General features: G+C 28.5%; 5 protein-coding genes across 6 annotated transcripts; 3 read left to right on the top strand and 2 right to left on the bottom strand.

The window, feature by feature from the left end:
- Nucleotides 1-2,140: 2,140 nt before the first annotated feature.
- On the top strand, nt 2,141-175,262 carry LOC129981579 (hemicentin-2-like). The gene is made up of 9 exons (XM_056092479.1): nt 2,141-2,307; nt 84,918-85,077; nt 127,167-127,300; nt 165,170-165,304; nt 168,459-168,608; nt 170,000-170,187; nt 171,533-171,629; nt 172,912-173,088; nt 174,802-175,262. The coding sequence occupies exons 1-9, from the start codon at nt 2,250-2,252 to the stop codon at nt 175,005-175,007; spliced, it is 1,305 nt and encodes a 434-aa protein (XP_055948454.1). The 5' UTR covers nt 2,141-2,249; the 3' UTR covers nt 175,008-175,262.
- Nucleotides 175,263-181,544: 6,282 nt separating this feature from the next.
- On the bottom strand, nt 181,545-191,888 carry LOC129981645 (3'-5' ssDNA/RNA exonuclease TatD-like). 2 transcript variants are annotated; one of them, XM_056092572.1, is made up of 6 exons: nt 191,871-191,888; nt 189,599-189,792; nt 188,052-188,150; nt 186,709-186,869; nt 183,542-183,725; nt 181,545-182,186 (listed from the first exon to the last, which is right to left on the bottom strand). In XM_056092572.1, exons 2-6 carry the CDS (start codon nt 189,771-189,773, stop codon nt 181,864-181,866), a joined length of 942 nt encoding a protein of 313 aa, XP_055948547.1. In that variant the 5' UTR covers nt 189,774-189,792; nt 191,871-191,888; the 3' UTR covers nt 181,545-181,863. The 2 variants fall into 2 exon arrangements, with proteins under 2 accessions (XP_055948547.1, XP_055948546.1); XM_056092571.1 differs by lacking the exon at nt 191,871-191,888 and having other exon boundaries at nt 181,546-182,186; nt 189,599-189,817.
- Nucleotides 191,889-192,228: 340 nt separating this feature from the next.
- On the top strand, nt 192,229-201,106 carry LOC129981170 (eukaryotic translation initiation factor 3 subunit F-like). Its single transcript, XM_056091885.1, has 8 exons — nt 192,229-192,446; nt 196,266-196,336; nt 196,426-196,505; nt 197,379-197,516; nt 198,056-198,147; nt 199,354-199,490; nt 199,849-199,962; nt 200,990-201,106. Exons 1-8 carry the CDS (start codon nt 192,326-192,328, stop codon nt 201,065-201,067), a joined length of 831 nt encoding a protein of 276 aa, XP_055947860.1. The 5' UTR covers nt 192,229-192,325; the 3' UTR covers nt 201,068-201,106.
- A 10,591-nt stretch (nt 201,107-211,697) lies between these two features.
- Nucleotides 211,698-213,781, bottom strand: LOC129981657 (eIF5-mimic protein 2-like). Its single transcript, XM_056092588.1, has one exon. The coding sequence runs from the start codon at nt 213,625-213,627 to the stop codon at nt 212,371-212,373; it is 1,257 nt and encodes a 418-aa protein (XP_055948563.1). The 5' UTR covers nt 213,628-213,781; the 3' UTR covers nt 211,698-212,370.
- Nucleotides 213,782-214,141: 360 nt separating this feature from the next.
- LOC129981357 (26S proteasome non-ATPase regulatory subunit 9-like) lies at nt 214,142-233,955 on the top strand. The gene is made up of 6 exons (XM_056092178.1): nt 214,142-214,488; nt 216,621-216,720; nt 218,618-218,790; nt 225,109-225,210; nt 225,552-225,640; nt 233,132-233,955. Exons 1-6 carry the CDS (start codon nt 214,375-214,377, stop codon nt 233,160-233,162), a joined length of 609 nt encoding a protein of 202 aa, XP_055948153.1. The 5' UTR covers nt 214,142-214,374; the 3' UTR covers nt 233,163-233,955.
- Nucleotides 233,956-243,793: the final 9,838 nt, after the last annotated feature.

The following is a 243,793-nucleotide window of genomic DNA, read 5'->3' as shown; positions in this document are numbered from 1 at the left end:
AAATTTTAAAAGAAAAGAAAGAAAAGAAAAAAAATTTAAAAGAAAAGAAAGAAAAGAAAAAAAAAAAGGAAAAGAAAAGAAGGAAAGAAAAACAAAAAATTTCAAAAGAAAAGAATGAATTTTAAAAGAAAAGGAAGGGGGAAAAAAAAGAAGAAATATTATTCAGAGAATAACTCTCGTGTATCGCATTAGCATTCCTAGTGGGTAGCGGTTGGTATAATATGAGGGCTAGTTCTTTTATTTTGCCAGTTATTTTAAATATGTGAATGTTCAGTATTATTAATAAAATAATCACAGTGAACTTGATACATCTCCTGCAAGGGATTATATCTTTTTTTTTTTTTACCTAATATTATGAAACTCATCTCAATAAAACAAGCTCAGGGTGCATTTCATTGATCGTCCACTTGAATAGTTGATTATAACGAGGAATAAAAGATTAGTTTTCGCCACAAATTAATGAGAAATCCTTTTTTTATTTACTAAGATGTGGAACTATTCAGTGATGGATTACCCACAAGGCATCTGTACAATGCTAGACTGTTAAATTGAGAAGAGGCCTCAGGTAGATCGTTTTTCCTTTAAAATTATTATCTTAATAATTGAATAATTTTTTTAAAGATAGAAACTCTATGAATTATAAATATTAGGATAATATTCACTTAGTTATTATAGCATTTGTAAACACCAAATGCATATCTAAAGAATATCACTTAGAAATTTGGGATGCCGCACAATCGTGAGTCTTAATGAACAAATTATTTACAGTTTTATACAATTATTAAACAAAAAAAAACTTAAAATAAATCTTTAACAAGTTGTTATAGCTAAAAAGGAGATGAAATACGACACTAAATAATCTATTTCTTTAAAAGAGGCCTTAAAAGGCATTACAATGTGCATTGTCTAAATCCATAAAGTAACTAAATCCATCACAAGAGCTAATATTATCATTTTTTTAAAAAAAGGAATAAAATGTGAAGTCAAAAATAGAAACTTAAGCTTTTAAGCTGGCTTAGGCCTTTAAAATTATCAATGGAGCTTTCTTTGAGTGAAGGGATGGTTGAGGTAAGATTATATTTAAAAAATAAAGAACTGCAGGAGGAAATAAAAGGTTTCTCATCGCTGTTCTAAAAATGCAATTGAGGAGTTGATAGAGGGTTAAAAATATGGCATTCAACAGCCTCCTCCCTAATAAATAGATAACTGAAAAATAAAATAGAATATAAAAGAATTAAGAAGCAATAAAATTATTAATAATTTAAAATTTTGAACTAATTAGAGTATTTTTATTAATAAAGAACCAGTTTAATTGTTCCTTTAATTCAAAATTGGAATAAATCAGAATTGTATCGGCTAACTTGTGGCATCTGCTATTTAAAATCATTGTATAATATTGTTTGTATATATTATTGTATATATTATTTTTACATTGTATATATTATTTTTATACTTTTTACTTAAAGATTAATAACAAATGATAACAATGTATAGAAATTTACAACTATAAAAATCCAAAATATAAATATGAATCTACATTAATTTCATTTATGAGTATACATGCTAAATGAACAATTTTTTTTTATTTAAATTAATATTACTGTCATCAGTTCTGCTAATAAACTCATTAATTTATTAAACAGTTTTTTTTATAGCATAGAAATTGTGTATTTTTTCTGAGAGATTTTAGGTTCCTATCCAAAATATATATAAAAAAAAAAATATTACGTTTTTTATGTAAAAGAAGATTTATTGCTAAGATATAAAAGTATTATTCTCCATTTTTCTATCAAAACCATAGATTTCTTTCAAAAAAAAAAATCCTGCCATTTTCTTATCAGTTTTGCAGAAAAAAAGTGTCAAAAACTTGTGTTATCTCTTGTTTAAGGGCTTCTATAAAGCCATACTTGTGCGAAAGAAGAAGTAGAAAACAAAAAGGAAAGAAATCCATCCTTTCTTGAACCTCAACTGCTCTGATTTTTTTTATTTCTTTCCATCTTCAACTGCCAAATCATCAGCGCCAAGCATTGGTTGGCGATTCTGATTTGGCGTTGAAAGATCCTCCTTCAGTTTGTCGTTGCAACCCCAAAGCCACCTCTCTTGTATCCCTCCGCATGGATTGACCGCGTTTACGTTTGAATGAGGTGTACGCTAGTTTGGTAGTCATCCGATCCGATTGTTTTGGTTCGTTGTGAAGTTCTGTGCAGGGAAAAAAAGATACCAGTTCTCTCTTCGGCTACTGTTCGAAAATGGATTTATCGGCAGGAATAAGTTTCTCTTTTCTGATAACTATCATACTTTGCTCTTGTAAGTATATTTTTTGGTGAAACTTTTAATTTTATTTTTACATGCCTACTTAGGGGAACGTTACAGGGTTGAGGCCGGTTTGTCATTTTTCACTGTGTACATTCAGCTAACTAGGGTAAAAACGTGTTTGAATCCGGACAGGTACGCTTTACCTACCTGGAGAAGATGGATATTTGCCAGCTACTACCGTCGTTCTTGCAACGATTCTTTTGTAATTTTGAGCTGTGCAATTACCAACATATACGTAGATGTTATTACAATTAAAGGTTATCAAATATATATTGCAGTAATCATACCGATTGTGAAAAAAATTATCTTTAAAACAGTCAATGAAACAGCATGTAGTGAAAGTTGTAAGAGGTTTTGGCGGGAGAATGGAACAAAATAGTATTAAAAAAACTTTCTTTTTTTAAAAAAAGTGCAAACGATATGTTAAAATAGAAAATAATTCGAAATTAAAAAAATTAAGTTTATTTTTTTATTAAAGTAATCGGTTTATCAATGAAAGTTTTTTTTTTATTTAAATTGGATTTGATTGTCTTAAATTCAGAATTAAGTAATACAAAATATAAATATTTTAAAAGTTTATCTGGTGAGAATATTTTTTACAAATGCTAACTTATACTTGAATTATGAATATTTAAAGTATAATAGGAAATTGTATCCGTGATATCTATGATATAATTATACATTTCCGATGATTGCATGTAAGAATATAGTTTATAAGAAGAAAGACTCAATAATGAAAAATGGTAGAACTACGCTGTATACTGAAAGAAATATTTCATTTTTCAGAAATATGTGTACGCAAATTCTTTTTTATATAGAATAAAAGTATAGTATGTATATATTTATTATAATCCTGTGTTTATTAAATCTTATTTCACAGACTGGAATCTTTCTAAAAATATAATACAGAAGAATAGAATTTCATATTAAATTATTAGCATATTTTAAATTTATTGCAAAGAACGATTAAAAAATTTAATTTTATTTGTTCTGAAATGGTAAAAATATCTATTTTCTAAAGCATTAAAAGATTATTAAATTTTTTTTTTTCATTTTCTTATTCTTAAAACTTGTATTTTTATGCAGCACTTTTTAGCTAATTTTTTATTTCATTGGATAAAAGGTATTTTTGAAAAAAGTAGCAAAATTTCATGATGTGAAAATAAATTTTAAAGTGTTTATGTTCCATTTACAGACGATATGGGTTTTCCCCTTCTGTTTTATTCTGTTAACTTGTAATGGGGAGGGGCTATGAAAACAGAATAAAAAAAGAACCGTGATTCATGTTTTAATTATTATTTATAATTTTTTTTCATAATTGTGAATTATTTTCTTAAAATCCATGTTAAAAGGCAATGCTTTTTAACTTTTGGTATATAAAATAATTTTAAACGAATCATTTCCTTACATATTGCTAGTAAAAAAATTTTAAGTTTATCGAAAAAGTACAATTTCAGGGAAAAAATTTTAATATCTCATATTACTTCAAATGGAAAGATTAAATTATTACTAAATATATTGATTTCAAATAGTGCCTATTTAATCATATTTCAATTATTTAACATAATTTATTATTTATTTTTATATTATCTTTTATTACTCATTGAATTAAAAATCGTAGTTGAATTAATAAATTTTATATTTACAGTAAATTTTTTTAACTGGAAGAAGAAAAACAACAACGATTAATCAATTTTCGTTAGGTCAAGAGGTTCTATTTACGACTTTAAAACATATCCGTAAACAGGCTTTTAAACTATCATTAAAAACCCTTTTAAACAGTTCATTTAGGTCACATGTTCTTTAATTGTGAGTCTGTCAGCAATTGAAGTCGCGTGTCAGAATTTCAACATCATATAAAGGTGATTACGTCAACAGAGAAGTCTAGTCTCTGTGGTTAAGTTAAATAATTTCATTGAACTAAATTTTTCCTATTATTTTTAATTGTTTTTTATTTTTAATGATATATGTCTATGGCTTATATATGTATATGCAACGATACTATCTATTAATAAAAAATGTTTAGTTAATAATTCAAATCCTTTTATTTATTTATTTATTTATTAGTGATCGAAAAAAAAAGATTTGCAAGTGAATGAAGAGTTTTAGGTTGTATTTAAGGAGCTGTATTGACCAAAGAATGTTAAAATACCATTATCACAAAAAAGTTAAAATGCCATTAAAAATTATTTTTCATTCACTTGCAAATTTGTTTGTAAGTTTGATCTTGCATCAAAACAGTTTGTTATAAATAACACGTTAATTTTTAATTTATTTTTTTTAGATGCGAAAAGTTTTAACTTAGTTTTAAAAAGACTGATATAATGATTGTGAAATATGTGTGACTGATGGTCGTTATAAATTTATATCAGAAATTTATAAATTACCAATTTTATTTCTTATTTCGAAATATCTTATGGAACAACTACATTTCTTGAAGTTGAACTGGAAATAATTCGTTGGATTACATGATTCGAATTTATTATCGTCCTAAACGCAACAGCGAATACCATTGGCCATAAGACCCAGCCCAATTATGAATTACGATTTTGTTAAGCGGCCATGCGTTTTAAATATCGTTCCTAGTATGAACTTCTCCCAAGTCACCGAACCAATCACAAGTAGGTGGGTCGAATGATAATATCAAGGAAAATGTTCTTGGGGAGAAATCTGCGATTCTCAGATAAGAATAATTAAATTAGAATATTTTGTCTTAATTAATGGAATATTATACTTTATAACGTTTCCTTATAATGTTAATTTTCTTTTCCTGTAAATTTTTATCAGTTAAAGATTTAATTCGTCTAGAATTTAGCGACAAATTACACGTTTGACTGGATTTCTATAAATAAACTTAATTCTGAATCCTTTTTGAATTAAACGATACTTGCTAGAAAATTTTATTTTATATCTCGAGGTGTTTGTTTAAATGAAAAATGAGTCCGATTATTTAACAGTGTAACTGTTTTGGCATGTTTTATAAATTTTCTGCGAGTCAGATTATTTACATGTTTTCAGTTGCAGTTCTGTGTTGTAATTTTATTTTTAAATTTATCAAAACTAAAAAAAATAATAAAAAAATAACCAAATCAGGCTTATTGATACACATTTAACGAACTTTGCCATAATATCATAGTCACAAGACATACGTAACGTGGATATTGTTGCTATGAAGGCACGTTCTTTTTCTTCGTACAAAATGCACAAAATAAAATTTAAAAATAAATTTATGCGAATATAACTTGATTTATTTTAGTTTTGAAATCAAATGCCTTACTTGTTGAAGGAAAAAAAAATTTGAAGGCAAACGGCACATTAAAATCTCGTACACTGAATTTTAGCTAGCATTCACAATTCTATGTTCTACTAGGAGGTTACTTTGGTTAAATCCATTTTAATTAACATTCGCAATTCTAATTAACATTCACAATTTGGTTAAATCCATTTTCGATAACATTTACAATTTCATCTTCTACTATGAGGTTACTTTTGTTAAATCCATTTTAATTAACGTTCGCAATTCTAATTAACATTTACAATTTGGTTAAATCCATTTTAGATAACATTATTTAATTCCATCTTCTATTATGAGGTTAATTTGGTTAAATCCATTTTAATTTATTTTTATTACGTTAGATATTGAAGCGTTCATATTATGTAAATTAGTAATTGATGAAGTGTTAAAACATAAAGAGGAAACTTTGAAAAGGTTACACAGCAAATTTTACATAAAATTATTGTGTTCCTTTTATTCTGTGTATTATTTTTATTTGTCTAGAATAAAGTTTAATTTTCGTTGAAGGAAAAGAACTTACTGCGTGTTACAATTAAACAAGATAAATATTCGTCACTTTTTTTCCTTAGTAAGGTACGAAAGACTTTTTCAAAGCTACTTTCTGCCTTAAACTAAACAAACGTTGCTTTTGTTCTTCTGCTTTTGGAACTCAAAAGAAAAGCATCTTTTTTTTTTCTTTCTCTCTCTCTCTTCTTTCTTTAAACTCGACTGTCTCGAATGTCTGCAATGTATTTCATTCTGCCATCTTTCTTTCATCTGCAAGGGTCATGCATCAGGCAAACGTCACGAATTTCATGAATAGCAAAAAGAAATTTAATAAGGTTCTTAACACTAAGGTTTTGTATTCGTAAAGTATACTTGAGAATTATTACGGCAGTAAGTCATAACTTTGACAATTTTTTTTGTGTGTGTGTTGGTCGCGACTTCCAAAGAATTGGAAGTTCACTGGATACTCGTAGTCAGGTTACTAGAATACTAGAATCTTTTATTGTTCTTCCCTTCTTATTTTGCATTCAACCATACGATAGTTAGATTGGATAGAATAGTCAGTTAAAAGGTTATGACAGTTTTATTTTGTTAGTTATATGCCCATTCAAATGGTAATGTTATTTAATAGTAAATGGTGTTTGCTGTTTAAGAAGACAGTGTTCTTTTATTAGACGTAAAATACTTAAATATTTTTTTGTAATTGTGTTTCCGTTTTTTTTATTATTATTTATTTATTAATTTGTTTGCGAAGGAAACGGTGAAGAAGCTACACTTTGTTAGAAAATTACTAAAACATTAATAGGCGCGAAAATAATCGTTTTATAACTTTTAGCCTTTTTTTAATACTAAGAATTTAAACTTTTTTTTTGACGCATGCAGAAAAAAAAGTGGTAATTGTTTTGTTATGGTTATCTATTCTTTAAAAAGGGAAACTGCTTGTCATTGCACTAGGGGAAATGTTTTTTCAGACATTTTTTATAGTGGAACAAGGATTTGAGTTTTTTTTAAAAGATTCTTTAAGAAAAAAAGTGATTAAAATCTTTTTTTTTCTGTAGAATTTTAAAAAAAGAAAAAAAAAACCCTAAGGATTTTTTTAAATATTTGATTGCTTTTATTTTTATAAGTCAATTACACGTCTTTCATGAAAAAAATTTAATTAATTTAGTTTCATAATTTTCTTTAACAGGTCTTCTAGATTTATTTTTTATTTTAATTTTTTAAATAAAAATTATACACATGAAATTTTATTTCATCAATGAAATATCTATTTTTAAATTATTCCATTGTTTTAATTATGGCTGCTCTGAATTTTTATTAGTTTATCTGATTTAACAATATTTACGATCTAATTTTCTACGATATTTTAACTGCAATATAAGCATGTTATTTGTATAATTCGTAACTCAGATTAATTTTACACTGATTTATTCCAATATAATTTCTTTAAATATTGTGGTTATTTGTTTATCGAGCGTAAAATTACTTACATATATCTTTCTTAATAGAATAATTTTTTCATTTAAATTTTTATGTAGTAAATTTTTTTAAAAAATTATTTTTATTTAGTAATATTTTTTAAATATTTTATTTAGTAATATTTTTCTAATATTTTATTTAGTAATATTTTAGTATACTTCTTAACATTTTAATTTTTACTCTTTGTATTTCTTTTGTTTTACATAAAAATATATTATTTTTGTTATCTTTGATTCAAATCTAAACTAAAATAAATAAATAAATAAAAACAGCAGTTAAATTAATTTTAGGATGGAATATTCAACTTCGCCGATCTTTCCATATAAGATAAAATTCTGTTATGTTCAATTTGTAAACTCATACCATGATTGTGTATATATATATATAGAGAGAGAGAATAAATTAGGCATTTTTTTTCAATACATGCATTTTTAAAGATTATCTGCATATTTGTAAAAATTATCTGAATTTCATACTGCAGAGCAATTTATATTTTCTTTATTAATAAAGAATAAGTATTTAAAAAGAATTAAAAAAAATGAGTTTACAGAAGTTTCTATCATTAAAATGGACTTGAAAAGGGGTGGACTTACACAATGATTTGATTATTTCGTCTAACCTCCACCTTAAATATCTGAATTATTTTAATAATATCTATAATAAAATTTAAAGCATCGATCCATCAATCCCAATATATGATTTTTTACAAAGTTAAGTGCCTTGTAAAACTAACTGGTGCATTTTTTTTAATAATTTCTCTTAAATTCTGATTATGTAAATGACACAGATATAAGTATTATACTGTTACACCATTGGTCATACACCACTGGTTGTAATAAAGTTGTCCTTCAGTTTCATTTAGTTGATGGGCCACTGGTTGTGCCTAAACATTACAGCTTAATTCTGGCCTTGCGCATGATTTTGAAGGCGATTAATTTAATATCCCCTTGTTTTTCTTATGACAATTATTGATTTTTTTGTTATTTTTCTGATTATTTTATTTACAATTTTGTGGGAAAAGATTATTTTTATGATATTAATTTTATTAATAGTACATTTAAAAAAAGTGATTTGCTTATTGTGTATAATCCTGTTGAGAATAATTTTATCTCGTGCGAGCGATTATAAATAATGAGAAATTAATTTCTCTTCCGATGCATTTATTAATTAATTTTTTTTATTATTCTCATGTTTCAAAAATAAAAAGATTGTCGTATTGAACAGTTAAAAAATTTAAAATTATCCTGTGATAAATTGATATTTAAATATTAAAACATATAGATGCGATAGTTTCATTAATGATTAATTTTTTTTAATTCTTCTAAAAGAATAATTATTCGTTGTTTTTTTTTCAGCAACATTTATAATAATTTTGCCTGTGGAGTATTCTCTCACCAATAAATTTTTTCTCATTTTCTATTTTATTTTTATTATTAATGAGATGTTCATAAAATCAGAGTAAAAATGTGTACAAAAATCGTTTGCAATATATGAGCGCGCTTCTGATAGATTAAATCACTAATTTTCAATTATTTTTCGGGATTTAAAAAAAAATGATATTTAAATGTGAAACATACAGATGTGAAAGTTTCATTAACAATTAATTTTCGAAGAATAAAAATTTTTTTTTTCTACTTTGTCAATAGCAATAATAATAATTTTGCCTGAAGAGTATTCTCAAACCAATAGTCTTTTTTTATTATTTTAATTTTTTATTTAACTTTATTTTTATTATCAATGAATTTTTATTAACAAAGTAAGAGTAAAAGCGTCTACAAAATCGTTTGCAATTTATGAACGCGCTTCCTATAGATTAAATCACTATAATTTGCAATTCTTATTTGAGATTTAAAAAATATCAAATCGCAGACACGTGCAATGTATCAATTTCCTTACACCTCAATTCATTTCCGTGGCCTTGGACTTTTTCTCTTCTCAGATCTTGATTTATTAATGCATTCTTAAAAGAATAATAAAACCAGCCACTGGAACAGCTGATACGAGGTTTCGTGGATGCTGCCATATTTTGTTTTTGGAATAAGAGGAACGGACCAGTTATTGCCTATTAAGTTATAAATCGCAGGACTTTTTTTTTTTTACACCTGTTGCAGTTCAACTACCTTTTAACCGCTCAGCAAATAACCACTTAACTATTACATTATTTGATTATCGGTAAATGCATTAAATAACTGTGTTTCATCACACAAGGCTTGTTCATATTTTTCAAGCATTTAATTTGTGCAATTTCCTTTTTATTATTTTATGTAAATATTCACATACCTTTTAGAAATTCTTTATGAACTTGAAAAGAATATTTGATTTTTTTGTTCACATTTCATTTGCATTAGTTCATTTCATTTCATTAGCGTATTTCAAATAAACTGCAATCAAATATTGAATACCAATAATCTTTTTTTTTATTATCTAACATATATATATATATATATATATATATATATATATATATATATATATATATATATATATATATATATTCTAAAACTTTCAGTCCTGTTATTGGTTTGTAATACTGCTTTAAAATAATTTCTGACTGGCAATGTAACGAAAGAAAATTAATATTTGTTGCGTTTTTACCTAATATTTTTAAACATGCTCCAAATTCTTTTTACAAATCAGTTGAATATGTTCCAAATTGAAATAGATTTCAAACTCGTTTTTACAAATCAAAAATTAAACAAATTTTTGATTTGTAAAGATAATTGTACCACTCGCATGACTTTTCAGATTTTAATTTTTTTATAAATGCTTAATACTTTATTTATAATGAAACTCAGGTTAAAATGTTTTGGAGTGTGTATTAAATTAAAGTTTATATTGGCTATACTCTTCCATGTTTATTGTCATAGCTTATATGTGTGTATGGAAGGATGGAGGTTCCATAGAGGTATAGATGTCTATGTGTCATTCGTAAACAATGATTTAAAGATTAAATATGAGTATATTTATTTCATTTTATACTATCGCAAAATATTACAAAGAAGGCGGTGAATATTATGCCCCTGTTACCAGTACTCTTGTTCGCCACTGAGTAGTTGATATCGTCCAAAATAATTTTAACTTGTACAATTACAATCCAGTAATAATAGTCAATTTGCCATCAAATTTGTAAAATACATAAACAGGCTCTTTATTAAAATGACTTCCGCATTTGCGAAGAACTTAACTTTAAGATTTTGTTCGAGACTTCTAAAAACAAACATTTGCCAACTGTTTAAATTTCGAATTTAATAATAAATGCTGCTGGTTTTAAAACGTGAAAGCAAAAGTAATCTACCTGTGATTTTTTTTTTCTTTTTGCAAATTTTCTTCTTTTATATTATTTGCTTAAGAAATTAAAATATGGAGTCTAGAAGTTTACACTGCTGTCATTTCCGCATTCATTTCAACGACATCTCATCACAGCTGTTCAAGCATCTGCTACATTCTCATTTTCGACGCCATTTTTTTTTTCTCTTAATGTTTCATTTCGAATTTACTCTTGGTGTGTTTGTCATCAGGTCGGTGTTCTTACAAAGTGTTCCTGCCGCCACACATTAATTTGAGTTGGGAGAAGAGAAACTGATGAAAACTATAAAATCTCTTCGCCTGTAGAGTTAATGCCTTTTTCATTTAACGACACGCTGAGTTGTTTGAATACGCTCTTAACTAACTTTCGGAAATGTTATTTTATGAGTTTTTCTACCAAACTTCGATGCCTTCCTCTTTAATGGCCACAGATGTGTCACCTTCCGCGATTAAATAACGAATTTTGAACTAGACGGAGTCGCAGATTCTGTCATTAACTTTAAAAATAAAGCACTTGACATTATCTTGGCCTCAGAATGGGAGTGGATATTTCTTAGGGAGGGCGTTGTTTGCTTAAATATTCTATATGAAAGGAATTAACTTGTTTTGTTTATTTTAGTTGGGGGAAGTTAAGTATTTCTTTGTGGGTTTTTTTTTCTTCTTAATTTTCTTCCTGGCTTGTTTACTTCACAGATGTTATATATTATCTGGGTAATGAACTTTTTTCTTAATTTTTAATATTTGAATATATATTTATATTTCATATAATAGTAATTTATAATGAACTGTTTACTTATTTTTTAATATCTGAATATATATTTATATTTTATATAATTGTTGTTTAAATTTGTTTTCTGCATTAAAATTCTTCATAATCTATATCTAATTGGAATTAAAATCTGTATCCGAAATATGAAAACAAGTTTAATTTAGTTTCAGGTATCAATTTTTGTGATTGAAAATTGCCCATTAATGTATCATTTTTACAGGTAATTGATGTATAAATGGAAACATATAATCTAAATTTTAATAAACAACTTTGATTATTCCAGATTTAATACTACTATTGGAAATTCATACAAAAATCATACTTTTATTGTTTATATTTAGTTCGTGTTTTTATATTTCTTATTTTATATACTTTATGCATGTCGCTGGGTATTTGATTTAAAAATTATCGTCTGATGTTTTTAGTATTAAACACAGCATTACGCTTCAAATTAAATTCAGTGAATGTTCTTTTCGCTAGTGTTTTGGCAGTTAAAATAAGCTTAAAATTTTTCATACATAGCTTCTAAGGAAGTCTTCATCATCGTTTAAATTAACATCAGATAAAATTTCTTGTATTAATTCATCGGTTAGGAATTATTTCCAAGTCATGACATCTTTGTTGAAATTCTAGCCTTTTTCTACGTTGAAAATGACATACAATTGAAGTTGCGTTGTATAAACGAAGTACTTGATAATTACACTGGTTATGAATGAATTCAACTATGATGAAATGATTCAAAAATTTGAAAATTATTTCTTTTACAGTTTTTGAATGCTATATTTTGTAAATTTGTCATATTTAAACTATTTTTAAATATAAATTTCGCTAACAGGCACAAAATTGGCACAAAAAACATTTTTATTGAAAAGTTATAATTTAATTAAAAGTAATTGCTAAGAATTTCCATTTCCTTGCATGTAAAGAAAGAAATTATAATAAAGAACAGCATATATTTCCTTATTTTATTAACGTTTTATAAGTATAATTTAATTTCGTTTATATGCTGGTGGTATCATTATTATAATTGGCAAAATGTATAGATAATCCAAATAAGCCTAAATTAATATTCTTTTCGAGTTACTGTTCAAACTTGACTCCCACTGTCATTATCTAGTACGTCTGATGCAACTTGGAATTCGGAAGTCTAGTTGCATCAGACGTAGTTTAATTATATGCTGGTTCACCACCAATATATAATTAAATTTCGTATATATGCTGGTGGCTTTCGCCTTAGATTGTCTAATATATCTAGATAGGGATACAAGGGTGACGAGGAAGTGAATTAATATATCAGTGAGTGAATATTGAGTAAATTAAATATATCTTAAAGGATCTATTTAATACTTAAGGTAGATATCTGACTTGATACCAACATTTGAGAATCATATACCTTCCTATAAGATTTTTCAAGTGAAATTTTCCTACATTTATGTTTCATACCAAGAAAAATCTTGAGCAGCCTGTCGATCATAGTAAGAATTTTAGAGCACAGTCAGAAGACATAGCTCATAAGTTTTTTCTGATTTCGGTCTCTCAGGCATGTATGTACCTTATACTCACTACTCCACTGGTCTATATTTTAGAATGTTGCCAAGTAGTACAAAAAGTGTGGTTTAATATGAAAATCTAACTTTTCCGGATCGATTTATTTTATTATGCTTAACTCTTATTTCTTCCAAATGCCTTACAGACAATTTTATTTTATTTCAAAAGAAATTTCTTTTCCCTATAAAATATTTTTTTAAATTATTTATTATTTTATTTATTATTATATCGTTATTTTTTTCACGTTATTAAAAATATTTTGCATTCATTCTTGTGATTGATCAACCTACCAGAGAGAAGAAGAAAAAAAAAAAAAAAAAAGGGAAGAATTTTTTTGGGAATTTATTTTTACAAGTAAAATAAATTTATGAGCAGCTAAATAATTGCCTTTGGTATGCTGAGCCATTCATTTACATGATTTTGTCCTTTCTTTTCAACATGTTATTTTCTTTACATTCTGCTTTTGCTAATGATGGAAATGCGAAACTAATTACAAGGAAAATACTGTCAATTAAAAAGAAAAGGAGAAAAGAAAAAAGAAAGACATCATTGAAAAGCTTTTCATTTGGCCTGCATTTATTATCACATCCTCAAACGAATTATCGTAGCATGATTTTTCAAGGTTACATATATTGAACTTTTGCAGATTAAGCATCATTTAATAATGTCCGACTCCTCCAGTGATTTATATAATAGTAAACAAGATGTGCATTGATAAAATAAGAAAAGACATTGAATCCCTTCGATTAAACAAGTGTGCCAACATTTTTAATTGGCTGGAATCAACAGAATGTCTTAAAATATTGTTTTTTCTTTATAAATTGCTCTTTACTTACGAATCCGCACTCGATTCATGAGCAAATAACTAGTTTAATAATAAACACAATAGAATCATTGCCAGTTTCGTTTTTATTTTTCTCTCTTTTAGGAATTATATATTAATATGCTCTTATTTACATACTATTTTTTAGTAATTTCACTGTTCAACTTTCACTTTCAACATATAAAGAACATAATAATAGAGACGATTCAAATTTGATAGCTTTTTTTTTCCATTGTAATAATTTCAAGTGTAGTCTTTTATAGCTTACGGTAAATAATGATAGCTAATAAAACTAGAATGTGCTAAGTTGAAATATCACATAAAAGCAGCCATTTATTGCAGGCTATTTATATTGTTTTTATAATATTGTTAACTTGTTTTCAGTTCTACGCACTTCGTTTTACTGTTCTTTATAAACTCGTGAAACCCCCAAGGACATTGTAGTTAATAATCCGTAACTTACTCAGGTGCTTAACGCTAGATCTTCAAACTCAGTCATTCCATAAAAAAAATATCAGATTATTCTTTTTTTTTTCTTTCATTATAATCATTAAAATCTGAAGTCCATTTTATCATAAGATTATTACATATGTGACAAGGTTTGGGACGAAATTTTTGCAAAACGTTCGAAAATGGTTGTATTTTTAAATATTTGCATAAAAAAGAAGTGAAGAAACATCTACGAAACCAAAATATACCAGTTAAGTAGCAAAAGAGTTTAAAAAAATTTTTTTTGGTTAAAAAGAGGGACAAAATGAAATTCTTACAGTTTATAGGTTTATCAGATTATTTGCTTAAAATTTTGTAAATAGCTTAAGAAATATATTATCTAATTTCTGACAAAAAAATTAAACTGTATTTCTATTCATTCTTTAAATATTAGGATTCGAATGATAAATAATGTTAAATTTTCAATTTCTTTCACACTGTGTAGCTCTAAAAAGAATATAAAATATTTCTAAATTAATAAATTACTTACTGTTCAGTTCAGGAGCTGCTAAACATAATGATAAATTATTATACCAAATTTGAACAAAAAGTATACATTAGATTTTAATTTATGAGGCTTTTTATACGAAAATTCTATCAAAGCTTAGAATTTTAGAAAATAGCTTCTAAAGATATGAAATATAACATTAAATCGTATGTAAATGCAAATGAAAATCAGTGTAATTTCTCAAAAGATAGAATTAGAAACTAAATTATATAGGTTTTATTAAGAAACTTGTTCAAACATAATTTCTCAAAAAAATCGATTTCTACCTTAAATGATTATTTTTAAATAATAATTTCAATTTTTTTTAATGGCTAATAATTTAATTTCTTCCATTTTTATTTTGCAAATATATACGTATATTGCAAAAAAAAAAAAAAAAAAAAAAAATGTTATCGTCGATTATATGATTAACGTCACTAAATAAACGAAGGAGTTGTTTAGACACTCCAAAATTTATTTCATCACATAAATTTGAAATGATTCCTTTAAAAACAAAATAACCGACTAATATTTAGCCCCAAAACCGCATAAAAATCTTTTCAGTCTCTAAATGTCGCGTGTGCCTACCAGAGAAAATATACAACGTTTCGTTAGAAATGGCGGGAACCTTTCCTCCTCGTTTCTACCACAGCTGTTTCCTGGCGTATAATAACCACCTGAACTGCTGGAGTGTGACGACACAACAGACCCCCGAATCGTATGAGCGTAATCCGTTGGCAGGGGCATTGGCAACGCACTTTTATATATTGGGATCCGCCTTTTCCCTTTGTTAAGGGGCACCGGGATGGGGGCAGCCGAACCCAGCTGCCTGCCTCCCTTTACCTTAACTGTAATTTAGCTTTTCACCATCAAGACTTTCTGGGAGGACCCCGGAGTGCACGTTACAGACGGTTGGATTAGAAAATGGCCGAACATGGCCGTTTGAAGAATTTGACTTCTTAAGATTCTCTTATTTGCTTGTTCTCTTTGTCCTTCAACAGATGGCTTAAAGATGGGGGGGGGGATTTGATAAGATCTGTAATATATTTTCTATAGATCACAAAAACTATAATATTGTGAGAAATTAGAATATTATAAACTTTTTAAGGGAAGAAATCTTTGTTGTTGGGTAAACTTAATTGTGAAGATTTCTGTAAAAATTGTTTTCTAAATGTAAGTGGTTTTTTTTTTTTATTTTAACAGAAAATTATAACAATATAAATTGCAATAAATGATTTTTTTCACTGAAATTTTAATAATTTAATGTAAAATTTCACCCGCGAAAAATGGGGAAATAAAAAAAGGATTTTATTTTCATAAAATGAAACTGAATCTTCGTTACATAACTGAGAAATTTTCTGAGTTTATATTTGTTTAGAGCATAATTTATTATCTATTTCATGGTGGCATTTGTTGAAATTGCTGTATTCTAAGCTCTATTAATCCTATTTTTCGCTTTACCTATTATGTGTAGTAATTGACATAAAAATACTACATATTAATTTATTATTATTCTTATTATAATTTCAAATATTGCATGCTGTTTTATAGTCAACATTAAAAATATTTCACAATTTTCGAAGCTTAAAATGTGTTGTGATTCTTTGCACAGCACATTTTACTATCACATTATTTTCGATCATTTTTACTATTTTTAATTAAAAAAATAGTTGGAAGTATTCATTTCAGTACAGTTAAATTACACGATGAAATATCCCTAACATATTTTTCATTTGACATTTATTTAGAATTTAATATCGTCAGTATGAATAATTGGCTTGAATTTGTGTTCTTGTATTCTTTACCTCTTCATATCTATGCAAAAATTCCACTTATGATTAAGGATTTTTAAACTGCAATAGTTTTTTTTTCAAACTATTTTTAATTGTATTGAAACTTCCAGAAAGAGCTAGTATTATCAAAGTTCATGAAACGTGTTAAATCCTTTTATGCCTTTAAATATTTTTTGATGAATTTTGAATTTTTTTGAATATTGTTTAATATCTTTATATGGTGTTGTAACTCATTGTTTAGGGCTAGTCAGTTTTTTTTTTTTTTTTTTTGTAAAAAAAAAAATTGGCAAAAAATTATTTTTAAAAGAATATTTTTGTTTGTATACTGAAGTAATAGTATACAAACAAATTTGTATACTATTTTTTTGTTTAATTATTTTTGCTCTTTAATCTTTAATTTATAATTCATTATTATTATTACTGTGAATTCTTAAATTCCCATTTTTTGTCTCAGATTCACCATTATGTGGGATTATTTGTGTGGAATTAGAATATAAAATTAAAATTAATCGACTAATTGATAATTTAAACTCTGAAAATATATTTAATATTCTATTGTCAGTATATATGAAAGTTGAAAATTAAAGCAATTTAGAGACTCAGTGAAAAGTTGATTCTATTTCCCCAAACATGAAATAAGTCAAGTAAATTAAAAATATATAAAAATCCAAAGAAGCCACGTTATTGTTTACTGTCAAATAATTGAATAATTTGAATATTATTATGTAAGATCTCAAAATTTGATAAAAGTGAATGATTTTGATAATATTGTATTGTATAAAGATAGCAGAAAGGGAAATTTCAATTCTAAATTGTTTTAAGACGCTTTTAATTTATGCTTCGCCAGAGATCTGTTGAAATGCTCTCCGTGCCCTTTCTGAAGCTTTGCTCTGAAACGGAAGCAGTCACCTAGTTTCGTATTATCGATTTTATGCTATAGTTCTCTCGCTTCGAAGCCTCTCGACTGCAGATCTTGCAAGGGTTCCAAGCTCGTGCGAATGCTATGTTCTGAGCGTGAGCTGCATTTAATGAGACTAAGCCGAGTTTTTTATTTCCTGAGGAAACATTCGATGATTTTCTATGTTTGAATTTGCTCAGATAAATAAAAATACAAAATAAAATGGTTATCGAGTTTTATAACTTTATTTTTTAATGAGGTGGATGGCTTTGAATTTCTTTGTTCTTAAAATTTTTTTGTTTGCAATTCATTTGTTTAAGAATAAGGCTAAGAATGAAATTCGTTTCGAAATCTTTTGCGATTAATTGATTAAGATTATATTTTGCACCAGAAAATAACATTTTTTATGTGAGATTCATTTATTTGCGAATAGTGGTAGGAATGAAACTCGTTTAAGAATCGTTTGCAGTTAGTTAATTAAATTTAAATTTTGTACCTGGCAATATCCATGGAATTAAAAGTTTTGCACATCAGGCTGCATGAAAGAAATTAAAATTTGTCACACGTGTTTGATGTGTTAGTAAAAAATATCAAATCTATTACTCTGTGATTTTTTTGTCTAGTGCCAAAGAAGTTCTGCATTGCTATTTAAGCATTGTTCTTGAATTCTTTTTTCTAGAGGATTTAAAATATATAATTAATAATCATTCTTTCCATCTAAAATTATCTTTTATCACTATCCCTATCGTTAAATCGGCAATCAAGTACATTCTTATTCACAAGGTTACACATCACATGCTTCGAACCATTTTTAATTTTAGGACTTATGGCATATTTTGAAAGAAAAAGTATGAATATAACATCGAATGGCAACTTAAGATAACTGGAAAGTTATTTCAATAGGCATAATGATTCTAATTTTTACTTTAGGATCTAACTGTGTATATTTACCTGCTTTATTAAATTTTTTTTCGAGTATATCTTTCTTAACGTTATTATATGGATACTTCAAAATAATAATCTAAAAACCATAACTGTTCATGATTAAAAAAAATTATATTTTTTTATATGACAGTATATTATTTCTTTAACTTTATACCATTTTAAAAACATTTAATAAACATTTATTAGTTAATAATTGTTTATTAAAAAATTTTATACTTTATTTGAAATGGCATAAACGAGGCTTCTGAACATTTCCATCATTTTCGTTGAAAGGAAAGTACACGAAAGGATCAATTGATACTACTTAATGAAAAAAAATGCAATTGATTGTTATTTAATCAAAATTATTTAATTCTTAAAAGTAGATTTTATAAACCATTTTGTAGAAAAAAATATTACATAATTATACAACAATTTATTAGAATAATTTTAATAGAACTAAAGAGGACATTTTTTACAGGAGTATAACATTTGCCTCAGTCCGTACAAAACTCAGTTTATTCAAGGGAAGTATTGAAAAGGTGAAAAATTCTTCATTATAATGAATATAAATATAAATTTGAGGCAATAAATAATACGATAAAGATATGAAAATCCTTAAATGAAAAACAAAATTATTTATCCAATTGTTTTCTTTTAAATTGAAAACCATAATATTGATAAATAAAAAAAAATCGTTTACACTTTTTTTTTGTTTTAAATAAATATATATTGAAAATTTTTTTTATTTGTGTTAGACATGAATATCTATAAGTAAAGCCATAAGTTTATGTATCTATCAATATATACTTTTCCGTGTAAACCTTGACAAAATCTGGTTCCTTTTAAGTTTTTAAAAGTTTTAAATGCTTTTAAAATTTTTTAGAGTTTCTATTAATTAAAGTTTGCCTCAGTTTCGCAGTCCTTAATGTTCAATATAACTATTTATATCAATGTAACTATTATTTTAAATATATTACTTCAATATAATTAGTTCTAGGTAATAAAAATGTCCTTTCTATTTGACGAATTTTAAGTCACTCCACCGGGTTGGCTCGAACAAGTATTTTATTGAAACACATAGAATATACTTCCGTTTCGTCTATGCAATTTTAGAACCCCCTCCTCCCCCTTCTCCAGTTAAAACTCCCCCCTTCTTCTCCTTCAAGCACACAGCTGGTTGCCAAACTTGAATCCTAACCATATCTCCTGAATATATTTGGATTCATTTGCTTGATGTTAGACATTACTGTTGCGATGTATATACTCTTATATTTTGAGGCAAGGAGAGCTACGGTCATTTCGTGACGTCACTCTGAATTTCGTGACTAAATCATGACGAAGGATGTATTTTTTGGCGCAACCACTTTGACCTATATGTTGGGAGAAAAAAACAAAACTCATGAGACAGGAAACGAAAGGATGTGACTTGTGTGTAGGAAAATAAAAAAGAGCTTTTTGGAGGTTCTACAAAAGACCGTTGAGAAATTGGGAATTCTTAAGTTGCTCACGTATTTCTTCACGGTTTTATTCTTCGTAGAGTGTTGAAGTCGCTTTTTTAGAGAGAAAAAAACTTTGTTTTTAGTTTAGTTGATTCTTTTTTGTTTAAAAAAGACCACGCTGTTAAAATTGTTGTTAGTTGATTGTGTAATTGCAGAAGAATTCCGGAATGCGATGGCTAAATTAGCGTTAAATGTGGCGTCACAGTCAACTGAAACTTTTTCAAAACGAAGTTAAAACTTTTAGTCGGAAATATTCGTAGCATTTTTTAATGTTTAGAATCGATTTATCTGCTCGTTATGTTATTTTTAAAAGTGAATAGATAAAGAAGTAATTTGTAGCAATAAAGTGAACACAAAAGATGCATTTAATATCATCGCTTGGCGCTTGAGTTTAAATCTAATAATTGAAAACAGTGAAGAGTATTGTTGTCAAATATATTAAAATTTTTTTTTAATTTATAGAAAACATTTTAAGTAGATTAAAATTGTTATTAATTTTTTTTATTTTAGTTCAAATAATACGGTAATAAAATTGCTATCGTTATAAATCTTATTTTTTTTTTTCATTTTAAAGCGATGTAAATTAAAGTGATGTTATTAAAATATGGTTGAAATGATATGGTATAAGTGATGTTAACAAAATATCTTATTATTTTTTATAGCCCAAATTTGTTGTGATATATTAACGCAGAAGTTACTAAAAAAGAATATTAAATTTTTAATTAGAAATGTAATTAAATTTTTGAAAAACACTTTCTTATTGACCCCGCATTATCCAAGAAGTAGAAATATACCTAATCTAGTGTTTAGTCAGTACAAAGCTCTGTCCTGAAGAGCATTTGGTTAACCATTAATTATGGTTAACACAATTTACACATATTATGTTAAAACATTATCATGTTACGTAAGTGAACATATGATTTAGATATTTAACTAATATTAAACTACATGCGTTGTTATTCTTTAATTATATTTTGCTTAAGCTTCTGAAAGACATGTTTTATTGTTCGGTTTTTGATATTTATGATGCAAAAATGGAAGGACAATTTAAAAAAAAAGAAAAAAAAAAAGAATTAGCTAATACTTCAAAAGATAGTCCAATATGAAATTCGCATCCCCCCCCAATTTAGTTAAGCATGGTCTTTTTAAATTCTAAGCACACTGGTGACCTGAAAAACAGAAGAAAAAAGTAAAGAAATTAATATTTCGATAATTGCGTAAAATCTTTTGGCAATAGTTTAACGCCCTTTGAGTTGTCATCGCATGCATTCGAGGAATGGAGATTAACAAAATTACAGTAACTAGAATCGCAAATCTGAACCCTTAAGTTAGCTGCACTGAAAGCCATACGATTTTTTTATTCGATTTGAATTTTATTTGCATACTAGCCGCCTTTGGCGACCAGCCGGTTCGCCAATCTTAATGTTCGTTAAAATTTTAATAATTAAATATTTTATGCAATTCCAACTTTAATAGATTCTTCAGCAAAATATTTTAAAACTTCAAATTTTGATAGTCATATAATTCACTCATAATATTATAAAGGCCTTCAGTCATAACGTGATATGTATCTCTCTAATTTTCTGTTACCCCTCGTAGAATTTATGCTTTAAATTAAAGTGTAAATGATTCATCTGCAATTAATATAATAATATTTTTTACTGAAACAAAGCATTTTTTTTAATAATATGATTACTGATAATAGAGTCACTGAGCGTTTAAACTTTATGGGCACTAAAGAATATCTTTCTTAATTTATGTAATATCTCAAGAATTTGTCAACAAAATTTTCGCAGATTCATCATGAACAGATCGATTAATGAACAATGTTTACTTTTAAATGCATCAAACACTAAGAAAATAAAATGAATCGTTTAAAATAATCGGTCTAAAACAGGTTTAAAAAAACTACTTAAAAAACGATGTAATTAAAACTATAAGCATATACAAAAAAATATATAACTAACATAAATACAATTTAATTACAAAAGCATGCAACTAACCTAAAAATAATTTAAATCATTGAAAACAGGTTTAAAAAAAACTACTTAAAAACGATGTACTTAAAACTATAAGCATATACAAAAAATATATAACTAACATAAATACAATTTACTTACAAAAGCATGTAACTCACCTAAAAATAATTTAAATCGTCTGTTGAAAGTGGTTGTCATGACAACAATCAGAACAATGCGCATGCGTGAATTTTCTTCGGAAACTTCTTTTCCCTTTCCAGCTGTGTTGCCATAGAAACCGGCGCACAGCTGTTTACACGTTTATGTTTATCTATTCAGATTTTATAATATCTAATCAGAGTAACGGTGAATATCAGTGTGTTCGTGTTCGTCAATAAATGTTAATTTTTTTAATAACATGATTAACGAAAACAGAGTCACTGAGCATTTAAACCTTATGGGAACTAAAAAATATCTTTCTTAATTTATGTAATATCTCAAGAATTTGTCGACCAACCGGTTCGCCAATCTTAATGCTCGTTAAAATTTTTATATTTAAATATTTTATGCAATTCCTACTTTAATAGCTTCTTCATCAAAATATTTTAAAACTTCAAATTTTGATAGTCATATAATTCACTCATAATATTATAAAGGCCTTCAGTCATAACGTAATATGTATCTCTCTAATTTTCTGTTAACACCCGTAGAATTTATGTTTTAAATTAAAGTGGAAAGAATTAATCTGAAATTAATATAATAATATTTTTTACTGAAACAAAGAATTTTTTAGTAATCTGATTAATGAAAATAGAGTCACTCAGCGTTTAAACTTTATGGGCATTAAAGAATATCCTTTTCAATTTACGTATTATCTCAAGAATTTGTCAACAAAATTTTCTTAGATTCATCATGAGCAGATCGATTCATTAACAATGTTTACTTTTAAATGCATCAAACACTAAGAAAATGAAACGAATCGTTTAAAATAGACGGTTTAAAACAGGTTTTTAAAAAACTACTTAAATAACGATGCACTTAAAACTATAAGCATATACAAAAAATATATAACTAACATAAATACATTTTAATTACAAAAACATGCAACGAACCTAAAAAAAATTTAAATCCAGTCTGCATCGGTTGATAATAATTCGTCAACACAATGCGAAAGTCAGAACACAAAGCGCATGCGTGAATTTTCAACGCCAGTTACGTAACGCAAATACGTGATTTTTTTTCTACGCCAGTTGGGGTAACGCTATGCGGATTAGAAATTTTTAATTTCCTTTATTCTGTTTTATTTTTATTCAAAAGTTCTTCAGAATGAATCTGAAGGATCGATTAATTAACAATGTTTAATTTTAAATGCATCAAACATTAAGAAAATAAGCAGAATCGTTTGAAATAATCCGCCGAAAAATACTAACCCTAGCCTCATTACTGTTGGGAGAAAAAAACCCCGGAAGCCTTACTCATTTGGCGATGGCGAAAATGGAAGATTTTTTTGGCGGAAAAGTTGGCGGTGGGGAAAATGAAAGATTTTTTTGGCGGGAAAGTTAGTTTTTAATTAATAATTAAAATTCTAATTAAAATTTCAAAAAAAGGGACCCCAGGTGCACATTCCCGACCTCTAAGGTATACATGTACCAAATTTGATAGCTGTATGTCAAATGACCTGGCCTGTAGAGCGCCAACACACACACACACACACACACACACATTGAGCTTTATTATAAGTATAGATTTGATTGTATATTTTGTAATTTTATAAAAAACGAAATAGATGTTACCTGATGAGCGAATTTTCTTTAGAAACTGAGAATGATTTTTACAATCAACCCGAATAGTTCTGGTATTTTTCCAATCGTTCTACAAAATAATACATGAGCAGTTTTAAAGAATTCCGTTAACGATTTAGCAAGATTGTAAAAATATAAATAATATATCAAAGAATGAAAACGCTTCTATACTATAAATACTACGAAATACTATACTACGAATATACTACGAAAAAACTATAAATATAAAATATTAAGCCATTGAAGCAAAAATAAAAAGGAGAGAGAGAATATGTTATAAAAGAGGGACACGCCTAAGAGAGACTTCGCTGTGATAGCCAATTATTGCTTTTAATTTTTTAAAATAAATCGTAAAATTGAAATTTCCGTTCTTTTTCAGATTTATTCTCTTTTTTTAACTGCTTTGTAGTCTAATCTTGTTTATAGAGGAGTTAAAATGAAAATCTACGTTTTTTTGGTGACAGTATATTATATGTTGAGTAGTAGTTTCTGGATCAAATCAGAAATCAGATATTTTTAATAAAGTTATTTGAAGTAGAAAAAGAAGCATTAACCACAAAATATTTAAAAATATTAAAATATTAAAAAGCGATTAATATTAAATAAAAAAATATTGTTGAAAAACCTTATTTAAATTTTTAAATGAGCTAAAACAATAGATAAATGGACTAAAACAATTAAGATAGTTCCACTTATTTTGCTCAGTTTGATTTATTTATTTTGAAAATCATGTTTTACAATTTAATAATTTTCAGGGCGAAAGAAATTCTGTTTCCCGGCAGACTTCATGTCGCAGATATATATAATTTAATGACCAAACGATTTCGTATTCCGAAAAGATACTGCTGTTCTATTTTATTCCTTATCTGAGAGAAAGAGAACGATGCGAAATTTGATTTGCTCAGAAAGAGCACTAGAAAAGTATAGAAAATACCGAGTATGCTGCGAAATATTCTTTTAGGAATTCTATGTTAACATTCTTTTTTTTTTATGGATAGTTAAGATAGACCAAAACTGTATTTCTTTCTTCTTCGTACTTCATTCAATCTTTTAAACCTTCAATTCCCTATTCCGTTTGAATGCAAATCACGCCAGCTTTCTGTTTAAAATGAAAAGAACAGCGGCGAAACTCATACATTTTTACGAAAGAAATTGAAACATTTTTTTCCCTTTCTATAATGCGTCACGTTCTTCTTTAATACTTTTTCGTGAAATCTTGAAAACAGGAGAAGATTTGTATGTGTTATTCTTTTGAAAGAAAAAAAAATCGTTTATGTTTACAAAACAAGAATTCATATTCTTTCACTATTTGCTTTGCTGACGTTGTTGTTTATAAAACGAGTTTGTTAAAATTTATTTATTTTAAATTTTATTCTTTCTTAGTGTTTATTTTCCAGTCTTATATTTGCGGGATTTTTCCGCCTTTAGAATTTATTCCCTAAAAGTAGTAAAGCTTGATAATTTCTGCTGAAAAATCCTGAAATTATTTTTCCTGTTAAATTTCATTGATTATCGGAATGAGAGTTTTCAATTTTATTTTATCAATGATTTTGGTGAATATTGTAGATTACTTTTGAGAGCCTTAAGTTTATAAAAGAAATCATCATAGCACTATGGATCATCTCGACGGTACGCCAAAAATGAGTAAGTCTAAAGAAACGAATATTGTTCTTATTACTTTATAATGTCATCCCCTAAAACATAAAAAAATTCATATCTATCAATGTATCATCTTATACAATATATATTGATCATATATTAATATGCATATTTTTTTGGCATAAAGTTGACATTTTAAAAAATGACAAGTATAAATTCTCTCTTTTTGACAATTACTATTAGCAATATACTAATAAAATATGAAACGAAAAGTATACTAAATTAGTAATTAATTAATTAATCAAATTAGTAAATCAATTCAGTAACCGCAACCGCATTTTATGTTTCAACTATGCTTCATTACTTCTTTTGCAATAAAGATTTCTTCATTTATAAATAATCGTTTGTTATGATTTCAAAAACACATGGCTTTGCATTTCTGTTTGTTCTTATTTAATTTTTAAATCAATTTTCTACTATTTGATCGAAATCATTTGCTCATTTCTAATGATTTATATATTTATTTCTGATATTTTTTGTTTTCATAGTTTTGGTTCTATGAATAAAATGAATGTTGGATTGTTACTAATTTAAATTATTCACATTGAGGTAATGAATTAAAGAATTAATATGCAGAATTTTTAAAAGTATACTTATTTTAATTTGATTATTTTTAAATTTTGATGTAAAACAATCAGATAAAAATTTATTCTTAGTTTCACAAAAATAAAACTCATTTACACTGGAAAGAATAATATCATTTATCGCTTCTGAATTTAAAAAAAAATGTTGTTGTGAATTATTAAAATTGTAAAATATCAGAAATATAATTAAAATTGGTATTTATTTTTCTCAGTATAATATCCAATTAGTAAACGAAATTGGTTCACACAGTTTATCTTATCTCGTATTTTTAATGACTTTTAGTCAAATCTGCTTAGTAATTTTATCGACTACATCTTTTCTAAGTTTGCTGGAAATTATTTTTCAGCTAATTGGTCATTTTTAAGATTCGATTACTAGTTATTACTTTTGATTTGAATTGTTATTTGTTGATAGGCATATGCACAAAAAAATAAAGAGTAAATGTTTTTTCTAACATATCTTATCTTAAAATTAGAGTTAACCTTGGATTAAAGAAGGGAAGGAAGAGTAGGAAGTAATTTGTGCCTGTACTTATTCTTAATTGCATGATGGTATGTTTATTTTCGTGAATTATAAGGAAATGATACAGAGTAGATGCAATTACGACCAAAGATATTTGAGAATTTTCAACTTCCCAAAAGGGAAAGTTTATTTTAGTTTCTTCCTTTTAAGCGCTATTTGTTGTATGAAACTAAAATAGCGTTTACACATCTCTCGTTAAGGTTTTTTTATCAGCTTTTATAAATCTGCTTCATTATCCAACAATTTATTGTAATATTTTCTGAAGAGATTGGAATTTGAAACTCTTATCATATTTTAATTATTACCAGTCAGATTATTTTACCAGCTTAAATACATTCTTTTATTTCCAAACAACTTATTGTAATAATTTTTCTGCATGTTACATCATGCTAAAGTTAGTTCTAATTCTAAAACAGCCAACAAAAATAAAAATCGTTTGGCATTATTCAGCCTTTGTTATTATAATTATTATTTTCTGTTTCTTTCAGAATAAAAATTCTTTTTTAGAATTTTGTTCTGACCTGATGCGAAATCCAGTCTGAACAGGAAAAAGTGGGGAAAGAAAAACATCCGAAATAGAATGCTTACTTTTGGAATTCATTAGGTCAAAACTTAAACTAGGCGTTTAGATTGTTCGTGCCGACTTGGCTGCTTTTTCATGAATTGTATTTTTCCACTCATGCACACAGAGGACCATCATCTTCTATTTAATGTGAGTGTCCAGCGGCATTTTGAGAACCAGTTCAGCAGTCAACCATTGCAGAGATTCATTCACTTTGGCCTGCAGTCGGTCGTCCAGAAATAAATCCACCCGACCAGAACCCCGATCTTGTTAATAATTTGTGATGCGGTGAAATTAGAGTATCACACTCGTAGTGATGGTTTTAATCGTCCAAGCGAAGGACGGGATATTCCTACCGTGTTAAGTGTATTAGTGCCATTACTGCCCACGTCTCACTTTCTATTTATGGAAATAGCTATTTTGATGCAATAAAATTTATCATAATAGGTAAAAAGAATATTTGAAAGAACAAATATAATTTCGTATTCGTTCTTTTAAAAATAATACGTATTAAAAAATAATACCAAACGTTTCTAACATTGTTTAGTTTGTTCAGATTTGGAAAGAAAAAAAAAGGAAAGAAAGAATGGCATGCTATATTATTATGACCCATCTTTAATAATAATAATAATAAAAATTATTTCAGAACATATATTCCTTATTAGAATATAAATTCATTTTATTAATTATAAATATTTATTTGAAAGTTCCAAATTTTATCAGTTATCAGTTAATCTAATATTTATTTGGCTAATACAAGATTTTAAGAACAATCAACACCAATTTAAATATCAAAAAACTTTATTCCACACCTCCATTTGTACCAGTGCCTTTGCAAATGTAAATGGCACTAAGGGCTTTGAATTAGTTTTCTGTTCCTCATCATATTTGGTTTTAAAAAAAGTGACGTAAATTCACTAAGATTTTATATCCATTACTACTTTACATGTTATTTTTTCCACCAACTTGACTACATCCACTGGCTAAATAATAATTAGATTTGAGAATTTTCTTTTCGATTGAGAAGGTAAAAATGTTGAAAGAATACTTTTCTTTTTATTGTTATAAGATGTTTTGTTTCATAAATGTTATGTTTTATTTACCGAATTAAAAATTCATATTTGCTTTGAAAACGTTTTTTTTATTGATATTGTCTAATATTCATTTAAATGGGACGTTGACTATTTTTTTAAAATACTTTCATAAATTGCATAAAAATGCACAATTTTCTAACCTAACCTTTGAGCTTATTTATTTGCCTGAGAAACTTCTTAATTTTTCATCTTTTAAGACGATTATCGTTTAAGTTTCATACTTTAAACGCAGCTATCTTTTCTTTATATATTTTATGGGAATATTTTTATTTCGAGAGAAATATGTAAATAAATAAATTATGAGTAAACTATTATTAACAGCAGACGATTTACATATATGTTGCTATATCAGCCATGATAAACTGTTTAAAGTTTTAATAATCGTTTGGTATTATTATATTCCTCATTTATTCACTTGCAGAATGAATAAACACAAAGTAACTTGTGCATTTGCATAACTAATAGTCATTAAATTTTTAATGACTAAAAATGTCTAGCCTTTTGAAATTTGACACGAAATGAAAGTTTAGTTAAGTAATAATAGTATGTTAAGTAAATGGCATAAATTATTTAAAAACGAATGCGATGAAATTGGAAAATTTGTTCCACTAAAAGCAGAAAAAATAAAATTTCTGTTATTTTGTTGAGCTTGTGACATTCTTCATGGGTGACGAAAAAATAATGCAGATCTCACACAATTGGTGTAAAAAAAAGGAGGAAAAAAAGAAGAAAAGAAACTTGATTAGCCAGAACTCAAAATATTCCTAACAATAATTCAGATTTAACATTTTTGGGCTAATAATTGTTCGGAGCTCCTAAAAAAGCATATAGAGAAGAAAGATTTTCATCCTATGAAAATTTAGAAAACTTTATTGTTGAACTGACTTTTTATGTGGCCTATTTTTTTTATTATTATTCTACAATTCTTCTATTTTATTTAATTAACCTCCCCACAAAAACCTTTTTAAATTTTTAAAAGTAATTGGTTTTTATCATTTTATTTAATATTTCAATTTGTTGTCATTTTTTTACAATGTTAGGAGGTAATGTAGGTACAACAAGGTTAGGTTTTACAATGTTAGGTACAATGTAGGCTTTGCAATTTTATTAATCAGTTTCTAATTCTACATAAAAACGCTTTTTATATTTTAACCATACGACTGGCCATAATTAAATATGACTCTTGTCCTGCCACTGTCCTATCCTATCTTTATTATTATTATCTAGAAATAAAAAGAAAATTCTTAATACGTTGAGAAAAAATATGTGGATTTTAATGTAACCAATATTATCCAATACGCTATATAAAATATTATCAATTTTATATGAATAAATAACATAGATATTCGTTTGCTGAGTAATATTTAGAAAGAACTTGATTCATCCTCATGTAATTCCATATTAAGAACCCTGCACAATTGTATGATTATTCTAGATTTGTATTAATAAAATATACAAGTTTAGTTTAAAAGGGCTTTATAGCTCTCATTTTCTTTGTCGATATTTTTTAATTTATAAAATGTAGAAATGTAATTCGGGATATTTTTATGACTCTAACTTGCGTTCTAAATATTTTCTTACTTGTCTTTATTATATCCTTTCCATGGCAAGTAAACGATTGATTTTTTGTTTCTATGAAGAAGAAGAAAATAAAAATAAAAAATAAATATTTGATGACTCATTGAGCTTACTTGTCATCTCTTGATCCAGCTTTCGGCCACTTTTACAGAAATTTTTTTTCTCAGAGAAAGTTTCTTCTTTCTTAATGGACTCGGCGTCCTTCATACCTCATTGATTTTCGTTTGAATGGGGATGCGTCACGAGAAGTTCGTCATCTTCGACGACAACTGAGTATGATCATAATCGAGACATTTTTTTTTTCTTCCCAAGTTGAAAACCCCTTTCTGCTCTACTATGAGTGAGAACGTCACGTCCTCCATTCGCTCCATTGTTTTCGATTTTTACTTCAGAAACAACTCTTTTATTGTCAGAATTGAGATCTGTTTTCCTGAAGCATTGGTGTCTGTCTAATAGAAGGACTGCATGGAAAAGAGGTGCTATTTGAATTTCATCAGAGCGAATACTTTTAACGTAATGTCCGATGAATATGCATACGTATAAAAGGCCAAAATGCACGTGGCACAGAAATCGCTCTTATTACTTATTGCTGAATGGCAACAGTGAAATGTAAGCAAATCACTATACAAACGTTTCAGGCTGCTTCATTGAATTTTTTTTTATAGCTGCACTTGATTCAGTAATTCGCAAATTAATGAAGTTGCAAAATGTTGTTAGAAATGCTTTGTAGAGAGATGGCATTCCATTAAATCAGAGGAAACAAGATATAAAAGAAATAGTCATCTAACAGAAAATTTAACAAGCATTAAAACAGGTTTAATAGTCGGCAGATGGATAATTGTTATGACTTAGCTATTTCATATGAATCATTTAAAAAGTCAATAAACAAGGCGAACAAGTTGGTTGCCAAAGGCGGCTAGTAAATAATATTCCTTTTTTTCTCCCCCCCCCCCCCCCGCCTCCAGAAAAGTGATCTGGTTGCCGTATGGTAATCTCACTTTTTGCGAGATTTTATATTGAAGCGCTTATTTTGTCTCTTTTGTAAGAATTGTTTAAAGAATATGTAATATGATATAGGTGTAGAACTGAATATTAATTTTCCGTTTGATAAAAAGACAAAATCCTAAATTATACTCAAGTTTACAGACATGCAAAATACATAACCAAGGTGAAATTCTAATTTTTCGGGCGTTTTTTTAAATAACTTCCACAGATGGAAAGTTGAGAAATCAAACGATTCAACATAAATTTCCAATTTGTTACGCATAGAAAACATTGCTAAAGAGGTATATTCACAAATTTATTGTCCCGAAGAATGGTATTTGCAGCTTGTGGAAATCTTCCTTTTTTTTTTTTTTTTTTTATTAAATTCTTCCTCAATGTGGCATGTTTTTAATTTCATCCCACCATTTAATGAAATAGATGGTATGAATTTTCAAAATATATCTCTTAAATCGAGTTGGCCCAAAATTTGTGCCACACAACAAATTGCACTCGTTATTTTTTATTTCGAGGCTATCTTACTCCTTTGAACACGAGTACACAGATGGCGAATCAGTTTAGACTTTGGTGGATTTGGTATAAAATTCGATACAGCCAATAAAATGATTAGGATCGGTAAATTTCTCTTTAGTATTTCGATTTAATATTATTTTTTTAAACAATAATAGCGAAATTAAAATATTATAATGCAGTAGTATTTGGCGACGATTTTCGCATTCTAGTTTGCTTTGAAGTTTTGATCCTCCCACCTGAATGTATTCTTAAAAATTTACATAAAGAGTTTTACATAAAAACTTGTCTTTCATTGCACTTATTATAATCGTTTAATTTATTACTATTTATTGCAATTATTTCCAAAGATGCCTAAAGTATTTTTATAAATGCATAACTAAAGTTTTTATAGTTGTGTAGAAAATAATTGATAAAAAATTGTGAAACCAGTGGGAATTGTCTCCTCGAAACTTTTTCGTAATAGAAGTGTTATCCCGAGAATGCATTGCATGGCATTGGTGTACAATAGTTATGAAATATTACCCTTTGGCATGAATTTAGCACTTTTACTGAATCTATCGTGTCGTCCTTGGCGAGTTTTTTTGGCGATTGATCCCTGAAGTGCTATTAATGGTATTCAAACGAATTTGTGTTTTAGGTGCGTTTTTCTAACTCTGTTGAAACACATTTTGACCCAAAATAGCACATGTAATCATAAAATCCCATACCAAATTTGATGTATTTAAATAATTCAGTTTTTGAGTTATCGCGTTTATATGTTTCTAAAAGTACAGACCGATGGACAATCAATCCCTTGTTGCATTTGGCTCCAAATTCGACAGGTGTCTAGGCTATAGATATTAATTCTGTGTTCTGAATTTTATATATCTAACTCTCTTCGTTTTGTTGTTCTCGTGTTAACTTATATTCAAAGAGTCGGACTGACACACTTCTTCTGAACAGATTTTGATCAAAATTTGATAGAAATCCACAAATTAGATATAAAGACCGTACACCAAATTTCATCTATCTAGTTCAAGGCATTTTTTAGTTACCTTTGTTGCAGACAGCCAGGCGGACATTTTTCAAATATGTATTTTTCGAACTCAGAGAGGTCTAAAATATGGAGATTTGTCAAGGTTTCTATTTCGAATTTTTTGACGATCACCATATTTCCTCTATATTCTGTATATTAGAAAAAAAATAATAAAAAAAACTTAGGTAATTATTGTATAACTTAGGGTAATTTATTGTATAAAATATACAAAATATCTCTTTTTCAAAATGAAGGGAAAAAAATATATATAATTATATTATCTTTCTTTAAATATTACTTTTAAAAAAATGCTAAAATTACAAACAACATTAGAAGTTACCATCTTCATTCTTTCTACATATTAGACTTCGGCGGCGTATTATTCCTACGCCAAACGCATCATTTTCTTAACATGTAATTTAAAAATTCCCTAATCTTTAAAATTTTGGCGAAAAGGTCAAAATCCTCATTAAACGTGACGCCAAGAACAACGGAAAGTAACTTTTAATTTCCTCCGCAGTTAAGAGCCAGAACTGAGTGCGATGTACTGCGCCGAAAGTATTCGCAGCATGCGGCAGAAAATGCTTGAGAAGCAGACAGCGAAATGAAATAGCGCCGGTTTGTTTCTCCCGGGGCAAATATTTAATTCTCTCAACCCATGCCAGGATAGTCACCTAGTCAAGATTCCTTTCACTTTTCGGCACATTTAATTACTTGCTCCACTGGACAATTATCTTCCAAGAACTTTCGCATTTGTCTCAATCTAAATATTTTTGTAATGTTATGTCGTCGCTTGATGGATCATGTGATTTTCGATATCGGAATGTGTTGTTGTAAAGTTTATTTTGTGACAACTTTATGTGTATGAATTTAAAAAAAAAAAAAAGACAGTTTATGCATTCAGTTGACATTTTTGCATGTTGAAAATAGAATAAAAATTGAACTGGACAATATTAATGAAATACACCTAATACATTTAAATTTAAAAGCTAATAAATTTGATTGTATTTGAAAGTAATTGATATATTCGATCAGAATTTAGTTTTAAATACAAATAAGTAATATTACTTAAATATTGATATTACAATAAATATTGATATATATATAATAATATATATAATAATTGATATTACAATGAATATTTAATAAGCTTTACTTATTTTATACTGTTTTTAATAAATAAATTCATTTTTTATTAAATGCCGGCGTCATGGCATAGGGGTAGCTCATCTTCCCCGTGATCAGGGCGTACCGGGTTCGAACCTCGGTTCGGGCATGGTTCTTCTTCATCCCTGTTCTATCTGTGAGGTATGTGAATGTGCCCCCATGTAAAAAGGGGTTGTGCAAGCGAATGTGTGTGTGTGTTTCATCTTCATATGAGCTAGAAGTCAGACTTCTGCTCTCGGGTGCTCAGGGGTCCTTACCCTCAGAAGCTACTGTACCCCCCTCCCGTGGTAGCGCGGACACGACGTCATCATTTTCTATTAAATATTTTTAATAGAACTCTTTGTAATCCAGAGACATATTGGAACACTTAGCTCATTATTTATCTGCGACTGTCTCCTGAAACTTTATACCTTCTTTCAACTTTAATTGCCATTTACTGTTGTAATGTTCTTTTCCACAAATCATAGAAGTTGCTATTTTTCTCTACGTCTTTATTATTTTATGATAGTAACAGCGTTAATAACATTGGTTGGCAAAACGAGCTCTTTAACATTTTCGAAAAATTGTTAATTTTTTTTTTATAGTAGCATCAAAAAGTTGATTGTTTGATATAATTTAGACGTAATGACAAATCAAATATGAGGACAGGTGTAATTTTCTTTTCTTAAATTTTTATCTGATTTATAGGTCAGTTAGAATGGTGAATATATATATATATATATATATATATATATATATATATATATATATATATATATATATATATATATATATATATATATATATATATATATATATATATATATATATATATATATATATGGTAATGAGAAAAACCGATGTGTCTTTTACTATTACAAAGCAGTTTTGTAATAGTAAAAAATAGTGATACTATATTTTATTAAAAGCTTTACTTTTGCTATTTACACTAGACAATTTTTTTCACTTTTGTTCTGAGATTTCATGAATTGAAATTCGGAATTTTTAACTGTATCATTACAGATAAAACTATACAAAGTTCTACATAATGCAAAATTGCACTTTTTTCAATTCCCCGTTTATATTTTAAATAGCGCATTTTTAAAAGCATTCGCCACAGTTAGACCTGAAAGCCAAAACCTGGTAATCAAACAAATTCCGAGTTTAGTTATATTAACATCCCGTTTAAAGCAACACTAGGGCTATTTTGGGACGGACCTCGTCATTTTGAATCGCCGTCAGATGACGAGGACGACACCTGAGCTGGCACCCCCCTCTCCACACCAGCGGGAAAAGTTTAGTCATGACGGATTTAACTTGCAACAGACCCCCTTACACGACAGTTCTTCGGTGGAATCGGGTCTCGAACCTGAAACCCTCCGGGTCCGAAGCCGAGACCTTACCACCAGGCCACCGAGGCCAAACGAATTTCGAAAGTCGTGCCGTGTCACCTATTTATTTTGCATGCTAGAATTTGTTTGTATGTCTTTACTTTCAACTGGCGAGGATTTTCACGCACTCTGAAGGATAGTGTATCTGTTTAGCTGAATAATTATTTAATATATATGGACTGTAATTTAATTTGTAAAAAAATTAATTCTGATAGATATGCACCAATCCAAATAAACGGATTTTATAAGATCTTGCCTTAAAATATGATTTGGTTCGAACTTTTTTAGACTCATAAGCAATGTCGTTCTGGAATGACGAATTCATAACGTGGTTAAGAGGCATTTGGGGAATACTTTTTTCTCACATCCTCCCCCCCCATACGTCATTAATAGCTTACTATTTTTAAATGAGGGTCGAAGCACGATATTATTCTTCCACCGCCTTATCATATTTTACTTTATTGAAAAGAACACGCGAATGTTTTGTCTTTAATAGTGGCGTAGGAAAGGTAACTGATGTTCAGGGTCTGATATGACTTTTTCGTCCAAATCATCATTAGTGGTTTCGCAAGTGTAAATGGTATTCAGAGTATGGCTTTGTTATTATTATACTATATCATCTCATGATATTAAAAAGTGACAACTCACTATTACTTTATTTCCATATGTGCTTTAGCAAGAATAATGGATGCCCAGGACATAATATATGATTTTTCCCCGCCAATAATATTAGTAACTAAGCAAGGATAAATGATATGCATGGTATTCTAATCATTATTTTTTGCTACATTATCATATTTCACATAAAAAAATGATATAAAGGCAATAATGTTTTGTACTCATGGCCCACATTCCCCTGAACTGTCTCTCTGGGCGCCTGTACTCTCCTTGCCTTCAGTCAGTACACCACTTTTTCCTTGGTATCGACCCTCTAATACTTACGTCGGTCCGCGGTGGCCTGGTGGCAAGGCTCGGCTTCGGAACTGGAGGGTTTCAGGTTCGTGACCCGATTCCACCGAAGAACCGTCGTGTAAGGGGGTCTGTTGCACGTTAAATCCGTCATGACCAAACGTCCTCCCGCTGGTGTGGTGTGGTGTGGTGTGGAGAGGGGGGTGCCAGCTCAAGTGTCGTCCTCGTCATCTGACCGCGGTTCAAAATTACGAGGTCCGTCCCAAAATAGCCCTAGTGTTGCTTTAAGCGGGACGTTAATATAACTAAACTAAACTAATACTTACGTCTGGTGAATCTACGTCCTCGTACTTTCCGGTAACTGTGGCATTGATTCATAATGAATTTGAGAAACTATTCGCCATAATAAATTGCCCAATTCTTATTGTTTAGTTGTAAATGGTTTTGCGGATCGTCATAGTCGCTTTTGTTTATTGACTGTCTTCACGGTTAATCTATCAGACCATTTATCCCACCAATTTCTAGCATTAACTTAATTTTTTGACTCTACTAATTGAATGAAGTGCTGCTTTTTTGAGAATTTCTCCCAGACAGTGATAGATATCGTACGATTGCCTGCTGCTTTCTCAATTGCTGTATCGACAACAGTCCCTAGTTGAGAATATCATCTTATCTGGAGACCGTTGAGCAATTTGTCCCCACCCCTTCCCTGACTCAAAACCCGTGACTCCAGTCAAGTTTTCAAGGCCTGCTGCTAAATACCTCCAAGGCATTGTAATAGATGTCGAGCGAGTGTGTTTTTTTGCTTCTGTTCTTTTGACTTGCGGAAGCTATGCCCTTGGCCATGACTTCATCTCTATAGTATTTCCGCGTCTTCGTTTTTTTTCCCCCGCCATCTTTCCCTTTCTTTCTCAAGCAGTTATTTTTTCATTCGTTCATTCCAGATGTTCAGTTTATTGGAGCTTGTTCTCGTGCCAGCTGTTTCCCCTTTCTCCCTCATTGGAGCTTTATTGTCCTTTGGGACCAGGGGTAGAGAGAGAGCACACGGGGTGGAAGAAAATGTATGGTGGATAGACGTGGAAAGAAAGGCGTAAAGTGTTCGCGCAAAAGTTAGGCATCGTTTTTACAACCCAAAACATCTTTTTTGCACATTTTGTGCCAGAAAAGATAATACTTCTTTGTAGGTGGTCCAGATGATGGCTATTTATTGTTCTGTTTGCATCGGGATCATGTCTTTTGGCAAGTGTTATATTTGGGAACCAACTGTTTCACTTCTAGAAGTTGGAAATATGCTTGAGTGGAGCTGCAAGCTCGAATTGCACTTTTATATTATGTTTTATTCAACCATTCTAATAGGTTGCTATGAAAAATATTAAATATCTGTCTTTTTTAGTATCTCATATATATATTTCTTCGGTATTCGCTCAGGATTAATTTATATATATAGAATATTTTCGTCAGTAGCGTAGCAAGGATAAATGGCGCTGGGGTATAAAATGTTTATTTCGCCCCCAACCATCAGCAGCATCTAAGGTGAAAGTCATCCAGCATATATTATTATTTTTTTAGGAGGATGGGCTTCTCGTCATATTTTGATTTCAGAACTTACAGATAAACAGTAAACTTTTGTTCTATGTTGGCCTCTGTAACTGGCGCTTAAGAAGCTTCCCTACTCCTCACCACTGACATCCGTGCAATTTAGAACACTTTCTACTCCATCTTTTAGAGACAAATACCAGAATGCCATGTTTTATCAACTGTTTGATGGCATTATCGTCTTCTATTGTTGAATGTTAAAGAAGAAAGATTTTGTTAAATATCTATGTAATTTTCAAGACAAATAGAAAGTGAAATTATCGCAAAATGTAGCAAATAGATAAATCGGATATTTATGTTTTTAATAGGTATATGAGGTTATGGGATTATCCCCATTCGAAAGCTTCAACAAAACAAACAGATCTAAAGTAAGATTATTGAAATAGCATGACTTTAATGTCAAACAATTTGGAAAAATCACAGCCATGAAGGCCACTATTTATGACATCATTGAGTGGTAATGTTTCAAAACATGCACCCACCTGACCACTCATTCTAAATATACTTAAACCATGCTAACTAGAAGTAATAATACCCAAATATGCACTTTATGCATACAGCCATCTCTTTATTGATGACGATGTCGTGTCCGCGTTACCACGGAAAGGGGGTGCAGTAGCTTCTGAGGGTAAAGACCTCTGAGCACCCGAGGGCAGAAGTCTGACTTCCAGCTCTTATGAAGACGAAACTTATACATTCGCTTGCACAACCCCTTTTTACAGGGGGGCACATTCACACACCTCACAGATAGGACATCGATGATACAACCATGCCCGAACCGCGGTATTGGAACCCGGGGCGCCCAGGTCACGGCGAAGATGCGCTACCCCTATGAAAGGACACCGGCAAGTTATACCAATTTATCTGGAAACAAATATAACCAATATTCCTTTCGAACCAGCTGGCCGCCTGAGGCGACTAGATACGCGAGAAACAAAATTCAGCTTAGACAATTGAAATAACACGGCTGTAATCTCAGACAGTTTATCGGAATCATAAAAATGTATATAATATAATATAATATAATATAATATAATATAATATAATATAAAGGATTTATTTGAAAACAAATATGACCAATATTTCCGGTGAATCAGGTGGTCATCTTAGGCGAATAGTAAATAGTATAATTAGATTTCGAATTGAGCTACCAAACATTTATAGCCTACATTGAGTTTAGAAATACATTTTAATAAAAGCGGAAAGATAGAAGATTACTTTAGAGCTGCCTAATTTTTTAATAAGGCGTTTTAGTGATACCAAATTTAGTTCTTTAATATTCTTTCCTTAATTTGAATACATTTTTTAAAACTATTTTTTTAGCGTAAGTTTCATTAAAACATTCCTTTATTTTAGTTGCAGAATTTATACTCAGACACATTGTAATAATATTAAATACATTTTTCATGTGCTTGTTATTGTTGCTTTAAAGTTAACGGCAAACATAAAAAATTAAATTAAAATAGACAAATAAGGTGTAGGATATTACCATAATACCTTTCAAAATAGAAATTCGAATATCCTTTCAATTTTTCTCCCGATATGTTGAACGATTCATTTGCGTTTCTTGATTGGTACAAAATTATTAATGAACCAATAAACACAAGAAACGCCTAAAAAACAGCGATTCGTTAAGAACTAAGCCATTCCGAAACAGTTGTGTATAATCTCTGAAGCGTTTTAACCAATGAGGTTTAAAACCATTATCATAAACCTGCAATATGCGCCTAGCAACACATGATAAGGTTGAGGTACTTTATTTAAAGCAAGAGGACCTTAACGACGGAACAGACAATTCTCAACTGTTCCACTAGGGATAATAGCGCTAGATAAATTGTGTTGTAAATCTCAAGTGAGGTTAAATATTAACTTTTATTATTAAAGTGTAACAGGAATCATTAAGGGCTCGTGTTGCACAGCAGTAATAACTCGTTAAACACTAACAAGTTATTACTGCTGTGCTAATCATGTTAACAAGTCGGAACATGTGTTTGTGAAAAAAAGTTTAACATATAGAATTATCGCTTTTTTGTGTATGTTTAAGCAATTTCCGAATTGTTTTTGTCCTGATTTAATTTAACGTAGCTTAGCTAAATTAACGGCTAGTTTTGAAGCAACACAAGAGATATTTTAGGGGGAATTTTCGTAATTTTGAACCCTATCTAGTGACATGTTAGTTGGCACTCTTTTTACCAACTTTTATACCATACTAGTAGACGGATGTTTACCTCCATTGCGTTTAATTTCACGTGCACCAGACTTACATACTCTGTTTATCTTTAGGAATCTAGGACATTGTTATTAGACCGCTATAGCCCAGTATTTTGTTATTTCAAGTTTTTTTTTTATGTAATTACTACGATAATAAAATAAAGCAGTGACCAATAATAAAAAAGTAATTTATCGATTGCAGTATTCCAGTGTTTGTTCAATATATTTTCGGTTGTTGTAGTAAAAAATTATGCTGCTATTCTCTGTTAATTTTTAAAAGCCCTGGTCGAGTTTATAAGTTTTATAAAGTGATCTTGGTTTTAAAAGCTATATTTAAATATAAAACTATAAATACTGAAAAAAGTATTAAATATGTGTGCTGAAATTGGAATTTCATAAGTAATTTCTTTTTGTATTTAATTAAAATTTGCTTATTCAAAAAAGGGTTGTAAACTGATAAAAATAATAAAATTCACAAGAAAATAATCTTGGAAAGTAAGACTGAAATTTATGTATTTTTTTATTCATGCTTTTTTTTTCTTCTTATACTGAATAATTTATAATTTCACACCATTAAGTTCTGGAAATATATTAAATACCGATTGGAAATTTTGGATTTGTAATGCAGCAGTTCAAGATTTTGGTGCACTTTATATTACAATAATTAACTGTATAAAGCCATTTTTTTCTGGGAATACTCGAAAATTCAAAACTCCCATGTTCTTAGAAATTGTGAATTCAGAATTGGTTTACTTAAATATTTCTAAGAATTTTCATAAAAATATTCTTTTATTTAAATATTAACTATAAATATTTATAAGAAATTTTACATCGAAATACACATAACCATTTTTTTTAAAGCAACTTTCTTAAATGTTACTCTTCTTAATTTCTTTCACCATCTAAACATGAATAAATTAATATGCACAAACCCTTTTCATTAGTGAGCGGTTAATGAGTCTCCTGAGGCGAGGCATACGAAAGAATTATCTTTTCATTCTGCAGAGATGCTATCTTGAGCCAGACGTCAGTGCCGACTGTTTGGCACTTGCTCAAAAAGCATCGTTGCTGTTCATTCATTAGTGCCCGGGAGTTGATGAGGGTGCTCGCCCCGTTTTTTTAACCTTTTTAATTCGTGTAATTGTAAACGGACTGATCTTGAAGACTGGCGTGTGTGTCTTCATTGACATAAGCGGTTGCAAGGTGAAATGATGTCAACTGTGTAGGTTGTAATACGTGCTGCTAGATGATTTTTTTTTTTTTTTTTTTTTTTTTTTTTTTATGGAGTGCATAGTTCTTTTTAATGTATCTGTTAAATTGAAGGAAGGATCCGACACTTGGTATACTTTTTTACTTGATTTTTTTATTGTTTTATTTGATTAATAAAAAATAATTCAGCACAGTGTTGTTACAAATGCTTGTCTGCCTTTCAGTCGTCTCTTGACAAGATACTGATTGTGTTTGCCGAAAATAAAAATGATATTACTCCCAATTTCTTCACTAGCGTTCTTTTTACAAGTTTAGAAGCATGCTATTGCATATAGCTTTCACAGTTAGAAATATAAACAGAAAAAAAAAAAATCAAGTATTTTTGTTATTAAAGTTTTGAGGTGAGAAATCTGAGTTATTTTCGAAGTTATATTGTTAAAGTAATTTGTATTTGAAAATTTTTACACACATAATTGGATGCAATGTAATCTCCAGGACGTATTACCGACATTTATCTTTAGCATGTACCAAATCTGTATGATTATCTTTCTGTTCAAGGAATCCAAATTTGTAATACTCGATCCTCTAATCACGAATTTGTCACTAGGCCACTGAACTGCACTAGCTAGTTGCTGTTGTGGTTTCTAATGGCACTTGCCATGGACAATCCCGCTGCTCGAAGACAGCCGATTGCAGCCTGAGAGGGTGCGCCTCTTGTTTCTATAGTAGTGCCATCTAGGGCCAAGAGAACTACTTTAGCTACACACAGGTCACAACCCTTTTTACGGGGTGGACTTCATTCACCCACGCATTTCATTCACTCATCCAGAGATCGTAATTTAGACCTGAATCAGAGAACGATCACCCCTCATCTAGTACCCCCAGTGGTATTACTCTCGACATGGAGGATTTTGTGACCACGACAGATTTATACGCGCGTCAGCCACCAAGCACGCGGGGAATCTTCGGCCTGCGGGGTTTGAACTAGCAACCTAAAGGACGCTCCTCTACCAATCAGGCTATCCCGGCCTATGTACTAACTAGTGTCCTCTATGTACAAACTCAAAAAAAAAAAAAAAAAAAAAAAACCAGAACGAGAGAAGCTGTGATGGAGTGACGTGAGGATCTGTGGTGTTATGTGGTAGGACGATGTGTGTGTGTCATGTGTCGTGGAATATGACCTCAGAAAATTGTTAACAAACGGCCCATTTAATGCTGAAATAACTTTATATTTTTTATATATGTGTACCTGCGATGGGGGCAATTAATTACTTATTAAAACATTACGCTAAAAAGATCAAAGAAAAATGTAAAGATTATTTCCATTTTCTTAGCACTGTACATGCAAGGCTTTTTTTTTTTTTTTTAATCTTTTGAAATCTCTATTAATAATAAAGATGAATGTGTGTGGGTGTTGGTGCTCCACAAATCAGATCTTTTAAATTAGAGTTACCAAACTTGGTACATGTATACTCTGGAGGATTAAAATGTATTCCTTGAAGCAATTTTTTTGGAAATTTTGATTAAATTTTAAATAATTGAAAATCGTAATCTGGTCGTTTTTCCATGATTACCTCCGAAAATATTGTAGCACCAAATTAATTTTTACATCGTCTTAAAATTTAAAACATTACCTTTTGAATTGTATCAATTTTTTTATTTTATATATTTTTTAATTTATAAAAATGTTTGAAGCATATTTTACTACAATAGATTTCAAAGTTGAAATGAAATTGAAATCATTTTCATTATTGCTACAGTTATTTCATCCTGAATTCCTTTTCAATTGTCGATTATCAAGATTTGATTATGCAGCTTATTTTCCATATTGAGTAGGTTTCAATATAGGACATGGTATAAAATAAAATTTTATAAATTTTTTGTATTTGCAATAAATATCTAACTTTAGAATTAAGTAATGGCAAATACATTTTGAAGTGTGTCCATTCTTTTACATTGCTGTTCTTTCCTGATATATAGTTTCGATGTATAGAGATATAGACAAAAAGTTAACTTGAACAGAATGATATAAAGCTAAGAATAATATTAGAAAGGGTATAACGTAACATCACATAAAGCTTCTAAAATAGTACGAGTTACATGCCTATTAAAATTAGAAATTTGACGTATCAGAACGTTCCGTATTTGTTTGAATTTGTTTTCATTTTTCTTCTTTTTGTAATTTTAATTAGCTTAAATGATCTCAATAACATGCAGCAGTATCTATTCTGAATAATAAGAAATAAATGAATTCTTACGTAAAAACTACTGCCTACACATGTTCAAAAAATTAAATACAAAAGTTCTTTCAAATAAATGTGTAGTCGCAGAGTTAAAAATATATTTCTGAGGAAGCGATTAAGAGCATGTTACAAAAAGTATTTAATTTGAATTTTTATCAACTTTGAAACAAGACGGAACATTTCCCCCCCCCCAAAAAAAACGGCTAGTATTAAATACATTGTATTTATCGTGAGCCTAAACTAGATTAAAAAATACCTGTTACATTTTGTTTTTGAATCTGCAAACAATAACTAAAATAAATCGTCGCTAACAGTCTAATAGTCAGGTTAGTTGCACAACATGTCCTCCCATTTATCAAATAAAGTTTATTCTTTTCTGTAAGTAAAATTTTTCTTTTCTTTGAAGAATCCATAACATTGAACAAAACTGCCCAAAATACGTTCGGAAATGATTAATACTTTTGTTATTGGAAACGTTTATATCCTGTTTATCTTGTCATATAAAATTAATACTGTCCATTACTTTGCCTCATGCAAGGTACGCTGCGTCCTTTCATTACTTGGGTGTGTCTACGGCGGAAATAAATGGGATTTATGATCCAAATAACAAATGCTGCTGCATATGCGCCCTCTTTTTAAGTTTCCCATTGCTTTTTAATTAAATGTGCAACGTCCATCGTGCGTCCAGGATTCATTAGCCAGTTCTCTGTCATTAAAGCATTTTCATTAAACTATTGTCTTTGGAAAGAGGTTATTGAAAAAGTATTAACGGCGGAAAACTGCAAAGCTGAAATGTTGTTGGGAGAAAAGCAATTAAACTGTCTATGGTTTTATTGTGCATGCAGTTTCGGATGTGAGTCATTTCGAATTGTAATCCGATTATCTTGTTTGATTGTGTGCTTCTGTTGATAATTTTCCCGATGAGAGATAGAGTTGGTTTTTATATTAATTGGAAACGAATGAATCAGCGACTAAAAAAAAAAAGTTGTTCTACTTCGGTGGAGGGTTGATTAATATTTTATTGGAAGTATTACTCGCTGGAAATATTTGAATGATTAAACAGTGAAAGTGGGTTGATTAAAAATTAATTCTACTACAGTAAAAATTTGATCCAACTATACAAATTATCTAACTATGCGATTTGGCCAAAAAAGAAGGGGGGGGGGGACTTAAAATGTGTACAGTAAAAGGAAATGATAATTTATAAACTACGAATGGCTGTAGATATTTAAAGTTTTAATCAATAATACACTATTAATAAATAAACAGTATGTAATTCTAATAAATAAAAGTGGTAGTAGTTATAATAAGAAAACTTTTAATAATTTTTGAAATAATCTTGGTATTTAAGCAATTTTTTTAATAGGCAAGCAATATACAGCAATTTGAATGTAAAACAAAATATATAATAAAACAAAAACAAACAAAAAAGAATCAGAATTTATTTGTAATACATTCATATTTTTTTAAGTGAGATATTTTTTGTTGCCCTTGTGATATTATACAACAATAAAGTTTTTGTTTAGTTATGTTAAGTCCTATTTGGAGGCAACAATAGGATTATTTTGCGACAAATTTCATAATCCTGAACTCCGGCCAGATGACGGAAACGACACCTGAGCTAGCACCTACCCTTCCTCCAAACTTCTGTGTCGCAATTATGAGTTTATCCTATGACCTTAGATTTATAGTACACTGAAATCCACATGTATGATGATTCTTTAGTGGATTCGGGTTTTGAGCTACTCCAAAGCCGGGACCATACCACAAAGCCACCAAAGTCCTTGAGTGAGTTAATTATATGAAGGAGTGAATTAAAGAGTGAATTTTAAGTAAATTAAAAAATCATTTATGGCTCAAAGTATAATCAATAAAGATACAATTTACAAAGATTTTTGTAAATTTTGAATTTTGAACTCTAACCGAATTTAAACATAGACACTATATTTAACTATTATATTAATATCAAATCCAAGCTATTAGAAAAATTAACAATTATAATTACGAATTAACCATTGTAATTGAAAACAAAAGAATCAAATGGTTAAAAAGTTGTTTTTCTTATGGAGTGACGAGTAATATATAAATATAAATATTACTCACTAGAAATGTTTCAATGAATGTTTATCTGAATTCAAATTGAGTGAATTTCAGGTGGAAAAAAGGAAGAAAAGACAAAAGACATTTCACACATAATTTGCAATCAATCAAAAACTTTACATCCTGTATTTCCTTAAAAGACAATTTGCATGACTCCCGTAATGAAACTGGTGCCTCGATTCGCTGCTGACCAAGGATAGCTCTGACTCGTCCGGAAGTTGCAATTTCTGACGCAAAAGGGTTGAAGGAAAACCTCTGACACCCCTACGACCTTGAGGCAACAATCACCTTGTAAACGAATAAAAACTACAAACGGTTTTCGGCCTTTTTCTCTTTTCGTTTCACCATGACCAGACGCGGAAACAGTTTTCATCGTACTGATTATTATTATTAGTACTACTATCTGCGTTTGTAGTTTAAGGTGAGGTTGTTTAACTCTGATGTAGTTAAAGTGGCGGCACTTTTATTTCCGGTTGCACCTGCAGTTTTTTTTTTTTTTAAATAAATGTTTTCTTTCCCAGGCGGGGAAAATCATTGCACAGCTGTTGCTCGCATTCTGAAGGGTTGAGGCCGATACTGCACTTAACCGTGTACAAGGTGTTCCATTTTTTTTCTTTCAATTTATTTTTATTTTGTTTATTATTTATAAAGATGTAGGAAAGTTAGTCCCCCCCCCCAATTTTAGAATGATGCAGAAAACTCTTTACAACAACTTTTTTTTAAAGTTTACAATGAAGAAGTTCAGAATAATTTTAAAATTAAAATTACACATTTTATTTTCAGTTTAAGTGGGGGAAAATATCTCTTGAAATGCATACGCGTTATAGCATATAGATTTTAGGGTTCATTGGTCAAATCATTTTTCATTTCTTTATATGTGTCAGTGTTCCTATTTTCAGAAGAATAATTGAAATTATTTGCTTTATTTGACACCTTTGAAGAAAAAGTACATGCACCTTTTGACTTTTCAGTCTAACAAGAATGTAATTGTAAATTTACTTTAACATCCTCAGTATTCCGAGCTATTTACAAATTGAATTTTCCCCTTCAATATATTATTTGTATTCAATATATTTTTGTGCCATAAAATATCAGTCGGTACATTTCACAAATACCATTCATATAAAAAGAAGTTGCTCTGTATATTTAAACACTGCTTTTGAACCGTAACATTTTTACGTCTATGTAATCAAAATATTTTTTATAAATTTTTTTCACTTCTATTCAGTAACTTATTTGCAGGAATTTGTGAACTTGGAATCATTATCAACTCAACTAAACCGGAACAAATTATAACATCATATATTTTTCTTTCTCAATAAGAATAAAGTATATTGATTTTTTTAAAAAACACGCACTCTTGCTTACCATATCAGATATGATCTAAAAATATTTTTAAAAAATGATAACCATCATGATAAGTGAACCAAAAAAAAAAAAAAAACCTTAACTACCTGTCGCATAATTTTGTCTACTTAGTAACTAGGCTGCGTTCTATATTTAACGATCGCTGTTGCCAGTTGCGCACTAGTTAAAAGTGCCATAGGTACATGTGCTTTGTTTACTAAAAGCGCCTTACTTAAATAAAAAATATATCTCTAGTATGTGAAAATAAACTCCCCGTTCTGAAGTCCCGAGAGTGAAAGAATAAAAATATAGGTCAGCGGGAATTGATGACCTACACGGTGGAGGATTCCATGTTCTGGGGCTTGGGGGTATGTTCGATAAAATGCTCACACGTGCCAGGCATCACTGAGTGTTTCCGTTTCGCTTGGACAGTGGCTAGTGAATTTATAAATGCGAAGAACTGTGTTTCTGGTTTACTGGGCGTGAAAAGTTGCATTCGTGTGCTAGTTAAGAAAGAATATGACTTATGATGGTTATTTCGTTAATAGTGTTGATTGAAATATTCAAGTATTATTTTTTTATTTGATGCTTTCTCAACCCTTGAAAGGCTTATTTCTTATCTGTGAAAATTATCTGATGCATAAAACAACAGCCTTTGTTTTATTGTCAGATTTTTATTATTTGCAGTGAACGTTTATTAACGATTTGTAAACAATAAAGCGGTATTGTTATGAATATTTAAAAAAAATTTATTCAACATTTGTTTATTTATTTTTTATGCTAAACCCTTTATGTCAGATTTATTCCAATTTACCAAGTGGGCCTACTTGATACTTGGTCATTTAGAACCCACTTGGTACTTGATCACTTAAGACACACGTGATGCTTACTTAAGTGTAAGAGATAAGTAAGTGTAAGGGCATTTAAGTGTAAAAGACCCACTTGGTACTTGATCATTTAAAACCCACTCGGTACTTGATCACTTAAGACACACATGATACTTGTTCACTTAAGACTCGCGTTGTACTTGAGTGTTAAAAGACTCCCTTGGTACTTAATCACTTAAGACCCATTCGATACTTGATCACTTAAAATTCATTTAGTACTTGATCACTTATGACCCATTTGGTACTTCCGTCTTAAGTACTAGGTAGGATCTTCATTTTTTAATATAACCACCGTCGTAAACAGAAACTGTTGGAGGGGGGAAAAAGTTTTGTCTTGAAAGATTTCGATAAGATTTGTAAGGTATCGATTTTAAAAGGATTAGTTACACATAAAACATTAGTTACACATAATGTTTTATGTGTAACTAATATATTTTTAATATTATTTCCAATTTCTGGTTTTTTTTTGGGGGGGGGAACTGCGATGAAAAATTTTGTGATGTGAATAGAATCATAATTTTTTTTTTTCATGATCTCTCTGAATTCATGATCTGCATATACCAATACCCGGTATTTTATAAATCCATTTGATTTCGCCGTGTACGCCTTAACAAGCATAATTCGTTCACGAATTTTATTTGTAATGCGATGCACTCGTTAAGAGAAAGCATTTTTTCCCATGGGATCAATGCAAAACAGGATTATGGGTTCCATTCCAAGAAAAATATGCAAATAAATTTATAATAATGTATTTTGTTATTCATAATACATTCCTTTTTTATTAAGAAAATTATCTAATTACATTTGTTTTTGTATGTATTTCAAAATTTGGCTAAAAGGTGACGCAGTTTTATTGTTAAATAATTTTGTAGCGCACATAGCCGTTGTTAAATTATGGTGGCGCTTTTCAACATACGATGTAACAAATTCCCAAGCTTTCAGAATCTTCCTTACTTTACTGGAAGGTCTATGCAATTATATCCTAATCTGCTGAGGAAATCTCCACCGCAACTTCTTACTGTGATTTACTGTGATGTAAATTTAGTTCCTAGCTATGCTAGTATTTGTGCTCGGATGTTATTGAAAAAATTCTCCCTCATATAATGTGAAACGATAATGCTTATTAAAGTGTCTTGCAATTTTTTTTTTTTTTTTTGAAGATTTAAAGAATTGTGTATTTTACAATTCCATTTTTAATTGTAAAAAAATACACCAGCAAACAAGTGTTAAACACAGACTGAATAGCCGAGAATTCTGAATGTGACGTCACGATATCTACCTTTCATTTGTTTTGCTAAATATCGTTCAGTAACAAAAGTTAAGGAAGTAAAGTTTTACATTTCGTTTTACTCATTATACTAATTTCTCGTTATAAGAGTTGTTCTTTAAACGAGGTTTGACTGTATATATAATGACAATGTTTATTAAATATATTGGATTCTCAGATTTACCATATCTAAGCCATATATTTCTTTTTTCTCAAATTGTTTATAGAAAATAAAGTAAATAGAATAAAATTGTTTCTGAATCCGTGAGATGTGTATTCTTTAAAGTTTCATGCTTAGTTAAATTCTGGACGAATTATGCTTTAAATTAAAAATATAAAAATGTCTAACAATTCTTGCTCCTCTAAACATTTATTTTATTTTACCTGGAACTGATTCCCGAATGCATCATTGCGTCCAATTGTTTCTGTAAACAAGCGGTGTACCGATGTAAATAACTAACAGTAAATAATAAAATTAAAAAAAATAAATATATTTTTATTTATTTTCCCTAAAATATGAAATAGTTTGGTGAAAAAAAACCCTGCATGATAGGGGAAAAATAGATTTCATATTTGGAATTAGCACTAAAAATAGTATAAAAATCTACTATCAATAGTAAAAGAATTTCAAAAAAGTATTTTTTTTTAGATATGTGTTATTGTCAGTTTTTGAAGCTGGGAATGCCATCTGTTTAACGTGGCAGATTAGCGTGGCTCACAATCTACAATGTGAGCGCAAATGACACTATTTAATGAGTGAGGGCATATGCGATTGAGCGCAAGTTCCACACACCCGAAAAATATTAATAAAAACTTGTGACCACGCTCATTAATTTCTTGTGCTAATGATTTAAACCATATAATTGCCAAAGTCTGCATAATGTACTATTTTAAAAGCCGCCAAAGTTTTTTTAAGACCTTGTGTGCTTCTTCATCTGTTTTTCTCTAGTATTTAATTGCAACGAGTAAATTTAAACCATTTTTCATTTTTATCGTTTGTTAATCGTTCAATCAGTGGGTGGCCACATATCGTCATGGCTGCATAGTTCTGTCGTCGTCGCAACGTTCTGTCGTTCCAATCTAATTTTTTTTCTTCACGCTCGTGTCATTACTCCACCCTCCCACTCATCTTATAAATAACACTTTTGCACACGAGGAATTTTTACGCTTCAGGGGCGACTGTTAGATGGAAATCGATTATCTGCTTAGCAGGAAATATGCGACGGTAGACGAAGGGGTCGAGAATGTGGTTGAATCATATGGAGCGATGGTTTTTCGAGTTTTTCAAATTTTTTTTAAATAAAATGTTTAAAATATTCTCTCGGCGCCTATTCGTTGATCAAAGGAAAAAATACCAATAAAAACTTTCATGTCTTGCATATTTGCATAGAAATATGATTTTATAGATAATTTTATCTAAAAAGCAAATTGTGGAAGAATTGAGACTTGGTATGTCTCTAATTTTGCTATAAATGTCGTAGGACAAGTGTTCCCTGACTTTCATAATTTTTTGTTTTCTGTTCGTCATCTTTTATTTAGTTATGGTACCAAATTTTTTTTTAGTTATTTTTAATCGTATTAACCACCCAGTTGAAAAGACATTATACAATAATTACTAATATTATAGAATGCAATAGACGAATAGAATATGGGATGACAGGTAGTTCTTGCAAGAAAATATATTATTTCTCTATTGATTCCTCTTAAGAACCCAGTAGGGTTGTAAAGAGGAGTGAATGTAAGGGAGGAATTGAGGAAGAATAAATATAGAGAAAGGAATAAATATACATCTTATAAATATCGTTATTCTGTAGATGAATACAACTTCGCAATGCCAAAATACCCAGAGGTTTATTCCCAGTAGATTTTTTTATCTTTAAAAAAAATCATTGTCGCCCTCACCCTTCCCTTTTTGCTGTCATTGCTAGAATTTGCTTTTTAAATGTATTTCCAAGACTTAAACGCAAGTCATATCATTTTTTTATATAACTCTCTGTCTATTGTCTTTAAAGATGTGTAAGCTTTGCCAGTATTTCTATATCATTGTTTCAAAATGTTTGTAACTTTTTCTTTCTCATATGCGTATATAGAAAAAGTATGGTAATGTTCAAAAAAATTCGAACTCGAGATTCTGACTTTTCTCCAGGTTTTAGACCTCTCTGAATTCGAAAGACACATTTCGGTAAAATGTTCATTTGTGAGAAAGATAACTTGAGAGTGCTTCATGTTCGACGTTTGAAATTCGGTGTATGGATCTTACACCAAATTTATAGATTTCTATCAAGTTTTGAGCAAAATCCGGTCGTAATAATTCTGTCTGTCCAGCTTTTAGAATATAAAATAACACGATAGTTACAAAATGAAGCAAACTAGATAGATAAAATTCGGTACACAGATTTAACATCTATATTATAGACATTTAAAAATTTTGAGCTAAATCCAACAGGTCGATTTATACTTTCAGAAACATGTAAACGCTATAACTTAAAAACTCATTGACTTAAATATATCACATTTAGTTTGGGAATTTGTGATTGTGTAGTTTTGTGTTAAATTTTTGTTTCAATCAGTTGATAAAAGCACGTCTGAAAAACAAATTCTGTTTTCAGATACTATTAGCTGCATGTCAGGGTTTAATCGCCAAGAAAATCGCCAAAGATGGCATGCTAAAAATACTAAATTCTTGCCAAAAGTTAATGTTTCGTAACTATTGTATTCCAAAGCGTTCTAGAGAGAATATGAGAAAGTTCTGGAATGACCACTCTGTCAAGTTTTTATTGCGATACTCTTAGATTGTTAAGGATATCTGAGCACGTAAAATCCTTTAACAAAATCAATCAGCCAAATTTCTGATGCAAAAAGTTAGTGACATTTCTGATGATTTAGTGAGAAATCAGTTGGAATGTTTTTTTCTTTGCCTTTTACGTCATTCATTTGTAAATTACAGGGTGTTCATTAATTATTGTCGGGGTTTCCGTACCTCATAACTTTCGAATAAAAAATATTACGCAAAAACCGATTACGTATTCGTAAATTACAACTCAAAGCATTTTATTAATGATATTAAAGTGTAAAGCTTGCACAATTTGCACTTTGTAGGCATTCAGTTGAAGGCGATTCTTTGAGTTGTACTTTACGAATACATAATTCTTTGAGTTGCAATTTACAAATATATAATTCTTTGAGTTGTAATTTATGTATTCATAATTCTTTGAGTTGTAATTTACGAATACATAATCGCCTTCAACTGAATGCCTACAAAGTGCAAATTGTGCAAGCTTTACACTTTAATATCATTAATAAAATGTTTTGAGTTGTAATTTACGAATACGTAATCGGTTTTTGCGTAATATTTTTTATTCGAAAGTTATGAGGTACGGAAACCCCGACAATAATTAATGAACACCCTGTATTATTCTAAATAATTGTGAAGCATTTATAAAGTATTCATTGATTTCGCAAAATAACGAAACAACATTTGGCAACGGTTGAATTCTTTATGAAATAGATGAAAACTGCTTTGATCTAGCTCAAATGCTACAATTCTAATGACTCAGATTTTAACAGTCATGTAAGGACGAATTCTTCTGATGCACGATTACAAATTATCTTTGTATGTCAAGGAATCTTGAAGAATGCTTGACAAATCGTTACCTTTTATGAATAGGCGTGTAAGAACTTTAATTACTGAGACGTGCAAACAGATTCACTGGATAGTTCGTGCTGCATCACGATGCATTATTATCTTGTCTATTAATATGCAGTGAGCATTTTCGTCTAACTATGGACCCCCGAGCATTTTCGCGCATGGGTGAAAAAGGGTAATTTTATCGGGAATTGTGGGAATCTGTTACTAGAAATAGGTTTGTATGTTAAAAACTGACATTGGAGATACTGTGTTATCAAAAGTATGATAAACGCCAACATGCAATCCTAATGAATTGTTTCTATTAATAGAAATTAAAGTAAAAAATACATGAAAATCTTTGATGCATTTTCTCTTGAGTTAGCAAAGAAATGCCACATGGCCTCCCTTTTTTTTAATTCAAAATATCTTATTTCTCTTCAAAGTAAATATAACATTTTTGGCAATGTTGTCTTCAAAGTTTTCGGATCCATGGGTTGAACTATTGAATTTATAGCACGGGAAAAATTCTATGTACTCAACCATTTTTTCTGCTTATCAAGTTTCCTCTTTCCTGGCTAGTTTTTTTCTCAAAATCTTCGAATTTTGAAGAGTTTTTTTTCTTTCTAATTTTGATGAGGTGTTTCAAATTATGGGATCAATTCTTTCTCTCATAGAAAACTACTTTTTTTTCCCCTTTTCAAATGTTGCTTCATTGCAATTCGTGTTCTTAAATTTGGGATAGGATTTTAGTTTCTTCAGATGGCAACACACAAAAATAATAGTGATGTCTGTATTCTCCCTTCACATGTGAGATGGAGAATTGGAAATCGAAGATGATGTTCTTCGCAAATTGATGAATATACCTGACGAATTGATTTTAATTTTAAAAGTCATTCAGCCTTCTTAATCCTTTTTTCTATTTCATTTTAATTGTTTATAATCGTTCTAAATATCCAGTATATATCACTTAATTATAAATTAATTCTTCAACAGCATTGAACAGTGGTCTTCAGATTTGTTCTACGGAACTCTTGATTGCCGCGTGTGGCCGAAAAAAATTATCCCTTCAGTACTTGAAATTCCCTTGAAATGCTGATTCTATCAAAAATTTAATGATGAATAAGAAAAATGTGCAGATAAGACTCATAAAGCTACATTTTGATTGTTTCTGTAAAAAAAAAAAAAAAAAAAAAAAGGAAGAAAATGTAAGCACACCCTAATCCTTAGATGTGATATAATAAGAATTGATGACATTTATAGAATGAATTATGCTATTATTAAGCAGATAAGTCAGCCATCTGACTCTCCGACCCGCCACGAAGGCACACGGATTTAAACCATATAACTGAATGACCGAACCGCCGCAACAGCAACAGTGGCGGGAACTGTGGTTGAGTCCTAAGGGCCATCACTGGCCACGGTACAACCCTCCTGGAAGGAAGTACGCCCCGTCATCGATGGGAGGAGTCAGATCCCTCACCTATTTGTGTACCCTCCAGGGTGGTGAGATCCAACCACCATGCCGGAAGCATCTCATCCTCATTTCGAGGTGTCCCCCCCGGAGGTTTTATTAAGCGGATAAATAAAATAACATCATTCGAATTTTTAAATTTATCTGCATCTCTTATTTTTATTTTCATTCCTAAGTGCTCTTATATAATGCAAGTACAAACGTTTAACTCATATGAAGTTCTGGAGAAGAGTATATTATTCTACTAAAGGGTCATATAGTTCAAACGCTGTCATGAATCTAAAAAGTTTGAAAATCACTAGTCTAGAGTTACACACGCAAATCCACATAAATGAAAAGTAAAAATTCTTCGAATACGTAGGATTAAATAATCATATCTGAATAAATTATTATTTCATAATTGAAAAATTCATTCACACGATTTCGTAGTTACGTTATGAAGTTTCATTTTTTTTTCTTTTGCGAAATTTTAATGAATTCCAAAATTAAATTGGCGTGACGTAAACATAATGTATCACGTGAAACAATGACGTCATTACTTTAGCTCGCATCTCACGATGCACGAAGTCAATGTATTTTCTGCTGCATTCTGCGATTTCAACCGGCCGTGATATTTATCTCGTATAGTTTAGAAATAGTCCATATTATTATAGATTTGCATACATATAACCATCCTCTTTGTTTCAAAAATATTTGGGTTTATTTCCAGACTATGTATATAAATAACGATTTTAAAGATTCTGAAGTTGAAAAGTTTTGATGATATAATCGATTTTTAATATGTTATTGCGAATAGTTGAATAAAATAATAGCTGATTCATGAAAAATGAACATGAAAAGGACAATTTATTATATTGAACTGACCGAAAATAAATGCATTCCTTTTAGAATTCTAGAACGAAACTTCTGTAGATGACTTTTGATAGAAGTAAATTGGTTTTAGGAATATATTTAAAGAAAATTATTTTTTGCAATTAAAACAGAAGTATTATCCAATAGTTTCCAGTTTCTCTATTATATACTTACCAAAAAGTTTTAATCAAAAATGGTATGAAAAAGTAGAAAAAAATAAGTAGAAACACCAGAAAAAAATTGTCTAATAAAAGACTCATATTCGCTCCGTTAAAGAAAATGTCGTTTGCTCAAAAGTTATTTTTTTTTCTTTTTTTTTTAACGAAATGGTGAGTAATAAATTTTTCCCTGCATGGGCGTGATTGTCGAACCGTTATTAATTCGATGTCTTATCTGGCTTTTTATCCTGTGGAGCGAAAAAAAAAAAAAAAAAAGGTTAATCTTTCCTTTGCGTGAGTTGGATTGATTTAAAACAAAATAGTGTTCCTTGTTTATTTTTTTTTTCATGTTCTCTATTTTTGGTAGTCTATTAATAGACTTTCTTATGATCAGATTTAGAGATGAATTTTTTTTGTCGTAACAGGTTGTTGCTATTTTTTTTTTTTTTTTTTGTTGGCAAGTGATCACTTCCCTTTCAGAATATCAGCGAAATTATATAAAAAAATATAATTAATATTTCAGCATATTATAATTTAATTATGTCAATGAACTTTGTGATAGTGATAATGTACCTTCATTCAGATCCATTCGATATAAACATGATTAATATAAGTCCAATTTAGCTGCAGAAAGTTTTCGATAAAAATTTGAGTTTTGTCACTTAAATGGTAGCATAATGCATGCACTCAAGACGAGGTAAAATTTAGCCATAATTATTATTTAAAATTATTGATAATTTTGGTGAAGTTGTTTTGGATCCTAATTTTAAATATTCATCAAATGTTTATTTATTTTTGGCATTCTTTTTAAAAAAAACGAGGCTACTTTTGGTGGTCATTATTAACCGCAAAAGTGATCCACACCCGCCCTGTCTCAGTATCCAGGGTAATGAATGTCAAGATTAAATTCTACTTGGTTATCACAAACCATGGTACAATCCCACCTCTAGGAAGTGTATCCCACTATCAGAAATAGGCTTCCTTATTCCAAATGGCAAGCTCAGCGGGACCTTGAAACTTACTACAAACTATATGTCATTAAACCTCATGTGCAATTGTGGTCTTCATTACCGAAACGAAAAGAATAACCCATTTATGCACCGGGCATACTAGATTCACCCATCTTCACTTGTTGCTAGGCGAACGACCACCTCTATGTTCCCAATGTGACTGTCATATGTCTGTCCAACATATAATGTCAGAATGCCCAAATTTCAATGCTTAGCGTTTGCTATTTTTTTTTTTTCAAAACTCGAACATTCTATTGTCTTTTAATACCTAATGACCTTGCCTAATTTTTAATGATCCGCCCCTGAAAGGGTTAACCTATCTCAGTTCTTCCATGTTAACTTCTATTCTAAATAAGTCTATTCTATTAACTTCTATTCTAAAGTTTAGCTCATGTTTAATTCTCTACTTTAAGAACATGTTCAAATTGCTTTCTTATCTGTCAAATATTACCGACCTATTTCTCCAGTGTCATTTCCTGCATCAAATTGTTTGCCTAGAGTACGTATGGTTTATAAAATCCACTTAAGTCAGTTTGAAAAGCTGAGCATCATTTGGGACATCTCACCTCATTTCGATTCATAGTGGCTTGTTTGTATATGTGCACGGGCGTCCCTGAATAAACCAGTTTTTCTTCAATTAAATAATGACATGTTTCCTCTTTTCTAATTCAGGAGGGAGGTTACACGAAGGCACCACTTAATTCTGCCTTCCAGAGCGCTTTTCTTTTTTGAAAACAGTGGAGCGATATTGCATGCTGCTGATGTAAAATATCTGGTGTCAAGGATCATTGCACAAACCATTTGTTGAAATCCAAGCGTGGAATACATTTTTTGTATTGTAATGAATGGCAACACTTATTTCTTGTAAATTCTTTATTGTGGAAGAATATTTTTTCCCCTCTTATTCTCTGGAATTGGCGTTGAATGAATTCGTCTGTATTCTGCTTTATTATTTTGCTGAGGAAATCAATGTAATTCATCTTATGTAGTATTTCTTAAAATCAGGATTAAAATATCTCTATTCAGAGAAATGAAAGAAAACTACAGTTATTTTTAAAAATATCATGCTGTTTAGAGCTAAAGGAAAAATGGCGTAAAATAAATGAATAAATAATCAGCAGGTAATAAATAAATAATCCATCGAAATATAGCATTTTTGTTATGACTAGCCTTTCCTCTCTTCATTTCTATCAATATGACAATTTGAATTCTAATTATCTGGTATATATATTATTTTTATAAAAATATAAATTGTTATTTAAATTATCTTTAAAAAATTGTTTAGTAAAAATGGCGCAAAATGAATGAATAAATAATCAGCGAGGAATAAATAAAAATTCTATCAATATGGAATTTGAATTCTAATAATGTGGTATATATATTTTCTTTAAAAAAATATTGTTGAAGCCTGAATATTTCGCTTTTTCGTGTTCTTTAGTAGATTAATTTTTTTGTCTTTTTAAGTAATATAATTTTTAAAAAAATGACATTTTTCATTTTAAATAAAAGAATAAGAGAATTTTTAACCAAATTATGTGAAACCACTAAATTATTTAGTTTATTAAGTTGTTTATGATTAATTTTATTTTTTTTATCACCTACTAGCTGGTACTCGGCTCTTTGTTCTCGCAGAAGAAATAATTTTGGAAATATCGTTTGAAATTTAAAATAGATGTCTTGTTTATAGGAATGGTAGAAAGAGTGATATTTATTTTTTTGTCGACAATGAATACATTCATTGAAATTGAATGATATATAAAGGAGTATATATATATATATATATATATATATATATATATATATATATATATATATATATATATATATATATATATATATATATATATATATATATATATATATATATATATATATATATTACTTTAGATATAATGATTTTACTATACCTATCGAGTACGTGCAAGCAATAAGTTGGCAAAGTTTAATTGCAGTCGGATGAACGGTAGCACATAAGATACGAACAAACATTAATTTTTATATATTAGATAAGTGAAATAGTGAATAATATCTTAGTAATTAATTAAATAGTACGTTAAAATATAAAATCCTTAAGAATTTTTACCTTTCTCTCGCTACTCTAGACATTGAAAAGTTTTAAAACAACATCTACTATCAAATAATCTGGTAGAAATATTTCTTTATTATTACTGTCAAAGTTCCGGGGATCTGAATCGAGATATTTATACCAAAAAATAAAAATAAGCTTTCACTAAAAAATTCCTCTAGCTTTTTTTTTACTATGTGGGAGGGGTGCAGTGCATGGTTTTTATTTTTTAATTTTGTACAATGGCTGGGATGACTCACTTAACCTGTTGTCTGTTGTTATAAGTGTCACAGCCGACAGCTTCTACCTGTTGGGAACTGCGCCAAAAATGTTAAATGTCGACATTGCTGGATCACAATTCCTGTCGTTCAAAATTCTTCAGAAGATTTCATCCGAGTTAGAAGTTTTTTTTTTTCTTTTCCCCCAGCCGCAAAGTCGTCATGTACTTTCGCGTAATCCACATCGAGCAACCAAAGATTTAATAGTATTAAGTCAAAGATTAGTTGCCGAATGCGTGGAGATTTTGAAAGAGCTTACACATCAAAATTGTTATTTTTAGCTTTGTTGCAACAAAGTGTCGTTATTAAACTTTATCTCTTATTTTTTTTAAGAAAATCTGTATTTATTCTATTATTATTTCTTGGCTTATATTGGCTTTTAAGAAATCTGTGCCATAATACTTTTTTTTTAGAGTTAATATTTTGTTTTAGCTCTTATTTGTCATTTGAGTAGCATTCATTTATTAAACCTATCTTATAAAAAATAAAATAACCACTTTCTTCGTATTTATGTAACATTTGATAAAAAATAAAGCACGCTTTTCATATTTATATAGTAACATCTTAATTTTAAACAGCTTTTGCCAAAATGATTGAAAAATTATGACACTGAAGTAAATCGATTTTTTTGTGCTTCTAAAGAATTAAATAATAAGTGCATGAATGTATAATTTTTATTAATAATTACTATATTTCAGTACATTAAAATATACTGTTGATATTTCATTTATTTTTACTTTACTAGTCTGTATAAAAAAAAGATTTACAAAAATAAGTTTTTCTGAAATCGAATTCCATTTCTGACTACATGCCGAATTTTTAAAATAGGCTATATAATATATAATATATTAAGCTAATATAATATATTTAAGGCTTTAAGACAGTTTTAAAATCATTCATTTAATTTTTATTTAACACACGCACATACAAATTAAAGGTTCTAATTCAGATTTTCATTTCGTCTTGTTGTTTTCTTTGGTCCTTCCTTTTGAACGAATTTGTAATTAAATACATGACTAAATAAATTTTCCCACACAATTTTCTAACGGAAATTGAAGATGGCGAAAGTTCGTAATCGGTTTTGTCCTGTTACTTATGTCTTCCATTTTATTGATCGTCGCGACAGGAGAGCCATCATTCCACGCCGCTCCGCAGAGTAGCACGCTATATTTCCTCTGCTAGATCCAAATGACATTTGGTAATGGTGGATAATAAATGCTTTCGACGATTATTTCAATGCACGCAATCGATGGGGTTTCTTTAGATGTATGAATAAATCTTTTTAAAAAAAAGAAAAATGTGATTTTTTTTTCTAAATTTACGATTTACTTCTTAATTTTCAAGAAATTATTTTATTTCATTATGTAGCATATATGCATTCGTCAGAAGAATTCTAGAATAGAGTAATCTGACATAGCATTATTGCCAAACCATCGATGAAAAATCTTAGTATAAATCGTCTGTAATTTCCTGTTTCTTATTTTGCTGCAAAAAATGATTTGACAGATTAATTTTATTCTTAATGTATCTTATCTGTAATTCTTAATGTATCTTATCTGTAATGTATTCTTAATGACAAATAAAAATATTCTTAAAATATGTTGTAATTATTAAATTAAAAAAAGTCTTGCACACTAATTTGAAAACTCTTTAATGTTAAATAAAGTTATATTAGGAAGATGAAGTTTTTTAAAACTCATAATAAGAAAAATTAATTTTGCTTGTTGAAAGTTATATCATATGAATTATTGCATACGATTTTATTAAAAATGATTATTTGTTATGTTTATTTTTATTTCTGAATAAAATGCACTACATTTTACTTTTAGTTATTTTTTAACTGCATTATTTTAGAAAATGATTTGTATATTAAGATAATATTCTTTTCGTACTTAATTCGATATGCCTAAAGTACAATAAATTTTTTGCCATACAATTTCAATTAAATCATGGATATTTTAGTGATTTTTGTATATTCGTTGAAATAAATATTTATTTATTTATTTTACAAATGGAGGAACCATTTTTTTATTATCTTTATATTAATTAATATATTGGCAAATAAAGCATGCATAAGTATACATAACTTACGAAGCATACATAATGAATGTATGCTTCGTAACAAAGCATACATTCATTAAAAAATTTCACATTGTATGTTGTATAATGAATATAGTTTCATAGTCCTGTTGAATACAAACATTATTAGACAATGGAGTAAATTATAATTTCAGAACATTGATAACTTGCCAGAATTCCCATTATCATTCCCATTATAATCATTATAAATTCAAAGCAAATTGTTGATCTGTATTAGAATCTGTTAGAAGAGCAGATTTCTCTTATTATTTAATCTCTAATAACCTTGCTTAGACATTTGTTTTAAGTATCAGTGTCTCTGCATTTTTCCTCAACTTTAGTGTAAAAACTGTTTAGTGAAAACCTTGGATATCTATTTAAAGAGCGTTTATAATTTAAATTCCTAGTTTTCAATTATGGTTTCTGATGAAAAAATATGCCGTAATTGTTACATTTTCATATAAAAGGCCTTAAACTGCCCCATATTTGACTTGCAGGTAAATTTTTATTAGAATTATTATAAAACCAATTATATTTTTAATTTTTAAAAATTATCCTCTGAAAAATTTCTCCTTCTATTGTGATTATACACGGAACCAGTAATCCTACTTTAGTAAGTAATTTCAATTCCATGATATAATCCATTAAATCCATTGATCTTACTCTGATTAGGGTAAAGGATTACGTGATCAAACATCCCGATTTTTAGCTTACTGGTCCAGCTTGACCCCCTTCCTTTTCCTTTTTCATTGTGTAGAGCATCCATCGTAGGCAGCACTTTTTTTTTTTTGTAAAGTGTATCTGATGACTTTTCATGTGTTTGTAAACTTAACATTTCCATTTTTTGTATCTATTTTTGTTTGACCAATAACTTTTTTATTCTGCTGATTATTTTCGCATTATTTGATATTGAATTCATCCTATTTTTAAATTTTCATTTTATTTATTCAAAATTTCATTTTTGAAATAATATTGGCAAGAAAATTATAATCTACATTTATGTACTGTTTTCTTCGAATTTGATGAAATATGGTTACAGCATTATGATCGGTTCGTTTTTATTAAGCTATCTATCTTGCATTGATAATTTAGATAATACTTTTTTTTCTTAATTTCTTGAAAACTCAAATAAATATCAATCGAATTTTGACTATTCTTTTGTCAAGATTTTGGACCAAAAATACAATGGATTTCCGTTATTTATTTTTTTTTATTTTAGACAGAGCAATGGCTATAAAAGATCCTGAAATTCAATAAAATGGGAGACTAATCGATAACGACCAATAAGCGTCAGTAATTGCCACCAATTTTTGGGGAAGTCTGGCTGAGGTATCGACCCATAAAACCACTTGATCGACTCTGTGTTGTATCAGTGAGACGATTTATATCGATTAAAGGAAAAATTAGGGCAAGGCTTTCAGTGCATCAGCTCTGAAAATTGATATGTCCCTCTAGGTCGACTTCCAAATATACTGCGTCATTCGTTTGCGAGTGAATATTTTGTTCTGTGACGCCGCATAGGCGTGGTCCTGGCCACGAAGAGTTTAGGTGCCGTACTGCTTGCCGTAGCCTATTCCATAATTAAGTCATTCCGGTTGGACGCACGTGATAGTTTATTATTTTTTATCAATGCTGTCTCACGGGCTTTGTCGTTTCTTCGCTGTTTGTTCTGTGGTGATTATTTATTGAAAGGATTGTGCAATTCAGGTGTTTATTTGAATAAAGAATAGTTTTGTAACCAAGTCACTCTCACCAGGAAGTGAAGGTAGTTATTTCGAGGAAGTCAGCGATTAGCCCGTTGGTTAAAGTAAATATATATTTCTAGTGTTAGTTTTTCGTGCTTTATTCATTGATAAAATCTTAGACAGACATACTTCCTCTGACCGGATTGTGCTCAAAATTTGATAGAAATCTACAAATTTGGTTTCGAAACCGTATACCAAATTTCAATCGTCTAGCTGAAATCGATTTCGAGTTGTCTTTGTCACTGACAGACGGGCGATTTTTAGAAATGTGTTTTTCGAACTTAGGGTGGTCTTATGTTCAAAATCTTATGTTCGAATTTTTGACAATTACTATATTTTCTCTGTACTACGTATACGCGAAATTAAAAATTGTATTTATTTATTGCTTAAAATAGTAGACTTTTCGCATATCTTTGTAGTAATCCTTTATTCCTTAATTTTCTTCTTTTAGTTTTAACATTCACTAGCAATGTATGCTAAATCCTGGGTTTTACATAAGCATTGGGACCTCATAAAACTTAGCAACTTTCTTTGTTCCAGTGTCTTTCTCATCCATCATCAAATTAATCTTCTTTTTGGCGCTTCTTTTTTCTCTGTTCACTTTTTTTTTTACTTATTAGCGCCAAAGTCGTACCTAATGAACTCAACTTCCTCCCTGCATCTAAATATTTTGTTTCGACCTATTTTAGATAGTCGTCGGGCTCTAATTAAGATGTGTTTTTTTTGTGCTACCACAGCAAAGAAAGTTACATAATTATAGCCCCGAAAGGGGGGATATAATGGACATTTTCCCTCTTGAGTGTTTTCTGTAGTTTATTTCCTTCAGTTTCTTTTTATTTTTATTTTTAAGAGTAAGGGGAAAAAATGTTGCTTCTTTCTTTTCTTCCAAAAACTGTGAGATGACAACAATGCGACTTTAATGGAGTGGAATAATGAATTTATTAATTAAGTTATCAACTTTTTATAAATTCTATTAATTCTTTAATGCCTATATAGTAAGAAGTGGCTGTTTTTTGGGGGGGGGGTTGTTAGCTCGTAAAAAATGAGAGAAATGAGTACTTAGAATATTTAAACGATGTATTGCATCTGATAATCGTTGTAATCTTGGAAAATCCTAAATGTGGGGTGAAAATCTTGAGCAAAGATATTTGAATTACGGCGTTTATTTGGACTTTTTCATGACTACTAATGTCGCCATTGAAATGTTAACATTATGCTGCCCGGCGATACCAAATTTTTACTTATTTATTTTTATCAATTTTTAATTTAATTTAATTTAATTATCGTTAATTATAATTTATTTTATAAAATTATTATCATTTTAATTAATTATTTAATTAATGAAACTGAAAATTTATTATCTCCTAAAAAAAAACCTCAAAAAACCATCGACGACAGATGTCTTACCGACGATGATACCATCAAGAAATAGAAAGCATAATATGTAATATGCCAGCGTAATAAAGATGCTAAATGTATGAAGGGAAATATATAATTCCAGATGTTTATATTTATAACTATGTTAATAAAGATGCTAAATGTATGAACAGAAATTTATCCTTTTAGCTCTTTATGTTAATCATTCAAACTTTGTTAGAAATCTTCAAATTTTGTTTAAGACCGCATATCTAATTTCATCCATTTAGTTTAAAGCGATTTTGAATTACCTTGTTCATAGACAGAGAGACAAAATGACAGACATAGTTTCAAAAATTTATTTTTTCAGTAGTCTAAAACGTAGAGATACTTCGAAATCTTGAGTTTTTGACGGTAAATAGACTTTCTTTTAGTATATCTATACTTATAATAAAGCTCAATGTGTGTGTGTGTGTTTGTGTGTGTGTGTTTGTGTGTGTGTGTGTTGGCGCTCTACAGGCCAGACCGTTTGACATACAGCTACCAAATTTGGTACATGTATACCTTGGAGGTTGGGAATGTGCACCTGGGGTTCCTTTTTTCGAATTTTTAATTAGAATTTTAATTATTAATTAAAAACTAACTTTCCCGCCAAAAAAATCTTCCATTTTCCCCACCGCCAAACGAAAAAGGCTTCAGTTTTTTTTTTCTCCCAACAGTAATGAGGCTAGGGTTAAAAGTTTTCGGCGGATTATTTCAATTGATTCTGTTTATTTTCTTAATGTTTGATGCATTTAAAATTAAACATTGTTAATGAATCGATCTTTCAGATTCATTCTGAAGTACTTTTGAATTAAAATAAAACAGAATAAAGGAAATTAAAAATTTCTAATCCGCATAGCGTTACCCCAACTGGCGAAGAAAAAATCACGTATTTGCGTTACGTAACCGGCGAAGAAAATTCATGCATGCGTATTCTGTTCTGATTGTTGCCATGACAACCGTTATCAATGGATGATTTAAATTATTTTTGGGTTAGTTGCATGCTTTTGTAAGTAAATTGTATTTATGTTAGTTATATATTTTTTGTATATGCTTATAGTTTTAAGTACATCGTTTTTTAAGTAGTTTTTTTAAAACCTGTTTTCAACCGTTTATTTTAAACGATTCGTTTTATTTTCTTAGTGTTTGATGCATTTAAATTTAAACATTGTTTATGAATCGATCTGCTCATAATGAATCTAAGAAAATTTTGTTGACCAACTCTTGAGATATTACATAAATTAAAAAAGATATTCTTTAGTGCCCATCAAGTTTAAACGCTGAGTGACTCTATTTTCAGTAATCAGATTATAAAAAAAATGCTTTGTTTCAGTAAAAAATATTATTATATTAATTGAAGATTAATTCTTTCCACTTTAATTTAAAGCATAAATTCTACGGGTGCTAACAGAAAATGATAGAGATACATATTACGTTATGACTGAAGGCCTTTATAGTATTATGAATGAATTATATGATAATCAAAATTTGAAGTTTTAAAATATTTTGATGAATAAGCTATTAAAGTAGAAATTGCATAAAATATTTAATTATTAAAATTTTAACGAACATTAAGATTGGCGAACCGGCTGGTCGCCAAAGGCGGCTAGTAATTATATAAAAAATATATATAATATATATATTTTAAATATATATAATAATATAAAAAATATATATAATATATTTAATATATATATTTAAAATATATATATAATATTTTTTTAATATAAAAAAATTAAAAACTCAAATTCAAATAATGTTTTCAATTTTTAAGTAGTGTGCATATAATATGTTTTTACTTTCACATTTCATAAATGTGCGTAGGAAAAAATAATTTTATTTTTTAGCTTTATGGGCTTACATTTTTTTTAACTTTCAAATTTTCACTCTGATAAAAATGCATAACAACTATTTTAATTTACATAACAAGCAGGTTCTGAGGAATTTGAATCTTTTGACGAGAACTATGTTTATTTATTAGAACATATAAAAAGAAATTAAAAAAAAAATGTTTTTCATCATCTGCTCGCGTTTCCTGTTTACACAAAAATGTCAAGGCCATCCCTGTCAGGAATGGTGACATGTGGTCCAAATAATAAAAATGGAATGTCGCAGAAAAATCAAAAGTGAAAGCTATTTTGTCATACTTTTGTCATGACATTTTTACCTCGTGGGCTTTATAAGAATTGGTTGGTAGGAAGTTAGTGTCACTGATATGACAAAGTAGAACACACGTGTAAAGTAGCCTTACAATATATAATCTTCAAGGTGAATTCGTGATCTCACGATTCTCATTTTTGAAGCGTGAGAGAATGAATTTTTTGTAACTATTATTATTTGCAAATATCCTTCATATGCGTGAGGTGGCCATGCAGATATCGTTTATTTTTTTCCATTCAGCATATAATCATTATTTCCCTTTATCTATTATTTCTACCATATAAGTAGCATGGTATAGTTATTGAAAAATTTATCTTTATTTTTTCTTGAAAAAATATGTTTTTTCGTTGTAACAAATAATAATACATGAATTAATGAAATGAAATTATATAAATGCAGAAATAAAATTTTAACAGACAATCAAGAATCTAATTTCTGTATTTGAAACTGAAACGTTTATTGCATCAATTCGGATGCGTTCTGATTTAATTAAAAATCGCTGTTTAGCCACCTCAGCGTTTTATTTTCATCATTTATTTTGTTTCATTACATAAATCGTTGCTTAGCAACCACTGCTATATTTAATAAATCACTTAACAAATGTTTTTTAAACAGAATTCCCCAACAGCTGGCGCTAAGAAAGTTTTAATTATAATTAAACGTTCGTTATTATTAATGTCTTCTTACTCTATGTTGTGTTTCATATTTCATCTTTAACTGTTTTGCCTTTTAAAAAAATTTGTAAATAACGGACAAATGAAACTATTATTTAACGCATTTCTTTATTCTAAAGGAAATTTTTACTGAATAAATTATGATTAAACAAATAATATTTTTAAATTGGGATTAAGTACAAAATGAAATTTCTTTAATGGTTTATTTTATTTCGTAGGATTGAATCAAAATATTATCTTTTGTTGATGATGATTTTCTAAGTTTACAAAATTCAAAAAATTTCTTTCCTTTTTAATAACGACATAATGCGAGTAAGAAAAAGAAATAGGTTACGGTTTTTTCTCTTCTATGCTGTAAGTTCTGTTTATTTCATATTTCTTACAACTGCGTAATAAAGATGCATTATGTCGTTTGCAATTTTGCATTTTTCTTTGACATATCTGTAAAATGATTTGAACGATTTCAATAACAGTTGAAGGTCTTTTGAAATTGACACTTGAAGATTGAGAACAAGCAAGCACAATAAAAAAAAGTCCTTGGTACAATAAAAACATAAGCTTAAAATTGCAGTTTTATTTACAGAAATGTTTGAGAACAAGTTCGAAATGCGAACAAAGAATTTATGTTCAGCACAGTTTTTTTTCCTTTAAAATTTCGTGGATGTTTTTTATTTAATTCTTAAACTTTTCATGAAAACATAGAGTACATTTTTATATCGTGACAAAAAAAAAATATAATTTTCTCTTCAATGTCTGCTTTATATAGTCTTATTATTACTTAATTCGATAGTGACAATTTGCATATGTCGTATAATTTCTTTATATCTTTTTTCTCAGTATCAATGACTTAGACAATATGAATATGTCTGACACATCAAAATTATATGCTTATAACATTAAAGAGAGGGAGGAGAAAATTAAGTATATACATTGTTTAGAAATCATTACAGTGTTTAACTGCCAATTAAAATGACCAGATTGTTTTGAACTTAAATTAGGAATACTATAAATATTCAGGTTGAGAAGTCAGGTTTGGACGCTTTGTAGGATACTCAGACATCTGGTCACTTTATAAAGGAATTGTATGAGCTTGCATATCGAATTTAATTTCGATGTTTTTATTGGTTCATTATATATATATAAATGAAGCGACGCTCCCCCACCAGCTTAAATCACTGTTTTCGTAACAGCGGGCTTGTCCATGGCAAGTGCCATGAGAAACAACACCATATTTTTAATACTGCTAGTTTTTTATCGCACTTCTCTATTATACAATAAATACGTGCATCTACCGTAAATATGTATCACTTATTTCTGTAAGTAAAAGTTGGATAAACAATTTTTTTTTAGTAACTCGTTTTTAAAAAATCAAGCCAAATTAATGTGCTTCAAAACTTTATAATGCTGAGCTATTTGCTAATCTGGGACATTAGTTCACTTAAGTAAAACATAAAAAAAACATAACTAGGATTCTTTATAGAGTATGCTAGTTATCGTATTAATCAGAAAAATTAATTTAAAAAGAGTTAAAAAAAATAGAAACACTTGAAAAGTTTCTTTAAAAATATTTTTTTAACTTACAACATGGGAATAGCAGAATGCTTTTTATTTCTTTTCAGAATAAATACAATTTATTTAATTCTTTGAAAATATACTTTTTATAAATGAACTTTATTTGGTAATTTAAAGTTCAACAGCTTACTCAAAACTTGCAGTTAATTCTTTGAAAAATGGGCAATATTGTTTTCTATTTAATTTTTTTTTCAAACTTAAAAGACCCTGCCCTGATAACTTCTCGCACTTTATCACTATGCCATAAAAGGCTTGTAAATTTTTTTACTCCTTTACAGGCTCATTGTATCAAGTTATTCTCTGCTTCACACATATTGTTTGGACAGCTCAGTTGAAGAACAATGCAGTGGGGGGAAAACTCCTTTTTTTCTTCCCTAGCCCTGGAACTTTCTTCCGGTTATTTTTCACCAGCACCTTTGAGATTGCTCATCTGGAACGACAGTAAAGGGTAGAGCGTGTAATTTGTGCACTGCGAACTGATGGTGACGACAGTGTTTATGAGATTAAACATTCGTCTGTAAAACCTGTGCTTTCGCTAATAAGAGTCTTGGAGAAAGCTTTAGAGCCAAGTTATTAGATTCAGTCTAGTTCTTTATAGTCTAGTATCTTTTGTGTTTGGAGACAATTTATTTTATTTTTTTTACAAAGTTTTACTACTACGAGACGAACTGCGTTTAGTTACACTTGCCTGATCAAGCGTGTTATTTTATTTCTTAACCCTGAAATATTTTTGTGGAAAATCATACAAAAAAAACTTAAAGAAAGTTAGTAAGTAAAAGCTGGATTATAGCTCTTATTTTTATGAAAGCGCAATGTTATTTTATATTAATATAGAAAGTTGGGTAAAATATAATATGTGCGTTTTAATTTCTCCTGTGTAATTATCACTGATTTATATAAATTAGTGTGAAGAATATAAGAAATGTTTTTTTTTTAATTGGACTCTTGGCGATGCTGAATTTTTAGGAAAAATTTATTAATTAAACTTTGTTTGCTAAAAATGTACTTCTTAATATCAAAAGTAAATGAAGAAATGGAATTATTATTATTAAATTATACAAAGTTAATTGAAAGAAGGCAGAAATTGTAGCGATTCTGGTATGAATTAATTAATATAAAAATTAATTAAAAACTTTTAATTGTGATTATTAAAATTTCTTTACATAAAGCTTACGTTCTTTAAATCAAAAGTGGTATAATTAAGTAGTTTCATTAATTTAATTAAATTATACAGAATGGATTGAAAAAGACAGAAAGTGTAGTGATGCAAGCATGAATTTTTTCATTAAAATTAATTAAATCATATTTATTAAAAGGCTCCCTGTTTTGAGACAAAAATGTAGCAACTAAATCATTTTTATTAATCAATTATTAAATTATTCTAAATTAATTTTAAAAAAGCAGCAATAATAGGGGTGCAGATAAAACTGAAATTTTATTACTAAAGATTTCCCTTCTTCAAATTAAAAATAGTATAAGCAGTAATTTTATTGATCTTATTGAATTAAATTATTTGAAAAAAAAAAGCAAAAATGTTTATAACACACAATGATTTGCTCTTTTAAAATCAACTAAAAGCTTTTAATAAAATTAAAAATTTTAAAATCCCTCCTTTGTATCAAAAAAGCAATAACTAAATGCCTTAATTAATTAAATTGAAAGATAGCAATGGTAGTGATACTGACATGAACCTTTACACTGTGTAGGAATACGGTTTTTTGTCGATTTTCTTTATTCTGTAGCTTTTCTTTATTCTTTGTGGATTTTCTTTATTCTGGTATTGCAAGCCAATGAATTTCCATTTGATTCCAATTGCTCAAAAACTATATACTTCTTGTCGATTTTCTTTATTCTGTAGCTTTTCTTTATTCTTTGTGGATTTTCTTTATTCTGTAGCTTTTCTTTATTCTTTGTGGATTTTCTTTATTCTGTAGCTTTTCTTTATTCTTTGTGGATTTTCTTTATTCTGTAGCTTTTCTTTATTCTTTGTGGATTTTCTTTATTCTGTAGCTTTTCTTTATTCTTTGTGGATTTTCTTTATTCTGTAGCTTTTCTTTATTCTTTGTGGATTTTCTTTATTCTTGTACTGCAAGCCAATGAATTTCCATTTGATTCCAATTGCTCAAAAACTATATACTTCTTGTCGATTTTCTTTATTCTGTAGCTTTTCTTTATTCTTTGTGGATTTTCTTTATTCTGGTATTGCAAGCCAATGAATTTCCATTTGATTCCAATTGCTCAAAAACTATATACTTCTTGTCGATTTTCTTTATTCTGTAGCTTTTCTTTATTCTTTGTGGATTTTCTTTATTCTGTAGCTTTTCTTTATTCTTTGTGGATTTTCTTTATTCTGTAGCTTTTCTTTATTCTTTGTGGATTTTCTTTATTCTGTAGCTTTTCTTTATTCTTTGTGGATTTTCTTTATTCTGGTATTGCAAGCCAGTGAATTTCCATTTGATTCCAATTGCTCAAAAACTACATACCTCATGAGATTTTCTAGATTCCAAACTCTAAGACTAAATAATCTTTTCTTAATAATAATTTCTCTGTTTCCTTTTTGATTTGTTTTAAGTGCGAATACCAGACACACGCACTGTATCTGGTCGGTCTTGATTCTGACCAGAACAGCTCGTTAATGCGGAATGATAATAAAGCGTGTTCGCGTTTCTCTTATCACGTGCACGAAGGAAGCAGAAGCTGCTGTTTTATCTCAAAATTTGACACCTGGTTCTCCTCAAGGCGCTGAATTTTAAATACTCAAAGAGTCAGTGATCCTCTTCTTCGTGATTTCAACCCATGAATCATCCTTCCCATCTTAAGCGCAAACGATTTTTAGAGCGTGAGGTAGTGAGGTTTCTATTATCGTGCAGAAAATTCAGATGTAACAGATCAGGGGTTTTTTTTCTTGTTTTCTTTCAGATGTTATTAACTCTGTAACTAGATCTTAGGGAAGATATTTCTTAAATATTTGAGAAAATAATTATGTGACTTTTTACGCATGATTAGCTTGGATTGAAGAATTTCGAAACTGTTTTCTCAAATATCTAAACAATTTTTCACATTTTGCTGCCAACTTAGCAGCTGCATGATCAGTTTTTTTCTTCATCTGATATCGCTGGATGCCCTATTACTATTTAAAAATCAATGCTGAATGAACAAGTGCATTGCTCAGGGATTCGGACGATTGCTAGCCGAGAGACGAAAAATTTCCGTTACTCGGAAAAGATAAGTAAACCGGAAGGCTATTCATTACAAACAGTGTGTCTAAAAGTAGAATTAACAAATAATATGGTTTAAAACTCATTTGAAATACAGCCTTACCTTTACTTTATTTTGTCGCTATGTCATTGTTAAATGCAATAGAAATACTTACTACGATGTATAATAATTTTCATTAAAATTTCAAACGGTATTGTAAAAACAAACTTCAGATGTCTTGGGTCAAGTGACACCCTATCTACCAATAATCACAAAGCGAATAAAACGCAATGTTTACATAATTTTTTTTATATAACATATTGATAAAGTGTAACTCGATATGCATATTACTAGAATATGTTATTTTTGTTTCACTTTGTTGCATGTTTTATAGTGAATTTTTTGTTTTTAAAATGAATGCCCTATCTATCAATAATTACAAAGCGAATGAAACGCAATGTTTACATAATTTTTTTATAACATATTGATAAAGTGTAGCTTGATAGGCAAATTACTAGAATATGTTTTTTTTTTACTTTGTTTCATGTTTTATAGTGAATTCTTTGTTTTTAAAATGAATGACATTTGGATCTCGAGTAATATTTTAATTATTTTTAATTTTACAGCGAGGCTTCAAAAGCATTTCAAAGCATTGGACTTATCTTAGATTGATAAACGTAAAATTATAAAAAAAATCAAGTGGTAGTATTCAAATATATGTGTATTCATATTTAAAAAAAAATATCATTAAGGAGAATTTAAAACAAGAATATTCTAAATAAAGAATATCCAAACAATACAAGAAAGAACACACACCATGTTTCGGAACAAAATAATGATGATAATTAAAAATACTTTGGTCCCTTTAGCACCTACCTCTTCGTTAGACACTGACTGCATTATAAGGAAACGTGCGGTGGAAATTGATGAAGCGCTGTGAGGTGCTTTGAAAAGACCTTTACACCATTTGTGTAAATGCAGCTAATAAAACAGCAATGCTTAATGATATCGAGAATAAATACGACACCGGAGATAAAGAATATCCAAACAAATATGGGAAACTCGTATGTGTGTCGGAACAAAAAGGGCCTCTTTATACAAAGTCGGCATCGCTGACAGGAAGAAAAATTTGAAATCATAATTCATAGATGCTCATTTATCACTTCAAACGCATTGGGGGAATTGTGTTATTTTTAACTTATCGCTGTAACGAAAGAGATAAAAATCGTTTGCTTTATAAAAATAAATAGGGAATTTGATTTGCAATTTTCCTAAAACATTTTTTTATGTGAGTTTACTTAGATTAATATTTAAGGTTTTACTTTTGAGTTTGTTAATTTATTGATTTTCAAGTAATTCTGAAAAGTTCTTTTGCATTTCTGAAATCTGCGATAGTTATTATTTATATCTTAATTTTGTTGAGTTTTTGAGGAAAACAGCATTATAATCTAGACTAAATTACAATTCTTTTTTTTTTTGGCTCGTTATTTTTGCAGCAGTTTTTTCAAACCACATCTGTTAATGAAAACTTATAGATGACCGAGTTGATTTAGCGATAAGGTCTCATCTTTGTGCTCTGAGGATTTCAGGTTCATAACACAATACCACTAATGGTTCCATCTTGTATATGGAGTTGGACACATTAAATTTCACTTCGAAGGGCAATTACCCAATGTTAATGTGGTGGGGAATTTGGGAGGGTGAGTTGCCTGTTTAAGTATCATTCTTGTCATCTAATTGAAGTTCACAATTCAGAGATTCGTCCCAAAATAACTCTTGTATTGCTTTAATATGATTTGCTAATATAACTAGATTAAAAATGGTATACTACTTATTCAAAGTGAATACCAGTATAGGTATTATGTATCTGAATTTCATTTTTTTAAGTAACTTTGAATTAAAAATAAAAAACTTTGTTATTAGTGCAGACTTTGGAAATGAATATTAAACTGAATACTTTCATATTGCCAGCAATCTTTTAAATTCCTTAAAAGCTAAACAATAAGGCTGGTATGGTGCGGAAGTTTGGAGAGGGAGTGCCAGCTCAGGTGTTGTCTTCAACATCTATAAGCGGTTCAAAATTACCAGGTCCGTCCTAAAATAGCCCTGGTGTTGCTTTAAAACGGGATATTTATAAAACTAAACCAATCGAAGTTAAATAATTTGCTGTACTGATTAATTCGTTAACAAATTTTTTAAACTTGATTCTATACAAATTCTAAAAATCTCAAAAAAACACTGGTTTTATTTATGTTTTTACATTGTCATTCAGACTGCTTTAATCTAAAATCAAACTAAACGAATGCAACTTTATAGTATTTTTTTTGGTATGAAATACCATTAAAGTTGAATAATTGATTACTCCGTAAAGAAAATCAATACTTTTCTGGACCCATTAAGTTTCAAAAATATTTCACCTAACCATCCTTTAGTTTTTGCTTAAGATTTCGTATGCTGCGCACAATGGCAATTTCTCCCAATCTACTTTTCTCTTCATTAACTAGCGGCGCTGGATTCAATCCAAATTGAAACGAGCATCCCCATCCAATACTCTTTGATAAGTTTTTCCTCGCTGCAGTAGTAAAAGGAACTTTCGATTAAGACTTCCGCATACAATCCTTTTCTTTTCCACCTCCGAGTCCCTAATTCGCAGGGAGTAATCCCATAGAGTTTAATCAAACGGACTAAAAGCAGTGAATTGCCTTCCATTTAATGATCAGTCTGATGATTCGTACGGGCAAAAAAGTAGGAGCTGTGATCGAAGTGATTTGATTGGTGCATTGTGTTTCTTTGCTAATGAAAGGAGAAATTTGTTAGGTGACTGAGTGGCGAAATGGCCTTCAGAATTAGAGTGGAAAATGCTCGTTTTTTTAAAGGTATTTTTCAATTCAGAAAATCAGAGGGATTGTTCTCCCGTCAACTTTCTCATACTCTTACATAATATAAATAGTTTTATGTGTAACTTCGTTTTTAAATGTAACCAGCATGTCTCTCCATTTTCTCACACACTCTTTAATAAAGGTGTTACTCAATTCACCTTCATACATTGTGGTGCTTGGTCAAAGCTGTGAATGCCATAAGTGCTCAGATTTTTATTTTCACACTTAAATGTAACCAGCAAGTCTCGAGTTGTGTGACTCGTAGTATAGTAAAGAAAATCGTCACTTGCGTATTAATTGCATGCCAGTGGCGAACGATAATTGCTAAAGATCGATCTATGATGGGAATCGAGTGTATTTACTGAATTTAATATGCTATCACTGGCATTTAATCGTTGACACAGGACCAGTAAATAGAATATATATTTTCGATGTGTTTTTTACGAATCTGAAGAAATAACAATTTTGATTGATCTCCACAAAACTTTCTCGCATTTTCTCTAATAAACTTGTCATATCACAGAATGCTTTTCATGGCATTGGCATACATTAGTTACTAAATATTAACTTTTGGTTTGAATTTAGGATTTTTACTGAATATATCGTGACATTTCTTGGCGAGTTATTAATCCCTGTATGCGTTAATGGAATCCAAAAAATCGGATGTGGGTTTCAGACACGTTTTTCCCTATCGACAGAAATAACAATTTGACATTAAATTACACCTGTAGTCATAAAATTCCGTACCAAATTTGATACGATTAAGCCATTGCTTTTTTTTATTCATTGACTTAATTTGATACGCTGAAGTCATGAGTTTTGAAGTCATTGCGAATTATCACATTTACATGTTTCTGAAAGTAAAGACCGACAGATAGTCAACCCGAAGTTTGGTTTAAGCTCAATATTTGACAGGTGTTTACACTATAGACGCTAAATCTGTGCACCTAATTTTATCTATCTTGGTCTCTTCGTTTTCTAGTGAGCCTGAGCGTTAGGCTGGGATAGCCTGGTTGGTAGAGCGTTGGATTCGCGTCCCTTAGGTTGCACGTTCGAATCCCGCTTGCCTGGTGGCTGACGGGCGTATAAATCTGTTGTGGTCACAAAGTCCTCCATGTCGAGAGTGATACCACTGGGGGGTACTAGATCAGGGGTGATCGTTCTCTGATTCAGGAGTAAATTGCGGTCTGTGAATGAAATGCGTCAATGAAGTCCGCCCCGTATAAAGGGTTGTGGCGTGTGTGTAGCTGAGTCGTTCTCTTGGCCCTAGATGGCGCTACTATAAAATCAAGAGACGTTCCCCCACCGGCTTAAAATCGCTGTCTTGTCTAAGGCAAGTGCAGTAGGAAGCAACAACAACACATGAACATGCGGACAGAAAGATTTTTTCTGAACTAATTGCACTTAAAATTTGGTGTAAAGGCCGTATACCAAATTTCTATTGTTTAACTCAAAGTTGTTTTGAGTTATCTTTGTAACAGATAGATCAGACGGACAGTCATTTTCTAAAATTGTGTTTTTCGAACTCAGGGAGATCTAAAACGGGGAGATTTGTTAAAACTCGAGTCCAATTTTTTGACGAGAAAGTAGAAAAAAATAACAAAATTCTTCGATTGGAGACATTTAATGGAATGAAAACACTGATATTAGTAAATAGAACGGACGCAAATGATTATGAGACATTTTATTAATTTTTGGGTCATAGAAAGGAATGACAAACAATATGAAATTCACATAAAATATTCTTTTATTAATCAACATTCAAGTTATATTTTTAATGGGCTTTTCCATTTTTAATGGGCAACTATGTATTTTATTTATTTTGTTGTATTTATCTCTCCATACTTTCTACAGTCTGTATATGAAATTTGGTTTCATTAGTTTTAACTGCAAAAATAGGGTAAGTCATTATATGACCATCCTTTATAACATGAGAAGTAACCACTGGCTTTAACCCATTTTTAATGGGCAACTATGAATTTTATTTATTTTGTTGTATTTATCTCTCCATACTTTCTACAGTCTGCATATGAAATTTGGTTTCATTAGTTTTAACTGCAAAAATAGGGTAAGTCATTATATGGTCATACTTTATATCATGAGAAATAACCACTGGCTTTCTAAATGGAATCAACCTAAAGCGAGGCTTAACTCCTTATGTTCGAATAATTGCATGACCAAATGAATTGTGCTCATTCGTGGAAAGTACCAATTAATTAGATCATGCGGTATCTTTATCGCAAACGATAATTGAACCACACCTAAACACTTCCTAATCTCCCTCTCTAAAATCCTGACGGTTAGAATCTCCACGCCGGCCGGCCGAAGGGGTCGATTAACATGTTGGATGAATCAAATTTAACGACTGATCGATTTTTTTTAATGCGTTTACTTTTCTTTTATTCTTGGGTGAAAAATTTTGGGCTGCTTTTGCGCTAATGAGTTCTTTCCCCCCTCCCGCCGCATGCAAATTTTTCCACCCTACCGAAAAGATCGGCTGCTCAGCAGAGTTCTAGTTAGTTGCAACGTGGCTGCAGCAAATCTTTTCTTGAAATATGCGATGCAAGTTCTTAACTAGGCGTTAGTTGCCTGGCCATAATGGCGGCAGTGCTTAAAGGGAATATTTTTGGTGAATACTTTGTTCTATTTTGAAAGTGACCTTGGGGTAGATGTATTCAGTGTATTCAAATTACAAGGTTTTTGAGACCCTGAATACTAAATTTTATTTCAAACTCCTTATGCTTGCATTTGCTGAATTTCTGTATGTTTTATTTATTTAGAATGTTTTGTGTGTTTGTTTTTGTGGAGGAAATTGAATTTTAAGACTAGACAAAGGAAGGAGAATCAAAATTCTGAGATTTGAATAATTCTTTTGTTGACTTTTTTAAACTCTTAATTGTTTCGTAAGATTCGAAAATAATAATTTTGAGATGAAAGAGTTGTTGATAAATTCAATCATTTCAGCAAATGTTCTGTCAGATTTCGACGCTATATTTGTCAGCTAATATTGTAGACTTGATGTTTTGATATCTGTATGAAGATATTTGTTGTTACTTTTCCGTTAAAATAACATCAAAATCAGTGTACTGTAATTTATTTCATCTATTTGACTACTATTTATATATTTGGATGTTATTTAAACTTGGCAATGTTTCTCGGCCACTTATGCAAATGTTTCAGCTTGGTACCAGCATTAACACGCCAATATGTTGTCGTCAATATTTAGTGACAACATAAAGTTTGGCAACACTTAGTGGCATTATTTAAACCTGACTGGTGCTGTCCTAACGGAAAGGTAACTATTTTTTGAAGGACTTAAATCGCTTAATGCCACGGTCACATGACAAACGTAACTCCGATTCACTTGAATTTAAATGTACACTTGTTTAACGCTATTCTGTGATGTCACATCCGTTTTCCTCTTAAACATATTAATTTTCGTTACATAATTAAAAGGTTCCTATTCTTCCTGTTGACAGATAATTGAAAAATTTGTGACAGATTTAAAATTTTAATTTGCCACATACCAAATTTCATGCATTTAGTTTGTTGCATTTATGAATATTAGATAATAAATCGTGTAAGTGCCGAAAAAGTTCAAAAGCCATTTTTTTACATTAAATATTAGATGAACAATGTAAAATAATAAACATGAAAATATAATCTTCTAGTTGGTTCAGTAAAACGTATAAAGAATCACTAAAATGATTTTCAATGAACTAAAAAAAATTGTTTTTAAAAATTATTTTTGAAGTATTCAAATTTATAACAGATAAAATCTTAATTTCAATATCAGTGACGTAAAGCAAGCAATATTTTCCTAATATAATTTATCGTTTGAAAAAAAAATCAAGCGATAAATTCTTATTTTGAATCATAAAACATTATTCTTTGTATTTAATTGATAGAAAAATAATTGATTTCTTCAAATTTGTTTAAAATGCAGACGATAAATTTTTAATTTTTACCAAATGATGCTGTCTTTTGGCTTAAAAACCGTCAGTGTTTTAATAATATATTTTAAACTTTGAAACAAACCTGTTTGTATTTTATTTTTTATAATACTTTTTTAATAAGATTTTCATTGTTGGTTGTATAACGTTTGCCATTTTTACTTTTCAATTTTTGTTTGTTAGAAAAGAAAGATATAATTCCAGAAATAATATTTTCTGCCTCAAGAAGGTGGGCAGTGTAGAAATTTATCAAAATTTCGAACTCGAATTTTTTAACAATTACTGCAAAAGAAAATAAAAGCCCTCTGGTTACATTATCTATACCACCCCTTAGGAAAAGTTTGAAAATGTTCGAAACGGATTTTGTAACTTTAGCTACACACATTTGTTTTAATTATTAAACCAAACTGGATCATAATACATTAAATAAAGACTTAGCTGTTAAACTAAATTTTTATTTAATCCTGTTTAATCATAAAGAAAGTAGCTTTCTAATATTTAATATTTTGCTTGTTATTCCATATTTTATTTGCTTTTGGCGAAAAATGCTGTGAAGCATCGCCATGGCTACCATTTCCCCCTATTAATCGATTGGCAAGAAAGAAAAAATTCTCACAAGTGTCAGTATCTTTTTTTTATGAAGGACACAAAGTAATATAAGAGCTAAAGTGTACTTTGGTAATGATATGACTTTGAAAGTACTGTAAGGACAGACAGTCATTTATTCTACGCTGTCGAGGATGTCAGAAACCGATCGATATGGATCTTCTTTTTCTTTTAAATGCAGAGACTTTCCAAAGCAAAAGTAATTGATGTTTTGAGAGATAGAAATTTTTAAAACTCCAAACACATCTCGGTTACAGAATGCATTTATCAAGTGTATTTGAGCGGAAGATAAATGACCATTAATCCATGCTATCCACAACTGCAATCATTTACAACATAAGTTGACACTGTGGACTAAGTATTCAGTGTATAACTACGCCAAGTTAAGCAGTTCTAAAGTAAAGTCCTAATGCAAGTGAAACCAGATAGTGTCTGTTCTCCCTCTACTTTTTCTTCCACCTTTTTTTCCTGTCCAGACCATATATAATAAAATTCAGTCATTTCACTTATCAAACTCTTCTTGCAACAATCTAACACCTTCTTTTTCTGTTCTCTTTCTACTCTTCTGCATTTTTTGAATAATTAGGGGATAACCTTTAACCGGCTATTCTGACCTGCCCGAAGGCTCATGGAAAAATCAGAATGACTGGGCTGCCACTACGGCAACACTGCAGCCGCAACACAGAACTGTGATTGAATCCTAAGGGCATCACCGGCTACGGTGCAATCTTTCCCATGGGATGTACATCCCGTCATCGATGGGAGGCATCAAATTCCCATCTTTTTCTGTATCCACCAGGGGAGCGAGTACCAACCACCATATCGGAAGCTTTTCCTCTTCTATTAGGAGCCCCCCCCCCCAGTGGGAGGAATATATCGAGGTTAAGGTAGTGTAGAGAGGCAGACGACAAACCCTCGAAAGGCACAGGCATTTCGCCAGCGTGAATGGCTCCCTCTGACTTCCACATGTAGTGACACATTTTGGACACCTTTCTTTCCATCGATCGGATCCAAAATTTGGCACAAATGAACAATTTGGATAATAAGACTGTATACGAAATTTTTTTTACCAAAAATTAAGTCCCTTGCATTTATGAGTTACCGTGTTCACATGCGTAGAAATAGACACATTTGGATGTCATCTCTCTTGTTTAATGTTGTTGTTGTTTTTTTATTTTATTGTGTTCCAGACATATAAAATTGAAAACAATTGTAATTTTTCGGGCTTAGTATAGTTTGAAAATAGAGGTACGTTTAAATATCGAAATAGAATTTTTTGATGATACTTTCCTTTTGTGATATTTCAAATGCGAGAAAATAAATATTCCATTGCTTCATAATTTATTGTAGTTTTCGCATTATTTAATACATTTTAAAGCGTGAATTAGGTTTAAAGCAAAACATTTACATTTAGTGATTTTATATTTAGGCACTAGAGCTCACATTTAGTGATTTTATATTTAGGCACTAGAGCAGTGAAATTAAATATATTTTTTTAGTTATTTAGAACGGAGTTTCCAAGAATCAACAGTAACATTATTAGCAAAGCAAACATTGCAGCTCTAAACAAATATGTAATCGTAATTGAATTCGCAGCAACAAACTAATTTTCAAAGAAAGGACCAACGAACGACTCATTCGAAACGAAACAAAATCTATGAACAAAAGCGCAAATGTAGCGCAGGATTAAATGCCTAAAACAACACTAATGAATTTGCCCTTTCATATATAACAGATGATCCCGTGCGTTCGCGATTTTCAAACAAAACATTTCAAAGAGGCACTGTTATTTCTGCCACTGTTCTGTTTTGTTCTGGATTTGACCTCGTCTTTTCAAATGGCAAATGCACGATCGGGAGCACAGCGAGCATCCCTAAAAACAAAAGGCGATTTTAACAAGCGATATTATCTGCCGGTCACTTCTGTGAAAACTGCTTCACGAGTTCGTCTAATAGGGTTCATCTTCCGTGATGAACTTAGTCTTTTATGAATCGCGCATCCTGTGGTTTTTAAAAAAGGGTTCTCGAATCTATGCACCAAGGTTGCGGTCGTGTATCCGCTTATGTCACTGGTGGAACTTCCTTACCTTTGCATGACTCGTCAGAACGTTTTGTCTCCCATTGTGTTTGGGCGTAATTCTTACGCACTGAAAAATATTGTGCGTGATTATGAGATTTACAGATTTGTGTTGCACTCGTTTCTTTGGTGCGTTTTTTGACGCATGTCATGACTTTAGAAGCCGGAAGTATTTGCGCCTGTAAGTAAGAAGACAGGAAATCTGAAAATGAAAGTTAAGTAATGAAAGTCGTCGACCCAAAAGTTTAAGAAATACGCATACTTCAAAATCTTTATGAATCATCACAAGAGAGTTGATGATTTTCACCTGTGAGTTGATCTGAAAAGTTTGAGGTCATTTTTATCCACTGGAACAGTTTCAGATTCGGAAAGGAGAAAACGAAATCCTCCTTCCAAAAAATTTAAGAATCGGACCATGTGGATCGAAAAATGGAAAATTTTCAGACTTTCATATTGTTTAAAAAACTCTCTTAGAACACTCATCAGGAGTTTTAAAATATCTGTTAGATGTACTAATTCAATAAACTGACTTACGAGAGCTTAAAAATAATATTTCTCTTTTCTTTTTAAATTCTTTCTTTTCTTTTTAATTTTAACTCTTCTTTTAAAATTCTTTCTTTTCTTTTTAGTTTTTTTCCTTTCTATTTCCTTCTTTTTTAAATATTTTCTTTCCTTTTTAATTTTTCCTTTTCTTTTTAAATCCTTTTTTTTTTCTTTTTAATTTTTCCTCTTCTTTTTAAATTTTTTCTTTTCTTTTTAGTTTTGTTTCCTTTCCATTTCTTTCTTTTTTAAATCCTTTCTTTTCTGTTTAATTTTTCCTTTTCTTTTTCAATCCTTTCTTTTTAATTTTTCCACTTCTTTTAAAATTCTTTCTTTTCTTTTTAGTTTTTTTTTTCTTTCCATTTCTTTCTTTTTTAAATACTTCTTTTCTTTTTAATTTTTCCACTTCTTTTTCAATCCTTTCTTTTTAATTTTTCCATTTCTTTTAAAATTCTTTCTTTTCTTTTTAGTTTTTTTTTTCTTTTTAAATTCTTTCACTCACAACCGCGCAAGGCTGAATGATAGAAGACATGATTACTATATCGCAAATGATGCTTCTATTTCGTGTAATAATGTTTCGGTCTGTTTTATTTGTTCTTCCCTCAAAATTTTTTACTTTCTTTGATACGTAGTGTAGAGAACGTATAGCAATCGTCTAAAACTTCGGACTCGAAATTTCAACGAATATTTACGTTTCAGAAAAAAATTCGTTTAAAAAACATATTTTTGGAATTTTGTCTGTCCATCTGTAAAGACGATAACTAGAAAAAAAAGTTTTCAATTAGACGAAACAAATTTGTATGTAGATTTATATCAAATTTTGAAAATTCAATCGCAGGTAGTCCGTCTGTCTGGCTGTTCGATTACAAGTGAACTAGATAACTTAATTATATTTTTTGCCCTGAATTTGAAATTGCTTTCATTGTTTTGCCAAGCATTTAATTGCCTGATATTTTTTCCCGTTTTAGAAAACTAAAGCAGAGAGCTTCGGTTTAATATCTAATTTCGCTCAAATATAAAAAGTGAAATTACAATACTGCGCAAGTTATAAGATAGATGATCTGGACAAGTACGATACTAATAGTACTGTGATGTCATGGGACTGGTTTCCATTAGAAATATTCGTGTACATAATAGAAAAGAGAATATGTAAAGCAATTTTATGTTTAACTTTAATTCGTTGACATAATTATGAAGTTCTGCTTAGAGATTTAATTAAAATTAAATTCAGTCGGTATCTCCAGTAAACCAACTGGTCGCCAAAGGTGGCTAATGAGAAAAGAAAAAAAAACAGAAATAATTCCTATTTTTATTTAGTAATGCGTGAATTACTGCTCTTGTTCTTTCCACTCTCTCGCACATAACATTGCGGTTTAAAAAAATCTTTATTGACTGTTTAACTTCAGTCTACTCTATCCTAATTGAATTTACCGTTTATTTTATACCTTCATTTAAAACATCTCCTATTTCGCTCAAAGATTATTATCATTTTTACCTGAAAGACAGTGATAATAATTTGAAACGCAGGGGAGGTAAATCGATCCTGCCTCTTCCTTCCCTTGTTCTTTTATGAAATTAGTTCGACTAAGTGCTTGCTCCCCGACAAAATGAAGTGGTCGGCATGAATCTTAATAAAGGCTTTGACTTGTTTAATTAAGGTATGTCGTTTCATTGCAGCGGTAAGTGCTCGTATTTATCGACTGTAATATGATTAAGCTCCTCTTATTAATGTCGAGATATTTGATATTTTCTGAACGGAAAGACTTTGAAACGGTACTTACTTGGTAATCTTATAAATTGGATTACATTCAGATATGAAAAGGTCAGGAAGATATAATTGTAGCGTAAAAAAGATTATTTTTTTTTATAAATATTCGAAAGGTCACTTTCTTATTTGTTTATAGATGGGTAATTTCTACTCTCTTTTTTTACATCAAGAAATGTAGTGCTAAGGGGGTTAGACAAAACATAGAGTGGTTAACTAATATAAATCGGAGGATAAAGGTTGTAACGTGAAAGGTTAACCTCTTGCAAATTTTAAGCGAGTATTATTCAAAAATTGGTAGACCGATGCACACTTTATTCTCGAATTTTTCTCTACATTTAAGGAATCCGCTAGAGTTCCTACTCGAAATAAGTCAAATGTGGGCCAATTTCTCTTGAAAGCTCTCCATGAAGCAATTTAAACCCATGCACTTGAACTTATTTAAACTTCTATCTCAGTTGCTGTGATCAACTTTTCCCTATTTTATTGATTACTTATCTTTACAACTACTCCTTCTTTGTTACGAATCTTTGACTCAAGATATGTTTTTAAAGTAATATAAGAATAAGAGTTTTGTGATAAACAATGTTGAATTGACTATATATTGAAATGCATGCCACGCATATTTAACATTCTTATGAATGTTTTGTTGTTGTTGTTGTTGCTCTTTTCTTATTTTTTCTTATTTTTCTTATTTTTTTTTTCTCTTCTGTGCAAAGGAATATTTTAATTTTAATCAAATTTTATATCTGTTAAATCCGAACTGTTAAGACATTTTTATATCTTTCTTTTATGAACACAAATGTATTTTCATAAACAGCAAAAAGTTTTGCTGAAATTTGGTTTGTAACCCCAAACATCGAAGCACTTATATAATTTTTTGGACATATGTTAATGTTTGCTGTTGTGCAAATCATTGATGAATACAATTCGCTATAATTTATCAAATAGATGTATCATATACGTACATATTTTTGCTTATGCATATTACATATGAGGCCGCGGTGGCCTGGTGGTACGGTCTCGACTTATGAGCCGTAGGCTTTCAGGTTCGAGATCCGATTCCACAGAAGAACCGTCGTGTAAGGGGATCTGTTGCACGTTAAATCCGCCATGCCAAACGTCCTCCCGCTGGTGTGATGTGGAGAGGGGGGTGCCAGCTCAGGTGTCATCCTTGTCATCTGATCGTGGTTCAAAATTACGAGATCCATCCCAAAATTTTGCCCTAGTGTTGCTTTACAACGGGACGTTAATATAACTAAACTAAACTAAACATATTACAGATACGTAATACCGTATTGTAGAATATCCATTTGTTAATTATGCATCTATTTGTGTGTGTATAACTAAGCACTAAGAATCACAAATTTTTTTTAATTGAATTTGATAGCTAGAAGTCATATATATATGTATAATTTAAAACTGAAAAACATTTACCAATGCAAATTAAATTGAAATTAAATAGCTACGTTTTTTAATATTAAGTTTTTCACTGAAAATAATCGCTCTCAAGAAGAAGCTATATCCACTTTTTCTGTGAATTTTGTAATTCGAATTTAAAATACTTATAAAATTTTTTTAATCAGATTTTTTTTTGTATGTTCAAATTATATTGCAAAAGAAAATTATGTCGGAACATTAAGTAAAATGTGATTTGTGAGGTTTACTGGCGTAAGGGCTATATTTGGCCAAGTTGCGCCAAACATTTAGTAGAAATCATGGGATATGTGAATATAATATTTATAATAAATATTATTTTCACATCTCCCATGATTTGACCTGAATGGACTGCATATATATCTAAATGAATACTTTTAAAAAATCACTACTTTAGAAAATTAAAAAATAATTCAGTATAATTTTTAGTTTACTTTTATCTTGATACATACTGTTTTAATAATTTAGGTCTTACAATTATTAATAAAAATATGGGTGTTTAATTTGTATTAAATAGAATGGAAATAACATGGTTTGAATCCAAAGTTCTGTGTTTCTAATATCAATCTATTATTTTACATATTTTCATCATTTAAGAAAAAACACAGCTCTTTTATTGTTACACTTCCTGCGCCATTACAATTCATTCTTTTCTTTTCCAGATTCTCAATCAAGTCAGCTGTATCTTCAACCCGTCAAGAATGACCACGCCTACTTCACTGGAGACAACTTCTTCGTCACCTGTTTCACGACAGACGACAACATCGAGAAGTTGACTTGGACCGACTTTGAAAGCAATCCGATCAGTACCGATCACGGAAGGTGGGTTCCTTTCGGTTTCATATATTAAATTTCGAAATATTTAAATGGCAACATCCCTGGATTTAGTTGCTTGTTTCATAAACCTATGTCATAGACGAGACTTACTGTCAAAATGGATGATATTTTGAGATTAATATATTAGTTAATGGCAATTAATTAATTTATGTTAACATAGTTACATATGCTGCAGAGTCACTAATGTTTCATGATGTAGCTGAATTTATCTTATCATTCATATATATATATATATATATATATATATATATAATGATATTTTAAACTTTTAATTTCAATTTAATTAATTTCCAAGATTTTATCTTAATTTAGCCCATAGTAACTTCATTCTAAAATATTCTCTTATTTCGTGATCCAATTCCACTTTCTCTACTTAATTAATTCAAGAGAAGCTTTATAAAATTGCTTAGTCAGCTAAACGCCGATATTTTCACACGCTCGGCGTGAAGGGGTAATAATGTCCAGTAAGCACATTCTTTCTTAAAAGATCCCTGTGTTTCCCTTACATGTGATTGACATGTGTCAGAAATCCCTATCAAAATCTCATAATACATTAGCACTGTAAAGAAATATTTTCCCTATCAAAATCATAGGTTATATAAGACCAGGGATAAAATGTCCAAGAGCTTTTTCCTCATTCCTCTCTGTGTCATTCTGTGTGCTCATCGCTTGTACATATGCTTGCTTCTTCAAAATGAAATAAAACGATGTCACGAAATTAAAAGTATCTTCACTGTCTTCAAACTGCATTCTACTTCACAACAAATATGTTCACAACAAATAATGTTGTTCTATACAGAATTTTTCCTGTTCTCTGAAGTTTATCCTGGAACTTTAGTTACATCTTTCAAGATTGCTCCCATTATTAATATTCATAAAATGTCCCACAAAAACGTGGGTGGGGCAAACATAGCTCAATGCAATTTTCTGTGGCCTTGGAGATTTCTTGGTAGAATTTTGGCTTTGTGATTAGAGGGTTCCATGTTCAAAACCCGATTCTACCACAGAATCGCCATTCATTGGGTCTAGTGCACGTTAAATCCGTTGACTTCAAATCGCCTCCTGCTGGTGTGGCGCGAAAGTTCGGAGTTTCTTGTTTTTATTCGGAATGGGGCGTAAATCGAACGACACCAAACCAATGTAATTTTCGCTTATGAAGTTATAAAAAGAAATGCCATAGAACATTAATTTAATTTATTTTCATGCATATCTTGAAATTTAAATTCGAAATTCATAACAGTAATAGGGCAGCTATAAACCGAGATACTAATAAATGAAGTTCCATCGAATAATAAGTTTTAATTTAACATTGAACACTTTCAAAATTTTGGTCGCTGTTTTCCAGTTCGTCTCCCAAATAGCACCCGTCTTAATAAGATATATATATCTTAAATTAAATTAATTATAATATGAATTATATTGGGAAAAATGGGAAAAAGTATATTTAGATGGGTGATGCATATCATTGTACTTTATATATATATATATATATATATATATATATATATATATATAATCAATTATGACATTATTATTTTTTAAGTCATTATTTGTCTTAATTAATTTGTCATTAACCGTTTAAACCGATTTGAAACAATCACGAGACTTCTCTATCGGTTTCTATACGTCTCTCTCTATATATATATAATGATAATGTTTTTAAACTTTCATTTTCAATTTTTCTAGCTGGCAAACAAAGTTTTGATGCTCAACCGATTTTAAGATGAAATAACAGCTATGATGTCATAGTTCTACGTCAACCTTTTAAAAACGCATCTTCTGTCAAAGAAGCATACGTAATAATAAAGCAATACTGGTAAAAGCACGTCAACCTTTTAAAAACGCATCTGCTTTCAAAGAAGCATACATATTAATAATGCAATACTGGTAAAAGCAGGTAAAAAAATATATGCGATTAAAAGGTGATGATGAAAATTGCCATTTATGCTTTATTCATTGCCTACGCGATTTCGAGCTTCAAAACCCCCTTACCAAAACAACATCGTGTTCTCACATGATGATAATAGTAATAATTTCTAAAAATTGTATTTTTTTTTTCTAAAATTTAGTAGTAACTATTAAGAACTCCATTGTTTGTACCCCTTCCCTGCAAAAGCGGAATGCAGGAAATTATCTGCAAATATCCTTTATCCAACATCTGCGAGGTCTCATTATTGCAATATAAGTGGGATACTACTATATTTGCTGCAGAACTGAAATCTGAATGTAATACAGCTTAGATGGATCTCACAGAAATGTGTAAATCCTAAGCCATGGGCATAAAGACACTCGGCGACACATTCTACCAGAAACTCATCACAGTTTCTCGTTAACGGGATGACAGATCATTCATCGCGTATGTTCCCCTCAGTTTCTCAAGCACCTTTGCTTTAATTTGGTAGCTATTCCCCATAAGTGAAGATTATAGTTTAGAAACTACAGGATGGACAGCCATTTGTCTTCGAAAATGTCTCAGGTAGTAGAGGAAATAGTTATACTAGTAGAGATTGATAGGTGGCAACATTTTTGCATATTTAAGGAGTAAATACGGTGCTTTCTCTTCATTTTCTTTATTGTTATTTTAAGATTTATTGAAAAAGTTTTCATTGTATTGAAATTTAAAATTCAAATGCTATTCCCATTAAAAATATTATTGTAGGCAGCTTTCTTAGTTGAAATTTAATTTTTAAAATAAAATCACAAAAATTCCTTACTACTTTTTTTACTTTCGTGTGTATGTAATATAGAGGAAATATTGAAATCGTCAAAGAATTTGAATTCCAGATTTTGAAGAATTTCTACGTTTTAGAACTCTCTTACTTTTCTCGTACTTTTAGAACTCTCGTACTTTTAGAATTCGAAAAATATATTTTTGAAAAATGTCCGTCTGTCCGTGACAACGATAACTCAAAATTGTTTTCAGCTAGACGGATGAAATTTGATATATGGTCCGTACACCAAATTTGTAGATTTTTTTTTTATCAGGTTTTGATCAAATTCCATTCTTAGGAAATCTATATATCCGGTTATTGGAAGATAAGTTAACCCTTTCTAGGGCCGTGGGAGGTATGCTTCCCACCAAATTTATCAATCTTTGTATGAAATTATGTAGGTTGGCATAAGTTCTGACAATTTTTTTTAGAAAGACAGAAACTTAGATGCGTCAGTTCTTTATCTCACGCAAAATGATGTGTCTTGATTTGTTACTCAATTATTAATTAATTAATCAAATTAAATTTATCTAATAAGCTAAATGAGTTCCATTTCTTATTCTAATTTCAAGCCTAAAAGTATTTTAACAAAATATGACTAGAAAAAATTGGCTCTTTAAAGGGTTAACTCAATAACTACAAAACGAAAAGAGCTAAATGGATAAAAATACACATATTTAATATCTGTAGTGTAGTTACCTATTAAATTTTGAGTCAAATCCAATGAAGAGTTGAATGTCTGCCGATCTGTACTTTCAGATACATATAAACTCTATAACTCAAAAACACAATGACTTAAATTTATGAAATTTGGTATAGGATATTGTGACTACAAATGTAAGATTGTGTCAAATTTTTGTTTCAGTCAGTCGGGAAAAAGGTGTCTAAAAGACAACATCGATTTTTGGATACTATTAATCGCATGCCAGAAATTAATTGAAAAAAAAAACTCGCCAAAGATGACACGAGAGATCCAGTAAAAATGCCAAATTCAAACCAAAGTTTAATATTAACTATTGTTCGCCAATTCCATGGAAGGCATTTTCTGGGATAACATCTTTATCGAAAGTATGCGAAAAAATGTTTGGGAAACCACTTCTACTGATTTGAATATGTATATTATTGCTACAAACTATATTTGTGGATTCAATGAAATGTATGAGACAATGTACATGAATTTTTATATGTAAAATTAAATTTAATATCATATTTTTGAATATGTAAAAAGCCTTAGCAATTTTTTTTTAATAATGCACGTTGGCGAAGAAAAATCTAATATGGAGGGGTCGCCAATTGAATCAATCACTTCGAGTGTTTCTTTTGTTATCGCAAATAACATCTGAAATATTAAAGATTCATCTCTGAAATTTTATTACGATGAGTAGTAGAAGGTAAGAATAGTGATATTTTGGGGGGCACTACATCCCTTTAAAATCTCGATGAAACTCAGCTACATTTGTGATATAAAGGGTTTTTGATCAGAAATTAAGCTGTGAAAGAAAGAGAAGTTTCGCCTATGGAAATGCTTCATAAGTGATGATGATGTCTTGTTCGCGTTACCACGGAAAGGGGGTGCAATAGCTTCTGAGGGTAAAGACCCCTGAGTATCCGAGGGCAGAAGTCTGACTTCTAGCTCATATGAAGATGAAACTCACACATTCGTTTGCTCAACCCCTTTTTACAGGGGGGCACATTCACACACCTCACGTATAGAACACAGATGGAGAACAGCCATGCCCGAATCGGGATTCGAACCCGGGTCGCCCAGATCACGGGGAAGCAGCGCTACCTTTATGCAAGTACGCCGGCAGCTTCGTAAGTAACTTAACGGATATTAGTTTTATATTACGGAAAAAGAAAATTTGCCATTTTTTATTGTACTGAAACTTACTAATGGGGACAAATTTATAATGTTGTGGAATGGTAATTCGTGTAAGTTCCTATGTAGATACAATTATTTAAACAGAAGCGAATATTAAAATGCGTATTTTTAAACTATAACTGTTTTCACAAAAAATTATTAAAAATTATATACATTTTACAAAGTTAATTTTAACATCCTATATACCTTGTTGTGAATCGTTCAAGTGTGTGAAGCAGAATTTACACAATAATTCTAATGTTAGAATTTTCTAAAATTAATTATAATTTGCAAAATTCTCTGTTATGTTCATTCTCTATAAAAATTTGCAAACATATTTTACACAATAGAACATAAATAGCAATTTTCAAAATAAAGTCTATAAAATTACGAAAAAAAAAATGCGCGTCAAGTTTTTGTCACCATTACTGTATTGTTTTGTTTTGGATTTCTTTTCTTTTTTTAATTTCATTTTTAGAAGGGAAAAAAATATCTATAGCTTCCCAAGTTTTCATCGTCGTCTAAAAGTAGAAAAGGGGGGAAAAAAAAGATTATGATTTCAATTAATTATAATTATTTTTAATTATAAACCAAAATCAAACCACTATGAAATCAAAACTAACAGAATTCTTTCTAAATAAAATTAAAATTTGAGTCTATATTTGAGCACTATTATATAAGGAAAGAAAAACCGAAAAAGACTATTGCAGTAAAAGTAGACAATTTAATTCCAGTTTAATATAATAAATTTTTCAAAAATATTACGAATTTTTTTTATAATCATAAGGATTCTGTTTTGTTATGCTGTGATGAAAATGGATGGAAGAACAAATCTACAAACATAATTGTTTACTCCCCACGTAACACATCGACGGACGATATTGTTTACTCCTCACATCACATCGATTTTGTTAATTATCTCTACAATATTACACCTCAAAATAATATGCCATGCTAGACACACACTTTTATTACAACACAACACAGAACAGAAAAAAAGACATATACATCAACACATTGAGTCATGTGATCAGACGGGTGGAGAAAAGCGCGCGAACAATAATCAAGAAGGATTATTTAGATAAAAACATTGTTAAGCCATTTAAAAATTTCAATTTTTAAAATATTTTAAATTGTCTAAGATTACAAACGCAATATTGTGCTAAAGTAATTACGAAATACCTGATTAAAAATATATTTATTGAATTATATCGTACAAGTAAATTAATTAATTAATCGGATTTTGAAGATATAGTTTTAAAAAAATCGGTTTTTTTTAATATAATGTTGTGATGTGATCTTTTTAACGATGTTATAAAAGCATTTAAATGCTGTTGATCTCCAATTTCGTAACGGTGTCCATACTCGTATGTCTGCGCTCATATTACAGCTTTATTTTCCAAATGCAATTTATTATAGTGAAATAGAAAATATATCGTTGGAATCGTGTTATATAAAGATATAATTATCTGAAAGGTAATTATTTAACTCTTAATTAAAGTTAATTGTGACAAGGAAGATGCCAATTGTTTATCTTGAATATATATAAATAACTTCTCAATTATTCGCAGAAATAAACGGTGCAGGAATCATAGAAAGTTCACAAAATGGCCAAAATAAGAATTAAATACATGGGAAATATTTCTGATCAATTTTTATGTACCCTAGGGGGCATAAATGACTGTTTTATGTAATATTACTATGTAATACTATTACATGTAATATAATGTATATTGCTATTTAAAAATAGTAAATTTCTACATTATAAGTTTCCTGTTTTATTTATTTGAAAATCGGCCATTGTGTGTGTTCGCATGTAAAAAAATGTTTTCTTTTATTTTTTGAGATGGCAGTCTCTTGAAGTGAATTAGTGAAAATGTGTTGTTTTTTTAATTCTTACAATATAAACAAGTGCAAGCTAAAAATAGATTTTCTTTAACATGTCATTCCTACAATCTGAGACAGATTCAAAGATACCCAAAACCAAAAATGGATATAGTCATTTCCAAAATTCAATCGAGTTCTATTTTCGAAATCTAACATTTTCTGTCCGCAGAACGAGGTAGTATTTCTAGGCACTTAATCGTTCGCAAAATGCTGAAGTACAAAATTAGTACAGCCTTGTTGACTCGAAATTTACGAAATGCACCTCAGAGTAGTGATTCTGAAGACGTCATTAAGCGGGCGATGTAAATATTAGACGGTTGTTTGAACTCGATTCCAGAAAAGCACCGAAAAATAAACCAGAACGCATTTACCGCGGCCAGAATTCGACCGACGCCAGCCTGGAAAATCTCCACCTCCAGAAGGCGCGGATGCCGGAAATTTTCAATTACGCACCTTAACCGAAAGCTACAGTTTAATTTCATGCGACCCAGGCCGCACACATCAGCAACTACGTGTTGATAACGATTTTCGAAGAGCGACACGGCGGCATCAAACGCGCGTATAATGGCTGACATTGGGAGCTGGTCTGCTTCGTTTTAGAAAGCAATGACAGCCATTTCTCTCGACGACGTTGGCAACTCCTCTTTTCGTGGAAGCAGTCGCCATGGCAACCGCAGGATTAGCTCAAGAGGATGAGGGGTGAGGATGCTTTTGCTCTCCCTCTTCACTAAAGGATGGAGATGAGATACGCTAAAAGGCACAGGAAGCGAGGGTGGGGAGATCTAATGGTGAGAGGCGAAAAAGAACAGAATGCGATTTGTTTATGGAACGAATTGCAAGCGGAAGAGTGGATCGATCATGGGGTGGAATTTTTTTTGATGACTAATAGAATATTCCTCACATTCTCCAATTCAAAAGTAGTATTTTTTTTATTCGATATATACGGTAGATTCGAAATCTGATAACATCTCAACTAAGGCTAAAATCTAGAACTATCCATTTAAAAAAAAACCAAATATGGGTGATTTGGTTGACCACTCCGTGTTTAAACTAATTTTGTACCTCAAAATCCATTTACAAATGATAAATAGATTCAAAGTCATTTTGATCAGATTTCAGTTAGGGGCCGAATCATGAGTTACGGACTTATTTCCGTGAACTACACCAGGGGAGATTTTCAGGAGAAATTTGGATGATCACCCCATGTTTAGACTGCTAAGTACTACCCCAAGAATAAAATTTGGTCGAATTTTGGAAATGGCAACCAGTTTCCGTTCCTACGCAACCGACTCTATTTTTCCACTGATCCAGGATTAAGAAAGCTAAATCAGAAGAGAGCTATTTTGAGTTCCGCTTAACTCTTCGAAAATTTAAAATTAGAGCATTGCACACTATGTCTTTTTAGTTAAGGTAGTGAAAGTGACATTCATTTTCCTATTTTTAAAGCATGTGTTGTAAACTGTTGTTATAAGAAATAAATATGTGTATGTTCCTTATTTTTTTTTTCTGAGCTAAAAAAGTTACATTAATTGCATAAAAATTGAAAATTTAAAATGCGACATAGACATATCTTACTTTGACATACAACTTTTCAATTTCATTAAAAGTTTATTTTTAGTATTAATAAATTTTTCTCTATTTTGGTGTATATATATATATATATATATATATATATATATATATAATATGTTTATAATATTTTAGATTTTTATATTTTACTTGCAGATTCTGTCAGTTTTGAGGTTTCTTTTTCTTCTTTTTTTTAAGTTGATGAATTATTTTTCTTGACCTGCTTTTAAGAATTCAAAATAATCTATTTATTTATTGGAAATATTGAAAAAAAACTCAGATTTCTTGAATATTTAATTTATTTTTTTATTCCAATTCAATTGGTTTAATAATCAATTTATAAATTCAAAAAAATCCTTTCATACATTCTATTATTTTCCAGATTTAATTAATCTAATTGTTAATGTTTGATTGAAATTTAGCTAATTTTATTTTATACAAAACCGTTTTAACGAATTTTATATTATTATTATTATTTATTTATTATTTTATTATTTCGAAATTTTATTTTTAATTTTAATTTTATCGATGCAGTTACGATATCTGATTTCATTTCTTGCATCTCATATTTTGGAAAGAAATAAAAATGGCAGTTTAGAATAGTTTTAACAGTTTAAAAAATGTAATAAATTGTAAAATTGATAGAATTTTTTAAGATTAATAATTTTTTCGGTTGAAATATATAAAAAACCGTATAATTTAAATAATATTATAATAGTATCTCAATAATCCAGAGGATATTGACAACACAACGTGTCTCCTGCATCTGGAATCATAACATGGATTTCGTACCATTTTGAGATAGAATTGAGGATTTCCATATTAACGAAAGCGACGGATTATTGAAAATTCATTTAAAATGAAGAGCATTTGAATTTTAAAATATATGTTTATTGCAAAAATATACAAAATTACATAGAAAAATACACTATTTATATAAAATATTTATTATAGAAATATAATGCAAAATCTGAGCAACAACTTATTATTGACGTTGTCAATATCACTGGCATCGACATAAAGAGAATAGTTTTTACTTTCTCTTCCTTTGCATCCTTCTTAAGGGTGAAAAGGTAAGATTTGAATTTGCCACCATTCGAGCAATAAAACGTTGGCAGCTCTATTAAAAAATCATTTGACAGCTGATAGTTTAGGATTAGTAGAAATGGAGCATTACGCGATAGAACAACGTGTTAACGCAAGATTTGAATTAAATAAAAAGAGCACATTTTTTTTTGGGGTTTAAATTATTATATTTTTATTGAATCGTAAAATATACATGATAGGGTGATGTATGGAATAACACATAGGACAAATGGCCTCCATGGCCTTGTTGGCATATACGCACGCTTTTGTCGAAATTTTCCATCACCATTTTGCATAAATGTGGCCAAATTTCGTTCATGCAGAGTTGAATTTCCTTCTTCAATGCACGTGCTTGTTGGCATAGACCTTTGATTTCAAATAGCTCATTAAAAAAATCCAATGGTCCACATGATCTAGGAGGCCAGTTCGTAAATTTTCGAACTGTGGCCACCAGACTTTCATTATTTTTAAATATTGTTCAAAAAGTAAAACACGTTGTTCTACCGTGTAACTTTCCATTTTTACTAATCCTAAACTATCAGCTGCCCAATGGGTTTTTGTAATAGGGTTTCCAACACTTTACTGCATGAAAGGTGGCAAATTCCAATCTTGCATTAATTTTGGGACACCCTTTAGAAACGTTGGGTATCTAACAGTGCTTAATGTGAAGAGACTATTATATTTGTATTTTATTTTCCAATTTATTTTTAATTTTCAGATCTGTAGTGGAAAATGGTGTTTATAATAAGTAAAATGAATTAAAATAAAGTGAACTTAAGTAATAAAAATAAAACAAAGGCAATGTTATGATTTTAAAAATGCCTTCTTTATGGATTTCACTACAAGAGCAATAAGAATATTTTCAAACAAGTGCTGTAAAAAAAAAGTAATTTTGAATAATCAAAGAATACTTTGTTGAATAAGGGAATTGTGCAAAAAAATTAATTATAAGTACTTCTGTTGTTAAGCATTTTACATTAGTAATACTGGACTAATGTAAATACAAGCAACAATTAATCATAAAATTACGTTTTATTCTTATTTTTCCTATTGCCCAATTTCTTTTTTTAATTTATAAGCCTCTGAATTTACGTTTTATGTTTTTATTTATCTTTGCTAACATAATCGTGTCAATTTTCAATTAAAAGGGTATTAAAGTTAATTAGTTAGAGAGAAATTTGAGGAAAGGATTACGTTATCGCCCACCATAGATAATAGGTTCATCTTTCTTAATTCTATTGGATAGTTTCTTCTACTTTCTTAGCCGAATATTTTTCTGGAGGAACTAGTCGTAAGATTGTTATCTTTAAGAGAATCGTTGAAATTTAATTAAAAGAAAAATCATTACTTGCGATAAAGAGTATTTCCTTACTACTTTCCTAATTTAATTAGTCGTGATAAGGAAAATTGCTCATTAATACTGACAATGTAAATAGAGATTTCGCCTTTTTACTCTATCTCCATAAGAATTATAATTAAGTTTCCTCTCTTATTTTTTGAAGAAATCTGTCTTCAACGTGATGGTCACAATGTACTTGAGGTATTTTCTGTCCTTACATAGCTTATTATATCTATTTTTTTTATCAACAAATGATTTTATACGGTATTGAAATATAATTCAGCAAACGATTTTAAATTCTTTCATGGCAAACGATTATTTTCAAAATGAGATTTGGTATCGTGAACTTTCATGAAATGTTTGGATATGTAAATGAAATACTTTAATTAATTTTATTTTGTCGTTTGTTTTATCATAATTTGTGATAAAAATTTGATAAAAAGCTTTAAAAGAATTAATGACTATTAATCTTTTTAAATTAAAGTACATTTTTAATAAATGTTTGACGAAGCAATTGTGGAACCAGATCATTATTTTGAGAAATTTTATCAAAATATATAGTTTTATATGAAACATTAATTTAACTTGCACATTTAATGCAATTTCTGTTTGCAACTGCATTTGTATTTACAACAAGAGAAAAAAATTACTTTAAAGCTCCTGCCAAAAGAATAAATAAGCAGACTTTCTAAATTATAAAATAAAATAACTTAATTTTAACTTTTAAATATTTGAGATAAAAAATAAGATTTTTTTTAATCTTTCATTTGAAAACTGATTTTTGAATTAAATCACCAAAAAAAAAAAAAAAATGAAAGCGTCTTCTCAAAACTGGCATCAATATAATTAATTTTGGGAAATATTTACTTTTTAGTACATCAAGTATATATGAAATATCAATCTCTAGATTTCGATATACTTCGATGTTATAAACTTCTTAATGTCCATTTCTCCTTTCAATTTACTATACAGATGTAATTGGGATGGATTTTTTTTATTAGTGTACATCAAATTACAGCCTTATTTCAATTTTTTTTTTTTGAAAAATTGTGAAATTGGTGGAACAAATAATAGAGTGATGAAACCAATGTCACTGAAACGATGATTTTAAAATATTTAAAAATCGTTTTTTATAACGATTTTCGATGTTGTTGTTTACCATAAATATCAAAGTTCCGAATCTCAGCTTAAAAATAAGGAGCTGTCTCCAAAGTTGAATTTTTTGAAGTAATTCTGACGATTTTTATTGCAATCTTGTAAGTTATTTGTTGCATTTTTTGTGGCCGTCCTAGGTGGCAGAGTTTTGGCGAATTTTTAAAATAATTTTGTTGTACTTGGCGAGAACTCATATTATGTTGTTATGACTTATCTTCCCCCCCCTTCCTTTATCATTTTCTAAGATCACTGCACGATTTCCTCTCCCCAGTCCCCATAACTCGATAGCTGCTAAAGATATGTAATACTAATCAATAATATTTGCAAATATCGTTATAGCATGTTTTATTAAAAAAAAACTATCTCAAAAAATGTAATTCCTCTTCATTTTCAATTAATTTAGCTGATTAAAAGTATTGAAAATTCGTTTTACATTTTCACATTGAATTGTTCATTTGAATAAAAGTTGCCAGTTTCGAGCATAAGGGTAAAATTTCGTGAACGTCACCTATAAATAATCAATAACATTCGTGCGCACTTACTTTCTTTTATAATTATTATTAGAAATTTTAAGCCACGACAGGAACTTGCTTTAAACATACATTTGTTTCAGTTGAAAACCCGTGTTATGGGCCTTCAGACGATAAAGTAAAGTCAGGTAATCCAGAGAATCCTCCCCCTTCCATTTCCTTTTTCCTTCTTCCCTCATTTTTAACCTTTCGTTTACAAAACTACCGTCGAAATCCCTCCATTTCTCTAAATCTAGAAAGCTATGCCGCAAAATGAGTGGGGAAACTGAGCATAACTGTAAAGAATATGTAATCTGGAATGATTACCTGCAGTTTTGAAAGAGTAGCGACAACATGCAATTTGGAAAGAAATAGCGACATCACTGTTGATTTATATACTCTGCAAGATGAGGATTTTTTTTTTTTTTGTACACATACTGGGAGGAAATGTTGGAAGGAGAAAAAAAATTAGGAGATACTTGTTATTGCTGCTTAAAATGTCATCAAATAAAATGTTTCCAAATCTGAATCTCGCTATCATTTTATTTTATTTTTTTATTTACTCATAAAAACTTTGGAATATTATTTGGAAAGGAGTAAATTTGTATGTGCATGTGATTTATTGGTAAAGTTAAATAAGAATTTTTTTTTTTTTCAAATTATGTAATAAATAGCTTCAATACCCAAAATTCTGAATTAAATGTCATCGAAAATCGTATTGGCTGAAATTTAAGATTCGAAACAAAATTTATTTCCAGCATTTTCAACATTAAGTTAATAGATGTAAATTTTTACTCTACTTTTTTCCCTTGCCTTTTCATATCTGTCTGTGGTTTGGTTTAATTCATATACTTTTGAAATTAAATTCTTACATTGTCAGATGGTAACGCCATATTAAAAATCATTATTTATAATTAAGCGGAAAATATATAGATAATTAGATTAAGAATGTAGATATTTGTTAGAGTTACTTTTTGTTTCAATCTCTTAAAGGTTGAATGAAGCAGGAAAATATTATTAGTTTTATTTCATTTTATTCATTTTGCGTTTATAGCAGTTGAATGAAATAGGAAAGGACTAAAGTGACTTTTCTAAAATTGCATCTATTAGTATATTTTTTTATTTTTTTTTCCTCTTTAAAGACTTCTGATTAAAAAAAAAGTTTTAAAAAAGTTAAAAAAAACTAAGAACATGTGCATATGCATCAGTATTATCAACGATGTTAAGGATTTAATTACTTAAAAATTAACCTTAAAAATGTAATTATGATTTCTTCATCATCATTAAATTATCTTCATCTTGTTGCACTGATACTTCAAACGATCGTTATTTTTAAAACAATAATATTTATCAAAATAATTATAGTAAGGTGTAATATTTATCAAAATGTTTTTCTTTACATTCTCTGTTGCTTATTATGAATACTGAATATTTAAATATCAATTTATGAATGTAATGCTCTTATATTAACAGTCTAAATCTATCATAAACTTTGAGTTACCTTTCTGTGAAAGTTATGCATTTTATGGAATAATTTATAATAATTCTAAAAATATTTTAATTTAAAAAAATTGTTAAAAAATATGTTTGCAGTTAAAAAAATAAAGATTACTGCGTCATCAATATGCAGACGATATTGATTAAAACACTCTTTAAAAAATGATGATTTGTATTAAATTTGTTGTATTTAAATTAGACTTCATTTTTGTTCTGTGAATAAGATGCGAAAGATATTAGGTACTGTTTTATTATTATCGAACAAAGTAAACACTCAGTTTAATAAATCTGGTATAATCGAATTTCGAATTTAACAGACAAAATTTCATTTTTCAGAAATAACTTTCCAATAAAAAGCAGAGAATTCTGTGGCTTCTTTTCAATTTTCAAGTTCACAGCTGCTAGGAATGATTTATATATTAATCTGATAATATTTTTTATTTCTCATTAAACAATATTATGAGTTTATTTTTTTACATTAAATATTTTATAATTATATTATACAATACAATTTTAAGAGTGAAATCTTATTTTAAATATTGCTTATTATAGTCATTTGCAAATGTACCAACTTTTTTATTACTGGTAATTCAGTAAGATATTCAAGCATAACTTATATATCGGTAAATTCTGGGAAGTTCTTTAAATTTTGGTTATAAAATAAGAGTAATAAGACATTTATATGCTAATCGTATATTGAGACAACAGAATATGAAAATAAATTGTATTCTGAATAATAAAGTAACGAAAATTCAGCATTTTTTAAAAATAGATTGTCTATTAATATCAGGAAAGCTAATTGTGAATGGTGACCAGTATGCACCGGTAAAATCTTAGCGAGCTGAAAAACATGTGCCTATTTTAACAAATTACTCATAAAAATACTTTAGGATTTGAGTGTAATATTTGCAATTTACTGGTATATCGGTGTTGGAATTTCTGGTTTATAACAGAATTCTTGATTTTGCAAATATCCTTTTTGTCATATTTTAGTCCGTTAAATATTAAAGATTGCCATAATTCCAGCTAATCTAAATCCATTATAAATTACTTAATGCTATTTTGAGATAAATGTTTGCAGAAGGAAATTATTTTTTAAATGCTGATGTCAGAAATATCTGACGGAGAAGAAAATTGTCCTAAAATAAATATCTATTGTCATAAAAACAGTAGAGGAAATTGTCGTTAAAAGTAAATTTGTAGTTAAATAAATAATGCCGCAAACGATTTTCAACTAACTCTTCAAAGAAATAAATGTAATCGAAATCGATTTCGATTATCTTCATCCTTATCTTAATTATTCTATCGAGAAATAAATTTCAAGCTGTGCATTTCTTTTCTGACTTTCGCCAATCCTACGGATCCGTTACCGTATGGTTTTTCCAAATGGCATTTTCCCTAGCAATCGATACGACTACCGTGGGCCAACGATTCATTACTCCAGCAGATGACTCATCCTGGAGAGACTACGATCTCCCATCGTGATTCAGTTTTTTTTATATGCTATTCTTCAGTCCTCTCGTTAAATTGGCTCACTTATATACCATTAGAAGTAAATTCCTTTTTAAACCTTGATCCATCTTACTAATAGGATTCATTGAATCTCCTTTTGGAAAGCTCTTAAGGACTTTTCTATGCTGTCTTTTATTCTGAGACGATTTTCACCGGAAAGACGTATTTATGGATTCATAGCATTTCTCTTTGCTTTGGTTTCTTCTTTTTCTTCTCCCCCCCCCCACTTTTATTCAGTTAGAATGAAGGCTTGGATTTCTTTAAGTAAAGAGTTCAGAATGAAGTTTCTTTTGTTGGAAAGGGTGATAAAATATGAGACCCCTGCACGTGGGACATTTTTATGGTCTGTTTTCTGCAGCAGCTCGTGACCTTGCCCGGAATTTCGAACGCGCTTATTATTTGCGAGGACAGTTGTCTTGAAAGAAAAAGCCTGCACGGATTTCTGGCTCCAGTCAGATGAACTGAAGTGACTGGAAGTCTTGAATTGACTAGAAGAGTCTATTTTTATTTTTGTCCAACGTAAAAAAAATGCAACTAAATTAGAAAAAAAATATTGTTTAATGTAAAAAGAATCAAACAGAAAGAAATGGTGAATCCGGCCTGAAAACTTTCTCAATGGTCCTCCTCAAGCAGGGATTCAAACTAGGGATTTTTTCTGTGAGGGATCTGACTTTTGTCCAAAAATATTGACTTCTCGTGACACGAAAATCCCCAGAAATGGTGGCCTTAGAGATAAACCAGTATCACAAAAGTAAAAGACAATAAATTATACAATATCAAGCAAATTATTACTTCCAAATCCAAGCAAACCACAATAGAACAAACAAAATGAGGAATTTAACTTTTAAATAATTAAACTTAGTAATTATCATTCTAATTTAAACTCTAAAATTTTCAAAAGTTTAATTTTCTCACAATTTAACAGGATTTTAAAAATTTGTAATAACAAAATTTCTTATATTAAAGCAACAAATAATCTCATTAAAAACTTAACTACTAATGAATTTCCCAAAAACTTTTGTAATATAGAAGTTTTAATAAGATAGGGTTTATCTTTTTTCTAACTTATTCTCTTTTTTTTCACAACTAAAAATAGGCTTTCTAGTTCATTTTAACTAACCCAATAGATGGCGCTGAGACCCTGTAATTATTACTTAGGATAACGAGGCACTTTTACTGGGAGTGATAGGCGTGTGCAACTTTGGACACGGGTGAGTTGAATGTAGTGTGGCGTGGTGCGTTTGCACTGATTGCTTTGCTTTTTCATGGAGTTGTTTGGAGTTTTGCTTGCAACTGGTATATTCTTTGTTTTCTTGTTTTAATGATATTTTTTGGTTTTATGATTGAGTGGTCTTTTGTATAAGTTGCATACTGACTAAATTGCTAATACTGAATAATTGCTAATTGAAAATTTATATGCCATATAAAACAACGTCCAAGTTACACTACAGAGTAGGTCGTTGGATAAAACTACCAAATTTGGCTTATAATATATGGCCAAAACTTATATTTTTTAATTATTTATAAAATCATTCCATTTTCCTTTTTAATAATATATGATATATCTTTCGTTGTAGAACAACGTGCTGTTCTGTATTATATTTAAACTTTATAACACTAACAAATAAAAAGATGTATTATTTTCAAATCATTTTTCAATACGTTTCTCTTTCGTTTGCACTAACGCCTCACATTTTATCCGGGATTTTTTCATTTCTCTTTTGTACGGGTATAATTTTCGTACGGCGAGTTTATTAAATCAATACCAGGGAATTTCTCCAGCGCTGCTTGTAATCCACTGAATGAAGTTATAAACTTGGTCCATCTCGGTTTGCTTGGCACGTGATCGATAGGGGAGATGGGGAAGCGAAGCCTACATTTGCTTTCTCTTTTTCATTTGACAGGAATAACAGCAGATATAAAAACTTTCGCTTTCGCATTCTAATGTTTAATAAGCTGTCTTCGAGTCATTATAGATTTTTGGATCAATAGCTTTACAGCCTTTTCCATTGGACAACTTTCTGTTGCTTTATCAATTATTCTGTGGAATTAGAATGGCATTTTTCTCGAGCGCAAATTAGTAGTATCAATTAATCTACTCATATTTTTTCTTCGAATTTCTGTTTGATAAAATACTAACAATGCTTTGCTTAGAAGAATATTGATTATTGATGGAAATTAAGTGACGCGTCTGGGTTTTATTTGTTTTATGTATATCTGCCTTTTGATGCATTTTAGCTGAGGATATTTAAGTAAAGATATGAAATTTATGATTCATATTCTTTGTAAGATTAACCTAGTCGACTCAAAGCAATTTTTGGGAAATTGTGATAAGATTTTTTTTTCCATCTAAAAAATATCCCAGATAATTTTGCAAGAAAACAGATTTTATCTAAATAAAATCCAAGATATTTTTTTTTCTTTTTTGAGGAGAGGAAACTGTTTTGACTGTCATATTATTTTTCTTTGATTTTATTCAGAGAAAACACTACTATCGTTTTTTACTTTCCCATATAGGCAGCATAGGGAAAGGACAGTAATTGTCAAAAAATTCGAACTCCAGATGTGACGAATCTTTACGTTTTGGACCTCCTTGATTTCTAAAAATACATTTTTGAAAAATGTCCATCTGTCTGCCATAATGATAACTCAAAACCGCTTTGAGCTAGGAGAATGAGAATTTAATATGCGATTTTTTTCACCAAATTTATAGATTTCTATCAAATTTTAAGGAAAATCCGTTCAATGAAAGTCTGTCTGTCCTGCTGTTTGAATGTAATTTAACAAAATAAATGCAAAATGAAAAGAGCTAGGTAGATAAGATTCGGTGCACAGATTTAACATCTTTTGTGGCGCTAGCTTCATAAGCCAGTTAACAACCTTTTGACAGAGGTGATCACTTTTGTCTAGTGGTTATGGCTACAGAGCCTAATGTCGCAGGTTCGATCCTCTCTCATAACAATTTGCCACACTTTAGTGTAGATACCCATCAAATTTTGAACTAAATGCATTTAGGGGGTTGACTGTCTGTCGGTCTGTTCTTCCAGAAATATAAAGGCGATAACGCAAAAATGCAATGACTTAAAAATATTAAATTTGGTTTAGGATTTTGTAACCACAAGTATAATTTTGTGTCACATCTTGGTTTCAATCAGATAAGGGAAAACGCATCTAAATCACAATTTGGATTTTCGAGTGTTATTAACCACGTGCCAGAATTAATCACTAATCCAATCCTGAATTAATCACGATAGATTCAATAAAAATGCTAAATTCAAGCCAAAGGTTAATATTTCGTAGCTATTGTAAACCAATGCCATAAAAGACGTTCTCTGATTTATTAAAGAGTATGCGAGAAATATATTTGGAAAAATATATTTCTCGCATATATTTGGGGAAGGGGATATATTTCTCGCATTTATAATGGGGGGGGGGATTATACCACTCCCATTGTTTTTTGAAATTATTTGGAAAAGAAATCTGCTGTAGAGAGCAACTTAACTTTATAGCTATCAGAATTTTTTAGAAGACAATAAGTTCAATTGGTACTTGTCGATTGTAACGACAACCAAAAAGCGCCAAGAAAATATTTTGCCAATTTGGCGATTTTAATCTTCATATTTTACAGCTTGTGATTCGCACGGTCAAAAATTTTCATAATAAATAATAATGCACTTGAGTATATATTTATAATTTGGCGAAATTTTTTCTTGCCGCTTTTCGGTTGGCGTTAAAACCGAACTGTACCGTACAATTTTTCCTCTCCATTTAGTTTTAATTGTTTAAATGATTCCTTATTTTTATTCTAATTATATTTGATTAAATTAAGTTCCTCTGTGTTATTAAGTTTGCAGGTTTACATAGAACACAGCCATTCCGTAACCTTAACCGCACATTTGCTTTTGTTTAATAAATAAAAATAATGACTTCGGTACTACATACTCAAACTGCAGAAGATATACATGTATTCAGATATCATTATATCATTTTCAAGCGCTCAGTTTTACTCATCTTACACTTGTACATTTTAATTAGATAATTTTTCCTGTAATTTCTTTCGGATCAACGCGTTTAATTAAAGGCAACTTTTTAAAATTCAAAACACACGTGCGGCTAACCGGCGAAGCGATCAAAATTCACCTCGATTTGTTTTAACACATTAACATTCCGGGTGGGTTGTTTTAATATGGATTTAATAGTTTTGGTTCGCTCAACTGAATAATTAAGAAATTCATTCAAGCATGCAGTTTGAGTTTGCTTTTTTTTTATTTTTTATTTTCATCGTGAAAGGGCAAAGTTTTATTTTACTTCCACTTGTGATTTTATCGATAAATTATTTTTAAATCTAAATTTAGCAAAGCAGGTATGTTTTTATGTCATTTACTATTTTTTGCATTTTCTTCGAGATTTTTAAATTAAGATAGTCATCTTATCAATTAAGATTAGTAATTATTTATTTTGGATTAATTAGATGTGTTAACATTTTAACAAATTTCTTATATGCAGGTATTTAAGTTTATAGATGCATTATTTAATTAGTTTTGACTGAAGAATTCGCAAATGTAACTGATTTTTGTCGGGATTGTTTTTAAAAATATTTTCCCAAATGTACATTTAAGTGTGTCCCGAAAAAATATTTTTCTCACTCAATATTGAAGTCACTTCTTCTTCAAGAACTTCGAAGAAGGTTTTTCATATCGTTTTTATTTCGGAATATTAGTCGAATTTTCTTTAAATTCACATTTTTCAACTTTATCTAATGAAAAGAGATGAATTTTTAAATAAATGCATTTCATATTTTACAGCCAAGAAAAGTAATATTCCCAGTGAACCAACTGGTCGCCAAAGACGGCTAATGAAAATAGAAGTTAATTAAAATGTATAATCACTTTTTCATTTTCGTTTTTTTATTCATAGTTTTTTGATAATTTCGCTTTTTTTTCCGAATACCATTGTTATGGATTTTAAATGTTTCACAATACACCCTGGAAAAACAGTGCACATTAATTCCTCAATCCGTCCGTGGAATGTCAGTCAGTATTCTTAATTTATCTTACTAAGCTATTTATAATTCGAAAGTCTCGGGGCTAAGAACATTGTCAAATCTTTTAACAGGTTCTTGACAATGATATACTGTCAACAACCTGTTAAGCATATATAGCAAGGTCAGACAGTCGATGACTCGAGTCCATTAGTAGTTATTATCTTTGATTATCTGCGCGATGCAGTGCATTATTACTTTCTCCGGTTGGAAGAGTAGAAAGAGAAAGTATTTTAATCGTCAAACATTTTGGTTTCTAGATTTTGATGAATCTCCATATTTTACTTTTCTTTAGGTCCTAAAAGAAACCATTTTTTGAATAATACCTACCTGTTTGTGAGCGCGATGTATTAAAAATGTAACGAACTGGAGGAATGAAAATTTTTAACTGGTTTTGAACGGTAAAACTGAAGCTTACTAACGAATTTTGAATGAAATATATCTATTGAAAGTTTTTTTATTCATTTCTTTCTTTAAGTCCTTAAAATATACTTCTTTTAAGAAAAAAAAAAATTACAAAAGTAATTTTAAAAATCCAGAGTACAAGAATCAAGTATGTAATGCTCAAAAATTTTCGGCAAAGTATTCCAATTAATATATAGTTCTACAAATTTTGCATTCAATATTGCTTCGTTCTATATCAGAATACCAAAAATCTACTTCGAAATGGATTGTTATCCGATTTTTCGTAATTTCATCTGTACAGTATATATATTTATTTGAGCTATACCTCCAACTCTTTTTTAACATTCGTCTTTTAATAATCTGATTTAATAGTTTAATGAATTTTACTGGAACACTCTATCAAATGAAGTGAAGCTCTTGCATAAAAACCGAATACCTGAGGCAAGTGTGAAAACTTCGCTTTCAATTTTCCTCGTAGAACGTTGGAGAAAGATGAAAATGATTATTATTTCGAAAATAGGAGAATGAGAATAATTCATGCAAGAGATATTATGCAGCTTTTCATTGTAAGCATATATTTCCATGAATTCTTATTAGTACCCAGTTCTCTTGTTATTGCTTTTTTATCCCTATATTACTGGGTGGCGAACAAAACGTCTAATCTTTCGCTTTAATTGCAAACCTTCTGTTGAAACAAGTGCTTAAAATCCGTAATTACTGGTGTTTGTTTTCGGAATTCACCATCAGCAAAGCTTTCAATGAATAATTTTCACGATGTGGAAGATAATGATTCATTAAATAATTTCCTGTTCGCCGTGATTGCGTTCCGTTAATGTTTGTATTGTTGTACCTTAATAAGATTTCCACCGGAATTTTTCGTCACAATCGCTGAGAAGGCTTTTGGGGACATGGAATATAAAAGCTTGGTATGACTATGCGCAAAATTGTTTAAATTCTATTTTAAACAGATTATGAGAGCTGCGCTTCACTGTCTACCTAAGGTGGGTTGATCCTCTGTCCGAAGAAAATATAAAATAATAAATAAATAAATTATCTAATAAAGATAAAGAAATTAATAGCCGGCGCCCTAGCATGGGGTAGCGCGTCTTCCCCCTGATCTGAGTGTCCTAGGTTCCAGTCCCGGTTCGGGCATGGTTGTTCTTCAGCTGTTCTATATGTGAGATGTGTGAATCTGCCCCCTTGTGAAAAGGGGTTGTGCAAGCGAATGAGTGATGCGTGAGTAGCAAAATCGTGCTCTTGGTCCTAGCTGGCGCTACTAAAACAAGAGAAACACCTTATCGGCTTAAATCGCTGGCTTCGAAACAGCGGGCTTGTCCATGGCAAGTGCCATCAGAAACAACAACAACAGAAATTAATAACTATTACTTCATTTCTAGCTTTAGTTCATGATACTTTTAAAACTCAATAAAATTTCGAAGTTTGAAGTATTGTATTAACTTTCAAGGATATCCGGAGTTTCTAATACTTTTATTGATTGATTGATTGAAATGAGATGCTAATGGGATTTTTGGCAACAAGGGCCGTTATCCCCTAATACCAAAAGAGTGTATTGCTTTCTTTCTTTTTGAAATTTTAATATTTTCAAAATATTGATATTCAATGATTAAATTCATTTTCAGTCACAGACACAGTTATTGAGACATAAATAAATGTATTTAATACCTTTATTGGGCGGAATATCTATACATGTGAGAATACATGCAAAAACAAAAGGTTTACATAGATTTTTTTTTTTAATTTACAATTTTAAGATACTGTAAAATTGCCAAATTCTAAAAAAAAGTCTTATTTAAATAATTGCTATAGGCAAAATTTAAAACGTTCCTCTTGTTAATCGTTTTACAAAATCATAATCAATTTTTGGGGCTTATCTTTTTATATACAGTGAGAAGATATTGAGACTTAATACTTAAAAACAATTTTAAAAAATCCATGGTTATTTTTTAATATACAGAGAGAAGATATTGACGCTTAATATTTAAAAACTATTATAAAAAACCGTTCCAAGTAAGACATTTTATTTTAATTTATCGAAAAAAGGAATAAAAGAAATATTTTTTTCATACATGAGCTCATGCTTTTATTTAAATGTTGCAGGTGGGAACTTTAAAGTATTTTTGGAATACCACTTGGGGCGTGAAAATGATTCTCTGCATAAACGAAAATATGTTCCTCAAAGCATTTAATTAAACATCTTTCTTCTTAATTAGATGAAATGACAAATCATAATTAAAATTCAATTCTAATGCTGAATTGTAAGATTTTATCATCAGAGGTAATTCAAGTTGATTCCACGTTGAAAGCCATGAACTTATCGCAACGCTAATATAAATAATATTAAATGTACTTTTACATGTCTATACTTTTAGAAAGAACTTCATGAAATTAAAAAAATTCATGGATATATAGAACTTATCGATCGTAGTATTTAAAACTAAATAACTATAAAATAAACTACAGTTATATTTAGAACTATTTAGCTTATAGTAATGATACAAGATGATGAATTAACACAATTTTTCAGAAAACTATCGGTTTAAGATGTCACTGACTGACTATTACAAAGCGTATCTTAATAATCTAAATATTCGTGTTCTAGAATGGAATAAACCCCGTTATAAAGCCATTACATAGAAATGAGAAAATTCCTTCACATTCTTTGAGTAACATGTTAAATGAAGATAAAAAAAAGTTACATAGCTTTCATTTAATTCACCTTAAAAAGAATATTATCATTCTGTTTACCGAAAGGTGAATTAAAATTCTTAAGATTACTAGGAAAATAAAGTAATTTACTCAGGTGACACATAAAAAAAATAATATCCAATTTCAGTGTTTGCTTCTAACCCTTAATTTACCTTTTCCTCTCAATTTCATTATTCAAAAAACAAATAAGTAAAAAAAAAAGTAAATTGCTTCATGTTTCTGTGGCATAGATGGACGGAGCTACCGTAAGTGAATGCTTCTAGTTAATAAAATGATTGGGGAAATGTGAAAAAAAACAACTTTATTCTCATAATCCACTCCCCCCCCCCTTATTTTCTTACCAGCAATTTTCTTAGATCTCTTGCTAAGAAATGTTTCATTTTTCCTGCGTGGTTGTACCTTAATGGTTGTGCTTTCATAATTTGTTAAAAGTAGCTCCCCTCTGACAATCTATCATCTTACTGAGTCGCCCGGTTTTTTTCTCTGTTTCGGGTTTCCTTAACGTTTTGTGAGCTTTATTTATCCGTTATTATTCTTTTTCCCTGGAGGAACGAAGAAGTTGTAGTCCCTTTTTTTTAACTTCTAAAGAAAGCGGTTCTGGAAATGAAGTAAACAAAAATTCTGAAAAAGAAATGATATTACTCAAGTTATTTCTGGTTTGTTCCCTAAAGTGCTGGTTTGTGTTGCTTTGCTTGAGATACATTCTTGGACATTTTTCGTTGCTTTCTTTGCAACCAGTTGTTTTCAGGGGAGATTTTTTTTACTTTGATGTCCATGATTAATAAAAAGAAATGATTCTCCAATGAGAATTTTTTTTTCAAAAATAAAAGATGTTCTTTATGTTGGAGATTTGAAATTAATTGTACCAGTGAATCTTTTTATTTGAAGTAATTTCTGGAATGTGTCTTGATAAATATATTTTTTGAAATCTCTTTTTGATGAGAAGGAAATAAGGGAAATATTAAATATTTCATATCCATTTGGTCCTCGGATCATTTTTTGATTTTCTTTCAATTAAAAAAATTGTATTGATATCTTTAAGAAAAGTTTTTTTTTCCCCCTTCTTAATGTGAATATTTTTTCTTTTAAGATTTAGAACTTGCTTTAAATGAATATTCAGAAAAGGAATATTTTTATTTTTAATTCGTAATTGCAATTAATTATTTTGAAGCGTAATCTCTGTCTTTACTAATAGGGTCGTAGAATGTGAGTCTCTGTATGTGTTGATGTTTTACGATGAAAATCATTTAACATAGATTTACTAAATTTGTTTTAAATTACCTTTGAGGATGCAAATGCGTACTTCGAAGTTATTTTTAAAAGATTTAATAATAATTTAAATTAACTAAAAATTGAGAAAATTTTTCACGATAACTTTCGTAAATATTATTACACAAAGCTTTTCATAACGCTCCCAAATTTGAAAAATTGTCTTTTAAATTTAATTGTCGTGAACATTTTTTTCCCTGTAATTTTCAACTATATTACAGAAAATTTATTTGAACCGTTTTCATTGTTTCCAACCGTATTTCATCGTCTTTTTCTTACTGTTGAAAGGTCTGGAAGAAAGTCACAAATTATTATATATGCAATTTATTTGAAATCAGAAAATTACGTTATTGCAAAAGGCAACATGCAGTTTGAAATAGATTCTCGAGTTATACCTACGTTTTTAATGTCACCAATGCCATGACTATTTAGAAATTTCCTGTTTGGTTTGGCGAATTTCCACATTTCAAATCACCAAAAATCTTTCCGAGTCCAAGGAACATCTATTTTTGGAATTATATCTCTCTGTCTATCTGTGAGTATGATGGTTTTGAAAATGCTTTGAGTTAGATTGATAAAATTCTGTTGCACTTTAAATCCGCCCTGACCAAACGTCCTCCCGCTGGTATGGTATGGTGTGGTGTGGAGAGGGGGGTGCCAGCTCAGGTGTCGTCCTCGTCATCTGACCGTGATTCAAAATGACGAGGTCCGTCCCAAAATAGCCCTAGTGTTGCTTCAAACGGGACGTTAATATAACTAAACTAAACTAAACTCACATATCAGCCTTTATGGAGACTTCAAGTCGAATATAATAACCGACCTTCAGTTTTAGTAAATATAATGAAGCCTTAGTAGCTCGTATGCTAGTGGGCACTATTTCAGAACCATGCTCCTGTGACTAAAATTACACCTGTTCTAGTTTACTCCGATAATATAGTTGCCAGCAAGCTTTTAATCAACATGGCTTTTCATACTAGTGAATGGCTTCCTTTTGGAGAGCACGCAACTAGTGAATGGGACATGCCGGCTCGCCATATCTCACAATGCTTTTCGATGTCGCCATAAATATCTCGCCAGAAGTACGATTTCGACAGGTTTTATGCGAAGAAATAGTAACACTCCAGCCATATATTAAGAACTGGAGCGAATTTGTTGCTGACTTGTGAATGGGAGAATGGCGTGTGTGGATTATTGTTATTTTTTTTCTCCGCCATTTCCTTCCTTATCACATGATTTATCGATGTGATTTTTTTTTCTTTGTCTTTTCGTTTGGCGCGGAAATTTTGAGCGTTATTCCTTTGTACAGTGTGAACGGCCTTCTTGATAGTAGTTGGCTTATCTTGTAAATGCGTAATATTTGCCATGTGATCGGCATTGTTCTTGTAAAATTAGTCCGAAACAGGTATTTTAGTAAGAGTTCATTGATTTTCATGTAATACTGAGAGTCAAATATTATCAGATCTTTTCTCAAATGGCGTCATTTCACAGCGTAACTTTCTTTTCTTTTACTTACTTTCTTTTCTTTTCTTTTTCTTTTTGGAGCTACGCATGTTAATGGCAGAATTTATCCATGTATAACTTGGGTTCCCTAAATCAAATCTATTAACGTTCAAATCTATTGGATGAGTTACGACTCGATTTTTAGTGGTTGCGACAAAATCTTAAGTTTATATGTATCTTCCCCCAATTTTCAAAATATAATGTGATCTTAAAATATTTATCAAATCACATGATATCAAATAACTGGTATACTAAAAATTAAAATATAGATATTTAATCCCTGACGGTAAAATGACGAGCCTAATTTCTTTTTATATTCTCATGCTACAACGTACAATGGCCAACTATACTCATCATGTGATTAAAGTTACTGCTGCTCAGTATGATTATTATAGCAAAGAAATTATTGTAGTTTCTCTTCTTGTAAGTAATAACTATGAACGTCGGTCGATTTATATTAAATAGAAAGCGTTTTGTAAAATAAAATAATAATGAGTCATTCCGACGTTGAAGTTCATTATTGATTATGAATATTCACAATTGTGCAATTTTGAAGAAAAGTAAACCTATTAAAAAAAAAACTCTGTTTATGCTACAAAAATAAACTTAAAAAAACAAACCAGCGGGTTTGGTCTTTCAAAAACTTTCTCGCATACTCTGTAATAAACTTTTCATACCAGAGAACGCATTACATGGCACTAGCATACAATAGTTACGAGATATAACTTTTGGCGTGAATTTAGCATTTTTACTGAATGTATCTTGCCATCCTTGGCGAGTTATTTAGGGATTAATCCTTGGCATGCGTTAATAGTATCCAAAAATCGAATTTGTGTTTTAGACACGTTTTTCTCACCGATTGAAACAAAAATTTAACAAAAACTACACTGGTAGTCCAAAGTCCTTTACCGAATTTGATACATTTAAGTCATTGTGTTTTTGAATTATCGCGCTTGTATATTTCTGAAAGTACAGTCCGACAGACAGTCAACCCGCTGTTGGATTTGACTCAAAATTTGACAGGTGCCTACATTATCGATGATAAATCTCTATACTGAATTTTATCTAGCTAGATCTCCTTGCTTTATAATTATCCAGCTCTCCTCGCTTTATAATTATCCAGCTCAGGTGTCGTCCTCGTCATCTGACCGCGATTTAAAATGACGAGGTCGTCCCAAAATATCCCTAGTGTTGCTTTACAACGGGACGTTAATATAACTAAACTGAACAAAGATAGACATGTTTTCAGAAATACTTCTTTCGGATTCAAGGAGGTTTGAAACACTGAGATTTTGCCAAAATCATGGATACAATTCTTTCTCTGTATATTTCGTATGCGAAAAAGTAAAAAAATCGTCATTGTCTTAACGAATCCGAAATGTCTAGTCACTTTACTATTAGCTGCAATCTATACCTATTTAAACATCTATCAACGATTTCGAATATAATTGTGGGGATGGAATATAATGGGAAATGAGCGAGAATTCGTATCAGTAACATATGTTTAACGTATGAGCTTGTTAAATGAGTACAAGTGTTAATGTGCCAATCACATTATGCAGGTCTGCGGGCATTATGAAGCTGTTATATTAATATCCATTCTAATTTCTCATGTTAGTTGTATACAAAGAGAAAGTGTTATCATCTTAAGATCGTCAGAAACACAACCTTCAGAGTTAGGCGAATTTCCACATTTCAGTTCTCCAAAAACCTTTCGGAGTTCAAGGAACATCTCTTTTTGGAATGATATCTCTCTATCTGTCTGTGAGTATGATGATTTTGAAAATGCTTTGAGTTAGATTGATAAAATTCGTTATGTAGCTTTTTCGCCAAATTTTTAATCTCTATAAAATTTTGAACGTGATAGAAATTCATTCACAGGAAGTCTATCCGTCTAATCGTAGGTGATCTAATAAGCAAAATAATGCAAAGTATAAAGAGATAGATGCCACACTGGTTACTCCATTCCTAATTAAGGTTTTAGGATTAAATCTCATTGACCGGACCGCCGCGACAGCAACACTAACGGTTAACTAAGGTTGAATCCTAAGAACCATCACCGGCCACGGTATAACCCTACCCTTGGAAAGCACGTCCCATCATTGGTAAGAGGTAGCAGACCCCCATCATTTCTGTACCCAACTGGCTGGCGAGAATCAACCACCATACCGGAAGCTTCTCATCTTCATTTTTGAGGTGCTCCCGATGGGGGTTAAAAGATAAACAAATAAAATTTAGTTTGTATTGAAAATGTAATTGTTCTTGTTCTCCCAAGGATAAATCGCTTATCAGTCTGTAATTTCGCACTGTTTAAACACTTTTACCTTAGGTAAGCAATGACAACGATAAATAAAATTTAGTATGTGATCTTATTACAAAACTTACATTATTTCAACCGAATTTTAAAAAAGTAGTCCAAAATGCATACTCAGTTGTTTTTACTATACTACGATATAACGATTTTTTCCAGTTAATAAATAAAATACTATAATTGTATTTTATTTATTTACAGTATGAGTATTTTGTGCACATATATGAGACTGAAAATAAAAGTTCGTTCTCGGACTTTCTTAAAATTCTCGATTTTTATTACTATATATACTTAATGATAAAAATTAACGAAAAGGGAGAGATTTTTTTTTTATTTGAGTATATGTTGGTAATTTTCGGGCAGACCACGCTCTCTGGCTCTTATTAAAATTACATCTCTATCGCTATACATTTAAAAATATTTAGATAGTTCACATAAAGCAACCGTCTCTTATTATTGATCAATCTGTTGAAGGAATTGGTTCAAAATGTGATGCGGATTGCGATGCTAAAATTGTAAACCAAACTTTATTTATTTTTCTTTATGTTTTGCATTATATTCTTGCTCTCAAAAAAGTGTACAGACATATTTTCCGTGATTGGATCTCTTGCAAAATTTTACAGGCATCCTCACACTTTATGTAAAGACCACATACCAAGTTTCATCCATTTAGCTCAAATCGTTTTAGGGTCGCCATTTTGAAAGACAAATACAGCGTCATTTTTTTTGGGGGGGGGGTATTCGGGAAAGTCTGAAATAGAGAAAATCGTCAAAATCTGGAGTTCGAATTTTTTTGGCAACTACAATATTTTCTCTTTGTATATTTCATAAATAAGAAAGTAAACAGAAATGAAGATAAAGTAAATAAAAGATAGGAAATCATATTTTTATTGTTGTTGAAAAAAACCTAATTAAACTCTATTTATAATTAAAATAAATTTGGTGTAAAAATGATTTCTTGTAATAAAATAAATGTGCACTCTTATTAAAGCATATGCTTAATTTTATTAAATCATTGTGCTTTATAAAATCGAATATCAGAATACTGTCGGTTTGTTGATTTGAGGAGAGTATCACGGAATGCTTGAATTCAAAATTCTTAACCTCCGGGCATAACAGGTGAATGGCGTAATGTCATGGCAATGAGATTTCTTAGTAAGTGGTTGTGCAAGAAAAATTGAGGATTTATTTAAAATATGACAATTAATAATAACACATGAGAAGAACAAAACAAAATAAATGAAGAAAGAGTTTTTACATTAATAAATTTCGGCAAAATCGGTGTCAATATTATCGAATTTCTTCGATAGATTGAAATTGCATTGCTTCCAGAAATGAGCTACATAACTTTCCTTTTCCTAACGCGAAGAATTTTTAATATCATTCTTTCTTCCCAGTTCAAGAAAAAGAAGAAAAGAAAAAAAAAATCAGAAAAAAAGGAGTAAACTGGTACTCCTGAATATTGCTTCCGCGTTTTCTTGCATCCATAACAAATAAATTTTGTTGAAGCATTCTCTACAGTTATTGGAACTTCGGCAAAATTTTTATATCAAGACATCAGTTATTTGGAAAAGATGAGTGAGTTACTTGAAAAACTCGAATCGCTTAGATTGTTATTGCAAATGTAAAGTAATAACGGGTAATATTTCATATATTCGGAGGATTTATTCGGAAAAGATGAGCAGATTACCTCCAGAGACTGAATGACATGGTTCGTTCGTAGCTGCATTATCGATAAAAATTAATGAATGCAAGAATATGAAAAACGTAAGAATATAGCTGTAACGAAATCAAATCCTTCAGATAATATCGATTATTTATGCTACTTTTCACTCTCTTTTCTTATGTATATTATTTATTTGTTTTGCTTGAATATTTGAAACATTGAATCATTTTACAAAAATAAGAAATATGCATGTGAAATATTTACTTCGAAAGGTATTGTGCTGTTTAAAGTTATTTTTTTTAAAAAATTATTTGTCGTAAACAAATAAAGACTTACGATCAGCCATTGTTGAATTCTTTTGTTAAATATCTGATTCAACTTTTTGGTTCTAAGAAATGAGTATACATTTGTTTATTGAAAGTGTTGATACTTATTTAACATGGAAGATATAAAAAAAGAAAGAAATTATGTATCGATGTCTTGTCTTTATGATTAACTTTAACTATTATGTGTCGTAATTGACCATCAGTACTGATAATGCAAGTCGTTAATTTCATTAAGCATATGAATAGAGATTTAAGCTCAACCACTGTTAATAATTTCATTCGTCAATTGTTGCTGCTCTTGAACCAGAAACATTAAATTTCAAGTTTCCCTTAAAAAGAAATCCATTGGGTTTAGTTTAGTTATATTAACGTCCCGTTTAAAGCAACACTAGGGCTATTTTGGGACGGACCTCGTAAATTTGAACCGCGGTCAGATGACGAGGACGACACCTGAGCTGGCACCCCTGTCTCCATACCACGCCACACCAGCGGGAGGACGTTTGGGCATGACGGATTTAACCTGCAACAGACCCCCTTACACGACGGTTCTTCGGTGGAATCGAGTCTCGAACCTGAAACCCTCCGGTTCCGAAGCCGAGACCTTACCACCAGGCCACCGCGGCTCAGAAATCTATTGGGATAATAAGATCAGGTGAGCGTAGAGGGACTCTGGTATATCTGTCCTAACTATCTAATTACTAGAATTCTATTTTGATTAACCCTCAAACCGCACTGGTTATGATTGTTTATAAATCATGAAACTATGTGAATGTTATTATTTGTTTATGTAATGATTGTTCAAATTCTGGGAATGATGCATTTTTGTGGACGATTAAGAACAAAACTTGCTTAGAGCTTGTGGACAAAAAGCTTAACGACCATTGGTTAACTAGCATTGGTAAAGAAAATAATTTTAACATGATAACAGCTTTTAGGCTTGCATATTTTATTTATTATAAATTGCATAATTCCCAGAATGCTGCACTTATCATACAATACTACACAATAACATAATTTTAATGTCTGGTCATTTGACGATATCATAGACATGAAATTGCTATTTAACGGAAATGAAATACAGCCGAAATCCCAACTGAAAATTTAGTCGCCAAAGGAGACTTATAACTAATGAAATTTCAAGTTTCAATAATTTTTCGTAAACTAAGCATTTAATTTCATATCCTTAATTGATTGGTTGGTTGGTTTATTCGTGTTTAATGGCACAATAGCCAAAGGTAGGCTATACCGCGCCAATCGTATGGTTTGAGATAATATCACGGGAGAAATTTAAAATTACATTAAAGATCAGATCATAAAACAGCAACAATCAAAAAATGAGAAATAAGTTAAGTAAAACAAGTTTTAATCTATATAAAATGATAAAAATCCAATAGCTTTTAAAAAGTTAAAAATATACAGATGGGGAGTTTCCCCCACTAATTCTCGTATGTTAAGTGAAGTGGAGTCAAAATATTTAATGCGATGAGAACCTTAATTGATTGAAAACATAAAATAGATCTCTTAATTTTTTAAAACTTGAATGCCCCTTTCAGACTTCATAGACACTCTTTCAGTGAGATTTGTCCGCTGGTGTGGAAACTAGAGCATGTATGTGTGTGTGCTAGCTCAGGTGTCGTCCTTTTCATCTGATCGAGTTTCAAAATTCCGAACTCCTTTCCAAAATAGTCCTAGTGATGCTTTAAAACGGGACATTAATATAACTGAATCGAACTGAACTGAGTAAGATTTGCTTTTATTCCTTTAATGTAATTTACATTAAAACGTATAAAAAGAGCTTTTCTTTTACAGATAAAAAAAAAAAACACACCATCTCGTTTTGTTGTATCAATCGATAATATGATTGTTTATTCAACTACCATTATGGCAAGACTTGTAACATTCCACAAAGAAAAAAGCCACCCAATTCTAATTGTATTTTTAATTCTATATATTACCCAATCTGGAAAACAGTTAATTCAACATTTCTTTCGTATAATCCTATTTCATCGTGCTCCGAGCGGGTTCTTTGTTTTCCGTGAGCGAGCGACTGACTGAAAGCATCAGAGCATCTCCTCCCATGGGACTTTTTCCGAAACAGGGCTAATTATTCATCTGGGACTAATCTCTTACAGTTGCCCTCTGAAAGCAACATTTTGTTGAAAATTAAACATGCCCTGCAATCATCAATCAATGTCATACCCAGGATAAATAGCAATATACTTTATTTCTCTCTCTGGAAGTAGTATTTAATGCCTGATAACTTCCAACGTCTCTTGGAGATATTCCGGGTCTTTTATTCAGTGATAATGGATCATTATGTATATATGTATCAAGTGCTTCTATTTGTTTAGCTGCTAAGATCGATATCAGTGAGGACGTGTGCTTCTCTCTGTGTCAACGGTTTAGGTCTAACAAATAAAGCGATTCATGAAGGAAAAAAATGGTGTTTTGTGAAAGGATATCAATGTCCTTGACATTTCCTATGAAATATCGTTTTCATTACGTTAAAGTGGCCAGATTTTGTGAACTCAATTCCGGGACAATCTGAATATTGCGTAGGAGGGAGAGCTTGGAGTTAATCAAGCTGTCCTGGCTAATTCGTTCGGTTGCTTTTAAATAAAATTTAATATTAATACGCGTGTACGCAATGCTGCAATCTCTATTTCCACTAATAATGAAGAAGAATTTGTGTATGTGTATGTATTCTACAGAATAAACCGTTTTACCTAGGGCTACATAATTTGACAAAGATGTGCTATTTAAGGTAGGAATGTGCGTCTCAGAGCGATTTTTAATTTTAAAAAGAATTAGAATAGCAATTGATTGAAAACTAAGCGAAATTTTGCTGTGATTATTCCTTGAAATATAAGTACACCAAATGTATTTTTAATATACATAATATGCATATCAAGAGAAACCTCTCTGCATATTCTCTGCAGGAAAAGCGTTGTGTTGTTGTTACTTATGCACTTGTCATAGACAAGCCCTCTGACGATGTCAGCGATTTAAGCCGAGTTTGTGCAGTAGCTTCTGAGGGTAAAGGCCCCTGAGCACCCTAGGGCAGAAGTCTGACTTCTAGTTCATATGAAGATGACACTCACACAATCGCTTGCACAACCCTTTTTTACAGGGGGGTTCTTTCACACACCTCACAGACAGAACACGAAGAGAAGAACAATCATGCCCGAACCGAGATCCAGATCACGGGGAAGACGCGCTACTCCTAGGCCAGAACACCGGCAGGAAAAGCGTTCACAGTATATACAAACCCAAACATTCTACCGAATTTTTATTTCATATAAAATTTTATAAGCCTTAGATACGTCATCAGTAGTCACAAGTCTACCATCACTCCCCCTTTTTGGGAGAAATCTCAAAAATACTTCACTCTGAAGTCTCTGTGGGGAAAAAAAAGAAAGAAAGAAAGAAAAAAAAAAAATTCCTATTCTACAATCATTTTAGAATTTCACCCCTTTTCATTTAATCTGAAAATTCATGGTGTTTCGATATGCAATTAGTGGTCAGTGTCTTCTCTTTTTCCACCTCACCCTCCAGTTTCGACACATATCACAAAATAAAGCTTTGAGACTCCTATTTTTTAATGTGAGGTATTTATTAATATGTTAAATCCAGAGCATTTATTTTACTTTTGGGCAAATGCTAGACATAACGCTAAAATTTTTGACCGGAAATCCCAAAAACATCGTTCAAAATTTCAACAAAAATGTTGCATTCAAAATTTTGACTATCCTGGTTAGCATGGAATGTCTGATCACCTGAAATAAGACTAAGTTAATGTTTCCCTTAGGTACATTTAATCTAAAAATAAAACTCTTTAAAACAAGTGGACAACTGATGTGTCAAAAACTGAACGAGCTCATCTGATTCTCACTTTCTCATTTCCTCCCATATAATCTGTACCCATCCCTATCATTAAAAGATTCCACCCTGGGTGTGTCTTGCCGGAAATAAGTATACTTAAACCTTCCGGATCATGGAGAAAAAAAAAAGAATTTTAGGCAGAGATCCCTCTTTCTTTTTTTGCCGTCGAATCTTGTATGCCCCTGCATTTCCTGCACTCATCCATTCTGAACAACAAGGTGTAGTTCCTGATGCGTGTGCCAACATTCGGGGTCCACTGATTCCCGACTATACCTTACAACCATATCAACCACCGCTTCTGGGGTCAAGAGTTCCCACTATTCCTTTGTGCAAACGATATATTTTTTTTCCCATCTCCTCCCTCGCTCAATGTGTGCAATGGGTTTCCTGCAATGATTTTTATGCGTTTCGGGTGATCGATACATTGTGACTCTCCCTAGACGGTTTTTTTTTTTTTCATTCTTTTTATGGTTTATTTTCGTAATTTTCCCTCCTGCCTGGGGCCTTCGCCTCATCTGTTCGACTGGGGGACGTTGTCCCAGCGCGTGACCTACGCGTACGCAGAATCCACTCGTGATGAAATTGATACGGCGGACGTGTAACATTTTTAGGGACCGTCACGCGACGCATAATTACTTTATTTCCGTTTTTATGAATTGGGTTCTGAGTGTGGTGCAAAGTCGATGATGGTATTTTTCAACGATTCAGGGTTTGATTTGATTGGAGTAGACATGGCTGCTGCATTGGTTTAATCTTTGATCAATGGCGCCTCATCCATCACGAGTTCTGGACTGGGGTAGCCTTTGACATGGTTTTTCTTAAAGTTACATTTTCGTTTTTAACTTTCCTACTGTAAGTATTTGATGATCTACGAAAATATAAAAAAGCTATAAAATCAGACAGAAAAAGAATCAACAATCAAGAAAAGCACAGGTCGAGGCGATTCATCTCACGGCACATAAGACCCTCTGCGCACACAGCTGATTAAATGACGACCAAATGTAATAATTTACTCTTCTTGAATTTAGAGGTGTTGGAGCTGCAATCAGACCAGACTCGGTTTTGAGGGATATCATTTTTTTTTTTTTTTTTTATTCCGCTCCAAAGCTCGCCGTTGTTCTCTAGCGTTTTCTTTTCTATCTTTCTCATTGGATGTTTATGAGTTTGTTTCGATTTTTGTTGATTGGACAGAAACACATCTATTTAATACGTATTCATTTTCTTTTGATATAGATTACTTTCCGAAATAAAAAAAAAGTTACTGGATAATATTCTAAAATGTTATGTAAATGAACATTTTTCTGAGGAATTAATTTTATACTATTTAATAATAATAAAATACTTCTCAACATTTATACGGAATAAACATTATAATCATCTTAATGTGATAAATAGAGAAGAAGAATTAAAAAATCAAAACATTTAGTTTTTAAGCTGTCAATTTTTATCAAGTAAGTTTCCCTTTATATAAATTTTACAAACAAGAAAATAGAAAGTAATTTTGCGAGAAAGATGATTTTTTTTTTTTCTTTTTGCCAGAACTGTTTGCATCAACAGACTTTGGGTTGTAATTCATGGTTGATGAGTTTTAAAGGTGACAATAAGACGAAAGCTTTACGATGTTTCATTGCAGTTAATTACACCTAAGTCTGATTCTATCTATTAAAAATTATGCACTTGAAAGCATTTAGTTTCTGCGTAATAAAATCCTGTATTTAAAATAAAAGGTTGCTTCATTTCATGCAACTCCTTCTATACGCCGAAAACGTGTAGAATTAATTTCTCATTACTTTCTCCTAACTTTTGGCCTTTCATAACATCCTACGTACTTTCAAATGGTTAAAGATTATAGTTATGATAATCTGTACTTGTTTTTCGCCAAAATCCTTTTACGAAAGACCTTCAACAGCGGATTAGGATTATCATTCTTTTTTGGTCTGCGTTTGCAATCTACACAAAGTATCAAAAGGGAATTTGTCACCGGTTCCTGTCGTAAGAAACAGAAAAAGGGATTGAATTGTATAAGAAGATTTAATTGGTAATTTTGCGCAGCTTTCATTGTATTATTTATTTGTGTTAATCTACTTTCAGGATAAAGCATTTGTTCCCTAACTTTAATTATTAGTGATAATTTAATTATTAGTAATTATTTATTTCTTCTGTAGTAATAATACTCAAAATACTTCTCAATTTATACGATATAAATATTATAATCATCTTAATGCGATAAATATAGAAAAGGAATTAGCCCCATTGAATAAATAAAAATCAAAACATTTAAGTTTTAAGCTGTCATTTTGGAAAAGTGGAATTGTGGAATTGTTAACAAGCTATTTGCAAATTTTTTTTAAGGAAATTGGAATCTTGATTCTGAAGCTTTATATCATGAAAATATTCTATTTTTATTTTATTTTAAAAATTGCTCCTAATTATATAGCAACGTCTGTGTGCATACTCACACACACACACACACACACACACACACACACACACACACACACAAAAAAAAAAAAGAAATGTATTTAACCCTTCCGTCGTCTCCTGTCCTCGAAATTTTTTTTTCGCCTCATTAGAACAAACAAAAATAAAAACTCAAACAAGTAAACATTTAAACTTTTTAAACGTTTAAAAGTTTTAAAAAGTAGAAGAACGTTTGAAGCGTGTTGCAGCCACCCTACAGAAGTTGCACTAGACGCGTTACGGAGGACGATGAGGTTAATACCGTCGCAACGAGCGTTAGCATAAATTCAATGCATGTATAAAATTGTGAAATGTATTGTTGTAAAATATATTTTAAAATGTATTAAAATTCGGGAAAAAATTATACAGTAATAAAATTTAAACTACTGAAACGCTTATTTATTATTTTCTTTATTATTATTTGAACTTCAGATGATGTAAAAATAGGTTTTTGCAATAATATGCTCTAATGTAATTATTTTAATCCTTCTTTAGTGAATTCCTACTACATAAGAAATAACTACGTACCAAATTTAGTTGTTCTAGTTCCAAAAGTCTACTCTACAGAGCATTTTGAACGATTTTTTTGCATCACACATTTCGCAATTTGGCGATAATATGCCAACCTATAAATATTATTAAATTAAAACGCACTAAGTATTGTAAAATTCTGATTAATACTAAAATTATATTATAGATTCTACTCATCTCAAGCGGAAATTCTGTCTATTAATTCATAGACCACGTTTAATGTTTATTACCAACTTCGATGCGGCTTGCAGCTCCCACTTTTATTAATAAAAGTTCAGTTTTTATGGCGCCAGGAATGATAATACGGCTCCGGATACACTTCTATGAATAAAACAACGCGATCTGAAATTTATCGTCGAGTTGAGATTGTTCGGAGCTATCGATTCATTTAAAAGCCGATTGGATGCAACGCGCTGCTGTTGCGCAGTGGGATCCAGTATTTCACTTTCATTTTGTTGTCTATTCCGCTCTAAGGCCTATTTGTTCGCTTTTGTTGTACTTTGAATAGTGTCATCGATTGCTTGATGGAATGCGCGCCACGCAGTTTTTATATTTCTGTATTGTTAAGTTTGGATATTTACCTGTTCATCACATAACTTTCCTAGAAGAGAATATAAATTTATATTTTATTTTAATAAGCTGCCTTAAGAATGCAGAGCGTATATTCAATATATAAATTTCAAAGACAGGTTCGGTTTAATTATATTTATGTTCTGTTTTGAGGCAATGCGAGGACAATTTTAAGACAAACTTAACAATTTTTAAACGCGGTCAGATAACGTGAACGACACTTGAGTAGATACTCTCCTTTGTATCAGAAGCCCATTTACAATGGGGAATTTTGAACCTGGAAATATCCAATATCGAAATAGAAATTTTACCGGCAGCATATCTTGAACTTGATAGAAGCCATAGATTATAGTCATTAGATGCATTTTTTTACAATTTTGTAATCCATTGATCTGTTAAATCAGATAATTTTTTTAATAATAACTTGCATAATAACGTGGACTGTTTGGGTAGACAAATACCTAAATCTGCTATCGAGACCCACTATAGGACAGACCTAGAGCTATCAACTTTTATTACTTTTTTGGTAGTAAATGCTTGTTACGATTTTTATTTTTAAAATTTTGGGTAGGATTTAACTGAAGTAATTGGGAACAAAAGTAATTGGAAACGATGATTAAAACGCGCTTTGATGAGGACTTACAGAAAGATGTTGCCACATTTTAATTTTTTTTCTCTGTTTGAATTCTTTGTTTAAAACGTTTTGTTAATAAATGCAGTATAGGAACAAAACAATTCGTTAAGTGCTCTCGGCATCTGATTGCATATTGTCCTTCCTCCACAACGTGTGATTCCACGTCCTTTTACCGTCGGCTGAGCAATGGATCTCAGAATTAAATTGACTCAGCGCATTTAAAATGTATTACGTGAAGATGAATTGACATTATGTGATATATAATTGTTATTATTTTTCATTTTCCTCTAATAGTGAATATCATTGTTAATATTTTTGTAAAAAAAATTAAATTTAATTCTTATTGAAGTAGAATATTGTTTTCTTTCTTTTTCTTCAAAATTTTCTGTGGTTTTTATTAATTTTTTTGCAAAAGTTTGTTCTTCCAGAACGAGACAGGAATATGCGTTCGTTTTTATTGCAATGTTTTTCTTTCTTTTTTTTTTATCTTCAAGGAATAGAAAGAAAATAATTCGGAAGGAATGTCAGTCTAGAATCACCAGAAAATTATTTTTTTCTTCATCTTGAATGACGTTTTCCCCATCTAAGTCCATACTGATAGATATGTGGGTATTTAATTCCTTTGCATGAATGTAAATTAACCTCCGGAAGCTTTGCGGTTTGTCTTTTTTCTCTGGTAAATAGTATTATGACAGTTGGATGGTAAATTTCTGGCTGGTGAATTTAGTCCTCATTTGCTTAATTGCTGTTGATGGATTTGCAGCATATGTTCGTTTTGCAACTGGTTGCAGCTAATTGGGCAAATAAAATGAATTCTGTGGGATGTATTCAGAAAGATTGTATTTATGAATTTCTTAATTAATGTCTCGTACAATGAATTGCATTGAAAAGCTGCCATGGTATTATTTTTAATGGGAAATAAATATTAATTTGTTCCGTTTCAGTGAAATTCTTACAATATGAAAGAGTTTTAGACTTGATTTGTCTATTTTATTAATTTTTTTAAATGTATTGCAGCGGTTATATGCAAACAAATTAAATGTACAGGGTGTTTATAAAGTCTCTGACCCATTTTGATGTTTAATAACTCATAAAATAATGAAGATATAAACAAACTTATGGCATTTATCGATGGAATAACTCATATATTTTCCTTTTCAGGTTTGAATATTTTTACTTTTGTAAATATCGTCTGCGCATGTGGTTAATTTCAGATAATTTCATTTTCCATTCTAAATATTTGTACTTTTCTAAATATCGTCTGCTTATTAATTGCATTTTTCTCTCTTTTGTTTTTGGCAACTATTGCTATGTTATGTTTACTTTTGATGCGTTTGTTCTATGTAGTACTTTTGTATGTGATGTTTTATTTGAGCGGATATTAATGAGAATGCATACACCACAAGAGAAAGCACATATTTTATGGTGGTTCATAGAAACGAAATCGATAGTGCAAGCACAGAGAAATTTCAGAATTTACCAAAAAGATCCTCCAACTTTTTCAGGAGGAGAGTGTCGAACATTGATGACCTAAAAGCCAGAATTACAACCGCAATAGGCTCTGTGGATGCCGACATGCTTGCCGCTACCTGGCGTGAAATTGACTATCGACTTGATATTCTCCGTGCGACGAAGGGGGCACACGTGAAAGTTCATTGACAAGGGTCATGAAACTTTTTGAGTCTATTTAACCATTTATGTTATTAATTTTAATCTATCTTTATTATTTTATGAGTTATTAAGCATCAAAATGGGTCCAGGACTAAATAAACACCCTGTATTTAATATAATCGCAAGATACTTAAGTATATGCATCAGATTGAAATCAGTATTATAGATTTAAAAAATACTAGGAAAGTGAAATAATACGAATTTTGTAATGAAAAGTGCAATCAAAGCTACATAAAATAAAATTTTAACAAACACAGTAAAATAATTTTTTAAATAACGTTTTTTTCAAATAATTAATTATAGTTTAAAGTTTGCAGTGGGGAGATATATTTAATTTGTACTCATCTGAATAAGGTGAATTCTTTTTAAAATTTAAGGCTTTCTTTGTATACTTTCATCAGTGAAGAATATGCCATTTAGAATTATTCATTGGGAAAGAAAATATTACATAATTTTTGTTTAGAATTAACTCCCAATTATTTTAATCAAAAATATATTCTCTCTAACAAAACACCACTGACAGAGAAATTAAATGCTTTAATTTAAATCCGAGTTCTTTAAACAAAAGATAGATTGCAATATGACATCGATTATCGATATTGCAATATATCGATTTCTCCCAAAATCCGATCAACTTTCTTAAAAGTTTTGATTAAACTGTAAGGCATACATCTGAATCGATTCATTGATGATTCTGAGAGAGATATAGTTCATCGGAAGAGCAGACTGGACCAAAATAACTATTTTAATTGCAGTCTGAGCAGTTTTAAAGAATCGATTTGGGCGGGAAACACTAATCAATTCTCATTAAAATTAAAGCAATTCTTGACTGCCAATGAATTTACGATTGATTTGAATGCTATTCATCTTACTTTTGAAATTGAGATATCCTTTTTGACGGCATTATTAAGGGGTTCGGTTTCAAATTTACATGTCTGTAATGGTTTGAAATATTAGACCTGCCTTTCTTAAATGATATATAAAATAAATCGCGGGTGTTTTGTGAATTACTTCATTTTTAAACTATCTTTTGTCTGAGAAGTATTTTTTATATTATTATGTCTATCCCTCAATGTGAGTAGAGTATAAAATAATGCAAAAATATCGAGTGTCAAGAGGACCAACTTTATTTTTGTAATCATTACAGTTAAAATGTAATCCTTAATACATACTATGAATTTATGATTGATTTGAATGCTATTCATCTTCCTTTTGAAATTGAGATACCTCTTTGATGGTATTATTAAGGGGTTTCGTTTCAAAATTTCAATTTTCAAATTTAAAGATATTAGATCTGCTTTTTTAAATGATATAAAATAAATCGCGGAAGTTTTATGAATTTCTGTATTTTAGACTATCTTGCTTTCAAAAAAATACTTTTTTTGGTATTGTTCTGTCTGTGAGTAGAGTACGAGTAGGTATTGTGAGGTAGAGTTTGAGTAGAGTAGAGTAGATTTGGTATTGTCAGTGTGAGTAGGGTACGAAAATAATTAAAAAACACAGAAAGTTTTGAGTATTAATTTTATTTTTTGAATTTTACACTAAAACGTAATTATTTATATATATTTATTGATTTTATTTTACACTAAAAATGAAATGCGTAATACATATTTTTTTATACACCTTGCTCATAAATAATTTTTTTTCCTATTTTGTAAACTAATTTCTTGCTATTAGATATGAAAATTTTCATTTAAAAAAATTCTAATACATAGCATTAAATCAAAATTATGGATATTTTTTTACTGTACAATTATGTTAAATTTATCTGTAAAATTGGCTTTTACATTAATTATAATTTATATTCACTATAGAATATACTTAAAAAATTACGTTATTCAATTTTTACAAAAATTTTCGATAAATAATATCATTAAGCCCATTTGGCTCGAATATGTTGCAAATTTTTAATATATACATAGTTTTTATTTATTTAAAAATATTTTTTGTTACAGAATCCATGCTGAACATGCGAAAGGGGATCAAGTAGGACTGAGGCTAGTGTTTACTAACGTCGAAATAGAAGATGCTGGTACCTACACATGTAGTGATGATCAAGACAGTGTTAGCTTCGATCTAACCGTATACCGTAAGTAAATTTCTTGAAAAATATAGCATCCTGGTCATTCCTAGCTTGATAAAATAATAGAAGTTTTTAATTTATAGTTGTGCCAATGATACTGTTGCGGAAAAATCTGCCCAGTGAGTGTAGGGTGAAAAGTCCAACAGGCTCAATAACGGATAAAGATGTTTTATTTTAAACGAATTTCAGGTAACAAAACACAGTCGAAACGTACAGAAAACGGCACGCAGAAATCAACAACAAAAAAGCAAAAAATACCTATTAAGTAACTGCTACAGCAATAAATGCTCAGAAAGATCAACACTCCTGAAGGAGAATTCGCTCAACTAAATTGATTAAACTCGACTTCTTGACAGAACATCAAATTTTCTAGAACAATTCTTCGAAACTCGAGTCCTTATAGGTATACCGGCAAGATTCTTGAATATTCTGGGTCCTTCATTTTTGTCACCTCGACCAGCGGTCGTTGAACCATTCAATCTCTATTCAACATCTATTATAATTAGATATAAAACTTCTTTTTATTGAAAAACTAACTGTGCAGGGAAGAAATTTTACTGATTCTGTACATGTAAAAAATTGATAGCAATTAAAAAGAAAGCATACGCGCAAATTTGAAAAGAGCACTTAACACGTTACTTGAAAGTGAAACAAGATTCTTGATGCCTTTAATTCTTGTGTGGTTCTTTTACGATTGCTAGTATTAACTTACTGCTTTCGTTTACACTTTGTTTTAATTGGAGCGTGATAAAAACAAGAAATAATTATTGCTATCAGCTTTATCTTTTATTCATATTTTTACTGAGACAATGGCAGCGCGATGGCAAAGAAATATATCCTTTTTCTATATTAATCAGCATTTTGAATTACCTAGTAATTTTACAATAAATTGGATTCATAAAACGTAGAAAGTAGGTTCAGATATTTTAATAATTGTAGTTTAGATGAACTCTCCAACCATGATGATTTTAACTCAATTATCATCAATAATTAAACTTTGAAATATAAATATCAATATTTTTGACGTTGAAATAAAGCATTATCATACTCCTAAGACCTAACCAAATTAAAATTAGAAATAAATATTAAGTTAACACCAAAGAATCAAAAAGAAAGATTAAATGAATCCGGCCCGAAGACTTTCTCAAGGGTCACCCTCAGGCAAGGATTCAAACCAGGCATTTTAAAATTAGTAACTAATTTTATCTCCAAAACCTCAATTTTCTGGGATTTTCGGGTCACGAGGGGTCAGTTTGTTGGACGAAAGTCAGACCCCTCACAGAAAAAATCCCTGGTTTGAATCCTTGCCTGAGGGTGACCCTTGAGAAAGTCTTCAGGCCGGATTCATTTAATCTTTCTTTTTGATTCTTCGGTGTTAATTTAATATTTATTTCTAATTTTAATTTGGTTAATGTCATTTGTGTTTTAGTTGTAGCAGCATTAGCGCTCTCTAAATACAATGTATATTTTATATTTTATTATATAGATTCAGAAAATTTATATAGGTGTTTTTGCACATTGTTTATTTATGGATTGATAGTTTCTTACTCCTAAGACTTAATTATTCGAGTCAATTTTAGAAATAAATCAAAGAATAATCTTAGTCAGCAGGATATTTTTCTGATATGAAAGTCATAATTGATTTGAGAATTGAATAAAAAGAATAAAGTTATAATGCAAAAAAATATTTTTTTAAAAGATTGTTTCCTTTTTTATGGGGATGTGGTGTCTTGCCTTATCTTGTATGCAACAGTATTCAGTTAAACTTCTAATATCATTTTGTCTCAGTCCCTCAATTAAAAAAAAAATTATGTTCACTAGAATTTTATAGCATACACTTAAAATCACAAGAGAAAATTTTCAAGAATATCAGTTCAGTGAATTAATTAAAATTCTGTCCAACAATCTGGACCGTCGAAACTGAAAGAATTTTTTTCCAATGCAAAATTAAAATTTGAACATTTCTATACAAATTTTTCTAAAGAAAGGGGGGGGGGGATGAAGAGGAGGCTTATTATTTAAAGAGTCTGAACTTACAATATTTTCTCTTGCCTCCTACTTTATGGGTGGAAAGTCTTTTTGCAATTTTATTTCTGCATTATATTAAATAATATTAACACCTTGAAAAAAATTATTGATAAGATTCCTCTCTGCTACACTACGTTCTATTAATTATTACAGCATTTACAGAAACCGAGAATATGCTTAAATAAGAATGTGTACAAATATGTATGCCGAGCAATGATAAAATAAATATAGATATATTTTCACAAAGTTACTAAAATAAATTGTTAACACTTGATTAAGTTAAAAATGCTTTGAAATGTGAAACTAAACTGTCGCTTTATTTAAAAAAAAAGCCTCATTGTATATATTACCTTGGGCAGGAAAATGCAAAAAACTGCCATTATCGTCATCAACAGTTTAAGTCAGAAATTTATTTGTATTTTTTTTCTATAATACTTTGCATCTAACTTCAGATGATTTAAGGTATATGCGAACACCATTTTACTTTAATGCGTAAATTTATATTCATGTCGCCATAAAATGCCATAATAAAAAGATAGTTAAGAACTTACTGCTCACCCTTGTTAGAATATATCTTTCATTGATTTAGTTTCTTATGCTAGACCGCAAGGTTGTGTTGGTCATTCAAATCTCTTATTTGGCACTAACCGTGTCAAGGATCAGGAAAGTGATGATAAACTTCTGTATATTACCTATTTAAACCATTCTAACCACGCCCCAACTATTTCAGTCATTGGCAACTTCGTCTGCAATTGTTTCCACTTGCTGCAATAACCACAACCAACAGTCTCGTCACGTTCTGGCCGCAGTATGTTGCTGCACCCCCGAGTACTTTTTCTCGCTCATCAGAGACATTTTTATGAGTTTCTTTAGCAAATATCACGCTCTGGCTTTGTTGTTATTTGCTATTTTTCTTCGCATCCAGTGGATCTCTAGAGAACTTATGGTTCTCTGGAAGAAATGAACCTTCCAGAAAAAAGACCTAGAGACTAAATAAGGCCACGCTTCTGATGGCCGAAGAAGAGGCAGTGGTATAGAAAGATAATTCTGTGCGGCAAATAGCTCTATTTCATGGGGCATTAGGCACGTCATTATTATGTATCAGCCCGGTGAAAGGGGGATGTCTTTGATTTGGGTTAAGGTGCTGCATGCGGTGTAGGTGACTTCACAATGGTGATGAGTCCATTGTTGAAATTGGTGCGGTTTATTGGACTCGTTCTGTGGATAAGTTACATTTCATTAACCGTTTAAATGTCTGTTATTGTCTTTGTGTATGGAACAATTTATGTGCGATTGTTTTCTTTCGAGGATGAGAATGGTTTTGTAGAACTCTGTGATAAAAGTATTAGAACAATGTGTACAGTTTCGCGTTCTAAGGTTTTGCGAATCGTTCTGCTCTAGTTTCATCGCATATATTTAGTGAATTAGCTGACTTCAAAGGCATTTTTAGTCACTGTTTAGTGGTTTCATTATAGTAATTTATTTTATTCCTTAAATCGTGAAATATTACCTTTTATTTCTTTGTTTATTTCTCCTAATGTAATTGAAAATTTGTTTTCTGTTACCTGTTGTACAAGATGTCCTCGATTAACGACCCGTGGAATATTTTCGTCTATGCAACCAGCTGCCTAGAGCCACTCGGGTGAGAGAGACATAATAAATCGTTAAAAAAATGCTATTAGCTTATTTATTTGCCAAATAAATAAATTTGTAAGAAAAATACAAATTCTATGAATAATAAAATATTAATATAATGATTACATTTTATCAAGTATAATGGGTCAGGTTTTTATCTATTACATTCTCTTTGTTATTACAATATCGTATATAAATGAGGATTCTGCTGAATTCTGAATCATAATAAATAAATAATATATATTTTACAAGGCTTCTAAAATAATTTACTAATATATTGATCGAAATAAAAATGCGTATAAATGTGAAAATTAAATTGACCATTTTATTAAAAGTCGTTTTTAAATGCTGATTAACTAATATCGCAAAATTCCTGAAAATTATCTACAATAATAATAATATATAATAAAATCATATTTTATTGTGAAATTAATTTTTTGTGGTCTGTTTGCCGATATCATAAGTTAAGAAAAAAAATATTTTTTTATCTTAAGCATAAATAATAACCTCTTTCATAATTATTGCGTCCCAATGGCATATGCAAGTACATTTATTAAAGAGTATCAATAAAATTTCGGGGTGACCAGCAACAAATTCTAAATGATTTTTTTTGTTAATTTCTTTTAGTCTCAAAAATTTAATTCATCATATATTAAAGTTGTATTTTCGACATCAAAATTTGTTGTCAATTTTTATCTTTGAAATTTTTCCAGTACTTTAAACGATAACAACTCGTATTATATTTCATTGTATACCGGCACACGCCGTATTTTTTCTTCCTCATCATCTCGCAGCTGTGTATTTTACAGTCAATTTAGAAAGCAGCAGCATCCCATTTTTTGATGCATGGCAGCATTTTCCGCACACAAATTTCCCGTCTTGAATGAAGGATGAAAGTCTATTTATATATCCATCAACGTCAGATATTGTCAGGACCCTACTTTGTTTCCTTTCAGACGATTTTTTCTTTTCTTTTTCATTTCATATAATGCCTGCAAAAATAGTTTTTGTCCGGGCAAATACGATTTTGTCAAGATCTGTTCCCGAAACCGATGGCAGAAGACAAACCAGCAGACGACCATTTTCTACAGCTGGCACGCGCACCACCCCGTTTGATTTCCTCCCCGTGCCTGCTGCACACCACCACCACCACCAACCCTTCTGGAGTCGAGGAAAAATCAATATCACTCCAAGCAGGCCCTGGAAAATAAAACAGAATATAAAAATTGCAGCAGGCACACACACACTTGCCTCATTCGCTATGTACCTAGCTAATGAATTCGGAGCGCGAGGATTTACGGAGTCGTCGAAATCGTTGTCGCTGGAACAGTTTTTTTTTATATATTTAATTTATTATTATTATTTTTTTTTCTTTTCGTCATCTTCTGTTTCTAATATCATAAGTCATGCATGTCATTTATTTCGCAAAATCGGTTGGGCCTCATAAACTCGATGAAAAAGGGAATTGGCTTGTGGTATGAAATAAAAAAAGAATATAGTGGCTTGTAGTAGTTTATGACTAACGTCAATATGTCGGTATCGATTAATGGAATAAATGGCTCTTTTTAATCCGAATATTAACTGGGAAGAAACGTGAAACTGTGCCACACTTCTTTTGAGTTTGAAAAGGCAAACATTAATAGTGATTATTTTTGCTGTAAAATTTTAATTCACTGTCGTTAATCATAGAAATATAAAAAAACAGAAAATTAAAAAAGAGAGAGAGAAAGAAACTTTTTGTAATTTAGTTTGCGATAAAATTAACTTATTCTCTGAAGGAAAATAATCTATTCTTTCATATCATAAAACTTTGCTAAGTTTTTTTCAGAATTAACGATGATGAAATAAATAAGAGTACATTTTTTTAAAAAAACTTTGTTCAATTGTTTTCGTTTCTCTTCCTCAACTCCTGTAACATCGTATCATTATAGTGTTTTAATCTTGTTTCGCATAACTTTATTTTATTTTTTAAATTTACTCTAAATTATAGAACAGCAGAAAAGCTCACAAAGAAAGTATTTTTAGTATCGTCTCAACGCTGGTGTATCTAAATTTAATAATTACAACAATGAAAAGTATTGTTATAAAATATAATTGAAATATTTTTAAAATTAAAGAAAATAGTTGTACTTAAATAAAATTGGTATCACTTGAAAAGTTTATGTTTTGAAATTGGAAGTGGTGTAAAAATGCTATTCGGACAAAATTATGCTTCAAAGTTATTAAGGAAAAAGTTATTAGAAAACTAACTAAAATGTTTAAAAACCTTTCTTAGTGAGCACTCTCTACCCAAAAAAGCAGTTAATCAAATCGGTTTTTCCTGTAGAACATTTTAGACGGTTTTTGTATCTTGTACTTGTCATTGTGAATGTCACAATCTATAGATAGATATATAGATAGAATAGCTACGTAAAGATAGCATATTCCATAAGTATTGTCAAGTTAAAAAGTGCTCCCATTGGTTCTTATTATTTTCTTCTTCAATTTAATGATAGTTTAAATATTGTGACTCACACTGATGCTATGTCTATCTTGTAAAATAAGAGGGCTCATTGAAAACAGAAGTTCGCTTATCAAAATAAGGCGAAGGCAGATTCCTCCAAAAATCTGTCTTGAACATGAATTTAAATTTGTTGAAAATAAGTGTCTTCATTTTGATGTAATGAGAAATTTGGAGAGGGGATTTGGTATTTCCCTAATTTGTTGAACAGAATTAAGAGGAATTTCAAAGGAAGTTTGGAGAATGGATTTTGTATTTCCATATTTATTTGAACGTTGTTCAGAATTAGGATATCTGTATTAATGTAACTTTTGTTTAGCTTTAAAATGAGAGGTTAATCTAACTAAACAATATTTTCCGCCCAAAATCATTATATTTGGGATGCACAGAGAAAACTCCTTGCTTATTCTTTAAATGTCGACGTATCTTTTATATAGCTTGATATTTTTTCTGGATTTTTATTAAAATAATTACTGTTTAAATAATCTTTTGGTATTATCGTTTTTCGTTGACCAAATCTGATTTTGTGCAACCTTTAAGAATCCATATTTCTCTTCCAAAATGTCCAAAATACGGTCATAACATAAACATATGGATGTAGACGATAAAATATTTTCAAAGCAATATAATAGGCTCAATCAGGCAAGAGAAGGATCCAAGATATGTGATGAGGCTAAACAAGTCTTGTATTTCTAAGAGACGAGAAAAGAACTGTCCTCCTAATTCACTAGACAATACAATTCTTCCTATAAAAATATGTGTTTTATTTTCTTTTTTTTAAATATAATTTTAAGGCTGTTTTCTAATCTGATAATAAATTTATTGACACCTTTTGCTTTGTCCACCAAAATATTCCACCAGCAAGTAACGCTGTATGCCTTAAATCAGCATATTGACCTCAGTATAACACTGATGAATGAAAAGAGGGTGATATTCTGTTATGAAAAAAAAAAGTTTCTTCCGTTGTCTAACATGCAACTTATTAATCAGCTGCTTTTATTACTAGTGAAGGACACACCTTTAATTCATTTTTAATCGCCCCGTTCTCCTTTTATCCTTTTACGCAACATTGTTGTGCAAATTTGGAAATCCTGTTTGAATGAAAGAAAAGGTCGTTTGTTCAGTGATCAGTAACTTTTCTTGTGCCACGTGCACTGGAGGAAGAACATTTTGACCTAAAACCTTATTGTTGACCTTTGATCTATTCGTTGTTGAAATTAGACGCACTTTTGAATTAAGCATTGCTGAAATTGTAAAGTGTTCCTTTACTCAAAAGTTTTTCGTGTTAAAAGAAAAAAGAAAAACAAACGAATTCTTGAAGGTTTTTGTTTGGATTGCAAGGTTCTTTGTTATTTTTTTTTTATATATATATAAATTTACGACTTCAGTCAAAGTCAAAGGATCTCATTTCTTGTTGAAATTTTCGCCACTTCATGTGTTCTTACGAATAAAAATTGGAGTTGACTGTACTAAAAAAAACGTTAATAATATTATTTTTGTTTGTATTATGATTTTATTTTAGCCTTTAGCCATAAAGCAATAATTAGAAAATGTCTGATTAGGAGGCATTTAATGATACTGACATTGCTCAAATGAACTTAGATCTCGATTTACATAATTTATTATTTTTGCAAATGCCATTTAACCCTTTCTATGGAAACGGGAATTATGTTTCCCACCAAATTCATCAATCTCTGTATTAAGTTCTCTAAGTTGACATAAGTTCTAACAAATTTTTCAGTAAAACCGTAACTTAGATGCTTCAATTTCTTATCTCTCAGAAAATGGTATGTCTTGATTTGTTATTTAAATATTAACTAAATTAATTAATTAATCAAATTAAATTTATTTAATTAACTGGATGAATCACTTTTCTTAAAACAATCTCAATCTTAAAAATATTTTAATGTACCATGACTGGAAAAAAATGGTTTTTAAAAGGGTTAAAATTGAAATCGTACAAATAGAATCTGCTTTTTAATTTGAAAATACATATAACAAATCAATAAGAAATGAAATTATACATTAATATATACAAATATTCTATGATTCAAGTGAGACTGAATGCGTTGTATAATTTGGAATTGATAAAAGAAAAATAGAAATGTCTTTATTCTGTTGCTTTTTTACTTGTTCGTCATAAGCTGTAGATATTTTTTAAAATAAATTCGTCATATCTTTTAAGATTCATTAAATTCATTCAGAATAAATATTAATGTATTATTAATAAGCCATTAATAATTTTTAAATTTAATAAATAAAATGCAGTTGATGTAACAATTACTTATCAGAGTTACACTCGCAACAACTTTTCAGTGATAATATCAAAGGAATAAAAAAGAACAAAGAAGGGAGAAATGATCAGGGGCAACGTTTCGGTGCTCATTTCGACTAAATCTTTGTAGCTCCAAAGAGTGCTGCTTTAACTACAGTTAATTACAGTTAAGTCAGTTTACAGTCAATTACAATTAATAACACAGCAGCGATTACGAATTCCCCTTCTGGTCTTATTTTATGGCTTTTTGAACTAGATGTGGGTAGAATTCCGATGTAATATCTTCTTCTTAGCAATGGTTCTCATGACATGACTCCGGGAAAATTTCTGCATATTATTTTATCCTTATATGTAAATAATATAAAACTTTGATCATATTAACTTGTGAAATGATATCTCCAGGAATTTCGATCAAATTTCTGAGTGAGTAGTAATTTGTTAGGAGGGTGAGGATCTTTTTTTGAATTCGTAGATAGCTCATCTTGTAGAGAGGGGGAGTCCATTGGGGGTGTGAAATTTTTATTTTCCTCCTACTTTATAACAATTGGAAATAGAATAAACTAGTCTATATTCAGCCTAGGTAGAAAAGATACCTACCTTCGCCTTCTGTTTTGGCAACTTCCCAGGCAATTGCCAAGCCGGAAGACCCCCTCTTTCCGCGGTATTTGCATTCCCTATTACTTGCTGAATTCAGTATCATTTTTTTTTCTTCATTTCATCACTTTTCAGATAACCTATTCTGAAAACATGCTTGAAAAAAAATTTAAAAAATTCTTCCGATTTTCCTAATTTACTAAATTTTGAATTTACTTACATTTCCATGTTTATTTTTTTCTAGTTCTTTAAAATTGAAATATGACTTGAGGTTCTTTTGCATTTGTTCCAGCGTATTAAATTGAATTTATGCCATTCAAAAGATAGTTAAATCATTAACTAAATGTATTAAATACTAATATCCAACGAGAATTTAAATCATCCAAAGATCTATAATCAAAGGATAGTGATTGTTTTAAAAAAAAATCGCAAAAAAAAAAAAAAAATCTTCCCAGATGAAAATGAGTAAAGATAGCGAAACAACAGCCTGGTAGATATGTTCAAGCTGTGATATTTTAACACTCTACTTAAATTTTGAGGATTCTTTTTAGCTGCAAAAGCTATGTAATTAATTATACAAAATTATAAACATTGTTTTCGTTATCATGAAATTAATATATTATAAACAAATTTCTTTTTCATAAGAAGAAATAATTTTTTAAATTATCTTATTATTCAATTATCCAAATTAGTTTAGCCCAATCAATGTGGACGATTATATTTCTACTGTATTATCAGAATATTTTTATCACTAATTTGTGGATGGTTAATGTTTTTTTTTCTTTTTTTTTTTACATTTTAAATTCGGTTTTAAGGTTTATAAAAAGTGCATAACTTAATTAGGGCAATAGCCTACTCCTTATTAAATTTATGTTGTTTCCTTGTCAATATTCCGCCATTTTTCACAAACACTCATTTTCGATTTTTTTATATCATATAATTTTTTTCTTAAAAGATTTTATTTACTTTATTTGAGAATTTACAAACTCAACCGTTCCATCACCGGCAGTCGGAATTAACGCTTGTCGTTTAGCGACTATGCCAACCAACACCGAGAAACCTAGTGACATCTGGTAGTCTTCAATAAAGTTAATGTTTCAAAATTCGAGTGTGTTACTCCAATCGATACGTAACTCGGTTCTCTTTTCCTTCTTTTTTTTTCCGTCATTTTTAATGTGTGAAAACGTATTCTCGAATTTCCGTATTTATCGATTATTTAATAGCCCATTAAGTCTTAACTTTTATTTTATTACAAAAGGCTCTAGGATTTTGAAAGAGAAAGGAATAATAGAGTGACACGCTGAGTATTTAAATCAATAATAATGAATGTTCTTTTTTAATTCTGAAAATGGTTTGTTGGATAAGTATGGTAATAGAATTGAAAAATTATATGTTTTGTAAAAGTGGTAATAAATTTTTCTTTTTGTCAGAGAAATTCGGCGACAATTCTTGAGACATTTCTTTTTTTTTTTTTTTTTTTTTTTTTGAAGATAATTGCTTAGTAAAATTTCAATAAAAGCAAATTCCAATTAAAGATAGTAATGATTGTTTACTAATAATATGACTTAATTAAGTGAAAATTAATGATTAAGTGACAGAATTAGTTAAAATATCTAGCATTTACTCGGATAAAACTTTCTTTTTTTTATACTAATGAAAAATTTACAATTTAATTAATTGTCTCAAAAATTTGATTACAACCATGTTTGTACTTACTTTTTTGTAAGAAAATTTTTTAAGGTTACATCGTATGTGGAAAAGTAAGAAATTATTGAATACTATACTAATCTCTATCAGGCGACCAGATAGTTTGTCGGGAATATTAACTATAATTGATTTAAAATAAATTGTTTGGATATAATTTCTTGCCTATGAATCGGACAAACTGACTGACATTAAACCTGTATTATTTTAATCGACTTATTTAAATTCTATTCATTGCGCATATGAATACCTCTAACGGAGACATTACCATAACAACGTAGTGCTATAATAAATGTAAATATCTGGTTATTTGATTTCTAAATTTCGCGGTATTGGTTTTCAACGATGAAGAAAATTAGATGATTAATTATTTGATGAAACAATGAAAACGGTTTCCATTTCAGAGCTTCGATGTAATGTATTATTAAAAAATAATAATTTTAATAAATTGTCGTAATTAGTAAAAATTCGTACGCTTATTAAATTGGTATACTCAAAAAAACAATTTTTAAAAATTTAAAATAGCGTGAAATTCATTTTTGTGTTATAATATTTCGGGAATAAAATATATAATGTAATATTTTTGGAAAAATGCCAAATTCAGTTTAATTTTTATTCATTTAAATTCTAATTATATTTTTTTAAATTCGTTTTGAGGTACACTTTCCCATACCAACATAATCTTTAATACAAACGTTACAACGTTCATCTTTAATACAAACAGAGATTAGCACTTTATGGAATTACATTGCGTCGCTTCTGCATATATTACACAGATATCTAGTAAAGGAATATCTATAAATTTTCTTCTTTCAAAATCGCCTGCATTTGTTTACTTATCTATTAAATTTTAGAAAATTAATCAGTTATTGATTCAATTTAAAAAGTTTATCAAAACTGAAGGAAAATTTGCAGTGATATGAAATAAGTACCAATGAAAAGATATAATTTTTAGTTTTACGATGACATAAAAATATTTCTAGTGGGATAACATGTTCTGAAGTTAACTATGGAAAAAAAACACAAAATCCCGGATACTTTGTGATTAAGTGAGAATATAACTAACTTTTGCACTTAAACAATAAGTATGTAAAATTTGTTAATGTCGGCCCAATTGTTTTGGAGCAAATTTGGAACAAACGTACAGACAGAGACAAAACTAGAGGCTTATATTTATATTAAGTTATATTCCTAAAAAGTCATAGATATTTTTTGAGAACAAAAGGATTATTTGTTAATCCCTCATATTAGTTTTCATCTTCGAGATGATTATCTAAATCGATTCATTATAAAATTGTGTAGTAACGGAAAAATTGAAAAAAGTTCTGTTACGTTACAGGTAGCACATGCAGAAATAGTAGCAGTAAACCATCTAGATTTCGCGAAACTCGAACCATATAGTAGTTTCAGATTAAACTTTAAGTAAGTCTTACTTTTCCAATGTAATCAGATCAGTAGAAAATTATATTAAATAACATTCGACTTCAAGTTTCATGTACTACTTCATTCTTCATTATTTTAGATTGAAATATCAGATTGCTTTTTTACGACGAAAACTCCATTAATTATCATTTATTTCGAATGCCAGCTATTGCCTGAGAACTCAGTAAAAATGAATGGAGTTTGTTTTTATTTAAAAAGATCTAGTATGTGAAAATAATGCTGCCAACTTTTTTTAAAAATATAAATAATATTCAATCAAATGAAAATTTAATTAATGATTATGATAAATATTTTCAAATGTGAAATTAGAATAGGTTAAATATTTGAATAAAACTATGCAGAATGTTTTAAAATCAGGTATTGAAAATTTTTATATCCTTTATACTGTTTTAATTTTCTTTATATTTTTTGTAATTATAAAATTTTGTATTAATTTTTTTTAAATTTTTTAACATTTTTATATGACATTTCTGTTGTTCTTTAATATTAATTTAATTATTTAATTAATTTTAAATATTAATTTTAATTATATCTGAAATTTGAATATGAATATTAAAGTTTAATTTAAATATGAACGGTTTTAATTAGGATTATTTTCAAAAATGTGTAATTTTAATCACATTTTTATGTTTGCTGTGTACATTTTTATTTTGAAGAAATTTTTTTTTAAAGTATGAATAAGAAAAATTTATGTATGAAATTATCAGACATAATCAATGATAATTTTCAAAAAGTGTTGTTTTTGATGTGAAAAAATGTGTAAAATTTCTTTATAAGCTAAATAGCTACAATATTGTTACAATATTTTTATGCTATAAGGTGAAAACCAAATCGTCTAATTATTTATAGAGATTTAATATAATGGATATCAAAATTTTCAGTCGATTATTGTTTTTACTTATAACATATTATCTTAAGTTTTATCAAAATATGTACTATATTGTATAAATAATATATATATTATATATATTATTATAATATATATATTTTATCAAAATACTGCATTGTATTGTTTTTCAAAATGGCAATTTTTTTAATATATAAAGCATAAACTAATTTGCACATTAAAGTTTCTAAACAATACTTCTTTTGTTAAGAGTAATTCATTTGGATTTTGAATTTCCAATAGATGGAGTAAAACAATTCATTTAGAACGGTGCTATTCTTTTGTTCAACGCAACTTTACGAAGCGTTTGTTGCCAAAGCGCGTTCAATCAGCTCTTTGTATATTAAATTTACTCTCTTAATATAAGCCATTTAACTGGTAACATTGCCGTAAGCCTGTGCAATTAATTCGCTCTATTCCAAGCGTTCAGATCCTAATGAATACTTATATCTACCGGGGAGTAGTGTATATCCCAGTGGTATTAAATAGCTGATGCTGACATCAAAATGCGCCAGCTAAACATTGTCTTGCAAAGCGGCGTAGCATTTCCAGAAGTGCTTTCAATTTCGTTATCGTGCCGACAATTTATCCTCAAATATTTGTGGATAAATTGTCGGAATCAATCATTAAAAATGAACGAAAACAGTATTTAAGTTATAAGATCATTTTATTGTTCTTTTTAGAATTTTAAGAACATGCATTTTAGGTAGTTTAATTGACTAGATTTATCAGATTTTCCCAGGTTTTAAATAAAAATAAATTCCCTCAAATTGCCCCAATTTTTTTAGCAAAGTCGTCTTTGACGATCAGTTGGTTCATTGCGATTAATAATCGTTAAATTTTTAATTAAATATTTTAGGCTGATCTTAATGGCCTTTACAGCGAAATACTTGTAAGCTTCCATTTTCGATGGATAATCCATTTTGTTTTCAAAACTCTATGGCTTTTCGTTCATTTTACTATACATTTCATTATTTTCTGTCATCTCTTCTAAAATTCTTTAAAAAAAAGGGTGATATTTCTAGCTTTTTAACCATGTAACCATTTTTAATCTATAATCATTTAAATTTCGGCTTTTATCTTCAAATTATTTGTATTTTAAATATACATTTAAATATTTTACTCATTCTCTCATTAAGTAAACATATAGCTTACTTTCCTGAAATCTGTTTTGACAAGAATTATTTGTTTTATCGATAGAAGTTTAATTGCAGGTTTAGACATTTTTTTTTATTTTAAAACCGATAGTAACTCGGATTGTAAAACAAAAACGAAAACATATCCGCAACTTTAATAGAGGCTTTAATCAATAACTTTGATGTTCTTCCAGAATTCTTATGTTTTTTAATCATCATTCATGACACTTTTACTATTCGTTCAGAATTCTTACTGATTTTTGAAAACTATTCTTAAAGTCATTGTAATATTTAATTAAATATAGTAAAAAATTTATATGGTAAAAACATTGGGACCATTGAAAAGATTGATCTTTTTGGATTTTAAGATGATAACGAAAATCATTTTTGTTCTGTAATATTTTGGTGGAAAAATTATTTCGTTATCGTGGAAAAACGCCAAATTTTGCGTAATTTTGATTAAAATTATATTTAAAATTTCAAATAAATTCGCTCCGTAGTGCATATTCCTACCTTCCCAAATATATGTGCCAAGTTTGGTAGTTCTTGGTGAAACAGTCTAGCCTGTGGAGCACCAACACATACACACCTTTGTTATAAGTATAGATAAATTAGTCATATGAAATTTTTTTTAAAGATTTAAATTTAAAAATTAGATTTTGAAAAGAAATAAACTCCTACCTATCCAGTCTAATGTGAAGAAATTACAGGCTGAAAAAATTCGAAAAGTCAGTGTTCTATAAATACTTATAAAAAAATCCCATAACATTAAAACATTCTTTTTTAAACGCATTCTTCTTATTTTTTAAATTCTTTAAAAAAATTGTTATTTTATATTACAAGAAAAGGAAGGCCAAGAATAAAAATTATTATTACTATTTTAAGATGATTTCGATAATGTCTAACTTAATTGTTAGAAGCATAAAATCTTATGACAGTGCGTACAGTGTGAGTGGATGTACTTTTTAAAATAACCAAAGTTTCAACATAAAACTCAATCACATTTTTTTTCAAAACTTTTTCAGGTTCACATTTTGTTTTTTGAGAAGTGATTTTACTAATGTGAAAAAACAGCTATAAGATTAAAAAAGTGAATATTGAAAATTTTGAGTTTTTAAAAAATGTCTTATGGCTTGGCAAAGAAATTATACTTCATTTTATTACCGAGAATTTTTTTAACTACGCCGAATAATCAGTAATCTACTGTATTCTTTCTGATTTACATTATATATAGAATATCGCTCTCCTATTATAATTCATTTAGATGAATCATTTTGAAGAAAAAGTATTAAAAATTTTAATAAACAATATTGTTAAACTTCTTTGTTTGCTACGTTTACTTCTTCTTTTGTCAGTTTTGAAAAGAAAAAAAATTTTTTTTTGCCAATTCTTCAATTTTTATTTTAACTCATTTTTCAAATTAATGTTGCAGACGATAAAATAACTTTGCGCGTTTAGATGTTATCACAGAATTGCATAAATCGTAGAATACAATTTAGTTATTAAATAGATTTATTAGCACATAGAGCTCTAATATGAAAGAGTCAAAGAACTTTTCCTCATACTATGTGACTGAGAATGGAAAGATCTGGAATTGCGTAGAATAAAAATAAAGATTCGAGTTAAAATTCCATTTCTTAGATTAACCTATAGTAACCGAAATTTGAAATACAAACCAGCAGATTAACAGTTTAACGTTCTGCCAACCGAGACAGGAGACAGTTGATAAAGTTTATTTGTGCAACAATACGTTAAAAAAAATTTTTTTTTATATGAGCAACACCACGTATATGAGCTAATATATTCAAGAAATATATCATCCAGACGATCAGAAATATATAATAGACAATAATGTTTACTAACAAAAGGTATTAATTTTAATCTGTGATAGTTAAGCTCTAATAATTTGAATTGGCGTCTGATTGGTCGAACAAATATAATATTTTTCTCTAAAGATTTCCTGCCGATAGACTAACTTTACTGCTGCCAGATTTACCGTAAAGATTTAATTCAGTTCTTTTGGTTTACTATTGGCATGCTTTTATATCGATTAAGTTGATCAGAAAACTAATGAATGTAAAAGGAAAATACGATTCATCAGTGCATTAAAAAGTAAATTCAGTTCAAACAAAAAATTTATTTAATTGAATATTACTTAAAAAAGTGGAGTTGATTCATAACTAAAATGTTATCTTTTCCCTTTAGAATAATTATGCTTCTTCAATCACTCTTTCAGATACGGTTTGTAATTCTCTTAAATCTTATTAGTTACACATAAATGGAGTTGAAAATGAGTAAAAGGTTTTAAAAAAAGAATTTGTAAAAATGTTGAGTGAAGCAGAGCAAGGAAATGGAATAAATAGGATAAAATATTCAGAGACGGAAAATGTAGTCTACTTTTTTTTTTTCTTTTTATTCAATGAAAACGAATAATTTCAAAGTTTGAAATATATTCAACTTAAACTATATATAAACATTTTATTTTAAATTGTAATAAATAGCAATTATTTTCATTAAATTATGTTATAAAAATGACATTGATGCGGGATAAATATCTAAACTTGCTCTAAAATCTTACATTTTGTATTTAACATTTCATTTTTCACATACAATTAAAAAATATTAAGAGTGAAATACTTGAATAATTAATTGTTTAATAATGTTGAGGAGTAGTTACTGACAAAAATGGCATTTGCGATAAATTATTAATATTTATTATTGTATATGGAAATAAATACCCATTAAGTTTTATTATTTTTTTAAAATCTGCTAAATATGTGAGGTATTTGTTTTTTCTTATCTGTATCTTAATTTGTTATAAGTTGATTTAAATTGTATTCCCCCCCCTCTCTCTCTTGCTTAATTGATTCAACTCATGCTCATTAATGTACATATAATGCTTGTGTTTTAATTATCGTTATTAACTTAACTGATATTAATTTATAATCTCTGTTTTAATTAATGAAACCGTTGTACATCTTGTTTTTAGGAAAAAGCGTAAGATCGCTAGATGTTATATGCGATTGTTTTTGCCATGTGACTGTGACATCACTTCAAATCTTCATTCTTATCCGAAATATATCTATATTTATCATATTTGGAATGATTTTATAAGAAACTGGTTTACATAAAAATGAATAGCAATTTATAAATAAAAAAGGCGAAATAATTGACACATGTTCTTCATTTAAAAAAGAACATTAACAATCTCATAGAATTACTGAACCTTTAAACATGCATATGCATTGCTTTCTGCAATTGTATAATATCTTTATTTCAATAATTTTTTAAAACATCTGCACAATAAGATACAGAATTGTTCCAAAACGCTTTCATTTAACCATAGCTTCCATAATTCTTTATTAGAAAAGCTTTATGCAAATATATAAACACAAATCGGCTAACATCTGTATAAAATTGATTTAATAAAAACAAAATTTAATTGCTGACACCGTACATGAGTGGAATATTTCATCTCATGTTACTTTCGTATATTTTCCCTTCGCTTATTAAAAAAAAGAAAAAAAACTTGTGAGTTCCCATTTCCACAGCTTCTCTTGTATCGATTGCTCATTATTTCTTTTAGAGAGTTTGGCAACAGAACTTTCATATAGTTCTCCGATTTCTTTGATGGACTCGTTATTAGGCAAGATAGAACACGATTTTATTAAAGTCCGTTTTATTGTGTTTAGTCTCTCTATTCCTTTGCCTGCCAGTCTGATCTGGTTGCTGCTGATCCTTTTTCTTGTGGGAAACAGCTGCTGCTGTCTTTTTATTGTATTCAGATTCTGGTCTAGGAGAAGGATGGGTGTGCTATCATGTCTAGCAGTAAGTAAATCGTTGTTCGGAAAATGAGAATACGAATGCCAAAGAAATTGGTTAATATTTTGATATGGCTTTTGCATTGTGCCGCTCTTTACTTTCTATCAGTTGAAGCTTTTCATTGAATTTTATTGAAAGAAATTTCATTTCTTTTTTAAAAATAATTTTAAATTCTGAATGGAATGTATTAGATAGTTTCTCATCTTTTTTTGCATGAAAAATATATGACGGTTCATCTTTTTGATAATATGATACACTGTTCTTTTAATTACTTTAAATTTATAACTTTAACACTTATTTATACACTTATTTAAATCTGAAATTTTAAATATATAACCTTTATATCCTTTCTTAAGAAAGAGAACGCTTGATATTTTATATGAATAGCGGTAATAAAATTCCTGGAATTTTTTTTTCTTGCACAATTATGTTACCTTCGGCATTTCTTAAGGTAGCAAAGATAATAAGATAAATTCATTAAAAATTTTTTTTAGTATTTCATTCCGGTATCTATAATTCGTAATTTGGATAAAAACTTTACCGCCTTTCTTTCTTAATTAAGTTTTCCATACTTTTTTCCATAACTTAACCGAAATTCTCAATTAAATTACATAATCCATTCAGATATGATATGTATATGATAGTTATTCATTAACCGATGTTTGTTTTATCGTAGATTTTGATTAGTTTTTTTTGTAACTTATCTATACTTATAATAAAGCTCAATGTGTGTGTGTGTGTGTGTGTGTGTGTGTGTGTGTGTGTGTGTGTGTGTGTGTTGGCGCTCTACAGGCCAGACCGTTTGACATACAGCTACCAAATTTGGTACATGTATACCTTGGAGGTTGGGAATGTGCACCTAGGGTTCCTTTTTTCGAATTTTCAGTTAGAATTTTAATTATTAATTAAAAACTAACTTTCCCGCCAAAAAAATCTTCCATTTTCCCCACCGCCAACTTTTCCGCCAAAAAAATCTTCCATTTTCCCCACCGCCAAACGAGAAAGGCTTAAGTTATTTTTTTCTCCCAACAGTAATGAGGCTAGGGTTAAAATTTTTCGGCTGATTATTTCAATCGGTTCTGTTTATTTTCTTAATGTTTGATGCATTTAAAATTAAACATTGTTAATGAATCGATCTTTCAGATTCATTCTGAAGTACTTTTGAATTAAAATAAAACAGAATAAAGGAAATTAAAAATTTCTAATCCGCATAGCGTTACACCAACTGGCGTAGAAAAAATCACGTATTTGCGTTACGTAACCGGCGAAGAAAATTCACGCATGCGCATTCTGTTCTGACTGTTGCCATGACAACGTTATCAATGGATGATTTAAATTATTTTTGGCTTAGTTGCATGCTTTTGTAAGTAAATTGTATTTATGTTAGTTATATATTTTTTGTATATGCTTATAGTTTTAAGTACATCGTTTTTTTAAGTAGTTTTTTTAAAACCTGTTTTCAACCGTTTATTTTAAACGATTCGTTTTATTTTCATAGTGTTTGATGCATTTAAATTTAAACATTGTTAATTAATCGATCTGCTCATAATGAATCTAAGAAAATATTGTTGACCAACTCTTGAGATATTACATAAATTAAAAAAGATATTCTTTAGTGCCCATAAAGTTTAAACGCTGAGTGACTCTATTTTCAGTAACCAGATTATAAAAAAATGCTTTATTTCAGTAAAAAATATTATTATATTAATTGAAGATTAATTCTTTCCACTTTTATTTAAAGCATAAATTCTACGGGTGCTAATAGAAAATGAGAGAGATACATATTACGTTATGACTGAAGGCCTTTATAATATTATGAATGAATTATATGATAATCAAAATTTGAAGTTTTAAAATATTTTGATGAAGAAGCTATTAAAGTAGAAATTGCATAAAATATTTAATTATTAAAATTTTAACGAACATTAAGATTGGCGAACCGGCCGGTCGCCAAAGGCGGCTAGTAAATAAATAAATAAAAATTATATATCTTCGTTTAATTACATACAATGCGATAATACATATTTAATTTCGTGAGCGCAATTCTTGATACTCGTCTCATTTTATACGCCATAGTATAATCAGTTTTTTAATACGAAAAAAATCCTCTCAACATTAATGAAAATTAAGTATGTAGTAAATAGAAAGATTATGTTTTCATAATTTCGTTTCAAACATCTTTCAAATAAATAGACGTACAAACTTGTGGCTTGAGTTCTTTCTCATCTGTTGAACTGTCCAGTTCTCAACTGTTCCTGACAATCTGTTGGTGTGCTATTTTTTATTTGCTCATCTCATCTGTGGTGGTATGACTAGCTGATAAAAAGATACAGCTCTACAAATATCAAAAATAGCTGATATGCTGTATGCAGAGATAGCTGATCTCGTGAAAATCTGTTCATAAGTTTAATTTATTCATAATATATCGCGCGCAGTATTATAATAACTACGTTGTAGCAAATTATGTTCTTTCTAATAATTTAATTTAAAATCTTGATAAGAAGACATACTAGTCTTAAATACAGATATGTTCTAATTTTCGTGCAAAATTTTAAAAGGGAAAAAAATACTTTCTTGCCATTTTTCTCGAATATCTTAATATACTTAATTATACAAATAAGGATGCGTAATAAAGAGACTAATAAAGATTTGTATTTACCTTCGAAATCTGTTATATTTATTTTAAGTCTTTAATTTATAATATCCACGCCATATTTTTTCCCTTAAAGTATCCGACTAAGTTGAAAACATGAATTTGGATGAAAATTCGCATTTTTATTTCATTTATTTATTTATTTGTGGTTTCAAAAAGTACGTTTTTGTTTCCAGTGATATCTTAATTTTGTCTCTGTGTCAATTAGAATCAAAATTATAGCAAAGTATTGACATGCTATTGATTTTTATTTATAAGCATTTAAAAACGTTAAATATATTTTCTGAAAAGCGAGTTTTTTTTTCATAATTCTGCTATGCGAGCATCGTCGAATCTCAAAAAATAATCAAGACATCTGAATGAAATTTATAATTAGTGCTCCTTATGTTATGCAGAATATAATGAACTATTAATTTGATGTTGAATGCTCTAGAAGTGGATTTATCATTATTTAACGTGAATATTATTGAAAAAATTCCAAAACTTTACAGACAATTTTATATATTACACACAAAATTATTTTATTTTTGAATATAATTCTTAGATAATAGTTATTTACACTCTCTATAAGATGTGTTACATTTGTAATGTTACAAAGAAAAACTGTAACAAGTTTTTTTTTTCTCTCTCGAACAATCGTAGTTTTTGTAAATAAATGCTAAAATTTACATCAAAATATGCTTTTCCTTCAAAAGCTACATATATATATTTAAATAATCTCATTTTTATTCAACACTTTATTCTTATATTAATATAAAAACATTATATAAACATTAAAATATTTGTTTTTTGAAAAATCCCCTCCGAACTTAGTCAGATACCTTAAATGAAAGGCTACGTACATTCAAAGTATTCTTAATAAAGAGAGATGTTGGAATATTTCCCCATAAATGGTTCGAAGCGCATTCCATTATACCTTATTGTGCCCACCTTTCCTTATCTCGTATTCTGACATCTTCCTTTCCTTTCCTCCCGCTGAATTCTTACAAGTCAAACTCGATGGAAGAAAAAGTAAGAAGAATAGAAAGGAATGGTTTGACAGAAAACAATGAACATATGTTTTTGGTTGGTAAAAAAAAATAAAACAAAGGTTACTTTTTTTTATATAATATTGATTTTTAGATTGCTGTTTGGCTTATAAAAAGGCGAATTATTGTCGAAATTCATGAAAAGATGTGATGAAATGATTCTCGATCTTTATTGCAACTGCATGCGTTCTTCAAACACACATTCACAGAATTGAGGCATATTGTTATTTTTATGTGACTTATGATGAATGTTGAATTTGTAGTTTAATGGTTTTTGATAACATTTGAAAACATAGGATTCTTGAAAACAATTAACACTCTGAAAAACAATTAATTAGATTGCATTAAAGTCCCATTGTGAAATAAAACAAGGGCTATTTAAATATAAATTTTATGATTTTGAATATTTTGAAGAATTCACGTAGCTTCCAATTCTTGTTATCATCTTTATTATAATTACACTTGCATAATTTTTATATAAACATATTTACAGCGTTCTGGGAAGAACTAATTAAATGAAAGAATATTATTTCCAGTCTTCGGGAAAGCGATTTTTCTTCTTCTTAAATACATTACGATATTATAAGATGTTTTAACACATAATTTAATACATTTATCTTAAAGGATCTATAAAAAAATACCAACTTAACGCTTACCAACGCTTCAAAATCTCAATTCTGAAACGTTGTCGAAATTTTATCATAAATTAATGTCTTATTCATTAAATTTTAATCTTCTGCGAGTTGTTTGCTCATACTCTTCATTTTTGAAGATGCAAGTATTCTTTGAAACTCTTTCGTATATTTTGAATTGAGGGAAATAAATAAATGCTCGTAAATTTTATGCTCAACATATATTATTCATTTCAGCTAAACGGAAGATGAAAGAACAATAAAGAAAGAACAAGAAAACCTGCAAATAATCCGCACATTAATAGTATTACATTAGAAAAAGCTTTACATCGTTCTTATCTTCTATGTGCATACAGTTAATTGTTCTTGTTTTGATAGTACATTATTCCCTCAAACACAATACATAGAAATATCGTTTATTGCTTATATATTACATGATTATGTGTCAGTTTAATTTTGGCATCCATACCGTATTTTGCTAGGGGAAAAGGAAATCAAAAAAACATTACTTAATGCAATTAATAAAAGATGTTAGACTGCTTGCAAAATTTTATTTGGCATATGACTGTTACATTATACGAATTAATTATAATGGACTTTTTTTTATCCAACACATGTGGGACCGGACACCTGTCAAATTATAGAAAGTATCCAGATATAGAAAATCATATAAATATCACTGAATTATGCAATGGTACAATTTTCTGCATGTATGAGAAACGAGCGAATAATATATTAGGGAGAAAAAATTATGTTAAAGTCTTGAATACAATATGTGAAACAGGTAAATTATGTTCTGAAAGGGTAAAAGTTTCAATTGGGAAGAATGGTTCATTACATGTTCCAAAAGGTACATCAGACTAATGGAAAGTACCTTAGTATCGAGTATCGGTTTAGAGAAATCAACTGTAGATTAGTCAGAATGTACGAATCTTGAATGAACATTTTAAACCAAATAATAAACAAAGAATGCTTAAAGTATTTTATTCGTATGTTCAATGCAAGTCGCCCATTGCGAAAGTTTGTTATGTAAGAAGAAACTAAAGTCAAATCTCTATTTAGCAGTCTCATTGTACTACTTAAAAGCTTATTTTTAAAAAAATTCGTTAAATTAAATTATAAAATAGAGGGGACGGAATAAAGACAAAGATTAGACTTGTCTGTCTTAATTTATTGAACTTAATATATATCATAAACTGTAAGATACATGCAGTCCTAGTCTTATATGTTCATTAAAGTGGACACGTTTTTCTAAAAGAAAAAAATAAACGCACTTTTGTAAAGATTGCAAAACATCACCTATAACCTTTTCTTAAAACTGCAATCTTCATCAGTGACAAATATTGTTATCATTACTTCTCAATAAGGGTTTTTTAATAGTAATTTCATTATCTTCATATTATTTGCTGCAATATCTTCGCTACATTTCATGATATTTTGCAGTATGTTTCGTTGTGTAGGATATACAGCAATCACGATATCTTCATCAACATGAGGAAAATTAGGTAGCTATATATACCTTTTCAAAAGTTTCCTGAGTTTCAGATACTGCAACCGATTTGATTGACTTTGTCTGGACTTCAACAAATGAGAAATAACAAATCATTATATTAATGACAATTAAATATTAAAAATTAAATAAAAAAAGTAGCTAAAAACGTAGTGAGAAACGTCTTATATAGAAATTATCTTTTCTTACATGGAGTGTAAGTAACATGTAAATGACCTTTAGATTCAGTTTCTGTAGAAAAGTTCATTAGATAAAAAACACTTCATTAAATAAAAATCCGTTGAATAGAAACTCTACTGATTTAAGCTTTCACGAATATTATGAGTCAAAATTACAAATCCCTCACACTGAACATGACAGCACTTTCTCCTCTGTCAGATTCAAATCCAGACACTTCAGCAGTTTTTTACACAACTTCGCGGTGTGCGTGTGACTGACTGTACATACTTTGGTTACAATGTAAGACTTGCAGGATTATTCATTCAAAGAAAAGCCCTTGCTTGGCTGCAAGTGTGAATGTCAGGTCAGATTCAAATTCAAAAGAACCCTGCCAGAACGGATGAAAAGAACATCTGTTCTGTTGCCAAATTCAGAAGACTGCATGCAGCGCTTGAACACTTCTGTTTGAAATATCTAAATATTTTTCTTCCCAAACGAATTTTTTTTTCGAGCATGAATAATTCAGAATTGAACTTGAACGAAAAACTATGCGAATGATATGTTGCTGAGTCGTCCTTATGGTTCCATTTAGAACTTTTGCTTTAAAAGAAAACATTGATATGGAATTAAGCTGAATAAAAAGTTAAAAAAATAACTATTAGGATAATGAATAATGTATTTTGTTAAATAAAAATTTCTATATAATTATTGAAGTTTTCTATATAATTATTGAAGTAGGATATGTAGAATAAACCACTGTCTGTATGACTTTCAGATGCAAAATGACATATAAATAAGCAAAAGTATATACAATATCGCCATTTTAATAAATAAATTTGATTATTATAAATTTAATGCTTCTAATGCAAATCCATTTAGAAAAAATAATCCTTAAGGTTTTTAAAGATAATATATTGCATATAGCATAATATGTTGCATATTCCATAGCATTGAAAACAATAATTCTATTTTAAATTTGATATTTGGCAAGTGAGAAAAATGAAACATTTATTACATATTTTGAGAGCAGATAATCATTCCTAATTTTATACTATTTTTATGTATGTAGAAAGACATTTAATTTTGAAAAATATCATCTGACATACTGATTGTTTGTGAGTATTACTCACTCTTTATGAATTGAATTAAATACATTTATGCTCTAAATTTTTTCAATGGTATCCATTGCTTTTTAATATAATAAATAATACGTATAATGAACGGCGGCTTGCGTCATATAAAAGAAATACTTTGTTGTTCAATGGTTAGAAATCAGATTGTTATAAAACGAGAAAATATGAACGGTAATTTATTCTGTTCTGAAAGAATTATTAAAAAATGATACCAATATGTAAAGGACATTTTTATTAAGTTAAATTCTTCTCGTCAAAAAGAAGAGTTATAATTTTATTTTTATATTCCTCGTGGTTATAACTTTTATTAAATGAAGGTAGAAGACTGCCTTTATTTAAATCTATTTTACAGCGTTTACATTTTCTTGAAAAGTGTTTTTTTAATATTTTTATATATTTAATGGCGGCAATTTATTGTTATCACTATAATGATTATTTTTTAATTATAGAAAAGATTCATTTATTTCAGAAAATTATGGCTACTTAAAAATATCATGTTTTAAATTGCATACAAATGTTATTTTTTAGAAAACTTCACAAGAATTTATTTGATGTTTGCATTTTTCTGATATTCATTTATTTTTATTTTTCTTTACTTATTTTATTTAGTTTTAAATACTGCAATAAATTATTTACGATTTTTGTAGTTGTAATATTGTATCTTTTACCATCGCATTTATTACATTTAAAATTTAATATCTTCCACATTTTAATATAAACATGTTTTGCCATCCATTTATTATTGAAATCTGTCACATTACAAAACTACCTTACAAAAATCATTGAAATTTATAGTTATAACGAAGAATTCCTAACTGTCATTATTACTGTATTTAGAAAATTATAAACAAATTTAAACGCCTCAACTACTTATCTAACCGCGGAAATACATTTATGTTTAAATATACGCTTTCTTATCTCTGTAATAGGTTAGAAAGCTCTTCATGAATAATATGTCTATTCCCTATTCATGCTCAAGTTTAGGTTGTTTAGCACTCCTTATAAATCATTTTCTAACGACCATATTATAAAGGCTATTCAAACCATCTGTTTCCTTTTCACTGCGAATAAATATTCGGAAAATATTATTCGATCCATATTTTCCGAATAATTAAGCATTTATCCTCTTGAAGACTTCGAACAAACAGCTCATTGTCTTCTCTAAACTAGATCGCTTAGAATTTTATAATTCTTAAGTACTTGAAATATGAGAATGAATTGGGCTTTATGTAGCGTTTCCTATCCATGTAATGCATCAACTTGGATTGGAAACAAAGATCTTATTTAAGTCATTTTTATTACATTAGAACGCTTTTTTTAACAGAAGATAATAGAATCTATGAATCTGCTTTTATCTGTGCATAAAAAAAAAATGTTTTCTCAAAAGTCGTCTGCCTTTATTTTAAATCCGTTTTTATCTTCTTTAGATTTTATTTATTTCTTCAAAACTCGTCTGCCATTTTTTATCGAAATATCACGGATCAATCGTGATCTCGAGCATCTTTCACAAAGCTAAACCATGAAAAAGTTATTTTGAAAATAAGTTTATTTTATCTTTGAAATTTCTTTCGTTTCGTTCGCTATTTTTGTTATTTATATTCTCTTTAAATTCTTTTTTACTTTCTGGTTCAAAATTATTTGAATGGCATTTGTTTTTCGTTTCCAACTTTTTTCTTAAAATAATATTATTCCTCTTACGAAAGGAATTAGTTTGATTTTCAGATTTTGTTCATTTTTTTTAAATATGGGTATAATGGGCGCTGAATTTCTTCTTCTTTTTATATCTACTTATGAAGATAAATAAAATATTTTTAAATTTATAATTATATAAGCTTTAACTCTAAAAGCCTCTCTTAGTTCATTTTGTTCCTCTTGAAATTAAATTAAAAATTAAATAGAATAAAAAACATTTTATTTAATACTAAACAATTATTCATCAAATGAAATAAAATGAAAATAATTATCTTTATTTCCCATTGCTAAATAAAGTAAAGGACGGTTACCTTTATTTTTGGCCATAAAAGTTCATTTCCAAAAGAAAAAAAATGCTCAGATATAACGTAATTAATTAGAATATTCTTTTATTATAAAACATCAAAATAAATTATGGAATAGCTCTTAAGCATTCGAATGTTTTTCAGTATTGAAATTTTCTGTACTTCAGTTATTTTTTCTCTTTTGCAGTGTTTGATTTAATCTTCATTCCGAATATCTATTTGGGGAATTTTGTTTTATTAACTAGAATGTATTTTTTGGGAATTCTAAAATTGTTTTAATTTTTTCTTATAAGCATTTCTATGATTTAGAATTTCGTAAACTTTTTTTTTGTCTTTGGCGTCTCTAAAAGTGGAAATAGGATATTAATTAATGATATTTTAATGCCACATATTTACAAAATATCTGTCTACTCTTCTTATAGTTCCAATCAAAATATGAACATCTTCTAAACATATAGGGAATAATAATATTGAATTCCTAGCGTTTTGTACTAATTTGTAGAAAAATTTAAGTTTTGATTGATGACATGACTTCATTCCTTTCAAAACTATCATTAAAAGGATTGTGTCAATATAAAAAGAGCAATTTCATTCCCCATACAGTTACGGATAAACCTTTCTTTTATCGTTATGCCCACGGAGAAAAATCTCCTGATCAGCAGACGATGCATTTGTCTTCTTTAGTTTCACATATAATTCATACGTGAATTACATACAAGAAGAAATTACGAAACAAGTTTCTGAAAGTAATTAGACAAGATCCGTGATGTATGGTAACAGATGATATACTTTTCTGGTTTTGTCATTATTGTATAAAAAGCATCGGCAAGAAAGTTCAAACAATATTAAAGATTAGTTGATCCTGACTGTTTTTGTTTCAATTTTTTTTTTCGAAAACTAATATATTTAGCAGAATAATTTAAGCTTGTTCTAAATATATTTTTCTTTCTAATTCTGTTTTAGTTCCATAGCTTCGCAACTGAGATTTCGTTTTCCTGTAGTTAGCAGGCGATATTCCACTGTATCAGAATGCAAAAATGTTGCAAGGGAATATCGAGTTTCTATTTGATAAAGTAAGATCGTATTTCTCCACTGTTTTTCTTATAAAATTCTTTTAAAAGCAGCTGCTATTGAATCGTTTATCGTGAAAAAAAAATCTAAAACTATGGAGGTTGCGTTGAAAAATTTTTTGTTATTTTCATAAGAATGTGGCATCTGTATGGATGTGATGCTTTCGAGCTTAATGGTTTTAGATATTTGCATTTCCCTTTTTCTAAATGGCTCGGAGGAAGGTTTCGTATTTTAATGTGTTCGCGTGACTTTTTGGTAAACTTGCCAGTTTATGAAATCGTTTTTATCGCCTCTAGCGTTTAGATGCAACATGGGTGGAGCACTATCTTTTAAATTAGATGTACAGAAGGGGAAAATGAAATTGAATTCTTTGTTCCCGTTAAAAACAATTTATTTTTAAATAGAACAAAAGTTTGCGGTTTGCAATAAAAATGTTTTGTCTATTTTTGTGTTGAAGAAATTTTTTTTATTTTTTTCTTGGAACTAACTGAGCTTAGCTAAATTTTATTATTAGGTTCAGAATATTTTTTTATAATTATGGAGATTTGTAAATATAAGCTTCCAACAGAATTTAAAAGTCTTATATAAAGTTTCTTTTGATTTCACATAACATTCTACGATTTAAATTGTAAGAAACAAAATTTGCCTTAGACAAAAGTCAAAATAACCAAACTTTGTTGAACTTAATCGAAATACGTTGAAAGGAACAGAATTTTTCACTCTTATTTATAAATTTCCGAAAATTGCAGGGTGAAACTGTATTTAATTCCTTTTAAAAATAAAGAGAAAATGGAATATCGATATGATTCACATTCAAATATGTGTAAAATAAGGCTAAAATATATAAATAAATGTTATGTTTTTAAGTTCAAACATTTGAAAAATTTAAAATTTCCCTTGTAAGTTTTATTTTATGGGCTTTTTTAAAATTCATTTTATGACATTTTGACTTTATTGATACGTTAATAATATTTTAAAAAATAGGATTCCGTTTATTCACAAAAAAAATGCAACCAAAACTAACATAATAGGAATTGTATGTACTACAATATTATTAATTCATAATTATATATATATATATATATATATATATATATATATATTACATTTTAAAGTATGAATTAAAAGTTACTAATTCATTCATATTTTGATAAAATGTCATTCTCCAAAAAGAAAAACGATTTTTATTTGATTCTAATCATTGTATTAAAATTTTCACTTATAAGCAAAACTAAACAATTTCAGCAGATTTTCTAATTTTTATTATTTAGAGAATTTTGTATATTGAAGTAAGAAATTCAAAGCGATTTTTTTTATATCAGTTCAGTTATCTTGTATATTATCATTTAGAAATGATTAACAAATTCTGTTTCTAAGGCAGTTTTATTTAACAAAAAAAAATATTAATAAAAGGAAATATTTGGTAATTCATAAGAATCGTGAATACTCTGTGTATCGGGTATTAGATTTTGGATAATGTCTTAACCAGTTTTATTTTTTTAAAGCTCCAATTTATTTTTTAGAAAATATTATGAATTTATTTTTTAAACGTCCCGCACGCAGTGCGTAATCAAAATCAAGTGAAGCTTCAAATTTTATGAAAAAATCATAGTAGAACTAATAAGATTTGATTTTTAATTGATAAAAAGTGAACAATTCTTTGTTGTATAAAGTATTGTTATCGAAATTTAAAAATTGCTATAAAATATTGCCAAAGAAGCAAATGTAAATATTGATAGTGTAGCTTGTATAAAGTTAAGGAAATGTTTTCCGAAGAGATGAATAAGTTTTGTAGCTGTATTTAGTCGATCAACGTTAATGTCGACAATAGTTTTAAAAAAATCCAAGAAAAGTTTTTTTTTAATTTATAAGTTTCACGTTGTTTCCACAAACCAAAAATTATTAAGGGACTTCAAAGTCTGTGTTTTATATTTATATTGTTATAATCGTTATAATGGAATACTCAATATGCAAATAAAGTACAAGGAAATCCCGATATACAATAAAATAGGGGGATACCTCGATGCACTGAGGAAAATAGTCAATACATTTTATACAAAGCAATCCATTGTACGGAGAACAACTTCTGCATCAGGGAATTTAATCTAACTTTTTAAATTTATATCACACTTACTGTATTATAAAGAATATAACGCTAAATGACATTTGTATTACATTTTGCTGAAATTTTGCGGTTCACATCGATCGCACCAAAATAGAGATTTGGATTGATGTCGAATGGAGTTAAGTGGTTAAACCAATCTTAACCAAATGAAGGATGTTACGACCAGGTTATTCAAAAAACATTCCTTAAATTCGCTACGAAATTTTTCAAGATTTTCCTGCAAATGTTTCTGAAATTCCTCGACCTATCTTAATAATTTTCTTTTATTTAAGTGAAGTTGTTTTAATTCTTTAATTTTCCTTTCAAATCTTATTTATAATATTCCAAAATTATTTTTTCCCGCTCCTCCTCCTACTACTTTTTTTTTTTTTTGAAGCGTGTCGCAGATTTATTTTCCTATAATTTAAAATTCGATATCAACTTCTATACAGGTTAGGCACCTGCCTAGACCGGATGATCTGAGAGAAAGCCATCCATGAAGATTAAAAATATACTATTAGCCTACTTGCCTTATAAATAAATTTATAAAATATACAAATAAAATGAAATTTAAAAATATTAAGATAATATTAGGATTTTATCAAGTTTTAACTATCAGATCCGTATTTGTTTCATTAAGGTCACTTAGAACAGTATTTATAAACATTGAACATTTTCTTCAATATTATTTTATATAAATGTGGATGCTATTCAATAAATAAGTAAAAACACATTCAAACAGTTAATTAAATAAAAATAATTAACCTAAATGTTAATCATTAGCATATATATATTTATTTAATAGTACATTGAAATGGGGAAATAAATAATAACTAGTTTATTAAAAGAGGTGTCTCATGATGTACACTGCCTAGGGCCACAAGCTATATAAATCTGCCACTGCTTAAAATGGGTTTAGTTTTTTTATTCTTTCATTCTTAATTATACTCCTATAGTCCTCTGTATTTTTTAGATTTTTTTAATAAAAATTTTATTTTACTAAGAATATTTCTTTTCGACAATTACTAATGTTATATATTTTCCTCTATTGTGTAAACTCTCGAAATAAACTTAACTTCATCATTATTCAATTTGATGAATAGATTCCATTCTATTACAAGAAAACAATGATTAAAAACAATAAATAAAATGATAAATTCAAAAGTGTAATATTAAATCCTATCAGTCACATAAGACCGACCAAAATATCTAGACGACTAATCGCTCAAGTTATCGTTTTCTTGACAGCAAAATGCATGATAATTTTTTTTTTAAATCGAGCCTTTTTTAAATAGATGCTACCTATTGTTTGTTTTTTCACTTCACGAAGAAATTTCTTCTCCGAAAATCGTTCCAAGTTTTTTTCCTTTTACGTACGCTATATTGTTAAGCGGCTAAGCGTCATTCGAAATTTTATTGAGGGCGTTTAATTTGCACTTAACGATCCGAATCTCAGCCAACTTCCTCAATCTTCTCCAATTCGTTGTTTCCTTTTAGAACCCTCTTTTAACTCTTTGCTTCCACTGAGATCCATATCCTGTGCTTCGTAAAGAACTATGATTTTATGACCAATATCATAATACGGATTATACGATCGAACTAGAAATGTTCTTCGGAATTGCTTTGATCGGAAGAAGAAAAAAGAATACAAACGATAAATAATTGGTTGAATATGTATGATAGACTTTTACGTAGATAGTAAGATAGTTTGACTGGTGGAGGAAGAGAAACGGGACTCAGACAGTTCAATTTAGAAAATAATTATCGTTTTAGTTCCCAAAAAAATAACATAAACCACAATGAATACTTATAAAACATGTGAAGGCAGTACCACTGGTATTTTGTCAAATAAAATTGGCCAAGGTCCTATTTATTTTATTACGGTTACTTAGTTATCACCTGATATTTCAATAAAAAAGTTATTTAATAACTGCTCTTTCAATGTTATCTTGATACACCAATATTTACAAAAACTAAACATCTGGTTAAATGATATTGGTTATAAACGTGGATATCGCACAATCATGAGTCATAAAAAATAAAGAAATAAGCATAAACATTCATGGAAAGATTAATTGCAAAATACTAATCTAAAATAAATAAAAACATAATCAATATATTAAAAATATATCGAAATAGAAAAGAAAATTGTCCAGAAAGAGGGGCCTCAAAATGTTCACTGCCTAGACCTAAATCCGCCTGAAAGGCCTAATTCCGTCACTCCTAGAGCTCTTCTTATTGTTGAAGAAAAAAAGCGACGGAATACTTACTGTTTTCATTTTCTGGTATACTAAGTATAGAGAAAGTATAGTAACCGTCAAAAAATTCGATCTCGAGATTTCGTGGAAGCTCCACATCTTAGACCACCCTGATTTCAAGAAACACATGTTTGGAAAATGTCCGTTTGTCTGTGTGTGGCAAAAATAACACCAAAACGTTTTGAGGTATACGGTTGAAATTTGGTTTACGGTCTTTACACGAAATTTTCGGATTTCTATCAAATTTTGAGCAAAATCTGTTCAGAAGTCTGTCCGGTTGTTCAAATATACACGATAATTCCAAAATGCAGTGACTTAAATATATCAAATTTGGTACGTGATTTTGTGACTTTAAGTGTAGATTTATATCAAATTTTTGTTTAAATCAGTTGAAAAGAATTCTTCTGAAACCCAAATTCGACTTTTGGATACTTTTGATCGTATGCTAGGGATTATTCGCCAAATAACTCGCCAAGGATGACACGATAGATTCAGTGTAAAGGCTAAATTCATACCAAAGGTTAATATTTTTTGATTATTGTATAATGCCATGCAAGGCTTCACTGAGGTAATATCTTTATTAGAGAGTACGCGAAAAAGTTTTGGAGTAACAATTCTCGCTAGCTAAAGATGGCCAATGTACATTTATTTTCCGGTACACATTTAGTTATTGAATGAATTTTGCATTTGTTAGTATTCTCATAGCATATTTAAACAGTTTTCTTTATATTTAGGACATTTGATAAAATACCCTCAAAGGACATTTAAACAAACAGTGCTCTGTTTACTTATGCCGCACCAGTTTACATTTCTGAAAATCCTTAACATGCTTAAAAGAGAATGTTTCACTAATGAATGAGGATTAATTTCTGCACCCCTAATACCTCGTAATCCTCAGGCCTTTTCAGTGGGGATCATTTCTGCAATATTCGTTCCATCTGTCAAGTGAAGCCGGTTGGTCGATTCGTTCCTATGGGAACCAAACATGCCGGGAACCCGTGGAAGTGATTTAAATGATCGATACGCTGACCCGTATCGGGAGCCGAGCTGTCTCATTCCATACACCGCTGCGACTTGCACTAGTGTAGGGCTATCTGATGGCGCCCGACTGCCTGATGATGGAGTTGCGGGCCTGTTAGATTCTGTATGAACTGTGAGGTGGATTAGCCCGTGAATAAGAGAGTGCCCTACTATGATTGGACTTTTAGTCGATGTTGTAGAAGGAGATTTGGTATTTCACGAAGGAGCACGAATTTTTTTTAGTTTGAATTGTATGGGCTCAACGTCGAATCATTGGGAAGGCTTATTGAAAAACTAGCCCAAAACTTCATTAAATAGATAAAAATTTTAAAAACCAATATTACTATGAAGATTCGGTTCGGTCATGGGGACACTGTGGGGGCTGAATAGAAATCGATGAAGAAGAAAGTGATTTGAACTCCCCTCATTTCATTAAAAGCTGATAATGACTTTAAAAAAATGGAATGAAAAAAAATAGTCTTCAGATTTTCGCGATATTTTCTATTTTTTACAAAAATGTATATATCATATAAGCATGCTGTACAAGAAACAAAAGCATTAATAAAAGTTGCAAGTCATTATCAGTTCTTAATGAAACAGAGTAAATTCCAAATCATGTTCTTCTTCTTCAATTTCTGGTGATTTCTTAAATGCTCTCATGTCCAAATCTTCACTGCAAAAGATGAGCTATTTGATAGAAGATGAGTTATTCTTTATGTCATCGAAGTGAACGGGTTGTTCATTCAGCCTTTCTGGAGAAATTCGGGAACAAAATGTAAAGCCGAGAGTGCCTGAATATTTTCGAGAATATAGCGTATCTGAACTTCTAAAAAAAAAAAATCTGAATATCAACTATAAATTTAGAAAAGCAATATAAACAATCCCAGTATTATTTTGAAATAAGTAGAAGATAATAAATATTTAGTATGATAATAGACTCAATGGGCATGATGCCAAATTCAGAAGTAAAAATCATTCCGCATTTCATCTGACTGCATAGTAGCTTACATTGTGTTATAATGTGAAATCGGTTTTATTTATTTATTTATATATTACTTTTTCGTATAAAAAGAAATATTGCAATTGTTAAAAAATATGAATTCGAGATTGTGAAGAATCTCCACATGTCAGAATTTGGCATTATTTTTGGCAGAATTTGGCATTATTTTTCTCTACCAGTCTGTGAACATAATAACTCAAAAACACTTTAAATTAAAAGGATGACATCTCGTACATGAACTTACGACCAAATTTGTATATTTCTATCAAAGTTTGTACTAAATCCATTTTGAGGAAGTCTGTATGCCTGACTGTTCGAATATAAATGAATTTGATAACTACAAAATGCAAAGCCCTAGGTAGATAAGATTTATTAGATAGTTTTAGCATCTAAAATATAGATACTTATCGAATGTCTCTAAAGGTTGACCATCTGTCGGTTTATACTTTCGCATGAATGTAAATATCCATACCTCATAAATGTGATGACTTAAATCAATGAAATTTGGTATGTTATTTTATGACTATAGCTGTAGTTCCTTGTCAATAGTCGACAAAAAGGTGTCAAAAATGTATTCACTCGATTCAGTAGAAATATTAAATCCATGCCAAAAATCTGCATTTCGTAACTATTGTTCGCCAGTGTAATGCTAGACATTCCTACTCTTACCCAGGGTCTATAATTTTATGCAGAGGGAATGGATTGGATAAGACCTTTATAATAAAATGTGCGAATAAGTTTCGAGGAGACGTTCGCTGTCTTCTCGCACAATATACTGAATTTAACACGAATTTAGATTGGTGAGACTCACGTGAGTTTGAATGCATTTCATTCTATTGTTTTCATTTATTGAAACTAGAAAAATATACAGTGATATAAAATATATGGTAAAATAAAAATATCAGATCTTAGTTAAATATATCCCATTGCATAGGATTCATAAATTCTGCACTTTTTAAAAAGGATTTTCATTTTGATTTTGGAATCCTTAAGGAGTAGTTATACAAATGATACCAAATAAAACAACCCCATGAATTTTTTTCTTGTTATATATAGAATTAGAGCATTTTCTTAGAATATTAAGAAAAATTTCTGATGCTTTTATCCATTAATTGTTTTATGTAACAGTCATTGTAGTGAAAAATGGTAATAGTATAAAATTTAATCCTAATTCATAAACATGTCCTTTGTGATGATTCATGCCTGTGATTTGGACCGCTATATAATAAGATGCTTACTTCTTTGCTGTTTCTTAATTGTAGTAGAAAAGATAATATCTAATTAGATAGTAGGGGTTAATCACAGGCGATTCACATAATGAACAATTTATAAAAACAGCTAGATATAAACTAAACATAGGCGCTCTACTCCCACCAAATTCTATACTGAACGAGAACACCCGAATATGAGTGACACGGCATTCAACATGACAAATAAATTTTTAATCAAAGATGCGATCATTTGTTTGGTACTTTTTCTTTATATCCTTTTTTTTATTTTCTGCCCCTATAGTCTATTTTAGGTTCCATATTATCATGTATACTGTAAAGAATTTCATTAAATGTGAAATTGATTATAAAATGGATTTAATCGTGCATTTATCTTTTCAAAATTTTGAAAGAGTTGCCTTTTACTCAATTAATCTGGTGTGCCAATTAATTCAAATTAATTATTATATTTCATCGATTTTGTAAAAGATTAAAATAATATGAAAGAATTTGCTTCGCATATATGATTTACTCAGTTTTGTGTGTGTGTGTGTGTGTGTGTGTGTGTGTGTGTGTGTGTGTGTGTGTGTGTGTGTGTGTGTGTGTGTGTGTGTGTGTGTGTGTGCGTGCGTGTGTGTGTGTGACTTAAATCACTTTTATAATAATCTCTGATACAAACGTTTTTCATTTCAAATGTTTTTCTCAAATACTTTTGTCAACTAGTGCTAAAAAAAGTATGTTGTAAATTCTTTTATGTAATGCATGTTTAATCTCTTTTAAGAGAGGCATAGTTCAAAAAGTGCTGCTTTACATGTAAAACCACTTTAATGAATGAATGCATTGCCTGCTCATTCTAACACAGGTGGTATAAAAAAGTTAACAAGCTCTGATGGAAAGATTCTATTTGATTTGAAAAACTCCTGCAAACGATAAATAATTACATTGGCTGAAAAAAAGTGGAGGAAAAAAGGACATGCTGTCTCGCTGTTTAAATGTCTTATCTGACAACTTCGCCATAAAAAAAGGATCGCATTTGTTAGTTTGTGTAATTGTCCTACATATCCTATCCCTTAAGATGGTGATGGCTTTGCTTTTGGTTTTAAATGGTTGTCCTAGAATGATAATTGAATTCTTGCCAAATGTAAGTTGTCCGCCTCCTGTAGTTGTATTCTTGGCACGTATCTCTTCTAAGTTGAAGTTACTTTTGATAGTAAAGGCCTTTAACAACATCTCTTGTTTACTGTATATTGCTTTTGTTATTTTTTTATACATATCTTTACCGAATGATAGATTTTTGATTTCTCTTTAGTAATGAAATGTGGATTTGAAGGAAAATATTTTTTTTATTCTCAAAAGGATAAGTTATATAGGAGCAGTAATTTTAAGTCTTTTAGTTGGTACTTTTAATAAAATATTAATAAATTCCACGGGTTTTTTTTCTTGAATAATTCTGCAGTTCTTATCTAAAATATACGATAAAAACATTTATTGTTTTGACTTCATAAATCATGGGATGAAATAGCTATTTTAATTTTTACTTATAAAAAAATTAATGTGTATTTGTTTGTGTGTGTGTGTTGGCCACACCATATTAATTCAGAGTAATTATAATTATTTCCCATATTGTAAATCGGAGTGGTTTTTAATTATAATAACGGTAACTATGTTTCTGGAGTATTTGATATAGCTTTAATTATTAAATCACCCACACGAACGCATAGAAGTCCATGGATTGCATCTGAACAATCGTTCTTGAAATGCACATTCGATATAACAATTCTCAAAATTATTCTAGTTTGGAATTTTAAAAAATCTAGTAACAAAAATAAAGAAGGGGAGGGGGCAACGAACGACCTTATCATTCGAAGTGATAGAAAATATCTGTCAGGTCATAGATTCAGGACTTTATATTTTCATATGTTTACCTATGTGTGTTAAAAATGCTATTTAATTAAATATTTTCTAAGATATATATATATTCGTCAATGATATGAATTTAAAAAGAAAACTAGCGCTTCGTTTAGTAATTTTTTTTCAAAACTTATTACCTTTTAGTTACCTTGGTATCGTTTATTTTAGGAGCTGTCAGTTTCGGCGATACTCCAAGAGTTCAGCATGCTCCTGAAGGTGATACCGGCGTGGTCTTGTGTAATGTTAAAGCTGATCCGAAACCAGTCGTAAACTGGTATTTTGAAGGAACAAAGATCTCGAACGGTAAGTGATTATTCAGCTTCTATACATAGTAGCTTTCGAGCTTAATTTGCATCATAATGAATTTTCTTTTTAATAACTTACAACAAATATTTATAAAAAGTGTTAAAAATTGATTAATAAAACAAAAAGTTTATGCTATTTTTTTTTTAGTTCATTCATCCATCAATTATTTTTATCAGGCCATTACGCTAAACATAAAGAATAACAACCTAAAATTCTTTTTTATTCATTGCCGTTATGTTTGATAGAAATATTTAATAAAACGTGTTTTTATTATCGTCTGCACAGAAAAAAACGGATTTTTTAAGTTAAATAAAAATTAAATTTATAAAGATTATCTATTTTAGCAGTAAACATTTTATACCAGATCTGTTTTTTTTTAATTCTATAAATATCAACCATTTATAATGTAATTTGTTGGCTACTCGTAAAGGAATCAATCTTTCAAGAGCAATGAATTTTTTCCAGAAAAGTTGTGAAATGGATTTTCTGCCTTTTATGTTTATTTTCGAATAAGAGATTAAACACAAATAAATAATTAAGTATAATAAAGTTAAATGATACATTTCTTGTTCATTTTTTCTTTAAAAATAATATTTCGACATAAAAAAATTTCATTTAAAGCATCATCAGTGAAATTTTTTTAAATTTATTTATATTGCTAATAAATAAATGAATTCTGCACTTACTATATTAAATGATTTCTTATTTTAATAATATTATCGCTTTAAATAAATAAAAATTAATAACTTTTTTTCATGAAATATTTGTATCAGTACTTTTAATGAAATATAGTATTAAAAGACAAGTAATTGCGATCGTTTGTTTGATTTGTATTTTTAAATGAAAATTATAGAAGCGTTTTTCGTTAGCCACAGTGTCAAAGTTTCAGATAAATATGAATTCGGAATGAATATTTCTTTACATTAGTAATCTGAAGAAATCGTTTGAAATTATTCTAGTGAATAGTAGAAATCAAATAGACATATTTATGTAATGGTAAATTCATCACCATTTTATGAATTTCTGGTTGACTGCTGTAAATTGTACTTGTCAATTGTCTTGTTGACTACTCTACATGTATGAATAGAGTGCCTTTTGTTATATAAAATTCAGCTGGCTTCACTTCATTTCAATACAATCTATTTATAATTCAATCATTAATTTGGCGAATATTGTCGCACAAAGGACGCATAACATATAAATTCATACTGGAAATTGTAAAAAGAATATTTCTCTCGATGATAATGCAAATTATATCGGAACATGGAAGATTTCCTGAACACTTCTACAGATTTCGAAGGATGCAAGGCAACACATGTACAGTGGCTCAAAAAATTGAGAGTATACCTTACTTTTACTTGATAAATAGGACTTTCAATATAAATAACACATAACCGTTTAGTGCAAACATGTTTTTATTTTTACACATAACAAATAGTTTAATTTAGAATAAAAATAAAGAAAAATAAATGAAAAATTTCTAAATCGAAAAGTTTCAGAAGCATTTTAAATAAACATACGCAGAATTTTGCCTAAAAAAATTGAGAATACACCATTGAAATTCTTGCAATATCTCGCATAGAAAGAACGTGTCAGTATTTAGTTGCATATCTTTTGGCTTTTATAATGGCCTCTAAACGTCATGGTACATGAATGCATGAAAAACAGAATGCATGTAACGTCAAAATATGGTGTCTTTTTCATTGTAAACAACAGATACACACACCACCACATTACCCCAACATCAATACCATTAAATATCTGTGGGCCACACTCGAAGCAGTGGTCTAAAAACACAAAATTAGAAACAAACCCCATTTAAAACAAGTGGTGCAAGAAGAATGGGGTAAAATATCTTCAAATACCACCAAAAATGGGTCAAATCGGTACCACGACGTTTAGAGGCTATTTTAAAAACCAAAAGATATGTAACTAAATACTGACACGTTCTTTCTATGCGTGATTTTGCAAAAATTTCATTGCTGTATCTCAATTTTTTGAGGCAAATTTCTGCGTATGTTTATTTAAAATGCTTCTGAAACTTTTCAATTTAGATGTTTTTCGTTGATTTTTCTTTATTTTTACTCTAAATTAAACCATTTGTTATGGGTAAAAATAAAAACATGTTTGCACTTCCCAGTAATGTGTTATTTTTATTGAAAGTCTGATTTATCAAGTAAAAGTAAAGTGTACTCTCAATTTTTTGAGCCACTGTTTATGTATGGGGAAATAGGCTCAATCCAGCACTACATAACAGAATGTGTAGAACTCAAAGAACTTAGAGGAAGACTCATTATGGATAGCAATTTTAACACATTATTACTTTACCCTGGAAATTTAAAGATATTAAAAGAAATTATGGAAAAGATTTCTAGCCTTTTACCACAGTTTGAAGTTTCTTTGAACTTTTGTTGACCGTTGTTTTCTTATGCAAAAAGTTGGATAATTTATGAGCATAAAAGCTAGCCCCAATAATCCCTATTTATACGGCTTAGTTCTGTGGTAAAGGGGTGACTGGCTGTAATTTTTTTAAAAGTTAATTTGGTAAAAATTTAGCATTAAAGTTTTTTGAACAATTATTTGCAAATAATAGTTGTATCTCAAGATGCATATTTTTTATTTGTTTCTTGATGCGGTTAAATGCTGTTCATAAAAAAGCATGAAACTTATTTATAAAAGAGACTTTATCGAATTTATTTATAAGAGGAACTTATGTCGAAAAAGTAACTAGTTATTGAAAAGGGCTCTATCTTGGAAAAATATAATCTTAAAAAATTTTCTTAGAACGGAAATGCTTTTTAATATAAAAAAAATTAGATTAAAGTAAAAAAAGGTAATTAGAACTAGTAATTTAAATTAAATTCCAGAGCTCCATCATTGCCAAAATTCTTTTCAGATAACTCTGTCATATTTGAATGCTTTTGACGATAAATTAATGTTGATTTCAAAATGTAATCACGGCTGAATGGGAAATTTTCTTATATATATATTTCTATAGAACATATCATACAAATTTTACCACATCTTGAAGCACATATATTTGATTATGCAACATTAATGTATTTGGAATTTTATTCTTTACTATTTACAAAATTCTAAATGAAGTGTTCTAAGTTCTTATTTTTGATGCATTTTAATTTTTCCTTTGCAGACAAGAAATACCAGATCCATCCGGATAACCACAGCTTGAAGATCCATGACTTGACCCGCAACGACGCGGGCGAGTACAAGTGCAAGGCTTTTGTTTTCACCCATCTCAGCTCCCAGATCAAGGACTTTGACATCAAACTGCACGTCCAGTGTAAGTAGTCAGCCCCTCATACGCGATTTTTAAGGTATATTAATGCACGAGACAACCGCACTTAATCGTGCTATGTTACGACTTTTTTAGTAAATATATGGGAAAACGTAGTCGTGACGAATAGCTGTAAATGTTTGTTTCAATTTGAAGCTTTTAGGATTAAAAATTAAAATGTATTCTTTAGACATTGTTGTTAAGAAGTCACAGTCATGGTTACTGGAGAGAAATATGACGAATCTTTATAGATAAAAATGTCAAAGCAAAAAAGGGCAAGAGAAGATGATTGGCGGATTTTCTTTAAGGCATCAAGTGAAATGACCTGAAGTCATCTAAAATAATGAATTTGGCAATTTCATAACTCCGTCAATTTTAGTAGCAGAAAAGTGCAGCCTTCCTGCCCTCCCCCCCCCCTTTTTTTGTTCAAAATGTATTACTAAATAAGACTCATAGGTCCAAATGAAGAATGAAATGAATGTTGGTGTCCTGGCATAGGGGTAGCGCGTCCTGCCCGTGATTTGGGCGTCCTGGGTTCGAGTCCCGGTTTGGGCATAGTTTTTCTTCTGGTGTTCTATCTGTGAGATGTGTGAATGTACCCTCCTGTAAAAAGGGGTTGTGCAAGCGAATGAGTGATGCGTGAGTAGCAAAGTCATACTCTTTTCCTTAGTTGGCGCTATAATAAAAACAATAGACGCTCCACCACCGGCCTAAAATCGCTGTCTTCGTAACAGCAGGTTGTCCATGGCAAGTGCCATAAGAAACAACAACAACATGAAATGAATTAAAAATGGTGCTAAAAATTACACTTTTATTAGTGCAATAAAAAATAGATTTCTTTTATTTTAATTATTTTACCTTTGTATCATTATTTTATGATTATCTATTTTAAATAATAATGAAATATTGAAATCAAAATTTCATTATATTTCTATTTGGCTATTGAATCAATTAATTGATTAGCTGATAATTAAGTTTTGAAGACAAAACCCTTGTGTATTATTGTTGTGATCATATATGTGTACAAAATTTTACAACTCTAGGACATCAGCGAAAGAATGAAAAACACTCTACAAAATCCCATCTTTCTAATATGAAATAAGAAAATTGATAGGAAAACGAACATATATCTTACAAAAGAGAGATAAAGAAAGTGATTCGAATTGTTGGAGGATGCATAGTCTTATTTTAAAAACAGATAATACCATTATTATATTATTTCTAATTGTTATATATTTCTTTTAATTAAAATAACTGATTTCAAACTACAAAAAAATGTAGGTTATATTATTTACTGATGCCATCCATATTCAATTTTAAAAAAAGTCTCCCCCCCCTTTCTCTACAATATATTATTTATTTAGATTTTTCTGTTTTAACTAATCATTATCTTGCAGATGTACCTGAAATTATTGGCGAGCAACATTTTTCGACATATGCCAGCGTAGGATCGAAGAAAAATCTCACCTGCACCATCACCGGTGACCCTGTTCCCATATTCCAGTGGCTCTACGACGAAATGATCATCCACAACAACACCAAAAATTCAGTCATCTACAGCACAGAAAACAGCAGCGTTTTGCAGGTAAACGAGAAATATCAAATGTAGATTCATTCCTTTCTATAAATTGGGTCTAAATTGCAATAAAGATATACAATTTTAACTACAAGATTTCATGCGAAATTTCATTTAAGACACTGTAACTTTCACGTTCACATACGTCCCGAATAGACAGACCGATTAATGGTCAGCTTGATGATTGATTTGATCCAAAACATTTATATTTTTTATAGTAAAATGACGTACCAAATTTCATTTGCGTAGCTCTTTCTGTTTTTGAATATAGGTAGATAGATACACTTCCTTAATATGTATTTCATCCAGAATTTAATAGAAATTTATAAATTAGATTCCAAAATCCATTCCTCCAATGTAATGATCATTGAGGAATTTGCCAGCGTCCTGGCATAGGGGTAGCGCATCTTACCCGTGATCTGGGCGTCCTGGGTTCGAGTCCCGGTTTGGGCATGGTTTTTCGTCCTGTTCTATCTCTGAGATGGGTGAATGTGCCCTCCTGTAAAAAGAGGTTGTGCAAGCGAATGAGTGATGTTGAGTAGACAAGTCGTACTCTTGTCCCAAGTTGGCTCTACGATAAAAACAAGAGGCTGTCTTTGAACAGCGGGCTTGTCCGTGGCAAGTGCCATAAGAAACAACAACATTGAGGAATTTTCGATCGTATTTACTAATCGATCGACAGACCTACAAATATAATTTTAGAAATATGCTTTTCAGACTCTAAAATGTGATGATTCATCAAAATCTCGAAGAGGAATTTTTCGACGGTTTTAAAATTTCTTCCTCCCAAATTACTTATAGAAGAATATAAAACAAGTTCTTTTATATTGAAAACTATTTGAATTGATAAGAATCGATTAATTGGATTCAATATCATAGCTGCGTATTTAAGTAAAAAAATATTAAGGGAATTGAGTGATCAACTTAAAAATTTTCATTTTGAGTAACTGATTTACAAATTATTCAGTGTTAATTTTTGATTTGGGAAAACGGCATAGCTTATTAATCTTCAAGACCTTGGCGGACTTTTGACGGACTCGGCTTACGAATCGGAGTCCCAAAATTCCATAGAAGATTCGTCTTCTGCACGAACTTGTTTCACATTATATTGTTTAACGGTAGCATGGTAGTAACGAAAGGAGGATGCTGGCTCTGGTATCATTCTCGTCATCTGTCTACGACTCAAAATGACGAGGTCCATCCCTAAATAGTCCTTGTATAACTTCAAAAGCTGAGATTATTATAGCTAAACTATTGTCATGGAATATTACTTAATAGAATCATTAGAAATGACGTTATAATTCGAAAATGTAATGTTCTTTTTTTTTTTTTTTTTTTTTTAAATCTTTCTTAGATGAATATCGATAGCAGGGAAAGATTTGGGGAATACATCTGCCGCGCTAGCAATCCATTGGGAGAGAAAGAGGTGGTCATCGAACTGAAAGAAGGAAGTAAGTAAACCACGTCACTTTTTGTTTATGTTGTTAGACTGCATGTGAAATTGCTGTAAAATACCTTCAGTAAGGCATTGAAGAGATTGCTCGGAAACGGCCTGTAATTTTATAATTTTTATTAAATATTTTTAAAAATTATTTCCTTTAACCTTAAATCCACTTTTTAATGACGTCTTATAATACGAGGGATAATCCAAAAAAAGGTTTACAAGCAGCAGCATTTGGAAAGTAGAAATTGTAGATGGGAATATTGTTACCCAGAGTGGAGACAGAAGGAGTCAGTTGTCTTAGACCGGTCATCCAACCAAACAGTGTTAGTACTGAGACCTGAAACAGCGACAGTAATGGCAAGACATCTAGAGAAGTAGTCTCGCACAGAGGTGCGAGCCGTGACGCGATTTCTATGGGCCAAGAATATGTCCCTATCGGACAAATCGCTGAAGTGTACGGGGGCTAAGCAATGAGTAGACAACAAGTGGCGAAATGGAGTCATTCTTTTGAAGCGGGCAGAGAGATTGCTGGAAGCGTTTAGTTGGGAGGTCTACCCTCCCCCATACAGCCCCGATTTGGCTCCCAGTGACTATTTCCTTTTCCCGGCATTGAAGAAACAGTTATCTGAAATAAGGTTCATATCAGATGGTGATGTTCAAAAAGGTGCCGAGAACTAATAGCCAAGGACCTGATTATTATCAAGACGGTAAACAAATTGGTCCAGCGGAGTGATAAATGCCTCAACAGGTTTGGTGATTATGTAGAGAAATGACCGCCACATATATATCTTAATTACCAGTTGTATCCTGTGTCTATTGTTCATAACGCATTTTTCCTTTGCCCTGTAAACTTTTTTTTTTTTGATCACCCCTCGTAGTTTTTACATGTTATTATATTTTTAAATTGAACATTCTATTAATTTAAAGTTCAAAATATTATTTTGAAGTTTTATAAATTTTCAAATGATTGAGCGGCCTGCTGATCGCCAAAGCCGAGTAGTTTAAAATAAATTTTGGATGAGGCTACGCTATGTGCTCTTGAAAGATGTTCGCAAAAGGACAATGTGTAGCTGATATGGAATGCTTGATCGATGTAAAATAATTATAGTCATAAAAGCTTGTACTTTATTGTGATTCGAATTTATTTTATTTTTAGTAGTTTTTTTTGACAACGTTCAAAATAAATTTCATTTTTTTCCACCTTATTAATTTTTTTTCACTGAAGCAGATTTTCTGTACTGGTTATCGTAGGAATATTCTATTTCATTCTGACTTTTCTTTAATTGCAGATCCACCACCAGCACCCACATTGGAAGTCAGTTCAGACAAAGACACTGTGAAACTAGACATCAAAATCGTCGAGGACGAGGATGTCGATAACGATTTGAGAGTCACAGGATTTAAAGTTCAGTACATCTTGGCCTTGGGCTCCTGGAACTCAGCTAAAACCCACGAATTCAAGATCGGTAACTAATTCTTTTGCTTAGAAATATATAAGTTTAGAGAGTTCTTTAGCGTGTTAACTCAAATTGTTCAGCGTATAGAAATTTTTCAATTATGAAAATCAGTAAATCTTTGTTTCGCATTTCCATATTTTTATAAATTTGCTCAATTGTATAAAACCATATAAGGGATCTTAGAAAATACATGTTTTGTGGTTCTTTTTTCCTATTCCAAGCTGTTAAAATTATTTTTATTGATTTTAATTTGATCTGTATTTATCATCGTTCAGTTAAAAATATTTTGTAGAACTGAGATAGCAGCACATTTGAATCTGATCATTCTTTCAGGAGAGTAAAAATTAAATTTAAAAATAATTTGAGACAAAATAATATAAAAAAAGTGCACTTTTCTGCAATACTTTTCTTACCTTAATAGATAGTCTATCAGAACTGTTCTCGTGGGAGTCAATCAGTCAGTCTGTATTTATCATCGTTTAATTAAAATTATTTTGAAGAACTGAGATAGCAATACATTTGACTTTGATCATTATTTCAAGAGGGTGTAAAAAGTTAAATTTAAAAATAATTTAACAAAAAATAATATAAAAAAGTACAACCATTTTTCTACCTTAATACAAAGTTTGTCAGGACTATTGCCTCGTGAGTGAATCAGTGGGTCTGAATATCTTAAAAATATTTTGAAGAACTGAAATAGCAACACATTTGAATCTGATCATTCTTTCAATCAATTTTTGATCAATTTAAAAAAAACTTGACAAAAATAATATAAAAGAAATACAACGTTTTTTCCTACTTTAATATAATATTTATCAGAACCGTTGTCTCGTGAGTCAGTCTGTATTTATCACCATTTAATTAAAAATATTTTGAAGAATGAGATAGCAACACATTTGAATCTGATAATCTTTCAATAGGGTATAAAAATTAAATTTAAAAATAATATAAAAAATATAATATATAAAAATTAATATATAAAAAAATAATATATAAAAATTTAACAAAAAATAATATAAAAAAATTCATTAAATCACGATGATTTTCACATGAAAAAAAAACCTAAGGATAGCGCTTTTAAAAATGCATGCTTTTAATTAAATAAGTTCGAGTATGTCGTCCTAATGAAGCAAAATATAAACACAAAATCAAAAAGCGTTGGAAGAAAAAAAAAATGCATACTTAAAATTTAAATGCAATTTTAAACAAAATAGTAATAATAATAATGGACATTTTTCCACAACATTTCATTGGATGTTTTTTTACTAACACCATGTTTTTTTGTTTTTTTTTAGAATTATGAATTAATATAATATAAAACCTTTAAATGGTAATTATTTGAATTGACATATAAAACTTTCAAATGATAAATGTTTGGATTAACATACTATAAACTTTCTAACGATAATTGGTTAAAAGATAATAATACAAAATTTAAACAATATTTGATTTCCATTGGAATAAATTCGATTATATAACTTCTATAATTAAATGAAAAAACAAAATTAAATAACTTTGGAAAAATTGTAAATGAAATTTCCAGAGATTGGGCCCTTCCTACAGCTCTAGAGTTTCTAGGCAATTGTCTACTTTAATCCAGCCTAGGATAACTGTGATTTAAAGGAAAGGAACCCACATTTCGAAAATTAATGAATAAGCATTAATCTAAAAATAGTTGTGAGTTTATTGTATACTTTTATTAATTTATTACATTATTTTCAGGTGACGTCTATGAACTGAAAAATATGAGTTACAATACCCAATACATTTTCCGTGCAGCTGCCTACAATGCTGCAGGCTATGGCAATTTCTCCAATGAAGTAATACATCAGACACCCACTCTACAAACAGCACCCGTAGTTTCAAGCTCTTCCACCAAGTGTGCATTGTCATCTGCATTATTTTTCTTAATTGTCGCATTACTTTAATATGGATAATTATGACATTTAAATATCCAGTTGATAGGGTTGGGAGGGGGGGAGGAATAAATTATCTGTTATCTACTCAGCAGGACAAAATCTCAAAATGGAGATTATTTTTTAATTTATGTGAATTGTTTTAAGCATTTTTCATTTATAAGTATAGGATAACAGATAATGTCAGGATGAAAAAAAAAAATTACCTGCAGATTGAATTATAGGAGTTTTAAATAAGTATTAATTAATGAAAATTTTCATTTAAAAATATTTACTGTTTTTTTTTTTTTTTAATTTTAGTTATTAAATTCAGTACAAAAGTTTTTCACTTTTCTTTTATTAATTTGATGTACATATTTCTTTAGTTAAGATTGTTGCAACTCTTTTATATGACTGTTTTTTCTGTAAGAAAGCTGTGGCTTTAAGATTTTTTTTTATTTTTTAATTAATGAGATTTTTTCCTCAAAAAAGTACTGGGCAAAATGAAGTTTTTTCCTAACATATTTTGCCATTTATTATTAAAGAGATTTAAAAATATTTTTAAATAGGTTAATCCATTTAATTAATTAAATTAAAAAAACAGTGTTGAGTTATTTTAATTTTATTGTTTTTGTATACCAAAATGACCTCCTTGTCATTATTTGTACCATATAAAGTTGTAATATATATATAATTTAATGCAACCACAGAAAATGAAGAAGTTTGTGAATAAGTTTTATTTTATATCAGAACTGTTGAGAAATATCTTTGCAAATGAAAATGTTTTTAAACCTTTGTTGCAGTTTGGTTATACTTTTTTTTATCATAATGTGCTTTTTTTTTTCCTACATTCCACAGTCTTTCCACTCTTCTTTCAAGAAAAATATGTTTCTTGCGCATTCCAAAATTGTAATATTAATTTATCTATCTTTTGTCTTATAATGTATGACTATTGTTGTATTAATTGCAATTACTGAAACTACATTCATTCAAAATTGGAGCTTCTTTTATATCTTCTTAGCATTCTTTTTTTAAAGGTTTAAGACTCTATTTTGAAGAAACTGTGGATTTTTCAAAGTGACTGGTTCACTGCGGTCATAAGATTTTTTTATATATATATAAATTGTGCTTCTATTATGATGTGGAAAATGGTTGAAATCTGAAATTTTCTATGACTGATTAATACAAGCTACAGCTATCATTATTCTTTTTATTTTAAAACCAGAAATTGAACTTCATCAGCAGAGTCTGTAATGTTGTCTTGCATAATATTTATATAAAATATTTTAGGATTAATATTGCTATATTGAGGGATCACTATAAAGCTGTAAAACTATTTTCTGAATATTTATGTATAAATGTATACATACAGGGTATTAAAAAAGTAATACTAGCCAGGTGGTGTCTTTACAAGTTTATATCATTTAAAAAAAAAAAACACTTTAAAAGTATATTTGAGATTTTTGAGTTTAAATCTTTTTATTACTCTGAAAATGGCCAATATTCTATAGGAATGTTGAGGAATACCACATGTGGTATGCATACAATGCTCGGTGCAAATTATATGTTTGTGAGGAATGTTTTAGGAAAATATTAAATGATTGCCTTTATAAAAAATTTTACATTTGATAATATCCAAAAATAAATAAATAAAAATAACATTTAGATTCGAAATTTTAATTTTTTTCTAATTCAGACAACACAAATTCATTCAAAGGATAACAAATGATTTAGATTAATAAAATAGCAAATCATAAAGAAATAATCTATTTGATAAATGAATGAAGTCTAATATGAGGCATTCAAATATTCTTAATATTCTTACTACAAACATTTGGCGACATTTCTGTGCTCATAGGGAATATTTTATTGTAGTAAAAAAGATCAAACTAATGTGCTCCTGGTTTTTATTTCTTTTTTAATATTATGCATATGTACATATATATGTATAAGTATTCAAAATGTATTAAAATGAAATACACTATCATATTATTCTGACTTTCGTTTTTATAAGAAATATTTAATATATTTCATTGATTTAAAGTGAACTACATTACATATACACTAATATGAATTGAAGAAATTTCTTGTTGAGGATTGTATATATTAGTATTACTCAATTTTGTTTTTTGATCCAAACACTGCCATAAATTAATGTATAACGAAATATGTACACAGTCAGAAAATTTTTATAACATTAATGGGAATGATCAGTGTAGCATAGCAGTTTTTGTATCAAAGAAAAGTGTTTTTATATACTTTATTGTATATAAAGCACACTAAGTAAAAAAAATGCAACTCTAAACCAAATCTTGCTAATATTCCAACATTCTTTTAACATGAAACATCACCATTTTGATTTCCTCTATAAAAGTACTTCTCTAAAATGACTCTGTATTAGAGCATTTGCATCTAATAAATTTCACTCCTATTGAAGCATTGTAACATAACTGCATTTAAATGTAACTGATCTTTTGAAAACTGTTAAATTTCAACTGCAATAACCAAAGTATAATTGTTTTATTCATTTTTAATTATTATTTAAATATTTCTATAGCCTAACAGATTATTGTATCTTCTGTGAGCATTTTATGTAAAGGAAAACTATATATATATTCTAGTGTATATGTCAGGAACTTTTTTTTTGTATTATAACTTCAAATGTAAATACATAGTTTCATTTTATTTTATTCATTTCATTTGTATGGAAGTTATGCTGTCTTTTTTCCCCCTTTGTATATTTAGTTATAATGTGTACTTACATTCTTACTTTTGCTCAGTAAATGTATATTAGCTTATTTTATAAGTAAAAATAACTTTTCTACTCATATATGAAGCACAAATATTGCAGAATATCTATGAAAAAATATATCAGGCATATCGCAGAAACATTTTTGCTAATGCTCATTAAATTATTTGTCAATGTTATGCATAATATTCGTCAATGTATAACCGACTGACAGACTAATCTATACTTTGTAATTCTAAGATGTAAATATGTTTGAAATCTCTCATTCTGCTATGTTTAAATTTCTTCTAGTATCTTATGCTACCAGATAGATAATTTTAATTTTCACTTCATAAAAAAAATTCCCAATAATTAGTACAAGACTAGTAGTTTTATTAGTACATTTTTTTTTTTTTTTTAATTTTTACATTTGGCAAGTTTATTGCTACAATGCATGTGAAAAGTTCCAAAATGCTTTTATGAATAATAAACTATTAAATATAATCAATTCTTTCAATAAAATTATGGCAAACGAAAAAAAGCTCACATTAATTTTTTAATGCCCTAAATTTATTGTAGCTGTATATAAAAGCAGATTTCATAAAAATGCAAGAACATGAGCAGCAAGTTATAAAAATAATTCTATTTGATATAAAAGCATGAAGTTTAACAGAATATGCTACATGAATTATGGCAGCTTTTCACTTCTATAAAAATGGTATTATATCTGTGATGTTGTTCAATGTTCTAAACCCATAGATATAATGAAAAATTAGTTTTCCTAGCTGCATACTATTTAGTTACATGTTGTTGAAATATATTAGCAATTTTTATCTTATTATTAAGTTATCTGCATACTAATGGTTATAAATTGCAAACTTAGTTACAGATTATTGCCTTTTCTTTTACCATAAGTTTGCAAATAACCTAATAACTATTGATTTCAACTTCTCACATAATATTCTGACTTGGCTCAAAAAATTTCGATGGTATACTTCTACATTGTAGTTTAGTTTGACTTAAACATATTTTCATAGATTATAATAGTTAATATACATATATTCTGAAAGTCTTGGATTATGCTTTTTTAATTGATATGCAGAATAAATAATAATAAATATAAAGCAGAAGAATGAATTTAACAATTATTTTAATTGCATACCTGTTCTTTCTTTCCATAGAAAGTCTTTATATTGTTTATTTACAAATGTTTTTATAACTTTTAGTTCAAAATGTATGAATATTATTAGACTAGAAATACTAACTTTTAAACAAACTGTTTAAAAGCACTTCTCATAAAATAAAAACAGCCTTAAAATATAACCTTTTTCATTGATTTTTACGAATTCCAGTAAAAGAACTGTTTCAAGCAAATATTAAACTTTGATATCAAGCTACATAGAATTTCAGAAAAATTGGTGTAAATTATTATTCACAAGTTGTATGAATATTTTTATAGTAGTTTAGACAACAAATGATTAATTGTACATTAATGGTGTTAAAATTAGATCTTTTAAAACATCTATGATTGTGCATATTGGTTTATCAATAGTTAGATAATATATTTCAGCACAGATGACATCTAGTCATTCTAATTGACGTAAGGATAAAGACAGAACCCTTTAAATCATTTTTCATAACTATAAACTTACGTACTTTGGTGTTGCGCAAATTTTTGACTTGTCTGTTTTGAGTGTTCTTCATATTTATTGTAAAATTGCTTTTGGTGTAAATACAAAAATGTAACAATATATTATTTCTTTATTTTTTCGTGAATAAAAATTAAATATCTCTATTTAGAATGTTTTTTTTTCTTTTCAGGAAATCTTATAACTGCAATTTATGTTTTTAGTTTGAATTAAAGTTTTTCTCTACACTACTGAATGTGTCAATAATATTTTCAATTGTATGAAACAACCTTATTATTGTGAATTCTATAGAAATTACACCATTCCCATGAAATCATAAACATAAGAAAAAAACTATGATTACTGTCTAGAGTTAACAAAATTGATTTATTAAATTTAAATCCATGCCAATTGATAATTCATCCTAATTATACGTTTCATTATATTCTGTGTCTAATGTTTTTAAAGGAGGAATTATTGATTGTTCCAGAAAAAAAGATCTTAAACAACATAAAAAAAAGGGATTATGTTTCTCAAATATATTAAAATATATTTTCAAAAATAGAATTTGTTACAAATGAAATTTAATGAAGGGGAAAAATTTGGCAAATATATATATATATTTAATTTCATAAATCAACTGCATTACATTTTTGCAAAAAGAGAAATCTGAAAGAAATATTTTCTTTTTAATAAGCTCACATTATCTCATCTGAACAATTTGAAATATCATGTTAGGTACACACAAAAATGACTAGTAAAACAATAGAAATCCAAGAATACAATATAGATAACTTGTAGTAAAACTGATATAAGGCATTTCATTATTGGTTTAAAAAAAAAAAGGAAAAAAACATTTTATAGGTAAATTTGTATAAATGCAAACAAAAATGAATTTTGTTTTATAAATAAAATAAAAGATTTGAAATACTGCAAAAAAATAAAATGCTTTCCTTGAGTGCATTTTTTGTCTCAAATAATGTAATCTTGAAAAAAATTATGCATTCAAACAAAAAATATTTACAATTATTTTGAAAATAATTAACATTTCTGTTTATAAATGTCAAAATTTTTGCTTTAGACATTAAAAAATTTTGCCATATCGAATTTACAGAATTGAAAATTTCAGAACAAACAATGGTAAATTAAATAATTTAAATAAATTTTAAAAATTATTTTCGATTTCCTCTTTTGTTAATTTAAATGGCCAAAGAAACTTCTATCTCATTTTTTAAAAATTTTGCTCACATTTATTAGAAAGTATTTGTTGTTAATTATGCAGAATTTCAAATCAACATATCGAAATTAATATTAAATTAAAACCAAATGAAACTGATTATTATAATAAAATTCCATTTTGTTCACTTTAGAAGATATTTTTAATTTGTAAATTAGTTTTCAATTTTTCCTTTATCCAGAACTAATGATGCTGATTCTTTCTAACAATTTTGATACTCTAAAATAATAATAATATTATTGGATTATCTTATGAATATTTAGAGATTACATTAATAATGATAAATGATTACAGCATTTAAATTTTACAACCTATCATGCTCAAAAATTTTCTGAATTTTTTCTAATGGAGGAGAATCGGACGGATATAAGTTTTAAAAATTAATTAATAATCAGTTTATATTTTAGACATTCATTAGTTCCTTGGAATAACAGGAGAATGAAAGATAAGGACAATTCATGCTCTTGTGAGACATGCCAAAGTCTATCACAAATTTAATTTTGGAATCCTGAACAATACAGGAAAAAGAACAATACTTCCCAATGCAATATAAGATAATATACAACTAATAATAATATAAAATAAATTCAATATAAAGGAAAACATAAGTTCTAAAGGAAAATATTTATAGAAGAATTTGCAAAGTATAATACAAATTTATTAGATGGAGAAAGGCAGATCAAATAGCAATTTTCTTTAAGGTCAAAAGTTTTTATTTGAACTGATTTTTTAAATAAAGTAAAAATGCAGATATTGGCATGTGCACTTTGTTATAAAAAAATAAATAGCTGCCTTTATATTAAAAGAATATTGATCTATAATAAAAAATACACTTCCAATAAAAAGAAAAATGTTTCATTGGAACATTGCTGAATACAGTATATTTCTTATGCAATATAGAAATAACATTTTTTTTTAAAAATGATTTTATAAAATTTTTGATACAAAATTCCTAAAATTTTTAAGCTCTACATAAATTTTATTTTATATTTATGCATGGTAGTAAAGTGATTCAAAATAAAAAATAACTGCTAAAAATTCATTCATAAAATATGATAATTTTTTTTAAAAATTGCATATAAAAGCTATCTATGTTAATAAATATAATTCTAGCTAGCAAAATGTATCTTAATAATATTACAAATAGCTAATTGTCTATTATTACAGGCATCCATAAAAATTTAAATAATTGATAACTACTAATTCGTTTTCAATAGTTTAAATATACATTCCCTTTCAATATATATGTGAATATATATACTACGAAAATAAAACATACATCTTCATTAATTTGAATTAATTCAATCCAAACAGTTTCATAGCACAAAATGTAGTTTGTAAAGCAATTTCATCTGGCTTTGTTTTGTAATTGGCAGCAATCAATTCAACAGTTACTGGAAGGGAGCATGGCTCATTTCTTTGAAAAGTGCAATACCTATGCAGAAAGCTTAATGACTTTTCAGTAAGCGTTTCCTTTATGTTGGCAGGGATATGACTTGCCCTAGTGTTAGGATACATATATGGAGAGTCACTTTCTATCAAAAGACGATCTAAAGGAATCATTTGATCTTCTAAAATCTTTTTCAAACCATCCTCAGATTTATCCTTCCAAATAGATCCTGAAGAAAGAAAATACATAGAAACATGCAATAAAGTATCTGGTTGGGAAAAAAATCACTGAAATATCAAAGAATGTTATGAAAATAACATATTTTGTTCAAAGATTAATAACCCTTTACGGCACACTATACTTTCAATTTTAAATTCAAATAAAAATTATAGGTAACCTATTTAGGCTTAAAAGGATTAGATTTGAATGTGAATACCTCATAGATCACAGATTAAATTTCATGAAAATTGTATTCACCATTTTGATTTTGTGGGTATTCCATTAGGTGAAACACTATGCTACTATAGCTAAATGCAACTTATCCAGCATTGCAATAAAATCCAAAATAAGTAACATTTCAATGAAAAAAAATCTGTGTAGCAAATTTAACATAATCTAAGGTGTACCACAAGGAGCCATGCTCAGATTTTAGTGCTTCAGAAAGAATTAGTTGATCTCTTCAATACAATTAATTATAATTTACTTCATTACAATTTTCATTATATATATATATATATGTTTGTGTAAATTTATAAAAATATTTACATAATTATACAAAATTACCTAATTGAATTTTTATTCAATAATTTGACAACACCAACTAAAACAGATCTTCTTAAACCTTTAAATATAAAATTTTAAAAATCTTTTTCAGTTTCATTTTCAACATAAATGAAAAGAACAGGTTCTGGATAAGACAAATTCACTAAAAAAGTGGCCTCTGAATAAGAAAAATTCTTCATTTTCAACAAAAGTGAAGAAAATAGGTTCTAAATAAAAAAAAAATTTGTTAAAAAAAATTTATCCAAATAATTTTTAAGCCAGTCATGGAATATGATGGCTAAACCCCTTACACCAATCCAAAAACTACTTTTATTAAGATATATTTAAACAAATTTTTATAAAATTGCATGATACATATGCTCTATTAATGGTGAAAAGTTTAAACTACAGATTCTAATCCTAAGTGAAGTACTCAAAACTATTACTTTTTTGCTTGGTTCTTTGATAATGTTAATAAAAAATGATTGAAAATGTCAACCAGATTAAAATTAATCAAGAATTGGCAACAGACGATTTTTTATTAAACATTAATTGATATTTTATTTTCCTTTATATAAATGTTTAGTCAGACTCATGAAATATTTACTAAAAATTTGGTTATTATAATTTTAGAAGCTGGAAAGTGATCACAAGAAAAATCTACAATGCCCAATTTAAGACAGCCTAAATTAAGCATTATTAAAATCACCTGATCAAAATCATCACATTATCAATATTAATCATAAAATACTTAATCAGTCTAAAAAAATAGCTTTTGTCTTTCAGAAATATTAAATTGAAGTAATATATCATTTGACTTACCAGTAAGACCAATATAGCAGCCAAATGATAAATAAGTGTTCAGTTCATTAATTTTTCCACAAAAAGAATGAATGATAATTTCTGGTAAATTATGGATATTATTTTTTAAAATCTCAATTAAGTCTTCATGTGCTTCTCTTTCACAAATTAAAATTGGCATTTTCAACTCTGCAGCTATTTTCAACTGAAAAAAAAATCATTGAAAATTGTAAGGATAAAATATATAAAAACGACTTTAAATATTAAAAATTATATTTAAGATTCTAAAAAAACATTTTAATAATAATCAAAATAATAAAAAAAAATATTAGATATTAAAAGTCTTTCAATGAATTATTGTAAAACTATTCAAAATAAAAATAAAAAAATTTCAAAATGATGAAATTTTCAAGTTTATTCTTTTTTTAAAAAGTTTACAGCTTTAATTAATTAGTTTATTTTTTTAAAGTAACAAATAATATTAGAAAAGTGAGCTCATCAAAAATAAAATATAACTTCTGAATCATTTATTAATTTAATTATATATTATTTTGAACATTATTACATAAGGTGCTTCATATTCTAAATAGATAAATAATTTAACTAAAAATAAAATTAAATAGCCCTTAAGCTATCTAGCAAGTCAGTAAGCAAATTATACATAAATATTAAAGAGTTATAAGTTTTTTCTAGATTTATCAGCCGATCACAGCTTTTAGATTTAAAAGCTTACAAACACAATTCATATAGACAGTTAAAAATAAATTCATAGACTTCAGTTTTGCAAAAAAAAAAAAAAAAAAAAAAAAAAGTCATAATAGGCTATAAGTTATGAAATTAAAAACAAATTATTCATAAAAGTAATTTATTAATACATCTTGTCAGCAAATCTATTTATTAAATATTCATTAAATAAAATCTTATATCTATAAAGGTATTTAGATATTACGAAGTAATAGAATTAAGTTGTTTACATATTTAATTATCTCCACTAATAATAAAGGTGGGTGCCGAGTGTGTGTATTCACGTTTATAGGTTAAACGCCTTGACTTAGAATTACCAAACTTGGCACATAATACTTTGAAGTACAAGAATGTTCATCTCAGAGAAATTTTTTTGAAGTTTTAATTAATTAAACATTGAGCAAAATCTAGATGTTTTTTCTGCCATAACTTCCAAATTTAATGCGCATAAAAATCGATCTTTACATCATCTAAAAGTTAAAAATATCTTTTTAATAATATTAACTTAAAATTAATTCATTTTTTTATTCTGAATTTTAGTAATTTTTTTAATATATCTTTTGCACATGTTAATACATTTTTGCGCAATTTCCAACAATAGATTACAATGTTACTTTGAGATTTAAACCTGTTTCGAATATTTAAATATCTGTGCAGTTTAAAAAATTAATAAAAAAGTGTAATTACTGTATCATGAAAATTATATGATAGATGAACTGGATATTAGTGTTTCTAATAGTGCTATGATGTTGTGGGGAACTGGTCTTTGTCAGAAAGGTTTCAAGTACACAATGAACAGAACATACGTAAGACAATTAAAATAATATATTGTTTGACAACAGATTCTAAAACCTCCATGCAACCTCTGTTTAATTCATCAAAATAGAAGTGAGAGGAAAGATGAAAGGAGAAGATGTTTACATTTAACAATAAAATAAACTTGGATTACTCACAGACTGAATTAAAAGAATAAGATCAGAAACGACACAACATTCATATACATATGAAGAAAAAAAAAATTGTACAATAAAGTATCTAATAGGGAAAAATCAAAAGTGGTCATCTCAGAATACAGAAACGAACAGTAATTTCAATGTTTGGCAGTTCAACAGAATCACAGACATAAAATTATATCTAGATGATTAAAAAAAAATTTAACTGCTATTACTAGCAAACTAGTTGTTCAATGTGGGCGATCAGTATAAAAGAAAAGAAGTGTGCAATTATTCCATATTATATGTGTAAGAGAAGAATCTTTTTTTTTTTCTCCCTAAAGAAAGATAGAATTTTACTTTAGTGTCCTTTGATTTTTTTTTCCAGTTGTTTTGATTAAGAGTGTTAGCTCACCTCAGTTCATTCTGAACCTTTGTGAACCTTTGTAAACAGTTAAATAAACAAATTAGATCCAACATTGCATAATATCTAAATGGGAATTCCAACTTTTTATTTTTCTGCATTTTTGCTAAAATCAATTTCTGTCTTTTTAATTCATCATACTTTGAAAGAAATAATGCCATAATAAAATAATTTTTACTTTCCTACAGTTGAATAATATAAAGCAATGCTATTATCAAAAATTTTGACATACAGATTTTCATAAATGTGCAGGTTTAAATAACTCAAATAGAAGAAAAGAGGAAATTCTGGTTCATATACACAGGGGAATGAAAGTATGTCGTTTTCAAAAAAGGAAAGAGAAGCATGGATGACATTTGATATGTACACAATATACCAAATTTGATTATTTGTACAATATTTTAAATGAAATTTGTCAGCAAGAAAACTTCTATTGGTTTCTCAATCCTTGTCTGAGAGGTTTCCATCAATAATGTATATTACATTTAGCCAGAATGAAGAAATTTAACCTGTTATTAAAATTAGCATTTTCAAAAGACAACACACCATCATCAAATTCTGGAGCAAATTAGTCGATAAAGTAGTATTTCCAAATTCTTATACATTTTGCTCTCTATGAGGCAAAGCTAAACACAAAATGTCCCACTATTAGAAAAACTAAGGAAGGATAGCATTCCAGCATTTTCAAGATAAAAATTATTCTCCATCTTTTCTAGATTTTATACAAAATTACATCCCCCCCCCCTTTAAAATCACCAAACAAATAACATTTTCATGTTGAGATAACTTTCATTACTAATGCAAAAGGGCAGAGGAGTTTTTAAAAATTTTAATAAAAATTTACGGCTTACTTTTTTTAAAGTCATTTAGAACATTTTTCAAGAATATTTAGATAGAATGTCATAAATACTAACACATTCAGAATCAAAAAAGCATGGAGTGAAACTCACCTTTAGAAATATATTATTTGGAAGTAGTTACTTGTCATTTTACAAATTAGGGCAGCATGAAAAACAATAATAATTTTTTTTATAAAGAATTCACTTTATATGATATAATCTTCAGAATTTTTCTAAAAATTGATTTACCTGTTTATTTAAAACTTCTTTTTGTTCAGCTGGCTCAGAAAATTTTTTTGTATAATCTAATCCACACTGGCCAACAGCTACACACTCTGGATTAGATAAAATTCCTCTAAGTGATGCTTCAATATCATCATCCCATGATTTAGCTTCATTGGGATGAATTCCTACAATGAAAAGATATGATTTTGTATATTTAAAAATTTCTTTTAAACTACATATTAAAAAGAATATTAAAAAAATCAAACAAATATTTAATATCATTGACTTAAATGTACTAAAATAGCATTAAATAAAGATGAGGAAATGAAATTTCAGTTGCTAAATAATTATTTATCTTTCCTTTAAATAAGGTTACTTGATGTTAAAATTCTAAAATTCTCTAATGCTTTCAAATAGAGCAATTTTAAATAAAAATGCCTTATTATTAAAAATTACTGCAAAAAAATCTTCTGTAGCCTAATATGGTTATATGACATAAAAAATGAAATATGATTAAATATGATAAAAGTATTTTCAATATCAAATAAAATAAACAGAAACAAAACATTACAAAGAAAAAGTACATAGATGATAAATAATAATAAAAAAATCCTTTTTACAAAGCTTTCAGATATCTATATATACTAATAAATTTCAAATATAACCTTAATATCAAGATAATAATCCATACATCTCAGAATTCTTTTTTTGTGCTGTTATCTTTTTCATCTATTCAAGAGTGGTTCTTTTGTATGTGTGTGTGGGAGGTGAATATTTTAACAGATATTTTTATATTCAATTAAATATTACAGTATTTATTGATATTGATAGCCCGTAATAAATATCAATAATAGATAATAAATATAAATTGCCCACACAATCATATTAAATCATCAAAAATTAAAAACATAATCACCAGAAATTGCCTGCAATAAACTGCCAAGAATAAAACTATGATATAAGCATCTTGGCATCTTACATAAAATGGAGCATAAGGTAATTTGAAAATCACCAGGTAAACTAGGGATAACAATATCAAGAATACTAAATTCTACAATAGTACCTTCAAAAGTATAAAGAACTTAAATGCTATTCACAGCAAAATAATATATCTCTTCATCATGATCAAAATTGATCTTTGCTAAATTAAATAAAATGAGTAAAGATTTATCATCATAGCGTCTTTAAAGGCCTGCTCCCTAAAGATAGCCCACCCCCCTCTCTATTTTTCACCAATTGTTACATGCCTAAATAAGATACTTAATTTCATAATAAGCACATTCATTTTTTAAAAAATCTAAAATAATTATAAAACTCTTATAATACAAAAAAAAGGAACAATTTATAATAGAGGATTTATAACTTACCAGCAGCACAATATATATAATCTGGAAAAATGCGAGTGAGACGAAGAGCTTCTTTACTTGATTGAATGTTGGTTCCAGAAACAATGATTTTTTTTACTCCTACAATAAGTAAATATATACATATATTTATATGTATGAAATGATTATAAATAAATAAATTCCAAAAATGTAAGGATTTTTTTTACATTATTTTTTTAATATGTATTATGAACACAAAAACCCACAACTATAAAATAAAATGTCACAATTAAGGAATTAATAATAATATCAATTGTTTTATTCAACATAATAGATTAAAATCATTTACAATTTTCAATAGATTTAAATGTTATAAAACTAAAAAATTGAAGTTCGGAAATTTCCTTGGCTTTGTTATACAAATTTTAATAAAATTTCTTTTTTTTTGAAAATAATTATTAAATAACTGTATCAAGGATTCTGATACTTTAAGACAGTAAAATTTAATAAGGAAACAAAAGTATTCGTCAAAAATGTTTAACGGATTCTTTATAAATATATCAAAATCGCATTTCTATAGTAATCAGATTTAGACAAGCATTTGAAAGACAAAGAATCATTTACTGAGTGAAACTTAGAAACTTTTGTTACAATAATTTTAAGATTTACAATTTTAATACACAAAATCATTTATTTAAATTCTGATTGTTTAGATTAATCATTTATTGATCGAGGTCTTGTTAAATATTCAGTAAAATTAAAAGTAATAGAAGAAACTATATTAAAAAAATGGCACTTTTCCATTTGGTACCAGACAAAAATAAACCAGATCTCAGAAATATTTCTCCTATAGATGATTGTTAGTAATATTTATGTTTAAGGATTAAATGCTAGTGAAAACCATAAAAAATATAAAGCAAATAAAATCTTAAATTATAATTTTTTAATTTCTTTATTTGTGAGTAAAATGTCACACATTAAGAAATGGAAATTTTATGAAGTAGTCCAGTCAAGATCATGAAATTTTTAGCTCAAAATCTAAATATTCATTGATGATGTGTTTGAAAAACATGGAATATCCATATGATTAGAAAAGGAAAAGATGGTTTAATCCCTCTAAAAAAAAGCATTTGTTTCACAATTAATGCTGCAGAAGGTTTTCTGCTTACTAACAGTTAAAATTCAAAGTAAAAAAGGGAGGAGGGATTTGCTCAAATGCAATGAAGTAACTTTAAAAAATGCAATATGATATGTCTGTACACCTGCACTCTGTTTCAAATAACAATTTAACATAAATTTTAAATTATGAAGAGAGTTACTTAATTTTAATCCAGATTAAACAAGATAATTGAAATTTCATTTTTCTTTTGTCATTGAGAGATACATAAATCTTTTTTACTCACAATAAAATAAAGCCTCATAACAAAGGCAGATAAATTACTTGATAGAAGACACATTTAATTCTTTACTGAATTATTCAAAGAATATAAAAATACTCAAAATAATGATTTTTAATAAAGAAAGAATTTAATTATTTGTTAAAAATCAAAGAGTAATAAAGTAAATAAATTCTGTTTAAACTACTTTACCAGCATTCTGTGCTCTTTCAATAACACCATCAACGTCTCGAGCAAATTTTTTATTTGTCAAGTTTGCAGAAACATCAGTAATAAAATACTGTCCAGATAAATCCTCTAAAGCGTCAGCCAAATCTGACGAGCTTCTGGGACTGTCTTTGACAACTTTACTTGTACTACAACTCATAGTTGTATTTCAGCAAATGCTTTCAGAAAGAAAAATTGCGATAAAATTAGAAATTATATCATTCATTAATGAAATGTATTTTATATTAAAAAAATATATTCCAATTCATCAATTTTTATACAAAAATTCATGTATATGTCATGATAAATCTTAAAAGTTTTGAAACAATAAATCATGATAAAACAAGTTATAGTAGTAAAATAATAGATGAAGATTTCCAGGTATTTAAAGATAATAATGGCCCTTGGTTTTCTTTACGATTTTCGGATAATATATATAATGCAACTGCAGCGGCCAAACAGGCAATAAATGACTGTTTGTTTCGCCAGTTGGCAATAAGCATCAATCATACCTAAGGAGATGAACTTTGCTCTCCAACGAATACGAGTGACTCACTTCCTGCCTTCGCCAGCTGGCTTAAAACTTCTGCCTCGTGCTGGTCGATGGAATTACGGCCAATGTATCATGATTTATATTTGTTAATTTAATTTGTAATTAAAATTTATTTTTGTTATTTACATGGCTGGCAGTTTTCATTAAGTAAAAATGTTTTAATGCTTTAATTTAAAGTACATTTGGCAATGCGTGTTAAACCACGCACCAAACAACTATCTCAGTTGCTTCATGATAAAACCTGGGTGCCATAAAAATCAACAAACACTGGATTCCAATATATTTTAAACTTCCAGAATAACCAATAACAGCTAAAACTAACAGGATGTTTAAACCTACCACAACTTCATCACTTTTGAGCCATGTCATTTGTTTCAAAACAACTTTGGCACAGAATAAGTTCAGGAAAGAAGACAAAAAAACTTTTTAAATTTATTAAAATAGCTTGAATTAATTAATAATTAAAGATATTTAATTTATATCTATTACTTGTTATCTGAGTTACTTTCTTCATATTATTTTGAATGCATCAGAAAAAAATAGTTATATTACAAAGATATCAGCAAGATTTAAAAGCATTTTTAAGAACTGTTTGAGATATAAAGAGAGAGATATACCCATATAACCTATAAAGATAATATTCATGTGACATATATCCATGAAGAAAATTTCCATTTAAAAACACATTATATATGTATTTAAAGAGAATACTCTCAATTAGCAATTTTGAATTAAAAAACTTATGCCTTTGACTATATTGGTCTCAACACACACAGATATATATAGATAGATAGATAGATATTATATATATAGATATAATGAAGCTTGGCAAAATCTTAAGGTCACTAAGTGAGATTCAGGAGTTTCTATAATGTGTAAATACCAAAATAACTTCCAGGTGGATTTTTTAAGGAAACAATTTAACATACATAGGAGAAACACAAAATTTCTCTATGTAACAAAACTGCAATATTTGTATATTAGTAGTATTCATGGGAAAAACAGATTCAATTATCTAATTTCTAAACAGGGCTAATCATTACGTTATTTAAAATTTAAAAATATTATTGAACCGAGAAAAAAATCAAAATAAGATGTCCATTTTATGGAATAAAAATTAAGTAACATATAATCATTCACTGTTCAATGGAAGGGAAAAAACTATTTTCTATGATAATACAAGAATAAATTTAAAAAACACATTTTAAAATTAAAGCAAACAAATTTACTTCAAATGAAAAAATGATTCTAAAATGTTTTAAAAACATGAAAGTATTAATTTAAACTATAGAAAGGTAAACGCTTTAAAATCACTGACAGAGCAGCTCAAGCTAAAGGAAATAGTCCAATAAATTCGACCTTTTTTAGAAAGATTTCATTCTCTCAGAAATCAATGTTATCATTAATTGATAAAAATGCAACTCTGTCGGTAAATACCGCTTGATTTTTATTTGAATTCAATTTTTAAATAGGAGAGCTATTTCCTTTAAAAATACATTATATACAGATGCATTCAAAAAGTGAAAAATATGGGGGGATAGGAAGGAATGATGGGCTATTCCTTATTAAAGGTATTCATTAATTAATATAAGACATAAGATAATGACAATATTTATTCGAAAATTCCGCTTATCCGCTTTGATAATATAATATTAAAATCAAATGGATACTCCTAAACATCAAAATTATAAACCAGTTACTCACTTACAAACTTCTAGAACGCTAATGTAACCTTTTAAATGTTTTTAATACTGTTTTACTTACATTCCTCTATTCATTTTAATTTAAAGATCTCTAATCATTGAGGAATGTTAAGAAAAGAATGTAAATAAAACTTGCGGTTATGACGTCTGATACTGGCAGTTAAGAAAAATTTTTGACATCTAATAAAAATATTTATGGATAAAAAAACATATAAAAGTGATTTAGACTATCGAAAAATTCTCAATTAACCCTAAAAAAATTTTTTAAACTCTTTCGTAAAATAAGTCAGAGAAGAACGGATATTATATGCTGTTCATGCCATATTGAAATTTCATGATATAATTAACTGTGCCTTTAACTGGTTATGCAAAGTGTTGGAGAGAAATCTCGTGTTAGAATACAAATATTTTATTCAAAAATTATTTTACACCAATTCGTTTATAACTTATTTCATCATGAATTTCGGAGTCTCTCCGCACCTTACTGTTAAGCTTCATTCTGTTGTTTTGACAACTATAATTGATTCTTATGAACGTAGAAATGATTGCCAACACAGAGTAATCGGTACATTATTAGGTAAGAATTTAATTGTAATTTTACAGTAGGTTTTCACGATATGCTTATACTGATCTTAGTCTCAAATTTTATAGAAAGTTCATATTAATAGGCCGTGGTATTTAAAATCTTTTTGTATGAAAATATTGCATTCTTATTTTTTCCATATGATTTTCTATCAGTTGTTTTAATATTAATGAGTTGCATGATTTTGACTTGTTATTATTCCTCGTTAAAGAGGGCTGAAACTAAATATTCACCAGCTTTTCTCATTTAGAGGAAAATTGAACTCCATCTTTGCCATATAACTGCTACTTCGATTTGTGGGTGATATTGCAGTTTCGTGTAAGATATATAATGCAGTTAATCATATGAATTGTATACTTTACACGTATCACTGTTTTTAGCTCTTTCTATAGGGAATATCCTTAAATATGTATCTCATGTTTATTATAAATTATTTTTGTCTAATTTACATGTTAATTACATTTAATTAGTGAATTCTTCATTGATCAGCCAATGTTGTGGTAGATTATACATTTATTGGTGAATTTTTTATACCTTAATCATAATTTATATGGTTTATATATGAAATATATAATTTCTTCCTAAGATTAGTTAAAAATGGTATTATTTCCCAATTTTCGTTGGATGTTCTAATTAGGGATCTCCAAGTTGAAATACCCATGTTTGCCACCATTAAAGTAGTGGTTGTAATAATCTAAATAAGTAGTTGAGTGTGTAATTCTTTTATTTTTAATATATTGTCTGCCTTTTTTGTTATTGATTTATGTATCTACTTCAAGCTCCTTACCATACAAGTGGTTACTGACTTCTTTAGAATGGTACCTTTCCTAGCATCTGTTGTTGTTGCACGCTTCCCCACCATTATCTTGATTCTTTGAACTAGTTTTGAATGAATCCATGCAGTGTTTTACTAGTTTGAAAGATTAAAATTTACTTACTAATGAAGGCATTTAAGATGTATTGAAATACTGGAATTTTTTATGATTGGATCTTTTAACCTTTTTCTCTATTTTTTGTTTATTCACTGATAACAGCAAACCTTGTTTGTATGTCTTTTTTTTTTTTTCTTTTTTTTCCCCCTTTCTTTTTCTATGTACTATCTGCAGTAATTTATTAAATTTTGAATGATTGTGTTTTGTGCTTAGAAACTTCAACAGAGGAAAATAGATTGTCTGCATTCATTCTCAAGCTCTCCTAACAAATGTTCCATTGGTTAGCATATATCTACCAAACAGATCTTTATAAAATTTAAAGCAAGTAAATAATAATAATAATGTTTAGTAAGCTTTTAAAGAGAATTTGGATTGATTGAAAACATTAAAATTAGATATAAATGTGGTATATACTGTGGCAGCCAAAAATACTCATATACTTAAATTGTTCATCTTATAAATGTATAAAAATTAAAGTTGCATAATAAATAATAGAATTTTTTAAAAGAGGTTAATGTTATTCAAATAATTAAAAAATTATTACTATTTTTGAGAGAAAAATCTTAAAATATGATCATAATGAATTGCTTATTGGAGGAACAATTTGAAATTTGCCACTAATCTCGTACTTCAAAAGTATTTTTACATCCATATTTCTCTTTGTAAAAATATAAAAGTGAGACAGTTGGCTCATGAAATATCATCTGTGAGATTAATCTGTTGTTTTCATCTTTATTTTACTGCAGGACTAGTTTTATTTTTAATGTTAACTAAAATTTGCTTACATTAATCATTGTTAATCATGCAGCTTTAAGTTAAAATGGCTTGAAAGGGGGGATGGGAAAACTAATTTTGCTGAAAAAAAAATCATAATGAATCCATAACAATTATAACTCACTAAAAAAAATATCGCAGGTTATTGGAAGATCACATTCTGTAGTGCAGTGTGTGCTAAATCGACATTGCCAACTCAGTACTATTGAAAATATGCCTTGAAATGGGTGCCCAAAAATGCTGACCAGTAAGCACAAACACTTACTTATAAAATTGATTAAAAAAAAAAAAAATCTGAAATCCATGCCTCAGCAATTGAAGACAGAGCTCCTCAAACAAGGAATTCTGATCTCAAAAAGTTGTGTATGCTACACTTTTAATGATGCTGTGTAATGAGGGTTCTGTGGTTAGGTATCTAGAAAAAAAGTTTTTTATGTCAGAAATTAACAGAAAAAATTAAACATGTTAATAAAACATACATGTTTTTTTTTTTTTTAAAAAAAATGCTTGTTAATAAAAATCCTGACTTTTGTAACAGAGTTATATTCACAGATGAGTGCAAATTCAATGTGTTTGGATTAGATTGCTGACAAATAGAGTGGCATGAAAAGAATGCAGAGCTACAACGGATAAATGCGAGTGCAACAATAAAACATGGCTGGTGATATTCTAGTTTGGGAGTGTATGAGCATACATGGAGTTGGTAAATTGCTCATCATTGATGGAATTATAAGTCATAAGATGTACATTTACATTCTGAAAAATAATTTACATTTTAGCACTGCACAAATGGGGCTACAAAATAACTACATATTTGAACAAGATGACTACTCCAAGCAGACAGCTCATAATGCCATGCTCTGGGTATTATATAACTCTCAAAAGATTAACACATCTCTACTATCACCTGATATGAATCCTATTGAACATTTATGGTGTGTTTTATAAGTGAAAATCAAAAAATTGGCACATAAAAAATTAATCAGATAAAAATTACTGTCTTGAAAAAATGAGCATCGGTTTTACCGGACATTTAAACGAAAGTAAATGCCAGATCGAACATAAGCAATAAATATATCTACAGAACATCCTATAAAGTATTAAAAAAAATGATAATTTATGTAATTTTTAGAACATTTATAGAGTGTACAAATAGTTTCAACGCAAAAGGTTTTTTTTTTCCAGTAATAGTTTTTACAGAAATTTTTTTTATATAAAATTGTTTAAAAATAAAATATAAGATGTAGTATTTGTTTTTTGGCATAATGTAATAGATAAAATATTAAGTTCTTCAAAATTCAGTGTGCAAATACTTTTGACTGCCACTATAGATTTGAAATTACAAATTGCTTTTGTTTATCATTTAGTTAGCCTGAATTTTTTTGGTGCCTGATTTTTAACAAACTAATTAAAATTCTAAACTGACTAAAGAATATAGGAAATTTAGTCAGAAAAAATTTAATTTGTAGGATGCTTTAAATGAGTTGTGAAAAATGTTTTACAAAATGAAGTATAAACTAAGTACTGATTATTATCTTTTCATAATGAGAACTAAACAAATTTGTTCAGTATCTAATTTTAACACCCTAAGCAAAAAAAAAAGTTGTATTTTTGATACTCAGTTCAAATGTAGATGTCTGTATTTTCTTATTATTTTATGAATATAATCTTAAAATTTTAAACATTTGATTGAATTTTTAAGAATTAAAATTATTTACTTTAGAAGCTAAATTTTCTGCTTTTAAAACTTTTGTAGATCAAAATATTTGATTGTTTAGCAGATTAATTACCATTTTTTTATGCTACAAATTTATATTTAAAAACTTAGTACTCCAAAAAACATATATTTCATCATTCACCACTGTCAATTTTTATAGCTTTTTTTTTTTTTTTAAATCTAAATACTGTTAGCTGAATTATCATTTTTATATCTATGGAACAGGAAATAATTAAATGTGCTTTGTTATAAATTTGTGATTATTCTAAAGGTAGAAAATGATTAAAACTGCAGAGGTGTCTTTAAAATGTAGTGATATGCTTAACTCTCTGTAATTTGATAAAATTTAGTTGTTAGTAATGGAATTTAATGAATATAATTTATTTCCAGGCATACATGAAAAAGGTGCCGTTGAAGTAACAAATTGCTTATGCATTCCTCATAATGAATCGGAGGATGAGGTAAATTTTATTCTCCTTAGTATTAAGTAAGCCATTATCTTAAATATTAAAATTTGAAAAGTATAATAATTTTTTATATTTTGCTATAGGTTGCTGTTGATATGGAATTTGCTAAAGCTATGTATGAATTGCACAAGAAAGTTAATCCAAGTGAAGTAATTGTTGGATGGTGAGCATCATTTGTTTGTAAATGGATGGAAGTTTTCTCAATTTCTTTGTTAAAATGATTTATATCAAAGCTTCTTAAACCCCTTTCAATAATGGTCTCTTTTTAAATAAATAAAAAAAAAGAAATCACATTTATATCAAAACGATGCCTGCCAAAAAAAAAAGGAAGATAATTAAGAACATGAAGTATTAATTATAACTAAAAGGAATTTAATTAAAAAAATTACTTTGAAAAATCTAGTAAAGCCTCTCAAGCCAGGTTTAAAAATAATTAAATCAGATATTGAAAATTTTCAAAGAAAAGTCATGCGATAAATCTTTTGCAACTATTTTTCTGTAGCTCGAAGTTTTTAGGAGGGTTGATGCATGATCTGAGTAGAAAATTGATTTTTGCTTTTTAAAAGTATTTCCATTTCTTATTTAAAAAAATCCATAAAATGATTTATTTTATAAATTTTTTTATATGTTTTAATTAATTAATATTATAATCTTTTATATATTTATTTTTTATGTATGTTTTTAAATATTTTTGCATAAACTGATAAAATAAATATTTGAATTTTTTGTAATTAAGATTTGTTATTTGCAAAACTATTTTTAAACTGTTAGTTCCTTTTGTTATAAATAAATTTTAATTTGATGCTTGAATATTTTATTTTGTGTACTGCTATTTTATGGCTTATATTTTTATATAGGAAGTAACTATAATTTCAAACATCTGTCACTTTTCATAAACGATTATTTATCCACTCAATATTAGGCGTTTTAATTTCTTTTGTACTTTAAGTCCAAAATTAAAAGTTTCAAATGTTCATTTTCTATTGTTATTTTTATTATTATTATTATTTAATGAATAATATTTTTATTTTTGTAGGTATGCAACTGGGGCTGATGTGACTGGTCACTCTGTCCTCATTCATGATTATTACAGTCGTGAAGCCAATAATCCTATTCACTTAACTGTGGATACTACTCTGTCTGAGGGCAAGCTTTCCTGGAAAGCATTTACTAGGTAATATATTTGTTTGAGTGGGTGTTAAGTGGGATTTGTGTGTGTGTTTGCTTTTAAAATTTGCTAGTTTTTTTACTATTTTTTTAATTTAATCTTTTCTCCAACATGTTTAATTAAGCTTTTTGAATCGTATGCTTTTTTTTTCCCCCAACCCTCTCAATTATTCTTATTTTGATTACCTGATATTAATCTAATTATGAAATATCTCCTTGGTCATTTCATTCAAAGCATATTGTGATTTTGTTTCTGGCTTGGTAGATACTTTCCCAGAAAATTCTTTCAACACTTTCTGTAGTTCTTATCATTGTAAATCTTGCCTGATGTATCTTGCTTTCTGAAAAGTATTTATATAATACAAATTCAATCGGGGAAATTGTATCTGAAAATATAGCATAATTTGTTAGTGCACATTTTTCTTTTGTGTGAGAAACTACTGATTTCGGATATTTCATTTGATTTTTTTTTAGTTGTTGTTAAAATCATAAATTGTGCAGGTAAAATTTATTAATATAATTTACTAAATGGCATATCATTTTTAGCTGCTCTTTTGGAGTTCCTGGTAAAAATACTGGAACCATGTTTACCCCATGTAAAGTCGAAATAGTATGCTATGCACCTGAACAAGTTGGATGTAAGCATTTTATTTAATTTATTTCTAGTTTTACATAGTTATATTCTTTATATATATATATTATGCAAATCATTTAAACATTATTTTAATGTAAGATTTTTTAACCTTTTAAGATGAACAGTCCAAAATTAGTGTGTTGATGTTCCAAAATAATTTTTTTTAAAAATTAGAAATAATTAACTTAATTATTCTTTATTTGATACTAAATTAAAAATCCCTCCATATTGATTGCTATTATAGTAAAAATTATGGGAGACAAATTTGTTTGATTTTGATGTGTGTGAAGCATGTTAATAAAATTAAAGTATACATAAGAATTAGTTGGATATCTTCTAAAAATAACACAACTAAATTTGGCAATTACTATAAGGAATCATGTCTAAAAGGTAGTACTTTTAATTTGACTAAATTAGTACTTTTTTAATTTGACTATATTTCTTTATGCTTGGATCTATATTGGTATTTTATATCAATTTTCATATTATGAATAATAGTTGTCAATGAATTGCGCAGAATTATGTGTTGTGTATTTGCTTTAATATAGAACTCTAAAAGTCTATCCTTTATTTTATTTAACTATTAGTTACTAGAAAAATGAAAGCGTTAACAAGATTTTTGGCTGTGAAGTGTGTCGTAAATATAGTGAGTCTCTAGTTGATAAGTAGTACGAGATAAATATCAGATCACAAATGTTTTTTCAGAAATTTTTTCTATTCAGATTACAAAAATGTAAAATAGCATTTATAAAAAAAAACAGGATAAGTTTAGGATCCATGCATTTGGAGTGACTAAAAGTATTTTCATTGTGGTGTATTGAATATGTTAAGAAAGTTGTATTCTCGTTCAAATTCTGTCTTTACTAAAATTGCTTGCCTATTTGTAATAAATCTTATATAGTTTACATGAAAAGTGCTTAAAAAGTACTTAAATTTGAGAACAATTTTGTTTAATTTTAAAGAAAAATGTCAGCCTTTTTTCTTTTTGTAGATGTTGAATAAGATGAATTGAAAACATAGTCTTAAGAGTTTGTTTAACTTTGAGGATCTGATGACAACTAATAAAGAAAATTATTTCCAAAATATTCTAAATTTTTCTCACATTTACTAATGTAAATTTGGAGTTAATTATCTAAGCATTTTTTAAAGAATTAATTGGATAAAGATGTCTTTAATTGATAGTTAATTTTTTGTTTTTATTATTTTATAGTGAAATTAGCTCAACAAACTAAACATAACAAACAAAGAAGTGTAGAAATACTGCCAGATTTAGATTTGATCAGCAATGCTGTTGAAGATATGTTGGGACTTATTGATGTTGTCATTGGTTACATTGATGATGTTTTAGTGAGTATTTATTTTAGTCTATCCACAGATATGTATCATTTTTATTTAAATAATATTTAATCTTATTCCAAATGTTTGTCATTCTTATTTTCTTTGCTTTATTTTGATACTTTTTCTTTTCTATATTCAATTGAGTTAAATAAATTGAATTATAGTTGCCTATAATCTCAATTTATATGATAAACTATTGTTTTATAATGTAAATTTTCCATTGATAAAGGAAATATTCCTTTCTATTATTGCATCTTTCTATCTATTAATTATATAATATTTTTTATTTTTTAAATGCTGTTTTGGTTCATTTATTATAAAAAAAACAGTGTATTTTTTAAATTTTTGTATTATTTTTTCTTTTTAGGCAAATAGAAAACCAGCTGATAATTCTGTGGGCCGCACATTAATGAATATTGTTCAGAGTATTCCACAAATAAACCCAGAAGAATTCCAAGACATGTTGAATTCTAATAAGAAGGTATATTATATTGCTAATCAATGCTTTTTTACATGAAAGTTTCAATTTAATATTCAATTACAGCACATATACGTTAATAATTTTTTATATATATAATATGTACTTAATATAAGATCCTTTTTGCAGATTCTCTCTTTAAATCTTATTTCTCTTGTAGACGTATTATATAAGATAATCTTTGAATCGGTTATGACATGAATTGCTTCATGTTGCTTATGGTTGTAGTATTAAAGTGTGTAGGGCTAGTTCATGTGTTGTCTAGTAAGAAATCAAAATTCCAAAAATCATTTGTAGTCTTGATATTGAACATTGTTCACACAAAAAAATTTTTATGTGCTCTTCAGTTATAGCAGTCTCTACCATTGAACTTTGATAGCCTAATGGAGTCACCACTCCTGGATTTAATACTTATTAATTCAAAACCTTTTTTCATCAAGTACGTGTCACAGTTTGTTGTATTTTTAATTTGTAAAGATATTACAACAAGGATTTTAAGTCCTACTAGCATTGTGTGTTATATTTCAAGAAGTGTTCCAAACTTTGTTGTCTTTATTTTCCTACCATGTACATCTCAAAAGAGTTTAAACTTCAAAACAAGATGTGAATCTTACCCTTTATTAAATATGTACTTTATAGAAGATGAAGTAAAAGAATTGATATGTAAGAATTTGTTATAAAAACTTCAAAATTTTATTGAATTTTTATACAAATATTTTATAAATGTCAAATTAATTATTTATAAGAGAATTTGAAATTATTTAAAAACTGGACATTCCATGAATTCTTTCCCCTAAAAATATTTCTTTTTTGTAATATAACTAAAAATATGTTGCTTATTTTATTTTATTTTTTATTTTATTTAATTTGGAAGAATGTTATGCATTAAAAAAATTATTTCACTAATAACTGCAATTTATTATTTATTAAAGTAATTTTTATGTCAATTTATCAGTTAATTTCTAAGACGTAAAATTTAAATTTTTATTCCCATTTTCCATGAACCTAATATTGTTGTTTATACTTTTAGGACTTGCTGATGGTTGTTTATTTAGCTCAGCTCACAAAAAGTCAACTTGCATTACACGAAAAGATTAGCTATTTGTAAACTCTGTGAACAAAAAAATAAACTGATTGTACTTTTTTATTGTTTCATATCATTGATTTTTATTTTCTTTGTCAAATAATAAACATATTGTCTTTCTATAAATCTGTATTTAAGATTTCATATTGTAAGAGCCCAGCTTCTTAAACTGTAAGGCATGACTAGGATTGAAAAATGCAACATTTCTACTCCTGCTAGACTATTTTTTGCAATTAATAATTGTTCAGAAAGTAATTTGGATTTCAGATGTTTAGGTAATTAGCCTAAATAAACATTTTAATTTAATTTTTGTGGTTGTTTGCTCATGTTTTCCCATAGAATTTGAAAATGCTTGAAAATTTCTTTCTTTGCTGTATTCAGGGCCCTTTAAAAGTATTTGATTTTTAGTTAGGTTCTTTAAAAAAAAAAAAAAAAAATCCTTAAATAATAAGCAAAACATGCATACTTTTTCCCCCCTATTTACGGATCATAAAAGTCAATTTTCAGATGAAGGAAGTTAGTATTTATAGCTTTTCAATTTATATTTTTCCTTTCAGATTAATAGCCTTTTATTTAAATGTGAAAAAGCAATGTCCTGACTTTCCTAGCTCATCCCTTCCACTCTAAAGCCAGTAACATTTTTAAGTGCAAACTTAGAGACCTGTTTTGGATAACCAACTCAAAAACTTAAACCAATTAAATGGCTGATACATATATTTTCCATGGTTTGACTTTTTTCTTAATAATTTAATTGAACTATTGATTTTTATTTTGAAAATTGAATCTTTAGCCGAGTAATTTAAAATATAAATGAAATATTTTCATGGCACATTGTTTCCACTACATTTGTTTAATGTTAAATAATTTCTTAATTCTTATTTATTTCTTGCATTTTCTTATTATTCTGCCACTGGTCAAAAGTAAACTGAAGAGTTTCTTAGAGAATTAACATTTTTTTTTTTATTGAATTTTGTTGCAACTAAACTGTGAATGTGTTTACTAAGTCAGAACCCTTCGATAGTTTGTGCGAAATCAGCATCTAGTAGTTGCTATATGGCAACTAGTGGTAAAGGTGTTTGTATTATGATCTCGAAATCCATTTTAAACTGCACATTTTAGTTTATTAATTAAAGATGAGCATAAAGAATATTAGTCTTCTTCCCTTACGCATTTAAACATATTAAACAAAAAAGTAATTATGCAATTGAAAATTGATAGTGATAATATTTTATTTAAATTTATTATTTGCATTTTTATATTTAAATTGTGTAGTTTTATGGTCCCTAAATTTTGTAAAGAGTCCTTTAGATGTTTGCATTGGGGCAATAGAGCAAAACTGCATATCTGGTCATTTATTGCTTAATATCTGAGTAATCAATTAGTTATCCTATATAATTGATTTAAAGACGATACTCGTAAGTAGAGCTATGCTGATTTTCGATTCATCAAAAAAAATCAATTTTTTGTTATCAGTTTTTTAAAAATATCGATTTATATCAATATCATGAATCATGGTTCACGATGAATCGCAATACAATAAATCGATATTCACAATTTGTTTTCTTTTTAGTTTCCGATTAGTGTTAATTTTTATTTCTCTTCATTGGTTTTTACCTTCATACTTAATTTTTGTTAATATTTTTATAAATACTGTCATATTCTAATATATAAAAGTACTTGTTTTAAGTATATCATTTTGGAATAAACTGTTTTCTGTTTCCTAACTGAAAGACACTTTCAACAAATTTCTATTCAAATATAATAAAAGTATTATGTATCTTTCATTTATATTTACAATTCAAGTAAATTTTTTATACTTATAACTTTTTATACTTATAAATTTTCTAAACATGCAAAATATCTTTCAGAAATATTGGTAAAGCAGTTCTGTAATAATTTGTAATAAATTTTATGAATAATATTTAAAAATGATACAAATAATTGAACTCCAAATCTATTTAGAAACAGATGCTAAAAAATTATTTAATTAAAAGAAAATTTATATGATTTATCCAATTAAGAAATTGCAGTTCAATTGAAATATCAAACAAGATATTAATTATTACATTAAAACACATTAATTTAAATTTGAAATTCATAGCGAATATGTTTAATTCGAACGTCGCCATCATTTCAAGACATCAGCAACAAGAAATCTACACCTCCTAAAACGATAACCATTAAGACTAGGAATTTCCAATTCCCTTCAAAACTAGTTTAAGTGCGCGATCGGTCTTGATCGAACTCTCGATATTTCTTGATTATTCGATACATATCGAACTGTCGATACTAATCGAATTTGATCTTATTGAAGTTAAGACCAGAATCGAAAAACATTCCTTTTTACTTGACGTTTCTAAAACTTCTTTGTGTTAATGGTCTATAATCTGTGTAAATAAAATAGGCATTTCAAGGTCCCATGATTTTCCCATTCATCACACTTTTTCGTTACCATGGTTTTGGCAAATCTTGCTTTTCCCCCACACCATTACGTTTCAGTTACAAGTCGGAATAAGAAGGGAAAAAAAAAAAAAAAAATGGATATTCTGGCTACTATTTTAAAGCTAATATGTTATCAGAATCATGATTTTCTATGATATTTAATAAAGGCTTTATAAATATTTTAACGTAATAATTTTTGTAGTTAAAAATTGAAATGGCAATGTAAGCAAATTTCTTTGATCTAATTTTGGTGTCGTTATGAGGAATATTTTTGTTTAGAAACCATGACACAATGTCAACTTTTTTTTTTTTTTTAGTCTTTGTAGAAAAAATTTTTTTTGCATATATAGAATAATAGCTCCCACAAAATCCATATCAATGACGGATGGTTCGTCCTGTATCCTCTGAGTAAATCAAGAAACACTTTTTAAAAAAGTTCACTCATCTCCTTGTGATAGTCAACTGCACTTTTCAATTGAAATACAAGTTGTGCGGATGAAAGAAAATCTTGATCAAATAATCAATCTAGAACCTTTCTCCAATAAAACTTTATAAACTTTTCGCTGGTGAAACTTTGCCAAATAAATTTAGGTTAATGGTTAGTTTTTACGCAAGTTCCATCAAAATATATTACTGGCCACGATAAAGAATCGTTTCTCACGTTGTGCAATTTTCTCAAAAACCTTACACGAGGAACAGTAATGTTCCTTTTCGTTAAACGTTTACATCCATCATTACACTTTTTGTCAGAAAATCCCAACTTTATAAAAATTACCCACAATAATTTTGCGCACCCAGAAAAACCAATTTGTTTTTTATTGAGCAAAACTCTTGATTTTACCACTGCTGGCAGGGCCGACCACCTGGGGGTGCGGCGGATACTATGCACCGGGGCCCTGTGATTGAAGGGCCTCAATGTGATTAAGAACTAAAATAATGTTCTGGGTGGTAATAACGGAATAGAAAGAAGAGAGGGAGAAATTTAACTGGAACAATTGATGGGTTTTGAAATATACGGAGTTTACAGTTTAGAGTAAGTGTACAACGTATAAACATAAAGTACGGTTATTTATCTCACCTAGTATAATTGCATATATTACTTTGATAATGCATACTATAAAATGTTTAATATTGTTAAGTCTAATCATGTCCATGCCAAGGAAGTATCCTTTTGGGTGTAAAAACTAGGTTTCAAAAAAGAAAATTAGTAGAAAGGAAAGAGGAAAAGCTAAATTTCAAAAAGTCATGTCTACGAAGTAATTCTGTCCATGAAACTGCTTCGACTTCAGAAGTTATAATTCAAGCTTCAACTGGCGAAGAAAGTTTCGCACAAACTACACAATCTTGCAATGGAAGTGTAGAAACTGTGAAAATCTTTGCAGAACCGTATATTTATACAAATATAATTGAATAAGAAAATAACGACGAAAATGACAATAACAAATGTGATTAAGTGCAAATAAGTGATTCAGGTTATCAATTATAATAACCAAGCATTATAACTGATAAGTTTAAAATGTTTTGTATTAAAAACAGACCTGCACAACTCAATGGAATTTTTGCTAAGAATGCTGAAGGTAGGTCATTTTCCACCACTTACTACTTTAAAAAGAAATGCCAAGTATTGAAATGTAACTTCGTAGCTGGTTGATTTACTCAAAAACGCAAAACTCGATATTTTGTTTTTGCTGTACATTATTTTTCAGAGGAAATGAAAAATCTACACGATTAATAAGTAGTCTATATAATTGTATAATATAACTGTATAATCGTGTCTTTAATAACAGGAGAGAGTTATCAACTGTAATTCAAGATCATAAGCATTCTATTTGTCAATTCATTTATTGCTTGGAAAGAATTACTGCAGCGACTAAATTTACGTCCGACTACTGATAAAACAAATCAAATTAATATAAATAAGGTAACGGAGCGACTTAAATTACTGTTCCAAAGAATTGTAGATGTGTCTTAATTTTTAGCATGTAATAATCTGCCACTTCGAGGAAACCATGAAATAATAGGAACGCCTAATAATGGACATTTTTAAAATTTAATCGAATTATTAAGCAAATACGGATAAAACTCACTTTTTGGGAGGAATAAGCTTATAATAGCTTCGAAAGAAAAAAAAAAAAGTATTTAACTTCAAGAACACGCGCCTAAAAATGAAGATAGGGTAGTTCATATTCAAGATCTAATTGTTTTTTTAGTAAAAAGTAATGTTTTTTTTTTAAAATCCTAAATATACGCTGAAAAATAAATACATGGGAAATTTAATGTTTACGTAGTTAATTATTCACAAATATTATAATATATTTACAAAATATTTTCTCCACCCTTCCTTAAGAAAAACAACATCTTTGTATCTTTTCTAAATTCTATATTGTTTGTGTCCGATCTATAGTGAATTTTTGTTGTGCATGCCCGCTTATTAGTCTCACATTCGAAATAAGTCATTATCATTGCCATTATTATAACAGATATTTTATATAAGGAATTACGCTAAATTTTTTGATGAAAACATCGAATATTTGTTTTTTATTTATTATTCTGGGTTTCTAAAATCTTTTTTTTATAAAACTTTTTAAACTTAGTTTCCACATTCATTTTACATAGCTTCCATGATAAGAGCATAAATTTGTTCATTTAACATAACATCATGCTTTGTTTCTATCTATATACTACAACCTAGAATGAAGTATAATTATATTTTTTCCAAAATTAGATCTCAGTGAGAGTAAATCTCGAGTCTCATAACAAAAATAGACTCAAATATTGACAATTTTTTGATAGTCAGTAAAAGAAACAGAGAACATTTTTTTTCACAAATATCGTTGTAAATTTTTAACAATGAAAGAAAGGGTCAGTATCTGAATGGAAAAAAAAAGGCTAAATAATACTTCCTTTCCTTTAATTAAATGTAAAAATTATTTATAATGAGTTATTTTGATGCCAAATTAGAGAAATTGTGCTTGCTGCCCTGTCGGATTTGTCTTGTTCCCCAGTCGGCAAATCTCTATCGCCGCCTCTGAATACAGACATAAATTCGCTTTACTGTTCTTGGAAATATCACAATTTTTGGCTGCTGCTTTCTGTGCCTGGATAAATAATTCTTTTACCGTAGAATTCGGTTTAGATGACACCAACTCTTTTAAATAAATGTACACACTGCATGCAACCATCTTTGATAGTCTCCTGAAGTCAGGATTATTCACGATAGTAGAGCTAAAAAGCAAACACGAATTAACTTATAATCGAGAAAAAATGAAAAGCGATTAAACTACAACGCGAGAGGGAGAAATCAGAAAGCTGTCGAAACTCCTTACCGTCTGTGTAAAAAAAAAAAAAGAAGAAAGAAAAAACAGTGCCGTTTGCAGCACTGTTGCTAGGGCGACGAAGTAGAGTAGATGACCTTGAGACGCCTATTATATTTACAGACTACAGTTTTATAGGCGATGGGGGGGGGCATCATAGTGAAAAGGGTGTTAATGTATTTGTTATTTTCTAAAGCTCAATGCAATTGAGAACACGAAAAAATATAGCTATTTACTCTTCCGAAGACACTGATGATAAATGAAGGCGGGAAAAAAAATCATACGATATCCGAGCATATTTCAGCCTCGTTACGCCAATCTATACTAAAATTCATTAACTTAACTCTCTGATATTGAGTTACTATATTCACAGGTAGGCAGAACTGAAGATTCACCCCCCTCCCCTTAATATCAGGGAGCTCAGAAAAACATGAAGATTCACAAAATCTCACAATTGAGCATTTTTTAAGATTCACTATTTTACTTACAGAGAGTAAAAATCAGTTATTAAAGTTGAACCATGCTATATTTCCTAGCTCATTAAATTTTTCAATGATTGCTTATTGAATTATATATAATCATCAAATTATGCAATATGAATGTAATACTAACAGCTTTCTTAATAATTAGCAAAAATGTTAGTATTCTTTTAAAATTTAATACATCCAAACAGGAAAATTTTATGACTAATAAATGCATTAATAATGTTAATGTGTCATGTCTTCAATAAATCAATGAACCAATTTTGAAAATTGAAAAATTTCAAAAAATAACAACACTAATTTATTTTAGAAACTGAATTTCCAATTATGAAACTTCTCACAATGATACCTATATATTTTTCCATGCATAATTAATATAAATATTCTCGATTTAAAAAGTAAAATTTTTTCCAATATTACAACCTTTTTTCAGAAATAAATTCACTAATAAAAGTTTTTACTTCATAGCATGATTTTTTGGAAATAGGATACATTTTAGTACATTATTAATGATGAAAATATTAGGTTCTTTCAGCCAATATTGAAACTCCATGACCTGGAATGATTTAAAATGTCAGCTACATGTAGGCTCTATAGGATAATGGTTAGGACATATCACAATCGAGTCCATTTTCCAATATTTAAAATATATTCAAATAATTGGATTGTAATTAAAAAAAATATTTTCATGGACCAAAATCTGCATCATCAAACTTTTTGTTTCATTAAATCTCAAACTAACAGTATTTGGAATTTAATTTCACTCAAGTTTCCAAACTGTATGTTAGGTATCATTTTTTTAGCATCCCACTATGTTAATTAAAATAATGAAGTTCAAATATTTTTACAAAATATCTTTTCAAATGGAGTACTTCTATAATATCAATTGGTTAAAAATTGTATTAAAATTATTATAATTTTACATAGCATTTTATGTTAGATTTATTTTGGATTTCTGATCTTACAAGGAAGGATCAACATGTGAAAACATAAGTGAATACAGTACAAATTAATGATGCATGTTTCAAAGTTATTAAAAAATCTTTGTTTACAAATTTTGTTTCAAATGCAGCATTTCATTTCACTAAATAAGAATTCTGATCTAATACTTTTGGATACATTAGTACAGGACTTCTTACAGGTAAAAAAGTAATATAAAAATCCTAATATTTCCTTATCCTTTTTTTATTATTATTATTCTAGCCTTTAGTAGCTCTAATCCATCATCTTTAAAAATGAAAGAAATGTCATGTTTTGTAAATTTCAACCAACTTTTTTCGTAAATTCAAGTGCAGAAATCTCATTAATAAACTGCATATTGCTTTATTTTTTATGAAGAATATATTTTAAAACTATTATTTATTAAGTTAAATATTTTTTAAAAATATTTGAGATTTCTTAGTAGATATTTTTATTTAAAAAGAGTTGATCCTCAGAATTACTTAGTTGAGAGTTACAGCCAATTTTTTTTTTTTTTTTTTTCCCATACTGTCACCTTCTGGTGGCATTTTGCCCTAGCATTTAACTCTAAAAATATTAAACAGAATTTCTATAATGGTAATTAGAAAATAATATTTTTACAAAAGAATTTGAGCCTTAAAATTAATAGTTAAAGTAGCAAAAAATATGCTTAAGATATCTGATACCTTTCATGAAATTCATTCATTAAAAAAAAAATTTGTATTAATCATATAGCAACAATTTTCTATTAATGAGAAGTTATTACTCTGTCTAATGAAATACACATTATATAATAAATAGTATTGCACTCCAATTCGAACATTTGTAATAATGAAAGTAAAATTTATAAATAACATCCTTAAGAAAAAAGATAAGACTGAACAATAAACTAACTTATTCCTTTTTTTTTCCTAATAAAAACAATATATACCAATAAACACTTTACCATCATTATTTTCAATAATAGAAATAATTTTAAATTAACAAACAATCTGAAAACAAATTTCTGCAAAAGTTCCATTTTCATAATAATAATAAATCATTTTCTTAATTTTTATACTCATAATAGTACATTAAATAAATGTGTGATGAAAGCTCATAAGCCAGTTAACAGCTACACTACTCCAGCAATTGCTTTTGTATCTTGGTCATGTTACTGGGCTGTGAACCACAAGGACCCAGATTCTATCCTCGCTCATAACAAATTCACCACACATGCAATTTATACAAGGAAAATCTAACTAGAAAAATGATTCCTGGAAACAATATATAAATTGAATAAAGCAACGAAAATATAAAAAAGAATAATCTTTTTTTAAAGATGCATTAGAAATAAAACAAGATGGAAGATATGTTTTTAATTCTTAAACAGTCATGTTTTTCTGGTAATAATACCCCTTCAGAATATATCCAATAATATTTTTATAGGTTTAAAATTATATTTGAGCATTTAAAACCTACTAAATTGTCTTTATTTGAAAGTTTAGGCAAATTAAAAAGAATTTTAAGGTGAAAATTTAATATGATATTGTAATAGCACAAAATATAAATAATTTAATTATAGATGTATTTTGCCATTTTTGAAAATCTCTTTTCTTTTTATAGTTGCCAATCACTTCTCATTTGTTAAAGTAATTTTTTTAAAAAATGATGTACGACTGGAACTTGAAAAAATAAATATATCATGACTTTGTTGTTATAGTAAAACATCGTTAAAATTAGTAATTTATATCTGCAATTTGTTATATGATGTTGAATCCAAAAGCCAACAATAACTGCTTTTTTCAATATAATACATAACATTTGCAATTGAACAATATAAAAAAATAATAAAGCTTACCATTATACTGAAATGAATAGTCCTGATTATCATTTGATATTTTGCAATTAAAGATAGCTAATATACTTTAAGAAGTTTCTACTCTTAGTCTCATTAAAAACTCAAACTTGAACAAAACAAGCCTTCTAACAAAACTAACTAAATATACGAGTTTAATTGCTCCTAACTGTTAATCAATAAAACTATTAATAGGAATCTTCAGCTATAATGTTTCTTCTGAATACAAGACATGTTTCTCCTTCAAAATCTGTACTTGATCATTGCATATATTTATTTATATATCAAATGCATGTATATTTATAAATATTATTGTTTAATCAACACTATTTTGCAGAGCAACTGTCCTGAATTATCCATTTTTCATTCATAATTATTTAAAAGTTTTGTAAAACAATTCTGAAATGTATTAGTGACTAAGTACAAACTTCAAATTAATATGCAATACTTATGAGTATAATTTTCTTATAAACTGCCAAGTTCTAAATGCAAATATATTTATTGATATATATACACCTTTAAATATATATGTCATTTGCATATTCGTTGACAATGATCATGCTTCTATGTTAATTAAATAATAATGGATGATTCAAATATAAAATTACTATAAAAGCATATTTCCCAAATAAATCTTAATATTTTGTTTAATACAATTTTTTTTTTTTTACAGCATACTGTTTATTCTCGTACTCTAAAACCCTCAGCACCTTTGCACATGCACCAGGAAGAATTTATTTCATCGAAAAGGGGTGAAAGGAAAGTTGAAAATGTTTATATTTAGCAATACGATGATTTCAGATTATTCACACAAGTAGGAGATGTAATAAATGTCCATCTTTCTATATACCAACCCCTAGCAAAGTGACAGTCTCGTAACCTTGAAAAAAATAGTTACTAAGCTTTTTAAACATCTCTATTTAATAAATTACAAATACTTATAACTTTATAAAAAGTATTTTAGACTTGTGTCAATTGAAAATGAATTTAAATCTTTACAATTCCTTTAAAAAGATTTTTTTTTTCAATATTTTTACAAAAAGCAACTAAAAAGTGAGACAAAATAAAATTCTTCAAAATACCAGTTATTTAAAATTTCTTTAAACTCCTGAGATTTCTTTTGAAGTTGTTAAATTTGTAAACATTAAACAGGGCTTTAAAAAAATCATAACAAAATGTCATTTCCTGATATTTTATGAAGATGCTAAATAAAAACATTGAAAAATTATACATAGAAACAGTAATTTTAAGGAAATTCCTGTCCCATACCTACATATATGAATGGATCGAAGCAAGTATCATATCGCTCAAATCTATAATCATCTAATAATTAATTCAGCTATTTAAAAATTCTAATCTAAAAATTAAAAAAAAAGTTTCCCAAAAATTTTAACATATTTAAATCCCATTTCTAAAGCATCAAATAATTCATCATCTAATTTTTTTTTTAAGTTTTCATCTCTTAAAATCATATTTAAAAAAAAAATGTGGACTGAAGATGTATGATATCGATTATATACAACAGCTTTCACTATCTGTAAATCTTTCATAGTAATAACTAAATGCAGTTGATAGACAAAAAGAAAAGCTGTTAAACAATACAAAAGAAAAAAAAATCCTATTGCAATACAAATACTTTAATTAACTGAACCATATGAAATAGATATAAATAACTGTTACAACCTCAATGGATATTACTTATAAGCACATAAATAAATAAATGAAAAATCGAAAAAAAGAATTAAAAAAATGTACCTAATATTTTATTCCATTATAACTACATTTATAAAAGCAAATTGAGTGCTCTCTTTACCACATACACAAAAAAAAAAATAGTTAAAAGTACAGTAATGATAATATAGAATACACGTTTACCAAACCCTGAAGAGATTTTAGAATTGAATTATAAGAAAATGCATACAAAAATAAAAAATATTGATCTTATAAAAATTTATTGCTTATCTGATTTAAGATATTCGTTTTCTATTAAGTATATCATTCTGTAGGATCCATCTTTTAAGATAATACATAAATAAATACTTATGAATGTACCCGGAAAATATATTACCGAAAACAAATCATAAAATTGAATCAAACTGCGTAACACTGATTAAGATATATATTTCAATACAAAAATAATTCTACGCTGTGCATTTCATTATCCAATAACTATAAAAGGCTAAAACCTTAATAAAAAAGGAATAGCACCATTGCTGGTATCCAAATATTAAATTTATTTCTGGTTGCATTTTGAAATTATAGTCAGATATTGTTCCAAGTTTTAAGACTCGATTAATCCTCTTCTTCCGATTCCTCTTCAGCACTCTGTAACCATTCAACAAACTTCCTCGTTTGCTCTAGGAAAATACTTTTACCCTTGGAGGAATGGGCGTCTTTGTACCATTTCAAAATGGAGTCTTCACTCAAAACATCTGTTTTGTAAAAAAGAACCAGAATCTTCTCAAATACTTTCATAAATGCCATGTTATCATAGCAATACTCCTGAACTTTCACAAGGAGAGAAAGCTCTGCCTTTGTACTGGAAGTGAAGGGAGACAGCAGTGATGTATATTGACGCAGATGCTTGATAGCCTGCTCATGAACGAGCTCTTGCCTCTTGTTCCAGTCGACAATGGTCATCAGAGATGTCCACAACAGGACAGCAACTTCATGTTCTGGGATGGAATTCTTCTTCATTTGATCTTTAACATGGCCAATGACTTCATCCAAAGCAGTATTCTCCTTCAGGAGTTCACTAACTTGCTGTTGAAGCTCTTTCTTCACACTTTTGTTCTCTTGCGCTTTAAGGTTATCAGTTAATTGAGTCAAGCCATGAGACTTGAAGGTTTCACTCAAATACTCAACTGACCTCTTGCTAGTAGGAAGGAACTCAAGCAGCTTCGTGTCTAGGCCAGCTTTTCGGAGGGAAGCCCAGACAGCATTGCTGTCCTTTTCACCCAGCCATGTCTTGAATACATCAATTATGAACTCTAAAGCAATGCCATCTTTCACTAGATGATCTTGCAAGACTTTAGAGAGGACGCCAGCAGTAATCTGCCCTCCGGAGAGTAAAATAGCAGTAACTTTAGCAAGCTTTTCTCGTTGCTCAGGTGTGAAGCCTTTCAAAAACATAAACACCTTTTTGAATTCATCATCAAGGGTTTTCTCCAAATACTTATATCGCCTAATTAACTTCGTGATAACTTGGGCATAATTCTTTAGGGTTTCTAAATCGTTATTAGCAGCAAAGATGCACACCTCGCTTTTGTTTAACTTGAGTGAATCGAGATCAGCAATGGTACCTCCAGGGGCCAAAATTCCGCCAGCTAGCAAAATATCGAAAAGGACTTCACCGTAACGGCGATAATCTAATTTTGATCCAGCTGTATCCAAAAATTTAGAAACTTGTTCCAAATCAGATCCAGCTTCACTGAGGCCTTGTAGAATTGCGTCTCGAAAACTCCCAGGATCATACTTTTCCTTCTCGTCGCGTTTGCGGGTCTTGATTCGCTGACCCGAAAGTGTGGGTTTCTCGATTCTCTGACTCATTAATCAAGGAGGGTTTACGGATAAACTATTCCGCACACAGCTGTAAGAATTGAATTTATTTGTTTTGGAATTACTTATTGTAAATTTTAATTAAGATAACCGTTTCACAACCACCATGTGTGGATGAATAGAAGAGGTGGTTACAGTGAAAAAGATTGACGGTTAAACCTGCATCAGAATATAACGTAGTCTCTAACCAGTGCAGAGTATTGAATCGAAAATTTTAACTTTTATTCTGAAATCAATTTTCTTTCCACAAAAATACTCTAAAATGTCTTTATAAAAATAATAATGATTCTAAGTTTTCTTTTTTAGTCTTTATGGTCTGCCTTTAAGAGTTATATCTATTGTTTTATTCTGCTTTCAGTTTATTATTATCGCTACCTAGCGATAATGAACTATAACATCGATAACTTATATCTTATACTTCAGAAAAAAAAATTTAAAAATATAAATATGCTTTACTTATAGATAATTTTTTATCTCAAAAATTCATTTTTTAAGATTTAAAAACAGTGTGAATCTAAATTTCTGTTCAATTTCATGCAAACTATAAAATGAATTAACTTCTCAACGCAGCTCTTAATTTCAAATGATTTAAGAAAACAACAACATCGCTGCTCTGATCTGTATTTCGGCTTGATATTTTCCTTGTCATTACTATTTTCATTTGTTTCGGTTATTCTAATGATTCATCATTTATAATCAAAATTCATTGCTCTTAAGGATCAAAGATATTTATTCGTAATGGCGAATCAACAAAGAGATACACGCTCTAATTTCGTCTCCTTAGTGAATATAATTGGTAAACGTGATACTATGGAAGCTGAAATTTTAAATCTGCTCGGGGAGTTAAAAAAGGTATTATCTCATCAATAAAATTATATATTATTAAAAATGATATAATTTTTAAGCTTGTGTAATTGTTTTTTTGGAGATAATAATATGTGGAAGTGTTATAAATGCTCTGTGTTTGTCATCCTCCATAACAATAAATTTAATCCATATGTCTCTAATAAATCTGTTCAATATTTAAAAATAATGCAATTAACTATGTCTCCTAATAGATGTAATAGGATTTAAATTGGGTTTTCTAAATAAAATGGAGAAATAATACAAAAATAATCAGTTTTTTTTTTTAAATGCATGGGACTTGATTATACAAATTGCCATTAAATGATCCTCACAGATTAAACAAATGATTTAATTTTCAATAGTATCTAATTTATTTGGGTAATGACTGAGGTTTTCAGAAATCATATATGTATTTATTGGTATGGTAATTATATGTATATTTATTTTAGAATTATTTATTACTATTTACTTTTATGGTATAAGATCAACTTTTGTTTCAGGTTTTTTTTTTTTTTTTTTTTTTTTTTTTTTTTTTTTAAGAAATTGTTTGGCAGTCAACCATTTAAAAATTAATCAAAAATATTAATAACTTTATTAATAGTTAGACATTTTTTGAAGTTTTTTAAAACTATTATTAGTTTTTTTAATTATTAGAACATTTCAATTTTGTTATATATATATATATATATATTTAAAAATAAAAATATTCAAGTTAAAAAATATAATTGTGCTGTATTTTAAATTAATAGACATATATCAAATTTGTTATTAGTGATTTTATAATTGAAAAGTTTCTTTCACACATTTTTTTTTTGTATTTATATCTTTTGTATTTGTTTTATTTTAAAATTTTACATGTTTAAATTATATATAATTCTCTTTTACATATTTCTAACTCAGTATTACTATGGCTGTTAATGAAAAAATAGTTTAGCAGAGTTTTATGAACCTAATATGTTGAATTATAAATTAAGATCAAGCCCATACAAGAGAATTGAGCACATGACAACAAATGGGCCAAATTTTAACTTTTCTATTCAATAAATTGCCAAATGAGTTAATCGTTTTTTTTTAAAATTTCCTATTATATTAGTTTTGTAAGTTTTGGGAATATCTAATTGTGTCTCTAACTAGGATAAATTAAATATGTTATTATTTTTTCCCTTCAAGAAATCATTAATTCTTAAAGTCATCTTAGATTGTTGACTGCCTTTATAATAGATAAAATCATGTGTAGTTTTGGTCCCTTCTTTTTGAAAATTTGCTATTTAAATTTAAATCATCAAGTAGCTTTAATCTTATCTGTTGTGGTCATGAGATTAAATAACTATAGAGAAACAGGAATTTCTTTGCTATTTGCTCTCTTAGATTTTGCAAATCTTTGTAAACTTTGAGAAATAATATATCTGAGTTTCATAATTTTTGCATCTGATATCCTTATTAAGGATAAATGTAACAAATTATAATACCTGATTTGATAATAGTTAGTTGATAAAAAGTTTTTTACAATTTTTCGTCAAGTCTGAATTATGGCAATTATTTTTGTTTCACTAAGCATACCGTAACTGGACTTAGAATATCGAAAGCTATGTCTCAGTCTTTTCGTAAAATAATCCACTATGCCGCAGAAAATGTTGGAATTCTATTCTGTAGTAAAGAGAGATTTTTGCTTGAATGAAAATTGAAGATAAATTGGGCTTCAGATATATCTAACTTGTGCAAGTGCCAGACATAATCTGATAAATTCAATAATTAAGAGTTTGCTATATTAAGAACTATATGCACAAATATTAAGAATTTGTTTTGAAAACTCTTCTTTTTTTGTTAATTAAAAAATGTTTTGTGTGTGTGGGGGGGAGGGTTGCATGCAGTGATTCTTTTCAAATGTGTACATTGAGTTATCCTAATGAGTTATGTTTTAAAATTATAAATAATTGTTATTTTTCTCAAAAGAAAAATTGCTTGTTTTTGTTATAAACTGATTACTTGAGCTATTGATAGTTATAGACTTTAAAATTAAATTATTATTTATAATTTATAGAAAAAATTGTTGCATTTTATTTGGCTCTAAAGATTTTGCAAGTTTATTTGAATTAGCATCAAGTTTAAGTACTGAATTTCAATTTTTAAAATTTCAGCTAAATGTTACTTTGACCGAACCTCTAGTTGATGAAGAAGGTTATCCTCGAAGTGATGTTGATGTTGCTGCTATTCGCCATATCAGACATGAAATTATTTGTAATTATATTTTTTTATTCCTCTGTATAATCTTTAGAAGTTTTACTATATTAATATATAATTTTAAGTAAAATAATATTTGCCTCAGTTATGTTCTTGCTCATATAGTATATATATATATATGAACATAGTTTTGCAGATGTGTGGCTGAAAGGAAGACAAATTGGAAATTTAATTGCAATTTATTTTTTCACGGGAGGCCTTAATTTGTATATAAGGACAAAGGCAGAACATGTATGTTTGTTCACACAAGAGGGACAGTTTGCAAAATGTTTTCCTTAGTACTTTTACTAAGAGATTCTTTTAGGAAATTCTTTCACGCATATTGATTTAGGAAAAGGAATTGTAGGTATCTTTTTAACTAGGCCTTGTATATTGGGGATTTTTTTATCTCTTCTTTTACAATGTAAGAATTCAACCTTAGCAATTTTTTAAAGTGCACATTAGAAATAATTAAATAAAGAGGGATTTGAACAGAAAATAAAAAAAAATTAGAATAAAATAATATGAAATGATTTAAGATAAAAAGTTAGGTGATTAATTAAAATAAAAAATATCATTATGTAATGTAATGTGTGCAATAGTTTTTGTTAAAATAGCTAGAGAGGAGTTGAAATCTTAGTTTTCTTCTTTATTATTGAATAAAAGTTTCATTTTTACCAGTTTTTAAGTGTTTTATTAATTCTACTGATTAGAAAGTAACAACACAATAAAGCAATGCAAGAAAAGGAAAAAAATAAAGGTTTGCAAACATATTTAGACTTAATATAGTGCGATTATTTTGTTAATATTGAAAGATTTTTTTTTTCTCTTATTTAAAGTATGTCTTCGGATCTTGTTTGTATACTTAATTTGTTTGCATGCTTACATTGGCATTTTTACCATTTTCTTTCAGAATCAACTGTGTCTAAACATTTTGGTATAAAAAAAAATCAATTTTTTAAATCATGTTAATATTTAATCTGTATGATTGTTACATTCAATTATGTATCATTTTATATATATTGAAAACATTTTTGATTAATTTTTGAGACACATAATTTGGTGCTGAAGATTTTTTAAAACTGATTTTATTTACAGAAAACAGAAACAACATTTGTTTTTATCTCTTCATTTTTTAAAATGTAATTGTATTGCTGCTTATCTTAACACATTAAATTATGCCAAGGGTATATGCGTAAAATTGAAAATATCTTTTAATTAATTTTATAAGACATTTAAACATTTTAATTAATTAAATTAGGTTGATTTAATTAATTAATATCAACACTTGTCTGAATCTATAAAAGCTGAATTAAGAATGAGAAATATGAAGTATTAATAAGAATTGAGGAAGAAATTATTTAATTCCATTCCAAAAACTTCTTTTGACTTTCTGAGATTTTTTTTTTTTTTTTTTCACACAGTTTCATTTTAGATTTCAATAGTAATCAACTATCATAAAGGCATCCCATCTGTAATCAATCCTTTTGTTTTTATGCCTTCTTATACTTAGTTCTTTATTGTTATTGCGAAATTTTTGGAAAAGGGGAACTGCTTTAATTATATATTATTTACAGCAAAGATAAGTGTAAGTGAAGCAAAATGAGTGTTTCAAATGATAAGGTCCCCATCATTTGAATCATTCTATCTGCAACAACCATTTTCTCATGTGTTGCTTCTTTTCTTTTTTGATATTGTTTGGCTTTTTTATCCTATAAGCACAAGAATATTTCATCACAAATTATTAATTGATATTTGTGTGATTTTATATTTTTTGTTACCAATGCTATGATATATTAAATTTTTTTTTCATTCATCACACAAATTCTTACAAAAATAAATAAATAAAATAAAATTCCTTTTTTTCTCTTGTGATTCATCTATTTGATTTTATCATTTTTGTTTAAATGTGTAGGCAAACAGAATGACTGCAAAGAGTTAACCAGAAGAATTGAAGAAGAATTATATGCTCTTCATGCTGAAGAAAAAATTACACCCAGTGCATCTTGTCTCAATGTACGAGAAGTTTCTTTTAAACCATTTGCTCGAGTTGATTTAGTGGATGAGAATTCACCAGCACAGAAAGCTGTAAGTATAGATAGATAGATGCATATAATAAATATTTTTACAGTTGCAGCTGTATTGTGCATAAAATGAGATCTAATTATTTATTTTTAATTACTTTGTTTTCATTAGCACCTTGCATTCTATAGGATTTCTTATTTTATTAAATTTATAAATTTAGATTATTATTTCTAATTTCATTTGTGGTAAATGCTCAAGTCTTGTTTTATTATTAATTTTTTATTTTTGAAAATCATTTTAATCAATTAAAAGTCTGTATTTAAGTTTGTATGTTGGAAAGAAGTACATTTAAAAACTTGCCATTAAACATACATAAAGTGTTAACAATTTTATAAGCAGTTGTTGAGAAAATTTATCCGATTGTGCTGAAAACAAAAAAGATTAAATTTTTTTAATCATATAAAAATTCTCCTCGAAAATGTATTCATTTGGAGTTTTTAAAAGATTTTTCTGTTAATTTTACTTTTAGATAAATGGCGAATTTAAATTATTTTGACAAGTTAAATAATCTTATGTTTAAAGTATTGGTGTGCAATTATTTATTATATATGATTTTTATTAATAATTTTGAAGTACTGAATAAACTTGTCTTACTTTAACTTCTTCTATTGCATATTTTTTCGTACATAGAAGGTTTAGAATTAAATTGAATCAAGTCTATGAAATTCATTACTAAAAAAACAAATCCCAAAGTTGAATGATAGTGGATTTTTAATTGTTATTGCTACCTGGTAAATACAATATGAGTAATGAACTTGAATCATATTTATACAGAAAATAACATATCTAGGCTACCTTGGTAGTGTTAGTAAAAAATACAGAAAACATAGACTTGTTTAACTTTGAAGCCTCCTTGCATACTACATATTAAACCTTACCAATCTCTACAGTATTCATTTAGGAATCAGTTGCTTGGTAGTTAACAAATTCATTCTAGAAACTAAAGGACTTAGAAAAAAAATCATAAAACTGAGTGCTCTTAAAGATGGCGATAGATTGTCCTAATTTTCACTGCATAATCAATTCTATATAGCCATGTTAAGCTACTTAAAATTTTCTAATCTGATATTTCCTACTAACTAATGATTTTTGGATAACAAATATCTTAAGTATATCATAGATACTAATGTGCTAAGCAGCAATTAAAAAAGTCTTGAATCTAAATATAGACTACGTGTAACATGTTATTTTAAAGTTGCATTTAAATATATTTCTTTTTATCATATCATCATATGTGTATTATCATCCTTTCATATCTGTTGCTTTTATTCATTCATGTTAAAGGATAGATTTGTCTTCTATTCTGAGTAGGATTGTACTAATTTTTTAATTTATCAAAAAAAAAAAAATCGCTTTTTCAGTATCAGTTTTTGAAAAATGTTGTTTTATCAGTATCATGAATCATGGTTCTTGGATGAATCGTATTACTATGCAAGTAACTTGCGTTTTCGATTTTATTTTGGTTTCCGGTTTGTGGTTTTTTTTTTTTACTTTTATACTTAATTTTTTGTTAATAATTCTATAAATACTGTCATATTTTTATATATAAAAAAATACTTGTTTTAAGCATTCTTTTTTCTGTTCTCTAATTGAATGATACCATCAACAAATTTATGTTTAAATATGTATCTTATTTTTATTTGCATTTTCAATGCAAGTAAACTTTTTATGCTTTTTTCATTCTAATCATGTGGAATATTTTCCAGAATTAATGGTAAAGTAGTTCTGTAATAATTTTTAATACCTTTATGAATCAAATTTAAAAATTGCACAAATAATTGAACTCCCAATGTACTTGTTCAGAAACAAATGCTAAAAATTATTTAATTAAAAAAAACTTATAGCATTTATCCAATTAATTACAGTCCAATTAAAACATTAAATAAAATATTAATTATTATTTCAATAAAAATACCTTAGTTTGAAATTGTAAGCAAATATGTTTAATTTGAATGTTGCCATTTTTTCCCAATCATTATTTTTTTGTTTAATTCTTTCTATACAAGTTTTTATAAATCTAAATTTTGTAATGTATTTTAAAAATTTACTAATGCATATACATTGTAAAGCAACAAATTTTGATTTAATGGGGTTTTTTTTTTTGGAAGTCCGTTTTTAATTTACTATAATTTTTTAAAAACATTTTTACTGTCAAAATTGGAATTAAAAAAAAAATCTTTGTATTGTTGTTCAAGGCAGCCAAGGGCACGGAGAATGCGACTTATTATTTAAATTTTCTTAATAAATAATGCAAACTCCTTTCAGTAAAGAATACAAATGTTATATCATATTGTAAGATTGTACACTATTAACAACTAAATGTATTCACGATATATAGAGTGATTGTTCCATGAGGGAAAAAAAAGAAACTTTGTTCAAAATTAATATAGCAGATTAGTATAGCAGATCTTCGATTCGGTTCTGATCGAGCTTTCGATACATGTCGGACTGCAGATACGTATTGAATTTTCGATACATGTAGGGCTGCAGATACGTATCGAATTTTTGATTTCAAGATTTGGGTATTGGTTGAATTTTCATGACTAAAGAAAATCAATCATGGCAATGTTTTGTGTACATTTTTTTGGATTTGAAGACATTGTTTTATATATTGGTGGAAAATATTTGTTTTTCTTTTTAATTCACACGCTTTTTTTGCTGTTTTATATTGCTAAAAGTATATAGTTTTTCTTGTTTTTTATGTCGTTAAAAAATGTTTTTTTCTAATTTTATAATATATTTTTATTGTAGTATTTTATTTTTAATTTTAGATAAAGATTATTTTTATTTTTATTTCTCTGATTTACTTTGCTTTATGTGATCAGATCATATGTTGTGCTTTTTTCAAATTTACATGCAGTTCAAAATATTTTTTTTTTCTTTCCCTTTTGTTATTCATGTTTTTTCTTTTCAAATATACAGTATTTTAAAATGATTTAAAAATTCCTGCATTCTATTAGCATTCTATTCCTGCATTCTATTTTTTTTTTTTTTTTGTAAAATTATTATTTCTCTGTTTTTAATGTAAAAATATTTTAGTGGTAAATTTCCAATCTTTTACCTGCTTTTTATATAATCTTCTTCTTTTTTTTTTTTTTCTTCTTTTTTTCTTCTTTCATTTTCACGTTTATTTTAATTTTTCATATTCTATTTAATTTTTTTTTTAATTTCATAATGTGGAAATTTGCTTATAGAATAATTAGAAATAATAGATAATTAGTTAGAATTTTAATATTCAGAAACATAGTGTTAGTTATTTTTTCACTGAATTTATATTAATGATAATATATATTGGCATATTTTTCTTTTATTTGATCATGATCAAGCCCTTTTCGAAAATTTTTAATGTATTTCATCATTTGTCCATAAATAAATTTACCTTCCATAATATGTGTAAAGATGTTTTATACATTTTAGAATTATTATTTTTTGGTCTTTTTGAATTTTGAAATAGTAAATTGAATGATTTATTTTAATTATCTAATATGCCTATTGTTAAAAGTCTAGTGCATATTTAAATTGAATCTATCAATAATAGTATTTAAATATGAATAAAAATTTATATAATTCATAGAAAAAATTAATTTTTGAAGACATTAGATTTCGAATTCAGATTTTATTAAAACTGTTTCATTTTATTTGTTAAATTCATTATTATGTCGTCTTTCTTTTTTTTTAAATGATGAATGAAAGAAACTGAATTTTTAAAATTAGCAGTAAAAAAGCTAAAATTAAAAAATTATTATATTATTGAAATAAATGTAATGTCATAAATTGTAATAAGCAGGCATTGCTTTGGCATTGATACTCTTTATTAAAAGAATTTTTACACAATTATTTTCTAACTTTTTTTATTGAACACGAATATTTTTATTACGTAAAATGAAAATTCTTTTTATTTTGGAGTTGTTCTGATTAGCCACTTTGTTAAGAGAGGCTATTTATAATTTATAACAGCTATAACAAATAATGGTATCGCGATATATCGAAAAATATCGATATGGGTTGGATGATATATATATCGATGAAGAAGTTCGGCTATTGCCCAGCCCTATTTTGAGTTGGGATCACTATTCAGAGAAAGAATTTTTTTTTCTTTAAGAAATTAATGAATCTATTACTATTATCAGTTAAATACTCTGGTCTTTTCTTTATAAATATATCTTTATTTTGGTTTGATCTTGATTGAAAATTTTTTCATAGTTGCTAGATTTAATTTAACTGATAATTTTTAGAGATAACAATAAAAACTTATAAAATAAGATTAGATTCTTTCATTGTGAAGCTTTTCTCTTGTGTAAATAGTAATTAAATTGTGAACCACTTATGGCAATTAATTAAAAATATATTTACCTAATGTATAGATTTTCTGAATGATTTTACTTCACATTTGGTCCATGAGTATGGAATCTACCGAGTATACAAATATACAGTGAATATTTCAAAAGTTGATGATTGCAAACTCTATAAATTGTATTTTAATTCTGAATGCATTATTTTGTGAAGGGATAAATTAATTTTAAAAAATGCAATCGGAGATTTTCCAAATATATATGCTGCATTGGTAGTCTTTGTTTCTTAAAAATTTTCTGCATAAAGCTATTTTTTAAGTAGATTTTTTTAAAATTAAATAAATTTTACTGCTTTTTGAAAGTTCAAAATTAAATAAGGAAACAAAATACCATTTAATTATAATGAAAAGTAAACTAGTTTTGAAATAACTATTTAGGAAATTTTAATGAGATTTTCCTTATCAGAGTGAACATTTTTAATGATTTATTTTTCACAGAGGTGTAGTGATTGTTGAAAGAGCATTTTATTAAATTTATCATCTCAATTGTTCTATATGGTCTATAATTTAAGAAGCATTCTTTAAACTTAAATTAATTTTATATTTATTTTTTATTACCAAGTTTCATTGTAATGTGATTGTTTCTAGTCATTAGTTATATTTATTTAAACATTAATTGCCTGTGGCAACCAGCTCATACATTGAAAATATTGGTTATATTAATTTTTTTTTAAAGTAACAAGCTAAAACAAATGTTAAACTGTTAATTTAATAGTCTTCCATTTGCTGTATTTATTGTGTGCATAATTTATCTCAACAGAGACAAACTGCATGGCATCATAATGTTAATAACTTAATCGTCTAGTTCAATTATCTTCTATCTTTTGGAGTTCTGTAACTTCACTTTTCTTATTTATCAAGGTAAAGTGCACAGATATTATACAATCCTTCTACTTTAGATTTCAAGAGTGGGAGAAAAATTAAGTTGAATATTTAATGAAATAGTGCTGACTTTATTAATTTCAATGTAATAATCAAATCTATTAATTAAAGTTATGTAAAACTAAAATAAAAAAATTAAATATTTTTAAAAGATTACCAAACAATAAATTAGTAGCATTAACTGAAAATTGTTTAGATTTTAAAATGATATAAAAATAAATTTTGTGCAATAATATTTTCCAAAGTTAGGTTGGAAAGAATGTCAATTTTGGTAAATTTTTAATTTATTAAAATTCTAGTTAAAACGTAAAAAATTGTTTGTAATAACTTTATAGGCCATTAAATACAAAATAAGCAAGATAAGCGTCAATCAGAAACTAAATCTATTTTATTAATAGTGCACTTGATTGGTTGCTGCTAGATATACTTATTTAGATATACAAAAGAAGTTAAATGGGGGGCTGGCATCATAGCTCATTATAAATATTATTACAGTTCCACAGTGCACATTCCTTTCTTTCAAAGTATATATGTGCCAAGTTGAGTAATTTCAGATCAGATGGTCTGGTCTGTAGAGCATCAACACATATGCATTTATACACATAACATGCATGCACAAACAACTTTATTATATGTAGAGATTTTTCTATATTCATGAATGATGAAATTGTTCTGAATTGATATTAATTTCCATGATGTGATTAATTTGTGATTATAGGTCTTAATAAAAGAAACTAGTAGGTTTAATGATTTGTCTGTGCAAGAAAAAGTATGAAAGCTGTTCTTGCGATTAAACTCAATATTTGATTGCTAGTTTATATGGTTATAATGCTTGTGGATTTTATGAAGAAAAATATTTTTGGAAAAGAAGCAAACCAATGAGAAATAAAAGATTTATTTTCATGAATCCATTATCCTGTAATTGGAATTAAAAATGTACTAAAGTTTAGCACACACTGCTATTTGTTACAAATTCTGGTTATTAAAAGTTGTAATTTTTTCATTTTGAAATGTTTGACAATTGACATGCAGCACATTATATGTTTTTTTTAAGAATACATTTCCTCAGTTTAAAATATTTCTTTCAGGATCTGAGAGTTGGGGACCTTGTTGTCAAATTTGGTAGCTTAAAGTATAAGAATTTTGAAAATCTTTCTGCTGTTGCCCGTCTTGTGACTGAAAGTCTAAGGGTAAGATTTTGTAATTTTTAAAAACTTTAACGAATTTTAATTTGCTCTTTTTTACATTTTTAAATGTGATTTCAAGGAACTAAAAATTATGATGTTGTTTAAGTATAACAATTCTTACTTTTAATATTTCTAAATATCTGAGAAATTATTGCAATAAAGTTTTTGTATTTTAATTTTTTAAGATATTAAATTTTTACTGTATATTCTGTGCAAATTTAATAAATTTAGATAATTTATTCTTTCCTATTTTTTGAAATATAACTTCCAATTAATAACTCCTTTTGGTTGTATTGATTTCATTCAAAAGATGATTTCTCTCATTTTTACCTTTATTTACTTAGAAACCAATCCATGTGAATGTTCTGAGATGTGATAAAGTTGTTCCTTTGATTCTCGTTCCTGATGAATGGAGTGGGAATGGATACCTTGGGTATGATCTTATTATTATTTTATTTTTCAATGGAATATTTCAAAGGATATTAAATCTTCTGTTTTAATTTTATGTATTTTTATTTATAAAATTAGAACTATGATTATATTTAGAGAGTGATAAAGTACTTATAACACATGAAGGAACTGTTTTACTTGTATGTCTCCTTGCTTTTTATTTCAATATATATGTATTCATTTATAAAAGAAATTCTTTGTGCTGTCTGCTCTACGAATTCTTTAAAAATTTTTCTCAAGAGTTATGAATTATTCTGTTTAAAAATGATTAATAATAATCTATTTATATATGAATGTAATTATTATATTTATATTTTACAGCATAATAATAATTTGAAACAATATGCATCAGTATGTTAAATATTATTATGTTTAACTTTCATTAAGTTAGCTAATAATGTAAACAAAAGAAGGGAAAATAATTTTAGTTAAATATCATATGAGGGGGAAAAAAAGGAGCTCAAAATTTGCTTTTGTTTAAAATGTTGCTGCAAGTGCATGTTTGAAAGAAGGATATTGGATGAATTTACATATTCTAATACTTTTTCTCTCTTTTCGATGTTTATTTTTCTCTTATTTATGTTTGATAAAATTTTTAGATATTTTTTTAAATGTTGAAGGGCCTAAATAAAAGGTAATACAAAATGTGCACCTTGCATAATGTGCCTTTTCTTCTGGTTTGTTATATCGATAATTCAAATTTGCTCAGGAGGAAATTAAAATTTATGATGTATTTTTATTAATATTTATTTATTTTGAGTATTTGCAAGTTGTTACTTTTAAGCATTCATGTTTAATTATATTTAGCATTTCAAGATTTTTGTGCAAGAATTTATAAGTTATTGAAGTAGTTTAATATTTGTAATTGATTTTTTTTTCAAAGAGATGGGCCTTTATTGTAGAAAAATGTATTTACTGGTAAAATATATATATATATATATATATATATATATTGGCTTAAAGTCTTGACTAATGTGTAGAATTTTATTTCCAGTTGAATTGAAGTTATTCTTAAACAGATAATTTTTCATTTATTTTTTCAATCTTAAAATTTCATACATATTCTATTAAATTAGTTATAATGATTAGAGCAGTAATGATTATTGGAAAAAAGAAATGCATAAATATATATAATATTCAATAATATATTATATTAAAAATATATAATATTCAATAATATATTATATTAAAAATATATAATATTCAATAATATATTATATTAAAAATATGTAATATTCAATAATATATTATATTAAAAATATATAATATTCAATACTTAGCAATTAAGGAATCTAAAAAATAACATTTGCTGTAATTATCTGTAAAATATTACAAAAATACATTAAAATATATGGCTGTCTTACTATTTTTGCTTATACACCAGAGAAATAAAGTGTTAAAAAATATATGATCATGTTTAATAAAATTAGCAAGAAAAATATATAAGGAGGGAGAGAGGATATTAAAATGTGATTCTATACTTAATAATTAATTATCTTAGTTTTTTCTTTATTTTTTTTAAATTCTTTATGCACACCATCTTTGGTAATCAGCTTATTTGACCAGGCTATTGACTTTTTTAGCAGCAAAATGATTAATATGGAAATGCATTAAAAAAATTCAATTTGTTGTTTGATACAACCAGGTAAATTTACATCATAAATTTACTATGTAAATTTATGATACATGTAAATTTAAGTGAATCAGTTTGCTACAAATTACTGGGGTGCAATTTTTTTTAAAAATTATTATTAGGGAATAAAAGCAACAGTGAAATCCTACTTTGAATGTAATATCCTAGAAGGACAGTTTTTTTAAGTTTAATACTTGCAAAAACATGCAATTGAGTATTTTAATGGATGAATTTGACATCCGTCATAACAGTGTTTCAAATTGAAACCAAAGTAAATTAAATATATATGCATATTTTAAAAATGTGTGTGAATGAAATTAATGTCATTTGAAAGGTAATTTTTTAGAATTAAAATAATACAAAAATTATTTTTATAAGAAAATAGTTTGAAAAATATGGATAGCAGTTTCTATGAGCAAGTTTTAGCGATTATCTATCTGACAATAGTTAAACCTATTTTCCTGTTGCATTAAAATTTTATTGTGTTTCTATCATCTGGACTACACTACATTTAGAGTCATAACATATAAACAGATAATTCTCTCAAAGAGTAATCTATATGAAATTAGGATAAGTCATAGAAATTTTGAATATCTACTATTAACTGTTGTACTCTTAATAATTGTAAATTCTTAGATGTTATTTCACAATGATGTTATTTTTGTTTCATTCATTATACTTTGCGTTGATATTTTAATCGTTGAAATTTGGATCTTTTAACTGTAACATTTACCCTACAATTTATTTTTCCGAATGTTTAATTTTTATAAATGGAAATAAATCCTGTCTTTAAATTAAAAATGTCGCCTTTGATAGTTTATGGATTCTATTTGAGTTGATATAATGATTTTTTTGGTAATAATTAAAAAACCCACCAGAATATAACGCAGCTGTAATTGTGCTTTTGCCCTGATTTTTCATGGGGAAAGTCTAGCCATTTTTACTAATATGATGGGAAAAAATATCTTTTACAAGACATGCTTATATTGCACTATTTACATAGTTAAAGAAAACTGAGTTATATGACTTCTATGCTTAAAAACTATAAATTTAAAAACTGTTCATTACAAAAAAAAAAAAAAAAGTGTTTGCTTTATATTCTTTCTAGTTGCTTTTGGTGATCAGCCAGTATTAATGCTGGCTAAAATTTTCAAGTAAATATTTTATGTAACTTCAGGAAATGCTTCTTCAGAAAATATTTGATACTCCTATAATTCATTTATACTATCGTGAAGATCTTAAGCTGTTCTGTTCAATGTATTATGTATTTTTCTTATTTTCTATGAGCTCCTGTAAAATTTTAACTTTAAAGTCTAAAATGACTTAATTGCAATTAATATATAAAAAAAATTTTTTTTCCCCTAAAACCAAGGTTTTTTTTTTTTTTTTTTTTTTTTTTAATGTGAGTACTGAAGACAGTCTGATGTGCACTGCAGAATAATTTTTCATAATTTATGTAATATTTCAAAGAATTATTTGATACAAATTTCTCAGATACTTCATAAAATTAAATTTTTAGTTTTATTATCAAAAGGATTTAAATAATGTAAATAGTACTATTTTATTTTGTTTCGGTCTATAAATATACTTCAAAAATTATGAAATCTAAATTTTATACAGTCTTTTTGGTCCTAAGGAATCATAATCTGAAAAATAGTCTAGAAACTCCAACTTTTAAATAAATAAATGAACATTTCTATTTTCTGTGATCAAATCTGTCCAATTTATAAATTTTGAATATAACAATTTTAGAACAATCAACATTTTCATAATCTTAGGCCAAACAATCTAGAGAAACCATGGGTGGTAATTGGCATATCTTCTTTGAAGTGGTCTAAAATTGAATAATAATATTCAATTTTCATAAATCAATCAGTTTTAGTGATTGATTTAGTTAGGTGGAGTGCAACGGTTTTTTAAAATAATAGCGTCTCAAGGATATTTGATTAAATATGAATAATAAACCAGAGGATCTAGAAAAAAATTTTAAATTCATAATTCACTAGAGCATTTATTCAATCAAGTTACATAAAATATAAAGATTTACTTCATTTAACCATTTTAATAAATGTGTGTCTATTACTAAAGATTTACAAATTAGCTGTTGAGCCCTGAATTGAATGGATATCCTGTATATATTAAACTATGTTTGCCTTTAATGAAACTGATTTATTGAATTAATAATATAAATATTGTAAAAAATCATAAAATTTTTTCTTACACTTATTTTTTAGAAATTAAATATAAGGATATTACTTCCATATTTCATATCATACAGACGCATGCTAAAAATTACTTTTCGAAATTTAATTTGCAATTACAGTTAACTTATTTTTTTAAATTTGAGCTTTTGTTAATGTTATGGCAACAGGTTGATAAAAGATTTTTTTGCTATGCACACCTACATTGAATTTTATTTTTATTTCCTGCGAAATAAATTTGTTGAAAAATATGGTTAAAATATAGTTTTAAAAATTCATTAAAATAGAAATTTAATTTAAAGGTTAAAACTTTCATATCATTAAAAAGATAATTTTTTGAACTTTTAACTTCACGTAAACATCATTTTTGTGTTTTAATATTTTTGGAAGTTATAGTGGGAAAACGCCAACATTTCTCTTAATTTTTAATTACAAATTTCTAATTAGAAATTTAAAAAATTGCCCCGAAGTGCTTATTTTGGAATTCCAAGGTATATATGTGCTAAATTTATGTAGGTCAAATGATCTGGCATGTAGAGTGCCAGCATACATGCACACACACACATATTCTGCTTTATTATAAGTATAGATTTCTTTACATCTCTTTGGAACATGCTATAAAAACATCATATTTGATCATATAAGTTTTATAAATATAATTTTTTAATAAAACATTTTGAGTACTATATCAATAAATATGTAATATTGTTATTTATTTATTTATTTTACATTGAGGAGAAAATCAACTTTTATGAATAAATTTGCAAGATTTCTTTATATTTATGTATATTAACATTTTAATTTTTTAAAATGTGATTTCAAAATTAAAATATATGCCTTATATTTAATTTATTTCTGGATATAAGCTGATTTCTGCAATTTATGAAAGCAGTCATTTCATGTATCATATAGATTTGGCTCTTTCTGGAGCCATTGACTAAATAAATAAATAAATAATATAAAAAAATGGTATTTTCTATTTGAAATCCATTAATAATTGCATGTATTTCTATAGAATTATTAAAAATTGTGAAGTTGATTTTCAGACTTTTTGATAAGTCTATTATAAACTTTAGGGAAGAGAATTTACTTAAAAAATTGGTAACCATATTTTTTTTATTATCCATTTTTACTTCTTTTCTTTAAATATATATGTATTTTTTCAAAGTGGAGTTTGAGTTCAAAATCTTAATATGAAATACCTAGCATAGTATTTTTTTGCTCTGTAAAAAAAAATTTTGTATCTTGTAAATATGTTATACTTCCATGATATTATGTGAAAAAATATGTATAATAATGTGAGATGTAAATCACTTTACTTTCACTGACAATTTGAATAAGTTCAAACATAAATATATTTTTATAAGAATTTACAGTAGAAATTTCACCTTGTGAAAAAAGTTGCTTATTAGTTTTGTATGGTAGAAATTTATCACCGTCATGCTATACATTTTCTATTTCTTTTTATGAAATTCTAAATAAATTTTCTGTATGCTTGCTAGTTTATCAATAAATATCATGTACATTTGAAAATTATGTAATATCTTGCAATGAGATATTTGCTATAATGACATATATTAATTTTAATGTCAGAGGTTTTTCAAAAAATTATTTGTTTGATTTGAAATGAATTAGCTACACCTTTATTGATAATCGCATTTATAAACAGGCATAAAGTTGTGCATTTAATAATTTTTTTTTTTACTCTTTTATTTATGTGAATTTTTGTTTTTTGGAATGTTCTTCTCAGATCTTGTCTATGCATTATAGATCAACAGCTTTATTTCTGTTGTATAATTTTTGTATTATAGAAGGGGAGAGAGAATTTTCCATTTGAAATCGAAATAGATTTTTTTAAATAGAAATGCTTTAATTTGGTTACTGGTTTTAATATACACAGAGCAATTATTTTAAAATAATTTTAATAATTACATAATAAATTGTATTATATCATAAAGCATATTATATTAGTAAATTATTAAATAGTTGAATGCCAACAATCCATATGGATATGAATTTTTAATTCTCAAGTCAATAATATGTCAACTTGTTTTAATTTATTTTTCTCTTAAATGACTCCCAATTACACAAATTGTATACATTTTTAATGCTTAATTTTTCATAAATATTTTTGTAGGAATTTATATACAAAAATAATTTGTTTTAAATAAAAATAGATTTGAAACATGAAAATAAATATTTAAGGTAAAATAATAAACTCTGATTTTTTGTATTGCAAAATTAATGGTAATGAAGTAATATATTTTGCGCTCATAAAGACATATAAAGCTGCCTTTGGTGACCAGCTGGTTTTCTTGAAATATTAATTATATTTAGTTTTAATTAAATTGCTTAGATATAATTTCATGTATATGATTCCATGAAATTGTCAGATATTAAAATAATATCATACTAATTAACTAACCAATTCATTGCGTACATGAGTCTCTAATATAAGCCAGTTCCTTAAAATGATGGAGCTATTAAAAATGCAAATATGCAGTTCTTTTATCTTCTAAATTCCGTAATATTGCAATTTTATTTAAAAAAAAGATAGTCCCATGACATCATAAGGCTTTTATAAGCATAAATATTTTCATCTGTCTTCTAAATTTTACGATATTGTAATTCGACTTTTTTTTTTTTATCACTCTTGTTAACTACACTTAGATATTAAATAGAAATTTACTTTTTTTAACTTTCAACAATGTAAAAGAATTGAAAGATTAAATTATGAATGTAATTAAATTATGTAATGTTAGAAATTAGTTTTAAAAAATTTATTTAAAAATTTGTCTAAATTCTGCAAAAATTCCCACGATTATTAAAATGGTATTATTAAAGAGGATTTTTGATATTTTAAAATGGTGTAAAATTCATTTTTGTGCAATAATATTTGTTATTCAAAAAAAGACCAAAATTCAAATTAATTTTTAATTTATTAAAATTTTAATTAAAATTTTATTGCTTACATTCCCACCCTATAAGGTATAATGCATCAGATTTGTAGTGCCAACATGCACACACATCTTTATTAGTAGTAGGAAGAGAAAATATTCCAAAAGATAATAAAGAAAATAAAATTACTCATATTAATTTATTTTAATCGATATAAGCATTGTATTTTTTTTTTAAAAAATAAGTTTCTATATGCGTTTTTAATTTCAGAAATGATTCCAGTATAGCATCGATTGATGCTTTTCATTTTTAATTTAAAGAAATTCATATTAGAAAAATGTTACTGGCATAACTAAATTCCAGCATGTTGAGAACACTTAATGTACATTTCCCATTTTATAATGGGATTAAATTTATTCCAAGTGCTGAAATTTTTTTATTGGTAATATAAAGCAATGATAATATAAAATAATAAAATTGCCATTTTGTAAATAATATCATCTTACAATTATGAATATATATAATATATAATATGAACTATTAGGATTGCATATGTCTTGCAGGCTTCCACTCACTAAGTTGAATAATGTAGTAATTTCTAATAAATTACTACACTATTGTATAAAATGTCTTATTGTGTAATTTGCATTAAGATTTACTGTTTAATTCATGAATTTAATCATATTATTATAGAATCTGTTGGGTTTCGATGATGCGTTTCTAATTGCAGTTTTTCTTACAGTTGCAGGATACATCCAATCATGGATTCTTGAAGGGATATCAGAAATTCTTTGGCTTAAATTATTCCTCAATGAATTTGTTGTTTATTGTTGTACAGTCATTTGTCTGATGTGATTTGACTTCAAGTGTTGTGTACATATGTGCATTTGTATTAAGTTTCCACATCACTATCTTGTGTCGTTTTAAATAAGGAATTATCATCGTGGTTTGTGATATGTCAAAATTTTATTGATTGATGTTATGCATGTTAAATGTTGTGTTGAGTGTCAAAAATTAATTCCTCAATATTAAATCTATGTTATAAAAACAATGTTGCACTGTGTGTAAATGTGTTTAATTATAACTTATTCATCTGTAATGTAGAATTTTTTATTTATTAATTTAATCTGTAGTTATAATTATAGTGATTGATAATTTGACAATACCTAGAATGTGCTCTTTGGTGAATATTGTAATATATGTTCTTTCATTTCAGACTTAGTTTCATTAGTCAGTATAATGATTACTTGTGTTAAAAATTAAATTATCCTCAAGTATATCTATTACATTCAGTAGTAGCTTATGCATGTTAAGGATTTTCTGTATTGATATGATATATGTAGCTATCACTATTTTATCAACTTAAGGTGTCACCAACTATACATAATTTTTTTTAATTTTGGAGTATATAATTTGTTTTCATTATTAGAGATGAAATTCATTTCATTGGCTTCTGAAAATCAATTTTATTTTATTCAGTAGTATTCTCATCTGGATTTAAATTGGGTCTACCTTATAACACATGTATATAAAATTTTATGTGGTTTGGCATTATTATATTCTTATATTATAAACCAGAAGAAATTATTAACTTCCTATATACTAAGAAATTATTAGCATTATAATTTTTTTTAATTGTTTGTTAAAATTAGTAAGAAATCTGAATTTTTACACATTTATACCTTTCAGTACTATGATATTGCAAGTGATCTCATTGATATTTTATCATTTAAGATGCTTTGCTATAATTTTTAATATATTTATGAAAGTGGTTTATAATAGTTCAAAAAATAAATTGAAGCATGTAAGTATTTATGATTTCTTATTTTGAAATTTTTAAGTTAATGTTAGTTGACTTAATGAATGTAATGTTCTTGAAAAATGACTATTTCTATTATTTGTTGATATGAGACAATAAATAAGTTGAAAATAATTATTTGTCCAATACATATTAAATGCAATTCTGTATATATGACTGACATGGTTTAGGTGTATTAGGCCTTCTAACAGTAAACAGTATTAACAGTAACTTTATTTCTGTTTCTACAAAATTATGATGTCAATTATTTTTGGTACTCTGTATCCATATTACTTTATTCATATTATTAATTTTTATTTTTAATCAATGGTTTTCGCATATCCACATTGCTATTAATCTCTTGCTATAAAATTATAATATCCATTTTAGATAGGAAATCAAGTAAGAGATAATTAAATAAAAGGAGAAATGAAAAATTTAGATATTTATTTCCTTCTTAATGCAGAAAAAAAAATTAAAGCAACATTTCTGAGAAAAGACAACTTACAACTTTACATATTGCAGTTTTTGTCTATTCTTGATGAATTTTTGTAGACATACTCCACAGAAAATCACTTTCAATTTTAATTAACTTTTAAGATTTCATAAAATCTCATTTAATTGAAAATCAAGCAAGATTGTGGTGTTTTTCTGTAATATCTTCTTTTAGCCACATTTCTTTCTTTCTTTTCTTTCTTTTTTTTTTTTTTTTTTTTTTGAAAATGAAAAGTTATTTTTAAAATTATTTGCTACAATACTTCTCATTAATGTAAAAGAATCAAGTTAATACCACAATTTTCCTTCTACATATGTTATCTATTCATCATATTATTACAAGCAAAAAAAAGTATTCTGATTATTTAACATGGTTATATGTATTATGCAACCATATTTTAATTTATTATTTATGTAATAATTTATCTTTCTTCCTAGGTTTTTTTTTTTTTTGTAAATATTTGTGATAATGATTTTGTTCCTTCTATAAATTACAAAAAGAATATAAAAAGTTAATAAATACAATTTTTTATTATATAATCACAGTTATACAATTTTAATACACTTGAAAGATCTCATTGAATGAAGTGATTTTTATTTAGTTCAATAAATTTTGTACAGTCAAGTATATTCTAGCACCAGCTATGTATTTTTTATTAGGTGATTACAAGCATTTACTTTGCTTTGCAATTATTAATGTTTAGTTTCATTCTAATTTCAGAATTACCATAACTCGGGATTTTTTCATTTTATGCATTTTGGCTTAAAAAATATCGAAAATAAACTTTAATTTTTCACAAACTTTAATCAGAAAATTTTGACATGAATGAAAATAGCCCAAGTCTTATTGCAGCAATGAAATATCATATTGTGTTTAAATGATATTTTAGTTTTACTTAAAGTCATGTGTTATTAAATAAATTTTTTATGCTATAACTCACCAAATTTGACGTTAGATTTAATACATTTAAAATTAATTATTTTAATGCCACCGTTTTTTTTTTTTTTTTTTTTTTTTTGAAAATAGATATATATAAATGAAATCTTCTTTGACATAAATTTCTATTTCAATTAAATTTATTCATTTTAATTTTTTGAACAAGTGCAATTTTAAAGAATTATACAATTTCCAGTAATTGTTAACTCCCAGGAAAGTAATATTTTTGCTGCTGGTTGACAATGGCAACTAGTTATATATAAAAAATAGGATGTGATCATCCACCTAGGAGGTATTTTTTGAATATTACCACATGAAGTGTACAGCAAACGAAATTGTGGGGGAATTAAAAAAAAAAAAATATCTATGTCTTATTTGCCATTTGGAATAACCTTCTGAAGTGGCAGTTTTTCCTTTTTAATATTTTGATTCTGCAGTTTTGAAACTGATATGACAAAATCAATTTTTATGCTATCCTAAACATCCAAAAAATGATTTTTTAAATGATGCAGGTTTAATTACAGTATTCATTCTTTTTTTCTTTGATGGTCACATTTAATAAAAAAACATCTGCATTATATTTTCAGAAGTATGATCTTAAATAAATATATTTAATTTCACTTTGGATAGAATGGCAAAAGTCACTTGAATAAATGAAAAATATATGCATAATTTACTTGAATGTGAATAGAAAAACATAGATGAATAAAATAATATATGTAATGCATTATTTTTTATGTATTTTGAGAAAGTAATTTTTTTTCTTCATTAGTTTCTTACAGATCTGCAGTTTTGTTATGAATATTCTCCAGATAAAATTTTTTAGTAATTATAGCCAGAAAGCACCAAGATTACAAAATGAAAAACATCAATAGTAATTTGTCATTGATAATTTGTGAGTATTTTCGTAAGACTTTTGAAGTTAGCTAGAAAAATTTCTTGTAAATCACCTGTACAAATTATTTGTGAGTAGTTGCTATAAGTAACATTCGTTTGTGAAAATTTGCGAGAAAAAAGGAGGAAAAACATTACCTATTTCCGATTTATGTTACTGCTAAATTTAATTTTAACAAGCCATCTATGGCAATCAAGTGGTTTGCTAAGAATATTTGGCCATGTTTTTTCAATACAAAGTATTTTTAACCATCAAATTGTGACAAATGTTAAAGCATTGTTATTTTAATAACTTTATGTCTGGTATGTTTATTGTGTTTATGAACCTTCTCAATGGAATCAAGTTCATGACATCACAATGTCATTTAAAATATAAATGCCCGGTTAATCTATTTCAATTTGCACATTTTTTTTTTTTTTTTTTCTGCGGGATTGTAATTTTACTTTCCGATTCTTCGTGTAAACTGCGCAGATAATTTATGAAAATCTCTTTCGTCTTTAACTTTCAATAAGGGGAAAATTTTATACGATTAAATATTTGGTGAAGTAGTGAAAACTGTTTAAAATCCATTATTAAAAAATATGAAAAATAAAAATTGTTAAAATTTTGTAAAAATTACATATTATTTAAGTTGATGTCATTAAAAAGATAATTTTTTAATTTAAATTTTAAAAAAGTTTTATGCGAAAGCATTTTTTTAGAGTTACAGCCGACAATCACCATAATTTCTGTTATTATTTAATTATAATTAAAAAAAAAACTCCCTGCAGTGCACTTTTTATTCTTTAAGGTATATATGTGCCAAATTTGATAACTCTTAGTGCAACGATCTGTCGTGTTGAGCGTGAGCACATACATATACTATTTTATTATTAGTTGAAATACATAAATACTGCTTTCTTTGCAAAAAAAAAAAAAAAAAAAAAAAAAAAAAATGTAATATCGTTAAAGGAGTTCTTTCATGTAACGTCACAATCAATAAGTAGTTGAAGCTTTGTATAATGCGCGTTGATTTACTCTGTGTGGCGATGTTAAGCCTCTCTCTCTCTCTCTTTTTTGTAAGATATGAAAACAGATCCTAAATTCCATTTCTGTCTTGATTTCTGAGGGGACGTTGGATAGGTGAGAGTTCAAAAACAGGATCAAGTAAGATAAAACTGCCTCTATTATAAAAGGCGCATCCATTGCATTTCGACAGTTCAGCTTATTTTCAGTGTTAATAAACACAAATCAAACAACGGCAATATTAAATAATCGGAAATTAAGACATTCATTATATGCGTGACCACACGACCCTATTATGTCTGAAAAAAAGGTCTAAATCTTTTCCAAGGACTTTCTCATGACTTTCCAATGAATAATCTTTAACCTGTTGATCAACTTCTTTCTCAAATTCAGAAAAGTTTTACGAAACACAAAAGAAATTGATCAGGTAATAGAAGCGGAATTGAAGATCATTTAGATATTCGGGAAACCAGTTTGTAACCTGCAAATCACTCTTAAGATAATAATTATGTTGGAAAGTGGCAGCACTATGAAATAATTAAGTAACATATACTATATTAAAAGGTCAAAAAGAGCATTTTCGGAATGGGTATATTTTGTTGTTATTGCTCTTCCTTGATGGCTGAAAAATGTAGATTTGTTTAGTTTTGGGTTTTTATATAAACATTCATCGACCTCCGAATACTGTTTTCCTGAGAAGGAACGTAGCTTGGAATGAATTTAAATAATTTAAAAGTCAAAAAGAAGTCATAGCGCTCATCGTGCATTTCATCCCCCCGCCCCCTTTTTGTTTCGTATTTCAGAGATTTATATTCCGGTTACGAAGTATGAAGAATTTTATTTTGGTTAGTGAGTAAAAAAAAAAAAAAAAAACTATCTTTTAATATAGATTTTTACGAAAAAGAAGAAAATAACAATGGCTGATAATTCTAGAGATGACATAAATAATAGTTTGTAGTCTATCGGAGAAATTCAAAATGTGAATGAAACTTACGAGATAAAAAAAGTAAGAGGCAACTTCCAACTGGTCTGTAAAGTTTTGAAAACTCTCAAACGACTTTAAGCATTTTTTTACCCAATATTTTTAGAGTAACTTAATTTATTATTTCCCAATGCTACACTTAATAATGTAAGATGCAGGGTTAAAATCCAAAGTCATTTATCCGAGCACTTTGCAATTGAGAGAACCTGCGTCAAGAGGATTCTCTTGCATGTTTGCTTTTTGACATTGCCTTGGAGAAATGTATCCGAGATAGTTTATTAGACTGAAAAGGCACTCTGTGGAATAGATCCATTCAACCGCTGGCATATGCAGATGATATAAATATTATTGGAAGGGCAGTGAGAGAGGCCTTTCAAGCTGTGGAAACTTCTGCCACAAATATGGGCCTTACCATCAACGAAGATAAAACCAAATTTATGGAATTCCCACCCTCAACTATAAATCACAGCGTTCCTCTGTGTATTAACTAACGGCTATACTTTCTAAAAAGTCGATCATTTCAAATACCTTGGTACAATGATTAATGACAATAATAAACTCGAAGCAAAAATTGACAACAGAATAAAAATGACTAACAAATGTTTCTTTGGTCTGAAAAAACAACTAAGATCCAACTTAATCAGTCGAAAAACTAAATTAAGAATTTATAAGACTCTTATTATGCCTGTTCTGCTCTATGCAAGTGAAACTTGGACACTCGACTTTCTCTGAACATATTCGAGAGAAAGATCCTTAGAACTATCTTTGGCCCAGTACTAGAGAGAGGATGTTGGCAATTTTGAATTATACAGACTCTATAGACAACCACAGATAACATTGGTTATCCGGAACGATAAGTTAAGATGGCTCAGCCATATCTGGAGAAGCCCTGAAAGTACCCTGAAAATATCCACTTAAAAATCCAGAAAAATTATTCCTCTTCCAGGCCAGAGGAAGACCAACTAGATGGCTGGATGAAGTGGAAAGAGACCTGAGTGTTCTGAGGATAAAGAACCGGAAGGGAGTTGCGGAGGATAGAAAACGCTGGAAAGTGTGCATGGTTGATGTAGCTAAGATCTGCAAAGGGTTGTTGTGCTCATAAAGAAGAAAAATTTATTATTTCATCTAAATTTATCAAGGCTATGTATTCAAACTTATTCAAATTATAACGAAGTACTGCTCAAATTTTAGGATATTGTGCTTATTTTTTCTTTTAATGTTTTCAAATTCATTTATTGATCAGTAAAGTCGACCTCCCACCCCACCCCTTTTTTTAACTCGTAAGTCAGTAGCTCTCTCAAACTTTATTTACATAAATTATATTTATTTATCTAGATTGTATTAAGTATTTTAGAATTTTTATTACTTTTACATTAGATTTTTTGTACACGAAATACTGACACTAAGAAGGGCTCTAGCAGTGAAATGTTTTGTTGGATCTATTTGTCATAACATCTGTTTGTTAATTAAAAACCGTTTCTACAGAAATTAAATTATCTGAATTTGGAAAGTGAGCTAAAATGAAGTTCCTAAGCTTGCTTAGCATTGATACAGAACTTCCTTCAGGGGCCTATAGGACTTTATCTGAACTTATTTTCATTAATGCAGCCAAGCGAGCTTAAAATATTTTTTATTGTGATTATGCATTTGAAATATTGTAAAACAAATGCAATATTAAGAAAAAAAAGAGATAAAAATATGTCATCTTTTTTTCTGAATAGTTTTTTTTGTTTAATTAATTTATTTTGAAGCTTTTCCTAATTTAGTCACGAGGCTTCCGACTGAGCATTATCGTTTGATTATCAAAATGCAATGACATTAATTCTTCTTCATTTTACGAACTACTTTTTATTCGTGCCTATTAAAAGCTAATTTTTTTAGAATAATAAAAGTTTTCCATTATTCAGTGTACAGACTCTCGATGTTTACAGACGAATTCATAAAACCTGTCTTCAAGTCATGTTACGTGATGAACTAAATTGCATACGTATTGTAAATGAATACAACTTAATATAGTCGTTGAAGGTGCTCATTTTGAATAAGTTTTTAAGTACTAATTAAGGCATTATCTGATCATTTTATAAAATTTATTGAAAGTTAACAAACGTAATAAATTAATAAACTTTAATTTTAATTTTTTGATTCTGTCCATTTTAACAATTTTTTGTGATTATATCTCTAAATTACAACGAAAGCCTCGCTCAAATAGAGGTATGGATAAATGGTCTAAATCAATAAGTTTGCTTTTTAATATCTTAGAAAATTTTTAATAGATAGAAACATGAAATTTTGTATCCTTATAGAAGAGCATAAGGAAAGCAATTTTCTCTATAAGGGCCGTATAAAAATTTATTTTTTGTAATTTTTTTAATATCCCGCTCTACAGAAGTCAAAGCATTTCCATACATAATTTGATGAAACTTTGCATTTGGAAGTGTATATCTAATTGCAATACTTAAGTAAATAAACACTTGTCCATCTTTTAGAGGCACCCTGTATATTTATGTTATTATTACATTCATTACACACTTCTGAATTTAAACTTTTTGTTGTTTCTATATTTTTTAAACTGTGTGAAAAGAAATAAAGAGAGAAATAAGATCAAAAGTTGCCACCTTGCGCTAAAACTTTATTTTGAAATTACTGATTTTAGAAAATTGATCTCAATTGTTTATAGAGACAAAGACAATCGAAAAAAAAAATAAGAAGGGAGCTTACATTGAAAAAATAATTTTATCTGATATGAGATACTTTTCAGATGTTTGATTCATCTTTAACTAAAATTTTTGTAATTGAATATAAAGCTTGAATAAAGTAACTTTTTAAAAATCCTTATTATACATTATTGCTTTCTAAACTAGATCTAAAAATTTAAATATTTCCTATTTTACTTCAGTTTTACTATTTTGAATAAAATATTTATATCAAAAAACTCTTGATAAAAAATTGTTCGTGAGAACCATTAATTATTTTAGTTATATATATCGTCTGCAAAAACACTAAGAACAATTTTTTTAATGTTTGACTACGTTTGTAATTATCTTTACATTTTAGCAAAATCGTTTGGTATAAATCTTTCTTTGTTTGTTTTTATGAAATTAATTATTATTATTTGAATTAGAATGTAACTGAAATTTCTGTAGCTTGTACATTAATGGGATTATTATTAATTAATTAATTTTTTTTATTTAAAAGTAGTGCGAATCGGCGAGTCGTGGAATTATTTTAACAATTTCAATAAAAATGTTTTTAAAAAAATGATGCGACAGTGCTGCATACATCAGAAATGTGAATATAGTAAGTCTGTTAAAAATATTTCTTATTTACCTAATGAATTTTAAATTATTATCATGCCATTTATCTAAAAGATGCTTCTTTTTCATTCTAATTAAACTATGGTATTATTGCATAAACATCAAATGCAATAGATATGTTATTGATTACGTCATCTTATCAACATTAAAATAAAAAGAATTTTCTGCAATTCTTATTTATTGAAAAAAAAATGTAATAAGAGTGAAATTAAAAACCATTTGTACTTACCAAAATTTTAATTTGCTATTTTTATTTTATTTAATTGATTGATTAAAAATGGATTCTTTATGAAATCTAGAAATTCTTAAAATGGTGAAAGTTCTTTTATGAAAATCTATAAGAATTCCGAAAGAAATATTTTTTTCTCATTTTCTAATATAAAAATTCATTTTTGATTGCTCATATGAGTTGGCTTTAATAATCAACTGATAGAATTAAATATTGGTTTCAAAAATATTCTTTAAAAATAATGAATGCAATTGAATTTGTCTTTTGACATTGTAGAAGATACATGTTGGTATGAGGAATTCAGCCCAAGTATACTTAATAAGATGACAATATGTAGCTTGTAGAGAATTTTCTGAAAAGTAAATCAATTGAAAATTTATAATTTTCGTGTTTTTAGGCAATAATTTAGTGAAATATAAAGTAGTTTTATACACATTTTTAAAATTCAATGATATTATGTAATGATTTAATGTAAAATATGTTTTTTAGGGTTTTTTTCGAAGTAATTATAATTAGTTTCAACACGAAGCAATAATGAATTTTTTAAAAATAATTTGCCCATTTTTGTAATTATTACTGTTCTTTACCTGTAATATCATTCGATATAAAATCACATACTGTCACTGTAAGCTAAAACTTTTGCTCTCTTAATGAAGTTTAATGATTTTTATTTTTAATGAATTTGTAAGAAAAGCTTTTCTAATATAACAAGTAGATTAGGAATTATATTAAGTAATATACGCATAACTCTCTTAATATAAGATTTTATTTATTATCCTTAAACATTTCTATGATTATGTTTTGATTCAGCCATCGCATTATTGGTTTACTTGAATTTTAATTATTTCCATTGGGCTAGTCTAATCATATTGATTTCATGCTTTGAAACAACAAAATTATTATTTTAGAATTCAGATCTCGAAATTTTAAATTTTAGTTACATGACGGTATGGCACTTGAGCAGGATCCTTTCTTAAAATTTCTATTCTACGCTAATGAGTGGACATTTGATCCACGACATTAAATCTAATATGCACTAAGTCTATAAACATACAAATCTTTAGTGGAATCGGATTTCGAACATAAACCGTCATATTTCGAAGCTCAAAAATTACCTCTGGACCACCACAGCCTCTTTACATTGATGATTAAATTTTAAGAATGATCAACGATCTGTAATGAAAGTGCAGAGAATGATGGACAAACCAGGAGTAAGGGTTTTAAAAATGATATGGGCTAACTATCTAACACAATCTAAAGTTTAAAAATATTTTACTCAGAAAACAACTAAGGCCATGATAAGCCAAACAACTAAGGCCAATATTGCCAGCGCACAAACTGAAAATTGAAATGGGGAGCATGCGAAATAAACATATGACGAGAGATTTTCTGTTCTCTTCATTCTTTTCTACAAGCATCTGATCTCACATTTTTCTTCCGTTGTTTTGAGCTATAATAAGAAGATTCAATAGACTTTTTGGATATTGAGTAGATTCAATAAGAAACATTTTATTGAAATTTTTGTCAGTTTTCTTGTTTTTTTTCTTCAAACTTTTAATAAAACAATTATGAAAAGATTTTAAGATTTCCCATATCTATACACTCTTATTTTATACTTTAATATAATTTGAAAAAAGTATATTAAAATACAGATTCTTGAAATTTGCGTGCTAAATATGAATAATAATATATAATTTAATAATTTTTCGTTGTGTGAATGAAGGAAAAACTGTGTTAAGAATATTTAAT

Source organism: Argiope bruennichi, chromosome 8 (genome assembly GCF_947563725.1).
Source record: "Argiope bruennichi chromosome 8, qqArgBrue1.1, whole genome shotgun sequence".
Lineage (NCBI taxonomy): Eukaryota > Metazoa > Arthropoda > Arachnida > Araneae > Araneidae > Argiope > Argiope bruennichi.
This window is presented reverse-complemented; position numbering and strand designations above follow the sequence as displayed.

What these genes read in the sequence shown, in the direction of transcription:
- LOC129981579 (XM_056092479.1), top strand. Translation starts at nt 2,250, where the DNA reads ATGGATTTATCGGCAGGAATAAGTTTCTCTTTTCTGATAACTATCATA. An exon ending in ATCAGTACCGATCACGGAAG is followed by an intron (nt 85,078 to 127,166) that starts GTGGGTTCCTTT and finishes TTTTTGTTACAG; the next exon opens with AATCCATGCTGAACATGCGA. An exon ending in CATCAAACTGCACGTCCAGT is followed by an intron (nt 168,609 to 169,999) that starts GTAAGTAGTCAG and finishes ATTATCTTGCAG; the next exon opens with ATGTACCTGAAATTATTGGC.
- LOC129981645 (XM_056092572.1), bottom strand. Translation starts at nt 189,773, where the DNA reads ATGAGTTGTAGTACAAGTAAAGTTGTCAAAGACAGTCCCAGAAGCTCG. An exon ending in TGAAAGAGCACAGAATGCTG is followed by an intron (nt 188,151 to 189,598) that starts GTAAAGTAGTTT and finishes TACTTATTGTAG; the next exon opens with GAGTAAAAAAAATCATTGTT. An exon ending in AAGAAGTTTTAAATAAACAG is followed by an intron (nt 183,726 to 186,708) that starts GTAAATCAATTT and finishes TTTTTTTTTCAG; the next exon opens with TTGAAAATAGCTGCAGAGTT.
- LOC129981170 (XM_056091885.1), top strand. Translation starts at nt 192,326, where the DNA reads ATGAATTTCGGAGTCTCTCCGCACCTTACTGTTAAGCTTCATTCTGTT. An exon ending in TGCACCTGAACAAGTTGGAT is followed by an intron (nt 198,148 to 199,353) that starts GTAAGCATTTTA and finishes ATTATTTTATAG; the next exon opens with TGAAATTAGCTCAACAAACT. An exon ending in GTTACATTGATGATGTTTTA is followed by an intron (nt 199,491 to 199,848) that starts GTGAGTATTTAT and finishes TTTTCTTTTTAG; the next exon opens with GCAAATAGAAAACCAGCTGA.
- LOC129981657 (XM_056092588.1), bottom strand. Translation starts at nt 213,627, where the DNA reads ATGAGTCAGAGAATCGAGAAACCCACACTTTCGGGTCAGCGAATCAAG.
- LOC129981357 (XM_056092178.1), top strand. Translation starts at nt 214,375, where the DNA reads ATGGCGAATCAACAAAGAGATACACGCTCTAATTTCGTCTCCTTAGTG. An exon ending in TTGTGACTGAAAGTCTAAGG is followed by an intron (nt 225,211 to 225,551) that starts GTAAGATTTTGT and finishes TTATTTACTTAG; the next exon opens with AAACCAATCCATGTGAATGT. An exon ending in AGTGGGAATGGATACCTTGG is followed by an intron (nt 225,641 to 233,131) that starts GTATGATCTTAT and finishes TTTTTCTTACAG; the next exon opens with TTGCAGGATACATCCAATCA.